This window comes from Hemicordylus capensis, chromosome 7 (assembly GCF_027244095.1).
Source record: "Hemicordylus capensis ecotype Gifberg chromosome 7, rHemCap1.1.pri, whole genome shotgun sequence".
Lineage (NCBI taxonomy): Eukaryota > Metazoa > Chordata > Lepidosauria > Squamata > Cordylidae > Hemicordylus > Hemicordylus capensis.
Genome location: NC_069663.1, coordinates 18,774,714 through 18,977,302, shown reverse-complemented (window position 1 = coordinate 18,977,302; position 202,589 = coordinate 18,774,714). Strand labels below are relative to the sequence as shown.

At 48.3% G+C, this 202,589-nt stretch overlaps 7 protein-coding genes across 27 annotated transcripts; 2 read left to right on the top strand and 5 right to left on the bottom strand.

The window, feature by feature from the left end:
* Positions 1 to 5,205: 5,205 nt before the first annotated feature.
* On the bottom strand, positions 5,206 to 36,343 carry PROSER3 (proline and serine rich 3). Of its 15 annotated transcripts, none has more exons than XM_053268412.1 (18): positions 35,765 to 36,223; positions 35,522 to 35,579; positions 34,864 to 34,987; positions 34,174 to 34,322; positions 32,607 to 32,738; positions 21,610 to 21,682; positions 18,384 to 18,517; positions 16,480 to 16,588; positions 15,589 to 15,887; positions 14,874 to 15,019; positions 13,876 to 13,937; positions 13,054 to 13,133; positions 12,620 to 12,747; positions 11,573 to 11,763; positions 9,881 to 10,372; positions 8,376 to 8,550; positions 6,562 to 6,643; positions 5,206 to 5,615 (listed from the first exon to the last, which is right to left on the bottom strand). In XM_053268412.1, exons 7-18 carry the CDS (start codon positions 18,404 to 18,406, stop codon positions 5,549 to 5,551), a joined length of 1,854 nt encoding a protein of 617 aa, XP_053124387.1. In that variant the 5' UTR covers positions 18,407 to 18,517; positions 21,610 to 21,682; positions 32,607 to 32,738; positions 34,174 to 34,322; positions 34,864 to 34,987; positions 35,522 to 35,579; positions 35,765 to 36,223; the 3' UTR covers positions 5,206 to 5,548. The 15 variants fall into 15 exon arrangements, with proteins under 15 accessions (XP_053124387.1, XP_053124390.1, XP_053124384.1 ...); XM_053268415.1 differs by having other exon boundaries at positions 34,174 to 34,287; XM_053268409.1 differs by lacking the exons at positions 32,607 to 32,738; positions 35,765 to 36,223 and adding an exon at positions 36,251 to 36,335.
* A 1,052-nt stretch (positions 36,344 to 37,395) lies between these two features.
* Positions 37,396 to 48,438, top strand: LIN37 (lin-37 DREAM MuvB core complex component). Of its 3 annotated transcripts, none has more exons than XM_053266694.1 (10): positions 37,396 to 37,550; positions 39,321 to 39,391; positions 40,696 to 40,771; positions 41,025 to 41,075; positions 41,762 to 41,791; positions 43,835 to 43,920; positions 44,905 to 45,071; positions 45,981 to 46,127; positions 47,854 to 47,927; positions 48,242 to 48,438. In XM_053266694.1, exons 2-10 carry the CDS (start codon positions 39,358 to 39,360, stop codon positions 48,321 to 48,323), a joined length of 747 nt encoding a protein of 248 aa, XP_053122669.1. In that variant the 5' UTR covers positions 37,396 to 37,550; positions 39,321 to 39,357; the 3' UTR covers positions 48,324 to 48,438. The 3 variants fall into 3 exon arrangements, with proteins under 3 accessions (XP_053122669.1, XP_053122670.1, XP_053122671.1); XM_053266695.1 differs by having other exon boundaries at positions 37,425 to 37,624; XM_053266696.1 differs by lacking the exon at positions 37,396 to 37,550 and adding an exon at positions 37,643 to 37,803.
* A 1,930-nt stretch (positions 48,439 to 50,368) lies between these two features.
* On the bottom strand, positions 50,369 to 55,034 carry HSPB6 (heat shock protein family B (small) member 6). 2 transcript variants are annotated; one of them, XM_053268755.1, is made up of 3 exons: positions 54,705 to 55,034; positions 52,055 to 52,177; positions 50,369 to 50,973 (listed from the first exon to the last, which is right to left on the bottom strand). In XM_053268755.1, the coding sequence occupies exons 1-3, from the start codon at positions 54,924 to 54,926 to the stop codon at positions 50,776 to 50,778; spliced, it is 543 nt and encodes a 180-aa protein (XP_053124730.1). In that variant the 5' UTR covers positions 54,927 to 55,034; the 3' UTR covers positions 50,369 to 50,775. The 2 variants fall into 2 exon arrangements, with proteins under 2 accessions (XP_053124730.1, XP_053124731.1); XM_053268756.1 differs by lacking the exon at positions 54,705 to 55,034 and adding an exon at positions 53,737 to 53,802.
* A 15,505-nt stretch (positions 55,035 to 70,539) lies between these two features.
* Positions 70,540 to 73,250, bottom strand: PSENEN (presenilin enhancer, gamma-secretase subunit). Its single transcript, XM_053266762.1, has 4 exons — positions 73,093 to 73,250; positions 72,779 to 72,910; positions 71,118 to 71,222; positions 70,540 to 70,902 (listed from the first exon to the last, which is right to left on the bottom strand). The coding sequence occupies exons 2-4, from the start codon at positions 72,837 to 72,839 to the stop codon at positions 70,763 to 70,765; spliced, it is 306 nt and encodes a 101-aa protein (XP_053122737.1). The 5' UTR covers positions 72,840 to 72,910; positions 73,093 to 73,250; the 3' UTR covers positions 70,540 to 70,762.
* Positions 73,251 to 75,820: 2,570 nt separating this feature from the next.
* On the bottom strand, positions 75,821 to 148,496 carry KMT2B (lysine methyltransferase 2B). Of its 3 annotated transcripts, XM_053266992.1 has the most exons (39): positions 148,052 to 148,132; positions 143,852 to 143,919; positions 143,623 to 143,699; positions 132,223 to 132,298; positions 128,073 to 130,270; positions 121,412 to 121,525; positions 120,862 to 121,024; positions 120,135 to 120,375; positions 115,096 to 115,151; positions 108,814 to 109,062; positions 106,972 to 107,066; positions 106,243 to 106,341; positions 105,066 to 105,179; positions 104,401 to 104,547; positions 103,511 to 103,606; positions 103,260 to 103,377; positions 102,110 to 102,223; positions 101,185 to 101,369; positions 99,354 to 99,446; positions 99,172 to 99,261; positions 97,988 to 98,061; positions 97,067 to 97,188; positions 95,433 to 95,536; positions 94,298 to 94,435; positions 91,730 to 91,888; positions 91,386 to 91,506; positions 90,412 to 90,490; positions 89,526 to 89,686; positions 88,975 to 89,190; positions 85,372 to 86,917; positions 83,897 to 83,992; positions 82,809 to 82,915; positions 81,296 to 81,433; positions 80,204 to 80,278; positions 79,864 to 80,041; positions 79,130 to 79,237; positions 78,056 to 78,139; positions 77,692 to 77,821; positions 75,821 to 76,719 (listed from the first exon to the last, which is right to left on the bottom strand). In XM_053266992.1, the coding sequence occupies exons 5-39, from the start codon at positions 130,164 to 130,166 to the stop codon at positions 76,444 to 76,446; spliced, it is 7,980 nt and encodes a 2,659-aa protein (XP_053122967.1). In that variant the 5' UTR covers positions 130,167 to 130,270; positions 132,223 to 132,298; positions 143,623 to 143,699; positions 143,852 to 143,919; positions 148,052 to 148,132; the 3' UTR covers positions 75,821 to 76,443. The 3 variants fall into 3 exon arrangements, with proteins under 3 accessions (XP_053122967.1, XP_053122966.1, XP_053122965.1); XM_053266991.1 differs by lacking the exon at positions 143,852 to 143,919 and having other exon boundaries at positions 148,052 to 148,183; XM_053266990.1 differs by lacking the exons at positions 143,623 to 143,699; positions 143,852 to 143,919 and having other exon boundaries at positions 148,052 to 148,496.
* A 138-nt stretch (positions 148,497 to 148,634) lies between these two features.
* LOC128332573 (synaptophysin-like protein 1) lies at positions 148,635 to 180,442 on the top strand. Of its 2 annotated transcripts, XM_053266994.1 has the most exons (7): positions 148,635 to 149,604; positions 152,763 to 152,934; positions 153,043 to 153,114; positions 166,425 to 166,540; positions 167,758 to 167,965; positions 169,986 to 170,171; positions 174,003 to 180,442. In XM_053266994.1, exons 1-7 carry the CDS (start codon positions 149,555 to 149,557, stop codon positions 174,132 to 174,134), a joined length of 936 nt encoding a protein of 311 aa, XP_053122969.1. In that variant the 5' UTR covers positions 148,635 to 149,554; the 3' UTR covers positions 174,135 to 180,442. The 2 variants fall into 2 exon arrangements, with proteins under 2 accessions (XP_053122969.1, XP_053122970.1); XM_053266995.1 differs by lacking the exon at positions 152,763 to 152,934 and having other exon boundaries at positions 148,643 to 149,604.
* A 1,988-nt stretch (positions 180,443 to 182,430) lies between these two features.
* LOC128332809 (trypsin-like) lies at positions 182,431 to 189,560 on the bottom strand. The gene is made up of 5 exons (XM_053267571.1): positions 189,521 to 189,560; positions 185,822 to 186,035; positions 184,074 to 184,333; positions 183,458 to 183,594; positions 182,431 to 182,583 (listed from the first exon to the last, which is right to left on the bottom strand). The coding sequence occupies exons 1-5, from the start codon at positions 189,558 to 189,560 to the stop codon at positions 182,431 to 182,433; spliced, it is 804 nt and encodes a 267-aa protein (XP_053123546.1).
* Positions 189,561 to 202,589: the final 13,029 nt, after the last annotated feature.

Below are 202,589 nucleotides of genomic sequence, written 5' to 3'. Positions count from 1 at the left end.
GAGAGGAAGAAGAGGAGGGGGGGGGAGGAAGGGAAGGGGGGGTGGTTGGGTGGTTTTTGTTTTTCTTTGGAGGGGGGTCCGGAAATCAGGCGCCCCCCTTGCTGTTTTCTCACACACACCCTCCCTTTGCGTGGTGCGATGGCACCGAAGAGGGTTAAAGGGGGGGGGCACAACACACACACACCCGGGAACAAAAGGGGCTCCCGGCGAGGCAGCTGGAAGGGGCAGCACAAAGGGCTTCTGTTAGCCCAGCCGACCGCTTCCCCCCACAACCCCAGCCCTCCAGAGCAACCTTGAGCTCGGCATAGAGCATGCGAGGGACGGACCCAACAGCCCCGCTGCTGCTGCTGCTTCGCCATCCCCACCCCGGCCATTTCTGAGCTAGACACCTTCTGTCCCCCTACAAATAATGGTGATGGGGGGGGGGCAAGTCTACCTCCTCCCCTTGGCTAGTGCATTATCTCCAACCCCTCCCGTGAAAGGCCTTGGGAATATAGGACGCCGCAGGAGACCGAGGCTTTCTCCCTCCCCGCTTTGCCAACCAGCCACCTCCCTTCCTCCTAGGCTGGCTTACGAAAGACCGGGTGGTGCTGTTTCCCTACACGGAAGTCACCTCTCTGGAGGGAAGGCCCGAGAGGTGCTTTTTGGCTTCCCACTGATCCCCGCGCTCTTAGTTTCCCTACAAGCCCAGGCTGAGGAGGAGAGATGCCTACAGACAGGGGCCACCAGGCAGGAAGCACCTGGGCTGAAGAACCTTCCCCACAGCTCCCAGAGGGACGCTCTGGGGTAGGGCCCACGGTCAAGGGGTTATTCAGGCTTTCTTCTTCAAGGAGGCTACTTTTGCCTTAGGAGCCCACTGTGGTCAATGCAAAGAGGCAACATGCAAGCCCAAAGGAGCACCCCATGGCAGGCGCTGCCCCTCGTCCCGTTCGTTATGCACAAACTGATGTGCCGTGCCTTTATGTAACTGGGTAGCAAGCAGAAAACAAACGTGCGCACACACAAAAGCCCAGACTTCTTCAAAAAGGCACTGATCCTACGTCATGAATTGAATGGATCAAAGGGTGTCACAGTGGGAGTTTGTTACATAACCGAATCTTTACAGGTAGCCCACCTGAGAGGAACACGCTAGACTGCTTCTGACACACCAATCCATGCAGGATGATGCCTCGAGGGCACCCTACTCTGCCCCTGTGCACAGCTCCAGGGCAAGAGAGAGAATCCAAACCCCTTGGCGCCGGTTTACACAGAGACAAGGGGCTTCCGTAGAAGTTAAGGAGTTTGTGAGTTAAGTTTCACCAGCTGCAAGGTTACATGTATGCATAGGAACACAAGAAGCTGCCATATACTGAGTCAGACCATTGGTCCATCCAGCTCACGATTGTCTACACAGGTTGGCAGCTTCTTCTTCAAGGTGTCTCTCAGTCCTATCTTCGAGATGCCAGGGAGGGCACTTGGAACCTTCTGCATGCAAGCAGGCAGGTGCTCTTTCCAGAGTGGCCCCAACATCTTACAGTGGTCACACATGTGCTCTCCCATTCAAATGCAAACCAGGGTGGGCCCTGCTTAGCAAAGAGGCCCATTTATGCTTGCTACCACAAGACCGGCTCTCCTCCACTAAATAATTACTTGCAAAAGGATGAGAAAGACAAGCAAAAGCACAGGGCCCCTTCCTGCATCATAATTCCTTCTGTTAGTTCACCACCACCACATGAAAGGATCCTTTTGCAGGGAAGCATTTGGGGGGAGGAGCCAGAGTTGCCCTGCCCAGCTGCTCCTCCCAAGCACCTGGTGCGGCCAAGGCAATTCCATTGCACCCTGCAGCAGTGTTCTCTCTAACACGGATTCCCAGATGTTGACTACAACTCCCAGAATCCCCAGCCGCAATGGCTTTTGCTTGGGGATTATGGGAGTTGCAGTCAACAACGTCCGGGAATCTCTGTTAGAGGGATCACTGCCCTGCAGGGGCCATGGCTAATGCCTGTGTGCTGTTCTTTGCTGCCAGGCATGTTCCTGCCGGGGCTTGAGTTTGGGTGTGTGTGTGGTTTTTTTTTAGGGGGAGGGGAGATTCTACAAAAACATCCTGCCCTCCTCCCCTGTAGGCTTGCAGACACGCACCCTACTTTTCAACTAGAACAAGGGTACATAGGAAGCTGCCATATACAGTCAGACCATTGGTCCATCTAGCTCAGCATTGTCTACACAGACTGGCAGTGGCTTCTCCAGGGTTGCAGGCAGGAGTCTCTCTCAGCACTATCTTGGAGATGCTGCCAGGGAGGGAACTTGGGACCTTCTGCATGCAAGCAGGCAGGTGCTCTTCCCAGAGCAACCCCACCCCTCCGAGGGGAATATCTTACAGTGCTCACACACGTCGTCTCCCATTCAAATGCAATCCAGGGCACATCCTTGTCAGCAAAGGGGACAATTCATGCGTGCTACTACAAGACCAGCTCATCAACCCTGGCACTCCAGCTGGATGATGGGAGTTGTAATTCAACAGCAGCTGAAATGCCAAGGTTACCTACCCCTGAACTAGAGAAAGTAGTTCACTTCCAGGGCCAGATTGCTGCGGTTATATTGCCAGGAGCAGACAGGCACAGAATGCCTACAAAATATTTCACCCACATCCATCACGGAAGCTTAGAATTCCAAGAGGATAACGTTTCTGTACAAAAGCCATCTCCGATGTTGTCACATCCACAACGAAGAGTCGAGTTTCAGGTGCTAATGGGCCCTAATGGAGTCTCATGCAGAGACGGTGTCTGTTTTTTTCGGAGGGACGTTTGACACGGTCAGTCATGTGTGCAGTATCTTCGCCATCAGACGTTCACAGGCAGTGATGGATAGCTGCCTCTGCTCTTGCCAGCGAAGGATAGGGGGGCGAGGTTTCAGAGTTCACTGTCAGGTTCCGCCCAGAGAGGATGAAGCATGGCAGAGCCCAGGAAGGTCATCAGCCCACTGGAGAGATGGAGAGATTCAATGGAGAGCAAGAGGACAAGACAATGGCCAAGAGGGAGAGGGAGAAACAGTGGGCAATGGTTCGACACAACAAAAGCACCTTGTTCTTTGCCAGACACAGCCAACTCTATGCCTGGCACTACCTAGGCACTCACAGCTGTGGCTATTCAGCCCCCTCAGCCCGCTCCCACAGAGTCCTGTACTGCCTACGATTCGAAGAGCTTCTCCAGATGGACATCCAGGCAGTCCCAGCTCCAACTCACTCATAGGCAAGGCCCGTGGCTGCTCTCTGCAGGACATGAGCAAACTTCAAGAGTCCAAGGGAAAGACAGTGCCGGGGATTCTGACTGGCTGCTCACAACCACCTATTGGCGCTTGGTTTTCGGATTGCTCTCGTATCCAGGGCTCCGAGCAGTTTATATCGGTCCATGTCCTACTGTACTAAGATGCACAACCTACTCTGCTTTTTCCTAGAACCCTGCAGCAGTCCATCAACTGAAGACAGCGTGGTGTAGTGGTTAGAGTGCAGGACTAGGACGATCCGAGTTCAAATCCCCTGTCAGCCACAAAACTCACTGGGTGACTCTGGGCCTGTCACTTATCTCTCAGTCTAACCTACCTCACAGGGTGGTTGTTGAGAGGATAAACATAAGCATGCACACCACTTGGGGAGGTAAAGGTAAAGTGTGCCGTCAAGTCGATTCCGATTCCTGGCGCCCGCAGAGCCCTGTGGTTTTCTTTTGGTAGAATGGAGGAGGGGTTTACCATTGCCTCCTCCCGCGCAGTATGAGATGATGCCTTTCAGCATCTTCCTATATCGCTGCTGTCCAATATAGTACCAGCAGGGATTCAAACCGGCAACCTTCTGCTTGGGAGGAGCAGGATATAAAATGTAAATAAATAAATAAAATAGTTACTTGCAGGGAGGGCAGGACACACACATGTGTGTGCACACGCACATGTTTCTCCTGAAGCTTAGAGGGGAAGAGTCTCACCATGTTGCATCAGGGGTGGTAATCCTGCAGCTCAAACAATGGAGTAGCTAGATCACTCACCGCATCATGCACTCAGAGACATTTGGCGAACCACTGTTGGGAACAGTATGCTGGGCTAAAGGGGTCTTTTGTTGGATCAGGCCAGACTCCTTATAAAACAAACTACAAAAGGAACCAACAGTAGGGACACAGGTGTTCTCTTGTTCCTCTTTGTACCCTTGAACCTCCATTTTCCTTTTTCCCCAGACAGAGAAGGAGCTCCGCCTATAGTTCTAGGTTGAGGAGAAACCATTGCCCAGAAATAAGAGCAAGTGCTTTGCATGTAGATGGCCCCAGGTTTCATTCTTGGCATCTCCCATAAAAGGATCAGATAGCAGGCTATGGAAAGGGCCTCTGCCCGAGAGAACCACTGCCACCTAGTAGACAATGCTGTGTTAGATGGACCAGTGGTTAGACTATTCAATATATTAAGGTGATTTTTGCTCACTGCTAACTTCAGCACTAGAGAACAAGAGCATCTCTCCTAGACGCTGCTGGGGGAGAGGGGCTGCAGGATCACACGCAAAGTGTTTCTAGGAGTGTTCGCTTATGCAACACAGCTGAGTGCTTCTAGCCCTAACCCCAACAGCAATATCCCATCTCTCTCCATCCAGCTCCCGTGCCTGAGCAGCGATAGAAAGACTATCCTGGGAAGTCCATAAACATCAGAATCTGCCTTATACCGAGTCAGACCACTGGTCCACCTAGCTCAGTATTGTCTACACAGACCGGCAGCGGCTTCTCCAAGGTTGCAGGGAGAAGTCTCTCTCAGCCCTATCTTGGAGAAGCTGCCAGGGAGGGAACTTGGAACCTTCTGCACACAAGCAGGCAGGTGCTCTTCCCAGCGTGGCCCCATCCCCTAAGGGGAATAGCTTACAGTGCTTGCAAGTAGTCTCCCATTCAAATGCAAACCAGGGCAGACCCTGCTTAGCAAAGGGGACAGTTCATGCTTGCTACCACAAAACCAGCTCTCCTCTCATGTCAAAGCTGCCTTCTACTCTGTCTGACCATTCATCCATCTAACACAGCATTGTCTACAGTAATGGGCAGTTAACTTAACCAATGAGCCACCATTCCCAGTTCACACACCCACAAAAACCCTATTACCACCAGCAACATCACAGTCTTTGCCTCTCTCCTTAAGCCTTTGGGTCCCATTGGACTGGAAGTGCTGGGTACATTACGCTGGCTTGTTGCAAACTATCACTGTTCATTTTTTATCCAAAAATACACTTTTATTTTAATCCCGGCACAAAAATATACGAAGAAACCATGGAAACAGGACACCGCGGATGCACTGGGGACATCCCTAGCTGTCAGTGCTTGGCCACTCTGCATACCCAATTGGCTCCCATGAATACACCAGCTTGTTAGGTGCAGGCAGCCCAACCCTACAAGAAGGGTGTCAGCATCAACAAGAATCTCTCCCCAAATACCACTGAATGCCAGTTGCACTAGGGGTGCCTGCAACAGTCCACTGCCATCACGCCCCAGAGCCAGCTGGAAAGGGACCTCAAGCACACTTCAGGTGCAGAGATGACCATGCAGGAGACTCATCATGGACAGGAAAAGTTCTGATCAGAATGGGAACGTTCTAGCTGAGTCACCCGGACATCCACAGCCCTGCAAGAACGAGAGCACAAATACATACCGCCTTTGAGGGCCAGAGGGCACCAGAGCAACAGAGAACAGGAAGCCAGAGTCATTCCGGCCACACACACACACTATCAGCAGATCCACTGGCCAGCAGTTGACTCTTCTTTGAAACAGTGAGGGAGCGCTGAGCAACACAGCCATTCCACATGTCAGAGAAGGAATCCATGGGCTGTGCATACACTGCACAGAAATGATTTTGCACATTAATGCACGGAGATTCTGCTGCCTGCAGAAACTAAGCACATCTGCATTGCCCGTGTAATTTATTCCGTTTCTCCTGGACATGGAGAGGGGCAAAAAGCTACAGAACATGCCAAGCACCCCCATCTTATTCAGCTGCACCTTAGAAAGCTGTGCCTGCTTTCAAGATTATCTTCACAGCCAAAAGGACTAGAAAATTGATTTTAGAAACACAACACAGATTATCAGGAAACGGAATTCTGCAGCCAGGGCTATATTTTTTCTGTGTGCATGCATATGCATGCTTGTATACAAATAATAGTTCTGCCATGCCCAGTGAAAGTGCAAAGTACTTTAAAGAAGGAAGGATGGGGCTAGGATGCATATACACACAATCTCAGTGTTCATGCCCAGATATCCAAGCTTCTTCACCGAATCATTTCTAAACTACGGCGAGCGGGGGCAGGGAGGAGAGAGAAGAAAAAACGGTCCACAGTATGGTGCTGCAGTGGACACCAAGGCCGATAGAGGAGAGATGTCCTCTACTAATCTGTTCCTGGATTCCAGAGTGAACTGATTCCCAGGGAAAGGCGGAAGGACCAGCACAGACAGACAGGTTGTTTCTTCTCGACCCACATTGTGCAAGACAACATTCCCCCATAGCAGACTGAAGGAGTGTGGATTTGCACTGACGCAAGCAAGAATTGCTTGTGAAGGCTGCACAGTTACTTACCATAACTGACTGCGCAGCAAATCTCTCTGGCCCCTCAGCACTTGCAACAAGGGATCGTCCTCGAACTCTGTGCCATCAGAGTCTGCAAAACACCACGAGAACAGAGCATTCAAGCGTCACCTCCTCCCCCTCCCTGTCTAGGGTGCTTCCCCGTCAACCCGTGCAGACATCTTCACATCAAGGCTACATCACAGCACTGCTCTGGGACTCCCTTCTGCTCACACTCCCAGACATCCTGCCCTCCTCTTGCTCCAGGGGAAGGGCCATCATTCAGGGGCTGAGCACCAGCTTGGCATGCCAAAGGTCCCAGGTTCAATCCTTGGCATCTCTAGGTAGGGCTGGGAAAGACCCCTGCCTCAAATCCCTGGAAAGTGGCGGCTAGTCTGTTCCTCTTCTGAACTAGATGGACCAAGGGTCTGACTTGGTGTAAGGCAACTTCGTATGCTCAGCCTTCTTTCTGATCTGCCCCTCTTCCCCACTCAAGCCCTCTTCTCCCTTTCGGCTCATGTCTGTACTGCACCTCTGAATGTGCTCCCACTTTGCCTGAAGCCCAATGAATAGGGCATGTCAACGTGGCTTTGGGCTGCTCCCAGGTGGTGCTGGCATGCTGCTTGACCCCAGTCTGCCATGCAGGTAGATATGGGGCAGGTACAATGTGCAGTGTAATGTGGGCACCTCAGATGCACGTGGGACCTGTGTGGGTTCTGCTTCGAGACCCCTCCAGGACCTCCTCTCGTCTATATTCCTTATGTCTTCTCCAGAAGGGACCCCATTTCCTTTTCAATCATTACTAACTCGTGTCCATTTACTGTAAAGCAGGAATTCCCAATCTTGTTAAACAAGTGTACCCCTTCGGCGACAAACCTTCAGCTCAGGTACCCCATAAAAGGGACGGGAGAAGTGTGTGTGTGTGTATACACACACATGCACAGACAAAATTTAAATATTACAGTTATGGGATAGGTTACTCCCATCATTGGCTAAAATCCATTTACTTATTCATTACTCATGAATAAACTTGCCCCACTAATTTCAGTATGACTGCTTATGAGCAGTGACTGGAGTAGTCAAGTAGTGTGGGAGGCAGGAGGGCTCTGAATACCCCCTGGGAGCCCTTCAGGTAAGGCAGGCCTGCTTAACTTTGGCCCCCCAGCTGTTTTTGAACTCAAGTAGAGGTAAAGGTGTGCAGTCGAGTCGGTGTTGACTTCTGGTGACCACAGAGCCCTGTGGTTGTTTTTGATAGAATACAGGAGGGGTTTACCGTTGCCTCCTCCCGTACAGTATGAGATGATGCCTTTCAGCATCTTCCTATATCGCTGCTGCTCGATACAGGTGATTCCCATAGGGAAACATACCAGCGGGGATTCAAACCAGTAACCTCTGGCTTGCTAGTCAAGCCATTTCCCCGCTGTGCCATTAGGTGGCACTCCCATGTTCCCCAGCCACAGTGGCCAATAGCCAGGGATTATGGGAATTGTAGGCCAACATCTGCAGGAGGGCCGAAGTTGAGCAGCCCTGCCCTAGGGACACTGGCACCTCCTGTTGGGACCCCCCACATTTTAAAGGATGCAAAATGAGAAGCAGCTCAGTGCTTGCCAAGTAGCCCGGCCACACAGAGCAGCCCCATGCCGGGGGGTGGGGGGACCTGGTATTCTAGAGCCTGGATCTAGACTCCGGACCCAGTTTCTAGAACACCAAGCCGGGCAAGATGTACAGGAGGGGGGTTGTGTGCATGGGAAGGCAAGTGCTTTCGGCCAATCTGGCTGCCATGTCTCAGGAGCTCTGTGAAATTAGGTGTCTGCCGGTGACCCCACCTTCAGCCTGCTCAAGGAGCTGAGCAGCCATGCTCAGGAGCTGGGGATGTGAGGGAGTGGCAACGGTCTCTGGCAGAACCTCCTCCTGGCCCCGATTCTTTGCACTCCTCCTCTTCTGTTTATCCCTATGGAGAGCTGGAGATTCAGGTGGGGAGAAAAGTCTTTCAGCAATCACCTTGAAAAGAGAGAGAGAGAGAGAGAGAGAGAGATTGATTATGTGCTTGTTAGGCTTTTAGGGTTCTCTACAGCACCCCCTGGTAAGCAAGTACAGAGGTAGAAGAGCCTGGAGCAGGAGGATAGGACCAAAGCTCAGCGGTAGAGTATCTGTTTTGCATGCAGAAGGTCCCAGGTTCAGTCCCTGGCAGCATCTCCAAGTAGGGCTAGGAAAGACTCCTGTCTGAAACTCTGAAGAGCCACTGCCAGTCTGTATAGACCAGGCCTGCTCAATTTAGACACCCCCCCCAGCTGGTTTTGGACTACAACTCCCATAATCCCAACACAGTGGCCAATAGCGAGGGATTATGGGAGTTGTAGGCCAACATCTGCAGGTGGGCCAAAGTTGAGCAGGCCTGGTGTTGACAATACTGAGCTAGATGGACCAGTGGTCTGAATCAAGATAAGGCAGCTTCCTTGTTCCTAGCCCGGATAGCCCCTTCCTGAAGCTCCCAAGACAGCCCGTGTTACTGCCTTGCGATACACGGCTGATCCACAATGAACTGCCTTTTTCGGGAGGTAAACGCTGCTCTCTAGATCCCACAACCCAGTGAGGAATTTTAAATTGTACTATTTGAATGCATTTTGCTTTATTCTAGTCAAGGGTGGTGCTTGTTTCTTTTTTACATCTACCTTTCCACAACAACTTGTCTGCAGAAGAACCCCTGAGAATCCGCCATGGAATCCCTGCCTGCTCCAGAGGAATCTGGGACATGTTCTAGGGCACACCTTCACCTTCAAAGGGCAATGGATGTATCTCAGAGTTGCCCTGCATGATCTCAAGAGCCTACCCAGGAATACACTTCCCTCCCCACTATGGCTACACATTGCAGGAGTAAGTAAGCTGTCTTTCAAAGACTCTTGTTTGAGATTACTGATTACCTTCTCATTGAGAAACTCAGCCAGAACACAGTCTGAATGACTACTGGAGCAAAACATAAACTTGTGGGAAGTCTGAACGATTTGGCACTATCTCTTCAATCACTTCCAGCAATAAGGGGAGGAAAAGGAATAGTGGAACCCGTGAAAATCACAGAGAAGGGAGAGAGCGCAGCAAATAAACACTGCATGTTGGTGAGCGGCCACCACGGAGTTAATAGCCCTATTTGGGGTTCATAGAGGCTCCACAGCCTAGCCCTTGATTCTGAGCCAATAGATTCTCAAGTTTGTCTCTATCAACCAAGAGAACTAGAAATATGCTCTTGAATTAAAACTGCAGTGGCTTCTGCATGAGAGGCCCTATTCTGTGTTGTGATGACAGACATGCAGATTCCAAGATCCGGGGTCCATACCTCGCCTAAGACATGCTGAACAGGATGTTGGTGGGGGCTGGCTGGTGGCTCTCCCACGGCTCGGGCTGGTTTTGCTCTGCTCCGCTCCACTTGGAATGGCCTCAGGGGTCCTCTGGGTTCAGAGTGCAGTTGCTCTACAGGCTGCACTGCCCTTTGCGCATGGGGCAAAGTGCTCTGGTCCAGAGGCCTGCTGGTCTCTGAAGGCCTTGGCGGAAGAAGAGAGTCGGGGTACACAGAAATAGGATCCCCTTGGGGGGCTGGTTCCTGCTCTCCAGTTGGTTCAGGACTTCTAACGGCCGGGTTGCTGGTACGGAACAGAGCCGTTTCAGTGGGATGCCCAGAGCTTGGGTCATTTCTCATAGGGCCTGTGCAGCAGCAGGGATGTTTATCAATGGTTTTCACATCCAGCTGGGCTTCAGATGTTGGCAGCGTTCTTCCAACATTGCTCCTCCACACGGTGAGTTCTGGCAACTTCAGAGCTGCTCCTTCCATCTGCAGGGAAACAAAACACCATCCTGAAGAACCCAAGATTGCATCTACTTGACTTCCCAGTAAGGTGCAAGGAGGAGATGCCTTATACAAGGCCGACCCATCACTTAATGGAGCAGCGGGGAAATGACTTAACTAGCAAGCCAGAGGTTGCCAGTTCGAATCCCCGCTGGTATGTTTCCCAGACTATGGGAAACACCTATATTGGGCAGCAGCGATATAGGAAGATGCTGAAAGGCATGACCTCATACTGTGTGGGCAGAGACAATGGTAACCCCCTCCTGTATCCTACCAAAAGACAACCACAGGGCTCTGTGGTCGCCAGGAGTGGACACTGACTTGGCGGGCACACTTTACCTTTACCCATCACTAGGTGCCCTTCCACACAGAACAGGAATGGATTGTCCTGTCCTGTCCATAGAGCATAAGACAAGAGGGAAAGGGAACTGGAATTTAGTATAGGTCCTCTCTATATTAAGCTGAAGGCATCCTGTGCCACAGAGGAATCACTACTGCTACTTGGGACACAGCCTTGAGCAACTGTACCAAGAGAAAGTGCATACAAAGGTACATCAATATGGCCACCACTGAGCTCTAGAAGTGCACTTACCATGTTCTTGTCAAACATACCTAATTCGCTCCAGGATTGAGCTCAGGGGTAAAATCTGCTAGTTTGCAATAGAAGCTGGCTGTGCACAGCACTGATTGGTTGGTGCTTGTGCCATCACAAATCCCCTTCCCTCATATTTTTGCATATGGAAGAGTCACTGGTAAACACATCTATCAGAGGCTTTACGAAGCTAGGAGAAAAAGCCAGGCCCACCCTATGGGAGAACATGCTATTGCATCTCCTTGTTTTTTGTTGCCAATTAAAGCAATATTCAGTACAACAAAAGGCCACCAAAAAATAAAAAGGATATAAATGGATAACATGTTCATTTTGCCCTCCTTCCAAGCAGCTCAGGTCAGCACATATGCCAACCCCCCCCCCCCCGCCCTTATCTTCCAACACTGCTGCAAGGAAAGTCAGGTTGAAACAGAAAGATGAAGACTATCCAGGATCACCCAAGCTTTGTGGCTTAGTAGAGATTTGAATCTGGGTCTCCTCCAACTACGTCCAACTACTTCATTGGATCTCTCTGTTAATGAGCACCTTCCTCCAAACATCTGACTCTGGGTCGCTTATTCATCTCAAGGTCCTACCATATTGGGAACACAGGTTGGCTGAGAACATTGATTCCTCCAAGTTACAGGGGGCAGCATAGCAGCAGCCTTGCTCGCTTCCTCCATCTTCCGCCGCAGGCGCCACTGGAATAAGATGTCATCCTCTTGTTTCAAAGAAGAGCAGGACTGGGACAGCTGAGTTATATGGTAAGGGAAAGTGCCCAGGCTACCTGGAAATAGAGAAAAGTGTGTGGATGCATGCAAGGGGTGGGTGTGCGTAAGTTGAAACTACCTGTTGAGGGAAAGTTAAACAGAACTCCATATTTTATTTATGTTTACATTAACAGAGAAGGAAAAGTTACATGAAACTCTGCGCTGGCCCAAAGAGAGCTGGTGTAGCGCAGAACCTATGAGACTGAGCTATGAACCAGGTGGTCCCTGGTTCGAATAATAATAATAATAATAATAATAATTTGATTTCTATACCGCCCTTCCAAAAATGGCTCCAGGTGGTTTGCACGGAGAAATAATAAACAAATAAGATGGAACCCTGTCCCCGAAGTGTTCACAATCTAAAAAGAAACACAAGATAGATACCAGCAACAGTCACTGGAGGTACTGTGCTGGGGGTGGATAGGGCCAGTTACTCTCCCCCTGCTAAATAAAGAGAATGACCACGGTAAAAGGTGCCTCTTTGCCCAGTTAGCAGGGGTAATGAATCTCAGCTCCGCCATGAGATAAGGCACAGCTAATGTCCAAGTTTGAGTTGTTTATGCATATATGAATTCTTCACACCTAGCTTTGCAACTTGAAGGGTTAGCATTTTGCCTGTTTCTTTTTAAATGACAGTGGGAGTTCTCAAAATTCTCCATACCAGATTCTGCACTTGACTGGCGCAATTGCAGAATGCACAGAATTCTGCATATAAGCACTGCTCCAAGGCACAGCCTTTGCTCCCAAACCTCTTCACCCAGCAACATACGCATTTTCCTTCATCCTCACAACCCCACATTTCATTCATGGCTCTGGGGCCACATCAGAGTTATTATTGCCCTGAAAGGAGAGGCCCTGGGCCCCAGGTCTTACCTTTGCTCTGGTGCCCCACAAGGTGCTGTGGGGCACGCCCAACCAGATCTGCATCAGCATTTGTGAGGGTGGAGGTGGAGCTAAGGCCTTCAGAGCTCACCTGCCTGGAGCTGCTCGTGGGGGACGCACTGTGTGCAAAAAGATACATTGGGAAAAGCAGAATATTTGGAAGGAGATGTGACCAGAGGATATAGGAACATAGGAAGCTGCCGTATACCGTCAGACCATTGGTCCATCTAGCTCTATATCGTCTACACAGACCGGCAGTGGCTTCTCTAAGGTTGCAGGCAGGAATCTCTCTCACATCAAGTCTCCCATTCAAATGCAATGAGGGTGGACCCTGCTTAGCTAGGGGGACAAGTCATGCTTGCTACCCCAAGACCGGCTCTCCTAAAACTGGGGCAGGCCAAGCAAAATACAAAGAAAGTCATTACCTTCTCTGCAAGAGCCTGGCTGCTCTCTCCTGCAAGTTCACAGTCTCGGGGTCCAAGGTAGAAGTGTCCTGGGATTCTCCCTGCAAGAGGGATTACAGAAGGGAGGGGTCAGGGAAGAGACTTTGCCATCTGCCTACTCTTGAGGGGGAAGTGTGTCAAGATTTTGGCAAGAGGGCAAGGTTAGGGCTTGGCATGGTCTAGGGGCCACGTTTGGGGTGCCTATGGATACATTCAGCACCAAGAGTCGATAAAGTCTCTGGCCAAAAATGGTGCAGCCATCAGCCTGTCCAAAATGACAGAGGTACATCAATTTCCTTGGGGCAAGAAAGGACAGACTAGGGACAGAAGGCTAGAGAAAAGCAGCAACCACCAATGAATTACTGTGCCTGAGGAAATCCAGAATTGTCTACAACTACAAATATTTACATGCCACTTTTCAACAAAAGTTTCCAAAGCGGTTTACATAGAGAAAAAAGCAAGCAAGCAAGCAAGCAAAAGATGGTCCCCTGTCCGCAAAGGGCTCACAATCTAAAAAGAAACATAAGGCAGATCCAGCAACAGCCACTGGAGGGATGCTGTGCCGGGGTTGGTTAGGGCCAGCTGCTCTACCCCTGCTAAGTATAAGAGAATCACCACTTTAAAAGAATCACGATTTTAAAATCCTGTGGCTCTGAAGATTCCAGGGAGTTGGAAAGAGAATACAAGGAGATCAACACAACCGCATTATGACCCCTCAGACAGAATTTGGGCTGGAACACAGAAACGCCCTGTGGAAATTGGAGCGGTATCCTCCCCAGCTCCTAGGGAACACTGCCTACTCACAGAGGGAGACCGGTCCAGCAGAGGACTGAAAGACGACGGCTGCGCTTCACCTTGGCCATTGTCTGAAAAGAGACACACACCCCATCAAGAAGTTAATGACTCAAGATCTCTGCCATCTTTGCAAAAGGAACACATGAAGATTTGCCCATCGGTTGGGTGGCTCCCTTAACTTTGACCCATGGAACGGCACAGTTTCATCGTGGTCACAGGTCTACTGAAGTGACTTCAAAGCTGGGGCCAAAAGGCCTGCAAGCAGGCTTCTAGGTTGTCAGCAGATGGGGCACTGGGGCCACATATATCACCAAGTCAGAACAGGGGCTGTTCTGTTCTGCCTTGCTCAGTTTCTGAGAGCAAATAATGGTTTACTTGAATTATCAAATATGCTGGAGATCAACCGGTTCCGTGCACAACCAGGAGGCCAGGGGCAGGGGGGGGGCGGGGGGGGGGCCTTCTTTAAGGCGTGGGGAGGGTGTCCTTACCTCCCCCGCCACACTTCCCCCTCCGGTGCTGCTTCAAAAACTGCTGGCGCGAGATGGTTGTATACCCTCTTGCTACCCTGGTCAGCGTAATACTGGAAGTGGCCCGCATGCATCACCCCGGTCAGCGTAATACACTTCTGGTATTATGCTGGCCGAGGAGGCAAGAGGATATACGGCCGTCCTGTGCCGGCAGTTTTTGAAGCAGTGCCGGAGGGAGAAGTGCGGAGGGGGAGATAAGGACGCCCTCCCCATGCCTTAAACGAGCCCCTGTTTTCGAACCGGTTCGAAAGTCTGTTTCCAAACCAGTTCGGCATTCTAGGAATAGAACGCTGAACCAGTTTGTGCACAGCACTACTGCAAACTTCTAGATACAAAAGCACTTCCTACCTATAGCTACTGTACCTATGAATACAGCAGCTCCGTTACAAGAGAAATCAGATCATTCCTAGGAACCACTCAGTAACCTACCTGGATTAGCACGCCCACCATGTCTGCACTCTTCCTGTGACCTCCACATACCTGAAGACGGCGATGCTTCCTTTTTTAATGTGTTGCCTTCAGGAGAAAGCGAATGACCAAACCACCAGAACTGAGCAGAATGGCCGTGGGGTGTCCAGCGCTCCCTACGGTTAGTAGGCTGCCCATAACGGAATCGCTCAATGTACCTGCCAAAGGAAAAGAGATGGCATATGATCTGCATCACCCTGTGTGTAGGGGTCATCCCAAGCCTAGAGACAAAAGACCACACAACTTCAGCCCTACATCTGTTCTTGGTGTACAGCAGGGATTCTCAATGTTGGGTCCCCAGATGTTATTGGACTTCAGCTCCCATAATCCCCAGCCCCCATGGCCTTTGGTTGGGGATTATGGGAGTTGAAGTCCAATAGCATTTGTGGACCCAAGGTTGAGAATCCCTGGCCTACAGTATCATCCCCATCCACAGTGGCCAATAGTCAGGGATGATGGGAGTTGTAGTCCAACAGCAGCTGGAGAGCTGAAGTTGTGCAGCCCTGCTAGAGACCAAGAACTCTGGGACAAATCAGTAAGTGAGAACAGAGTCCAAGAAACCAAGAGACAGGGAACTGACCAGGGCCACTGTCGGAGCCTTTGACATTCAAACCGAGGACTCCCACTTCCGTTCACCACATTGACTCTTGGACACTATCAGTCTAGACATCTGCCTCATTGCTCTGCTCCCTCTTGCCACCCCAGAGGGAACCCTAAAGAAACTCACTTGGCAATAACCGATTCGCTGTCCAGGACAGATTCCGGGGATCTTCGTGAGGCCAGCGTCTTGGTCCCTGATGCCTGTATGGAGGGAAGTGCCTTTGCCCCCTCAGGGGTCAAGGAGGAAGAACTGTGCTCAGTTGAGGGCCACGATTCATTGAAGGGGCTTGTGGAATCTGAGCTGGGAGTCTTCACCCTGTGGTTGCCAGAGTCGGGCAGGAAACTCAGACGTGAGGGGCTCAAGGTTTCTGCTTTCTTGGGAGATTTAGGGATCTTCCTTTGTTGTAAACGAGATGGGCTCAGAGCCTAGAAGAAGAAGAAAGAGAGAGGGAGGGAGATTGCTCAGGGTCCATAATGCAGCACCACATCCCAGGCCTGGTGCAGACTCTCCAGAAGCCTTTAAACAGAGCCGTAATTACAACTGCTTGTTCCTATAACTCCAATGGCCCCACCCAACAATTCTTTATTACATTTTTCTCCCACTCTTCATTCAAAGAGTCCAGCGCAGCACATATAGTTCCTCCTAACAATCACTCTGCTAGGTAGACTAGGGTGACCCAAAGAGGTAACGGTGCAAAGTCACCCAGCGAGTTTCATGGCTGAGCAGGGATTTGAACTCAGGCTTCCCAAGCCACTCAGCCATCAAGCTAACACACTCGGCATTCAGGATGAAGAAAAAAAGGAGTGGCATTCATGGTCACAATCAATATCTGGATACTCAGTGAATGGAGAGAATCAGGATGTTCCCTTCATCCGTTCTTGCAAGGATGGATCACCAGGGATCCAAACACTCCAAGGGGATCAACTTGATTGCTTCTGCCAGCACCTCTGCCACACCTGCCCTCCTTGGTGGCTCCGTAACACTGTTGGCCCACCTCATCTCCTTATCTCCTCTCACCGTGTGTTGCTGCTCCTGGATCAGCGGCTGGGCTTGGGAGGGATGGTAATGGCTCCGGGGACTAGAGGCGTTTAAGAAAGGGCTCCCCTGGGTGGAGAATATAGATAAACTGTGGGCAGAAAAGGATTCCTGGTTAGCAAGGCCCCCGACTAGCCATTCCTCGCCAGAAAGCAGCAAGAAGATGCCAACCCTTCTGGGTAGGACTGATTTTTCTTGCTTCTCTTCTAGACCACAAGAGCAGTATTCCCTCTAACAGGGATTCCCAGATGCTGTTGACTACAACTCCCCATAATCCCCAAGCAAAGGCTGGGGGATGCTGGGAGTTGTAGTCAATGACATCTGGGAATCCCTGTTACAAGGAACACTGTGCAAGAGCCCAACCGATTAGAAAGGCATTTGGGCTTCCCAAATGGCGCAGTGGTAAAACTGCCGCCCTGTAACCAGAAGGTTGCAAGTTCGATCCTGACCAGGGGCTCAAGGTTGACTCAGCCCTCCATCCTTCCGAGGTCGGTAAAATGAGTACCCAGAATGTTGGGGGCAATATGCTAAATCATTGTAAACCGCTTAGAGAGCTCCAGCTATAAAGCGGTATATAAATGTAAGTGCTATTGCTATTGCTAAGCATTTCCCCGCTGCGCCACTTAAGGTGACTGATCTTGTGGTAGCAAGCATGAATGGTCCCCTTAGCTAAGTAGGGTCCACCTTGGTTGCATTTGAATGGGAGACTACATTTGAGCACTGTAAGATATTGCCCTTAGGGGATTAAGCCACTCTGGGAAGAGCACCTGCATGCTTGCATGCAGAAGGTTCCAAGTTCCTTCTCTGGCACCTCCAAGATAGGGCTGGGAGAGACTGCAACCTTGGAGAAGCCAGTTTGTGTAGACAATACTGAGCTAGATGGATCCAAGTCTGTTCTTAACAGGCAAGCTTAAAACTGGAAGCAAAGGTGTTCCTTTTATGTTAAAAAAATAAATAAATAGCCACATGGGCTGAACTGGATCAAGATGGTGGAGATAAAGGGTTGACATTCCCCTCTGTACCATTTTCCTGCCAAAAAAAATCAGTCCCTCCCATAACGGCAACTCCAGCCATGCAGTTGTCTTATAGCAAATCGGACCATTGATCCTTCTAGGTCAGCGTCGCCTGTTTTGATTGGAGGCTCTCCCTTTTTTCAGAAAGGTCTTCCCCAGCCCTACCTGGAGATGCTGTCAGGGCGTGAACCTAGAACCTTCTGACCACTCCATCACCAAGCTATTCTGCCCCAGATTTGCTTTGAGGACAAATAGCCAAGGGGGAATTTTGATAAGAGAAAAAAAGTGCAGGATCATTTTCCACATAAAAGGAACCCTTCCTGTCGGCTACCGATTCTCAGCCTATTTGTTGATGGCAGACTCAATATAACATGCAATTTGGCCCTTACAGACAAGGGTGTACCACACCAAAGCTCCACACACTCCCTCCACTGGTTTCTACTGGTTTCTTGTGGGGTGGGGGGGGGACTGGTCTTGCAGTAGTGAGCATGAATTGTCCCCTTTGCTAAGCAGGGTTCACCCTGGATTGCATTTGAATGGGGGACTACAGGCAAGCACGGGCTGCTGGAAGATATTCCCCTTCGGGATGGGGCTGTAACTCAACAATAGAGCATCTAATCTCTAATGTTTGCATACAGAAGGTCCTAGATTCACTTTCTGGCACCTCCAGATAGAGCTGGGAAAGACTCCTGCCCGAAACCTTGGAGAGCTGCTGCCAGCTAGTGAAGACAGTACTGAGCTAGATGGAACAATGGTCTGACTCCGTATGTGGCAGCTTCCTCTGTTCTACCCAAGCACCTATCAGGTCCAGGCCCTTTCCTGCCCTACTCATGGGACATACTTTCCCAGTACTACCCTGGCAAAGATACACACCAGCTCTCATATTTGGATTCCATTGTTCACTACACCAGAGCATTCAGTCCTGCAGGGCAATAGTCTTGATTGTGCTGTGGATACAGACTTGAGCCGCTGGCTAGTGGAAGTCAAGCTTGTCCAAAATCTGTGCTCTGAACAAGAAGATGCTAGTAAATATTCTGACATCGGTTTGCTCATTTTGCACAATTCAGTTGGCTTCCCTCTCCCCTAATTTTTTCCTCTCTGCCGAGTTCTGGTAATGGTTTGTCAGAAAGAGGGCAAGAGGAAGAGGAAGGCATGAGGGAGGAAGGCACTAAATGAAAATAAAACAAGAAATGATCGACTAGGGGAGTTCCTCTCTTGACTCCCTTCTTCATTTCTTGGCTTTCTTCCCAAACCATCACTTGAGCCTAAAATGTTCATGTGAATAGTGGTGGTCAGGAGATTCCCTTAAAAAAATATAGATGCCAAATATCACACCCAGCACTGTAATCTAGACTAAAGATGTCCCTGAATGTAATTTATAAGGGATAATGAACTTGAGTCATGGGACCGAACTCTGATCAACAATCTGATTTTTAGAAACTAAAATAAACTCAAGTTCATTATTGATAATGCTTATAAATGCTAAAGCACTTTATCATCTCAGTGGCGCAGCGGGGAAATGCTTGACTAACAAGCAGAAGGTTGCCAGTTTGAATCCCCACTGGTACTATATCGGGCAGCAGCAATATAGGAAGGTGCTGAAAGGCATCATCTCATACTGCGCAGGAGGCGGCAGTGGTCAACCCCTCCTGTATTCTACCAAAGAAAATCACAGGGCTCTGTGGGCACCAGGAGTCAAAATCGACTTGACAGCACACTTTAGCTTTAAGCTTTACAACAGTCCTGAAAGGTAGGCTGACACAATTATTGATCATAATCTCAACCATTTTTGGAAGGTATATAAATCAAATAAATGAAATAATTAAAATAAATAATAAATATTGCAGGTGGGCCAAGGCTAAGAAATAGTGGCTTGCCTAAGGCTGTTTAGTTATTTCATGGCTGGATTCAAATTTGAACTGCGAACTTGCAGCTCATTTTTTTATTTGCATTTTTACCTCACCCTTCCTCCAAGGAGTTCAGGTTGGTATACATGATCGCCACACTCACCCTTCGTCCTCATAACAAACCAGTGAAATGGACTAGGCAGAGAGTGACTGGGCCAAAGTACCACACATGTCTGAGTGAGGATTTGAACCCAGCTCTAAGTCCAAAACACTAACTACTACATCATACTAGTTCTCAGTACTTGTTAACGCACTTCCCTGTGCAAGCTTATAGACATAATGTTAGCATGAACAGCACATAACTAAGGAAGGCTACATTAAGAAGACCCAGGAGTCTGAAAAGGAACCATGGTTCTGTATTAAATCAGGTTTAATACCAGATTACCAGGAAAGCTGGTTCTGCATTAAATCTAATACAAGCCACACAGTCTTTTTAGGGAATTGTAATTTTCCACTGTCACACTACACAATCATTGTGAATGCATTCTGGCAGGGCATACAGAGAAATGACAAGTCATTTTGTTTAACAAGAGGGCGATGCAGAGGGAGGCATTCATATCCCAGGGCATAGTCTAAAGGCACAATGAAGTCACCATGCTGAAGCCAAGCAGGTCTGAGTCTGAAGAAGAAACTGCTTCTGAATCCCATGTATCCTACCTTGAGTTCCATGATGGAAAAAAGGTGAAAAATAAATAAATGTAGAATAAAATATGTCCCGCTATGACCGTACCTAAAATTGGTCAGTGTACATAGTCAATCAGGCAGTTCAGGGTACCTGGACTTTCCCCAGAGCTGAGAATTTTGCCATGAGGAGTAAAGAGAAGTGACACACACCATAAGAACAGCCCAGCTGGATCAGGCCCAAGGCCTATCTAGTCCAGCATCCTGTTTCACACAGTGGCCCACCAGATGCCTCTGAGAAGTCCACAGGCAAGAGGTGAGGGCATGCCCTCTCTCCTGCTGTTGCTCCCCTGCAACTAGTATCCCCTGCAACTTGCCTCCAAGGCTGGAGGTGGCCTATAGCCACCAGACTAGTAGCCATTGATAGACCTGCCCTCCATGACTTTGTCTAAGCCCCTTTTAAAGCCATCCAAGCTAGTGGTCATCACCACAGAGGTTTATAAAACGAAGCGTAGTGAAGAGAAAGTGGATATAGAAGCGTATTTCTCCTCATGTAAATCTAGAATGTGCTGGTTATCCAATGAAATTGATTAGCAGGAGATTCTGGACAGCCAAAAGAAAGTACTTCTTCACACAACTCACAATTCGCTTGTGGGATTTGCTGCCACCACCAAATGTGGGGGTCACTAGCTCAGGTGGCTTTAAAGGGAGCTAGCCACATTCACAAAGGAGAAGTTTATCAATCGTGACCATGATGGCTATCTGCCACCTCCAAGTTCAGAGCCACTGAATACCAGTTGCTGGGAAGCTTGGGTGTCCCACTTGCAGGCTTCCACCCTGTTGGGAACAGGATGCTGGGCTAGATGGGCCTTCAGACTGATCCAGCAGGGCCCCTACCTACCAACGTGGTAAGAAAAACAGCAATGACATTCTCTCTCTCTTAAAAAAAATTTTTATTCAATTTTTCACAACATAAGATACACACATGCACAAACAAAAAGAAAAGGGGGGGGGGAGAGAAAGAAAAACACACACACAAAAAGATTGCAATGACATTCTCAAGCTGTGAAAAATATCCAGAGGACCCTCAGTTCTGGGAGTGGGACAGGACAACCCTCCATATGGACTGGGGTCATTCTACAACATGTTTATCGGAGGTGCAGTGTGGAATGTTTTCCAAAACAAAAAAAGGTTTCCATATTTTATTTTTCCCATGGAAAATGTTCCATTCCTAAAATTGCTAGTTGGCTGCTTGAAGAACTTTTGAGATACAGTGAGGTGTTTTGTTTTGTTTTTAACTGTATAAACAGGCCAAGTAACATGTCAAATCACATCACAATATGTTTAGGGTATCAGGAAAATGTGTATAGTAAGGGTTTTTTTGAGAAAAGATAATACAAATCCTATGCAAATGAGGGGGAGAATTTGCATGGGAATTTTTTCCAGAAAATTATCCAATTCAAAATTTCACAGAAGAGTCGCTTCTCTGCTACTGATTAAACCAGCCCAGGAAACTTTCCGCTTTTGAACATCCCCGTTAGGCACAGAGGCAATTCCAAAAAGTAACCAACCTGGCGGAATACAGGCTTGCAGAATGTTCCAGCGCAGCTGAACTGCAGCTTGAATCTTCTGAGGTTGCAATCCCTGTTGGGGGTTCAAAGTGAGAAATCTGCAGCAGCAGCCGCCTTAGCTCCTGTGTGCTGCTGGGGAGGAAATTTCCACAATGCTTGTTTTTCTAGCAAGCAGTTGCTGAGGCAACTGTTTTTGTTTTTCTCGTGAAAGCACCCCATTCACTGAGGCCACTGTACCATGGAGCAACAAACAGCATGAGTCCCCTTGCTCTGGAGAAATGTTATGTCTCCAAGTACCACCTGATCAAAGATGGCTGGAGCAATTCACCTTCTAGCAATTTGCTAGTGTGGTTTCCCCAGACTAGAACTCTGCAGCAGTGGGGATTCCAGAGCCAGCGTGGTGTAGTGGTTAGAGTGCTGGACTAGGACCGGGGAGGCCCAAGTTCAAATCCCCATTCAGCCATGATACCAGCTGGGTGACTCTGGGCCAGTCACTTCTCTCTCAGCCTAGCCTACTTCACAGGGTTGTTGTTGTGAGGAGAAACTTAAGTATGTAGTACACCACTCTGGGCTCCTTGCAGGAAGAGCAGGATATAAAATGTAAAAATAATAATAAATAATAAAAATAATAACTTTTGCCCAAGGCATAGCAAGCAACTGGCTGGATTGGTTTGGGCTGAACTGGCCTTCAGGACAACCTCCAGAAATTATGCAACGTGGGCAGAATCTCAAAAAACAGAATTCAGAAACCACTGCAGTACCTCCTAGAAGAGAACCCAACTTTCGAAGGACTCAAATCGACTAGCTAATCTACCAGAGCATCTTTGTACTTGCCCCACATAGTTTCCTGCATAGAAGGCCTGAGGCTTCTGGATGCAAAATGGAGTCACGCTGCAAGCTGTCAAACAGCATCCATTTAGGCCTATGAATCAGTCTCGACCGCATTGCTTGCTGTGCTGCTAGTCCAGATTCTAGCACTCCATCACGCAGCCATGAAATCTGAGTGGATTCAGTGGCCATTGCCAGAACAAAAATGGCTCCTTGCTACTGTTGCTTTTATTCCTCAGCACACACACATATGGGAGCCCCTCAATCCAAATTTGGCTGCTGCAGTCCCAATTTGGCTGGTATTTACTAAAGCAGGGGTGGGGAATCTTGGCCCTCCAGCTGTTTTTGAACTACAACTCCCACCATCCCCAGCTGGCTGGGGGTGATGGGAGTTGTAGTTCAACAACAGCTGGAGGGCCAAGGTTCTCCACCTCTGAACTAAAGAAAACTGAAGCTTGCCTGGGTCCAGTGTTCCCTCTAACAGCAGTTCCCAGATGTTGTTCACTACAACTCCAAGCAACCCTTGGTGCAATGGCCTTTAGCTGGGGATTATGGGAGTTGTCTGGGAACCCCTGTAAGAGGGAACACTGGTCAGTGATGCATTCAATGTCACATGTATTTAGGCCCTGCATAGATACGGAGCTCCCAGTTATGCAGCTTGCTGTGGCAGGCGCAGCAGGGAAGTAACTTGCCTAGGGACCAAGAGGTTGCCGGTTCGAATTCCCAGTGGTATGTTTCCCAGATTATGAGAAACGCATCTATAGGGGGTAGCAGCAATATAGGAAGATGCTGAAAAGCATCATCTCATACTGCGCGGGAGATGGCAATGGGAAACCCCTCCTGTATTCTACCAAAGACAACCACAGGGCTCTTTGGTCGCCAGGAGTCGACGCCGACTCGACAGCACAACTTTATTTTAAGCTTGACATGGCAGGCCTTGTCAGTGACTGTCTGTGGCCCTGGGGACAGGAGGAGCCTGTCTGCTCCCAAGCTCTCAACCTAAGAGACAGAACTGTGCCGATAGTGCTAGGCCTTGACAAACTCTCTTTGGATCCAGGAACCGACCCCAAAATTTAGGAGTCAAACAGTGGACACTTAACAAAATTACCAGACTTAGTGTCAGACATTATGGGGGCAGGATAAATGGGATTCACTTTATTCTCTTTGCAAGTAACAGACTTGGAATAGAAACAGGCTGCCTGGGACAAATGAATATTTCATTACTGTATTGACTTGAATCCAAGGCTAGGTTTTTTCCAGGTTCTTTGATGTAAGAAATCAGGGGGTCATCTTAATTTCAGAGTCCTGTCCCTTTCAGGTAAATACAGATATAGCAATGGCTCCCTAGCCCGTCAATCTGTCAAGCCTTGGTCTGTGTTACAGCACTGGCCTGTGGTTTAAAGCCACATCCTGCGGCACACAGCACTGGCAAGGAGATCAAAAGGCTCCCCAGGAGATACAGTTGCTTCTTCTGTGCTTGTTTAGCAGAGGAGGATAGAACAGCACAGAGCAGGTCCTCCCCCACCCCCCTTGTTTCCCACATGCTTCCTAGCAGCTAAGGCGCCTCTCCCCATTCTGAAGACAGCAGACCATCACAGTTACATCTCTGGGTGCCAGGAGTCCCTCCCAACAGAGGGGATTATTTCCCCTTCGCAGCTATTTCTGCAGAGAAGTACAGCCAGATACCTCAAACCTGCATTAACTTCCGAGAACAAAGAGAACAGCCACTGTTGTACACTGGGGGCAGTGATGGGAATGCTTCTTTCCCCAGTTGCCACTGAACAATGTGTGGAAAGGCGATAATGAGATTCCATAGCCACAGGGTCTCGCAACCTTCCCGGTACTGTTCAGTGTAACTGAAGAGTGACATTGCAAATGACCATTTTGGCTGGAAACAACGTTTTGACTCTCTCTTTCGGTGGAGAGGAATGGGAGGGAAAAACCCTCTTCTGTACTAGGAAACAGAACATTATTGTTAAGAACGCAAACAGTAGGTTTGGCATTTGATTGATTTTAAAAGAGGAAGAAAAATGGCAATGGACTGGTCAAATATTTAAAAGGCTATCTGAATAGTAAACTGAAAGTTACACTAATTACAAAGAATTATCATAAATTGAGGATTTAGGATGCACTCACACAATATCAGAACAGCAGGATGCTCCCAATGCAGATTTTGAATGGACTCAGCACACCTAACCACCAAGCAGAGATTCTGCTGCTCCCTCCTAGTCTAACAACAGACTGGGGGACAGCAGAAGTGGCACTGTCCAGAACAACAGATTCCCCTGGCATTATACAACATGCCCACACACACAAAATTTCCCCTTGACAATTTCCTCCACAGATCCAGGTTAGCACTAAATCATGCAGCCTGCAGCATCTGGATGACATGAGTGGGAAGAAGTGAATCGGGAGAATGCACAAGAACATAGTCAGCTCTGCTCCAGACAGTCACCAGATCCAACGCACACAATTTCTATTCACATATATTTTTGTGGCACAAAAATTTGGAGAGAGGAAAGATGCTCGTCTTCAACCCAGTACAATTTGAAGCACAATGAAAAGACCCCTATGTGGATTTCTATATGTTTCCAGTGCCAAAAAGGCTGATCAGATCATTATAAATGCCTCAGATGAGGCCACTGATCTGCTGCAAAACAACTAGGGCAAATAAGAGCTAGACTTGATGAAGCAAAGTCTTAAACAGAAGGAAAGATTTAAGTATCTTAATCCATGCTGTTCAAGAAATCTTCCCTGGCCCCCAAGGATAATCTGTCTCCTGCACTAGACCCATCAGGTACAAAGACCCTAAAGTTTGGACCACCCTAGCACCTGACAAAACAGAGAAGTGCATAATTCATAACTAAGCCTGGCAATGATTGTTTAACCAGACAGCTACTAGAGACCTGTCTAATACTTGGGATTCCTTGCTGATCATCATTATCTCTGCACTGGTGGGGAACATATTTATTTATTTAATTTATATACCACCCAGCTCCAAAGGCTCTAGGCGGTTCTCAAAAATAAACACAACTGTAGTGATCAGCCTCCCCTCCCTCTATAGCAGGGGTACACAACTCAAACGTCCCAATGGGCCAGAAACAACCATGACAACGTATGTGGGGGGTGAAGTCAATTTTCAGTGCACTGATTATTGTAGTAAAATTATAAAGATAAATATGAAAGCAATTACTGGTTAGTTATGGGTCCTTCCCTCCCCACAGAGGCCCACAATTTTAACCAAGGACAGTGGCCAGAAAACAAGCCCTATCCTTCCTCAGTCAGTGGGTGCTTGACTGTTCCAGCCCCACACAAATGCCAAACTTTGGGGCTCCTGCTGTTGCTGGCTACCTGGGCCATCAAAAATGTCCACACGGGCCAGATCTGGCCCACGGGCGTTATGTTGTGCAGGACTGTTCTAAAGAGTTAGCAGGGAGTGAACCCTTGTCTCGACTGACAGACTGGTGAACTCCAGGGCAGCCAATCAGTACACCAGGTGGGTGGGATCTAGAGAGCAGTTGCTGGGAATTCTGGGAACAAGAAGGGCAGTCTCGTTGGAGAAGTGCATGCAGAAAGGCTTAGTGAGGGGCATGGAGTTTGCTCCCTTATGGCAGGAGCCAGCATGGAGGTTTCTTTCATGAAATAACTCTGGAGATCCTTGAGAGGCAGGATTCCAGGAAGCTTGATTCTCATCAGGTGTTGGGTGAGTTTTCAAGGAAAAGGGAATTCAGCATAGGGATCAGTTTGTTAGGCAGATTTTGTGTTAGATACTTAATTTCTTTGTGTGTGCTTTGCATATTCCCAATACTGTTCTATTATTGTTTACCTGCAATGTAATTAAAATAAGATACACTAGCCTACGGTCAACCCAACTAGGGTGTTACAGAGTCTTTTGCAAACTTTTAAGCGTGTCTAATTGCAACCTGAAACCGAAGCCTAAGACAACCTATTTCTGTAACTTACTAAGTATTTTTCAGTATATTTAAAACCTAAAAGCTTCAGATGGAAGCAGTCTGTAGCAAATGGAATAAAACTGGGTGGGGGTTTTTTTTTTGTTGTTGTTGTTCTTTTTACAAGCCTCTCAGAGTTAGTTTTTTAACTCAAGGAAAAGGGAGGGCGGAAAGGGGATTTCTCTGGTGCAAAAGCGTCCTCAAGCGCTCAGCAGCTATAGGCCTTCACATGGAAGGTGTTTGTAGTTATCCAATAGCAAAATAAAGAGTTTTCCCTGGGATTCTACCCCAAGCCCAGGGAGGTTCAAGCTCTGTCAATAAGAGGGGTGGCGGCAGCAGCATTTTAATTCTATGGGAAATATAGAATCGTTTTATGAGAAGCCCAGCCAGGCAACTCGCCAGGGATGATTCAGCATTTTTTCCCCTCACGTGAGCTACTCTGAGACAAAGGCTTTAATTCACTACAACAACAAAAACAAAATAAGACAAACTGTTGAAACAATTTAAAAAATTCAAAGATTACTAAAAACCTGGCTTTAAAAATGAGTCTTAAGAGCTTTTTAAAAGGCTGGTAAGAAAGCTGAATGTTTATAGGCAGCTCATTCCAGAGTCCAGAAGTGACTACAAAGCAGGCCCGTTCCCGAGTCACAACCAGATGAGCTAGTGGCATCCAGAGATGGACCTCTCTCGATGACCTTAATGTGCAGTGGGGATCATGCAGAAGACGACGTGATGATCATGCTTCATTAGCTGAAGATGTAGGCTTTGCTTCTTTCTCTAGCACACTACCCATTCTGTACTAACAAACTCCTGACCCCAGAATACACATTATCCCAAGAGAAAGCAGGGACTACTGATTATTCTCAGTTGCACGACAGTGAAAGAAACACACCCAAAGATTCCAGCGCTGCCCAAAGAGTTACGGCTGCAGCAGTGATCCTATGCTTGGTTTCAAAGTGGCGCCTTTAGGTTGGCAGGTTGAAAGAATGCCCCTGTGGCTTGGCACATAAAGTAGACTGGCTTTGCATTTTAATATGGTGGCACAAAGAAGGGGAAATCTGCAACCCAGATGGGATTAAATAAATGGCTTGTGGTTTACTTTATGGCATTTGCTCAGGCTTGAATCATTCTTCTCTGAATGTAGATGTTCTTGTCCATTTTCTTGCTCGTCCTGCTTTTTGGCCTCTGAAATAGCAGTCGTCAGCATTAAGGAGATAAAAGAGAAGCATCTCAGCATTTTCAAGGTTCTCCCCCCCACCCCGCATGTGATCATCCCAGATGAAAGCTGGAGCATGTACCAGATGCTGTTGGTACATGTTAAACTCCGCTCAGGCCAATGGCCAAATTCCAAATTGCTGTTGGACAGGGATAAAGGCAAACAATTTCTTCCTCAAAGGGACCAGATTCTGTATTTTTGAGATTTGTTATGGAGAGTCTTCCACATTTTTCTGACCTCTTTATGCTATCATCGGAAACGTCTACCTGCTGTTTTGATGAAAAAGATCTTTAGTATTCCTGTTAACCAGAAAACGGAATTACTTTTTAATGACAAATATACACCTGTAATTTTTAAAGCTGCTCAGTTTGCAATAGTTACAGCAAAAAGAAAGAAATTAAAAGAAAGCTAATCTGTTAAATATTGCAATTATTGTTTTAAAATCATGCAGGTATGTTGTTATGGTGACCATTTATAGATTTAGGTCAGATTGGCTATGCATGCTTTGTTTTCTGAATTACATCGATTTCTGTGTTATATATGTATTAAAATGCTTTGGGTTTTTTAAATGTAAAAATTGATCGTTATGGCCTTCTGGCTAAACAATAAACTGGATTTATTCATTCACAAGGTTTGTGGGAGAAGAAGGAAAAGATTTCAGAACAATTACAATCAGAAACATCTTCGGTAATAAGAAAAACCCTCAATGTTTCTAGAAGCTGCAGATCAACAGACCGTTAATTCCGCAGATACAGATGCTAAGAGGCCTGGTAAATAAGGCAAATCCCACTGAGTTTTCTCCTGGTGCCTATATTTTATGCAAATTTCTGTAGAACAAAAAGGCTCTGACCCCTCTTTCCAGCTCACTGCTTTCGGGGTCATTCTCAAACAGCAAAGTTGCTAGATAGTGGCCCAGAATAACTGTCTGTCTACCTTTCCCTACTCTCCGCCTGCCTAGCTTTTCGTCTATACTATATATATCTTGCAGCTGGTAGAGAAAGAACGATGCAGATGGCACACAGCAGCACCCCCTCTGGAGGCAGAAAACTACTATGGTTCCGAGAGGTTTTTTGGTTTTGGTTTTAACATCACCAGAATCACTCTGGGCTGGTACCTGAAGATCAATTGCTTCTTTTAGCATAGAGATTACATTAGTCGTCGTCGTCATCAGTTCCCCAGCCTGTGGCCACTGGCTGAGGCACATTCAGCCAAAGGGGGAAAGATGTTGCTAGGACCCCAACCCATCTAAGTAGCCGGAACAGGGCTACTGAGCCCAACACCCATCCTGATCCCATTGCTCTGCAATCTGCCCCAGTCCAGAGATACCTTGTACCTCACACACTGGAAGTGTCAGCAAAATGCTTCAAGACCACACTATCAACCTATACCTGCAAGATGTCACTCAAAATCCCTTGGAGTATTACCATTAATAAGTGGGTTTATCTAGACACGGGATGCTCACAGACCTTGCAGTTCAGATTCCAAGAACTCCAGTGACTCCTTAAGTGCTTGGCTGGTTGGGCCAAGTATGAGCAGTCCCTTTACAGCAGGGGTTCTCAAACCTGGGTGCCCAGATGTTGTTGGACTACAACTCCCATCATCCTCAGCCACAACAACTGATGTGGCTGGGGATGACGAGTTACAGACCCTGGCTGCTCTACTGCATCAGAGCAGGAAAGCCATGGAAGCCAGAAGGGCTCAATTCTCCTCCCAACATGGGCTCCCTGAGCCATCAGAGCAAATCAGCCAATAGCATCAAGAGAGGCTACAAAAGCAGAGCAGACTAGAATGGAAGGAGAAAAAGAGAGCAGGACGCGCCCAAACAACTGAGAGAAATGCATGACTGTCAGGAAGGAGATAGCACCCATCCAACCAAGGCAGAACAGAGAAGGGGCTAAATGGAGGAAGTGCCAGGAAATGTCCTGCCCAGTCCTACAGGAATATGTCCCCTGCTTAGACCCATAACTACAAGGTGTAATAAGCTGTAGTAGCACCTCAAGAAATTCTCCACTGTTTAGCCATATAACCTCCTCCCCACCACCCCGATTCCACCTCAAAATCTGTTCATGCCACTTCCTTGCCCCAGGAGAGGCTGCAATCCAGGCTCTCACAACTTGGTTCACTCTATCCTCCTACTCCGGAATGGGCAGGGCCGCTCCCAGGAGATTTCTCTTGTGCCGGCTCCCAGGTCGCTCCCTGCCTCTGCAGGTGTAGCTGCAGCTGCCTCCCTTTGCTTACAGATGGTGCTGGAGTTGCCACTAGCTGCTGCTTATCAAAACACTTCAGAGTGACTGCTGGCCGGCCTGCAATGCCTGCCTGAGTAACTTGAGAATTCTTCCTCCTAATCCAAAACAGGTTTCCCCAGACTAGCAGCAGCCCATGGAACAGCAGCCAAAGCGGCTGCCATTTTGCAACTGATTCCGCCTCCCCAAGCTGCCATTTTGTGCTGGTGGCTTCCAAGGATCTGGCAGGGGGGGTGGGAAGAGGAGCTCCCAGGAGCCTTAAGCCTGCCCAGGCCCATCCTACCAACTCAGAATCCTAATTTTAAAAAGATTCCTACTACACCAATGCTGAAATAGCTCTCCTGCTCTCTCACTGTGAAGGGAGGATGCCACTAGCCCAGACTTGCAAGTCCAGCCAAGTTACTCCGCTGCTTGACTCACCAAACACAGGAAGCTGCCTTCCACCCGAGTCAGACCATTGCTCCATCTAGCTCGGTATTGTCTACACCAGTGGTTCCCAACCAGGGTTCCTCCAGATGTTGCTGAACTACAACTCCCATCATTCCCAGCGACAATTTATCGTAGCTGAGGGTGATGGGAGTGGTAGTTCAGCAACATCTGGAGGAGCCCTGGTTGGGAACCACTGGTCTACACTGACTGGTAGCAGCTCTCCAAGCAGGAGTCTCTCCCAGCCCTACCTGGAGATGCCAGGGTGTGCACCTGGGACCTTCTGCATACAAGCAGATGTTCTTCCACTGTGCTACAGTCCCACCCTCTAAGACAAGCCTGCTCAACTCCCCCCCCCGCTTTTTTTTTTACTACAGCTCCCATAATCCTCAGCTACAGTGGCCAATAGCCAGGGATTATGGGAGTTGTAGACCAACAGCTGCAGGACGGCCGAAGTTGAGCAGCCTTGTACTAAAGGGAATGTCTTACAGCAGACAGCACTCACGTGTAGTCACCCATCCAAATGCAAACCAGGGCAGATCTTGCTTAGCAAAGGGGATAAGTCATGCTCGTTACTACAAGATCAGCTCTCCTCCCCATGTCATTGTGCCATGACATGTCTGTCAGTTATTTGTGGCACACACTGATAGCCTGAGAAGAAACACCGCTGCCAATTTCAAAAGAAAAGAGCAATCCGCTTTTACGAAAACAATATGGTTCAACATGATCACTTAGCAGCAAGCAAGTATTTATGAGCTTCCTCTAGCCAGCTATTTATGTTCAGGAGGGCAGACATTTTTGCACCAAAGCTCAAATCCATCTGCATGACCTTTTCCAATGCCATATGCCTGAGAAGGCTCAGATTCACAACCGAATTTCCAAGTGCCAACTAACTCAGATACAACACTCACTGGAGAATCATGAGCCTTGAAGTCTGCACACTTAACTGGACTGTAAGTCCCACTGAAGTCAGTGCAATGGACTTCCGTTAAGCATGAATCTAATGTCAGGCTATATGAGTGCCAGAGGAGCCTTCAGTAGCCATTTCATCACAGGAGTGCTATTTTTGGACAGGCACCTTTAGTCAACTGAGAATTGCCTCCACATCATCCAAAGAACTTGCACTCTGGACCTAGTTGCTCAACTAAGATCAGAGAAGATCATGGAACACAACCACAGAGGACCACAAAGATGTGGAATGGAAGTTTTTCTGGAAATATTTTCCCACACATTTTTCTGTGAAAAATTTTCCATTTCCAACATTTCTACTTGCCTACTTGAAAAATGGTGATACAATGAGAGGAAATTTATTATTATTATTACATTATATCCCGCTCTTCCTCCAAGGAGCCCAGAGCAGTGAACTACATACTTGAGTTTCTCTTTCACAACAACCTTGTGATGTAGGTTAGGCTGAGAGAGAAGTGACTGGCCCAGAGTCACCCAGCTAATTTCGTGGCTGAATGGGGATTTGAACTCGGGTCTCCCCGGTCCTAGTCCAGCACTCTAACCACTACACCACGCTGGCTCCCACGATGGTGGTGTTTTTTTAAACTGAATAATAAGGTCAAATCACATGCCAAATCAGATCACAATCTATTTAGGGCATCAGGAAAATTTGTATAGTAGTTTATTTTATTTTTTGAGAAAAACATTGATGTTATGCAAATAAGGGGGAAATTTCCATGGGGAAATTTCCCAATTCAAATTTTTCCAAAAAGCTCACACCAGTATCTAATCTGCTCATGGACATCTTGATTATTATACATATATGCAAACTAATAAGCAACCCCCTCATTCAGGGTTCCTTTTCAACAAAACATTTGATGATCAGCCAAAATTCAGCCTAACTTAAAGCATGGAAGGCACAAAGCAGTCAGCCAAGATGCAGAGAGCATCTAGCCCACCTTGTTCTGTACTTTTAAAAAATATGAAGTGTTTCCGGGTTTGATTTGATTTAAATCAAATTGATTAAAATTGCTTCATGGAAGGACACGGTTTTAATTATTTAAATCACCATTCAAGGGCATGTCCTCCTCTGGTCCTAATGGAAATATATAACTATCCACACTAGTAGCTACTTATAGTTGTATGCTCCATGCATTTGTCTAATCTCTTTTTTAAAACTACCTAGATTAGTGGCCATCACCAAAGCATCAAATTCCATAGTATAACTACACATTGTATAAAGAAGTACTTTCTTTTGTCTGTCTGGAACCCACCAGCATTTAGCTTCAGTGGATGACCCTGGGTTCTAAGACGATGAGAGAGAGAAACTTCTCTTTATCCACACCATGCATAAATTTTATACACTTCCATCATATCCCCCCTTACCAGTCTTCTTTCTAAACTAAAAAGGCCCAGTTGTTGTAGCCTTTTCTCATAGACGAATTGCTCCATTCCCCTGCTCATTTTGGTTGACCTTTTCCAGCTCCACAGTATCCTTCTTAAGGTGTACCCATAAGTCTTTAAAAGAGAATTAATCTAGTTATATCAACGTTCATGGATCTCCAGGCACCCAAGCAGGCCAATAAGTGTGTATGTTCCAGTCTTGTCTGTGGAAACTTCTGGGTTATTTTTAAATGACTTCGCCCAGCAAATTAATGCACAGACACTTCAGCATCAACAAAAATCAGATAAAACCACAATGAACAGCGTTTTGTAGCAGAAAAAGTTCAGCTGTTCACACCGCTAGAACTCTACATAGGCAATAACCACAAGCGTAAAGGTTGCTGCCCATTGGCCGAGGAATAAACTAGCTAGCCGACAAGTGAGGCATACAGAAAAGGCTCCAAAGAAAAATTAACACACTCTACAAACTAGTTTCAGTTTAAAAGGATTTGGAGATCACAACCTGGAGGGTAAAACAGAATAAGGTAAAATTCTGTTTATATAGAGCATTACACTAGATAACACATTCAAGCATTTTGATTATCAAAGTACTGCTAGAACACATGTGTGCGTGCACACATGCACCCCACTTCATACATTACATTCTTAGGTATACTTTTTGTTTTAATGTGTGAACACCACAAACAAGCATTTGCAAATATATCATATATCAAGTTTACACACACTAGCAAACCCGGGTCTGCAAGCCAGGTAATGTGGGAAATCGCCGGTACACGTATGTTTTCAGTATCATTTTTTTAAAAAACACAAAAAACCCCAAGTCTAGCAATTAATAAAGCTCTGGCACAGTTTATTTTGACACATAGTGCAATCCATTCTGCTCTGCAAGCAGGAGATCTGGGATCATCTCCAACCCAAGCTAGAACCCAAAGCTGCCAGACACGCTACACCTGCACTTCTGTAAACAAATACTCCTTGTGCGTAGAAAGTCTGGCAACCATCGCTGAAAGAGCTGGCTTCCCTTACCGTAAAACATGAAGAGATTAGGAGCTGTCACCTTCCCCCGCTGTTGTGAAGCAAGCCTGATTTGTATGCTAGATATACTCTGGAGCTAGCATATGAAATTAGGCTTGTTTCACCAGTGTCACAAAGTGACCAGTTCTTTATACGGTGACCATGTATAGTCTGGGCATGAAGGTAGAAAGAAGAAGACCCAAAAATACTTCAAACAATTCAATGGGCCTTATTGATTATTGAAGAACAGCAGCATCAATCTAACTGAGCGGAGAACAGAACAATCAATCTGAACTACTAATAATATTTCAATCATGGCTAGCAACAACATCAACCCAATGTTACTAACTATCATATGTGTGTGTATTAAGTCTTCCTAGAGCCTAACATAATTCAGACATAGATGGAAGGGGTGGGGAGGTAAGGAAGGTGCAGGAGTGGTATGGTTGGGGAAATCAGGAATTAGTAGAGGGATGAGGGAGGGGAAGAAGGGGGAAGGAAAGAGGGATCCAAGACTGTAGAAGCAGCATATTACCAGGATCTGTGGCTTGAGGGAGGTGAGGCTTCAGATGCAGGAGAAACGCAGGTGCTGGAGAACAGGAGCCTGGGGTGCAAGCTTCAAGACTAATTCAGCAGGGGAGACTTCTCCCTTGTCAGGAAAAGATTGGGATGTGGCATTTCTGTCTGTCATACAATTGTTAAAGTCATAGGAGAAATCAGTTTGGTACAAACTTAGTCCAAGACAGAACTCCCTTGAGCAATGCAGGGTTTTGTTTTGCTTTTAAAGGAAGGAAGGAAAAAAAGACAGAACCACAACACAAACCAAGCAATACATCACTAGAAAAACAAAACGGTTCACAGAGCAGTTTGCTGCAAACAAGAAACTATAAACAGTTGGAAACAGATGATAAAAATGCCAGGAATGAACACAAACATATGAGCATATTGGAAATAAATTATTAAAGCTAAACAACATTCCAACTCTATTTATTGTTTTAATTTCTAGTCTGACCTGTCTCTAGAGCTCAAAGCAGATAAGACACACCACCAACACACACCACTAACATAATTAAATTAATCTGAAACATTAACAAAATTAAAGGTCTCTAAAATCGTAACCCTGGCCAGTACAGTGAAAGCCATCCTGAATACAGTTTTAGTGTTTGGGCAAGATCTGATAGGTAGGAACACGAAGTCCAGCCCTGAGACAGGACTGTCAACCTACCAGAAGAGGACACACCACCCTGCTCTTTCTGTCTTTAACAGCAGTTTCATCGGCAAAGATCACCAGGTGAAGTTTTTCACAGCATGGAGATAAACATTACCAGCTGCTAATGTCTACAGGAGTCCTGCCAAAAAGGGGGGAGGGAGAAGGGTCACCCTAATGCAGAAACCACACTGATGCAGAGATGGAGCTTAAAGAGCAGTAAAATTTCATTCCAATACAGGTAAAATTGAAATGTTAAACCCTGTTGGCGAGCCACATTTATTTAAAATAGAGCTAACCTTCTGGATTAATTAAGAGTATAAGGGCAAGGAGGACCAGTATGACATACTAAATGAAGATTGGGGAGGCCTGGGTTCAAATCACCACTCAGCTATAAAGCACACTTTTAGCCTACCCAATAACACACAGGGTCCTTATATGCCACCCTACATTCCTCAGAGGAAGAACAACAACAACAATTCATGAAGTCATATGGATTTTTCTCAGAGTAAATAACTGAATCCCTTTGAACACTTACAGCACACTCTTAAAGTAGTACTCAGACTAGGATGGGAGAAACACAGATCCAAATATCAAGCCTGCTGGATGGCTTTGGGTCAACAATCTCTCTCTCTCTCTCTCTCTCTCTCTCTCTCTCTCTCTCAGCCTAACCTACCTCTAAGGGTTGCTGTGTGGATAAAAGGAGGGGGGAGAATTCCTTATACTGCCGTCAGCTCCTCGGAGAAAGAAAAATGCAGTAATTAGTTACTGTTATTTATTAAAAGCCTACTCCAAAGTAAGCCTTTTGCATTTATTGGGGCTTACTTCCACCCAGGTAGAGGCTGAAAGCCAAGGCCTATAGTTTACCTGGGAGCAAGCCCCACTGAACACAGTGGAGGTTACCTCTGAGTAAGCATACCTATGATGGTGCTCCTCATCCCCTCTCTTGCCATGAGTCCCATTATACTTAATGGTCATCATAGGAACATAGGAAGCTGCCCTATACCGAGTCAGACCAATGGTCTATCTAGCTCAGCGTTGTCTTCACAGACTGGCAGTGGCTTCTCCAAGGTTGCAGGCAGGAATCTCTCTCAGCCCTATCTTGGAGATAGGGCTATCTTGGCAACGTACTGTATGCTTTGGTAGTTTGTTGGTTCGATTAAAAAAAAAACCTTGTCCTATCTTGGAGAAGCCAGGGAGAGAACTTGGAACGGGACCCTGCTTGGCAAAGGAGACAAATCATGCTTGCTCCCAGAGGACCAGCTCTCCTCGGGGCTCCAGTCACTCGAGGCTCCCTCAGACTTCGGCCCTACCTCCTCAGCGTAGGGAGATCTCCCCCACCGCGCGCTCAGCCACGGCCCACCCGTACCCCGCATCCTTCCCGCTCACCCCAAGCTAAACTTACCGCCTTAGCGGTCACTTAGCAACCAAACTAGGAAATCGCTGCGCGCAGAGGGTGTCGGGTAAACAGCTTTTCTTTCCCACCCAGCCCCATGACAGCCTCAGAACTACAATTCCCATGAGCGCCCTGCCCGCCGGAAAGGAACGCTCCTCTGACGCGCGCCATACGGGGATTACAAACTACAAGTACCGTCATGCTCGGTGCCAGACCGGCGCATGAATCCTTTATCGTTAAAGCGGGGAACGGGGGGAATCGCAAGAAACATGCATGTCCACCCGAGAGAAACGGTTTTTGAAGAGTAGCAACCAGACACGAGCCCTGTTCACACATTATGTTTAACATATCTACAGGGCATGGATAATTCAAGTTAATTCACTCATCGCGTTCAGGCCATGCGCAACAGTACGGCTTCCGATCTGTAACCCGCCTTTGAAGTGGCCTGTATCCGGGTCAACACATGTGCATGCATACACACAAAAGCCTGTACATGTACACCTACGCAGACATCTAGACCTGCATAGGGTTGCGCGCAGAGCCCAATGCGATGCAGATTTACCTGGAGTAAACCCCACTGTGTTCAATAGGACCTTACTCCCAAGTAATAGGACCTTACTCCCAAGGTGTTCAAGCTGCTGCAGTGCAATGAATCTTATGCACACTTATCTGGGAAGAAAGTCCCATTCAACACGACGGGATTTATTTCCAAATAAACATGCATCTGTATGGCTTTTGTTAAAGAAACAAGATTCCAACCAGGGCAAAAAATAAAAATTAAAATGTGGCAGCTGCAAGGTGTATACTGTATTATATACGACCTCACAGCATCCTGGGCGTCTGCAATTGCGTGTGTCTGTGTTTTCCTCCAAAACGTCCAGTCAATGGACTACAATCCAGTTAAGATACGGCACAAACACACACAGTCCTCAGAAAACTTCGCCTCCTGCGGGGAAACTGCAATCCTCTGACCCATCAAAATGGCTGCACAATTTCTATTCAAGCAGCCCGGGACAGCAGTGGCTAACCGGAGGCGCTGGGGCGGTTGGACTACAACTCCCATCACCCCCAGCCCCAATATACTGCAGCTGTGGGTGATGGGGGTTGTAGTCCAACAGCAGCGGGAGATCCTCGGGCCATTGGGTCGAAATTTCTCCTCCAAGGCAGGTGCCTACAATTCCCAGCATGCAGTGCAGCAGAGGCGGTTTTTCTGCATTCGTGCGAACGGGAATCGGAGAAAGGGCGATTGGTAGCGAGAGGGTTGCTTGTTGGTTTTCGCTGGAGGTCTCCCGGAGCGTGCGAGGATAGGGTGAGCAAGAGGGAAAAAAAGAATCCAAAGATACCCCCCCCCCGGGTTTTGTTTTGGTCCGGTCCTTTGGAAAGGTGAGCTCCGACTCTTGGAAGAGGACGCTGAACTGTAAGAGGAAATAGAGGGGTGGTCCTCCTTTTAGCTAGCAATTGACAAAAGAGACTTGTGGTTGTACCTGAAAGTCTCACAGGTGTATTGTGGCAGAAGCTCTTCTGCATTACAGCCCACATCAGCATGAAGTACAGTTAGATAGGTAGGTATATATACAGAGAGAGAAAATTGTCAATAGCGTGCCAAAAAGCTGTGGCATGCAACTTGTGACACTTCTGTGCAAGGCTTAAAAGTCTACAAGGCAACCACATTGGCTCAAAATACATTTGAGGTTTGCATAGCAATGTCGCAGGCTAGACTCTGTGAATAGCATGGCTTTTTGCTCCCACTGTTTGTCCTTCCCCCCCCCCCATTTCCTTTTACCTGTGTGTGTGTGTGTGTGATCTGTCAACTGAGGATAAGGTTTAATGGGTCTGATGAACTCTAGTCCATGGAAGCAAACGCACAATGCATCTGTTGATCTTTAAGATGCCACAAGATGCACACTCTCTCTCTCTCCCTCCCCCCACTTTTCTCTCTCTCTCTCTCTCTCACACACACACACACACACACACACACACACACCCCAGGTTCTAAAGACCAACTTTGGTGGATGGCATGTAGTGAAAGTGTAGGTTTTGAATTACAGAGCATGTGCTTGTGTTATGGTGAAATCAGCAAAGAGGCCTGATAAAGAATTCGGAAGTTTCTGGTGTTTGTTCTCTGTGTTTGGGGCCTCCATAATTTTTCTTTTTAAAGGATTCTTACCCACCTATAGATTTCTCCTCCAGCTTTCTAACCTGAAAGAAGCTTGTGCCACACTTTATCTGTTAGTCTTTAAGGACTATGGGGTGTGTGTGTGTGCACGCGCTCATGTGTGTTTTCCTACCTTACTGTAGTCTGGCCAACCTTCTGGAAAGTGTCTTGTGTGAATGGAAAACTTACATATTCAGTAATTTCTGCTATTTAGTAATAGTAATCTCTGCCATTTTTCAAGCGGGGGCCATTTTTAGCAAAGTTCAAAGTTTTTTACAGTCTATGACCACCACAACAAAGGAATAGAAAAGAACATATAACACAGTTTAAAATAAAAACATAATGCCACTTATATCACAATACCCTAGGGTATAATACTGAAACCACCAAAAACCTCCCAATCTTAAGGAGGGAGTTAATTACTAAAACTCAAAACCCCTTTTTGGCAAAAAGCCTTCAATGTGAAAGACCTTTCCCACTGCACTGATCTCCGCACAGTAATTTGCTTTTCTCTGTGTTGGAGGAGGCCCTTTTAAGAGAGACGGAGGAGCCCTATTTTAGGAGTTCTGAGGGGAAAGTGCTGGGAAGGGCTACACTTCCCAGCACTCTGTGCATGCCTCCAAGATGGCACAGGGGCTCAAGAGGGCTCTGTTTCCCTTAGAGGAGCCCCCTGACGCTGGGCACTGCATTATGGGAATGGTCGTCTCCACGTGGTGCTGGGGGACTATGCAGAGTACTCAGCTTTGGCGGAAGCGTTACACAGCCAATAAACGACTAGTCCAGGACCTTGCACTTAGGCTTGATGGGGATTGCCACTGGTCCCCGGGCTGTACAATGAAGAATACTGTTCTATAGCAGGATACATTAATTTATACAAAATATCATTTTACCTGTTCTGAGCCTTCTGTATCTCTTCTTACATAGGTGTCTTCTCTTGCAAGGAACCTGGCTCTAATAAACGATGCTCCACACAAAGGTGAAAACAGAGAAGCCAGGTAGGTTGCCATGTAAACTAGGTGGCATGAATGTCAAACGCAAGTAGTGATTGCAATAGCAACCTGCACAGACCTACCCCCGAGCAGGTAGCGAAGATGCTCTCCGCCAAAAATCCAGAAGCTCCATTCGGTGCAGAGCTGAATCCCGCTACAGCTCTGGTTCTCCTATATATCCCTAATGGAATACGAATAGGATGAACACTTATATACCGCTTTTCAACAAAAAAAAGTTGCCAAAGCGGTTTACAAAGATAACTAAAACGGCTCCCTGTCCCCAAAGGGCTCACAGTCTAAAAAAGAAACATAAGCAACAGCCACTGGAGGGATGCTATGCTGGGGATGGATAGGGCCAGTTGCTCTCCTCCTGCTCAATCAAGAGAATCACCACTTTTAACAGTTTTGCTCAGTTAGGAGGGGACCTGCTGACAGGAATTTTTTAAATTTTATCTTATTTTAATTAATTTATTTAATTTAACATTTCTGTACTGCCCCAAACTCGCATCTCTGTAATGGGTGTTACTAAAGACTAACAGGATTGTATCTAGGAGTTCTTCTGTATGGGTTGTTTCTGATGCCTCTGTATTTGCTTTTATTTCTTTATACCGTCACTTCCCAGTGTTACAGTGGCTTCCAAAATATGCTGGTTCTGACACATTCGTAGGAATCCTGAATGCTTTATAAAATGTCCAGTGTGAGCAATGTCAGGTTGCTGCTGACCCAGTTTTATAGATAGACCGAGAGAGAGAGAGAACTGTGTTTTCAAGATGTGTTTGAGTCACTCGTAATGTAGAGTGCTGCGAGATCTGAAGCTTTGTTTTGTTTCCGTTGTGCCTGCTGAAGAGTTCTGTGAGAGCTTGCACACAGTTCCCCTGATCTAAGCTGGGTATGTTTGAAGATAATGTTTTGCTATCTCTGTCTATTGTGCTCCTTTATAAAAGCAGAGATGGAAATTGTGATTGCCCCCGTGCGGGTTTCATATAGGTGTTGATTGTATACGGTGCTGTGGGGCAGGCTTAACATGCATGCTACTCCTGGCAAAATGTTTGACCTTTGCATAAATGCATTCTCCATATTGCACTCTCTGAAAATTATCTGTTGGTGTAGAGAGAGAGTGTGTGTTAGCAGTATAGGAAGCCTTTTGATTTGGGCTGCCAGACCCAGAAGAATAATCCAAGGGTCTTCAGTGCCAATGTGGGGAGGGTAGAAAAAAGCTTTGGAGAAAGATGCCTATGATGTTCTGTAAAGTGGGGTGGGCAGGATGCTTCTGCCAGAACAACCACTCTCTCCCCTCCGGCCCTGCACAGATCTGGAGACGGCCAATGCTCGAAACCGGCTTGATGCAGTGCTGCAGTGTCTGCTGGAGAAGAATGATGTGGACCGGTAAGCCTTGCCCAGGGAAGAGTGTGATCTTGGCTCTGTTTGGGTAGAAGGAATCTGGAGCTTGTCACGTCATTAGAGGCTGATCTAACCCCCAGTGGGAGGAAAGCTGGAAGCCTTGTGGGTTGCTTTGCCATTTCTGTAAGGAGGAACAGTGCCTGCTAGGGTGAGATGGCAGATTTATGGACATCCTCATTAACGTACCTGCTGCTGACATTCGGTGTTCCTCTTTTTCTGTCTTTGTATGTCTCCTCAGGGAGCAGATGGAAGAAGACTCTGGAAAGTCGTCGTCTGACGCGCTCAACAAGTAAGGCCTCCTTGTAGCCTTCTAGGCCAGGGGTTCCCAACTGTGGGTCTCTATATGTTGCTGGACTACAATTCCCATTGCCCCCTGCCATGAGGCCTCCATGGCAGGGGATGATGGGAGTTGTAGTCCAACATCATCTGGAGACCCACAGCTGGGAACCGCTGCTCTAGGGTTTGCTTGCCATTCTTCAATGCGGAGCTTCTGGTTGGGAGAGGACTGTTCCAAATCCCTACCAGAGATCCTAATTAAGGCTAAGAAACCAAGTTCCAAATAGAATAAACAGTCCACTAATCGGGTTTACCAGCAGGTGAAAATACTGGGGGTTTTCCTAGTCTCTCCACTTTGGAAATAAGAATCAATCTCGGTCTGGTCTGTCTGCAACAGCTCATGAACACATGAAGCTTCCTGCTGCTGAGTCAGCCTGTCTCATCAAGCCCCAAACTGTCAGCTCTGACTGGCAGCAGCTTTCCAAGAACTCAGGCAGAGGCCTCTCGTACCCTGTTGGCTGAAATATTTCTAAGCGGAAATGTCAGGAATTGAACCTGAGACCACCTCTGTGCAAAATGTGTGCTCTGCTGCTGAAGAGGACATGATGGAGATGGTCATACTCCCATTGTTTTATGTCCCGCATCTGGGATCCAGCACTGTAATGAGTAGTTCTTGACCTTTCTACTTTCTGTTTACAGGGACTGCTCTCCGACTGCCACAGGAAAGAGGTATGGTTCTTTATAATGTCTCATCCACCTATGGATGGCCATTGCATGGAGGACTGCAGCGTGAGCACTCTTCCGTGGGTTCATTGACTGCCCTTGATTTCCGCTGGATCCAGAGAAGGGACTTAGGCATGCATGTGGAGCTTATCTCCCAGATTTCACCATAAGACTCCCCACAGTTGAAGAGACAAGCTAAGACCAGGCTTAGCTTGCCTCTTCAGCTGACAAGGCTTGTCTCTTCAGCAATGAGAAGCATCTGGAGCAAAAGCTGCACGAGTGGATGCTTTTGTTTGCACAGTAGGGAGAGGAGTGATTCCAACTGTTTCTTTCTCCTTCTGCCACCCCAGATGTGTTCCTGAGACCCTGGCAGAAGGAGAAGGAAAGAGCTGGAAATCGCCCCTCTCCCCATGATGCAAACAAAAGCATTCCCCTCGCGCAGCTCTTGCTCTGGGTGCTTGAAGAGGGCCCCCCAGCCCTCAGGAGCATAAGCACGTGTATGTGTGTCTTGCATCACTTGGGTGTAGCTGCCTTTGTTATGAGTGACTCTAGACAGCTGTTCTCCCTGCCATTCTAGTACTAGATGGAAAGCAATGAGAGAACCTGTGAGTACAAGACTTGGATGCTATTGCCACTTAGTGCCACTTTGCGGGTTGCACTAGTCCATAAAAAGCTGCCCTCCACATTGTGATTGTGCAGAATTATTGGCCGTACCAATTCAAACGGCAGTGGGGCGGGGCAGGATGTGTGTGTTCCTGTTTTTGAACCCTCTCCTATATGGAAAGCTCCCTGTGTGTAGCAGACTAGCATATTGGGGAGAAGTTATCATGACCCTCTTTAAAACAGCAACAAAAACTTGTGGTTTGTTTGACATTTTCTGAAACAAATACAATTCATAAACATAGCAGGAGATAAGTATACAACACAGGATTACTATATTGTAAGGGCATCTTTCTAAACCGCATAATGACCATTTATAATATCACAAACAGTGATTACTGATCAGCAGGAACCAGGGAGAAAGTGTAAGAGAGAGGAACTCCAGAAGAGACTTGTGACTGTTGTGTTAATTTGTCCATTAATGCTAATTTCCAGAATCTAGCATGCCAGTGGTAAGCCTCTTGATGAACTAATTTTCCTGTGAGCTGGGAGCTTTGTTATGCAGAATGGCTCTTGAAACTGGAAGCCACCAGTAATGCTGCTTCATGCTGATCTCCATTATGTAGATTGCAGGGGCCAAGCTGCCCAATATGTAATATATAATATAATAATTAACATTTAAATTCCAGCCTCCCTCCAAGTAGCTTATAGTGGTATGCATGAATCAGGCTATCCCCCATAGGGGATAGGTAGGTTAGGTTGAGAGTCGGAGCCCAAGATCACCCAGTGAGCTTCTCAACCATAGTGAGGATTTGAACTCAGGTCCCTCTAGTCCAGGCCTGCTCAACTCCCCCCCCCCACCGCCGGCTGTGTTTGGACTACAACTCCCATGATCCCCAACCACAGTGGCCAGTAGTCAGGGCTTATGGGAGTTGTAGGCCAACATCTGTAGGAGGGCCGAAGTTGAGCAGCCCTGATGTAAAGGAACACAAGAAGTTGCCTTATTCTGAGTCAGACTATGGGTCCATCTAGCTCAGGATAGTCTTCACTGATTGACTCTCCAAGGTTTCAGGGGGGAGTCTTTCCCAGCCCTATCTGAAAATGCTGCCAAGGATTGAACCTGGGATCTTCTGCATGCAAAGCAGATGCTCTACCACTGAGTTATGGCCCCTTCCCCAAATAGATATCCTATTTGCCCCACCTGGCATTGTAGAAAAGCAACTCTGTTCTCCAGAGGTGGCTAAACAATTTACTTCCTGTGGAGATCTCTATGGCTTCTGCTATGTACTTCACCCCTCTGCCAGTCTGGTGAGTTTCCATTCTTGGCTGCTGGAGAGCCCTTAGACCCAACCTCTTGACCACAGCAGTCAGGAGATGCTTCTAAACCTCTTCGAAACATATGCCGTGAATTCTCCAGTCACATACTTTCTAATACTCTTCTGGTCCCAGGCCCTCTGCCCGGTTCTCTCATCATCGGCGTAAGAAGAGGAAGGAGACGGATGATGGGCTTGCCGAAAGCGGACAGCAGAAGCAGAGTGAGTTTTTTTTTTAAATGCCGGTTGCCTTGGTGGATCAGATCAAGTGGCTTTCTAATATGGTACTCTGTCTTTTAACCTTGGCTAGCAGGAAACTCTCAGGCGGACCGTGATACTGAGGTTCATCCTCTCTTGGCCATTCGTAGCCTCTGTTAATGTGAGATCTTCTGCCCCTGGACACGAATCACATTAGCCTTGCTTGCTTCCATCCTCCTTGCTTGCTTCCGTCAAAGGCTAATAGCCATTGATTTTGGAGTTATTCTCTATGAATTTGCCTCTCTTCTTTTAAAGGCACCTGTGTCTAGCACTGTCGACACATCTTGTGGTGTACAAACATAAATAATTCGTGAAGGATCTATTTTCTCTCTCACACACAAAACCCCAACCCAGGGTTTTGAGAGAGAATGGTTTTCTTATCAGCCTCTATTGTTCCTTCCTTATTCCCCGATCCCCTCCACCGGGTAATCTTTTCTGAAACAAAATGCTCCAGCCTTGAAAGCCTTTAGGGAAGGTGTGCTACTTCCTTGGTCGTCTTTAAGGCAGATTCGTACAAACATCAGCCAGAACACACAATCGGGACGGAGTTGTCCCAAGAGTGCATGTCCTCTGACGTTACAGGAGCACATCCTGCCATGCTATTTTAGAGCTCTCCAGGGTTTTGGAGAGCATTTAGAGGGGCGATTCAGGTGAACGCCCCCTCACACAAGGGATGCCTGACAGCCCATCAGGATGTCTTCTAGTGATGTCAGAGCGGGTGCACTTTCGGCGTGACCCAGTAAAGTTTGTGAGGCCTTATATTTTGAAGCCATCCTGGCTGTGTTCCAGTGTTGTTGTCTCTGAGCCAGCAGGCTCAACTGGGAAAAGGAATTGAGCCCTCGTATTGTTTCTCTTTTCCCTCCAGGAACTGGGTTGCTTGGAGGAGGAGATTTCTGGAAAGCCTTTTGGGCCTCCATCTTGATCAGCTTTCCTTCCTGTCTCCCTCAGACACCTATGTCATCAAGCTGTTTGACCGGAGTGTGGATCTAGCACAGTTCTCCGAGAGCACCCCGCTGTACCCCATCTGCCGGGCCTGGATGCGGAACAGTCCCATGGTGCGGGAGCAGGAACAACCGCCCAGCCCTGCCCTGCCCACCCTGCCAGAGGATGAGGAGGTACTAACCAGGAGGGGCCCCAGCTGGAAAGGATGCCATGGGGCTTTTTAGAAGGATAACCAAGGCTAAGCTCTGCTAATACTGAATTATTTTCATAGAACCTCTTGCCTGAGGGTTCAAAAACTCTTCATATGTTACCTTGATAATCCTTACAACAGTCTTGGAAGGTAGGCTGACAGAATTATCCCCATTGGTGGGGATAGCTGAGGTTGACAAGTGATCTGATTAGGCACATCCTGAGTGTTGTCGTCAGGTCTGGAATCGAACCAGGGATTTCAGGCACACAGCTCAAGCCTTTAATTGCTGTGCTTTCATATCTGCTATAACAGCTTGCCGTGCTGGCACAGTGCAGTGGTTAGACCTGGGCCAGAGAGATCCAGGATCAAATTCCCCTCAGGAAAATCACTGGGTATCTTGGGGCCAATTTCTCTTGACCTAACTTCTCTTCACAACCATCATCTTGTGAGGTGTGTGCCCATGAGGTCATTCACACAATCGAGACCTGTGTTCTACCCGGGTTTGGGAGCGCTGTGTGCTACTAATTTTGGGTTGTGTGGAACCACGGTAGGAGGAAAACCTGGGTAGAAGTGATTGTGTGGAAGCAAGGGAGGAGGAAAACCTGGGTAGCTTTTCCACCTACCTTGCTTCCATACAACACTTCGACTGAGGTTCTCCTCTTACCTTGCTTCTACACAACCAAAAATCAGGAACACACACACACACAGCTCCCAAATCTGGGTAGAACACAGTTCTCGATTGTGTGAATGACCTCCACGTCTACCACTCGGAGCACTTTAGAAGCAGGACAGGATATACAAGCGAGAATAAAGGAAACCTATAACTTCCAGAGTTTGTGACTGAGCTGAGATTGAAACTGAGTCTTATCTTCCCAAATGTGTTTGATTCTAGGGGGCCGAAGGACTGAATGGGAAAAGCCAAGATGTGTGCAAACTGCCCCCTCCAACGCCCTGCCACACAAACGCCTCGGGGGAAACGGTTAATCTCCGCATCCCATCTCCACTAGAGCCTGAGGAGGCGAAAGTCGTAGTGGACAAGGTCAGAACGTACTTCAGCTGTGGCAGGGAGGGGAGAGTGGGTGGTCTGTGGTGCCGGATCACAGTTGCCTCGAAGCCTCTCTTGGGTCAGAACTGGAAGGGTTTGTTTTTCACGGAAACTTGGCCTGTTGTTCTGGCAGTGCTTGCTCTGCCTCATGGCCCAGGGGACTGTAGTGCCCGAGGCAAGGTGCCAAATGTTGCCTTGCCCCCCACACCTGATGTGGGCCAGCCCCCTTTCAAAATGGACCCTTGCAAGCTCCAATAGAGATGTGGGGAGGATGCCAGCAGCCCCTGATACTCTTCTCTGGCTTCTTGAGAGCTTATGTGAGGAGACGCGCTCCTGGCAAAGCTTGCAAGGGTCGGATTGGTCCCAATTAGTTCTCTGGTGGTGGTGATGGCGGCAGTGGCAGCAGGGAACATTTTGCCACCCCAATAATCTGCTGCTCGAGGCGACAATCTCACTTCACCTCATGTAAAGACAACCTCTCACATGACAGTTATCTTCATGACATAAGAACAGCCCTGCTGGATCAGGCCCAAGGCCTATCTGGTCCATCATCCTGTTTCGCACACTGGCCCACCAGGTGCCTCTGAGAAGCCCAACCTTGGAACCTTTCCCCATGCTTTTTTGTGGCTTTAGGGGGGATTTTGCCCTTTGGAGGGCATTCCTGGGCACATTGGGGACCCACAGAGCATGCCACAGTAAGTTCTGGGCCATTTAGGGACCATTTTTGGCACTTTAAAATTTCCCCCTCCACTCTGGAACCTAACCCCGCTTTCTCCGTAGCCCTAATGCCTCGTTACTCACGGCAGTAGGTGAGTAATGGAGCCCCTGTGAGTAACTAGTTTCTCCTATACAGTGATAGTGCTGAATGTTCTTTGGGGGAGGAGGGGAGGCTGGGGGAGGGGGAGGAGAGATGTCCTGGGTGAAGAGGAGGGGGCTGGGATCATTGAGGAGGAGGAGGAGGAGGAGGGGATCAGCTCATCAGATAACTGTGGTGAATGAGAGGGAACGCCCATCCGAGCTGCCCACATCCAAGCGGAGCCTGTCCGTGCCCAGGCCTCCATGGCTGCCCATGCCCATCTGAGCTGCCCATGTCCGAGACGGAACACCTGTCCCCACCCTCATGAACGCCCCTCCACGGTGTTTAGATCTTTGAGGAGAGATCTTTGAGGGGAGGAGAGATCATAGTAGCTTCAGGAGGTGTGTACAAAGGGCAGGGACTTAATCAACGCGAGCTTATGACCCAGGAGGAGAGATGTCCTGGGTGATAGTGCTGAATGTTCTTTGGGGCAGATGGTTCTTGGGTAGGGATCTCTAGTGCCCTGACCTGCTGTTGCAGCTCTCCAAAAGAGGAACCTAGGAAGCTGCTGTATACCGAGTCCCTCTAGCTCAGTATTGTCTACACTGACTGTCAGCAGCTCTCCGTGGGTTTCAGGCAGGAGGTACTTGGGACCTTCTGCATGCAAGGAGATGCTCTACCACTGAGCCGCAGCCTCATCCCCTAAGGGGAATATCTCACTGCAGGCAGTGCTCCCATGAAGACTCATACCGCTACCGCAAGGTTGGCTCTGCATCCCTTCCCAACCGTGGGATTTATATGCTGGCTTAGCTGCTGATGAAGCAGTTTGGGTCGTTTTTTGGAGTCTGTCTGTTTCTCAGGTGTGGTTTTAGCCCTGCAGGGCTTTGGAGGCAGCCATGTGCTGATGCCTGCTCTTCCTCACAGGCTGCCGAGGCCGTGCCATCCATGTCCTCCCTTATCTACAAGAACATGGAGCGGTGGAAGAAGATCCGACAGAGGTAGGTGGCAGGAACAGGTGACACGGGCTGCAGGTGTGTGGCAGTGATGCCTATGCAGTATACAAGGCAGAAGGCTATTGGGGGACATGAAGGGCAGTGTAATGCCAAGGCAGGTGTGTAGGGAAGCCGCTGGTGGCCCCCACCCAGCTACGCCCCCTGTGTCTGATGTCAGACGGAGGAGGTGTGGCCGGGGCACAAACCGTGGCCTCTGAGCGCAGCGGCCCGGGTTCTTTGAACCCGTTTGCACAGTGGTGGCTCCGCCCCTGTGCCAAGGCGTGTGGCTGTGCTTGCCATGTGCCCTCTCCCATCCACAGGTGGAAAGAGGCCTCGCACAAGAACCAGCTGCGCTACGCTGAGAGCATGAAGATCCTGAAGGAGATGTATGAGCGGCAATGAGGGGCGCAAGTGGGGCACATCTCCTGGCGTCTCCTTCTAACCCCCTCACCTTGTGGGGGTCAGTACTGTTGCCTCTAGGGTTTTTTTTTGTATAATAAATGCAGTATTCAGAGGGTGTCTGTCTAGTCTAACAATGTCTGGAGCCCAAGAAGCCCTGAAGCTGAACCGGGAAAGCACACCATTGTAGTATATGAGCTCTCTTCCTATTTAGATTGTTAGTCAAAAGTGGATCCTGCCCTTGCTCTGTTTTATTTATTTATATTTATATTCACATACATATACGTGTCTGTCTGTGTCGCTCTCTCTATGTATGTATACACACACACACACACACACACACACACCACTTTAGGAACTTCTATTGAAGAGTGGTATATAAATATTTGTCATATTCGTATTCTGCCTAGAGGGATACTTGGACCCATCCTCAAAGCCCTGCCCTAGACTAGAATGTAAGTAAACAGAATCAAGGAACTAGCTCTTTATATAGAGAGTGTTAGTCAAATGTGTATCCTGCCCTTGCTCCAAGAAGTTCAGGGTGGCTTAGATGGGGTTCTCAATTTACTCTCTGCCGCAAGTTAGGCTGAGAGCCAGTGACCGTAACCCAGTGAGCTTTGTGACTGAGTAAATGTTTCAGGCTGGGATTCCCCTGTGGAATGGATCACATGGACCCTTTTGCTGAACAGGGTGGAGGATGGCCACCCAGTAAGCATATACGTCCGATTCAGGCCCCATTTGCACATTATGTTGATACGAAGTTGGATCACTGATCTATCTAGCTCCGTACCGTCTATTCTGGGAGCCACGCTCTGTGGTGGGGCTTCAGGCAAGCACTTTTCTCAGCCCTCCCTGGAGACCGAACCTGGGACCTTCTGCATGCAAAGCAGATACTCTGTACAGTATACACACATAGCGTTATGCTCTACTGAGTGCACACACAGCAGTACACTTCCGATCTGTACCCGTGTATGAGAGGGTCTGCACTTAGCTTCACTTTTAAAATGAACTCGGGTACAATGAGACAAAATTGATTCATGAGTGTGGAGCAACCTGAATGCCTGTAGAGCACAATGTCCGAATAAGGAGACATCAGAGGCCACTTTGGCTTGGTACCTTAGAAGCTACTCCCTTAATCACATTGTGCAGTAAGTAAGAAGTAGTCAGCGTCCAGTTTTCAATTGGGCAGAAGTCCATCGGTCTGACGTGCCTTCCATGCTGGAACTCATTACACTTAATACAGGAAAGTACTGAGTTTGTAGAATGCCCCTCTTTTAAGATGTGCATGCTGACACATCGTGTTTTCTGTCCAAGGCCTGTTTCCTTTTAATTCCTCCGTTCTGGTCACTGCCTTTACTGAAACCTTAGCAGCTTTTTCTTGTTACATGTTGGAGCTGGAGGCCATCCAGTTTAGGTTTTTGCCCTGCCCTTCCCTTCCTGCCACTACCTCGAACGTAGGATGCTGCCTTGTACAGACATATTTGGTCTAGCTAGGTCAGTATTGTGTACACTGACTGGCAGCGGCTGTCCAAGGTAGGAGGAGGCAGGAGGCTTTTGCCAGCCCAACTGGAATATTTCTATGTTGTTGTCATGGTGAGTGTTAAACTTGTGTAATTAAGATTTGCTACTTGCCTACACATGTGCAGATAAATACCTAGAATGACAGGTCTTGTGCATTTTAAGCACTTCCAGTTAAAGCTGTTCTGCCTCTAGTTTTAAAGCAATTTGGGATAGGGAACCAGATGTCAACAACTGAGAGGTGTGTGGAGTAGGGGTGGAGTTCTTTTGATTTCCCAGCTGGGGTGTGAGGAGGAGGGTCCATGGCAGAGCCAAGGAATGCATGTAGACAGTCCCCTGCTGTTACTCCCCTGCCTGATGTTCTTCTGCTCTACAAATTGGTCCAACACCGAAGCTAGGATCTGAGAGACAGAATGTCCCCAAACGCTCTCCATGTGATGATCAGTAATGTAGTCCATCGTTACCCCCACCTTCCTGGGTAAGGACTGTCCTCTTCTCTGCTAATCTACGAGATACAAGGTACACCCAAGGGCAGTTACATCAAATTTATTAGTATCCATACTGGGTTTTGCTACAGCCTTTTGGTTTGTAAAGCAAATACATGTAACCAAGGATCTGTATTTATCCGAAAGCGAGGAATTCAGCACAGTGGTACAAAGTGAACCTGTAACAGAGGAGCACTCCTAACCAGAATGAAAGGCCCCATTTCTGCTCCCGGAAGATCCTACTCAACTGCAGGGGAAGCACCCGGACAGAATACTGCCCTAGAGTCTCTGCCATCAAGACCCCCCAGCAGGAAGTGGGGGAGCAGGAAATGCCACTTCCTTTGAGGCTCTGAGGGAATAGCCCTTGTAGCTACAAGCGAGGGGAGGGCAGGTCCAAGATGCTGACTGCTGGCGACAACAGGAAGCAAAAGCCCGCCTAAGCGGCCACCCGGTTATTTCCCCGTGACAGCCGGCTTCTCCTGGCGGCTGATGGGAATGGTGCGCTCCGTTCCAGGGAGGGCCGGGGTAGTGGGTGCAGTGATGGAGAGCACACCATCTGGAGACAGGGCCGAGGTGATCGCTGCTGGATCGACCCCCTTGGGGATCATGTAGCGGCGATGGAACTCCCGAGAGATGTAGCCATGTTCGTCCTGGAGGAAGAGTGGAAGGAAAACAGGTGAGTAACTGGTCAGCCAGAGCCTATTGCTAAGCAGAGAGGATCCCCAAGTAAACAAGGCATGCAAGGAGGACGGATGGGTTTATTTAGGACCATGGATGCAGCAGGGGGCGGGAGAGACACATTCCAGACAGTTCTCGATCACTGTAATGCTATCTGGGGCAGGGGGTCACCCTTGACTGTTTGCAGAAGCTTCCATGACTCATCGCCATCTGACGGGTGGGTTGCGAGGAACATGTTGCAGTCAAACATCTTGTCTGTCCTGGCTCATTAGACTTTCAGCACATTTTTGACCTAAAAGGCAGTTAGACTTGGTGTGCTGAGGACTGCTTACTCCTTTGCTCTATAGCAGCAGTTCCCAACCGGTGATGCTCCAGGGGTTTCTGAACTACAACTCCCATCATCCTCCCAGCCTCAACCTATTATGGCTGGGGGTGATGGGAGTTGTAGTTCAGCAACATCTGGAGCATCACAGGCTGGGAACCCCTGCTCTAGAGCAGAGCTGTACAACTTCAGCCCCGCCGTCATCGACTCCCATCCTGCTGCTGTTGGACTACAACTTCCATCATCCCCAGCCACAGTGGCCAACAGTCAAGGATGATGGGAGTTGTAGTCTATCAACAGCTGGATGGCCAAGGTTGTGCAGCCCAGCTTTAGAGCAGGGGTTCTCAATCATGGGTCCCCAGAAAGACTACAGTTCCCACTATCCGCAGTCACAATGGCCAAGCCAAGCAACACTGGGAGGACCCAAGGCGGAGAACTCCTGCTCTAGAAGAAGAGCAGCATTGCAAAAATAATAATAATAATTTAAAAAAAATCTTGAGAACCAAAATTCAAGACTAAGTATCTCTCAGAAACCTTAAGTTGATTTTGGTGACTGGAGTTGGACCAGTGTAAGAGTGGTTATCCAATGCCCTTTTGCAATCCGATCCTTCCTTGCTTGCTACAAGTTCTCGAATTTCACTTAAATCTAACTGGACTTGCTGCTTTTGCTGATCGTACACACCAAGATCTCAGGAGAGATCAGACTACAGATCCTGCAGGAAGCTACATACCGGGCGTTCTTCGTGCTTGGCATGGACCTCAATGTGATCACCCACCACCTTCACGCTCAACTCATCGGGAGAAAAATGCTTCACATCCAGCAACACAGAGAACTTGTCTTTGTCCATCTTCACCTGGCAGGAAGTGGGGGTGGGGGGAGAAGAGAGAGTTTTATGGCACTTCTGCAGTCTGGCCCAACTTGCCCATGTATTCTTTCTTGTACTCCCGATGGATTGATTCAGACCCAGCTGCATGCTTGCAGTTCAGGCTAGGTGCAGAGGATACCATCCATGACCATGACTGTGTGGATCCCGCAACTGCACCACACAAGAACAAAATTTCAGTGTTCCTTGGCTCTTTCTAACTCGGGTTCTTAACATCCCCAGATGTCACAATGCAGACCCCATCACCCCCAGCCATAATGGAAAGTTTCAGCACCCCTAAGCCAGCTCCTTAAGGCTTCTGCAAAAGACCTTGAACTGTGTGGGTAATGCCTGGATGGGTGGAGCACCTACTCTGTACGCAGACGGCCCCGGATGAAATCCTGGCATCTCATAAGAATCCAAGAGCACTGGGCAAGGCATCTGCCCAAGTTTTTAGTGCATGGCTGCTGGTCTAAGTAGACATTGGGCTAGATGACCCCAACCGCCCAGAGACGAACGTTTGGGGCGATATACAAATTTGATAAATAAATAAAATAGATGGACTAGTGGCCTGAGCCGGTACGGGGGGGGGGGGGCATGGCTTTGTATTCCGAAGGTCCCAGATTCAGTCCCTGGCAGCATCGCCAGGTAGGACTGGGATTCAGGTCTTCATCTTCAGGTAGGGTCTGAAACCCTGCAGTGCAGCTGCCAGTCAGGGTAAGAGAGTACTGAACTACATGGACCAGTGGTCTAACTCAGTACAAAGCAGCTGTCCTACGTTTCAGTCTCGGAAACTAACTAGGATTGTACCTCCATTCTATCCTATGGATTCAAAGCAGCGGGCAGCATTTTCTGAAAAGTTAATATCCTTGTTCCCAGGGGGTTCACAATCCAAACATATGAGGCCGGATCTCAAGTGTGGGGTTTCTGCACTTTGCCCTTGTCCTCTACTGGCAGAATGAGGACTGCCTAAGCAAAAATTCCCAGATGCATGCATGTTTTGACTATTTGCATGATTTGCAATAGTCCAATATACAATTTTCTAGGGAGCAAGTCTCAACTGAAATAAGGGAGACTTGTGCAGCAGGGAAATGCCTAACAAGCACAAGGCTGCCAGTTCGAATCCCCACTGCTACTGTATCAGGCAGCAGCAATATAGGAAGATTCTGAAAGGCATCATCTCAGACTGTGTTGGAACAGGCAATGGTAAACCCCTCCTGTATTCTACCAAAGAAAACCACAGGGCTCTGTGGGTGCCAGGAGTTGGAATCGACTTGATGACACACTTTACCTTTACTTCTGAGTAAACATGCACAGGATTTGTTGCATATCACCCAATTCTGTTCCTATTTAATTTTGATTCTTAATTTTTAAAATAAGAAAAGCTTGCCAAATCTGGCAAGCATGTTCATTGCCCTGTGGTAAACATAACATCCCCACCCGCCTTACAGTAAGTTAGGAAGTTTAGAAAATCCAGTGCCATGGTGGTTGCCACCTTTCCACGCAGTTACAGGGGTTACCACAGCGCAGGCATTCGAGAGGCTACTCACACACAGCTCCTGGGGTTTCCATTGCCCCTTGGAAAACCAGTGAGAGCTCATGCTCTCCTTTCTTGCTGGAGGAAGGGTATGCCGCTTTCTCTACCTATCGCCACCATGACCAGTTCTGCTCTATATTTAGAGTCACTGTGCTTAAAAGACAGGAGCAAGAGCCCTGCCAAGGAGCATGATGAGGCACACTGGGAAAAGCAGTAAAAATGAAAGAGAAGATAAGGTGTCAAGCCCCAATTAGTCAATGGGAATCGGGTGGCAGTGGTGGGACCGGACCAGGCAACACGGGGCGCCACATCAGGAAGGGTTCTGGCAAGTGCATCAGCCAGTAAGCGAAACAGAGCCCCCACCCCAACTTATTTGCTTTCCTTAATGGTAGATCGGAAACAAGGCAGATGCACGAAAAGACCCTGCAAGGCAGTCCAGGCCTTCGGTAGTGACCCTGTGGGCTTGAGAGACAGAGCCGTGCCAGGCCCTTCCCCACAGGGCAAGGCAGCCAGCCCAGCTGGCATTGTCTCCCTGCAGGCCCAGCTGGGGCAGGCTGAAGAATGTTACCATAATAGGCAGCACAGCCTCCCACTGCCTGCACCGGCTGCCTGCTGGCACCCTCTCCGGCTGCCATCGCCCACCTTTTTCACCCACTGCCACTTTCCAGCTTTTTCCACCAGTCTGACACACACACAGACCGGTGACACAACCGCCCCCACCCCCAGGCCTTGCTGGCATTCAGGGCTAGACAAATGGAGCACCAACGCTCTTGATTAGCTCTCCCCAATAGTCTCAGACGGATGGAAGGGGGCATCCTACAGTTTCTCCGTCGCACTCTGCACACGCTCAGAGACAGTCGCGCATGCCGATTTAGACAGGCGCGCGCACACCCTAGAGTGAAGGCAAGCTCCCCGGCTGCACCGGGAAAGGCACACATTACCGCCCCGCCCCCGCGTCACCGATCGCGCAAAAGCCCCTACCTCGGAGAGCCCCGTGTCCGGCATGGGGGGCATGGCCGGCATGGGAGGCATCTGCGGCATCTGCAAGCTTGGCGCTCGCATGTAGCAAGGGCTGAGCGTGGCTGAAAACAAATCGCTCTCCAGCAGCCCCTCACCGAACCTCTGGTCGAAGAGCCGGGTCGGGAAAAGCGAAGGGAAGCCGAAGGGTCGGCGCATCCAGGGGTGGTGGATCGCGATGTCCATGGTGGTGGTGGTGCAGCAGCAGCAGCAGCAGCAGCAGCCGATGAGCAAAGCAGCCGATCTCTCCCGGAGGACCACAAGAGACGCAGGCGGCGCTTCTGTCCCGCAGCGGCCGCTTTATATTGGGCGCGGACCCGCCCCCCTCGAAGTCGCTAGAAGCGCTGGGAGGCTTCGGGGCGCCGCCACCAGCCAAAGGGGCGGGGCGCCCAAGAGTTGGGGGCGTGGCTCCAGCCTGCCCTGCTTCTCCGGCGGTGAAAACACACGTGAGCGCCACCAACCGGCTCCGGGCGGGGGGAGGCAGAGAGAAGCCGGGGGCTGCTTCGTGTGGGGTGTCAATCCGCGCCGAGGGTGGCTCCAAGCGCTGCCAGGATTCTATTCTAGAACGTGCCCAAATAGGACCCGGAGCAGCAGCTTCTTCCCGTGCGCTTTTTCCCTTTTTCTCCCCCCTCCCCAACCTGGCTTTGGGTTGTTTCCCAGCCCCCCAGGAGCTGGACCCGCTCTGAGCCCGTGCTGGCCCCACGTTCCCAAGGCAGACCCTAACGCGTGAGAAGTGAGACGTCTAGATCAGGCTATGGATTAGGAAAATCACAACATGATTTTGGTGTTGCTAGTGCGTTTTCATTAGATCTCCAGTATGCCCCCCACTTTTCAGATGTTCATTCATACGAGAAACCCAGAGGGGAATCTTTCGAAAAGTAAGTGTAGACAATACTGAGCGAGATGGACCTATGGTCTGACTCAGTATATGGCAGCTCCTATGTTCTTCTGTAAGGATGCTATTGCAAGGTTGAAGGGCCAGTTGCTCTGGCCCTGCTAAATATAAAGAGAACCACTACTTTGAAACGTGCCCCTTTGGCCAGTTAGCAGGAGTGCTAACTGGGGAAATCTCTTCTCTCTCAGGTTCACAATAGCAATGTGAGGATAATACTGGCAGGGTTACTCAGCTAATGTGCACGGACATTCAGCATACATAACTACTAAGTAGAATTACGATTCTCAGTGATGCATCCCAAACCTAACCCCACAATCTACTTAGCATCTGTAAATGGGAGGACTTGTTCCATTTGCTAAGCAGGGTCCGCCCTGGTTGCATATGAATGGGAGACTACATGTGTGAGCACTGGAAGGTATTCCTCTTAGGGCATGAGGCTGCTCGGGCAAGAGCATCTGAAGGTCCCAAGTTTCCTCCCTGGCAGCAGCTCCGAAATAGGGCTGAGAGATACTCCTGCCTGCAACCCTGGAGATGGTTGCAGGCAGGAGTATCTCTCAGCCCTACTCACAGACTGGCAGCAGCTCCGAAATAGGGCTGAGAGATACTCCTGCCTGCTGCCAGTCTGTGTAGACCAGGCCTGCTCAGCTTAGGTTCCCCAGCTGGTTTTGGACTACAATTCCCATAATCCCCAGCCACAGTGGCCAATCGCCAGGGATTATGGGAGTTGTAGGTCAACATCTGCAGGGGGGCCAAAGTTGAGCAGCCCTGGGCTAGATGCACCAGTGGTCTGACTCGGCAGCTTCTTATGTTCCTAAATGCTTGCTTGCCATTTCCCAGCTCCAGCCAGGACTCTGAGCTCACCGAACCAGTCACACTGGAGCAGAGCACTTGACAGAAGCATCCACACCTCCAGCGTGATCAGTTGCTTCAGCAGGCTCTCCCAGCCTATTTACAGGAGGAGGTAGCATCATGGAGCAGGAGAATCCGGAATGTCTCCTGGGAATCTGTTAGTCTCTTAAGAGGGTGGGGAGAGATCCAGAGGCATGGGTGGTCCAGCCCATAAACATAAGTGCCTGCTTGGCTCAGTGATGCAGTAAGAGCCTCTGCATGCTGAAGCGCCAGTTCACACATGTAAGTGCATAACTGGATTGTAGGACACTTTACTCACCGCTGAGTGTGTGAACTCACTCGGTTGTACAGCATTATATTTGAGGCAATGTGGGAGTCCTGTCTCAGATCAGTCAAAACACACACACACACACCCAGCCCAAAGATTCGTGACATTGCATGCTGAAGTGCTTTTTTTATAGTTCACATCAACTAATTTGTTTTTACTGAGGACTAGTGTAGTACAAGATATCAAGCAGGGGGCGGGGATCAAGTGCAGGGTCAGGTTTCAAATCCCATGTCAGACACAGCAGGCAGAGGTCCAACCAGTGGCATAGGGAGCTTGGCAGGGGCTGACACACGAGCACAAAAATGAGCACTCGCTCCCTTAACCTTCTTTAGAAGGGAGGCGATGTAGGTGGGTTTGCCGCCATGTCACCGGGGGAGACCAGGACCGATCCCAGCGGGTCTCACACACCTGCAAAAGTCTCCCTTAGCCCGGTTTTGCATGCACATGTGAATAGCCTGAGACTATTTTTCTGCTGAGAAGAGAAGACAGCTGATTGGGTAACCATCCATCTCAACTTTCAGGGGAATTTGGGGCTCTGTTGTTAAGAGCTGCCTGCATTCTGAAAAGGAGCAGAACATGCATCGTGAAGTGGACCACTGGAAGAAGCAGCAGCTCCTTACTGATCGTGTCTTGCTGCCTTGGACATCCCTGCCCTTTTCCCCTTTCTGCCCCATATAGGTCCTCAAACTAGGAAACCAGTGCAATGCCTATTTTTTAAACTTCTTTTAGATTCCTCCTTAAATCCCATTTGTTCAGGAAGCTTTTAGCAAAACGCCTCATTCCCCATTCCCTACTAAGCACAAGTACATGTGATTGAAGCACTTTTTAACTTTTGATTGTTTATTATTTGTTTTAAACTGTTTTTAGTATTTGTTGTGAACCGCCCTGAGACCTTGGGTTAGGGCGGTATAAAAACATGCGAAATAAATAAATAAAAATAAATAAATATTTTCCTCCTGCTTATTCCTGCAATTTGGTGGTCAATACACTTGCTGGTTTAAGACCAGAATTAAGCCTATTGATTTTGGCTCAAGCTCCACAAAGCTGGGGAATTGGAATTGAATGTTGTGCAGTGTCACAGACACTGCTCGCTTTCCACTTGCCCTCCACTGATTTTCTTGCTCTTAGACACCACAGATGTCAAAGAACGGGCATTCACTGGGAGAACATTCCAGAGCCTGGGGCCAACAACAGAGAAGGCCCTGTCCCGTGTGCACGGCAATTTAGCTTCTCTCAATGTCAGCACACAGAGCAAAGACACCCCTCCCCATGACCTTGTTGGGCAGGCAGAAACCCTTGGGAGCAGATGGTATTTCAGGGCCCAAACAGTTTTCTGTCTGCATGGGAGTTTGTGTGCATGTATGGTTGTTTCTGTCCATGTGAGAGTGTTCGTGTGTTCATTTCCAGATGTATTCCATACATCCCCAAAACTGTCACAGCTTCACCCCTGATGATGCTCTAATTACGCACCTGGCTTCCCTCACCTGAACATTTCAAGCTTGCCTCCCCTGCTTCCCTGAAAGTTCACTTTCCATAACTAATGGAATACGCATTGAACTTGCTCCGGTGTTGAAAGAATGACTCTGGCTGCCAATACATTTCCGGGCAAAATACAAGGTGCTGGTTATTACCTATAAATCCCTAAACAGTTTAGGCCCTGGGTATTTAAGAGAACGTTGTCTTCACCATGAGCCCCAATGCCAGTTAAGATGGTTTGCCTGCAGCTGCCACCAACTCATCTGGCGGCTACCCAGGAACCGGCCTTCTCCGTTGCTGCCCCTGGACTTTGGAATGTGCTCCCTGACTTTGGAAGAGCCTCCCCAGCTCTGGCAACTTTTAAAAAGGCACTGAAGACACATTTATTCACCCAGGCTTTTAATTAGATTTATAGTTTTAATATCTTTAATACTAAGTTTGGAATGTTTTTAATGTTTTTAATGATTTTAATTGCAAACCACCCAGAGATGCAAGTTTTGGGTGGTATAGAAATATTTTAAATAAATAATTTTATTTTGAGGTCATTATTTTTATTTATGTTTAGTATATATTTTCATTTTGTGGGCTCACTTCTTTTGATTGTAAGTTCTATCTTGCTTTTGCAACATGAAATGTTGCTTCTTTTTAAAAAAAAAGAATAGAGTGTTTGGACATTGTAAGCACCAATTACATGTGCTTTGCAGATTATAACTACCAATTAGTACATTTCTTATTGCTTAATTCTCCTGTCTTATTGTGGTGTAGTGAATTTCCACTCCTCCGTTCTGACGTGGCATGATCTTCATTGTAAAGCCGGGGGGCAGTGGCAGCCCCCATCAACCAGTGCTCCCTCTGACAGAGATTCCCAGATGTTGACTACAACTCCCATAATCCCTATTAGCGGGACCACTGCCATCAACCCAAAGTGTCCCGCCCCGCCACCGTCCCCGACTCATTGTTTATTGGGCCTGTGTGAAGCTTCGGCCAGAGTGCTCTGCACAGCCCCCCTGGCACCATGTGGAGATGACCATTCTCACTGTGCAGTGCTGCGCTTTGTCCAGTACCCCTTTTGTGTCCCTGAACCACCTTGGAAAGCAGGCACAGAGTGCTGGGAAGTGCGGCCCTTCCCCAGTGCTTTCCCCTTACCGCTCCTGGGAGAGGCCTTTGCTTTGTCTCTCTTACAGGGCCCTCCCAGCATTGAGAAAAGCCCAGTAGGGTGCAGAGGTCAGCACAGAGGGTCGTGGCTCTCACACTGAAGGGTTTTTGCCAAGGGAGTCCCCACTTGAAAAATAGTGAGGATCACTGGGGTAGAGAGTGTCAGACTTCAGCCAGAAAGACCATGGTTCAAATCCCCCCTCAGCCATAAACCACACTGGGTAACCTTGGGCCAGAAACTCTTAGGAACAGAGGAAGCTGCCATATACCGAGTCAGACCATTGGTCCATCTAGCTCAGTATTGTCTACACAGACTGGCAGCGGATTCTCCAAGGTTATAGGCAGGAATCTCTCTCAGCATCTTGGAGATGCTGCCAGGGAGGGAACTGTGGAACCTTCCGCATGAAAGCAGGCCGATGCTCTTCCCAGAGCGGCCCCCTGCTCGAAGGGAAATATCTTACAGCTGCTCACATGTAGTCTCCTGTTCAAATGCAAACCAGGGTGGACCCTGTTTAGCAAAGGAGACAATTCATGCTTACTACATCACCATTACAAGACCAGCTTCCTCTCCTCCCTTTCTTCACCTATCCTACCTTACAGGATTGTTGTGAAGCCCTCCCTGGCTTCTCCAAGATAGGGCTGAGAGAGATTCCAGCCTGCAACCTTGGAGAAGCCACTTCCAGTCTGTGAAGACAATACTGAGCTAGATGGACCAATGGTCTGACTCAGTATATGGCAGCTTCCTATGTTCCTATGTAAATACAAAGACGGAGAGCCACTCTGAGCTCCCTGGAGGGTAGGAGAAAAATATAATAAAATCAGTGCCATAGTCTGTAGCCCTGTTTGGTCCCACAACAAACCTGCTAGAGATTTGCAGAGTCCCATAAGAGCACAGTGAGAGAGAAAAGCTGCGATCTGAGGCCCTGGAGAGCCGCTGCCTGTCAGAGCAGACAATACTAAGCTAGTTAGCCCAATGCTCTGACCCAGGGGGTAGGGAGCTGGGCGGGGGCCAGGGGACAAGGACCAACTGGCGGCTCCCCTGCCCCCTGGGTGTTCCTTTGTGTATGCAAACCACGTGCATGCCCCAAGCCACACCCTCTGTGCCTGACATCAGAATCAAGGGGGCGGGGCCAGCGCTCCTTTTCCAGGGAAAGGAGCTCCCTTTCAGAGATTCCACCAACCACTGATGGGGGGCGGGAATCAAACTTTGCCCAGCCTCCTTCTTGGCACTGGCCCCGCCCCCTTGGTTTTTATGTCAGATGCAGGGGAGGGACCAATGCCAGGGTGGGGGAGAATATATCCCTCCCCAGCCAGTGTGAAACACTGGCTAGAGAAGAGAGGGGCGTGTCTCGCACTCCCTGGCCAAGGGCAAGGAGGAGCTGGGGGGGGCCCAGACCCTTGGGGCCTGGGGACAATTGCCCCCCCTTGTTGAATGGTTGCTACGCCCCTGGGTCCACCACCCTTATTAGGCAAGGATAATTGAAATAAGAATTGTAAAGCTCTTTAGTACGCTGGAAAGAACAACAGAAATAATTGAATGTATCTGCGATGGAGTGGGGAGTAGTCTGTCAAAAGTTTAGCGCTCTTAAATCAAAAGGACTTCCCTGGGATCTTAAGCATGTTTATTCAGAAATGGCTCACTACACACATTACATGCACGTGCATATAACTGAGCCACATTTTCTTTTTTTAAATGAAAAATTGCTTTGAGAGAGAGAAATGTAAAATGGAGAAACAGTAAGGGGAAAGACATGTCCTTTCTCACACATCTCTCTGCTACAATTGATCCCTCAAGAGATTGCGCGGTGTAGGGGAGAATGGCCTATCCTCCCACAACTTACAAAAGCATATATACAATGAAAAGGCGAGATGGGTAGCATGGCCTAGCACTGGCACAGACTTGATTTGATGGATACACCACCAGTCTTGCTTGAGAACTTGCTTCTTCAACAGCTTCATGAGGCTATCCTGAGTTTTGAATCTCCAAAAACATGGGGATTGGGAGAGTGGGATATTTCATGACACACACACACAATGTACACATTTGCAAGGCAGGACATTTTATGCGTTTAAAGTCTGCCCTTAAAACATACATCGATCCAGGCAACCTAATAATTTAGAAGAAACGTGATGGCTACTAAACAATGACCCTTCTTGCTAAGCGACTGCAAAGTTGGGCACCATTTCCACGAGTCAGACGTAATTGCAGGAATATGTTCTCAGTGGCTTTTTTAATAGGTCCAAGTGTGATGACTGCTTGTTCAGCTGCCTTTAAGGCTGGGAGGGGAAGTTACCAGCCACATGAGGCTGATCTGCTCCAGCCAGCTTCACAGGGATGCTCCAGTCCCATGGAGGAGTTCAGAAGAATTGCACAGCTCAGATGCAGGCTAATCATTTAGGACAAGGGTGTGAACCATTACCAAGCTTCTTCCTAATTACATCATTAGGTTGGGATAATGTTCTCATCACTCTTGCTTTATAGGTGTGTGTGTTGCTGTTTTAGTTAGAGGCAAAACGTCTTCTCCCTCCCCTGAAGGAAAAAGCAGGAACTTTCCTTTACCATCATCCCACATTCCCAACCCTGTATCCCTCTTTTTAACAGGGAGAAATCTCTACTTAATGGAAACCTATTCCATTTTACAAAATCTGCTGACACAAGGAATGGGTCTGGATGGCTTTGAAGTGGATTAGACAAACTGAGAAGGACAGGTATATTAAAAGAGCCATAACAGCTAAATGGAACCTGCTTGTTCAGGAGCAGTATACCTTTGTATAACAGTTGCTGGAGTGGGGCACAACTGAAGGGGAGGGTTACTGAGTTCCTCCTTTAGGATGTTGGATGAAATGTATCATTGGCCTGAGCTAGAAAGGCCCGTTTTATGTTGTGCATTTCTTTCAGTACCTAACCCTCACATCACACACACAAACCATTCCAGAGAAGACAAAAATGTGAGTCTTTCCACTCAAGTTCCATATGTGGGGAGAAAATATTGTATCAAGAATAGGAGCAGACTGAACATGTCAAGTCAGAGTTTTCAAACCTGGGTCTCTCCATGTTGCTGGATTACAACTCCCATCATCCCCAGCCACAAAGGCCTGGTTGTAACTGGGGATGATGAGAGCTGGAGTCCAGCAACAGCTGGGGGCCCCCAGTTTAAGAACCCCTGCATTAAGTGATACCTCCAGAGTCCTAATAATCTGCATCACTGAATACTGAGTCATGGGGCTCAGAGGAGAACCACCTCTAACACATGTGTCACTGTACATGTCAGAAAGGGTTAAGTGATGGAGGGATGTCAGCAGCTAAGATGAGATGGGATGACTCAGTGGTTCCACCCCAGGGATGAAGTTGCTGAAAAAAGTACTGCCTGCAGGTGGTAGGATCAAATGACAGAGGAATGAACAGTTCTCCTGCATGGAGCAGGGAACAGAATCTTTTGGAACAGAAAGAAATCAGTGAGGAGGAGATGGAATTGAGCAACTGCTCAGAGGCCGGACACTTGCAGCCCAATCAAATGGACTGCAGCCTCCAGGGGACATAATGAAGGTCATCTAACTGATTAAGTATCCCTGAATATGATAGTAGGGCAGTTCACATTTGATTAAGCTCCCTGCTTCCTACTTTGTTTTTATCCAACACACAATTGCAAAATGGGAGGGCAGCTGGCTCCAAAAACTGGGTAGGACTGGTCGTCTCCTACCCAGTTTCTGATCATTTGAATGGACCTAGTGTGTAATTTATACATTTGCAGTGGGTTTTAATGTTAATCTCCCAGGACGCTTGGCTATTGACCTAAGTCACTATCCTTCAGAGTAAAGGAACTACATAAGGAGAGACTCCAGCTTGAAATGGCTCAACTAGAATTCATCAGGTGATTGGATTGTATTGGGCTGAAAGGAGGACGGTGGTTTTCTGTCTCATTACACATGTTAAGCCAGGGTTCTCAAACGTGAACATCCAGATCAGTGTTCCCTCAAAGATGTGAGCATGTGTGTGCGCTCACAAGTTTTTTTTATGTCCACTCAATTAATTTCAGATTCTGCTCAGGTTTAATCAGGAAAGTCCCACTCTGAATGTGCACACACTGCCTTGATACTGCCGCCCAGAACAAAACTCATTCCGCACAGAGATGAAAAAAGTTAGAGAGGACACTGCTGTCCAGATGTTGTCAAACGACAGCTCCCATCACACCCAGACACAATGCTTGAAGGACAGTACTGCAGTCCAACAACAGCTGGAGACCTAAGCTTGGGAACCCCTGTGTTAAGTGATTTAGCGCAGCCAGGGAGAGTATCACCATCTCTACCAACTGCCATTGTAAATTATCACTGGACAAATCCTTAGCTTTACAAAAGAAGAGTTACAACAGGCGGTACCTCTTACATTCCATGGCTATTCAGCCATCATTCACTGGTCAAATCTATCAATTTAGGCTTAAACAGAGACAACACTTTCCTCTCCCGTTACATGTTACTAGGCATCACTAGATAGACTCATCACCACCTATTATTTTACTTTACACATTTCTAATCTTCACACATGTTCCTGAACTGCTCTGTTCCTTCAAGGAACCGAGCAGTTAGAAAGTTCTTTCCCCATGTCGTCTGCACAAAACCCTTGTGAGGTAGGACAGGCTGAGAGCAAACTTCACAGCCAAGTGGGACTTTGAACCCAAGCCTCCCTGCTCCAAGTCCAACACTCTTAACCACAACACCATATTGGCTCTGGCTGAATTTCTATGAATCTTATCTCTATACAGATCAGTCACTAAACTTCTTGCATTTCATATCCTGCAGGCCCCGCAGCTGATAATGTACCCATACACACAACTGAGAAAATCATGCATCTGATAAAGGGGGCACCAATTCACAAATGCAAATGCCAAGTGCGTTTGTCTTTAAGGTGCTACAATAATCTTTAGTAATACTTACAACAACCCAGTAAAGTGGGCCAGTATTATGTCCAAGACAGAGAACTGAGAGATGGTGGCTTGCTAAACTCCACCTGGTGAGTGCAGGGCTGAGCTCAGACTTGGACCAGAGACTGACAGCTCATGCTCTTAACAACTCTTGTGTTGCATCTATTTTAAGCACTCTTTTCACACACATTGGTGGTGGTGAACAGGTTGGATTTCCTCCTCCCACCTCTTCTTTAAAAAGACACATTCATAAGAGAAGCACTGATTTCTATCCATATTAGCAATTGTTCCCGGGGGGGCGGGGCGGGGGAAGGTTAATCCAGAATAAATGTGTATTATTGTGCATGTAGCCGTAGATACCAGACCCACCACACTGAAGAGGCTGCAGGAAAGACTGGAAAATCAAGATGGCAGGAAGAGCTCAGGTAACCCTGAGGGGGAGAGCAAAGAGCTCTCACAGTAACTACGTTTAAAAACAACAACAACAAAAACCCCTAGAGGTACTGCAATTTCAAGTCAGGCCAGACAAGATGTCTTTGCCCATCTTGGGCAACATCCCATTCTTTGCCTTTAACACCCAGCTTTTCCGATGAAGTCAGAGAGGGAGACGAGCAGTCTGTGTGGGCATGCATTCACCACATCTGAAAAAATGGCATATTTGTGCCTGCAGCAAGGGAGCAGAGCAGGAGAAGGGAGGAAATGGAGGTAGCAACATTTGACAAATCTATAAGCAGAGAAAGCAGGATTCGAAGTCTGTTGGCCAGGTTGCCACCATCTTTAGCAGCCCCCCCACCCCACCATGTAATTTAAGTAGATGCTATTCTTGTACTTCCATGCAGAGAAAAGCTTCATTCATTCATTTCTGTCTGCCATGTACCATAGTTACCTGAATTCAAGACCAGGTTTTTCAGTATTAGAAATGGAGGGGGGGGGGTGTCATCTTAAATTCAGTCTATAACCCATATTTTTTTTTAAGGGGGTCATCTTAAATTCAAAGTAAACTTCTATTAGGGTAAATACAGTAGTATTTTATAGACAGATGCTCTGTGCCATTCAATGAGTAGCAACCTTCGCTTCAGTAGCTCAGAGCTCAGCCAAAGAGCTCGGGTACCCCCATATGTTACTGTCACTAAGCTTAAGAATGTGTAACTGAAATAATCACATATTCTCCCCCAGTTTATCCCTTCTCCTGCTCTGCCATCTTTCATGTGTTCATTTCAATTGTAAGCACATCAGGGCAAGGAATTATCCTTTTAGTCTCTGTAAAGCAGCACAAACCACTGAGAGACCTAAAAGGCCAAGTTGAAGACAGATCATCCTGGAGAGAATCCATCTATTTGGTCGCTAAGAGTCGACACCGACTTGACGGCACTTAAAGCAGCATGCACATCACTATATAAAGAATGGCTAAGAAGTGCGCGTGTGCATGCACACGGACACACAATTTGCCCCAATACCTTGAACCGCTTTGTCCCACCTGCTCCAATTCACACACAAGCATCCAATTCATTGTACACATCATTGCTGCCATCACTCCCAGTCAGTGTTGTCCTCCAGAGCGTCTGCAGCAACAGCCTGCCTACCTCTCAAATAGTTAGTTAATAGTGACCCTTTAACTTACAGCAAACCAGACATTCCCTCTTACTGAGGCATGTGACAAGCTTGAATCACCCAAGTTCTCATATTAAAAAGTACTGACCAGTTTCTCTCTCTCTCTCTCTCTCTCTCTCACACACACACACACACACACACACACCAGCTTGTCGGTTTTAAAACCAAGATGACCATCTATCTTTTAGTTAAAAAGGAGGTGCTAGGCAAACAATTGGATGCATTATCTTATTATTGATTAGAGAGGTGGTGTGACATAGTGTTTTGTTTTGCTTGTTTGTTTCTTACATTTTATATCCCGCTCTTCCTCCAAGGAGCCCAGAGCAGTGTGCTACATACTTAGGTTTCTCTTCACGACAACCCTGTGAAGTAAGTAAGGCTGAGAGAGAAGTGACTGGCCCAGAGTCACCCAGCAAGTCTCATGGCTGAATGGGGATTTGAACTCGGGTCTCCCTGGTCCTAGTCCAGCACTCTAACCACGCCGGCTCTCAAAAAGGTGAGAATTGGCTTAGGGAAGCAAGCTAGACAGATTTTTAAAGTCATAGTGCAGGGCTATCGACTCCAATGGCCCATTATACTCCTTGTTCCTTTCTCTCCTCCCCACTGCAACTTTTGACCACCCCAACCTACATCCCATTACCTGTCCAAGGTGTAAAAATGCTCTTCCCGTAAAGTGGTCACCCTTTTCACTCCATCCTGCTCCAATGTGCAGTCCCACATAAAGAAAATAAGAGAAGCTTCTCTCATCACTTTATCTCCATGCCAGGACATCTTTATTTACCCTAATATTAGCAGCCCTTAGCCCAAGGTTGGCTCCTCCTGCTTATATTTCTGCAGGTGAGGCTAATGGTAAAAGGCACGGGAAGAGGAGCTCTTCAGTAACATTCTATTGCCCTACCAATGCTAAGCTAAGCAAGATTAAGTTAGCCAGAAATTTGACCAGTGCTTCCAAGAGGTACGTGTTTTTCAAGATTTTTATTAAAGACCACACAGAGAACGTTGACAGCAAATGTAGTGCTGTCTGGGCATGTTGTGCTTTGTTTTGTGTGAACCGAGCGTTCCCAGAAACACACAGGGTGTAGTTTACCACTTCAAAGTCTTAACAAATTGTTTGGCATGAACTTTCATGGGCCAGGGTTCACTTGGTTAGATTCACACAGTGGGGAGATTAAATATCTACAATCTCACACACCATGCAAGAGACACCTGTAAGTCACATTGCTATGCAGAGCACAAGTGTACCAAACCCAATCAAGATCTAAGAGAAGCTTTCCAGAACACTGTTTGAAGAGGAGAGGAGAGCTGGTCTTGTGGCAGCAAGCATGACTTGTCCCCCTAGCTAAGCAGGGTCCACCCTGGTTGCATATGAATGGGAGACTTGATGTGTGAGCACTGTGAGATATTCCCCTCAGGTGATGGAGCCGCTCTGGGAAGAGCAGAAGGTTCCAAGTTCCCTCCCTGGCAGCATCTCCAGGATAGGGCTAAGAGAGTTTCCTGCCTGCAACGTTGGAGAAGCCGCTGCCAGTCTGTGTAGACCAGACCTGCACAACATAAGGCGCAGAGGCCAGATCTGGCCTGCAGGAACTTTTTTGCTGGCCTCAAGGTAGGAGTATCCTACAGTAGGAACCATGAACAGCAGGATCCATGAAGAGCTCTAGACCTGGATGCCTAGGATTGGAGCTTAAAAGCAACTGTGATTGAGGAAGAGCAGAAGATGACTTGGTATTTATTTGGGGCTGGCATGCTCTCCAGGTGTCCCACTGACTGAGCAAGGACAGGCCTATTTTATGGGCACTCTCCTTGATTAAAATTGTGAGTCCCTTGACAAGGGGAAAGATCCATAAGTAACTAATTGTTGCTTCCATTTATGTTTTTAATAATTTTAATGTCATGATACACTGAAAATCGGCCCCTGCATGCCAACTCATGGTTGGTTCTGGCCCAATGGGGCATTTGAGTTGTGCGCCCCTGGTGTAGATAGTCCTGAGCTAGATGGACCAATGGTCTGACTCAATATATGGCAGCTTCCTATGTTCCTAAAACCACTGGTAAGGTCAAGAGTGCCTTCATAGAAGTACTGTGTGCAGTTTTGGTCACACTTTAAGAGATGAGTCTCCTTGGCCCTCTTCTAGCAACTGCATGCCTAGACTTTTGACCACCACCAAGAAAAGGTGCAGCCTGTAGAAACTTACCTGCCTCTCTTGGTACATCCTAGTCTCTTTTGTTTGGATCATAGGGCTGGCTTGCCAAGGGACATGATGCCATGCAGACATGTGCCAGGAAGATTTGTTTGAGGTGGCGGCAGAGCTATGTCCATAGTACAACTTGTGAAATTCTCTGCCACAAGATGCAGTGACAGACAACAACCTGGATGGCTTTAAGAGGGGTTTGGACAACTTCATGGAGGAAAGGTCTATCACCGGCTACTAGTCGGAGGGTTATAGGCCACCTCCAGCCTCAAAGGCAGGATGCCTCTGAGTACCAGTTGCAGGGGTATAACAGTAGGAGAGAGGGCATGCCCTCAACTCCTGCCTGTGGCTTCCAGCGACATCTGGCGGGCCACTGTACTAAACAGGATGCTGGACTAGATGGGCCTTTGAGCCTGATCCAGCAGGGCTGTTCTTATGTTCTTCTAGCATAGTCTCTTTTCCAGTGGCTGCTGCTGGTATCTTGTGCCTTTCTCTTTTATTTGTAGACTGTGATCCACTTTGGGACAGGGAACCTCCCTGCCTCCTTCAATTTCTTGAACCTCTTGTGAACTCTGTTGAAAGCATAATAATCTATATCTCCCTACCTACCGACCTACAAAAGCCTTAGGATGTATGTCGCACATCCCATGGTACACCTCACGAGAGTTGTCCAGAGGACAGAGAAGGCACGGAGTAGGGCTGAGCGGCGGATGGAGGGCCAGCTTCTGAGGAGGCAGCAGTGGTGCTGCGGCAACAAGGAAGAAGAAACATTGAGCAGCGGCATCTGTCACCCTGCTGAGTCTCCTCATGAGGACAGCAGGGGCAGAAGAATGCACCGAGGGCTCTCCTTGCAGGCTGGAAGAGATGCTCTGGCTTGGCCATTCTCTTCGCAACAAGACTTGGTAGGGTGATGCAATGGAGGCCAGAGGTAGGAGCTGACCTTGGCTGCTGCGATGCTGCTTTCCCTAGGAAGGGAAAGGCTGGGAGATTGGGGGGCACGTGAGTGGGGGGGGCATGGGCACAAGTTGTGCAGGGGGGACAGTGGAGGTTTCAGGCAGGGGGTGGATTAAGGCAGGGCAGCAAGCTGAACTGTACAGGGAGGGGTGAGAGGCAGTGAACCAGGGTGCAGATGTTTTCTACCGGGCCAGCTAGTAATAATAATTACACCAACAGGCTCCATAAATTTTGCCTGGCTTTGGTAATCAGCCATTATTTGTGGCCAGCACTGAATCCGACACAAAGTCCTCTGGCAGCATGGTGTAGTGGTTAGAGTGATGGACTAGGACCGGGGAGACCCGAGTTCAAATCCCCATTCAGCCATGAGACTTGCTGGGTGACTTTAGGCCAGTCACTTCTCTCTCAGCCTAACCTACTTCACAAGGTTGTTGTGAGGAGAAACTCAAGTATGTAGTACACCGCTCTGGGTTCCTTGGAGGAAGAGCGGGATATAAACTGTAATAAATAAAATGTATTAGGGATTGGGGTTAGCCTCTTTCTTCATGTTGGGATACAGAGACACTCAGACAGTGAGAATCTCTCTCGTTGCTTTGAGACAGTCTCCAAAATGTGACATGAAGGGAGAGACTGACCCTTTCCTTTTATAAGCATGCTTGTCTTCCAACCAGTAGGAACCAAGAGGCCTCTCTTACTTCTGTGACGGATGTGTGGAGGACTCACGAATGGGGAGAGGTCTCTCACTTTGTGCTCAGCAATCGAGAACAGAGAGCCATAGATGCAGGCCCAGTGAGACAAAGCATTAGGCCGGCTACAATAAAAGGAAAATAAAGCCTGTATTTAGTCTTCCTTATGCCAAGTGTTCAAGGGGACACTGACTGCAACATCAGTCTACCTTTCTGGGCACAGGATGTTGTCTTTTCACAAACTGCGGTTAGTGTAGCAACACAAAGGCTATAGTATTGCAAAGGATCAGATGTCTGTCATGATGGTACAAACAAAAGATGAGCTACCTCATATCGTGCACAACTAAATGCCACACCCAACCACTGGGCAGGCGGACACATGTCTACATTCCTACACGACGAGGTTCTTTTTGCAGGAAACTGAGCTACAGTCTGTACCCACTGCTGCCTGCTCCAGGACAACATAAGTCTTTGAAAAAGTTATTGCAGCCAGAGTTGTTGATCCTCCCATGTGTTATGACAGTTTGCCTCTGGTCTTGGAGCAACTGCTGAATCGTGTTGCTTGGTGCAAACACTGTAGAACGTGGCACCACTACCAAGAATGCAGGGTCAGAATGAACCAACGATCACAATTCACATTAGCCACGGGCTTGACTTTAGCAAGAAAGATCTTCCCTCACCTCCCAAAACACTCACACATGCTTTATCTCAATACTACCACACTGCAGACAAGTAGAAAAAGGTAATCCCAGGTTTATTGGCCACCTTTGGAGCATGCCGTAAGCAGGGCATGCTGAGTGGAGGATTCTGGTGAGGCAGTTCTACCACAGTTCACCATGGCACAATCCCACCTTGATTCCATAAAAGGGGAGAGCTGGAAAGAGCCAGCAGCCGCTCAGAAAGTCCACTAAGAAAAAAGTAAAAGTGCCAGGCCAGTGACATCATGGAAGGAGTGATTAGTCAGGGGATGCCCAGAGGGATGGTGAAAGACAGGTAGTCACCCATCTCGCCCCACGCTGCTCGGTGTGTCTGGAAGATGCTGATCCACGTGGTGAGCACAATCACCCAAAAAAGAAGGCCCACAGCCGAACGCTGGACATCTGGGATGAGAAACAGGTGGAAAGAATAATCAGGATGTGTTGAGTCCTCCTTTCCTTCCCAGCAGTATCTTGGGAAGGAATCCAAGATCACAGTTTCCTTCACCTTGGAAACTGTGTGTCCCAGCTTCCTTATTGAAGCTCCACCCTCAAACCAGCAAGCTGGGCCCTCAAGCAAGCATTTTAGCACTTATAGGACTCCCTTGCCCCAAACTTACAGCGCTTGATCTGCAGTTGCTCAGTGTATGCTGGCACCATAAAAGCTTCTCGGAAAAACCAGAAAACGTTCACCAGCCACAGGAAAGGGAGCAGAGCAAAGCCACCTGGAGAGATGACAAAAAAATTATTCAATGGTTACTGCTCCAGAAGCATTTCCTTCTAGAGGGGATGTGTCCCACTTTTTCTATTATTTTAAACAAGCTAGAATAATGGAAAAGGTGTGTGGAATCCAAGATGGACTTATCCTGAATTGTTTCTATGGCAAAACATATTAAATATATAAGCAAGAAAACCAAAGTATTAATATTTATAGTGAGAACATCGCAAATGCCACAGCAGGAATTCACAAGTTCTATGCACCTGGGAGCATAACACTGCAAACAAAGTTCTGAGAATGGATTCCCACTCCCTTTGACGTTAATCTGATAATATTTTATGCTTTCTTAAAATCCTCCTGGTTTTTGATTGCAGTGAATATACTGTGATTTTTTTTCCTGATTTTGTCATGATATTTTTGATTGAAGAGTAGTATACACATGTACAACATGAACTATGTATTTTTATGCCCCACACCCCCAATTGTGTCACCACAACATGCTTAACTTTGTGTTACTACTATGCAAATGAACTACAATGGCTTTTTAAAAAATCAAACTTAACTTTCAACACAAAGTAGGTCCTAAAAGCAGTCTAAATCAACATAAATGTTTGCAAAATCCTCAGCAGGCACCATAGTGCATATAAGTTAGAGCAGGGGTTCTCAACCTGTGGTTCTCCAGATGTTACTGAATTACAACTCTCATCATCCTCAGCCACAGATTACTGGGGATGATGGAGGCCCATCATCCTGTTCAGCAACATCTGAAGCACCACAGGTTGGGAACCCCAGGTTACAGTCTATCCTGGTTGCATATGAATGGGAGACTAGACGTGTGAGCACTGTAAGATATTCCCCTTAGGGGATGGAGCCGCTCTGGGAAGAGCAGAAGGTTTCAAGTTCCCTCCTTGGCTTCTCCAAGATAGGGCTGAGAGAGATTCCTGCCTACAACCTTGGAGAAGCCACTGCCAGTCTTGGGTAGACAATACTGAGCTAGACTGTCTAGAAGCAGCGTGGTGTAGTGGTTAGAGTGCTGGACTAGGACCGGGGATAAATAAATAAATAATAGAAAAGACCAATGGTCTGACTCAATATGTGGTAGCTTCCTACATTCCTAGGATCAGGGAGACCCCGTTCAAACCATGAAGCATACTGAGCTTTAGGCCAGTCCCTCTCCTACGGCCAAGCCTACCTCATTGGGCTGTTGTGAGAATAAAAGCAAAGGAGCACACATGCTACCCTGAACTCTGGGGCAGAAGACCAGCAAAGAAATTTAACAATTCCCTGTTCCAATCACGGAACGGGAGCGACGAGACCCATCTGAACGGCACGACCAAGAGGGAGCCCCTGGAACAGGTGTGCACAACTTCAGCCCCGCTGCAGATGATGTCCTACAACTTCCACCATTCCCAGCTATTGACCACAGAGGCTGGGGATGATGGGAGTTGTAGTCCAAAAAAACAGCTGGAGGGCCGAAGTTGTGCAGCCCTGCCCTGGAAGCTGCCAGGCTCCATCGACGTCGTTGCTGTTAAGGGCAGGCCTTGCCCACCCACAGTCACTCACCCAAGTAGTACTTCCTGCAGAGGTTGAGCTTTTCCTCGTTAGAAACTCGCTCCAGGTTCATGGTGCTGGCGCCTGCCTCACACCCCCAGCCTGGGGCAGGAGAAAGAGAGAAGCCTCGGACCCACCAGAGAACTAGTGAAAACAAGGAAGAGGGGCGAGAATGCTGAAAGTGGCAAGACTCGGGAACTAGGCCCGCCACACCCTCCTGCTTAGAAAGCGACCCTTCTCCCCATACAAGCAGCCACTTCCCTCCACCGCCCCACAAACAGGAAGGAACCGCTACTACAGGTTCCCCCTCACCCACAAGGACTCACCCCCCCGGAACACTTGTTTCCTAAAGAGGCCACCCGAACGCAAAGAATTCTGGGGCTTGTAGTCAATCGCTTTCCCGAGGGTTGCTGGGAAGCGAGGGGCCGCCCGAGCCAGCGCCCTTTCGCAGTGCGCGCCGGGAATTCTTGTCAGAGTGCGGAAGCCAATCATTCGGGATCGGGCTGTTTTAGGGGAGATGCATGCTGGGTGCTGTAGTTTTATAAGCGGCGGAGGCTGATCCCGCCTTATGCGAGATTGGGAAAGGTCTGCGGTCAGCACAAGTTTTAGGACAGTCAAAGCGCGACTCGTGCTGAGAAGTGAATGCTGTAAGCAGTTGTGCACTGGAGGTAGAGGGGTGGGGTATAAATAGTTTAAATATCAAATTTACGCCCCGCCCCTCCAGTGGGCTACTGCAGGGGGCGGCTGACAACATGAATAAAACAGCACACCCCTTTCATGTGGTGTTAATTGGTGGACGAGGACATCAACTCTGCTGGCTTCTCCAAGATAGGGCTGAGAGAGATTCCATCCTGCCTGCAGCTGCCTGTCTGGGTAGACAATACTGAGCCAGATGGACCTATGGTCTGACTCAGTATATGGCCGTTTCCTATGTAACTGGTTTTAAAACAAACAAGTTTTAAATACCACAAATACCACAAGGTAGCTGCAAAAAAGGATGCCCTGCACTTTACTATAGCCCAAGCCAGCAGAGCAGGAGTCCAACAGGTCCTGGCTGGCTCCCAACAGCCCCAAAGGCTCTTCCTTTCAGCCTTGTAAACCATACTGAGTGCCAGGAGTGCTCCTGAGCACGTTTAAAATGCATTCCTCACCAGGGAATAGCCACAATCATCCCACCCCCCTCTGGGATTAGAGAATAAGGCCGCGGGAGACTTTGAAGCAAGCTTGTGTAAACTACCCCAACTTTCTGCTAATTCAGCAAAGAGGCATCTTTACTTTACTTTTAAAGTTGTGCTGTCAGTCAGTGTTGACTCCTGGCGACCAGAGCCCTGTAGTTGTCTTTGGTAGAATACAGGAGGGGGTTGATCATTGCCTCTTCCCACACAGTATGAGATGATGCCTTTCAGCACCTTCCTATATTGCTACTGCACGATATAGGCATTTCACATCGTCTGGAAAACATTACAGCGGGGATTCGAACCAGCAACCTCTGGCTTGCTAGTCAAGTCATTTCCCGCTGTGCCATTAGTGATCCTCTTATATTTTGCAAGTTGGGGATCAACTGTCCCTATTCAATCCCAGCACAATGACCTTCCAGGCAGTGTCCCTTACTGGTGTGTTTTTTAGATTGTCAGCCCTTTGGGACAGGAAACATTTTTAGCCTACTGTCCTTAAAGTAAGCTTATGAGATCACCCGAAACTGTGTGTGGCATGGTTGATGGTGTCATCCACCCTAATTCAAGGTGGCAGACACACGAACATTTGAGGCACAACCGCCTAACCGTTTGTACAAAATCTGCTACAGTTGTGAGTGACATAAAGACACCTCAACAACATAGTTTGTGATGTCATAGAACCCAATTAAAGATAGCTTGTGGGCTAACTTGTGAGGATGGTAATTATCAATTAAGACGATAGTGAAAGGAAAGTAGGCAGATTAGTTCTTACCAGAACTTGTTCTATACTGTGAACACTTTTGTTGGAAAGCAATATATAAAATACTCAGCATGGTTTGTTATAGGGATGGTCTTCCTAAGCTTGTTAACCCACTGAAAGCAATCCTGAATATTTTGATGGCTTCATATTGTGAACATATTGACAAAAGATCTCCAAACAATTTCAAAAACCACCAAGACTGGGTCTTCACACACTGCAGATTCTTAAGGCAGCTGAACAGACTGCAAGCTAGCCATGAGAGCACGCTCCCTGGCCACCCCCCTGGTTCTCCCCACATTTAGTGCTAATCTGAAGAGGCATATAGTGACCACACAGAGAGTTTCTCCCTGCATTCTAGAATCCCAGCTGACCAAATTCCCCACTCAGCTTTTGTAATGAAACATAGGATAGAAATACATTACATAAAATAAAGTTACCAGAGTTCACAGATATGCATTGTTGGCATTTCCTTCCCAACGCCCCTCCTACAAACCAGGAAGACTGCCTAGATTTATTTTTTGTTCCCATCCCCACTGAGACTTGCCAGAATCAAGGAGTACATCTCACATGGGACAAGATACTGAACATGTTTAATGGACTGTGTTGTCCATTCTTCTTCTGCAGCAGACGTGGAAGCATCATACACACACATCAGGATTTCCCATCTCCCAGCAGATGGGAAGGCTAACATGTTGGCTAAGGATCTTCATGGGCTCCACCCTTAACACATGAAGACCAAATTCACAGTCTACTGTCTTCCATGAGCTCCTTTCCACCTGGATGGGCAACAAAAGAGTCACTCCGCCACCATCACATGAAGACTGTGGGCACAGAGGTGGTCTCAAGGGGTAAGCCGTGAGCTCTTCTGGAGGGCCCTGACCCCTTGGGAAGGTGAGGTCAGCATTCTTGGGTAGCTGCCAACATCAGCCATGGCCAATATAGATTTTTTTTGGATGTTTAAGCTCAGGAAGAGCAAGCAAGTCTGTGTATCTGAAAATCAAACACCTGATGGGCACTGTGCCCTTTTCCAGAAGCTGGTTTCTCTTCCTACCAGCATCTTCACAAAATATTCTCTCACCTCCAGTCTGGAGTTACTGCAATGGAAGCCACGTGACAGTCTCATGTCAAAATCGCATTTTATTTAAAATTATACCAACAAGAATCCAACCCTTTACCGTCTCAGCTGACTGAGCATCTTAAATAAAAAAGTGCATAGAAAATAAACAGGTTTAGAAATTTGTACAAATATTTACATCCTCCTGGGTTTGATGAGGTTTTTTTTTTTTTCCTTTAAAGAGAGATCCTAAGCAGGGGGGAATTCACAAAATTCAAAAATACAAAAATTAAAGAAAATGCTCTCACCCCACAAGGGGGCAACCAAAAAAAAAAAAAATCAAGATTATGAAGCAGATGGGCACAAACAAGGGGTCTGGGGATCACCCTTCCCACACTTGCCCCATGTTTCTGCTTGTCATAAGTTCAAGCCATGGACTCAGACAACAAGGCCACTGCCACGAGCTTCCTCTCTTCCCACACAAAATGGGCATCACTGATGCTCCTTGGAGATGAGTCTCCTGCACACCTCAAAGAACTAAAAGGGATGAGTCACGCTGCAGCAGCAGCCCACCTGGAAAGGTATGATGATGAGGTCAAGTCCCCCGCGCCCCTTGCCATGCCGCGATATCAGGGAAGGGGAGCTGGGTTAGGGTACAGGTCTGAGAAACTGGGCCCAGCACGAGTCCTCAGTTGAGGAAGCGCCGGCAGCGTTTGGCTCCACAGTTGCAAGGCAGCTTGCTGCCGGCGTCCTCGATGGGGAACTTGTAGTCGTAGGTGAGTTCCTCGCCTCGAAAGATGCGCCTCAGGGCAAAAATGACAATGTGTTTCTGGCCCTCCACATGGATGACGCGCGAGTAGCAGTTGGGCTCGCAGGAGTGGTTGATGAAGCGGGCGGCGTTGCCGTGCATGGTGGCGTCCACCACGTCAAAGTCATCGATGCGGAACATGTAGCAGCCAATGCCCTGCAAGGGTTCAGGGCAGAGTTAAAAACGATGGTGGTCCTCCAGTTCCTTCCCAACCTCACCTTTGCTTAAGTCTCCACTGGTCCCCCGTTCTACTTCCCACAACAAGTTTCCTCCTTCCTTGCAGGAAGGAAACAGGGCCACCACCAAAAAGAAGAGTGGAAGAAGAGGCAAGCCTCAAGCTAGTGCTTGGGGGAAAGTAGTCATTTATTATTTGGCTGAAATACTTTGGGACAGTCTTATTTATTTATTATATATTTAAAATATTTATACCCCGCCCCTCCAGTGCAATACTGCTCAGGGCGGCTTACAAAAATAACATAGACACAGATACAAGTAATAAAATTAATTATTATTATTATTTTTTAAAGTCAGATTAAGAACTATTAGGTTCAAATTAAAAGTTAAAATTATAAAAAGCTAAAGAAGCTAAAGAACCTACCAGATATAACAAAATAATATTAAAAAGCCTCCTTAAAAAGGTGTGTTTTAAGATGTTTTTTAAAAACACAGAGGGAGGGAGCATAGTGAAGCTCTTCAGGGAGGGCATTCCAAAGCTGAGGGGCCACAAATGAAAAGGCCCTGTCTCTAGTCCCCGCCAACTGGATCTCTGTTAGTGGTGGGGTCATGAGACGATGATCAGAGGGCCCTGGTAGATTCATATGGGTGAATGCGGTCCGACATGTACCCCGGCCCCAAGCCATGTAGGGCTTTAAAGGTCAATACCAGCACCTTGAATCTAGCCCAGAAGCAGACTGGTAGCCAATGAAGCTGAAACAGGATGGGTGTAATACTCGTGAAGCGACTCGCACCCACAAGCATCCTTGCAACAGCATTCTGAATGTTTTCTCATCATACATTACTAAAGCGTGTGCATGCCCACCAATCTTCCCATAAGGCACTACGACTCTCAAGCACCAGTTTGAGGCTTGCCTCTTCCTCCACTCTCCCTCTTTCCTGGCCCATCCGTACCTTGCTGTCATAGTATTTCTCACGCTTGTCTGTAAGCACAGAACGGATGACTATGCCAGAGTACTCAATCACCATCTCGCCTGCGTCGATGTTGCGCTTACAGAACAAGCCACGGCCGTGGATGGCTGACCTGGGGTGGAGAGAAGGTCACACATCAACACTAGAAGAGGAAGGACTAACTAAGGAGGAAAGCATTAAAACGAGGCTGGCCCACCAATGAGCAACAGCGAGGACTCTTCAGTTCTTGGAGACTAGTCATGAATAGAGGAGCCATGTACTTTCTATGTGTAGCCCTATGCCCAGGGCTTCTTCAGGGAGCCCTAGGTATAGCTTGAGGCCTCATACAAGAGGTCTGGGCCATTACCTGTACACGCCCACAGCTTCCTTGGAGGTTTTCTTTAGGTGCCGAAAACGCATGGCCATGGGCAGCTCCAGGCTTGTGGCTCGCCTAAAAGAGAATAAGCTAGAGAATCATATCACACTGGTGACACTCTGCGAAAGACCAACATCCTTTAACAGAAATATGTGGAACTTCTAGTATGAGGAATTCCCTGCCACATAAGTTCAGACTAGCCGCCCAGAGAACAATTTGTTATGGAGCAGCTGACAAAGTTTATTATTTTTCATTATAATCTCTCTCTCTCTCTCTCTCTCTCTCTCTCTCTAAGACGTACCTGTCGCTAATCCTATGTGTGGCAGCTCTCGCGAGAGTTCACAAGCGAGCTGCCGGGGAGAGGAAAGCGGTGGAGGACAGAGAAAATGGAGGTCGTAGTGGGGAGGGGGGAACACAACGGGGGGGGGGGGCGGCAGCGGCAGGGAGAGAAAACTGCAGTGGTGAAAGAGAAAGCAGCAGCGTCCGGGGGGGGCTGAGAACAGGGGGACAGCCAAGAGGGAGGGGGGAAGGACAAGGGAGAACTAGGAGGCGTAGATGCTCTGCACCCGGGCCAGCTAGTTATAATCGTCATCATCATCATCATCTCCTTGCCAATATTTTGCTGGCAGTGACGTGGCACAGCAATGTTGACTGGAGGTGCCTGGCTGTTGAGGCTCTGGCCTTCCTAAAGCCCATTAGCTGACGAGGAGGACATGCCACTTTTTGAAGCTTCCCTTGGTGCCCACAACACCGCTTGCTTGACCATGCCTTGCCCCACACAATCCGTTCATATCCCATCAACTGCAAATTACCACAAGGAGCACCAATGGTGGGGTTTCTGCAACCTGCATAGGATGGGGTTCCCGGTCAGAACGGATGGCATGAAGATTCTCCAAACAGGGCTGCACACCTTCAGCCCTCCAGTTGCTGGACTGCAACTCTCAGTATCCCTAGCCACAGTGGCCAATAGTCAAGTATCACGGGAGTTGTAGTCCAACGTCTGCAGGAAGGCTAAAGCTGTGCCACCCTGCCTCCGAACAACAAGAGCCAAGAATGTCCTCTTACCTGGTAGATTTGAGCTGCACCTCATCCTCCTCTTCATCATAGGGACCTCCCTCGGGAAGCACGCGATGTTGGGATGCCAGAAAGTTGAACATGTCAAAAGTGCATTTCCTGGAAGAAAGGGAGCACTGGACATTTGAGCATGCTGCTGGACACTCTGTCCCTCCCATGGTGCATCTTTCAGACGGGTGTGTAACTCACATGGGCTCCTGCTTCCCCATCTACTTGATAAAGAACCCCCTTTTCACTCCAGCGCTAACCAGGTCAGGGTAACCTAGAACCAAGGTCACTTGATGGGTTTCAGATCTCTAACCCAGGGACAACCCAGCCCTCAGTGTGTTCTGGGACTAGCGGCTTGCTAGACAGGTGTTCTGTGATGCACCCAGAAGACCCAGGCCTTTCTGGTAGCCAGACTGTGCTGCTGGAATCATCCCTTGAGCTTCGATACCATGAAGCCAATAGACTTGACCGTGACCCCCATTCTTGGTTCAAAGAATGGGGCTGAAGCGAAAGCTCTGTGGGAGAGCACTGCAGAACGTCCCCTCCCTGCCATCTCTACATAGGGCTGGCAAAGACTCCTGCCTGAAACCTTGGAGGGTCGCTGCCAGTCAGTGCTGACAGTATTAAGCTAGATGGACCCATGGCCTGACTCAGTACAAAGCAGCTTCTTATGCTGGCCGTTACTACGAAATGGCCGCTACCCAACCCGCAAGACAGAAAGCAACGCCACTCTCCACCTGACGTAAACTTCGGCCCGAGCGCAGCCGTGAGGGTTGAGGGGCAGTTCCTCCTCTTCGCCTTCATGCTGGTGGTACCGGAACTTGTACTTGTGGCAGGCCTTGGCGCCATATAGCTGCTCCACCAGGAAGATGATGGCATCGTGGTGCATCCCCAGCATCCGCACTCCATTCATGCCTGCCGGGAGAGCAGCGGGGTCAGGACTCAAGGGGATCTCGGCCCACCCAGAAGCCCAAGCCCGAGCGTGCCGGAAGCAGGGATCTCCGGCAGCACCTGGCCTCAGAGGCGATTCCTGGGAACTTCCCAAGGCCTCCTGACCAGCACAGGACTCTTTGTTACCTGCAAAGGACAAGTGCTTGAGCCGGGCGTTGGTGCGGGCCTCCTGCACCTTCTCAATCACTGCTTTCCAGGCACCTGAACAGGAGAGAAGGCACAGGCAGCAGACTATCAAACTTGACTATTTGCTATTCAACTAGTTTGCTATTAAGTCTCCGCTGAGCAAAGAGACACCTTTTAGACGTGGGGATTCTCTTTATTGAGCAGGGGGAGAGCAATTGGCCTTACCTGGCCCCAGCACAGCATCCCTCCAGTGACTGTTGCTGGTGTCTCTCTGATGTTTCTTTTTTAGATTGTGAGCCCTTTACATATTTATTTTGCCACGTAAACCATTTAAAGAACTTTTGTTGAAAAGTGGTATATAGATATTCGTAGTAGTATTAACACACAAACATTGAAGGTAGCCACGTTGGTCCGTGTGTGTGTGTGTGTGTGTGTGTGTGTGTGTGTGTGTGTGTGTGTGTGTTGAGAGAGAGAGAGGGAGAGAGGGAGAGGGAGAGGGGGAGAGAGAATGGATCCAAAAAGTAGGGCAATATTACTTTAGGACCAACTAAAACATCACAAAGTAATTGCGGACTGCTTTGGAGGGGGACCGCGGCTACTTTGCACGCAGAAGAGATTACAGGCCCAGTCCTGTCAAGCAGTGTTGTCCTGGAGGAGTGGGATATACACATTTTAAACCAATAATACAACCATCTCCAGAATTTCCAGGCAGAGCTGGAAAAGCCTCTTGCCTCAGTCCCAAAGAGTCACTATCAGACAGCATGAACAGCACTGACCTAAATGAACTAAGAATCTGATTCAGCGTAAGGCAGCTTCTTATGTTCAAGGTATTTTAGTTGGTCCTAATAAATGTATGGCCCCACACTGCATTTTTTATCTAACTACAAGTAGGTCAGACATCTGGTCCTAGGCACAATCATCACTGCAAGTGAGTATCTGGCCAAGGAAGAGCTTTGGAGACCCACAGTGTTCCCCGAGCAATGTACCCAGAAAACACCCACCAATCATTGGTGGGGAATATGCCGGATTCTTTCAGGCTGCACAACAGCAGCCCAGCTGGGGGCTCCTGGACCCAGCCTGTCTGCCACTCACCATCAATGCTGTCAGCCTGCACGTTGAAGCCATCCTCGCTGGTGATCTCGAAGCACAGATGGGGCTGCGTTTTGCGGGGCATCTCGTTCTCTTTGTCTTCCTGGTTCAGGCTGTCCTCATCCGAGCTGGAGAGATCCCCTGGGGGCACAAAGAGCAGGAGGCCCACGCCTCTGAACAATGATGCTGTGGAGGTCATGTGACCACACTGTCTGGGAGAAGGGGGTCAACAGGGAGCGAGAGCGGATTCTCACTCTGCGCGGAAGGCAAAGCAACTGTGCCACGGAGAGCGCGCTCAGGCTCTGCTCACTTGGGACAAAGCCGTTTCTAGGGAAGGGCTCAGGAGGACAATTATATTCTGGCAGGAAGGGAAAGAAAAAGCCTAGGGTGTGGAAGAGAGGAGTGCTACGCGCAGAACCACTCATTCCTCCTGCGAGAGAGAGAGAGAATCCCAAAGATCAAATCTCTTAAGACCAAATCCTTAGCAGGCTCTTCCAAAACGTCCTGAGATGCCAGAGTCACTTTCAGCTGTTGAGGCCGCTAGCCATAATTTAAAAATCCAAAAATTTCAAACGTGTGTCTTCATGAAACAGTACAAGACTGTCCTCACAGATTTTGACCTTGAATCTGGGCCTATAGATACAAAAGCCTATGATGATGGCCAAGCGGCTAAGCTAGGGCCCAATCAGCCAGTCAGTTACCTCTTTTAGCTGTCACATGAAGATAATCATGAGGAATTCTCACACAAACTATTCCTTAGTCAACTACATGTAAAACTGTAAGGACACTACAATGTAACAAATCTATACCTTTCAACGTGCACTTGATCCAGCACAGTCACTATCCGTAGTGTGTTTATATAATTAATTGGTCTGAGAGGACACGTGCATCACGTGCCATCAGAATCAATATATTTTTTATTAATATGAAAATTTTAAACTCTTTAATATGACAAAATCTGTATTGGTTAACCAAAAAAATCATGCTTTCTACCAAATCACATGTCTTATTTGCTTAAACATACAGTCACATTTTGGTCCGATTGGGATGCAAAACAATCCGATAGGGATAAAAACAAGAGCTGAAACTTACCAAATGCCAGAGAATCAATACATCTGAGGCCCCCTTTCTGCTTGAGGCCCAAACCACATGGCTGCATCCTCTGATTGTCCCTAGTGCAGGACATCTTCTCAGGTGCTTCTCACTTATAATTTTTAAATATGTACTGAGTACAGGCACAGGTGGTGGGCATACCTGGAAAGGACTTGGGGGGCATAAGCTCACCTCTTTCCATTTTGTTTTATTACAAGAGAGGCATGTGGCTGATATGACACATTCCAAACCGCCTTGGGATTGTTTTAATGAAAGGCGGTATATAAATTTAACAATAAAATAAATACATAAATAAATATAAAGGCATCCCCTTCACACTTCATAGAACAGGTATGGACACCCAAGAACAAGAAGGTTAGTGCTGTTCCCCAACTCTAGTCCGAGGGGACAGAGATCCCATTACCTGCATATCTGTGCCATACTGGTTCCAGCAGAGGCTCTTGGTTCTGCTCTGGGGTGCCAGGCCGGGAGTGCAATGCTGCCAAGGAAGGGGGATGTTCCATCGGGGACCTGCAACAGTACACACAGGGAAGGCTGAGCACTGCTGGAAGGGGATTCTAGCAGGGGTGTTGCTAGGTACTTAAAAGATCTGGGCCCCGGGCCCAAAGTTTCCCTTTTCATAATTAAACTCAATAATACCTCCCCACCGGCAGGTATAATTGCATATGCTTTTAAAAGTCTTTATTTATTATTATTATTTCTTGTTTACACAGACAGGTGTTATTGACTAGTTTGTTTTATCCAGACATCAAGTCCTTCCCAAGGACCTGGGATGGCTGAATTTTATTATCAATATTGTTATTATTATAGATATCGTCGCAGAATATAGGCTGCTCCAAGTAAAGTTGCTTTTTGTAATTGGCTGATGGTGATTTCTGTGGCCCCAATGGTGGTTTTTTAAAATTATTATTATTATTATTATTCAACATCTACTACCACCACCACCACCACTGAAGGCCACACTACTCGGGACAGCATGAATATTACAACAATATCTTTAATTTTTCTTTAGTTATCCTAGACCCTTGGAAAGGGCCCGATAATTAAAGTACCAAATCCAGTCAATAACATCTGGCAGACTGTGTGTAAAAGACAAGCAGGAAAAAGCAGGACCCATGAAGGTGGAAGCAGCAAATACTTAGGTGAGGCTAGCAGCTCCCTCCTTTCTGGAAGAGATCTTGGAGGAGGGAGGTGGTTGATGAGATTGGGGGCTCTGAGCAATTCACTGGGGGTCATTGCTGCATGAGCAGCTTGCATGCAGAAGGGCCCAAGTCCCCTCCCTGGCAGCATCTCCAAGAAAGGGCTGAGAGAGACTCCTCCTGCCTGCAGTCTTAGAGAAGCCGCTGCCAGTCTGTGAAGACAAGACTGAGCGAGATGGACTGATGGTCTGGACTTGGCATAAGACAGCTTCCTATGGTCCTAAGGCCCCCACCCCCCACCCAATGACACTCCTGGAGCCTAGGCCTCTGCAACCCCCAAACTCATACTCACAGCTCGTTCTCGCCAACAGTGCCTGCCTCATCTTTGAGTGCATCCAGATCCAGGACTCCCTTTGCTGTAGGAGTCTTTATCCGCACCCTCCCGATGCTGCAGGGCAAAAGGGGCCATTTAGGACACACACATCCCATAAAGGCAGTTTTGTGAGGAGGATGCCAGGATGGAAGCTAATAGCCCAGCATAGCTGTTCTTACCTAACTGCCCCGATATCCTGATCTCTTACTGCCCCCGATACCTTACTGCAGAGTTGCAAGCAACTACGGTTGGAGACAGACATGACGATGCAGAGAGTTGAAAACAGTTACAGATATTTGTTGCTCATAGTGTGTATAGGCATCTCATTTTCGCCTCGAATAAACAGGTGCTGCTGGTCTTTGCATTGTTTCAAAAACCTGCACCACCTTTTAATGACAGGTGAAGATGGAAGGCAAGAAGTATATGTGCACACCACAGGAAATGACCTACTCTCAAGCCACGTTCAGCTCTTAGAAAGGATTCCTATCTCTAATCAGAGACAGGAAAAAGACCCAGAAGACAGGGCTCTCCATACACCAAAAGCAGATAGAAACGGCCAGTGCATTTAGGTGCTCCTCTAAAGAACCTATCACAGAATCAGTTTTTCACCATTTCCCACTCACGCAAGAGAACTCGGGGTTCCTCAGGCAAATCAAGCAGCCTGTTGCAAATCACTCCTACCCCCAATCCTAGCAATCATCCAACTGTGGATGTCAGGGGCAGGCAGAAGGTAGATCTGGATCTATTGGGTAGATCTCAGAGTGATTTGCAACAGATCAGCCCGGGTTTCTGACTTCCAATTGTTTTAATAGCAGCAGTAAGAAGTCCCCTCCCCCTAAAATTAAGCTGCTGAAAAGAAGGGAGTGGGGTGGGGGGAGTGGAAGAAACTAGGTATGAAATTGTGTGTGAAAAGACTGAGTTCATTTCTGGTACTGAAAGCAAGTTCCTGGGGAAATTTCATAAGCTTGCAGGCACCTAGTTCTTTATCCTAAGTGCATGAGAGTTTATCCTGGAGTTCTGGCAAAAAGCAAGTAGATGATGGTGATGATTTTTTAATTAATAGATCTCCACAAGCCTCAAGTCTATCCACAACTAGAGTGTGTGAAGAACTGCTGGAGGTATTAAATTGCAAGTTTAAAGCTTGAAGACACGGTTAGAAAGATACAATCTTTCCAGAACCGTCCGTGACAAAGCCAGTGCGGGACCTGTGGGCAACCCTGCGTGGGATGTTCTTAGACGCCACTTTGAGCACTTTTGTTGAAAAGCGGTATATACGTTTTTAATTCATTGTAGTTAAAAATCTCTATACCACCTCTCATGAAGCTCACCCCAGAGCAGTTTTACAAAGCTGACACACAACGGAACCTCGTTGAAACATCCAAATCAATTCAATAGCCGCAGTAGTAAGAGGAGGAGTAGAAAGAGAAGGCTCAAACCCGGATGCCTGTACCTACCCAGAGCCTACCAGGCTGCCGGAGAGGCAGTTGTTAACCAAGTGATCTGGAGTCCCCGGGGGCAACAGAGGCGACGGTTCCTCCTCGTTGACCCCATCCAGCTTGGCCTTCTTGGGAGGCACGTTCCCCACAAAGGTGGAGACCCTCTTGATACGGATGGCCTGTCGCGGGCCAGGCAAGGACACCAAGCCCGGGAGGCTCAGCATCCCCGAATTCACCGCCACGGGCTGCAGGAGACATGTCTGCGGGAGCCCCAAGGAGGGCGTCACCAGAGCCGGGGGGCCCAGGGCCAACTGCCCGCCGGCAGCCTGGGGCGCAGCGCCCACGACGTTCATCATGGGCACCATGCTGAGCACTGGCCCTCGGATGGTCCAGGTGGGCAAAGGGCTGGAAGCCAGTCCCAGAGGGGCCCGCAAGATCACCGTGCCGAGGTTGGGGGCGGGCGGGGGCTGTGCCAGGAGCGGGTTGGGTTTGGCGTTGCAGCTGGAGGCCTGCTCCCCATCCTGAGCGTTCAACCCGCCTTCCTTACCCTGCACTTTCACACAGACCTGCCCCAGCTTGTTCACAAGGATGATGCGGGAGCCTGGAACCTGCCCCTCGGCCCCCAACACCTTCACCTCAGGGTTGCCTGGCACCGGGGCACAGCTGAGGGTTAGGGTTGGGGCTGGCTCTGGAAGGGGGCTGGGGTGGGCTGGCTCGGTGCCATTAAGACTGGCAGAGAGAGGGGGCAGGGGCAGAGGGAGCGGGGGAGATGTCCGGCTGAGGCAGGAGGGAAACGGGGCCTTGCTCTCGGGGGCATCCATGTTCTTCAGCACAAAGTCCACGATGTCCGAAGGCAAGTCCTCAGGAGCGGGGACGGGAGCGGGGCCAGCCAGCTCTCGCTCTCCCCTCGGCTCGGCCTGCTTGCCCTTGGTGGACGGGTGACCCCCGGCGGAGTCAGCCTCGCTGTCCGTGCCGTCATCTATGCCGTCCAGCTGGTGGATGTGGGGCAGGGGGAGGTCCAACGAGTAGGAGGGCAGGGGCGGCTCCCGGGTCACCACCGTGCGGGGGAAGCGGAAGTAGCGGCCGGCCTCTCCTTCCTCTTCGCTCTCGGCGTCGCCCAGGCCATCCAACTGAGGCAGCCCCAGGCTGGGCGAGGGGCACGTCCGGGGCCCCCCCAGCTCCTCCTCCTGGAAGGGCTCGTCGAGAAGACTGTCGTCAAACTCCAAGTCGGAGACGTTGAGCTCAAAAGCCAGCTCTGGCGGCACGGCTGGGGGCGAGGGAGGGGGTGAGGTAGGTGGGGGCCGCTGCCCGTCCGGCCCGGCTGAGGTAGACGTGTGCCTGAAGCCACTCCCAGCTGGGGGGTCGTCCGGGAGAGGCGGCATTGCCCTGAGTGTGGTGCGGGGGGGACTCGTCCTGTTAGCAGTGACTTGGGGCGGGAGGGAGGAGCGGCGTGTGCGGGGGGCGCTGCTAGGCGATAGGGGGCTGAGGCGTTGGGCACGGCGTGGAGGGGGGAAGTCTGGGTCACCCACAGTCAAAATGTGATGGGACATGGAGGACGTGCTTCCTGCAAAAGAAAACAGGGAAGACATAGGAACATAGGAAGCTGCCATATATGGAGTCAGACCATTGGTCTAACTAGCTCAGGGTTGTCTTCACAGACTGGCAGCGGCTGCTCCAAGGTTGCAGGCAGGAGTCTTTCTCAGCCCTCTCTTGGAGATGCTGCCAGGGAGGGAACTTGTAACCTTCTGCTCTTCCCAGAGTGGCTCCATCCCCTGAGGGGAATATCTTACAGTGCTCACACATCAAGTCTCCCTTTCATATGCAACCAGGGCGGACCCTGCTTAGCTAAGGGGACAAGTCATGCTTGCTATATCACAAGACCATGGCAAAGGTGCTGAGGGGGAGGGGGGGAGAGGGAGACATGCTGCCCTAGCTTCCCAGGAAGGCCCTTTTCTCCCTCCCTGCTGATACACCAGCTCCTGTTCCATAACCAGGGTCTGCCACAGATGCTCATGTCTCCCATCCCATGAAAGCTTCCTCCCCAGAACTGTCAGGGAGTACTCTCAGCCACTGGCTTGAGAAGAGGGGATGGGGCTGCCGTCCAGTGAGGGAGCATCTGCTTTGTATGCAGGAGGCTGCAGGTTCAATCCCCGGCATCACCAGTGAGGGCTGAGAAGAGATCCTGCCTGAAGCTCTGACTCCTGAAGAGTCACTGCCAGTCAGAGTAGACAGTATTGAGCCCGGTAGGACCAATGGTCTGACTCAGCTGGCAGCAGCTGCTTACATTTCTAAAAGCCCAGCTGGGCAGGGAAGGCCACTGAAGGCCCATCTAGTCCACCGCCCTGTTTCCCACTGTGGTCAACCAGTTGCCCACAAGGGAAACCCACAAGTAGGACATGAAGACGAGAGGCCTTTCTTGGGACTGTCCCCCAACAACCGGTATTGAGGAGCACGGCTAGGCAAGAGGAGTCCAAGGTGCTGAGCACAGTATTGGGGGTGGGTGGGGATTAAATAGCAATAGCAATAGCAATAGCACTTACATTTATATACCGCTTTATAGCCGGAGCTCTCTAAGCGGTTTACAATGATTTAGCATATTGCCCCCAACATTCTGGGTACTCATTTTACCGACCTCGGAAGGATGGAAGGCTGAGTCAACCTTGAGCCAATGGTCAGGATCGAACTTGTAACCTTCTGGTTACAGGGCAGCAGTTTTACCACTGTGCCACCAGGGGCTTGTGAAGAAAGAAAGAAAAATGTTTTATGTACAGCCTGACTCCAAAGGCTCTAGATGGCTCACAAAAACAACCACCACAAAAACAAAGTCTGTTCAAACAATTCAAAATATTCAGAGATTACCAAAAGCCTGGCTTTTTAAAAAAAGGAGGGGGGTCTTAAGGGCTCTTTTAAAGGCTGTTAAAGATGCTAAACCACAAATGTCTATAGCAGGACTGCTCAACTTTGGCCCTCCAGCTGTTTTTGGACTACAACTCCCATAATCCCCAGCCACAAAGGCCAATAGCAAGGGATTATGGGAGTTGTAGGCCAACATCTGCAGAAGGGCCAAAGCTGAGTGGACCTGGTCTATAGGGAGCCAGTTCCATAGTCCAGGAGAGACTACAGAGAAGGCCTGTTACCAAGTCACCGCCTCTGGGATGCCTCTGAACCCAGCCAGCTTTACTTGGCTACCACCATGGCTAACAGCTGCAGTTCAAGCTCTCCTGCATGCCTGTTTTCAGCCATCTAAGCCAGTGGCCATCCCAGTTGCCTGTGGCAGCAAACACTGTGCGGGAAAGTACTTTATTTTGCCTGTCCTGAATCTACTGTTAAAACCTGTTCCACTGAGTGATCTTGAACTCTAGTAAGATTGGGATGGGGGGCGGGGGAGCTCTCGGTCCACTTTCTCCGCACTGTGCTCCATTTTTAAAATTTCCACACATGCCTCCACACTCCCAGGTATCCTCTGCCACTTGCTCACTTCTGGGCAGCAGGGGATCCCTTCCGTTCTCCAATCAACAACTAGCTTGGTCAGAGGGCACTGGAGGGTCCCAATCCCAGTTCCTCCTCTCACCCTGGCCCGTATCCCCTTACTACAGATGCTGCTCTCTTGCAGGAACTCACCAGGAGAGGGCAGCGGGCGGGATGAGACCCCACTTATGGGTCGCCGAGTGGGGGAGTAGTTGGGCACTTTGATGCGGGCTCCAGAGAGAGATTTGGGCTTGGAGGTGGCGGGCTCTGGGGGCGGCAGAGGCCCCGGATTCTGTGCAGGAGAGTGGCGCTCCGGCGGTGGCACGGAAGGGGGCACTTCCAGGAGCTGCTTATCCCCGAGGCTAGAATCTGAAAACACAGTCCAGACACATCATCAGAGACAGAAGACACAATGGGAAAGGACAGCAACCACCACCATCACCAGTGGGCTTGAAAGACACGCAGACAGGCAGGCAGGCACACAACGTGATAGAGATCTTGGCACCACTGGTGCCTCTAACAGGGATCCCCAGATGATGTTCGCTACCACTCCCATAATCCCCAAGCAAAAGCCACGGCAGCTGGGGATTCTGGGAGTTGTAGTCAACAACATCTGTGAGTCCCTGCTTGGCACTCAATCGCTCTCCCTTCAGGTTCCCCACATGGGATCAGTCTAGCTAAAAGAAAGCGGGGACTGGTCTTACCTGCCGGAGCAGCAGGGCTGTGCACAATGGTGTGGTTCTCTTCCTGCACCCCCAACGCGTCTGGCTCCTCCTGGCTCAGCTTCGGCCGATACTCCAGGACGCGACACTTATACCAGCACCGCTTGCGGGCATCCACCGTGCTCCAATATGTTCGGGAACATCTGGAGCAAGGAAGATAGACAGAGCCGGCCTATTAGAGTGGCCTCTTGACAACGCCAGGCAACCAATGGCTCTGTCACCAATGCTCGCAAACACACTGAGTTTTAGTGCGCAATGTCTGTGGCATTGTGGCTGGGGATTATGGGAGTTGGAGTCCAACAGTTTCCAAAGAAACTCAGATGGTATTTGCTGGAGGAAGCAGTGCCCCAGGACAACTCCAGAGACTTTGAGGATTTCTGTCCTTTTCAAATAAGGACTTCTCCCAAAGTTTATCAGTGTTAAATGGGAGGCATTTCTGTGACTCCTGCTAGTCACAGTTGTGAAATCAACAGGGTTTTTAGTGGGGAAGGAGAAAGAGGATGGATACTTCCTGGCTCTCTAAATGCCCAGATTGTAATGGAGATTTAGGAATCTGTCTGGCAGTTGATGAAGCCAAGGCCCAGCCTTCTGCATGGACAGCTGGGAAGTGTGCATTCACTGCTCAGAAGACTTCCGGTTAGTCACTTGTACCCCCATGGGCAGGCACATGAATGGCGCATTTCCGCTCCTCTGCTCTGTGACTAACGCTTCTTAGCGATCACCTCCAAATGCAGTTACAAACCCCATGTGGCAAACGTTTAATGAGTTATCACACCGCGTTTAATCCTCTGAACCCGGTCCAAACTACCTGAATTCGCACAGATGGCTCTAGCAGGAGGGTCGGGCCATCTTGGGTGCGGATACTCACTGGTAGCCTACGGGAAAGAGGCGGCCCTCACACTCCGACAAATCCGTCAGCATCCCCAGGCTGTCGATCTTCATCGAGCCTGAAAGCAGAAATGGAGTGAGCAAAGAGGCATCTGACAGATGGGGGATACCACGGAGGACGGCAGCATGGGAGACCAGCCCCTCCCCTGCTCACTGGGGTCACCCGTGATTTATAGCTCTCACTCAATGGCTTGAGTATAGTACTGCCCCGGCTTCTCCCACAGACATGAATGGCTGGCATTCACTCAATTGAGAAAAAGACCACATGCCAGGGGTGGGCTGGATCTTCTTCCCCCTCCTTACACACAACACAGAACGCGGAAAGAAATACAATATACACCCGCTCCTAGGAACATAGGAAGCTGCCATATACCAAGTCAGACCATTGGTCCATCTGGCTCAGTATTGTCTACACAGACTGGCAGCAGCTTCTCCAAGGTTGCAGGCAGGAGCCTCTCTCAGCCCTATCTTGAAGATGCTAGGGAGGGAACTTGGAACCCTCTACATGCAAGCAGGCAGATGCTCTCCCCAGAGTGGCTCCAGCCCTTAAGGGCAATATCTCATAGTTCTCACATATGTAGTCTCCCATTCAAAGACAACCAGATCAGACCCCGCTTAGCAAAGGGGACAAGTCATGCTTGCTATCAGATGACCAGGTCTTCTCTCCTCCTCCCAGACAGGTCCCCAGTCATGTAGGCTCCACATACACAGAGGTCCCCTGCCCCCTTATGATCACAAATGTTTCAGGTCACCAAGCAGAGGAGGGGAGAGCTGCACCTCCCTCCCCACTTGCAGGTCATCCCCCTCTCTGCTGAACCAGCCAGTCCTCTTGTTCCTACAACCAGGCCAATCTCAGCAGCACCACCACTACCACTTGCTAGGAGGAGAGAAGCCCACCTATTCTAGGTCCCAGTGTTCTGACCACAAACTGCTAGCTTTCTCCCATCTGCTTACCTATCATCATGTTGATCGTGTCTGGCTCTAGGCCCACCATGAATTTCCTCTTAAAACTGATACCCTCAAAGTCAACATAGACCCGGCGCAGGACGTCAAACCCGTCTTCGGCAACAATCTCCTAGAAGGTCAGAAAAGGTGGCTCAGGATGCTTGTTAATCTTGACTATGACCATCCTGGCCCGGCACGTAAAACATCAGTAGACAAATGGTTGCGAAACCCTGTGTACACATCCAAGTTCCCCAGGGGCATCTGTATGTCACCACACCACACCACCCACCATGACCCACTCATTCCAGGCCACCCACCTCCCTACAATACAGCCTGCCCCACTCTTCTCTTACCGTCCCATCCAGGAGGTCAACGTGCTTCTGGCAGAAGACTTTCTTGTCATCCTGGAAGGTGCAGTGGCAGAGGCGGGCGCACATGAAGTGGTAGTTGCTGAGACACGCAGAGAGGCAGCAGCCGACAGTGGCTCCCGTGCGCTGGCAGTGCTCACAGCGCTGGAGAAGGGAGGGCAAAGCAACAAGCGCATGGCAAGACGTCAAGAGGCAAAAGGGTGAAACAGAAACCCACAGCTGTCCCAGAAGCATGTATGGACGGGCTTTGCCTCAACAAGGCATGCGTGTGTGTGTGTGTACACGCGCATGTGCACACCACACACACCCCCATATCTATTTAAGATCAAGACAATTCATGCCACCACAGAAAGAGGCCAATGCAAAGGATTTAAATTTAAAAGTTGGGATTAACTAGATCAGGGATTCTCAGCGTTGGGTCCCTAGATGTTATTGGACTTCAACTCCCACAATCCCCAGCCCCAGTGGCCTTTGGTTGGGGGTTATGGGAGTTGAAGTCCAACAACATCTGGGGACCCAACATTGAAAATCCCTGAACCAGACTGTTCCTAAAGAAAAGTGCATACTAACTAGGGACGTGGTGCCCTTTAATGGTCAGGGAGGGTGCCATTACCTGACCTGCTGCTTTTCCCCCGCCGGCACTCTCCCCAAAACCACTGGCATGGGGCTGCAGCGTACCTCCCGAAGCTGGCCACTTCCTGTATGAGGCTGCCCGGAGGTACGCTGCAACCCCACACCAGCAGTTTTGGGGAGAGCGCTAGCAGGGGGAAAGCAGCGGGGCAGGTAAGGGCACCCTCCCTGCCCCTTAAAGCCCCACCCCCACTCCAAACCAGTTCAAATGCCGGACTTTCAAACCAGTTTGGCGTGCCACAAAAGGAGCGCCAAACCGGTTCGTGCACATCTCTAATACTAACAACTAGTTTGATTTCTTAAAAGCATTCCTAAATAGCTCCTCTCCTTGCCCCACAGCCAAATGTTCACATGTGTGCATACATCAGGAGATAGGAAGTGAAACAGATATGTAAGATAATAACCACCATAAAGGAACAAACAAGCTATATACAATAGAATATACAAAATCCCAAAATGGTAAATATACAAACATCAATGTATATACATAGCTTGTTTGTTCCTTTATGACCCATTGGGCATTTATTAAGATTGTAAAAATCGACAATGGTGGTTATTATCTTACATATCTATTTCACTTCCTATCTCCTGATGTGTGCACACATGTGAACATTTGGTTGATTTATGTCATTCAAGCTATGTATATACATTGATGTTTGCATATTTAGCATTTTGGGATTTTGTATATTCTATTGTTTATTTTTACTGTTTTACTGCTTATAGTGTTGTGATTATTTCACTATGTTGTTTTTGATTTATGTATTAATATGTTTTCAGTTCATCCTTTTTTGGCTTCTTCAGGGGAAGCAATTTTCTTTATGATGGTTTATCTCGGCATTCTCTTCAGAGAGTCCTATAAAGAGGTTTAATAAGATATATATCGTCCATTGTATTCTTCAGACTTTTATGTATTGGTCTGACACGGGGGATTTCTTCGTTTTAGGTTTCATTTTAAACCAGTTCAGTTTTTCTTTTAAAGTAATTATAGCTGAAACTATTTTTTAAAAAAACCTAGTTTAAAATTTAAAAATCCAAATGGGAGAAAATGACTTTCTTATCTGCGCTGCACATGCTTTTAAGCTGCCCTTGCAAACTGCTCTGCCCCTTCTTCTTTTCCAGTTGTTCACCCCACATGCTAATGTAAGCAGCCAGGGGAAGCAACTATAGGCCAGCACTGATCTCAAAGGATTGTTCTTATCACAGTTAACACTCAGAAGGGGTTTCTGTTGTCATCACAGAGGAAGTTTTAAAAAAAAAAAAATTCCAAGCAGAGGCTCTGGATATGAAACCAGTCCAGGGAGCACATGATCCAGTTGACTTTCAAAGCTGCATGGCTGCGCCACAACTACTCAGGGCTGTGCGCATGTTGTGCACCAGGGCAGAATTTCGCATGCGGAGAACCTCTGCAGCCTCACTTCAAGCAAAGGTTTCAAGTGCTCAAGGCTGAAGACGAGTGATCTGTGGGCAGCACCCGGTGAAGCCCCAGAGGAGGTCAGAAGGAGTTTCCCAAGAGTCAGTGGGATGGGTTCACACAGTGCTCTACAATCTCTTTTAAAAATGGAGTACAGGGTTTCCACATTCCGGCTTCTATGCTACTTTTGCAGGCAAGGGATTTCCAAACGGTCTCACAGATAAGTTCTGGGCCACTAAGAGGTAGTGTTCCCTCTAAGGCATGCGTACATGGCCTGCACTCACAAAGTGTTTTTTTTACGTCCACTCTGTTAATTTTGGATCCTGCTCAGGCTGAATCAGGAAGGCCCCATTCTGAATGTAGGTGCACACACACTGCCTTGATACTCCCACCCAGAGCAAAACTCATTCCACACAGAGATGAAAAAAACCAGAGAGAACACTGCCAAGAAGGCCTAACCCTTTCCGCCTTCTGATGGTCCTCGCAGAGCAGACGGAAGAAGCCCTACTTACCATTTGCCGGCCCCGGGCCACAGCAGCATGCACATTCTTCAGGGAGCCGTCATTCTCCTCAAAGACCTCCGCGGACCAGATGGCACAGTTGACATGCGTCCACTCATTTTGGCCGATGTACAGCAGCCTCCCTGCATCCTGGAGGGTTGGTAGGTATCTCGGATTAGAGGGGTCATGGTGGAGGGCAAGTGACAACTGCAGCACTACCCACAAGAAAGGGATCTGCATGGGATGCACACAGACACAGTAGTCTCCCCACGATAAAGCAGAATCCACGGACTAATTTCCTGGCCCCATTCTGTCTCCTCAACTAACTTTCCTGCATCCAAATCCATAGGAACATCGGAAGCTGCCATATACCGAGTCAGACCATTGGTCCATCGCACTCAGTACTATCTCCACAGACTGGCAGCAGCTTCTCCAAGATTTCAGGCAGGAGTCTCTCTCAGCCCTATCTTGGAGTTGCTGCCAGGGAGGGAATCTGGGATGTTGGCATCATCACCTAAGAGGAATGCTGCTGCTCTCCCCCTCAAAGAAAGAAAGAAAGAAAGAAAGAAAGAAAGAAAGAAAGAAAGAAAGAAAGAAAGAAAGAATCCCTACTTTTAAAAGGTGCCTCTTTGTCCAGTTAGCTAGTAATATATGCACACTAGGTCATAGGATGCTGTCACATGCCAAGTCAGACCACTGGCCTATCTAGCTCAGTACTGTCTACACAGAATGGCAGTGGCTTCTCCAAGGTTGCAGGCAGGAGTCTCTCTTAGCTTGGAGATGACAGGGAGGGAACTTGGAGCCTTCTGTATGCAAGCAGGCAGGTGTTCTTCCTAGAGCAGCCCTATCCCTTCAGGGGAATATCTTACACGACTTGCACGTAGTCTCCCATTCAAATGCAAACCAGGGTGGACTGTGTTTAGCAAAGGGGACCATTCATACTTGCGACCACAAGGCCAGCTCTCCTCCCATGAAGCAGGAGATTTGATACCCAGCCTCCTCCAATGTCCCCCTCTTCCTAGTCCTGATGCCCCCAAAGCAAAGCACCACCAAACCCAGCCTCCAAAAGCAGTGGCTGGACATAAAAAACCAGTGGTGGGGACGGCCCTCTAACCCTCCCACCAGGAGGTGATGCAACCTTCCTTACCTTGGAGGGGGCGTCGCCGTACTGGAGGCACAGGGCACACTGCCTCTTGTCCTCTGGCTCAGCCAATGGCTGCTGCAGCACAGCAGGCTCCACCTCTTTCCCAGCTAGAGGGGGAGAGAGAGAGAGAGAGAGAAAAAGGAGCGAGTTGGCCTTGAGATCTGGATACAGGCGAGTAAGAAACCTCTTTCACACCCACTTCGGATGATCTTCTGCAAAGGTGTCCAAGATCATGCAGAACCAGAGAACATAAGAACAGTCCTGCAGGATCAGGCCCAAAGCCTATCAGGTCCAGCATCCTGTTTCACACAGTGGCCCACCGGATGCTTCTGAAAAGCCCACAGACAAGAGGTGAGGGCACGCCTTCTCTCCTGCTGGTGCTCCCCTGCAACTGGTATTCAGAGGCATTGTGCCTCTGAGGCTGGAGGTGACCCTCAGCCACCAGACTAGTAGCCACTGATAGACCTGTCCTCTCCATGGATTTGTCCAAGCCCCTTTTAAAGCCATCCAAGCTAGTGGCCATCACCACATCCCGTGGCAGAGAATTCCACAGATTAATTATGCACAGTGTGAAAAAGTACCCAACCTTCCCGAAGCAAGGAGCAGGCACAGAACGTCCCTCAGCAGGACTCCAGCAGCCAAAGCCCTCTTGGACAAGACTAGAAGCTACCACAGGAGTGAGCAGACGTAAAGGTTCCTGGGAGCTACTATCACAAAGTAGCAGTTGGGCGAGGTGAAGCCGCACAACAGCAACTTGTATAAAAGTCTGCATGCGAGAGGATGTGTAGTTTTGACACCCAACTCCCTGAATGCTAAGAGAATAGAGCAGGAGAACTCCCAATAGCCATCGCTCTGGACAAGAGCAGGCGGTACCGCAGGCATTTGCAGGCTTAAAGCTTCTGGGAGCTACATATGGGGTGGGTGGGTGCGGGGGCAGTCTTAAGAGCTACCCCTATAAAACAGCAGCTTGGGGAGGTGGAGCCACTGGCAGCCTGCACAAAAACTTACAAGCAACAGATCTCATGATTGTGACATTAAAGGCCTTGAATTCCAAGGGAATTTTGCTGTAGGACAGGAGACGAGCAAGAAAGCTACCTTCTAGCGAGTCAGACCTTTGGTCCATCTAGCTCCGTATTGTCTACACCAGGGATTCTCAACGTTGGGTCCCCAACTCACATAATCCCCAGCCCCAGTGGCCTTTGGTTGGGGATTATGGGAGTTGAAGTCCAAAAACATCTGGGGACCCAACGTTGAGAATCCCTGGTCTACACAGGCTGGCAGAGGCTTCTCCAAGGCTGCAGGCAGGAGTCTCTCTCAACCCTATCTTGGGAGACAGCAGGGAGGGAATTTTGGAACCTTCTGCATGCAAGCAGGCAGATGCTCTTCCCAGAGCGGCCCCATCCCCTGAGGAGAATATCTTACAGTGCTCACACATGTCTCCCATTCAAATGCAAACCAGGATGGACCCTGCTGAGCAAAGGGGACAATTCATGCTACCTGTGAGTGAGGAAGAACCAAGTCTAAACTCCTAGAAAGCTACTTCAGATAAGCCCAGGAGTCACCAGATAAGCCCAGACGGAGGGGGAGGGTGTAGACAAGCTCCGTCTGCCTGGAGGCCCCCTTTGAGAGTGCCTTACCCATCTTCTCAGAGCTGGAAGTCAGATGACTGTTGGCAGCTGGGCTGCGCTCCTCCGGTTGCCTCCACTGAGCGTAGATGTGGTCGGAGGAGGGAGGTAAGACAGCATTGGGAAGCATGCCGCTGTAGGGAGGAAGAGGAGAAGTCATCTGTGGCTGGAGGGGGCACCCCGGGAGATCATGTTTCACTAAGGCCGGCCCTAATTTTAAGACCAGAAACACAGATCCTCAGTCTGGAAAAAAGCAGCTTTCCAATTGGACCTTTGAGGGGGGGGCAGGCTCTTTTTGTTACTGGGGACTGAAATGATGGAAGCCACAAAGTAATACTGCCATCTCCACCAGCTGCTGCTTCTCCGGCAGGGTCTGGCCCTCCTTCCCCTCCCAAAGGCCAACTGCCCTGGAAGCAGAACCAACGCTCATCAAGGGCTCAGGAATTTGATGAAAGGCACTCAGTGTTGCTGGCTGTAGAGTAGGGTAAAAATGCTACAGAGAGAGACACAAAGACAACTGGTTCTACAGGGGCTTATAGCCAAGGGGATCTGAGGAGTATGGGGCCCAGTGAACAGGGAGTTTGACTAGGAGAAAGAGACAGGGACCTCGCCCAAGCCCACCACCTAGGAGAAGAGTGATAGGGACCAGGCCCAAGCCCACCCACAGCCATGGACTGACTTCATGGTCTAGGCTCCCGAGACTTCGTTTTTGGAAGAAAACTGCCGATACAGTCTTTCCCCAGCCACAAAGCAAAGAAACACAACTCTCCCACCCCTGCAGAGATTCTTAGAGCCTCGCAGGAAGGACCATGTCCTGAGTTACAGGCCAGATCTGCACAATTCACGGTGCCACAGAAGCCTCGGCGCTCCTGAATGGCACCAACCCAATGGGCTTTGCCTTGGGACACCCCTTCCTGGCCCCCGAGCACTTACTTGGGGAGGGTGCTGCTGCGCGTCCAGTGCTTTGCATCCTGAGCATCAAACCAGCTGAAGAACTTGCCCATCAGCTGAAGAGACAAGGAATGAGTGTTCACAAGAGCCCTATTCACACATTATGCTCACCACTCGAACCATCTGTGTACCGTGTACACAGGTACAGTTATTCACGTGAGATGTTGAGCACAGGCACAGCAGGATGCTTCCTATCTGTAACCTGCATTTCAGGAGCCTTGTACCCAGAAGACATTTTTAAAATGAACACAGGGACAGTCATCCACGCACAGAAAACGTACGTGAGGACAGACATCTGTATGAGGTACAACACAGTGTCTGAATAGGGTTACGGCAGGGATGCACAACTACAACCCCCATCATCCTCAGCCACAGTGGCCAATAGTCAGGGAAGAAGGCCCCCGCTAACTGAGCAAAGAGGCGCCTTCTAAAGTGGCGATTCTCTTGTATTTAGCAGGGGGAGAGCAACTGGCCCTATCCAGCCCTAGCACAGCATCCCTCCAGAGGTGGTTGCTGGTGTCTGCCTTGTGTTTCTTTTTGGGCTGTGAGCCCTTTGAGGACAGGGAGCCATCTTAATTATTTACTTTATCTTTCTATGCAAACCGCTTTGAGAACCGCGGCTGAAAAGGGGTATAAAAATAACAGTGGTTGAGTTGCAGTGATGGGGGCCTCTGAGCCAGGGAAGTCTCTGCGCCCCCCCCCCCTACATTTCCCACTCAAGCTAGTTTGGGTGCAGCGTTTTTTTAATCTATCTATCTATCTATTTACATACATTTGTATCCCGCTTTTCCTCCGAAGAGCTCAGAGTAGTGTACATGGTTATTTTTATCCTCACAACAACCCTGTGAGGTAGGTTAGGCTGAGAGATACTGGTCTGGCCCAAAGTCACCCAGTGAGTCTCATGGTTGAATGGGGATTTGAACTCAGGTCTAGCTGGTCCTATTCCAACACTCTAACTACTAGGCTATGCTGGCTCACAGTGCTCCCTGTCGACAGGGATTCCCAGGGGTTGTTGACTACAATTCCCAGAATCCTCAGCCAAAGGCCACTGCAGCTGGGGGTTCTGGGAGCTGTAACCCATATCTGGAAATGCCTGCTTGGGCTCCAGGCCAACCCAGGGCCATGCTCGTGCCCACCCCAAGCCCTGCCCCGATTGCACAGAGTACCTCAATGTAGAGTGCCTTGGCGGTCAGGCTCGCCTGGCCCTCCTCCAGGTGCCCCAACAGGACTCCCACCAAGTCCTCATGGAAGCTGTGCTGCAAAGAGAGGCGGCAGCTCAGCAGGGTCACGGGCCCGCCTCCCCCTGTCCCCAGCTCCAACCCGGAGCGCCCCTGCTCCCGACTCTCACCACGGAGGAGTAGTGGCCCTGTTCGAAGAGCTTGCCGACAGTCCGCAGGTCACAGGGACGCAGGTGGACCTTGACGCCATCATCCGGGCAGCACTGGAGAGGGCGAAGGACAGAGGCGATGGGGAACTCCAACACGTCTGCTCCAGGGACGCTCTTAATTTTAACATGTAGGAGGCCGCCTTCCACTGAGTCAGACCCTTGGCCCATCGAGTTCAGTACTGTTTCCGCTGACTGGCAGGGACTCTCTCCAAGCTTTGGGGAGTCTCTCGAAGCCCCAGCTGGAGATCAGTGTCCCCTCCAACAGGGATTCCCAGATGCTGTTGACTACAACTCCCAGGATCCCCAGTGGCAATGGCTTTTGCCTGGGGATTCTGGGAGTTGTAGTCAACAACATCTGGGGAGCCCTGTTAGAGGGAACACTGCTGGAGATGTGGCCAGGGAGTGAACCCGGGACCTTCTGCATGCAAAGCAGATGCTGGCCAAGTTGAGGGCCAAACTGAGGGTCCGGGCTGTAGCTCATTGGTAGAGCATCTGCTTTGCATACAGAAGGTCCCGGGTTCAATCCTTGGCATCCTTAGGTGGGGCTAGGAAATACCCCTGCTAGGAACCTTGGAGAGCTGCTGCCAGTCAGCATGGACAACTCTAAGCTAGATGGACCAATGGTCTGATTCAGTATAAGGCAGCTTCCTATGTTCCTAACTGTTTACTAATTTGTTTATTTGTATTTTTAAACATTTTAAAACATTTTGTTACTAAGCCCAAACACACACACACACACACACACACACACACACACACACACACACACAAACACACACAGACACAGACACAAACACACACACACACACACACAAACACACACAGACACAAACACTTGTTTCAGCACATCTTCAGCCCTTCTGCAGATGTTGGACTACAACTCCCTTCACTCTCAGCTACTGGCCACGGATTGTGGGAGTTGTAGTCCAAAAGCAGCTGGAGGGCCAAAGTTGTGCAACATCAGAAGAACCTGCGATCCCACCCAGCCAAATACGTCTCACCAGCCGTGCATGGCAGCTCACGGGGTGGGCCCTGCGCCCAGTATAATTCAAGTTTTTGCTGCCCGCCTGGGACCGCAAAAGCAGATGTGGGAAGGGATTGTTGAACATTTGCTAAGCCACAATACTTGGCTGGTGAAATGTTTTCTGTTTAGGAGGCCACAAGTTGTGTGATTCTTTGTTAAAGTGGAGGATGCAAGTGAGGAGGCAGCGGTGGCGGCCTTCATGGGCAAGACCTAAGAAAGCAGCTATTGTAACCACAGTTCAGCGGGAGAGCACATGCCTGGCACGCGGAAGGTCCCAGGTTATTGTTATTTACGATCGTCAGAAGGATCTCTATCCTGCATTTCCAACAAAAAGAGGCCTCGCAGGGCAGCTTACAAGAAGAGATAACAAACAGTATCTCTCTAACACAGCCAGTGCAGAATAAAAGCCAAAAACCAGCAGCAGCATACGTCCAAAGAGTGGGGGGGAAGTCAGCAGGAGATACAAATTTCAGAGCAACAAAATACCAGGGGGTCCCCAGATGCGGTGGGACTACAACTCCCATCATCCCCAGCCACAATGGACAATGGCTGGGGATGATGGGAGTTGTAGTCCCACTGCATCTGGAGACAAGGCTGAGCGGGTGACAAAAAAAACCCCGTGCACACACTTGTGCACGCCTTAGAGGGAATACTGCTCCCAAGTCCCCACACACAGCAACATCCTGCAGGTCTAACCACTGCACCACGCTGGCTCAGAGGGGCAGAGCGCGCACGGGCCACTGCTCCCGCACGCCCCGGAGACCATACCTGTGCACACTGCAGCAAGGAGGCAGCACACTTGGCACCCTGCAGCCCCTGGAGCACCTGCCGGAGACCCTTGCGCAGCTCCGAGCCGAGGACGTCGCGCCACTTGGCTTTGTCGCTGCCACAGCAAGGCCGGCAAGCGTAGACGACACTTTCGGGCAAGTTGGACAGGATCTCGTAGCCCTCGTCTAGGAGAGAAGAAGGAGTCCGTCAGAGGGGCCGGGTCCTAGCCCAGAAAGCAGGAGGCGCCTCTCGGGATACAGTGGAGCACACCCGGGCCAACAACCTGGGCTTACGGCACAGCACAAGGCCTGGCAGAGTGAGAGGAGAAGACAGCGGAGAAGCAGCCACGGCCTCTGCTTCCCAACCGGTCTGCTCCTTCTCCTAGCCCGGCCACGACCTCCCCCCCAGCACCGTTATTTAGCCCATATGGGATTTATTGTATTATTATTTTAACTATACTGCCCAAAACGCAAGTCTCTGGGCAGTTTACAACAAAACAATAACAAACAACAAATACAAAGGTTAAAACATCACAACAATTTAAAATTTAAAACTACTTTTTAAAAAAATCAAACAATTAAAACAGTATCAAACTGCCCTGAGCCATTTTTGGGAAAGGCGGTATAGAAATTGAAATCAATCATCATCATCATCATCATCATCATCATCATCATCTATTTAAAAGCCTGGGTGAGCAAATTTGTCCTGACTGCCTTTTTAACAGTTGTCAGAGATGGGGAGGCTCTTCTTTCAGCAGGAAGTGTGTTCCAAAGCCTCGGGGCAGCAATGGAAATGGCCCGTCCCTGAGTAGCCGCCAGACGAGCTGGTGGCAACTACAGACCATGTCAGCAAACAGGCAGATTTGGCATTGGGGAGAGGAACTGTGGTGCAGCAGCTAGACCCTGACGCTAGACCCAGGACATACCTGAGAGGCCCTCACACTTGGCGTGAACCCAGTGATCACACTTTGCGCACTGCATCATCTTGCTCTCGTAGTCATTGTCTTCATAGCAGTGCAAGCAGATTGGGCAGTAGTTACCTGGAGAGGGCGAGAACCACCCAACAGAACTTTGTCTTTGGAGGTCAGATTAGACTTGATGGCCCTCATCTCCTCCAAGAGCGCCACAAATTCATTTCCCATTCCAAAAAGAGGGCCACATGGTATGCACAGATGGGTAGTCTGGGAGAAACGTCTTGTTTCCGGAATACAACTCCCATCAACCCCCAGCCGTCAGCCATTGTGAATGGTGATGATGGGAGTTGTAGTCTAAAAACAGCCAGTTACCCGAGGCTGCATATGAGAGAGTATTAACATGTGAATCCCACCCTTTTTTTGACAACACCTCCCATCATAGCGATCCACAATGGCCGAAGGCTGGGAATGAGGGGAGTTGTAGTCTAAAACCAGCTAGTTACCCAAGACTGCATGTGAAAGAGTATAAAGATGTGAATCCACCTGGTCAACGTTAGCTGCTCTCAATAATATGCATGCACTTAACCAGGGCTGCTCAACTTTGGCCCTCCTGCAGATGCTGGCCTACAACTCCCATAATCCCCGGCTATGGGCCACTGTGGCTGGGGATTATGGGAGTTGTAGTTCAAACACAGCTGGAGGGCCTAAGTTGAGCAGGCCTGATTCTTCGACACTCCTCTCTCCCATGCCCTCCGTGGCAAGTCCACACAACCAAAACTCATCAAAGAAGAAGAGTCTTGTAGGATCAGGCTCAAGGTCCATCTCATCCAGCACCCAGTTCCACACAATGGCTCACCAGATGCCTTGGGAAGCCACACAACCAGGAGATGAAGGCCAGCCCCCTCTCCTGCTGCACCTTCCCTGCAGCTGGTAATCCAGACGCCATGGAAGCAGCCAGTGTTCCCTGTAAGAGGGAATCCCAGATACTGTTGAATACCACTCCCAGAATTCCTAGCTGCAGTGGGCTTTGGCTGAGAATGCCGGGAGTTGTAGTCAAGATCATTGGGGATTTTCTGTTAGAGGGCACACTGGAGGCAGCCTACAGCCATCAGAAGCGGCCTCCACCTAAAGACCTGTCCTGTTTCGACCCCCCTCCACTCACCTTTATTGTACAGCACTGAGCAGGCAGAGCACAAGCTGTAGTCACTAGACCACTCTGTGTCCCAGTTCTTCCCTGGAGCCGCCCCACAACTCTTGCAGCGGATGCAGGCCGAACAGATCTGGAGAGGACAAAGGCGACAGCTTAGCAGCCAGGAGGGAGGGAGGGGACGGTGGCACCTGCAGGGGCAAAAAGGGTGCAGCGAGAGTCGCCCTGGACTGCCGACGGTTCGCCACCTGCAGAGAGACACTTACCCAGCCCTTCCTCTTACGGAAGGGTTTCGTGGGATAGTTGGGCCCGAGACAAGCCAGGTGGTAGCAGTTCCGGCAGCGCTCACACTCCAGCAGGTGCTGCAGCAGATTGAGGAATAGAAGAGGCAAGCCGTTAGCACCTGTGCTTGGGGAGGGGGACCCCAAGGCACCTCCAGGGTGCCAAAGGAAAACCAGTGGGAAACACAGAGAGGTTGGGCGGGGGAGAAGACGACAAAGCAGATATGCACGGATGCAGCCAGAGTGCTGAACAGGGACCAGTTATTTAGCAAAGAGGCATTCCTGGCCTCCGTTTCGCTGCACCACTTACGGCCTATTCGTTCTCCTTTATCCAGGCATTTCTCCCCACCTACCACCTCTGTTCCAGCAGATTCAAAAGCTGGGAGCCATCAAGGCAGGGACCACATAACAGGCATGAGATTCTGTATGTAGCCTGGCACCAAGTCCAGCAGTAATAACCAGGGCTGTGGATTCTCTTCCTTCTTGATGCAGAAAAATTCTGCACCTGACATATTACGCAACCTGTATACATTATGCAAATTACATGCATTTGCACATATCTGCTTAGGACCCATAGCCAATTCTTCTTCGGCGAGAGAGAAAAAGACCCGGAAGGCGGCCGGGCCCTCATCCCAAATCCCAGCCAGCCTTCAGATTTCGTCAGGTGTTGCCATCAAGAAGAATAAAGCACCCCAAGATACTTGGTATGCAGAATTCGCCACCTTCCGGCCACATTTCTGGGCTTGGGTGGTGCAGTCTGTGGAACCACGAAACCTACGTGGCCATATGAGTTGCAGGGCAATCGTTCCAGCCACCCCCTGCAAAGACGCAAAGACACACACACACACACACCCGCCCCACTGATGCCTCCTTGCCTTGGAAGCCTTGTTTTTGCGGCCGCAGACGTGGCAGAATTTGCAGCGGCGGCAACACCAGCTCTCCTCCTGCTCGGGCAGAGGCTGTTCGTCCTCCTCCAGGCAGAAGACATGGAAGGGGTCGCAGCACACCTGGCAGAACACAAACTGCCAAGCACATGGCAGAGCGGGGTGTCAGACCGCCTCCGTACACAGAAGCCTGAAAGCCAGATCGCTTTTGAACCACTATTAAAAGCCCCACCCCATTTCAAGTTTTATTGGTCAGCTTCTCTCTGCTCAGTTAGCAGGGGAGGCTAGCTATCACCCGCTCCCCACCACCAATCATGACCCCCCCCCTCCACTTAGGTGCAGGAATCCAGGCACCCTCCCGTTATGGGATGGAGGCTGTAGCTCATGGGCAGAGCGTCTGCTCTGCACGCAGACGGACCTAGGCTTAATCCCTGGTAGCATCTCCAGATAAGGCTGGGAGAGACTCTTGCCTGAATCCCTGGAGAACTGCTGCCTGTCAGAGCAGACGATACTGAGTGAGAGGGACAAGTAGTCAGACTCAGCAGAAGGCAGCCGATGTTCCTATTCCCTAGATGCGCCATCCCCCTCTCCCCACCCCCACCTCCCCAAGGAGATGCAGGACTCCAGGCACCCCTCCCCACATCCCCTGGGCCCACCTGATGGAAGCCCTTGCTGGCACAGAGCAGGCACACCAGCTGTGTGGAGACGGGCACCGAGGTGAGGATGCTGAGGCCGCCCATCAGCCAGACATTCTCCAGGTCACAGTCCTCCTAGGAGACACCCAAGCAGGAAAAGGTGGCAGTGAAAGGGAGGCCTCGGAGTCCCAGGCACTGAATCAGCCAGCTGAAAAGGTCCAGAGGCCACTGAGCTCCCGGGAGGGGCTGTCAAACTCAGTGGCAGGACACACATGTCGATTGGGGCTGCACAACTTAGATTAGAGGGTACACTGCTCTGGACTCTCCTCCTCCAAGCTCTCCCGTGCTCAAAAGCACTTCCCCACCCACACATCTCTGACATAATGGTGTCATGCAAATCCCAATTACAACCAGCACATAAACATCAGCAAAGCCATTTCAGCCTATTTATTATTATTATTTTATTATTTTTACATTTATATCCCGCTCTTCCTCCAAGGAGCCCAGAGCAGTATACTACATACTTGAGTTTCTCTTTCGCAACAACCCTGTGAAGTAGGTTAGGCTGAGAGAGAAGGGACTGGCCCAGAGTCACCCAGCTAGTCTCATGGCTGAATGGGGATTTGAACTCGGGGGGAGGTAAGAGACGAAAGCGCAGTTTAATTCAGCTGTTGACTACAACTCCCATAATCCTCAGCCACAGGGGACAAAGGACAGGGATGATGGGAGTTGTAGTCCAGCATCTGTAGGAGGGCTGAAATTGCACAGCCCTGGTTTAAATCTCTTCTGTTTAATTTGCAGATGACTGTTCATTCTATCAAACTTGCCACAGTAGTGGAAACCAAATATGGGGGAAAGTATTGGACAAAGAGGGCTTTGGGGTTTCCCCTCCACCAGAGAGAATGAACTTTTGCCAAACTGCTTATTTAGGACAATGAGGTCATTCACACGATCAAAACTGTTGTTCTACCCAGGTTTGGGAGCTGTGCGTGCTCCCAATTTCCAGTTTATGGAAGCAAGGTACAAGAAAAACCTTGAACCCAATCACTTCTCGACCCAGGTTTTCCTCCTCCCTTGCACTCACACAATCAAAAATTGGGAGCACACACAGTTCCCACACTCAGGTAGAACACAGTTTTTGATTGTGTGAATGACCTCAATGTCTTATTCCAGCCTCGGGTGTTTCTCTCCCCCTCACCTTGAAATCAACTCTGAGCCGGTGGATACCATCTGTGGATTTCTGTTTCCCGTTCCAGCCATTGGAGATAGACGGGAGAGCACCAGAAGAGGGAATGTCCTAGAGAACCAAAGGACATGGCAGGTCAAACAACTGTCTGAAATGTGGACTCTCTCTTTAAAAAGCGACAAAGCCTGAATCCATTTGGAACTGGATTAAGAAACAGGATTTTGAAAGGAGAGCATTCCCGTGATTGGACCGTGGCCAAGAAGATTTCTGCCTCGTTTAGACATATTTAGATACTACTTTCCTGATGCTCAAAACTATTTACAAACATAACATTTTTTAAAAAAAACCAGTAACTAAAAGGCACAACAGTCAAAAGCCATCCAGCTTTGGGATTGGATTGGATTTTTGAAATGGATTCTTCCCAGCCCTCCAAAAGGCCAGAAGGGAAGAGCTACGTCTGGATCCTGCCTAGATGTGGGTGCCAAAGCAAACAGCATTCAAAGGCGGTTCTGACCCACCCAAATGCAGAGCTCAGCTGAAGAGCACAAGGCATAGCAAACCCTTAACACTAGGGCTTTGGGGTCCAGTCCTTTTTCATCCCAGGCAGAGACTGCCCACCCACACACATTCCAAAGCCTCCAGGTGGACAACAAGTAGCCCATCACAATATCATCACACCATCTGAAGTTCTCCTCGGAGAGGAAGCTGCTCTCTTCTACTCAGCCCTTGCACAAGACTCACCTTCTCCGGCCTCTTTCTGGCCTTGAGCTGCACCACAGGCTGGAGAGGGGTTCTGCGGGGCCGACTCTGCTCTTCGGAGTCCATGGGAAGCAGATCTGGAAATGGGAGATGGGAATTACAGGTCTAACAAGCACTTACTTTCTCATTCAGTCCCCAAAGGAGACAAGGATCTATTCTGTTTCTCAACAGCACAGGGAGTTGACGCATGCCTTGTTTGATTGCAAAAAAGGGGAGCTAATTTAATGGCAAGGGAGGGGAGGGAGATGGAAGTCCTACCGGGCACCCTCCAGAGTCAGAAGGGACTTTGGAGGCATAAGAACATAAGAACAGCCCTGCTGGATCAGGCCCAAGGCCTATCTAGTCCAGCATCCTGCTTCACACAGTGGCCCACCAGATGCCTCTGGAGAGCCCACAGGCAAGAGCTGAGGGCATGCCCGCTCTCCTACTGTTACTCCCCTGCAACTGGTATTGAGAGGCATCTTGCCTCTGAGGCTGGGGGCGGTCCAGCCTTCGAGTCCAACCCCCTGCTCAGTGCAGGACACTGCTAAGCATCCTTGACAGACAGTTGCCCAGTCTTTGAAACCTCTTGCAAAGCGGATCCCATCGTGGCATGAGGCAGACAGTTCCACTGTCAACAGCTCTTACAGTTAGGAAACTGTGCCTATTGTCTAGCCTAAATGCATTTCCATGTAATTGTTGGTCCTTTCCTTGTTAGCTCCCTGCTAACGGAGCAAAGAGGCACCTTTTAAAAGTGGTGATTCTCTTTATTGATCAGGGGAAGAGCAACTGGCCCTATCCAGACCCAGCACAGCATCCCTCCAGTGGCTGTTGCTGGTGCCTATCTTTTATGTTTCTTTTTTTAGACTGTGAGCCCTTTGGGGACAGGGAGCCTTCTTATCTATTTATTCATTCACTTTCTAAGTAGACTGCTTTGGGAACTTTTGTTGAAAAGCGGTGTATAAATATTTATATTCGCATTCTCATTTCAGAGGAGAGCTGGTCTTGCGGCAGCAAGCATGACTTGTCCCCTTAGCTAAGCAGGGTCTGCCCTGGTTGCATATGAATGGGAGACTACAAGAGTGAGCACTGTAAGATATTCCCCTCAGGGGATGGAGCTGCTCTGGGAAGAGCAGAAGGTTCCAGGTTCCCTCCCTGGCAGCATCTCCAAGAGAGGGCTGAGAGAGATTCCTGCCTGCAACCTTGGAGAAGCTGCTGCCAGTCTGTGAAGACAATACTGAGCTTGATAGACCAATGGTCTGACTCAGTATATGGCAGCTTCCTATGTTCCATCCCCTTGGTTCTAGTCTTGCCTTCAGGAGCAACAGAGAACAAGGCTGTTCCTCCTCCTATGCATCAACCCTACTTCTATTTGGAGACAGCTATCATACTCCCCTTTATTTAACATATTTATATACCACCCAAAACCTGTATCCTTGGGCAGTCTTTTCTTCTCTAGACTTCACCCAGCTCCTTCAACCGTTCATCATAGGAGGTGGTTTGTAGACCCACCATCATCACTGCTGCCCTCTTCTGAACCCTCCAACTACGGCAGGCATTGGGAACATTTGCTCCTTACTGGATAAGACCATTTGACAGTCCAGGGCCAACTTGGTTTCCGGTCTGTAGAATAAAGGCCACTTTGCACATGCACACACAACATCCCTGCAGAAAGGCCAGCTCTGTATAACAATCCATGTAAAACCTGAACACAGGCGGCCACGGCCCACGGCAATGACCACCCACCTGTGCATGTGCCGGAAGGACACAGCAGTGTCATCCCTGAGATCGCCAGGCGCAGCTACCTACAGAAAGGACACCTGCACCCCAAAATTCATGTCTCACCCGAATCCCGGGAGGATTTCCGGCGATGTGTGGCTGACCCAGACGCCGGCTCAGCGTCCTCCGAGTCCGAAGATTCGAAGATGTCATAGGAGGGTCTCTGTTTGACACAGCGCCGGGCCGATTTGCGTTGCAGCAAGGAGTCTTGTTCTGCCGTCTCGGTGGCCCCCAGCATCACCTCCCAGGGGGCTGGGAACTCCTCCTGGGAATCCTCCGAATCCCAGGGAACAATGGTCTTCACCACAGTGCGGCCTGCAGACAAAGGCATGTGTCAGCAAACTCTCAGCCGGCCTCCACGGGGTGTGGTGGGTGGATCAGGATCTCTCGGCTTCTGCCATTCAGCCTCCCCACCAACACATGCACACTAGCAAGGCTCATTTGCACCTCTAGGTGGGGGGAGGAAAAGACAGAAGACTGGAGTCTCTGAGGCAGCACAGGCCAATGCAGCCGGGCTTTACTCATTATCTTTACTGATTATCTACCTGAAGTTCAAAACTGCTGGTGGGCCTGGGGCAAAACCTCCTTCTTCGGTATCACTGACTTACCTTAGAGGCATCTCCTCTTCCTGGCCCTTGAAAGAACTGCTCTGACCCCAGCAGGCTCCAGGAATCTGACTCAGAAGGATCAGCCGATCCTGACATAATGGCCCTGCTGGGGCCCACCCAGCCTCTCTCAATAGGCTGGCAAATTGCTGCTTTGCCCAGGGAGAATGTGTCAGCCTCTGTTAACTATCTCATTTCCAATACAAAGAGATCCAGGGCCAGGTGGAGGGGACAGGGGATGCGAGGCTCAATTGCAGTAGCCATGGCCGCCATGGCTATTTTGCAGAGCTGGCCTAGCCCCTTGTAGGCCTTCACCCCAATCCAGCCGGTCAGCATGTAAGATTCCAAAGCCGTAGCCACCAGTGCATGTTTATTGGGAAGTTAAGTTCCTCTGGGAGCAAGAAGGCTTGTGCTCAGGTAAATGTGCACCCGACAGCCTGCGTTACAGCACAATTCAAAGGAATTGAGTCAGTCCCTTAAGTAGCTTTCCCGCTTGCGTGGACCAGAGCCCACTTTGTCCCTTTTAAGATGCCACCAGATTTCTTGGGGCCTTTGCTACAGAAGCGACCGCTCCAGTGGCTTCCCCTTGATCATTTCCCCTGCCTCCACCGTTGGAGCTGTGCCCCAGACTGAAAACACAGGCTACAAGAATCCCTTCTTTTTTGGTGGGGGGGGAGTGTGGGGGGGAGAGACAGTCTCACATAATAATGCAACACAGCAAGGTGGGGAGGCCAGGTCCAGGGGAAAGGGGGTCCAGGGCAGAGCTAGATGTCCATGTCCTGGCACACTGGGCCTGCTCTAATTCCTGGCTGTCCCCCGAAACTACCCTCACCCCCACCCCACTGCTGAGCACAGAGAATTTGAAACCCAGTGCCACTGTAGCCACTAGAGCAGATCAAAAAAGCCAACTTCCTCTCTCTCCCCACCCCTCCGGCCCCCAGCCTCTCTTCCCAGATAGCTGCTCACATCATCAGGATTTCTCCAGTCTGCAGGCCGCGATGCCATCCTCTCTCTCACACTCGCTGTGCTGTGCTCAGCCCCGTTCGGGGCACAATCACCGCCCCCCCCTCCAGCCCCAGCTCAGCCCCACCTCTTCCTGAAGAGCCATTCCCTCCCCTTCCCCCAGGGCCTCATCCCAAGCCAGGTAGAGACCCCCTCCCCTCTCCCCTCCCCAGACACAGAGCTACCTGCAGTATTCCACAACTCCACCCACCTCTGCCCTTGAATGGAGGCTCTCCCTCCATCCAGCAGGGGCCAGCTGCTTTTCCAGGCCCCTTCATAACATTCACCACCTCATTGCCCCAGCCCCACTGCTAAGGGGGCGGGGGGGGAGGCAATGAGGCCAGCAAGGCCCCAAGTTGCTATTGCTCCCCCAGTGACCACCTCTTGCAGCAAGAGAGGCCAGCTTTAAAAGATTTCTCAGCAGACCATTAGAACAGCTCTGCTGGTCCATCAAGGGCTACTTCCTGTCTCCTCATAGTGACCAAGCAGAAACCTCTAGGAAGCTCACAGGCAGGGCACGGCGGCCACAGCCCTCCTGCACTTATGTTCCAATATTCAGGTCTACTGCCTCTGAACATGGAGGCTCTACACAGCCATCATGACCAACAGCCAGGCTGAATTTTATTTATTTATTTACTTACTTACTTATTTTTACAGTTATAGAAGGGATCGGTGCGTAAATGGAAAAGTTCACCTCTTAGCCGAGTGTGGTTACTTTCCCTCGCATGCGCGCGCGCACGCACACTTTTATCCTGCAGAGCTTACTTTGGACTCTGGATCAGTATTCCCAGTTCAAATTCCACCTCTGCCATGAACTCACTTAGATGGCCTTAGGCAAGCCACTTCTTTCCAGCCTCAACCCTACCCCCACTGGAATATGGGGATAATCATACTAACCTACCTTACAGGGTTGATGTACGAATGACAAGGTGATATAAAGCACATGGGACAGGTATTTGCTGGTTTAATTTTCGCTTTCAGAGGTTTAATGTTTCCCTGTGGCTGGATCCTATAGAATCTGCCTTTGAAGAGGGGAGGAAGAGTCCTCTCTACACTTCAGCTTTGTGCATGGTTACACATGATGGAAGAAGATCTGCGTCATTCTGCGATCCGTTTGCAGTGGGTGCCCCTCACCAGCTTCGAAGGCGAGAGATCATACCACAGTGAGCTTTGCTTACGCCAGGGGTCATACCAGATCAGCTTCACTAGTGGCAGATCAATAGCTAGGAGGATCTGCTTGGTTTTAAAGCCCTCATTCAACAACAACAAAAAAGGGTCAGGAATGTGGTTATCAACCTTTCTCTTTGTCTTGCAGATGGGCACAGAGCAGTGCAAGGCCCTGGCAGAGGAAGATCCAAGCCAAAAGGGCAGGGTGAACATCAAAATGTGTGTCCTCCTCTTGCTATCATGTCTCCTGCGGGGGGGGGGGGGAGTAGTTCAGCCTTGAACTCAGTTTACTAGCCACATCTGGCAGCTGTTCCGAGCATCCCAAGGACTGAGTATCATGGGGACAGTGAGGCTCCATAGGAAGCTGCCATATACTGTCAGACCATTGGCCCATCTAGCTCAGTATTGTCTACATCAGAGATTCTCAACGTTGGGTCCCCAGATGTTATTGGACTTCAACTCCCATAATTCCCAGGCCCAGTGGCCTTTGGTTGAGGATTATGGGAGTTGAAGTCCAGTAACATCTGGGGAGCCAATGTTGAGAACCCCTGGTCTACACAGACTGGCAGTGGCCTCTCCGAGCTTACAGGCAGGAGTCTCTCTCAGCCCTATCTTAGAGATGCTGCCAGGGAGGGAACTTGGGACCTTCTGCATAGAAGCATGAAGATGCTCTTCCCAGAGCAGCCCCATCCCCTAAGGGGAATATCTTACAGTGCTCACACATGTAGTCTCCCATTCACATGCAAACCAGGGTGGACCCTGCTTAGCAAAGGGGACCATTCATGCTTACGACCTCAAGTTTACTAGCCACATCCTGCAGCAGTTCTGATCAACCTGAGGATGGAGTTTCATGGGGACACTGAGGCTCCAAAATACAAGGCTATGCTCTGATGGCATATAAGTCAGTCAACTTGCTGAAGTTAAGCAGGACTGGGTCTGGTCAATGCCTGGATGGGAGATTTCCTGGGAAACTCATGTATGCCTTGAGTTCCAGCTTGAGAGTGAAGGGCACATTTTCCTCAACATTAAGTGAGAGTGTTGGGGTAAAGGTAAAGTGTAAATAATGAAGTGTGCCGTTAAGTCAATTTCGACTCCTGGCACCCACAGAGCCCTGTGGTTTTCTTTGGTAGAATACAGGAGGGGTTTACCATAAAGAGTAATCCAGGGGGAAAGCAGGCACAAATCTCTCTCAAAAAGAATCACGTCTGCAGACACTACTCGGGTCGTGAGCACAGAGGGTACCACAGGGGTCTTAGGAGATGGAGCCGCTCTGGGAAGAGCATCTAGGTTCCAAGTTCACTCCCTGACAACATCTCCAAGGATTTGGCTCAGAGAGATTCCTGCAACCTTGGAGAAGCCGCTGCCAGTCTGTGTAGACAATACTGAGCTAGATGGACCAGTGGTCTGACTCAGTATATGGCAGCTTCCTATGTTCTTATGTTAAGAAGCTGCCTTATATCGAGTCCGGCCACGGGTTCATCTAGCTCAGTAGTGCCTACACTGACCAGCAGAGGCTTCTCCAAGGTTGGAGGCAGGGATCTTTTGGCAACTCTGTACAGGTCAGGGATTGAACCTGGGACCTTCTGTGTGCAAAGCAGATGCTCTGGCACCGAGCTACACCCCTGTCCCCAGTCAATCCACAATCAGCAGTAGATTAAGACCGGTCACTAGCTGGCATTTACTCAGAAGTTAAGGACTCAAATGCAAAATTGCAGGAAAAAGAGCTTTATAAAGTTATGTAATGTAGGAAACATGTAAAGTTACAATCGTGTAACAATTCTAGAAGTTGAACAAGCTAGCATTAAAAAAACACACATGGATCCAAGGACTTTGCATTTCTTTCTCTAGACAAGGAATATTACCTGCCCTCAACCCTTAGGATCAGGCGTGCTACAAATGTAAACAAGCAACATGAAAAGCAAGGTCTGTAAAAAGAATGTGGCCATGGGCAGAGTGATTTCAGGACCCAGGCAAGGGCAACCCAGCTGGTTCCTTCTGGCTGGATGCTGCCTCCTCCACGGCCTCACCATGGGCACACCTTGAGCTGCGAGAGGAGGAGCCCACACACACAAAAAGAGGGGCAAGAAAAACCGCCCTGATGCAGACCAGAGGAAAAGAGGGGCAGACCCCATTGTGCTGAAAGGATTTTTATTATGCAACGCTCCAATAAAATCGTACATGCCTGATGCGTTTCGAGCCAACAGGCTCTTCCTCAGAGGCAAACTAAAAGTGAAAATAAAACAATCATGATTTTACAAATATGTTCTTCCAAATATAATAAAGTCTCAAATATGTTCAGAATTCAAAGGAGGGGCTGTACTGTGGCCCCGGAAACTCATGCATACAAGGGTGCAGACGGAGGAAAAGCTTGAGGAGTCACTCACCACTTAAATGGGGGGGGGTGAGCAGAGGGAGAAAGGAGAGACACTTTGAGGGGGGTCTGAAGGTATGGAGTGGTAGGTTTGCTTGGCAGCAGGGTTCCCTCTAACAGGGATTCCCAGATGTTGACTACAACTCCCAGAATTCCTAGCCAAAGGCCACTGTAGCTGAGGATGCTGGGAGTTGTAGTGAACATCATACAGAAACCCCTGTTAGAGGGAACACTACTTGGCAGGGGAGAGTTGAGTGAAATGAGGGGAGGAACTCCTCAAATGTTCGGGCGGAGGGGGGGAAGGGGGAGGAAATCTGCACCCCTGCAGGCATGCTGCTCTCACAATCCTCAGGCACGTCTACTGGAGTAGACCATTCAAGATCTTTTGGAAACCTGCTCCGGGGTGCAGGCTGGAATGTTGGCTCTGCTCCAGGCAGTGCAGGAGATGCTCCAGAGAGAGGTCAAAATGCCTGCCACAGGAGGGCAGGGTCCAGTGGCCTCAAACTTGGAGCCACCTCAGCAGAGTATCTGGACTGCAATTAATCCACAACAATATAGAGTGTGTCTGCTAACACAAGTATTGCACACAGAGTCTGGGCCGGGGGGAGATCTCTTCTTTCCCTTGACACAAACCCCACATTTCTTGCTCTCATAAAAATGGGGGTGGGGGGAGAGAATCAGAGTGCATTGGCAATTCCCTGAGCAGGTTAAAAAAGGGAAAATAAACGAAACAAGAACATCTTTCCCCCTCCGCCCCAACAGAGCATCCAGGGCTTAGGAAGTAAGATTTCCTTCCGTACTGCAACCACCCGCTTTCCCATGGGTACACTCCATTCTCCACCCCCAGTTTTCCATGAGCCTCAGCCCTTCCTCCCAGTCCTCAAGAGGTTTAGATGCTGTACTCCAGCTTCTGCACAAAATGCATAACATTGCAACCTACATGAACTGGCGCCATTTGCAAAATACGTTCCACCAAATACAATGTGAACAATGCATCCCAATGTAAAGTAGAAATCAAGTGCTTGCAATTAAAACTGGGGAGTCTAGTTCAACGGTTGGAAGAGTTCCAATGCCATGTAGAAAATATAATGGACACACCCATGTACGCAAACATGCACACACAGACAGGCTGCACAGTCACACAGGCAACCTTCAGTCACACATGACATCAGTTCACCAGTCCACAGATACTCAAGTTGTTACCTTTTTTAGACAGCCGCTCCACCCGCCGCGCTTCAATCTTGTCGCACTTCCGATACCTGTTAGCCAGACACACATCATCAGAGCAGGGAAATTGTCCCAATACAGACTCTTCACACCTCTGAGTCAGGAAGCAGCAGAAGCTCTGACCCATGGCCAGCCACCAAGCCTATATGACTAGGTTGGAGCCTGATCATATAAGCCGAGACCTGTAAGCCCAGAGGCCACAACACTGACCAACAGGACACTGAAGCGTAGCAGAGGGGAAAAGGGCCAACCCTTAGAGCAAGGAAAAATCCCCAAGATGCAAGGCAACAGAGCAAGGGCCATAACTTGATCAGAACTCGGAGATACATGCTTTCTCCTACAGCCAGTGTGGTGCAGTAGCTAAAGAGTAGGATTTAAATTCGGGAGACCTAGGTTCGAATCCTTGCTCAGCCACAAAACCTCCTGGATGAGTTTGGGCCAGTCACTGTCTTTCCTTCAGGCTGGATATTGAGCCACACACAGTTAGGAGTACAGAGAACAGAACAGGCAGAGCATGATGTTGAAGCCCCAACGTCTGCAGTCTATAGTCGTCTTAAAATGGACTGCAGGTGGTGTTAGGAAGGCTTTGATATGCCTTTGCTAGGTACGTAAGTGATTTAAGGTTGCACCGAGGACTGCTGGGACCAAATCAAGAATGGCTTCGAGATCACATCTAGCATGTTCCTCTTTCCCATGGTTTTGCTCAGTATCCAGCCTGAAGAATCAGTCCGGAAGCTCAAAAGCCTGCTCACTACTTTTAGCTGGTCCTGACGGAGATATTGCCACACGGCTCTGTAGCTTTGGGATTTTTCTCTCCTTTCAAAAGCATTGCTGAGAGCATAAAAATAGGGAGGCACATCACACCTGCTGTCTTGAGCTTCTTGAAGGAATTGTGCTGTAGAATATATGTATTGGACGGGACCTTGGTGGATTTCTGGTCCAGTGCAGGAAACCGATGACCAGCTATTCTCACTCCTGCTCAACATTGAACATAAGAGGGGGCTTGCTGGATCAGGCCCAAGGCCCATCTAGTCCAGCATCCTGTTTCCCACAGTGGTCAACCAGATGCCTCTGGGAAACCCCAACCATCGGATGGAGGCATGCCCCCTCTCCTGCTGTTGATCCCCTGCAACTGGTATTCAGAGGCGGAACTTGGAGTTCGCCTACAGCCAGACTAGTAGCCATGAATAGGCCTATCCTCCTTCAGCAAACGCTCACTTCTGAACAACTTGGCATCTGTTTACTATTCCAGTGAAGACTAAAGCTAGGAGAGGAACATGGCTTCAGTGATTACGAAGCACCTCTTCAGGCTTTCCTCCAGGGACACTATTCCTTGTGTTTCTGTCCACTACTGTCTAGCCTTCTCAAATTACCTGCTCCTTTGTTCTGGGCTGTTCATGCATTTAGCAGCCCGCAGCTGCTCAGAACTAACTGCAAACCAGAACTGTTGAGCTCCCCATGCCAGGAAAGGCCTGGACCAGCACAGGGATGAAGATCCTTCTTGTGAAATGAACCACATGCATTTCCCTTCCACATCAGCACTTACACTCAGTCGAGACTGAAAGAGCTAAACCAGAACACTGCTTGTCCTAGAAAAGGGCTGCACAACGTTGTCCCTCCTGCAGATGTTGGACTACAACTCCCATCATCCCTGACTTGCCACTGTGGCTGGGGATGCTAGGAGTTGTAGTCCAACAACAGACAGAGGGTTCGAGTTATGCAGCCCTGTCCTAGGAGGACACTAGAAAACTGCTGGGCAGACCTGGGTGGGAAGTCCATGAGTTCAGAAGTTAGCCGGCTGGCTGGCATGAAATGGCATTAAGGAGAACTGAAAAGCAATCGTCTTAAGTGGTAGTTAGTTTGGGTCTATAGGCCACCAGTGCCTACAGCCAAATGGTGAAATATGCCCAGTAATAACTTGGCGGGTTAGGGAAACAGGTCAGCATAAACTTGCTCAGTTTCTACATTGCTTATTATGGCCTTGGATGGCCCTGGAAGCTTGCATCCAGTATTTTAACTAGTAGGGGATTCCAAGAGTTTTGAAAGAAGGAATATTGCTCCGTTTCTCCTTTTGCTCCATCTATCTAGGCCAAGAAGGCTACTAAGACTTCTGATCTGAAATAAGGCTTGGGGGTATTTTTGTGTGGCTCAAAACCAGAAGCCTTTCTTCACAGTCAAAAGCTATGGCAGACACATATATGCAACAATATATACAAAAAGTTAATATGCAGGTGGCTGACTATACAGATTAGCTGTAGGGATGTGCGTACAGCTTTTTATTGTTCAAATGTAATGCAATAATTGGTTCATTTTCACTAACGTTTCAGGAAGAGGGCTTTGTTTGTTTTGTTGCCTGCATGTGGGATGAACAAGAACGCTGAACGGGGAACTTTCCTCACATTCTAAGTGTTAAGGAATCCCTTCCCTCGTTAGCCTCCGGAACACAGAGACAGTTCCTTGTTCAGCATGGAGGACGAGAAAGTTGTTAGTGACCAGCTGACATCTCACCCTTCCTGCCCCGCCATCACAAGGCTTTCCCCCCTTCAGGCATTCCTCTTTGCCCTCTTGCTGTTTCTTTACTGTATTCCATTCACCCAGTTGTCTAAGATACAATATTCCTTCTTATTCGGCCCTTACTTACTCCAAATGGAGAATCTAGGGTAGGGCTGTACAACTTCAGCCCTCTTGCAGATGCTGGCCTACAACTCACATAATCCCTGGCTATTGGCCACTGTGGGTGGGGATTATGGGAATTGTAGTCCAAAAACAGCTAGGTGGGCGAAAATGAACAGGCCTGATCTAGGGGTTCCCTCTACTCTAGTTCGAGTGCTGGGCTGCCAAATGTAGCCCCACTCATACAGATGGTGGGAGCAATCTTGCTCATCTGACAATGTAACCAAAATTCTCCATGAGGAAAAGCTAGTGCTGCTGAGACCTATATACATCAAATTAAGTGCATTTCAGAAAGATATGCTTGTTTTACATAATGTATTCTGCTTCCGTTAGTCATGGGGGGTGGGGGAGAAGCTACAAGAGGCACTGATGAGAACCATGTAGTATAGTCTCTGAGCACCTCGCTAGAAGCAAGGAGACACGGGTTCAAATTCCACTCAGCCATGAAACTCACCAAGGTGGATAAAAATCAATTTTTAAAAAAAAGTTTAAAAGTCTATTTTAAAAAATCGTAGATCAATTTTAAAGGTAAAAAGTGTGCCATCGAGTCAGTGTTGACTCCTGGTGACCACAAAGCCCTATAGTTGCCTTTGGTAGAATACAGGAGGAGTTTACCATTGCCATCTTCTGCACAGTATGAGATGATGCCTTTCAGCATCTTCCTATATTGTCGTTGCCCAATATAGATGTTTCCCATAGTCTGGGAAACATACCAGCGGGGATTTGAACTGGCAACCTCTGACTTGCTAGTCATTTCCCTGCTGTGCCATTAGGTGGCTACAGATCAATTTTGAAACACCCTAAATTTCAAATTCTTGTTTAAAAAACATGGTTAAAACTAAATCTCATCATAGACATTATACTAATACCTATAGTCTCCTAAGAATAACTTTCTATTATACACGTTGAGTTGCCTACCAATTAAACATAGGCATTCATTTCAGTTTCATCTCCATACAAACATCTCATCTGCCCAGCAATTACTAGCTCTTGCTCTTGGAAATTTCTGGACTTTCAGTGTCCATTTCAAAGCAGACTAGAGTCATGTGTGCAAAGAAACAGCCCGAAGAGTAGGGCAGGTATTTTGTAGCGAGGCTGGGTGAACGCAAAGGAGTAAAGACAGAGACGACGTAGAAAAGGAGGCGGCAGAGAAAAATAGTGGCAAGAAAGAGAGAAGGCATTATTCAGTACACAGCCTCCTATAGTGCCCCACTCTTCGCCTCAGAAAATTGTCATAGTTTCTGGACGTAAGAGACACTCTATCTGGGAATACTTTAAAGAATTGCCTTCCCTGAGTAAAAAGGAAGATATATTAAGTGTAACCACAGCAACAAGGAAATGGAGGGCAGTCTGACACAGGCAACAAGTAAAGGTATCGGTAACATAAAAAGCCAGAACGATTTCCTAAATTAGTAAAAAAAATATCCATCAAGTTACTGAAAAAAAATCACAGCAAGTCTACCCTCCTAGATGATGCAAATGCTCTAACGAGCTGAGAATCAACATCTTAGTGATCAGATTTGCACCACTGTTAAGTATTATCATTGGGTAACATGATTTAAATCCGCGATTTAAACTGAAGTTCTCTCAAGGTGATTTAAATATGATTTAGATCAATCCACCCTGACCTTGGGCCAATCATTCTAGCTCCGCCTAACTGCCCCCGCCAAAAAAACCCCAGGGTTTTTGTGAACATAAAACCAGACGTGGGGACCCATATTCACAGTCCTCGAGCTTCTTAGGAGGAAGGACAGGATAAAACCCAACCTTCTGATCACTGGCAATTCTAATAAGATGTGTGTGTGCGCGCACACACAGATACTTCTGACTTTCACTAGACAATTGCCCTGATTCTAGTGGTGCTCTTAAAAGGAGAGTACACATGATTAGTTGTGCTGCGCAGTGAGAATGAGAACGTACATCTGAATGTGCACCCCACTGAAGGCAAGGCAGTGCAGAAAGGCAGCACCGACACTCGGCTACACACTCCAATGTGCAGATTTATGGTTATGGCTCCTGATCCAAGAAGTGTCTAGAGGCTGCTCGGCTGCCTGGATCTTTCCTAGCCAGATCTGGGCAAATGCCTACATGCTTTTGAGCCTTCCTTACCAGCCTTGAGCACTAGAAACTTAAAACAAACACCAAGGAATTCTGGACGCCAGATTCAGCACCCCAAACCAACTTAGATGCTTGTGCTGTGACACCACTGAACCCACACCACTCTCCTGTCGGCTAGGAAGAGAGCCCTGAAGTCCTGGCTTCTAGTTCCCCGGCAGCACTGAAGGAAGAGGTTTATTATGATGTCAGAGTCAGAACTGGGAACACCTCGGACACACACTCACACGCAGCACTGCTTCTTGGTGTTTGGCCCCCCAAACTTTGGCTTGTCGAGGCAGTTGATGCACTCCCCACAGTCCTGAAGCTTCAAGCAACCCTTGCATTTCCCACAGCGAGTCATCCGGTTCTTCTTGACATGGTGGTGGGAGACGTGGCGGCGCACAGGGGGAGGCACGGCTTTGACCGCGGCGTCCGCCTTCACCTGCTTCTGGTGGCCGCTCTCGCTTTCCGAGGCAGAGGAGGTCTCTGCGGAAAAGGGAAATGGTCAGACCGATGACAGGGCTGCCGCCGTGAATGTGCTTGCATCTTTGCATCTCCCCCAAACGTCTCTGCACACGTGAGCAAAGATGCATTCAGCGAAGATGGAATGGATCAGACCACAAGAACCACTCGTTCATTTGCGAATCTAACTTTGACAGACAGAACGCTCTTGGTGTTTAGTAAACTTTTAATCAAAAGTAGCCTGGCTACCTCTTTGCGAAGAGGTTGTTCCCAAGTCACTGGATGGGCGGCTGTGATGTCAGGAAATGCTCCGGCTGCTATTAGACACAAGGCCAAGGATTGAACCTGGGACCTTCCGCACACAAAACATATCCTCGACTATTGAGCTATGGCCCCTCCCAATGATCGACAAGGCCTCCCACCCACTCATTAATATCAGCATTAGCCAAGGCCATGGGGTATAGGAGGAAGCAGAGCTTTCGGTTAGCCTCCTCTCCTCTCCAACCTCACCTTCTATGGTGGGCGACGCGGCAATCTCCTCCCTCTCCCGTAGCGGCAGGGCGCTGAGGCGGGGCACATCCTCTGGCACCATGGCCCGAGACTGGCCCAAGGCCACCGAGGCATGCCGGCACACGTGCTTGATGCGGGGGCCCTGGACTGGAGACTCCTGGCCCTGTGAGGGGAAAGCAAGAGGACCTGCGGTTATCAAGCAACAGGCAGCAGAGGCTTGACACGCCTCACTTCCCAGGAGACCCCTACCACTCACAGCCGGGTGGCACAACTTTGGCCCCCCAGCTGCTTTTGAACTACAGCCTCCTATTATCCCCAGCCACAGTGGCCAATAGTCAGGGATGATGGGTGTTGTAGTCCAACATCTGAAGTTGTGCAGCCCTGACCTAAAGGAAGGCAGAGAAAGACAATTCCCCCCCCCCCTGCCCAAAAGCCTCTCACAGCACAGGCTGAGCAGGCCAAGATCCACATGCCTCTTTACTTGCCTCTCTAGATGGCCCATTGCTCCAGAAGCCAAGGTTGGCTACCCACTACACATACTGCCAGTTACCTGTTTTCTGGCCTCCTTCCTGTCTTCTCCTGCTGCTTTGGGTTCAGAAGTTGCCTCCTGCTCGCTCTGGGCCTTTGGAATGTCAAAAGCGTCAGCCTTGATGGTATGACACCCCTAAAGGGAAAAGACACAAGGGTGATGGATTTGGGATTTCCACCCAGCACCTCCCCACTGTAACAGAATGCTAAGCAACTGGGTGTTTGGGGATATGGGGTGGGGGTGGAACAGCTTGCAGCTGTTATCCCAGAGACTTGTTAATAGACATACAATACAACAGGCCCATTTCCAAAGACGGGGTGCTAACATATGGGGACACGCAGGGGCCCATACACGGACGGAGCCACACCTGTCTTGCAAGGTTGAGAATGCAACCTCCAAACAATTCACTTGCTGCTGCGAGGAATCCAGAGAATCCAAACTCTCTTTCCCGCCCGACAAAAAGAACATCACAATCTCAACTCCCATGTATGGGAAAGAAAACATTTACTTTGCATATTTGAAAATACAAAACATCCCAGTCTCCATCATTATCTGGAACCAAGATAGCTTCTTCTACGAAGATGGACCTTTTTAAAGGCAACCCAGGAAAAAGGAAAACAATCAAAGCAGGTTGACAGAATACAGAACGTCTTAAAGGTAAAGTTGTGCGGTCAAGTTAGTGTCGACTCCTGGTGTCCACAGAGCCCTGTGATTGTCTTTGGTAGAATACAGGAGGGGTTTACCATTGCCATCTCCCATGCAGTATGAGATGATGCCTTCAACATCTTCCTATATTGCTGCTGCCCAATATAGGTGTTTCCCATAGTCTGGGAAACATACCAGCAATTTCGGTAGGGATTCGAACTGGCAACTTCTGGCTTGCTAGTCAAGTAATTTCTCCACTGTGCCATTAGGTGCAGCAAATTCCAAGGGCAGTATGATAATTAATTTATCAAGCTATTCATTACCAAGGACAGACACTAAGGTTCTTGAAAAGGGACTTCCTTTGTCCCTATCCCTAGTCAGGATGCTTTTAAAACAATGATAGAATTGCAACAGATGTTTCAAAAATCACCTTGGCTACTTTAAAAAAAAAAAAAGTCATTTTTAAGGGAAATGTTGACAGTAACACTTTGGACAAAACAATGTTTAAACCCAAATCAGCTTTTCACCCTCTGACTAACAATCCTTATGCAAAGAAGGTTTTTCAAGAGATGGTCAAAAAGGAAATTCTTAATTTAGAGCAGCACAATATGAATGCCTGGCACAATTTAACAAAAACAGAACGCCAAGCATTAGATAACGTGAAAACACATTTTTTTAAAAAAGGTAGATAAAGAGTGGTGGTGGGTGATTTTCAAAGTTGACAATTAGATGATAACTCTTTCCATTACAATGTCGGCCCTACAGATGCTACAAATGAAGTACTGTGAAGAAATTAGATTTGTTCAGGGAAGGATCCGGTGAAGGATGGATTTCTAAATCAACATCTGATTTTTTGTTGAATCACAACAAAGGATGCCCTTATTTTATAGCCTACTTGATTAGCAAGCCAGAGGTTGCCGGTTTGAATCCTTGCTGGGGATTCCCAGACTATGGGAAACACCTATATAGGGCAGCAACGATATAGGAAGATGCTGAAAGGTATCATCTCAGACTGCACGGGAGGAGGCAATGGTCAACTCCTCCTGTATTCTACCAAAGAAAGCTACAGGGCTCTATGGTCACCAGGAGTTGACACCAACCTGACTGCACACTTTACCTTTACCCAAAATACACAAAAATGTATTTCCAATCCTGGGTAGACCTATACACATCTCTGAATGTGGCTCCATTCTGGAACTCATTTCTATATTTTTAGAATCATTTTTAAGACCATTTGTATGTAAGGTTCCAACCTACTTGAAAGACAACATGGACTTCCTGAATCATATTCAGAATTTCAGGCCCTTTCGGCCCATTTTTTGCTAGTGACCATTGACGCAGTTTCATTATACACAAACATTCCTCCAGAGAAAGCATTGTTAAATATAAAGAAAACCTTAAAAGACCACCACAAGAACCAACTTCCTTTCTTGGAACATTAGCCGACCTGGCTCTTGCGGGGGAGGGGGTAATTCGATTTATGCATATGCAGATACTATTGGCAGATATCTGGGGTAACCATGGGATGTAGATTTGCCCCAGAATTGGCAAATCTTTTCATGGATAACTTTGAACAACCATGTATTCTTAATAACAATATGTTTGTGAAGTATATTACAGTCTATAAGTGTTATCTAGATTATTTAAAAAAAATATATGGTCAGGTTCAATGATAGAACTAATGAGCTTCCAATGGTTTTTCAATACAATTCATAGGACCATAAAATTTCAAATGTCACGGAGAATAAAATCATTTTCTAGATGTTGAAATAAAATACATGAAAGGAACCTTATTCACGGATGTTCATAGGAAATACTCAGAAGCTAATTCTTTATTGAAATATGAGAGCTATCATCCCGTGTCTTTGAAGGAAAATCTTCCATATTTGCAAATATTAAGGTTATGTAGAAATTGTAGTACACTGTCAACCTTTCATAAGCAGGCTAAAATATTACAACTCCAACTCCAACAAAGGGATAACCAAATTGGGTGATCAAGCAAGGCAAGGCAAAACACATGGAAAGGGCTACCCTGTTAACCCCTAAGATACCAAGGAATATTCCAGAAAGAATGATTATTCCCATCACTTATGACACATACTCTCAGAGGATTGCACAAATTATTCACAAAAAATATTGGCACCTACTACACAATGTACCCAAGTATGATAAGTGACCCATGTTCGTACACAGGTTGAGTCCAAATATCCAAGATGGATTGGATATTGGTGGTTTTGGTACCCAGTGGTATGAAGAACACTGAGGAGATAATGACTAGTATCTTGGATGGACAGACACCTGTGGGTCAAGTACCTTGTGGCAAACTCAAAGTATCTGTGAACCCTTCAGACTCTAGGGAGTATCAGCTTATAAACGTATTTGCGTGCAACACCAAAGGAGTAATCTGTCATCAACGCCCATGCTCTTTGTTGTATGTGGGTATGACTAGACCAGTCAAAATCAGAATTACAGAACACAAGAGTTGCATTTGTTTAAAAAAACAAAACTATAGGCACCTTTAGTAAGACATTTTTAAGATAACCATATGGCAGAAGATTTAAGATTCTAGTGCACTGAAAAAATTAAGGTTCATAATAAGACCCAGAATATAGATCTATTGCAGAGAGAATTATTCTGGATCTATACTCTTAGAACATGGACACCTCTTTAGCCAGAGCATCTGACTTCTGGCCACTGTAAGATCTTTTCAATTGTATTTAAGGATGATCTTTAAAAGAACAATACTAATTTTTTTTTCCAGGATTAGTGTATGTGGCACTTTAAGGATTTGTTTCACTGAGATCTCATTTAGTTAATTAACAACATATGATGTAATTGTATCATATGCTGGGTAGGACATTTCCAGCTATAGATAAAGCCAGAATAAAGAAAAGTGCTTGAATATAGTTTTCCACTACTACTAAACAGGTAACATCTTTTTAAAAACTACACATAGTGATAGGTAGTTCAACATTTTTTGGAAAGTGGATATAGAATATGAAGGGCTAAATATGTGACATGGAAAATCACATCCAAACAGAGAAAGTCAGAACCAAGATAATTATTGAAATGCAATGGGAAACCTTAATATAATAGGCAATAGCAAAAAATAAAATAAAATAAAATAAAATTCCTACAAGGATATATGGATAAGGGTTAAAAACTGGAATGATTAACACCATAAGGAATACATTCAATCCCAATTTGAGTTATTGGGAATAGTAACAGCGTTACAACAGAGTATGATGAATTTAAGTTTGGCTAACACAGTATAGTAAGATCCAGATACCTTGACTATAAGCTTTCCCCTATGTGGATATTTAGGCACACCTATATGCCTAGGGAAATACATGTGAATTACTTTACACATAGGTATATATATTTGAAATAAAGTTAAAGTGTGCCGTCGAGTCGGTGTCGACTCCTGGCGACAGAATAGAGGAGGGGCTTACCATTGCCTCCTCCCATGCAGTGTGAGATGATACTTTTCAGCATCTTCCTATATCACTGCTGCCCGATATAGGTGTTTCCCATAGTCTGGGAAACATACTAGTGGGGATTTGAACTGGCAACCTCTTGCTTGCTAGTCAAGTCATTTCCCCACTGCACCATTAGGTGGCTATATCTGAAACACCAAGTCTATAAATACTTGCTGCTGAAGGAGCACCGGGAACATTTTAGCAGGTTTATTGTTTGGATTTCTGTGACCTCTTTATCTTCCCAATATGGCTGCAAATTCATGGTCACTGAAGGAAACAGATCTCAGAAGGGAGGAGCCAAAGTGTGGGCAGCTTGCACTGAACTCTTGAAGACAAGAGGTGAGCTGGCCGTTTCTTTCAGCAGTCAGGGAATGTTACATTTACTCTCAAGCGTACCATTTAATCCCTCACCAGGGCCTCCAGCCTCTCTCTCCTGTTCCTCTCAACGCATTTATAGCTCCAAGTGTTTCAGGAATCTCAGCTTTCCTTCTCCAGTTTACATCAACATTCAAAGTCCAAGGGGGGGTGGGGGGGTGGAACTCATGTAAACCAGAAGTCTACAAAGCAAGCATAAACCAATGGTATTTTGCCTTTTCTGCAATCCTGAAGTGCTCTCAGGTTGCAGAATGGAGAATCTGGCTTACCTGTGAATTCTCTTCCCACCTGTTAACTGGATTCAGGACTGGGTTTTCCAGTCCCTCTAGAATCGGCTTTATGTGAACAAAGGTGTCCAAAGTATACTGCAATGCAGAATACTGCACCCCAAAACAATCGGGAGTCACATTAAAATTTCTAGATCTCAGGATTGCAAAGACTGCATTTGAAGGTGTGTAGATGATATCTGGCGAGATCTCAGAACTGAGGCTACATATTAGGTGTGGACACGTGGTTGTTGGGTGTGGGTGGGGGAGTGGATTTTGCAGCAGTCAAGGAACTGAGCTTCAGTGCCCTGTGTAGCTTGCAGCCCGTCTCCTTACCAAACAGAAGTGAAGTTATGCAAAGCAAGCAGACACCAGTCAAATGTGCTTAAGCTGCATGATCTAGACAGGTCACCGATCTTCTCCGGGGACGAAACTTGATTTTAGTGCAAAGTGCACACAGCTCTGGACATGACCATGAGTCAGCATGGCAGAGCAGCTAGAGTGCTGGACAGTAACTGGGGAGATCTGGGTCCAAATTCCCATCTCTTCCTAGCCTACTTCACAGGTTTGTTGTAAATATAAAGGTCGCAGGGAGCATGATTGTTACCCTGAGCTCTTCAAAGGAAGAGCAGGGTAAAAATGTAACTCAAACATGCAAACATAAAATACAGCTTTTGAAATGCTGTGCATGTGTTTCTGCATTTTATTTACAGAGGTCTTTCCTACCTCGTTTCCACACTTCAGTGTGGGCTACACTGTATCTAACCTAGACCTATATGAAGTGGTAAATCTGTGTCTGGGATGTACCCCAACTGCAGGTGGGGGCTCACATCACTGAATTTACAGAAGGTTTCCTGCATAAGAGAAGTCTTCAATCATACAAGGACCCACTTGTGATCTGAAGTAGTCCAACTGAGGCAGGGATTTACTGCCTAAGTGAGAATTAGGCCTCAGTTAAAGCATCTCCAGAAGATGTACATGATCTGGATCAACAAATATCAGTCATATTCAGACAAGCATGCCGACCACCTGATCTTTGGATTAGGGACTGGGTAGCATTTTGAGTACCACAGGTTACATAGGAAGCTGCTTTACACCAAGTCAGACCATTGGTCCATCTTGTTCAGTGCAGTCTCTTCAGGATTTTAGATGGGCATTTCATATCTGTACCAGTAGATGCTAGGAACTGAATTTGAGACTGGGGTGTGCATGGACCCGTCTGCAGTAGAACCAGTCCATGGCGAACCAGGTGGTTCGACCATGAACCGCTCCGAACCGGAGATGGTCTGTACCAGATCACAGACCGAACCAGCTCATGGAGCAGCATTTGGTCCGAATTCAGACCACACGCAGTCCGTGCACACCCCTACTTGAGACTTTCTGCATGCAAAGCACATGCTCTTCCACTGGGTTATGGTTCTACCCAAATGCTGCTGTATGCAATATGGTGATCTGCCATGAAAGTGACTGCATGGTTATTCAGATGCCCCTCAAGTACCTCAGCTTCACTGCCTATGCTGACCTATTTTAATAGAATGGATGACCTGTGTGGACTCTTACAATGGGTCAGCTTTTGTTTACCACAGCTCTTTCTGACAAGAACATAGGAAGCTGCCTTATACTTAGTCAGACCTTTGGTCCATATAGATCAGTATTGTCTACACTGACTGGCAGCGACCCTCCCAGCCCTATCTGGAGCTGCTAGGGATAGAACCCAGGACCTTTGGCACACAACACTCTGCCACTGATCTCCTAATAGACAGCATAAGACAGTCCCACCGTGGGCCATTTGGTGCAAACAATGGATGCAGCAAGCTCATCAAAGGCCGCCCGTGTTTTCTTCTGCATTCTGTTGCTTTCCAACGTCTTACGACACCCAAGGCTGCTACCCTACCCACCCCGCAGGGCTCCTCTTACCGGAATAAATTTGAACTGCTTTTGCTGGTCAATCTTGATGAGCTGGACCTTGGCACGAGTAAGTAGGCTGTAGACTTTATCCATGCTTGATAACTGGGTCAGGGTGGGCTTCAGAATCTCTGGAGGGGGTTTCAGCTCTTCCGAGCAGGGGCTAGCTGGCTCCGCCTCGCTGACCGAGCTGTCAGCTGCCGCCTCCTCCTCCATGCAGACTGCTGGGGGCAGAACCCTTCGGATGGCCACCTTGTGTACCACACCAGGAGAGTTGACATCCTCCATGGTGATCAGCTCTTTGCCCTGGGCCCCGGGTGGTCGAGGCGCCTCTGTAAAGAGAGGCAGGGCAAGGTGATTTGTCCTCCCCAAAAGCCTCTTGCCACTGCGGGTCACCACTGGCTCATAAGGGAGGGCGGACGCCTCCTGCTGTGGTGTTGGGGGGTCCCTCCTGACCTCAGGGCAAGCAGAGGCCGGCTCAGACTCCTCCGGGGACACAGTCAGCGATTCGTAGATCTTAAGGTGTGCCTCGCTGGGTGTGAACTGCGGGGCCCGCAACAGCGGGGTTCGCTTGGTTGGGAGCAGAGAGGTCGGAGCTGGACTACTGGGCAAAGAAGGTGGCTCTTCGCAAGGAAGATGGAAGAGGGCCTTGCCCATATCCTTGGGGGTTGAAGTGGGGCTCAGTGAGGTCCAGCGGAAGGTAGGCTCTCGGAGGATAGAGCGGCGCTTTTCAGGCAGGGCAGGAGCAGAGGAACTTGTGTGGGGCACACTAGGGGAAGGTGGGGGCGATGGGGCTCTAGAGGTACCTTTATCAGGAGAGGCAGGGGTTGGGAGGGTCTGCTGCAGGTAGGTTGCCTGCAGTGACAGGGGCGTCTCTTGCTTGTCCGGGCAAGGCCCTTCGGAGGCAGGACTTTCAGCAGACTTGGGCGTCTTCTGTGGAATCTCGTCCATAAAGCGGCGGGGGGTCCGAATGAGGCGCGACGAACGGGCGCTCACCACTGGCATGATAAACTGACGGATGTTCTTCAGGAAGGTGGCCTTGTGAGCTGGAGTCTCCTCGGAGCCGAGGCCACCAGGATGCGGCGCAGCTGCCCCCACCTCCTCCCTGCCTTTGGCTGGTAACTGTCGAGTGGCCACCCGCCGGGTAGAGCCGAGGGGTAGTCGCCGACGCCCCCGCCTCGAACATCGTGCCCGTGTGGAATGGGTCCGGCTAGGCGGCCTTCCCTCTGAAAGAACCGATGTCTCATCACTCTGGGGGCACACCTGCGGCTGCTCCTGTTTCCAGGACATCCTGTTGGGTGAAGCAGAGATACTCCCTGCCGAGGCTGGAACCGCCGGTTCGGGCTCAGATGCCTCCAGTTTCAAGGAAAGAGTCTCTGGCTGTTGCTCAGCTTCCTGAGCAACCATCTCTGGTTGCAGCTCTGCCTTTGGGACAAAAAGTTCTGGTTGTGGTTCTGGGCCTGGGGCAAGAACCTCTGGCTCCGACTCCAGAGCAGAAGCCTCTTCTTTCTGTTCTGGATCCAGAGGCGACGTATCCGATTCCACTAAAGGGGTGTCCGATTCAGAGACAGATCGGGAGGGAAGCGGGGAGCCTTTCTTCCTCGGCACAACGCTCCATTTCCTCTTGCGGCCCCTCCTGTTGCCAGGGCCCTTTAGCCGGACATGGGTCACCACCAACTGGCCGGACTTGTGCCGCTTGGCCTTGGAAAAGAACTTCAGGATGAGTGAGGGTTTCTTTGGAGGCTCTGGAGGTGGCGGGGATGGACTGACAACTGGGCATGGTGAGGGCAACTGAGTGCTGCTCTCGGGTTCTGGGTTGGGACACGGAACCTGGATGCTTTCATGAGAAGGCCCAGGAGTTGCTGTGCGTTTGTTTTTGAAGGAGCCCCGTGGCCGACCTCGGGGCCTGCGTATCACAACCGAGTTGAGGTTCTTCTTCCTTTGTGAAGGAAGGGCAGGAGAGAGTGTGGCGTCATCAGCTTCTGCGGCTGGTTTAGTCTGCTCGGGAAGCATCCTGCCCGCTTTGGGGCCAGAAGCCGGCAGCCTCCTCACCCTTGCTGGAGAGCCCTTGGCACTCTGAAGCAGCTCTGCCAAGGCCTTCACCATCCGTTCCCGCTGGGACTCCGCAGCCTTCTGCTTGGCCAGCCTCTTGGAATGGGCATCTTCAGCAAGGGTCCTCTTCCTCCTGCCACGTGCTGGTACCGCCACTCCTGGAGAAAGATGGAAACCGTTAACAATGGAAGTGTCTCCACCACAGGGCCAGGAAGATTGGCTAGCCAACTGCAAGAGCTCCCAAACTAAGCCCGTGTTAAGCTACAAGGGCCGCTTAAGGCACCAGCATGCTTGCAACACGATTGAAAAATGTCCCTCTATGCAAGTGAAGACTGCACAGCACACATTCGCTTGCAGAGAGCTTTGTCAGTGAAGCCTTGAAGTCAGGCACTTGAGCAGCTCACCTATGATGAGCAGCAAATGCCTCTAGATGACCATGTGCTGTCACATGCAAACTCTTAATACCAGAGCAGAACGCATGACAGAAGTGTTTTTCACTTCTGTCCCTACAGAAGTGTTTTTCATGCAAGGCCCGGGAGCCAGAATCAACTCCCATCAACCCTAAGTGCATAAATCCCTGACTAATTGCATATTAGGCCTGCGCAAAGCTTCGGCTGAAGTGAAATACTCTGCACAGCTTCCCTAGCACCGTCCAGATGCAACAATACCCACCATGCAGTGCGGCACTTTTCCCAGCACTCGTGGGGCTCCTTTACGGGAACAGAGCCCTCTCAAGCCCCATCTTGGAGGGTGTGCATGGAGCACTGGGAAGTGTAGTCTTCCCCCGGGCTTTCCCCATAGAACTCTACAGGGAAAGTGCTGGGAAGAACTACACTCCCCAGCAGTCCATGCATGCCTTTTGGAGCTTGACAAGGCTCCATTTCTCTTAAACTCCTGTCCCCCACTTGCCCAGCGCTGGGGAAAACACAGCACTTGCAGAGGTCAGCCCAGTGGGAAATAGCTCTTGCACTGGAAGATTTTTGCCAAAGTGGCCCCTGCTTGAAAAATAGTGAATTTCACTGGCCTACAGTGTCCTGCTAGGCAGAAAAGCATGGTGGCATATTCGAGACAGCCTAACCATAATTGGCAACCTTTGTTTACTGAACTCTTGCATTACCTTCAGTATCCCAAAAGGCACCTATGTTGAGGCTGGAATATGCAAATTATTTACCATTTAATTAGCTAGTTAGCAGGCATTCCAAGTTTAATCCATTCAAAGTTCTTGGACAATTTGGACAGTCCTTATGACAACCAATGGGTGAGAAAGCAGAATGAGCCGGGAACAGAGGCAAAAGTGAAACTCAACTATCTGGTAAAATGCCATGTAATCTCTACCAAGTGAGCTAAGCCAAATGACGTGGCAAAAGGGATTTTTAAAAGCTGGGAGTCCTACTGAATGCAAAACTCTTAGATTCAAAAAGAAAAACACCAGCACAGCCCAATTGCTACTTATTTGTGGGTGACTCTGTGACAAGTAATTATTAAGTACCATCCAGGGTGCGGCTGTTGCCTTGAGCTCCCTCCTGTTATAAAACAACTGCTTTAAACAATAACTGGATTCAGTATACAACAATCCCTTTCACTCTTGCCCTTTAAAGTGACTACACCCGGGAGACACAGCTTCGGCCCTCCAACTGTTATTGGACTACATCTCCCATCATCCCCAGCCACAACGGCCAATAGTCAGGGATGATGGGAGTTATAGTCCAACAAACCGCTGGAGGGTCAAAGTTGCACAGCTCAGGATTACACAGTGCTGTGTTGTTGTTTTTAAAAACCAACCTAAAATACATTATAAATGCCTTGGATTATAAATGCCTTGGAGACTCAAACACAGAGCTCAGCACCTTTCAGAAATGCTATTTGGGCCACCTTCTGAAGGCCAGTCGAAAGCAGCAGCAGCAGCAGAGAGATTTTCTAATTTTAATGCAACTGACTCCCCCCACGTCTTGTACCAGCAGAATTGCTTAATGGGATTCTTACACACAGTTTTTCAGTGTTGCCAATACTGCAATGAATGGAAGGAGCTCATGGATGATTCAGGCCACTACCAGATCTGTTGGACAGGATTCAAGAGACAATGAAGCAGCGCCGGGGATGAGACACTTACCTCTTTTAGACCGTAGGGCAGCACGCAGAGAGCTCTGAGAGGCGTCATCTTCTGAACGGAAGCCCAGGAACTCTTCCTGCCAGGTAAGAGATAAGAGGAAATCAGGGTCACCAAGGGAAGGCACTGATCTCTCAGACAGCACCCTGAACCCAGAGTGGATCACAGCCTCCAGAGGTGGTGATGGCCACTGGCTTGGATGGCTTCAAAGGGGGGTTATACATTTTTGTGGATGAGGACAATACTCTTAAGCAGCTACTGGCCACAAAAGACAAACACAACCTCCCAGTTCAGAGGCAGTGGGCCTCTGAATACCAGCTCTTGGGGCACAACAGCGGGATGGGGCTATCACCTTCCTGGTCTGCTTCCCAGAGACCCCCTGGCTAGCAAACTGGTAGAAATGGGATACTGGAACAGATGGGTCCTGGGCTGATCCAGCAGGGCTGCTCTTATGTTATCATTGCAGGGAGGAAAGTTGCAGGCCATGGAGGAATCTGCAGAAATTACGGGACACAAGAATGATTTAGCCAGCATTATCTAGACAGGCCCTGGGTCATCACAGCCCATGTGGCAGAGTGGGAGACGTGATGTGACGATAGTCACAGAGTAGCAAGACTGCACACAGACACAGACACAGACACAGACAGTTATAGTATGTGCTTAAGGGAGACACCATTGGTCAGGTGTGGCTGGGGGGGCGGAAGCTGGAGCTCCATGCTCTGGGGTAACAAAATGCAAGAGGGGTGAATATCACAGAAGCTGCTTGTCTTTCTCCTGCAGACTCCACAACAACAGCACATAACCTCGCCATCTCTAAGCCCAGCCCCTCGCAAGTGGGTGCACTGCTGTTGGGAGGATTCCACAAAGACCAGACAGCCTCCAAACACTTCTTCCAGTATAATGATTCCCAACCTTTTTTATCCTGAGGCACACCTTAATTTTAAAGAAGGGGGGGAAGGGGGCGCTGCCCTACAAGACAGACAAACTTTTTTTTATTGTGACAGCAAAGTCACCATGCAATTTCTATTTATTTATTTTCACTTTCCCCCTCCATCATATACTGAGGCTTGCATCCATCTTATTAATTTATTATTGTTTTCTCTATGGAAACCCCTTTGGGAACTTTTGTCAAAAAGCGGTATATAAATATTCATCATCATCATCATCATCATCATCATCATCATCATCTATTTATTGTTTGTTTGTGGTCCTCCCTTGCATCCCTCCTGGTGTGTAAGGAAGTGTATCAGCTCCAAAAGCAGGAAGTTTAAACCCCCTACTTTGGGAGCTGACTCACTCCCTTATGCACCAAAAGCAGGGCTGCTCAACTTTGTCCCTCCTGCAGATGTTGGCCAACAATTCCCATAATCCCTGGCTATAGGCCACGGTGGCTGGGGCTTATGGGAGCTGTAGTCTAAAACCAGCTGGGGGTTTCTAAGTTGAGCAGGTCTGACCAAGAGGGATGCATCCTTACCAGTGCATTATGGGGCAGAACTCCCTGCTTCTGCAGCTGACTCAGAGCAAATCGGCCCACTGGCCAGGGTCCCATGGCACACTAGTGGGCCACAGGACACCTGCTGAGATGTGCTGCTCAACCAACATCTTGGACACTCTTCCCCTGTTGCTGCCTGCAGAACTTCTGCCCGTGACCTTCTCGGGCCCTTCGCCGATGACCTTCCACAGCAACTTCAAGCACTTTATGGCTGTGCACTGGAGTTTATCACCGGAAGGTCCCATCTAAAATCAACTTTGTTATCAGCTGCTCGGGCTCCAAAAGGCATTCCCAGGTGTCAGGCTAACAGTGCCTCACAGGGCCCTTCAAGCGCTTGGTCTGGCATGAACCACAGAACCCATTTCCATTTGGAAGCCACACCTGACCCTGTGGTTTCTCTCATACAACATAAATAAAATAGTGGGAAACCACTCGGGGGGGCCCTGGACACAACATAACGCTGTTCTGGGAGTCTCAAAGCACAAAATGAAGATAGAGCTTGTATTCAAGCACCAGAAAGTGGTTGAGAATCCCCCCCCCCAGCCACAGCCTATGTATAGTATTAGATCTGAATGGGGTCTCAAATGGTGGCCCCCAGGCTAGTCTTCGACCCAACAAGGGAGGAAGAAGCAGACAGAAGCATGCAAGGAATTCTCTCCCAGGAGGCCTTTTTATTTCCCCTTCTCGCTTTGACCTAGAGCAGAAGGATGAAGCCGTCACCTTGTTGATGCACCTGTGACTGGAACCTTAAGTCACAAGTCTTTTCCCTTCACCAAATGCTCATGAACACCTATATTGATTTAAACATGCTCCAACTCTTTTTCTGGCAGGAGCAGCGAGGATGTACCAAGTGAGCAAGAAAACACTCGTCACTCCTGAACGGTGTATGACAACATTACTCAAGTGCGGCTTCTCGGCCTGTTTCCATGGTGCCTCTTGGCCATCCTAGAAAGAACATACATCTCAAAAGGAGGAGCTGTAAGGAAGCTGCATCTACTGCAGCAAGGTAAGCAAGGATATAAGAGCAAAAAAAGATGCAGGATCTGTAATCAGATCTCGCAACATTTTCATTTTTACTTGAAAGCACCTGAGAAGGGGAGGGTGTTGATCAGAACCACAGCACTATGGCATGTGTGTTCAAATAAATAAATATTGGCAATTTTATTTAGAATAATGTTGATTTTAAAAAAAACACCCCGCCTTTCAGTGCCACAAATATAGCAAGCCCATTAAAATAACAGAACAGCAATAAAAAGAATAAAACAGCCAAACAGGGAACGTATAGTTAACCCAAGCCTTGACAAATGTTCTTTGGCTCTAGAAGCCAGCCCAAAAATTTAGGAACCAGACACTTGACAAAGTTACCAGACTTAATGATGGATATTGTAGAGGGGGAAGGGTAAATTGATTTTTTATCCCCTTTACAAGCAGAATACTTAGAAAGTAAACTGGGCTGCCTGGGACAAATAAATATTTTATTAAGTAACTCTACCTCTTAATATCCTAGTCTAGGCACCACACTTAGATTTCTAGGCACCATGGCTCCCTGGTCACTGGGATTTGTTAAGGGTTGCGGTAATCACCCATTAAACACTTAACAGCATAACAGATTTAACTGCTACCTAAAGATGTGCAGAGTAGGTGTCAAATGAGCAGCTCTACAGGAAGAATGCTACAGCGATGGCACCACCACCAAAAAGGCCCTCTATCCAGTCACCAGCCACCTAATCCCTGGAGATGGGGCAGCCCCCAATCACAGTCACCACCAAACATCAAGAGAGGTGGGAAGAACTAAAGGTTTTCCCCAGCACCAAATCTGGAGCCGTCGTCGTCCACCACTGCTTTCTAGAAAACGAAATCTTTGGGCAACATGGCTCTGCCTTCTCTAGTTTGGCCCTCAGTTCTTACATACAGGAAAAGTAATCTAAATATGTGCATATGGTTCTTGGGGGAGGGAAAAGGGGGGGGGAGATAAATTCATGGTACAGGAGCAAGGTGCTTATTCAAAAGCCCCACAGAGAGACTCAATGCTGTTCGGGTTCCTTTGAATGCAGCGCCACTTGCCAAAGAACCTCAATGTCACATTGCTGAGCCGATATCCACTTTAATTTTGGTACTGAGACATAATAGATACCAAATTCCTGCCCCACTCTGCCGAATGGGCTGAAATGATCAGTTTCCACTGTGTCAAAGGGGACCCAGTTCTTCAGTTGTCACTTCTGCAACTACCGCAGGGAAATCCAGCCATTTAGATGTCCAGGCACCAGGCACTATTGGCATGCCATAAATGACTGGAAGTGTGAGTTGGCCAAGTTCATTTCCCTGCAGGTCTGTCATCAGGCAGGAGTTACCTGCCTGAGCCAGCGTGGTGCAGTAGTTAGAGTGATGGACTAGCACTGGGGAGACCCGAGTTCAAATCCCCATTCAGCCATAAGACTTGCTGGGTGATTCTGGGCCAGTCACTTCTCTCTCAGTCTAACCTACTTCACAGGGTTGTTGTGAAAGAGAAACTTAAGTATGTAGTATGCCGCTCTGGGCTCCTTGGAGGAGGAGTGGGATATAAATGTAATAATAATAATAATAATACTTCTGCTGGCTGGGGATAGAAAGCTCTTGGGCTTGAAGATTTGGGCACACAAAATACATCCTGGTTTTATCCTCCAATATGAAGAACACTCTCAAAACAATCTTCACATATACACTGATGGGATCTAAGCTGTCAGTGACTAACCATTTATTTTTATTATTTTATTTTATTTTTACATTTATTTTACATTTATTCCTCTGAGGAGCTTAGAATATATGGTTATGTTCATCCTAACAACCCTGTGAGGTAGGCTAGGCTGAGAGATACATCACTGGCCCAGAGTCACCCAGCGAGTTTCATGGTTGAGTGGGGATTCGAACTCTGGACCTCCCAGTCCTAGAGCTCGGTGAAAGAGTGCACAGCAGCTGTGAAAAGGGCCAATTCTATGCGTGTGATCATTAGGAATGGGATTTTAAATAAAAATGCTAGTATTATAATTCCCTCATACAGATCTATGGTGCAGCCACATTTGGAGCAGTGCATATAGTTCTGGTCACCATATCTTAAGAAGAATATTGTAGAACTAGAAAAGGCCTAGAAGAGGGCAACAAAGATGATCAGGGGCCTGGAGCACCTTCCTTATGAGGCAAGGCTACAGCATCTGGGGCTCTTTAGTCTGGAAAAGAAGCAACTACAGGGAGACATGATAGAGTTGTATACGCACAGAGTAGAGAGTGGAAAGAGATTTTTTTTTTCTCCCTCTCTCACACCAGAACCAGGGGCCATCCCATGAAATTGAAGGTCAGGAAATTTAGGACTGACAGAAGGAAGTACTATGCACAGTGCATTAATTAAGCACAGTGCATAATTAATCTATGGAATTCTCTATCATGGGATGTGGAGATGGCCACTAACTTGGATGACTTTAAAAGGGGCTTAGACAGATTCATGGAGGACAGGTCTAACAATGGCTACTAGTCTGGTGGCTCTAGGCCACCTCCAGCCTCAGAGGCAAGATGCCTCTGAATACCAGTTGCAGGGGAGCAACAGCAGGAGAGAGGGCATGCCCTCACCTCTTGCCTGTGGGCTTCTCAGAGGCATCTGGTGGGCCATTGTGTGAGACAGGATGCTGGACTAGATAGGTCTTGGGCCTGATCCAGCAGGGCTGTTCTTATGTGTAGTAAGATGAAAATCGATCAGGCCTCCATAGGCAGAGAGACTCAGAAATAGGCTTATGTTTATGGCTGTCAGGTAGGTGGCTGCTCAAGAGAGTTTTTGAATTAAAACTCAACCCCTTTAAATTCCAATGCAGTCATTTTTGAGCAAGCATGGGGAAGTGAAATTCTACCAGTAGCTGATAGTCACTGCAAACTCTGCATATTTTCTGCATCACTGAAATACGATTTCGTCTAGGCTCTGCTGTTCAGGCCCGATTTGGAACAGGGAGTGATCAACCTTAGCAACATCCACCTACTTAGCAACGTTTCTTGTTTCCCTTTACACACACCTTGAGTGCCCAGTCCAGAACAGCTGTATCGGAGTGCAGAAGGGATAGAGTTCATTCAGCATTTTGTCATCTTTGAAAGATTATCTCTGATATTCTATCAAAGAAAAAGCACTTTAAAAGACAGGAATAGCTGCAGTTGCAACTAATTTGCCATTCTCTTCAAATAGAAAGTCAACTGGAGATGGAACACTGGGTTTTAGTCTGAAACTCTCAGTGTCGATCTGACAGACTACTGGACTTAGTCCTGAAAGCAAACCTGTGGTCAGCTATGGACTCCGTAGCCATTTTGTGCTGGCTTCTCCGTCTCAGTTCCTATTTGACAGATAAGGAATAATAGTGGCCTATCTCACAAAATTATTCTGAGGATAAGATTGCAAAGCACTTAAATCATGACATGATTGCAAAGCACTTAAATCATGACGCATTAAATCAATACGCTTTCACATGGGTTCTTAACTGTAGGCCAGGGATTCTCAACCTTGGGTACCCAGATGTTGTTGGATTTCAACTCCCATAATCCCCAACCAAAGGCCATTGGGGCTGAGGATTATGGGAGCTGAAGTCCAGTAACATCTGGAGACCCAAGGTTGAGAATCCCTGCTCTATCACACACCTTAGTCATGGCTGCTCATCTTCAACGCTCCTGCAGATGTTGGCCTACAACTCCCATAAGCCCTGGCTATTGGCCACTGTGGCTGGGCATTATGAGAGTTGTCATCCAAAAACAGCGGTTGGGGGGGGGGGAGTTGAGCAGGCCTGCTTTTAATGCAAGTTCACACACTTCTATCTCACTCTTCCCACTACCCGTCCAGGGCAGAATACATGATTATTCCTCTCCCTTTTATCCTCTATCTTTTTATCCTGCAAGGTGGGTTAGGTGGAGAAATAGTGTGACTTGCCCAAGGTCACCACATGAGCTTCATAAAAGACTAGGACTGGGAAGATCCAGTACCCCAGTCAGACAAATCCTGTGCACCAGGGAGCCAGGGTATCTAGAAATGTAATCATAACACCTAAACTAGGATATTCGGAGGTAATGTAAGAAAATATGTATTTGTCCCAGGCAGCTCTATTTCTGTACTAAGTAGGATACTGGTAGAAGGGGGAAAGAGAAGCACATCCCACCACCACCACTATGCATCGCTAATTCTGGGAATTTCGTCAAGTGTCCACTGTCTGGCTCCTAGATGCAAAGAAAATTGGTCAAGGCCTGCTCTAACTATAGACACAATCTCTCACTGAAAGCAGGGCAAGTGGCAAGGTCCTCCCTGCTTCTCTGCCTAAGGACTGGGGAAAGGACTAGGACACTCTATCCTCCCCTCTGTATCACCCCTCCATTAAGCTAGATGAGCCTTAAGCTCGTATCCATCTACAGCCATCCTTTGCCAATCGTGGTTTTCCCAATCATGGTTTTGAGTATCCACGACTGGGAAATTGTGACTGGTCTCACCAACCATGACCCAAGTATCCGCGTTTTGGTGAGCTATGGGGAGGGGGTGTTTTCACAATTGGAGGGGGGGATTCAGAGGTTCAATCTGCTCGCTCCTCTTGCTCACCCTGCTATTTGCAATTTAAAATGACTTTTAGCAATTTTGGGGTGAGTGGGTTCAAAAGTACCTTTTAGCAAATTCTTGGAGTTCAAAAAAAAAAAAGTCCAGAGGTTCAATCTGCTCATTCTTCTGGCTGACTCTTGACAATTCTAGGTGAATTGGAGGTATTTCTTCTTTAATTTTTAGCTGCTTTTGTGTTCCTGGTTCCCATAACCCCATTCCCCATTGTTTTCAATTGCTCGCCAACCACGAATTTGCCAATCGCAGGGTTTTCCTGGAATGGAACCCTCACAATCGGCAAGGGATGACTGCATGGGGATGACCCATGCCCAACTGTGTCACACCCTAGTGCGACCAAGAGCCAGGTTAGGGACATGCAGATGAAGAGGCGGGGCTATGAAAATAGGAGCAGGCTGGATTCTGCAATGGCTGGAGCCACCAGGGGCAGGGAACCCCTTTCTATACTGGTGTCACCCCCAAATCACATCCCCTCGCACTTTCTTCTGTATAAACGAATGGTTCACATGAATCTCTGTGCCAGAAAAGGTGAACCTCTGCAGTGGCAGACACTGGTACAATGAAGGCATCTCCACAGGTGGAGTTCTCTGTCCATATACAAACCACCCATTGCGACAACAATCACTCTTCTAGCAGATGTGTGTAAAAATATAAGCAAGCAGGGCTGCAACCTTTCATCAATTATTCAGATTCATAGATTATGAGTATTTTTATCCTCTAAAAGGGGGGTCTCCTATTGTTGGGCAGCAGATTATCATTTTAATACAAATGCTTACAAAAACTGCAGGTGGTGAGCACAACATAAGAAGCATCCCCTCCTACAGGAAAGAAGGGGGGATGCCTCTTAAAGATGATGCCTGCTACGACACAACGCACACCAGGACTCGACAATTCCTGTGAGCCATCTTACCATGGCTCCTGGAAATTTAAGTGCAGTGACTGGGCCAGGTGATGGAGAGAGACAACCAGGAGGAGGGGGGAGTAAGTAAGTAAGCAAGCAAGCAAGGGGCAGCTGTTTCCTCCAACTCCTGGTTGTGTTGATCCATTGCTTGGCTCAGTCTGGCAAAGGCTCTAGCTTGGATGGCTTTAAAAGGGGCTTAGAAAAATTCATGGAGGACAGGTCTATCAATGGGTACTAGTCTGGTGGCAAGAGGCTACCTGCAGCCTGATAGGCAAAATGCCTCTAGGGGAGCAACAGCAGGAGGTGGGCCACTGTGGGAAACAAGATGCTGGACTAGATAGGCCTTGGGCCTGATTCAGCAGGGCTGTTCTTATGACCAGGAGGAGAAGTGAGCAAACAAAGAGGAGAGTCCACCTCCCCACTCCACCACGCAATGGAGCAGACGGTTGTCCGGCTCCTAGAGCCAAATAAAATTTGTTGAGGTCTAGTCTGTCAGTCTTTATTACGGTCTTTGACCAAAAACATAACATCTAAAACTATATAAAATATTAATAACATAGCGGTACATTGGATCGAACCATTAGCGAGCAGAGTGCGGCCAACTCATATTGCAGAACAACAGAATTTTGCCACTGTGTGTGAGATAGATGAATTCACATCTATTAGCAGATATTTGGTGTAGAATTCATCCAATCAACCTGGCAGATTATGTAAAAGAGGGTCAATTAACCTTCGCCTAAGGTCTACATAAAAGATACACTGCAGGAGCACATGTGCAACTGATTCAATCTCATCAGAGTTGCAGGGGAAATATCTCTGTTCAACTGGGATTCTATTGTATCTGCCAGCCAAGAATTCTGAAGGGAGGGCATTCATACAGGCCCTCGAAAAAGCCCATGGTCTGACATATATACCATCTAACACCCAAAGGAAGCCTGTCTGCTTCTTACCCCCAACCACTGAATTCTTTTTCTGACACACCAGTGTATGAAGGTTTGATTAATCACTTCAGCGCTAGCCAATTGCGTAAGTGACCAAAATCCCTTTAATCAGGTGATTGTCAATGGGCTATATACTTGATGCAAGTGGTGTTCATGAGGGAAAGGCAACGCTGGACTTCTCATGGGTCCTGGGAAACATGGTGTGATGTTTGCTGCTACCATAGAATGCACAGGGATGCTGCATGTCTGAATGCGTGGGCACACTGAATTATCCTTACACGCAGCAGAACCGGCCCAGGAGGAAAAAGGAAGTGCTCTTTCCCTCTGCAATAGCTATAAAAGGGGGAATGATGTAAAGATGTTTCCAAACAAACTATTGCCTATGCACCCCCCAGCTGGTACATACCACACGTCTGCTAACTGAGGTCTGAATCAGTTCTCAATCAGGGTAAGGTGACAATTCGGCTGCCACCACCGGTTTTTAAATTTGCGACCTTTTAATCTGTTTTAAACTAGTACATATTAAGCCAACAACGGATCTGTAGCATACCCTTACCCACCTACGACCTAGCCTCAATAACCTACCCATTTACCCAGTGTAAGAGGAGGGACTGTGGGGAAAATAAGGAGAATTGGGGGTGGGGGAGGAGGGAATTCAAGTGACAAAAGCAGGGTCTTGCCCAAGTGTACCAGCTGATACAATTTGGGGAATGGTTTCCAGGTGTCCCCAATTCTTTAGCATCTTTTAGGTCAGCACAGTAAGGCAAAGAAACAGCAGTGGACAGGTGGGGGGAGAGTTTCCTGCTAATTCCCAGGTGTCTGACACCATGCTTATCTGAGCTAACTCCTACCTGGCGGCAAAGAGGCAGAGAGAGAGAGAGAGAGAGAGAGAGAGCGCCTCATGCTGACTTTGACCTCACTTGTAGGACCATTTTCGGCATTGACCAGAACACAGCTGGGAGCCTCCAAGCATGTTACCTTCTGGCCCCAGGCTCCACACTTTGAAGCACTACAACAGCTACTGCCAGTCGAATACCAGCGGTTGTGATGGAAGATCCCACTCAACTCCTGTTCCCAAGGTGCCCGAATGGAACAGATTTGGGAATATCCACTTGCCTGGTTGCCTGTTGATAAGCATTTCCCCCAGGCAGGAAAACATCTGTAAACTGCAACAGAAATGTTTCTTCTCCCCGCTTTTTTAAGGCCCCAAATGGTCAACGCAGGTATGTACAGACAGGTCAGCTGGCAAACCTTTCTGTGAGTGATCATCCTTGCTCTCAACTTTTGATGCAAGATTTTGCAAGGCTGCTGATAAAGTCAAGGTCAACTCCATGTACATTACTGTGTATAATTTATTCTGCTTTCAACACAGAGATTTTCAAAAATGGTGGCAGAGAGCAAAGGTGTGGAGGCAGAGAGAGGCTGGGCGACCAGAGGGGTAGCAACAGGGAGCTGGCACAGAGCGCCAACCACCCGAGTACTGAAAGCCTTGCTCAATTTGGTTTGAGCCTTCTGAAGGCTCAACTAACACATTTCTCTGCTGCCAGAAGTGCTGCAAAACAAGGATGCTGTTACCCTTGGGATGCCCAGTCAGTATTCCCTCTAAGTTGTGCGCACGAGAGCATGCTCACAAGGTTTTTTTAATGTGCGCTCAGTTAATTTAGGTGCCACTCACATTGAATCAGGAAGGCCCCACTCTGAATGTATGTGCACACACACTGCCTTGATACTGCTGCCCAGAATAAAACTCATTCTGCACACAGAGGGGAAATGTTAGAGGAAACACTGTGCCCAGTGCCCCACCATAGAATGCCCTTGTACAGCCCTCCTGTGGATACATGAAATAACCTAGATAGTAAGGCAGTTCACACAGTTGTAATTAGGGTAGGACAAATGTGCACGCTCCCATTTTGCAATTGCGAGGGAAGCTGCAAGGTCAGAGGGGGAGGAGCTGGGTCAGACAGGGATTCCTCCCACCTCAATAAGGCACTGGGTAGGACAGCACCATTTCCATGGCACACAATCACAAAACAGGCACATGTTCAGCTCCCAAATAGGGTAGCACCACTTGTCCTACCCTAATTATAATTGTGTGAATGGGCCTTTTGCCATGCAATTGTTGTTGCATGCACTAGAGAAGGAAATATGCTCACGCTTTACCAGTAGTATTCAAAGAGCATTGTGTGCAGAAGCATTTGGGCTTCATTTCCATTGGTGTTACGCCACTGGTGGCATTAATTTCTTTAACTGCTGTGAGGTCATGATGGAAGCAGACCATTATTGTGGAATGTAGATCATTACTACTCTCTAAGCGCTTCCATGACCACTGGGGGGGGACCCCAAAGGGGGGGGAGAAATGTGTGTGCACGCGCACACATGTACCCCACCAGGGCTATTCCATTACCATTAATATTGGGCTGTTTATGAGGAGAGGGGGTCATCTTAACACTCAAACTGTAGGGATTACCTATACTTGTAGAAGAAACCGGTGATTTTATGCCCCGCTGTAGACACGATGAAGGGATCTGCTCTTCTCTGCACTGCCTGTAAATTAGAGGGTGTTTTAAAAGCAACCTCAGCTGTTATTCCCAATTTGTCCCTTCTTAGCTATCAGGAAGCATCAAAGTCCCTGTATCCCAAACACTGTGGCCAGTTCCTATTGCCTCAGCCCAGCAGCTTCCAAACTTCCTCTTCACCTGCATTTGTCTGCCCAGGAACATCCACATGTTGCAGAGGATTCTGGGCTGCATTCACAGTTGCCCTCCTGGAACCAAAAAGCACACCTTAGGACATGAGTTCCCAACCTTGCCCCGCCCCCCAATGCTGAAGACCACTGGGGCTGGTAAGAAATGTGGGGACCCATCTGGGAACCCAAGGTCGACAACTCCTGCCTTAGAACAGGCTACCCTGTGAACCGGAACTGGGCCCTACAGTGCCCTTAACAGCCCTTTGTGGCTACCCATTTCACAAGGTAATCTATAGAGGTGGTTGAGCTGTCTTTTAGGCAAACTGGCATGCTATTATTGATCTTCCTGTTGAGGAACCCCTCATTAAGTTTCCACGGGGTGCAGCTGGAAATCAGAGTTCCCAGGATTTGCGCATTTCTCCACACTGACTCGGAAGCTACCACCAAGAGATGAAGGTTGATTTTCAGTGTAACCACAATAAGTTTAGTTACCTGATTTTCACTCAGCCCTAGTCCAGGAAAGGGGCTGGGCTTCAATGGAGCACATGCCTTGTGTGCAGAAGGTCCCAGGTTCACTCCCTGGCAACTCCAAGTAGGGCTGGAAAGGACTCCTGCCTGAAACCCTGGAGAGTTGCTTCCAGTCAGTGCAGACCAGGCCTGCCCAACTTAGACCCCACCCCAAGCTGTTTTTAGACTACAGCTCCCATAATCCCCAGCCACAATGGCCAATAGCCAGGGATTATGGGAAATGTAGGCCAACATCTGCAGGAGGACCAAAGTTGAGCAGCCCTGGTGTAGACCATACTGAGTTAGGTGGACAGGTGGTCAGACTCATAAGGAACCTCTGCATGATGCTTCTGCTACCCAAGGTGATGAACACACCCTCTTGCTCTGTACTCTGGTTACCCTCCCAGGTTGTACTCCAGCCTCCCAGCTTACCTCTCTAAACAGAATGTGCCCTGTGTACGCTTTCAATAGGTTTCAAGCACCATCACAGATCGAGCACTTGCTGTTGACCACAAGTTGCCCACATTTCACAGGCCTCTCCCCTACAGAAACCCCAAGCCTTCCTAGCAAGTTGAGCATCCCACCCTGGGAAACAATGCTCAGACCAACGTTGTCTTCCATTTGCGATCTCTCCCCTTAGCTTCACATTAGAGGACTAGGTGCATGGCATGGGGAACTAAACTCTACCATTTAGCAACAGTTATACTGGGCCAGCTCCCCCAAACAGACAACCCATAAAGGACTTCCTTCCTATAAAACAGGCCTGCTCAACTTTACGCCCCCCTCCCCCACTGTTTCTGGACTACAACCAGTGTTCCCTCTAACAGGGATTCCCAGATGTTATTGACTATAACTCCCATAATCCCCAGCCACAGCAGCTAATAGCCAAGGATTATAGGAGTTGTAGGCCAACATCTGCAAGAAAACCAAAGTTGATCAGGCTGCTATAAGACTTTCAAGACAAAAGCAGACCTTTCAGAGATGAATGAATGAATGAATGTTTATTGATTAGTTATCTGACCATTCTAACACACACCGAGGCGATAAGCCTGTGTTGGGCTTCACCATTTCCAACTGCAAGTGGGGGCTTGCTTGACTGAACTCATACGAAAAACTCATACTGAAATCATATGAACAAGAGTTCCACAAATAAAGACATGTCATGAAGGTGACAAGGGACAAGGCCTAGGACCCTTCTCCCAGATAATCTAGATTTCTGTGAGAAAGGAGATTCAAGTCACGTGATCCTTGACTAACAAGTACAGGCTGAAGTGAGACACAAGGTTTACCTCCTGGGTAAGATTCCGCCTGACACCATGCAGCTTCTACAACGCAATCTTCCTGTTTCCTTATGCTGCTCTCAATGACCATACATAGACAGCAAACCACCACTGCCAGAGGCCCATCAATATATTTGTGCAGTGTCCAAAATAGGACAAGCCCATCAGTTCTTCCAGGATAAGCAACACCATAAGGGAATATAGATATGTATTAAGCAGCACCTCATTACAGTCCTTTTCCAGAAAGTACAACAACAGGTCGCCACTGGTAACATCATCCACGCCCCATGGCTAAAAATGCTGCAGAGGAGTTTTTTTGTTTTTTAAGGCAATGATGAATTTTGGAGCCAAGCTTCTACAGCTACTGACAGAGGTGACAAACCCACAACCTGAAATCCAGAATAGAAGCAGGAATCCCTTAACAGAAAACTCAGATGTAAGACATAATAAACCCTATTTGCAGGGGGCGGGGCGGGAATACACAAAACCCAACCAGCAGTTCAGCTACAGGAAGGTCAGGAGACAGTCAAGAACTCAGTTTCACTCTCAACCTCTGCTCAATGCTCATCATGTCCCATACTGCAGTACACAGAGATTTCAGAAGCTGAACTTTTAACTCTCAATTGCAGGTAGCAAAGATGTGCACACTATAGTGAGAGACACAACTGCAGTCCAGTCGTAACAAGTTCCTTCTCCTGAAGTTTCCAGTTTCTGTATTCCAATTTTCTCTCCTATTGAATTTCTTTTGAGAGTGGAGAGCTGTCTGAACACTCATTGTCACAATCTATGGAAACTCAAGTCAATCCATTCTTCCAATACAAGCCTTCCATATTCATGTCCAGATCCCCCTCCCCCAATGGCTAGCCTACTTCAAGGGAAATGGACCACAGCTCAATGACAGAGCATATGCCTTACACATAGAAGGTCCCAGGTTCAATCCTTGGCCCCTCTAGGAAGGGCCGTAAATCAGAAACACTCAAGAGCCACTGCCAATTAGCGTGGGCAATACTGAACGAGATGCACCAATAGTCCAACTTGGTATAAGGCAACTTCCTGCGTTCTTATGTTCAATGCAGCTTCAACTCATCCAGGAGTTCCCACTGGCCCAGAGTTGCCAGAAGGAGCCATCACATGATTTTTGCAGGAAGCTTTACAAGGGATCTCTCAGGTTAGCCTAGTTTCTCCAAACTGCTTAATATTTATATAGGCAGGGTTAGAACATACGAGACTCAAGGATAAAGGAGGAGACATCACGGCAGGTGACTAAGACCTGTCAGAAGATCAGCTTTCCAAGCCAAGGTAGGAACAAAAGCACCATATGTTTGATCACACCACGCCCCCACCTAGCCAGGGACCAACTGATCCTCCCTTGCCTCCCCAGCAACGACTGCCTTACAATTTTTTTTTTAAAAGCACCTACAAGAAGAGGGAACAGCTGGCTCCAAACGCCACAGCCACACATAGGCAATCTTTCCTCAGCCTCCCCCAAGGAGGGCAGCATCAGTTCACCATGACTACCCCACTGCATCTGAACCAGCCATGAGCACAATTCAAAATACCAAAGGCGCGCACCCGCAGGCAGGAACACTCACATGCACCCACACAACTCCAAGAAGCAGATCTGACAGCAAAGGGGCGGGGGGGAGTCTGTCGACCCCCTCGCAGCCCCAACCCTATGCACATTCCCCAGGAAACTAGCCCACCGTGTGTGATGGGGCCGACTCTGTGCACAGCCTTTCCCAGGCAAGACAGGACCCTTAAAACGTCCAGATCACAGGCTGGGCTCTCGGGGTCACCGTGTGCCACAAAACGGCTAGATGAATCTCTCCCCGCCTCCCCACGCCCCAGCTCGCAGGATCCAGGGATGCCCACTGGGTCATCACAAGCCCTAAAGGTGCAGCTATAGTGGAACAAGAGGAGAGGGAGGGAGGAGTCAGTCAAGCATCTCAGGGCCCCTAAGAGAGTGGGGCCCGCCGGATAGATGACAGCTTGCTCTTCGCTCCCCTCACCTCCCTGAAGAAAACGGTGGGGTTTTTTTTGGGGGGGGGGCTTGTTCCAGGGGTCCAGCGTCACCTTTCACCCCAGGCCCGGCTCCCAGCTTGCTACGCCCCTGACAAGCCCCCCCCCCCTCAGGCGCCGCCACTAGAAGCCAAGCCCCCGCGGCTTCCTGCGGCGACCAGGCCATCCCGGCGGCTCAATGCCGGGACCGAGCGTGGGATTCCAGGCCTGCCCGACTCCCGGCAGCTCAGACTGGAGCTTCCCCAGTCTGCGCCCGCCGCCGCCTCGCCGGCAGCTCAGCGCCAGGCACGGAGGACCCCCGCGGCCAGGGCCGGCCCTCGCCGCTTCCCCGCCGCGGGCAGCGCCCCAGACGTCCTCCCCACCCCGGCCCTGTGGAGGGAGCCCCGCCGCGGGCATCATCTCACCGGCTCCTCTTCTTCGCCCTCGCTGCTGTCACCCAGCAGGCCCTGCAGGCGGCGCAGGCCCCGGCCCAGGCCCAGGAGGCTCCCCAGGGTGGTGTCCCCCGCCGCGCTCCGCTCTCCGTCCCCAGCGGCGGCCCAGAGCAAGAGCTGCGGCGCCAGCAGGGAGACCCGCGCGCGACTCCCGGCCCCCGCGCCCCGCGCGCGGCAGCCGCCGGGCCGTCCCGGGAAGCGGCCGCGCGGCACCGGGGCCCAGGAGGAGCCGCTGCCGCCGCCTCCCGCAGCAGCCGCTGCCGCCGCCATCTTTAAACACTGAGAGGAGTCCAGGGGGGCCGGGCCGCCACAATAACAATCCCCACCAGAGCCTAGGCCCGAGCGCGGGGCAGCTTGGGAAACCGAGTCCCTCGGCAGGCAGCTGAGCATTGGAGGGAAGGGGGGAGGGCCCGGCCGGGGGACTCCCGCTCCCGTCGAGCCGCGCCGGCCGGAAGTGTCTTGCTGCCGTCGCTGTGCACCATGGGAGGAAGAGTCCTCAGTGGAGCATGGCTGCCGTGGTAGAAGGTGAAGGGGGTGATAGGAAGAAACTACGCCTCCCAGGAGGCACCGCGGCAGCCCCTAAGCGAAGCCGCCCTCAGGCATGGTGGGCGACTGAGGCGTTTGTAATGGTCGTTCCCATAGGAGTCAGAGGAGGTCCCGGGATCTGCTAGGATGTCTGAGGAACGAGAGTCAAATTTAGGCAGGGCTTTGCCAGAGAAGTCGGTCTCTGCAACAGGGGCCGTCGCTCACTGCGAGAGGGCCCTGAAAGAGCGAATGGGAAGTGAAGCCCTTGCCCGCTTAGGAAAAGGGAGGTGCGGCAGCAGAACTACAATTCCCAGCATGCCATGCAAGTCTCATTGAAATGCACTCTGGGTCGTGTAGTTCAGGACTTTAAAAATTTTTATGACTATGCTAGCTCATAAGGCGCGCAGAGTACTCCCGGATACAAAGTTCGATAAAGAGAGAAGCACCGCTTTCCCTACAAGCAGCATTTAGAAAGATTGTTCTGCAAAGCACTGTGGAGAACGTGCAGTGCTGCCAAGGGGGAGGTCAACCCCAATGCTTCCAGGTGGGAGAGATACCGGGGGGCAGGGGCGCGACTCAAAATTCCCCCCGTCCTTCACCTCATTGGGACAGGGAAGCGACGGAGGTCTACAAGTCCCACCCGTCTGCGCGCTTAAAAGTTGCCAGAGTTTGGAAGAATGAATGAATATCTCACACCAGCGCCCGCCCGCCCAGACAGACACAAACGTTCCAGCCAAATGGCCCGAGCTTGGTGTTCTTCTGTAAGGTTGGCAAAAGGGAAAAGAGCTTCCAAATAAGTCTAGCTTGATCACGTGGCGATGATTTAGAACGGGGCGATAGAAAAACTGGCAACATGCATCTTTACTGTCTGCAAGAAGCAGAAAAACCAGGAAGCAGAATACTTATACAATACAAGTAATATTCAGAAAAGGACGAGAGAACCCAAGATGAATGCAAATCGGAGGAAATAGTTTCAATGTATTCATGCCCCAACTTCCCAGGTAATGTCTGCACTAGAGGAAATACGTTCAAAGCGTATTTTCTCCAGTATAGTTCAGAAATAACTGTGTGATGTCGCCTAAGCGTCTCAACCTCACCTGCCCGCCCCTATTTTACTAAACTCCACCCCGCCTGCCGCCAAGTCTAACTCATATCTCCCCCCGCAAACCCAAGCGTCTTTTCCTCCCCAAAATAATCTAAGTGATTGGTTGTTCCTCACTTTCCCTCTGTCTTTCCCTTCTTCGTACTATTTTGATCCGTTTAATGTTCAGCCGAAGTATTGGCAAGTAAGTTTCATCTTCAGAGGACCAGCAAACTCCCCAACCGGTCACCCTCGCATGGATGTGCACCTCTGGCACAACGCCGATCACTGAAAACACGTCTAATTTATCACTTTTAAATCCTAACCCGAACGTACTCCTACTCAGCGGTAAAGTCAAGTCGAGTCGGGCTTAATTAAAAGAAGCTAATCTAAAAAGCGAATTTGAATAATTCGCTTAAAATAAGCGAATCTATATTTTAATAGGCTATTAAAATAATCTAAAATAAGTTTGTGGCGGGAAGACTGGTGTTATATAGTGTAATATAGAGCTCTACAAAATTATACTAATTATACCTTATTATTGAATTTAGAACGGAGATGAAGTCTGCAAGCCCGGAAGATATTGTTCATCCCCTTATAAAAACTACAGTTCCCAGAGTTCCGTGATATGACCGTGCAACTGATCTGTGTCCGCTGTAACTTGGGTCCTACTTTTAATTGCCTTCCCCCCCTATCCTATGAAGATGTAAATAAAAGTGTATTTTTAAAAAATCATTGTTGAGGTAGAAGGGAACCAAAGAAAACAAGGCAGGCAGGTTAAGTGGTTAAAGGCAGCTTTCTATGTTCCTAAGGGGGCAAAGTGCATTTATGGGTGGGTGAGTTCAGTGTCCCACATATTAGATTTCTGAAACATGTGACAGATTTGGATGGATCCCTCTCCCCAAATGGCTCACATTCTAAAAAGAAAGGTAAGACAGATACCAGCCACAGCTGCTGGAGGGTTGCAGTGCTAGGGATGGATGTAGCCATTTGCTCTTCCCCACTCAATAAAGAGAACCAGCATTTTAAAGGGTGCCTCTTTGCTCAGTTAGCAAACAAAAATAGAGGGCAGGTGATGTGGTAGCCACTTGGGTGGGATACTAGCCGCCGATGCCCCCCTGCAACTGCCCTTCAGTGGCACGAGGACCTTGCTAGCAGGGGGTCCCAGTGCCCCTCCCAAGGAATGTGGAAGGGGTGGTTTTTGAAAAGGGCTAAAATGACTTGCCCTTTGAGGGGAGGAGCAAACTTTCTCTCACATGTTAGTTTTCTGAAAGAAACACAAGTATGAGCCCAAGACAAAATATTGCCTTACATCTCTGGTGTGTGCATGTGTTACTTGAGCCTGTGGCTGAGCATGGCGAAAAAACAAAAGCCATATACTGGAAGGAAGCTGCCATATACTGAGTCAGGCCATTGGTCTAACTAGCTCAGTATTGTCTTCACAGACTGGCAGCAGCTTTTCCAAGGTTCCAAGCAGGAGTCTCTCTTAGCCCTAACTTGGAGAAGTCAGGGAGGGAGCATGGAACTTCAATGCTCTTCCCAGAACGGCTCTATCCCCTGAGAGGAATATCTTACAGTGCTCACACTTCTCGTCTCCCATTCATATGTAACCAGGGCAGATCCCGCTTAGCTAAGGGGACAAGTCATGCTTGCTACCACAAGACCAGCTCTTGTGGAACCTGGGCCTTCATTCCCTGGCTCCACCACTGATCCAGCGGTAAAGTTTCAAGAGTCAAGAAGGAAGGCTCTTCAGTTTTGTGTAACTGCTACAAGGGGGGTTAAGTCTTATTGTGATTATCTGAACCTCCAGGATGTTCCCATAGAGCTGGAAATTTCCTCAAAACCATACCCACCAGCCCCTGGGAGGGTAATACTCCAGAGTAACTGTGTCAAACTCCTTTCTTGAGGGAGTGTCCTCAAGCTTGACAGTTTGCAGCTCTTTTTGCTGAAATGCTCCTCCTCCCTCCTAGCCAGAGTTCTGTTAGCTCTGCCCACCTGTTAACTGCCTGAGCTCACAAACATTCTGTCCCTTTGACTAACATGGGGAGGAGGGAGGCATAGGTTTTTTTCTCCAGATTTTTGCAAAACCAATCTATCTGTGGGTCACCCCAAGTCTGCCGGTATCTCCCACTTGCTCGCAAGTGCTCCAGTTCTCAATTCATACAGCTAACAACATTTCCAGCCCTTTCAGAAATGGATGGTGCGTTTGGAATGCACTCCCTGTTGAAATAAGAGCCTCCCCGTCTCTGGCAATTTTTAAAAAGGCACTGAAGACACATTTATTCACCCAGGCTTTTAACTAGATGTATGGTTTTAAAATTTTAATGTTGGTTTAAAAGGATTTTAATGTTACTGATGTTAATGTTTAAATGATTTTAACTGATTTAGTTTTGATTTTAATTAATTGATTTTAATTGTTTTAATTTTGCTGTAATTTTGCACCCTGAGCCATTTTTGGAAGGGTGGTATATAAATCAAATCAACTCTCTCTCTCTATGGTGTGTGTGTGTGTGTGGTCGGTCTCTCTCGCTCACTCTATACACACACACACCCCACATATATGGTGCGTTTGACACTCATGGTCCCATTCTGACCATTAAGGGACGTGCGCCCATGAGGACCTGCTCATATTTATATTTAGAAAGATCTCATTTTCCCTCCATTTAAAAACAAAAACAAACCTTCCTGAAAATAAAGGGGCGGGGGACTAGTGCACCAGGAGTTAGGCTTGAGTTAGAACCTCTCACCCTGTGCTAGAGGTTTTGATTTTGATTTTTTGGTGTGTGTTCCGTTGTTGCCGGAACTGTATGTTTGCAGGCACCATCATGGCTTGCTTCTCCCACCTGAAACCCGGAACGGCACAGTCTCCACCCCTCCACCTCCATCTGCCCCAGGCAATCTTGAGCACTACCAGATTACAAAGGGCAAGTAGTAACATCCAACAGCCACGTGCTTCTCTTCTTCCCCAGACAATTTGTTGCTGCTGCAATAAAACATTAGACTTGGGCAGGGCGCGGGGGGGCTGGAATGCAGGAAAGCACTAGCAGCTGCTTAAAGTAATCTAAATCCTTATTTTAGCAGCCCCCGCCGCCGGGTAAGGGCATCTCCCAGAGAAGGGTGGGCGTCGATCGCCGCACCACGCGGAGAGGTGGGTGGCGCCACTGGCGCTGGCCACGACGGAGCTCAGCTCTCTCGGGGCGGGGTGTGCGAGGAGAGGCAGGCAGAGCGCAGCATGGAGCGACTGAGTCAGGTAGGAGGCTGGCGGCCCCACGGGTCGTGACCGCCCTTCTCTTCCCGCCCGCTCCTCCCTCCGGGTGCAAGAGCCGCCTCCTCCCCTTCGCTCTTTTTCTCTCTGCAGAAAATGTCCGGGCTGCATTTCGACTTGGGACCTGCCAAGGAGCCGCTGGGCTTCATCAAGATCCTGCAATGGGTGAGTGGCGCCTGGGGGCTGCCTGGGGAGGGCGCCGCGCCTCCAAGCGAGGCGAGGCTCGGGGCGCCGCTGGAGCCGGGCCGGAGTGGCCCCTGGTGGTGGGATCGGGGCCCCCTGGTGCGCTGCGTCCGGGCCGATCGCCGTCCTCCCTCGGTGAGGTCCACCCAATCTCCCCGCGGAGAGGGGCCAGGCGCTTGCATCAAGCCCCTGACACTCGGGGGCTGTTTTTTCCTGTCCTCGGTCCGGTAGCTCGGTCGGGAAAAATACAGGCGTGGCCTCCGGCCTGCCCTTTGAGGCTTGTTTAGATGTGCAGTGCCCCTTCCCCCGCCCGCCCCATAGTTCTATTCTAGGCGGTGTCTCCCCCTTGCATACATATTTCTTGCAGGGTGGAGATGTTTGTTGGCTTTGCTTCCAAAGAAATCGTGCAAAGAACAATTTGTTATGGGGTGCTAACAAACAAAGTATTATTATTATTATTATTATTATTATTATTATTATTATTATTATTATTATTAGTCCAGATGCATTAATACACGTCACCTTCTGGTTGTGGTCCATTAATGAGAATTGCCACTTTGTACCCTCTGTGTGTGTGCGCACACACATACACACAGGTAGGCCTGCCTACAGATTTTTTTAAAAAACTTCAGTGAGTTTACTCAGCGTAGACTTCCTGGAATAGGGGACTGTCTCAGCGGAGCATGTGGCAGAGATCAGCAGAGCATGCTGTACACAAGGCAAATTTTGATCTTAAGTCAGCTTTTATAATTGCTGTGCAGACTGGCTGAGGATTATTCTTGCTCGAAAGGAAACAGTACAGGAAAATGGAACCGAGTGACTGGCCTGGCCGGGTTGAAGCCCTTCTAAGGGACGTGTGGTTGGTTGATATTTTGTGTGAATACTTACTTACTTGCTGAAGACATTTGGAGGATAGTTCTGATGTGTTGCAGGTAAAGTTGTGTGGTTGAGTTAGTGTCGATTCCTGGTGACCACAGAGCCCTGTGGTTGTCTTTGGTAAAATACAGGAGGGGTTTACCATTGCCATCTCCCACGCAGTATGAGATGATGCCTTTCAGCATCTTCCTACATCGCTGCTGCCCAATATAGGTGTTTCCCATAGTCTGGGAAACATACCAGCGGAGATTCAAACTGGCAACCTCTTGTTCCCTAGGCAAATTACTTCGCCGCTGCACCATTGCATGTACTAGTTCCCAAACTGTCACACTAGGAAGCTGCCTTATACTGAGTCAGACCCTTGGTCCATCTAGTTCAGTATGGTCTGCACAGTCTGGTAGTGGCTTTCCAAGGTTTTTGGCAGGAGTTTTTCCAATCAGCCCTACTTGGAGACACAGCAGGGGCTTCTGGCCTTGGGATCCTAGATGTTGTTGGATTATATGGCCTTTGACCATTGTGTCTGAGGATGATGGGAGTTGTAGTCCAACAACACCTGGGGACCCACGGTTCTGGATTCCTGCACTGAAATATTCTTGCACAGCTGCTCTTATTTTGTGATGGTGGAAGGTTGACTTGCTGGAATTAGGCCCTTCCCAGTTCTCTTATTCTAGGAATTCGATACATTCAGAGAGAACCACACAATATATAGTGCTTTGGGATTGCGGCTCTGTGTTTTTAACATGAGGGAGCAACTATGCAGCTCCCATACCTGCATTCTGATTAGTACATTCCTGCAAAAAAAAAATATTATATTTTTCATTTATTTTACATTCTATATCCCGCTCTTCCTCTAAGGAGCCCAGAGAGGTGTACTGCATACTTAAGTTTCTCCTCACAACAACCCTGTGAAGTAGGTTAGGCTGAGAGAGAAGTGACTGGCCCAGAGTCACCCAGCTAGTCTCATGGCTGAATGGGGATTTGAACTCGGGTCTCCCCGGTCCTAGTCCAGCACTCTAACCACTACACCATACAATTCCATGTTTGAATGCTTCTCCGTGTTTTAAAAGAATCCCTGTGCATAGAAAACTAGCTTGTTGAGGAGAAGAAGGTTTAAGTTACAACCTTTCTGCTTGCTATCATAGTTTTCTGTGGATTAGGAGGGTGTCTTTTGTTTTTAAGAGGAAGGAGCATTCAATCATTCTTTCCCCCACTGACACAGTCCTGCAGGACTACACGTACTCTTTTGAATATGTATTTATAACATTTCTGAGCCACCTTAACAGCTTGTAAGCACACTAGGCACCAAATATAAAAGCGTTTATGTATACATGTACACCCTCCCCCCCAAATTTAAAACCATTTCTAAAAGCCCAAGCTAGAAGCTAGCAAAAAAGAAAAGGGGGTGGGGGAGAAGGCCTCAATCCTCAGCTGTAAAGACTGTTGGCAGCAAGATCAGGGTACACACAAGGTCTCTCCTGTGACTTGCATAGAGGCTCTTTGCCACCTCACTTTTTTGTTTTTAAACATCCCACACCAATATTTCTCAAGTGGCAAGTGGGTTTGGGGTGCCTGGAATGCTATCAGGTGATTTGGATGTGTTTGCAAATAGTTTTGCGTGTCTTATTATTGTTAATAGGGCTTCTGATGTTCAAGTCTCAGAATTTCCCAGAATTGTATGTTGGCAGTGACAACTAGAGGAGAGGAGTTTTGAGCCCTTGGCTACTGTAAGCTCCTTTCCTTGAGGTTGCAGACAGAGCATTTTCACTTAAATTGGTTTCTGCTTAAATTGGACCATGGTGCAAACACAAATTTTATTTATTGTTCATTTTATAAGCCACCTTCCATAAAGCTCATCCCAAGGCGGTTTACAAAAGTCAATTCAATAGAATTCCACAAAATCACACTAAAACCTTAAAATCAACTAAGACCATTAAAAACATAGAATACCTTGCTTAGAAAGTTATTTCAGTTTCCTTTCCACGTGAGGTTCATTTTTGTACGCAGAACCGAACCTCCGGTGGAAAGGAAACTGAAAGAACTTTCCAGCCAAAATAGTTCCATTTAAAACAGAAGGTCTTATGTAAACATAAAGTGTGTAAAGACCTAACTGAAATAAACGATGCAAGGTTTCAAGTACTGAGGCAGGCTGGCACAAGGGAGGATGGTTTCCCCCCACTTCTGCATGGAGAATGGAAGTTCTCAAGGTTTTTTTTTGGTAGTAGGCTTCATTTCATGAAGCCTGAGGAAACACTGTATTGGTTATTGGTGACGAGAACAGCTCTTTCAGTGTACTACACTTCAGTTTGGTTCTCTTTGATTTTAATGTTCCTCTTCTGAGTTCCCACCCAGCAAAGTGTTTGAGCAGGGTGCAGGAATGAAGAATGTGTAACCTGTTGCAGTTGTGTACTAAGCAGCCCAGGAGAAAGCTTCCAGTATGGGAGCTTTCTCCTGGCTGACAATCTGTACATTTTTTTTTCTGGTAGTCCATCTGCTTCCTGGGCTACCTGCTGGGATTTCCTGTCCACTGCCAGTTGCCAAGGAGGCCTTCTGGTCCAAAGATCTCATGACCAGCCTGCAGCAAGAGATATTGGATATCTAGTGCTGAATGCAATGGGGGAAATGGCATTTTCAAGATAAACACATTGACTTTAAAAAGAATTATCTAAACAGAAAAGGAGAAAAACAATCAACTCAACATTTAATTCTGTCTACCATGTATTGAATGCTGCCCCGCCCCGAAATCCTCACTATTCCTGTTCACAGCATATTTTTATTTGTTGTTCGCTATCTTTGTTAGCCACCCCACAACGAATTGTTCTCTGGGTGGCTTACAACACAACATTAAAACATGAGATTAAAAACATACAACACATTAAATCTTAACAGACCAAAAAAGTAGGAGAAAGAAAATACAATACAAAAGAATTTAAAAATATATTTCTTTTAAAATCAGATCCAAATTTTAAAGGATTTAAAACAGGGATTTTCAGATGTTGACTACAACTCCCAGCATCCCCAGCTGCAATGGGCTTTGGCCATTGGCCATCTGGGAATTCCTGTTACCGGGAACATGGGTTCACAGTTTCAGATGACATGCAAAAGCCAAATTGCTAGTTCAGGGTGTTGGGTGGAGATGATATTGGCCATATCATCTGAACCCATCAGTGCCTGAATATTTTATTCCGCCCTACTTAGAGTTCTGAACTTGACATCTGTAACCAAGATTTGAAGTTGGTTACAGATGTCAGGTTCGGAATCACAAGTAGAGCGGAAGATGTCGACATTACTGGAGGATGGGCTTGCCACCGAGCTCCAAGAACAGACGGTGCAGCTTTGTGCATGAGTTTCCCGCTCAGACATGATTGTAACCACAAGATTGCTCAAGGTTTGGTGAGAATCAACTTTGAATTATTTAATTACAGGAGAACCTCATTACTTGCGGGGGGCAAGGTCTGTTCCTTGCCTACTGCCTTGAGTAATGAGGCATTATGTATGTATAGTACGTAGTACACCGCTCTGGGCCCTTGGAGGAAGAATGGGATATAAATGTTAAATAAATAAATAAAATTAGCGCTATGGGGAAAGTAGGGGGGATTTAAAGTGGCAAAACAGCCCCCAAATGACCCAAAACTCACTGTGGTGTGCTCTGCAGGCACCCAATGTGCCCAGAAATGCCCTCCAAAGAGTGAAATGCCCCTGAAAATTGCAAAAAATTGTGGGGGAAAGTCCGTGTTTTTTATTTATTTAATGAGCCACAAAATGGCTCCTCCTGCCTCTTCCTGGGCTCTGTGAAACAAAATGGCAGGTGGAGGTGACCCCGCCCCCCTCAGCAGTCACTTTCAGCCCTCTAGGAACTGCAGACACATGGGATTCAACCCCTTCATATCCATTGATAAAGAAAGAGGGTATCAATGAGACACCCTGCGGATATGCAGAACTGTGAATAGCAGTTCCGTGAATAACGAGGTTCTCCTGTATGTGGTCTGTTTCCTTGGGTCCAATTGGTCCTTGAGCAGCCCAGACTTGAACAAGAACCTAGGCTTCTGAACCCCTTGATTTCCCTTAACCCAGGGCTGAAGAAATTTTGTCCCAGTTTCATCAGCCAGACAAAATATTTTACTCCCCAAGCTATGTTCATTGTTCATCAGTACCTTTTTCACTCGTCGGGCATCATTTTTCACTCGTCACAGACTAGTAGGCTAGTAGATTTCTGTAGCCCTGCCTTAACTTATAGGAAGGATTTTTCAAATATGAGAATCTCTTACAGGCTGAATCCTCCCAGACCATATAGGGCAGGGGTGGGTGACCTGCGGCTCTCCAACTGTTGGACTTCAAGAAATCTCTTCTTGCCCAGCTATGGTTTTGCCGCTGGAGAGCCTCATGTTGCCGCCCCCTGGTATAGGGCTTTAAAAGTCTATACCAGGTGTCCCCAAACTGCGGCCCTCCAGATGTTGCTGAACTACAACTCCCAGCATCCCTAGACACAATTTTTTTTTTGTGGCTGGGTATGCTGGAAGTTGTAGTTCAGCACCATCGGGAGGGCTGCAGTTTGGGGATGCCTGGTCTATACTAAAGGGTCAGATTAACCTCTTTGCCGCCATGGGAGAGGGGTGTGTGTGTGTGTGTGTGTTTGCTTGCTCACGCCCCCTTTGCAAGGACGGGACGGATGTTACTGAAGGGGAGGGGCTGCCTCTGGGAAAAATCATGGGTGGCACTTGAAATGGTAAAGGTGGGGTACACTTCCCTCCACGCCCCCCTCCACCCTCCCTGCAGTTAGCCACTGACAGTGTAACATCCCTCTGCAACAGCGGCAGATTTCATAAACAAAAAGGGGGATTTCCTCTCACATCCCCCGTCCTCACAGCTATCGCAGCCCGCAGAGGCACCCCGCAAAATTTGAGGCGTGGCAACTCCTCAAATTTTGCTGCCATAGGCAGATGCCTCCTCTGCCTATGCCTTAATCTGCCTCTGACTCAAGGCAAATCTTTGGTTCCAGACTTGGAGGCTCATATAAATTGTATTGGTGCCCACGTTTTTCCTGAAGCTAGAATCCCCAGGCTACACTTGTTTTTCTCCTCCATCTCTATCCACGTGTTGCACGTGACCCTTTTCAGCAGGAGAAAAAGCCTAGTGGACACCCTTGTCCTTCTGGCTTTGCCTTCCTCTGACAGCCACATGGTACCCTTTGAATTATATGTTTCAGGAAACTTCCTCAACTTTTTTCATGGGCAATAAAGATATGCACTTAATGACTTTTTCTTGGAGCTAAGCATCAGGAAGGAAAAATTCGTGTATGGGACAGCTGAGATGGGAAGATAGAAACCTGATTTCTCTGCATTAAGTTGTGGTTGTGTTGTAGACTGGGGACAATGCCGAATATTTATATACCACTTCTAAAAAAAAAAGTTCCCAAAGCGGTTTAAAGGTAAAGTGTGCTGTCAAGTCACTTTTGACTCCTGGCGCCCACAGAGCCCTGTGGTTTTCTTTTGGTAGAATACAGGAGGGGTTAACCATTGCCTCCTCCCGCGCAGCATGAGATGATGCCTTTCAGCATCTTCCTATATCGCTGCTGCCCGATATAGTAATAGCAGGGATTCGAACCGGCAACCTTCTGCTTGTTAGTCGAACATTTTTCCGCTGTGCCATTAGGTGGCTTACATAGATATAAATAAATAAAATGGCTCCCTGTTCCCAAAGGTCTCGCAATCTACAAAAAGAAACGTAAGAGACACCTGCAACAGCCACTGGAGGGATGCTGTGCTGGGGATGGACAGGGCCAGTTGCTCTCCCCCTGCTCAGTAAAGAGAATCACCAATTCAGAATCACCAATTCTCAGTAAAGAGAATCAAGCAAAAAGGGTGCTGCTTTGATCATTTTTGCAGGGAGGTAAACCAAGAGGCCCTGTTGTGTGTCTGATTCCCAGATGAATCCAGGAGGAGATTTGAGCACCTTCCATTAGATTACCCATTTCACCCAAATCACTACGTGTAAATAACTGCTGGTATAATTCCAAGATCCGCTCTACAGATGCAACGTGTATTCTTGCTGCTTCTCACGGAAGTGCCACACCCTAGAGAAAGACCAGGACTAACCTGCCCTCATTTTGTTGCTTTCACAGTTTGCTGGAAAGCCTCCATTTTTGGATTTCAGAACAGTAGGTGGCGTGAGCACCTGTAAACCCACAAAGAAATGGCTCTGCTGAGGAATTATAAGACTTTCTTTTTGTTCCTCTGCAAAGTGGCTTTTTTGCTCGGCATGTCCGGGAGATCTGTTTCCAGGGAGCACCAGGCTTCTCAGGCATGGGAAATAATTTGATGCAGACATCTGAGAACTTTATTGTGTTTTCAAGCACTGCACAGATTAGAATTTTTTTTTTTACTGGTGTTTGAAAACCTGATTCTGTCCAGTCCACTGCACAAGCAATACTCAGTGGAAGGAATTCGAGTTCCTGTCTTATCTCGGGTGTCCCACACCTACAAATTCAAATTCTTTAGTCTCTGATGGAGACTCTCATTTCTTGAGGTTTGAGATGCACGAGTTGGCTGTTTCATTAGAAGTAGAAGGAGTTCAGGAGAGAAGAATGGGAACCTGGAGATACATAGATAAGAACCGTTTCCTGCTGGGAAGGATACAAGTGATGGGTGAGATACTGGGCGAGAACCTTGCTGAAGTCTTGTTGTGCCCTAGATGGTTAAACACCCAGCTTCTTCAGGGCTTACCTTCTTTTTTCCGTTTAATGGAAGTGAACATTCTCAGCATTCCATGTGGAATTTCAAGCATGCCACATTGAGAGGGGGAAATAGTCCTGTTTATGCCTGTCCTCTCGGTGCAGGAATTGGAGCAATTTTGAATTCTGCCTTAAGGTATCAGATTCCAGAGTTACACCAGCAATGGAATACCACTGGTGTTTATAAATCCAGTGTGGCATTTGTCTATATCAGGGCTGCTCAACTTTGGCCCTCCTGCAGATGTTGGCCTACAACTCCCATAATCCTTGGTTGTTGGCCACTGTGGCTGGGGATTATGGGAGTTGTGGTCCAAAAATAGCGGGGGGGGGGGGTGAAGTTGAGCAGGCCTGGCCTGCATCATAGGAACATAGGCAGCTACAATATACTGAGTCAAACCAATGGTCCATCTAACCAGAGGAGCTCTTACCCTGGGACTTTGGGACCGAAGTCCAGGGCCTCCACACCCTCTGGGTGCCCCAAAATCGTCTTTAGTCTTTCCTGGGTGGTATGGTTTGTGCCCTCAAGAACCTGTGTGTTAAAAATGATGCTTAACTTGCAGTAGGGGTGGGTGGGTCTCCAAAGGCCTTTAGGTCCAGGCTCCAAAATTACCTTGGTGCACCTCTGCATCTAGCTTAATATTGTCTACACTGTGTAAACAACACTATGCAATACTGTGACAGAGATGTAGGTTTTGGGTGGTATAAAAATATGTTTAAATAAATAAATACACAGACTGGCAGCAACTTCTTCAAGGTTGCAGGCAGGAGTCTCCCTCAGCCCTATCTTGGAGATACTGCCAGGGAGGGAACCTGGAACCTAGATGCTCTTTCCCAGAGTGGCCCCATCCCCTGAGGGGAATTTCTTGCAGTGCTCACATGTAGTCTCCCATTCAAGTGCAACCAGTGTGGACCCTGCTTAGCAAGTTTGAATCCCTGCTGTTATGTTTCCCAGACTATGGGAAACACCTATATCGCGCAGCAGTGATGTGGGAAGATGCTGAAAGGCATCATCTCATACTACATGGGAGATGGCAATGGTCAACCCCTCCTGTATTCTACCAAAGACAACCACAGGGCTCTGTGGGCACCAGGAGTTGACACCGACTCAACGGCACACTTTACTTTACCACAAGACCAGCTCTCCTGGTTGTGCTTACAACAGTTATAATTAAAGGGGCATGGTGGTGCCTTCTGCTCTATGCAGCAATATTTGAGGGACTTTGGGAGGTGGTGGGGAGCACAGCATGTCTTTGCACTCCTCTTCCACCCCCAAAATATGAGAAAAGAGTGAGGGGCTGAGATGGGCTCGCCTTCCGTCCTTGGCCTTCAAGGAGCTCTGGCAACACACAGGTACAAATGATTTCTTGCTTACCATTTTTGCACCCCCTTGCAAACCGTTTTGCAGGCGTGTGTAAAAGCTTTAGTGTGTGCTTGCTGCAAGCATGCACTCCCCAGCGTTGTGTCCTGTATGCGCAGGCACCAGGGAGCAGTGTTCCCTTCTAATTTTTTTCAGCTCTGTGCAGAAGGAGCGTTGTTCTGGGCGGCAGTATCAAGGCAGTGTGTGCACACCTGCATTCAGAGTGAATGAATCATTTATTGAATTTGTATGCCACCCAAAACCTCCATCTCTGGCATATTGTGGCAATGAGTTTTCACAGGTATTTACCCTTCTTCATCAGATAAATGGGCAGAAAAGTAGTGAGGATGGGGATATGTATTGCATGCAGAGATGTGAGCTAGAACATTTTCCAGAAAATGTTTCCCTACTTTATTTTTCAGTGGGAAAGTTTCTATTTGCAAATCTCTTCTTGGCTACTTGAAGAGCTTGAGATGCGGTGAGGGGAAACTAATAAGGTGGAAGTGTTTTTTTTTTAACTGCATAAATAGGTTAAAAACACCTGCCAAATCAGATCACAATCTATTTATGGCATCAAGAAAACTTTTATAGTGTTGCTGTTTTAAGGAAAAAATTAATATACATTTTGGGCAAATGAGGAAACTTGTACGGGAAAAACGGAGGCACAGTTCAGTTCAGTTTATTATTTACGGTCACTGACCAAACCATAACACAAATATACAACACATACACAATTTAACTTTCCTTCATAACAGTCGGGGAAGTGCGTACTCTAAATGTAACAAAATATAACAATATAACAAAACTTTGCTACTGTATTAGAGACAGAGGAGACTCTATCTGAAAGTAGACACTTCACTAAATGATCATCAGATTGGCCTGGCAATCTGGACCGTATAGGAGAAATTAAATGATGTCTGAACTCCCGATAAAATTTACGATATAATAAAATATGAGCTACTGCTTTAACTTCACCAGAATCACAATGACACAGTCGAGCCTCCAAGGGAAGATGTTGAAATCTCCCAGTCAATAAGGCAGATGGAAGAGCATTGAATCTGGCTCTTGAAAGAGCCCATCGAAACTTGCTAAAAGTTGTATTGTACAGATATGAAGCAGGAGAAAGACCAACCCTGGTCCTTAAAACTTTATAAAACTTGGGCAAACAAGCCCAATCATTTTGAATCTCAATGTCTTCTAATCTCTGGCGGACTACTTTTTCTTAGCACTCAAGTTCAGTTCCAATAACAGCTCAGGGGATAATCCCATAGAAAAAGGTTTATTGATCACTGTTAGGCACCAGGCCGGCTGTGGATCCACCAAGAGAAACATGGGAATTAGCCCTACCAGTCGCAGATGTATTTTTAGCCAATAATAAATAATTTGAAGCTGGCCCTTAGTAGTCCCGCCTCCATGCGTATAACCACATTGGCAGGACATCTCGGTGTTCCAAAAAAGAGCTCTCAAAAAACGTGTCTGTATACTCTCTAAAGCAGCAAAATTATTGTAAGGGCCTAACTGAATGCCATACAAAATCTCTTCATATTTATAAAATGACAAATATATACTTGCATTCTACTAGCATATATACATTCCTGGATACAACTGCATATCTATCCCTCTCCGTTTGAGGATGTTTGGTAACTTGCGTAACCCAACTGTAGTTATGCATCATCTTGCTCTTCACAAAATGCTGGCCACGGTTACAAGTTAGATGCACTGGATTTTGAGGATTTTTTGAAGTGTGGTTTAAAATTACATCTCTTTTGCCTCATCAGAACGTGTTGGACTATGCACGATGCACCAAATATCAGCTTTTTGTTTTGTCCTTTGCAAGATTCCAGGACAAATTCACGTAGCTTGTATTTTATTTCCCAGCAACTTTGGCAAGATTTCCTTCTGGGGGTCACAATTCCTGGCTACTTAATATGAGGTGCCGGACCTGAAGCTTTGAGGTAGAAGGAGGTACAGTTGTCAAAAAGTGTGGAAGCCCCTGCACTGTTTGAACACCCAACATAGGCTATACTACAATCATAGGAAGCTGCGTCAGACCATTGGTCCATCTAGCTCAGTATCGTCTTCATTCTCCAAGGTTGTAGGCAGGAGTCTCTCTCAGCCCTATCTTGGAGATGCCAGAGAAGGAACCTTCTACATGCAGGTGTGTAGATGCTCCCTGCAGTGGCCCCATCTACTAAGGGAAAAATTTCTCAGTGTTGTCATGTAGTCTCCCATGCACATGCAGGCCGTGCTTGGCAAAAGGGACAATTTGTGCTTGCTACCACAAGGCCAGCTGTCCTCCTTCTGTATGTGGACAGCTTCAGTGCAGAGTGTTCCTAGTAATGTCTTTGCATTGAGTAATACTTGTGTAAGCCTGGGTTGAGGAGGAAGCTCAGAGAGGCACAAGGAAATTACCAAAGTCACGGGGGCAGGGATGTGATTCCTGTTCTCGCCTCGTACATTCCACAATCGAGAGCTGATCTTGTGGTAGCAAGCATGACTTGTCCCCTTAGCTAAGCAGGGTCCACCCTGGTTACATAGGAATGGGAGACTTAATGTGTGACCACCATAAGATATTCCCCTCAGAGGATGGAGAAGAGCATCTAGGTTCCACATTCCATCCCTGGCAGCATCTCCAAGATAGGGCTGAGAGATTCCTGCCTGCAACCTTGGAGAAGCCGCTGCCAGTCTGTGAAGACAATACTGAGCTAGATAGACCAATGGTCTGACTCAGTATATGGAAGTTTCCTATGTCCCCCGTTCTCCAGGCTCAGCCTTTGGAGCAGATGATTTTAAAGGCACCGAAGAAATCTAACATTTTGGGGGTCAGAGTTCTCCTAAAAAGAGAAAGCGGCGCAGGGAGACCAGAGCCAGAACTGAAAGCCCTAGGCTCAGTGAGAGGCTCCTGATTCAAGCGGTCAAAAACGAAAGTGCACCATCTTAAACCGCTGCCTCATGAGGGGGATGACCAGCGCCCTTTGCACAATGTCCAGGCGTCCTTGGCCTCACCTGGTACGGGCTCAGCGGTTGAGGGGGAACCGGGTGGCCCACGCATTCCCTCCCCGCTGCCCAGGGGTTCCCCATCGCCTGGCGTTCCATCTGATGCCTCCATTGCCTCTCCGATAAACATTTGCTGGTCAATGACTGAATAAACTTATATCTATCTATCTCCGATAAACATGAGTACCCTTCCCCCTGCTCCCCGAGGGCCACTAATTGGCTCAGAGAATTCTTCCAGAGGGAATTTATGCCGAATTGCCCAGGTATTGAGCCACCTGCGGCTCTGGATGTGTTGACTCCTGTGCCTCCAGCTAGGCTTTCGCCTGTGGGCCCTGCAGTGTGCTCGGCGATGCATTGTGGGATATCTGGAGGCCAAGACGTGTCTTCCCAGCTCTCCGGAGATGGATCATGTCAGCATGCAGAAAAGGGGAGGTTGCAGTTCTGCAGGGTTGGGCTTCTTGCAGCAAGCTGGCCTGCCAAGCCTTCTGACTGAGGGGGCGAGGCAGTTCTGCATTTATCTGCTTTAACAATTTGTGCTCCACAATTCTTCATAAACAAGCACAGGGCAGCTAACAGGAATAAGACATTAACACACATACATTCTTGCCAAAATGCCCCAGATCATAAAACTATTGTAAAAGCATCAGCATTTAAAAAAAAAATCTAACAATTGTTTAAACACACAGACACACACACCAAGCAGTTAAAAGGCTCTGTGGGGAAAAGAGCTTTTCAGTTGCCATTTAGAAATAGCTAAGGAAGAAGCTAGTCTTATCTCCCCGAAGAGGGAATTCTTGAGGTTTGGTGTCACCACTAAAAAGGCCTTGGTACCCTCCAACCAGATTTTGGCTAAAGGTGAGCCAAAGAGCAAGGCCTCTAAAGCTGACCCAAGGGCTCAGGCAACTTTATACAGAAATGGTCGGTCTGAGCGACTACCAGGGAGACCTGGGTTTGAATCCCCATTCATCCACGAAGCTCACTGGATGAATTTAGGCCAGTCACTTACCTCTCAGCTTACCTCACCAGGCTGTTGTGAGGCTAAAGAAATAACCCTGAGCTCCTTGGAAGAATAATAAATAAATAAAAAGGCCATCGAATGCAAACCTGCTGTGTACTTTTTAGATTGTCAGCCCTTTGGGGACAGGGATCCATTTAATTAATTAATTAATTAATTAATTAGATTGTCTATGTAAACTGTTCTGGAAACTTTTGTTGAAAAGCAGTATATAAATATTTATTGTTGTTGCTACCTCCTTATATGTACCTGGAAAAAATGCACTGATACATCCATCTCTCCCTCCCTCTCTCTCTCTTTGTGGTCTTGGTACTTTGTAGATTTTCTCCATCTTTGCGTTTGCCACCTGTGGAGGTTACAGTGGATACACTTCAATTAATGTCAACTGCAAGGTCTTAAACCAGACTCTTCAGGCTAATTTTTCTTATCCATTCAGGTAAGAGCATTTATCCCTCTGGGGAGCAGGGCGGCCTTGGCAGAAAGAGAGGTCTTGAAGTACTCCCACAGTCCAAGCGTTTCCCCTTGGAAGCCGGGGCGTGGGGAGTCTCTTCCCCAGCGTTTCAGATCATAGATGAGGTCTATTGTTCCCTCTAACAGGGCTTCCCAGATGTTGTTGACTACAACTCCCAGAATCCCCAGTTGCAATGGCTTTTGCTTGGGGATTATGGGAGTTTTAGTCAACAGCATCTGGGGATCCCTGTTAGAGGGAACACTGATGAGGTCTCGAGTCCTGATGTCCCCATGACTCCGAGGGGACGGCCAGAGGAGGGGTAACAAGCTCTCATTGCTTTGGGTCTTGCAGGGGGAAGGGGGTCTCAACTGAAGCATGGTTCTCTTCCTCCTCTGAGAAGGGTTCAGCTCATGACAGACTGAGATGAGCTGACCCCCTCCCATTTCACGGCCCCATTTTCCAGTGCTGAAATGGGGGACATTTTGGCAGTTTCTAGAATGGTCTTCCAAGCAGTGGTGGTAGTGCTCTGGTGGGTGCCATCCCCCCCCCCCCAAAAAAAAGGTCTTCTGGGAGCAGTGCCATGAAATGCTATTGTGCTGTGCCTTGGGGGCTTCTGGAAGAGAACTTGTGGTTGCCACCCAGCCACCCAGAGGAGCAGTGCTGCCAATGCTGGTGGGAGAAGACAACTAGGGGTGGGGCGGGGGTGAGGAGCTTTCAGCGCCCCTCTGTTGAAGCCTAAAATGGCGCCTTTGCCTAGAGCAGACAACTGCTTTCCCAGTAACCATAAGAATAACAAAGAGCACAATCTCTGTCCCTGAAGTGTCCCACATGTGGCTCTTTTGCTTGAAGAAAAGAAGGTAGGCGGGCATAGGAGGGGTCTGTAATCAAATGGAAGAACCCGTTGTGGAATCCACTCCCCTCCCTCCCTCCCATTCAGCTCGAGGCACAAGACGAAAGGCCTCTTGCGTTGCAATAATTTTTGTAGGATTTAAAATTAGCGGGACACTTAGCATCTCAGCCACCTTTTGGCATTGCATTTCCCAGTGAGGTACCACCTGTTTACGCTCAGTGCTCCATCCTCTGTGACATGCAGACTCGGCTGAATGTCTCCTGTTGGTTTGGTGGTTCTTCTATTTGTGGGAGATCTCTTAGATTCTGGAAAGGGACCTCTCAAAATTTGCTTCCTCTCATCCTGTCTGAAGGTTGAACAAGGCTTCATTTGGCGTACCCGAAGAGAAATGCAACATCAGCTCCTGGAAGGAGCCTTACCACCTGGTGGGAGACTTCTCCTCCTCCGCTGAGTTCTTCGTCACCTTTGCTGTGTTTGTGTTCCTCTACTGCATAGCCGCCTTGGTGGTGTACCTGGGTTACTTGCACTTGTACCGGGGTGCTGGCAAACTCCCCATGATTGTAAGTTGGCAGCTTCCCATATCATTTTACAGCACTTAGCAAAGACGGGGTGGGGGGAATGTTGCCTATCAGCTAGGAATTGAGAAGTGAATACTCTTCTGAGTGTATTCTGTGCTCACTGAGACAGAGAAGTGCATGGGCTTGTATATCCATCCATCCACTTTATTACGGCCAACGGCCAAATAAAATAAAACAACTACAGAATAATACAATCAGGTTACAGAGTAAAAGCAGATAATAATACAATAAAACAAAAAGAAAGCAAATACTAATACAGTAAACCTTCACCAAATTTCTGCTACTCAAACCCTGCATCACTCCTTTCTACCCTTCTCTGCCGTAGTTTGCCTGCTATAAAGCAGAACTTTGCAACTCTTAAGGAAATAGAATCGTTCAATAGAATGTTTTCCCTTTCAAAAATGTTTAAATTAGCTACAAAAATGATTCAGAGTCTTACCTTTTTAATGGAAAATCTCTGAGGGAGATAGCAAGCTTCCAGGTAACACAGAACTCTTCTTCAGGCAGAAAAGTTTATCTGCAGCTGGAGTACTGTCAGCAATCTCGACTTAATTAATGTTAATTATTGATATTTTACTACTACTACTACCGTACTACAGGTATTTATATACCGCATTTCAACCAAAGTTCCAAAAGTGGTTTACATAGAGAGAGAAATAAAGATGGCTCCCTGACCTCAAAGGGCTTACAGTCTAAAAAGCAACATCAGGCAGATACCAGCAACAGCCACTGGAGGGATGCTGTGCTGGGGATGGATAGGGCCAGTTGCTCTCTCCCTGCTCGAAAGAAAATCCCCACTTTAAAAAGGTGCCTCTTGGCTCAGTTAGTGCACTTTTAATGTGCAAAATGTTTTAAAACTCCTCTTCTCCACTTCCTCTCTAGCAGCCCTCTAGATTAACCTCCTATTCATTTTACAGATGGGGGGGCCTGGAACTGAGAAATAATGCCTTGTCTAAGGCCATGCCGTCAATTCAGGGCACAGCAGGAATGAGAATAGAGCTTTCCTCATATTTAATCCATTAGATCAGGGGTGCTCAAACTTGGGTCCCCAAGAGCTTTTTCAGATGATGACTTTACTGCACCTTTACTTTGGGAGGGTGCTCATGCGTTCACATATTAGCCAAAGCCATGGAGCACAGATCTATCAATGGCTACTAGTCTGGTGGCTATAGAAGATGCCTCTCAATACCAGTTGCAGGGGAGCAACAGCAGGAGAGAAGGCAGGCCCTCTCAGAGGTATACAGTGGGAAACAGGATGCTGGACTAGATGGGCCTTGAGCCTGATCCAGCAGGGCTGTTCTTATGATGTTCGATTTACCCCAAAGTCCATGTGATATTTCAGAGAGCTCTTCACACACAATTCAGGTTTCCCCCTCTGTATTGGAACCTAGCCCGATTTATGTCCAGGGTGTTAAAAAATCCTCTCTTTGCTTCGAAGTATCCTTATGCCCTGGACTTGTAGTAAAGCCTCTTGGTAAACCTGCAGTTTAACTACTGTGCCATTGTTCTTTCTTCTTCTTGCCACTGGGATCACAGGAGTTCTGGTGAGTATGACATCCCTCCTGCTTACTGAGTTCTCTCCTTGGGGGTTGGAACTAGTTGTTTTGGGATCGTTATGCCGTAACCTCTGAATACACAGATAAAGAATATTTTGCTTGACCATCTGGGGCCATTTACAGCTCTTTACCTTAATAATAATAATAATAATAATAATAAATAATAATAATAATTTGATTTCTATACCGCCCTTCCAAAAATGGCTCAGGGCGGTTTACATAGCGAAATAACATAGAATGTTACAGAAAGCAACTGGCTTAAACAGAGGCAGAGGTTTGGGGCGACATACACATTCGATAATTAAAAACTGGCGTCTGGAGCATTTGGGCCAATACTGCCAGTGCTGTTAAGCCTCTAAGACCAGTCTAGTTTTGTGTGTGCACCCTTCCCCATTCCCCCAGATTAGATTCCACTAAAAGTCTGTGTGCTTCCTTCCTTGCTGCAGGATTTCATCGTCACGGTGATTGTCTCTTTCTTGTGGCTGGTGAGCACATCCGCTTGGGCCAAGGCCCTGACGGACATCAAAACATCCACCGGCCCCATGGTAGCGGAAATTGAGCCTTGCAAAGGGACGCCACCAATATGTACTTTCCGTGAAGTCAGCAGCATGGGATCCTTGAATGTCTCTGTGGTATGTATGTGTTTGCTAGGTGCTAGGGGGCAATCGGCTAGCGTGGGGTTTCTTCACCTTGGGCCCCCAGATTTTGTTGGACTACAACTCCCATCGTCCCCAGACATGGCCTTTGTGGCTGAGGATGATGGGAGTTGGAGTCCAACAGCATCTGGGGGCCCAAGGTTAAGAAACCCTGAGCTAGCGGGGACTTGAATTGCCCTCCCCATTGTGAGTTTCCCAAGAGCACCCAGCTGTCCACTGCTGGAGAATGAATGCTGGTGGAAATGATCCCGCACTGCAGTTCTTATCACTGCATATGTATGTCCTTGAGAGCATAGCTTGCAGAGGTGTGTCTGGGGCTAGCACATTCTTTGAACTTGCTTGAAACTTGGATCCTTACCCGGCTCTTTGGAGGAGGAGTGGGGAGAACTGGCTTATTTCTCATGCCCTTTACTTTAGGTATATGTGTCTGCTGGAGCGTTGAGGCCTATGTGGGTTTTCGTTTTTAGAGCTGCAGGAGATTCTTGTGTAAATGGTGTTTACACGGTGCTGGAGCCCTGTTAATTTGTTTGTTGTATTTATCAGACATATTTGTATACCACCCAAAACATACGTCTGGGCGGTTTACAATCAAACAGTACAAAGAAAACAAAACAAAAAGGTTAAAGCCATTACAAAAATTCAAAATTTAAATCAATGTTTAAAAACTATCAGAACAGTATCTAATTAAAAGCCATGGTGAACAGATGCGTTTTAACTGGCTTTTAAAAAGTTTTCAGAGATGGGGAGGCTCTTATTTCAACAGGGAGCGCATTCCAAAGCCTCGGGGCAGCAACGGAGAAGGCCCATCCCCAAGTAGCCACCAGACAAGCCGGTGGCATTATTAGACATTATGTGGTACCTGCATTTATTGATTGATTTGATTTATTTATTTGATTGATATATCACTTTTCCAAAAATGGCTCAGGGCGATTTGCATTAAAATAAAAAAAAATCAAAAACCAATTAACAGTTAAAACATTTAAAAAACCCTGGAGGACCAGGCCAAACAGATAGGTTTTAAGGGCTCTCCTGAAAGCCAATAATGAATTCAGATTACGGATTTCTGCTGGGAGTGCATTCCACAGCCCAGGAGCAGCTACAGAGAAGGCCCGCCTCTGAGTCGCCACCAGATGTCCCGGTGGTAACTGAAGGCGGACCTCCTCAGATGACCTTAACGTGCGGTGGAAATCATGCAGAAGAAGGCGCTTTCTAAGATAACTCAGACCTAAGCCATTCAGGGCTTTAAAGTTAACATCCAGTATTTTGCCCAGAAACATATCGGCAGCCAGTGCAGCTGTTTCAAAAGAGGCATAATATGGTCTCTCCAGGTTGCCCCAGAAACAACCGGGCTGCCGTATTTTGAACTAACTGAAGTTTCCAAACTACATACATTGCAATAGTCAAGCCTGGAGGTTATCAGCTGATGTACCACTGTTCTGAGGTCATCCTGTTCAAGGAATGGACCCAGCTGTTGAATCAGACAAAGCTGATAGAAAGCACTCTTGGCCATGGCCTCCACCTGAGATACCAGGGTGAGGCCTGGGTCCATGAGTACTCCCAAACTGCGCACTTGCTCCTTCCGGAGAAGAGTAACCCCATCCAGCACAGGAAGATCTAACTCATGCCTCAAATTCTGAGCCCCTACAATGAGCACCTCTGTCTTGCTTGGATTCAGTTTCAATTTGTTATTCCTCCTCCAGCCCATTACTGCCTGTAGGCAGGCATTTATAGAATGAGTGCAATTTCCTGATGATGAAGATGAAAAGGAGAAGTAGATTTGGGTGTCATCAGCATGCTGATAACACCCAGCACCAAATCTCCCGATGACCTCACCCAACAGTTTCATGTAGATATTAAAAAGCACTGGTGACAGAATGGAGCCCTGAGGGACTCCATGTAACAGGACCTGTTTTGAGGAGCAACTGTCAATGAGCTCTACCATCTGGAATCTGCCTGAGAGATAGGAGCTGAACCACTGCAAAGCAGTGTAAATTTAGACACTGAGCCCTCTCTCACAATCGGAGAAAGTGTTGCAGGGTGTAATTTACCCGTGATGGGTTTTTACACCTGCAGCAGCGACTGGAGGGATGCTGTGCTGGGGATGGATAGGGCCAATTGCTCTCCCCCTGCCAAATAAAGAGAATCACCACTCTGAAAAGGTGCTTCTTGCTCAATTAGCAGGGGACATGTATGAATAGGGCTTTGGTGTCAAACTGCATGTGATGCATCCCTCCAATGGCTGTTGCTGGTGTCTCTCTTGGGTTTCTTTTTTAGATTGATCAGTTTTGGTCAGGGAGACATTTTATTTATTTATAAATAATACATACCTATGTAAGCTGCTCTGGGAACTTTTGTTGAAAAGTGGTATATAAATATTTGTCATACTTGTCATTTCACATGACTGTTTTCCCTGTGGGTTTTTCCTTTTCAAGTAAAGGTAAAGTGTGCCATCAAGTTGATTTTGACTCCTGGAGCCCACAGAGCCCTGTAGAGCTGCAGGAAACTGCAGTCTGGACCGGAGGTTTGCAGGGGTGGGTGGAAGGACATGCTTATCTTTCTCCGTGTGGGCCACTTTTCTTACCCAGAGTACCAATATCTCTTCCTCTGCATGGTGAAAAGCAGTGTGGAGGAAGTGATTTGTGGCCTTGCTGGAAAATAGAGGGGTGTCTTTCCCTTACACACACTTCCACTCCAGACTGCAGTTCCTTTGGATAAAATAAAATCAAATCCTGTTGGGATATAGGATAAACATTTGCAACTGAATGTCATGTGCAGTTTGACCTTGAGTTGCTGCCAGCTAATTATTTAATTGGGAATGTTGTGGCCGGAGTGGATAAGAGAGGAGATTTTCTCTGCTTTCATAACACTGCCACCTAGGCTCACCAAAACCTATTCACACTTGAATGTTTAGTTCACATACAAGCCGTGTACACAGTTGTTGATCTGTATCCACATACAGTTCTTTGCATGCAGCATTCAGCAGGAATCGTGGTGTATACTCTACGTTTTTGACAGTTCCAGGGTTGACTTTCAGAATTAACGCATATACAGGCATGAGGATGGGACCGTGGCTCAGTGGTTTACATGAGAAGGTCCTAGGTTCACTCCTTGGCATCTCCCAGTAGGGCTGGGAAAGACACCTTGAAGAGCTGCTACCCGTTAGTGTAGACAGTTCTGAGCTAGATTGACCAATGGTTCAACTTGGTATAAGGCAGCCTCGTATGTTCCATTCACACAAAGGCGCATACAAATCCTTATATGTAATACAGTGCAGCATGTGAACTGCTCTCCAGGCTGACATAAGGGAATACTTCTCTATGCAGCACATGATTGCCGTGAAATTCATTGCTGTAAAATTTAGATGGCTTTAAAAGGCTTGTCTAGTCCAGGAGTCCTCAACCTTGAGTCCCCAGTTGTTGTCGGACTTCAACTCCCATCCTCCCCAGCCACATGGGCCAAAGCCAAGCCCCGCCTCCTTCACCCACACAACCCTCGCCCACCTCTGGGCTGCTCTAGGACTTTTAGCTGCGGATTTTAGCTCCCACTTTTAGCTCCCACAGCTGGGAGCTGCTTCTTCGTCGCCAGTCTACAGTTTAGCATCCTGGCTGCCCAGGTAAGCAGTTGGGAGATGATGAAGAAGGCTGGTGCGCTGAAGGAGGTGGGGTCGGCCCCGTCCCTGATGCTGATGTGGGTGTCGGGGGCGGGGCCAGCAGCATCTTGGTGTCACCTGTACTCAAGCCTGCACTGATGAAACCAGACATCTACTCAAGTCCTAAAACGCCATCTGTTTCTTTCGCTTTCTATTAGGTGATTGGTTTTCTCAACCTGATTCTGTGGGGAGGAAATGCTTGGTTTGTCTACAAGGAAACAAGCCTGCACCGCCCTCCAGATGCTGCTCCGTCCGATCCAAGCAATCCTCCAATGCCCTCGGGAATGTAAGGACTGTGGGCAGTCATGTGGTTTGGAGCGCAGCCTCTCACCGGCAGCACGGTCACTGCAGCAGTCTTTGTTTCCTTTTCTTCCCCCTCCCAGTTATGCAGTATGATGTGTGGAGAAAGACAGAGCTCCCCTTTTTTTGCTCTAAAGCCCCTGTTCGAGAGGGAGGAATGGAGAGATACACTCTGCCCTGTACGTCCGTGAGGGTGGTTCTACTGTATCAAAGTGTCTTCTGTGCATTCAAATAAAGACACAAGCTTCTTGATTAAAGGCTCTGTAGACCTCCAAGGGCCAGCTTTCCGACTGGTGCAGACCAACACAAATTATGCCCTTCGAACGGAGCCCTGCTGCTTTGTGTGAGGTGCAGCCCAGTCTTGTGCATACTTACTCCAAAGTAAGTCCTGTTTTGCTCAGGTGGGAGTTCACTCTCAAGTAAATATGCATAGAATTGCAGCCTTCGCGTCATCCAGACAAATGCTTTTGTCTGGCTTGCAGACGGCAGTTGTGCACGGTTCTTAGATTACACTACTATCCTGCCGAGGGAACAGTCTACATGTCTGCTTGATACACTCTGTGTATATGAAATCCCATTCAACCAAACAGTGAGGTCATCCACACAATCAAAAACAGTGTTCTACCCGGGTTTGGGAGCCGAGTGTGCTCCCGATTTTTTGGTTGTGTGGAAGCAAGGTAGGAGGAAAACCTGGGGATAAATGATTGTGTGGAAGCAAGGTAGAAGGAAAAGCTACCCAGGTTTTCCTCCTCCCTTGCTTCCACACAGCTGAAAATCGGGAGCACGCACAGCTCCCAAACCTGGGTAGAACACTGTTTTTTATTGTGTGGATGACCCCAGTAGACCTTTAACCCTAGGAATAGTAGGGAGGCTAAAAGCCATGCTCTGTACATAGTCTAGAGATGTCTAAGAGCTGGTTATAGCCAGGAGCTTTGGGAATAGACAAAAAAAAGCACCATCATTCTGGGATTCTAGGCCTTAAAGGAAGATTAAGTCCTAGTCCTTGTGGGTGACACAGCATAGGACTTCCTTTTAGTGTAATTATCAACTTTTCTTCTTAGCCCTGAGTCCAGAATCTTCTTTCCTTGGCACATTTTTTAAATTCATTGCTTTCTCTGTTTGTGCTTTTATGAAAATCCTGCACAAACTGGTTGGGCATAGAATTTTCAAATTCTGCAAAAAGAAAAGAAAAATGCCAAAGAAATCCTGCTTTATGCAAAACTGTACAATGATGTGCAAGATTGAAAATCCATGTAGAGTTTGCAAACTCTGCACAGACAAGGCCAAAATGCAGACTTTGGCTTTTGTGGTTAAGGTATGTAGGCTGTATGTTTAGCACACTGTTCTGGAGTTCCTGATTGCAACCATGCAGCTATAAAACTGCAATCTTATAGTCAAGAAGTTCGTCGTCTGTGATTTCTCCACATGTAGAATTCTGCTCTGTTTGGCTTCCTGAGAATCTCAATTTTTATGATTTAAAAAGGCAAGCTTCTAGCTTTCAGGTTTGCAAAGGTAAAACAAAACCATGACAGCAGCAGTATCTGAAAGGTTCAAGCCTCCAGGACTCTGAGGCCAAATCTGTATTTCACATGGCTGGCTGTCCTTTCTTTAAAATAAAAACTACTGCTTCTGTAATGCTCCCTTGTCCCTCTTACTCCCTTTAGAGTTTGTCACCTTTTACCAAACCACTCTTTTGCCAAAGTATTCTTAATAGATTGTGGAACTCGACAGTGGGTTCAAATTAGGCATTCAAAACAGAGCAAATGTATGGAAAAGTGCATTGACATATTTTGTAGTGGTTTTCATAATTTACTGTGCATGTAGCCATAATGGAACCTGTCATTATTTTTGCAGTTCTCTTCTGGGATCTCCATTCATGCATAGGAATGTGTTTTGTTTTTACGTCTTTTTTTTTTTTTTACTTATCGGTGTATTTGGAAAGCTTTGTTCTTCCCCTCTGCAATCTCACTTCAGGACATCAGTTCAGTCAGCTCTGTGCTGTTAAGATGTCTTTGAGCATCTGCTTAAGCCTTAACTTGTTAACTTTTTATTACAGGCAATATTTTTTAAAAGTATAGGAATTAACATCTGATATTAGCTTTTTGTTACCCTATCTTCAAATTGCTATGAAGACAGGGTAACAAAATGCCAATATCTGATGATAGTGTCACTATCATCCTTCATTTTACTGTGGAAAATGGAGACCCTGAACTTAGTGGTGTGAAAGTAAGTGCCATTAAGCGAGATCTTGCTTCCGTAGTGTGTTCAGGGGCTGTAGCTCAGTGGCAGAGCACCTGAGTTGTGAGCAGAAGGTTCCGGTTGAATCCCCAGAATTGCAGGCTGTGCTGGGGAGAACCTCTGAAACCCCTGAGAGCTTGTGCAAGAGCTAGATGGACCAATTGGCTGACTTGGTAGAAGGAAACTTCATACAATCTGTGAGAATGGAAACCTCATCATAGACACTAGCCAATTCCCCCCTGTCTGTAAAAAAAAAAGGGGGGGGGTCTTCCTGCATTGTTCCCTATGTTCCAGATGTTGACTACAACTCACATAATCCCCAAGCAAAAACTGTTACAGGTGGGGATTCTGGGACTTGTAGTCAACAACATCTGGGACTCGCTGTCAGAGGGACTTTTGTTATTGCTGATCATCTGTGCAGGAGAGAAAGGGCATCAGGCCACCCCCTCTCTGGTAATAGTTTGAAAGCTGACCATGGAATCATCTGTTTGATAGTGCAGAAATGCTGCAGATACATTAAGGTCATGCACACAATCATGGCAGCGGCAGGGAGGATGGACAGCAGGGTTGGACCTCCCCCCACCTCCAAGACAATCTGCAGGCTTTTCTTCAGCACGCCGTCACATGCCCACATGATCCATGCTGCAGTGCAGATTGCTGGAGGCCGAGAAAACGAGTCCAGGCCTCCAGGTATCCCACAATGAACCGCGCAATGAGTGTGGTGCGTTGAGGAAATCCCCCATGAATCAGGCACTCTAGGCGCCTGTCTCTGTGTGCGCTTGGATTGCGTGCAGCCTGGGTGTACACACATGACCCCGACCCTGGGGTTGAGGGCATGCTCGTGCCCTCTAACCCCAGCTAAGGGCTGGGATTAAAAATCAGGCTTGAGGCAGTGCCAGGATCATCTTCAATCCCAGCTCTGCACACAATCGGCCCAGACCAGGTTGGGCTGCTCGTGTGCACAGCCTCAATGTCTGGCTGGATGGGTTTCCTCTATTTTCACACCTCTTACGCACCTCGGAAGCTGCCTTATACCGAGTCAGACCATTGGTCCATCTAGCTCAGTATTGTCTGCACAGACTGGCAGCAGCTTCTCCAAGGTTACAGGCAGGAGTCTCAGCCCTATCTGGAGATGCCCTTTATGTTCACAAAAAGGAACTTACATCTTGACTTGCACTAGATCTGGGCGGCACAGTGTTGGCCCTGCTGCAGATGTTGGCCTACAACGTCCATCATTCGTGACTAGCAGCCACTGTGGCTGGAGGGGATGGGCGTTGTAGCCCCCAAACAGATGGAAGGCTGAGGTTGTGCAGCCCTGCACTAGATCATAGTCATTGTGTTCAAGATTGGGAGCTGGATGTGGCGGCGTGTCACATCACATTTCAATGATTCCAATGAAAAATATATAGATGACCAGTGTCCCCCCCCCGCCCTTCCATAAAGCCACCTAGGGAACTGCCTTATCCTGAGTCAGACCGTTGGTCCATCTGGCTCAGCATTGTCTACACAGGCTGGCAGCGGCTTCTCCAAGGTTGCAGGCAGGAGTCTCTCTCAGCCCCATCTTGGGGAAGCCAGGGAGGGAAATTGGAACCTTAGATGCTCTTCCTAGAGCGGCCCCATCCCCTAAGGGGAACATCTTACAATGTTCATGCATGTGGTCTCCCATTCAAATGCAAACAGGGTGGACCCTGCTTAGCTAAGGGGACAAGTCATGCATGCTACTACAAGACCAGCTCTCCTCCCTCAAGCACCATCAGTCCCAGAAATGAAAAGCTAAGGCACGCGCTGCTCTGTCCTTAGCTGCTGTGTGCTCTGCTAAACAAACACGCAGAATCAAGCTCTTCACGATCTATGTTTGCGTAGGCATTTTGCATTCTCTCTGTTTCCAGAACAACTTGACCTAACCAATCCCCAGCAACCTTAAGCATCTTGTGCTACAGTGAAGTCCTAATCAGTGTTCCCTCTAACAGGGGTTCTCAGATGTTGTTGACTACACTTCCCACGATACCCAGCCAAAGTCCATTGCAGCTAGGGATGCTGGGAGTTGTGGTGAACAACAACAGGAAATCTCTGTTAGAGGGAACACTGGTCCCAATGCTCTTCCTTACAGCCACAGCCTACACTCAGGGTGCCCAGGAACCTGCACAGTGCTCTAAGGTGCAGAGCGGGGAAGGTGGGATCTCAAAGGCAGAATCCTTCGTATCTGAGCCTTCATTAGAAAACAAACAGTTTCTTGCCCTTGCTGTTAACAATGCATTCTTATACCAAGGCTGCTCAACTTCAGCCCTCGTGCAGCTATTGGCCTACAACTCCCATAATCCCTGGATATTGGCCACTGTGACTGGAGATTGTGGGAGTTGTAGTCCAAAAAGTGAGAGGGGGGCAAAGTTGAGCAGGCCTGCCTTGTGCAGTGGTTTGGTGCTTGCTCCAGGTGCATATGCTAAGTGCATAACCGGTTGGGTGTTTTTTTAAAGCCCTATTACTTTGTCATGGAGAAATGTAGTTCCTGTCTCTTGTCTGAATAATAGTTCTCTCGGAGCTGAATGACAGCTACTTTGGGAGCTTTGTTCCATATAGCCTCTCCAGCATTGCTTTGGAATGAATGTGCATGTGTATCCTCCATTGCTTTGGAAAGAATGTGCATGTGTAACCATCCTGAGCCATTTTTGGAAAGGTGGTATATAAATCAAATAAATATATCAGACCCATTTGCTGCTATGAGAGAGGACAGTCGCTGGAACAGCTGGAAGCAAAGAGCTCCTTTGGAGAGGGAACCTAATCCAGTAGCTTTTATAGAAGTTGGGCAGCATCACATGACCTTCTCTAGTCTATAGGAGGTCTAGCTGGTGATCCTGTTGTTCCCTTCCTTGGCCCTAAGGTGGCGCTCAGGCTGAATATACCCGATGATGCTCAGGACAAGTTGCATGCGTCAAACCAGTTGGGGAAACCCATTGCCTGGACCACAAATCGCCAGCCCCGGTGTTTCTCACTCCCTTCTTGGCCTGAAACCTGGCAATGCGTAACCAGGGCGCCTTGCTCACTTGGACAGTTTGGCACTTGCACATTTGGTCTATGGTGGACAAACCCACAAGGGCTGTATGGGCTGAGAAAAGTACACAAAGTGGCCGCTCAGGTAGCTCCTCAGTCTGAACTGAGCTCCTTTTGAAGAGCTGTTAAAACACCAGATGCACTTAACATCAGGTTAACTATGCAAATGTGCCGATGCTCTTTTCCAGCATTACTGAGAGAGACCATGAAGGGGGAAATGCTAAAATGAAACGGAGCAACCTTTCCCTCACATCCTGCTCCACTGCCTTGAAGACACGTTGACCTCACACTATTGCTTTTTGACACTAGATCTCTCTTAAATCACCTCAAGTGCAGATAGCACCAAAAAATGCACGTTCTCTCTCTCTCCTAAAGAACATAGGAAACTGCCATATACTGAGTCAGACCATTGGTCTATCTCGCTCAGTATTGTCTTCACAGACTGGCAGCGGCTTCTCCAAGGTTGCAGGCAGGAATCTCTCTCAGCCCTACCTTGGAGAAGCCAGGGAGGGAACTTGAAACCTTCTGCTCTTCCCAGAGCGGCTCCATCCCCTGAGGGGAATATCTTACAGTGCTCATACTTCTAGTCTCCCATTCATATGCAACCAGGGCAGACCCTGCTTAGCTAAGGGGACAAATCATGCTTGCTACCACAAGACCAGCTCTCCTCTCTTTGCCCCCAAAGTAGCTGTCATTCAAGAAAGTTAGCTGTGCCTCATTTAACCCGCTGACAGGGATTTTTGTACCTTATGCAACTACAGAGTTCAGTTTCGGAGCAATTTTGCTCATGCAGAATTACGGTTGACAGATCTTTTGCTTTGGGCTAACCTTCATGCTTTTTCTGGGATGGGAGACGATGCAGGCCAAATGCATTTATTACCAAAAACAAAACAACAAAAAAAGCATGCACATACACAGCTATGTATTTTGCCTGTCTCTGATAAGAATTGTTTGAGAAACCATGTGTGTGTTCTTTACACAATAAATGTAATAAACCAATTTGCTCAGTGGACAGATGTGCTCTTGAACGACAATTCCTGACCAAGTGTGGACACCCTTGAGCTGTGTGCATTCTGTAGTTCAGGGCATTCGTGATGTCCTCATAAATTTGAAGGGTGATGTGGCAAATGGCTGGTTCTCATGGCTGTGGGGTAATTAATATTATTATTATTATTATTTTAAATAAGGGCATTAGCTGCTGAAGGTAAAAATGAGGCAGGCTTTGGAGGGGCCTCTGTCTGCAGTCTTTAATTTTTCAAATTAAAACACATGACAGGATTCCAGCCTGCTTCCTGGTTTGTTTTTTGAGGAAATTGTTTTTTGAGAAAATTGCTGGAGCTGTATCAGTGAGGCCTTGTGAAATCTTGGAGTGTAGTGGGTGGGTGTTGAGCAGGATTGGGGTGAGTGTCAGCCAGGATTTTGCGTCCTGTGTAGCTCTGTGATTGGCAGAGCAGAACAGTTGATGGAAGATAAGGCAGCGGCTTCTCCAAGGCTGCAGGCAGGAATCTCTCTCAGCCCTATATTGGAAATGCCGCCAGGGAGGGAACTTGGAACCTTCTGGTCTTCCCAGAGCTGCTCCATCCCTTGAGGGAAAGATCTTACAGTGCTCACACATCAAGTCTCCCATTCATATGCAACCAGGATGGACCCTGCTTAGCTAAGGAGACAAGTTATGCCTGCTACCACAAGACCAGCTCTCCTCTTATTCCTGTGAGATAGATTGGATGAAGTGATCACTGGCTCATGCAACTGGATGCACAATAGACCTATTAATCATTCAGGGAATACAGGACTCTGTTCTTTTTTTTCTGCAACAGAATAATACGGCAAGTGCGATTTGTTTGCCGAAGGCGTTTCTGCTAAAGGAAACCATGGAAGGAAGGAAAGCACTTCTCTGGCTGATCTTTCCTGTTGCCTGGTGGGCCCAAGCCTTGTTGTGGGGCTGGAGGGGGATGGGCAAAGCTGGAAGAACGGAGGAGGCAGAAGCAGCTGGAACAGCATTTCTGAGTTTCAAAACATTCATTCATTCATGCATCAGCCTGGTCCAGGATAGATGGGTACTGGTGTAAGGGAAACAGTTCTTTAGCAATGGAATATGAGATGTTGGTCTTCATTTTTGCATAGCACTGGTGAAAAGCCTAGGCCAGTGGTGGTCTAGCTTCAGGTTTGCAGGATTTGCTTTATTTTATATTAGAACTCCCAAGTCCACCAAGCAGAGCCAGGTGCAAAACTAATGACCTTAATTACCTTACCTCTGTAAGTATTTAATGAAGTCATCCACACAATCAAAAACTCTGTTCTACCCGGGTTTGGGAGCTGTGTGTGCTCCCAATTTTTGGTTGTGCAGATGCAAGGTAGGAGGAAAACTTGGGTAGAAGTGATCATGTGGAAGCAGGGTAGGAGAAAAACCTGGATAGAAGTGATTGTGTGGAAGCAAGGTAGGAGGAAAAGCTATCTAGTTTTTCCTCCTACCTTGCTTCCACACAATCACTTCTACCCGGCTTTCCAGTTTTTGATTGTGTGAATGACCTCACTGTGTTCTACCCGGGGGTTGGGAGCTGTGTGCTCCCAATTTTCAGTTGTGTGGAAGCAAGGTAGGAGGAAAAGCTACCCAGCTTCCACACAATTGCTTCTACCCAGGTTTTCCTCCTACCTTGCTTCCACACAACCAAAAATTGGGAGCACACACAACTCCCAAGCCCGGGTAGAACAGAGTTTTGATTGTGTGGATGATCTCAATGTGTAGCACAGTCTTTGCTCCCCAATGATGTTCTTTGCTACCCCTTTTCTCCCCTGAACTAGTTCTAGAGTCACCCACCTGGCTAGGGAGCCTCGGGGTTCTACATCTAAACAACAACAAAAAAGACCTTGCAAGTCTGGAGTCTGCCCACCCCTGCTTACTAGGGTTTATGGGAAGGGCAAAAGAGATTCTCACACATTTGTAATTATTTATTCCTCCTGGAATGTCAACACGAGCGAGGTGAGGTCTGTCGCTGGCATCTAGTTCCTCCACATGGTTTGCTGGATCCAGTCTACGTAGTTGCACACTTTCGTGTAGACCCCAGGCCGGTTGGCCTGGGCACATCTCTCCATGCCCCAGGACACAATCCCTGTCAGCTGCTGATCACAGACAAGAGGCCCTCCAGAATCGCCCTGCAAAAGACGGCCCTGTTGCTGACACGGCATTATCGGCACCTGGCCTCTTGGAGGCAGCGTTCTGGCCCCCAGACAACTGTCTCCCCTTGCCCAGCTATAGTTACTCCCCTGCCACCCCTTCTAAGTGACTGGCTTTTAGAGATTTGAGGACGGCTATCCTATCTCCTCTTTGTCTAAGGTGAAACATACCCAACTCCTCCAGCTGTTCCCTGCCAGGATTTGGTTTCCAGACCCCTCACCAACTTTGTTGCCTTTCACTGAACCCATTCTAATTAATACTACGTACTGCCTTATCTCTCCCAGGGTTCAGGCACACTTAAAATGTGTGCCAAAATCACTATGGACATTCATTCCTTGAGATGGTACTGATGATTTGAGTACTGATTTGAGGGCCTGGCTAACAACAAAGAGGCACCTTTTTAAAATGGTGATTCTCTTTATTGAGCAGTGAGGAGAGCAACTGGCCCTATCCAGCCCCAGCACAGCATCCCTCCCGTGGCTGTTGCTGGTGTCTGTCTTGTGTTTCTTTTTAGAGTGTGAGCTCTTTGGGGACAGGGAGCCATCTTTCTTTATTTTTTCATTCTCTGTGTAAACTGCTTTGGGAACTTTTGTTGAAAAGTGGTATATAAATATTCATCTTCTGGCTCATGGACTTCCCTGGCATAGCTGATTCTGCTCCGGCTAGTTATGGGGAGGGACAAAGCTTTAAAGGCCAAAACCACTGAGGTTTTGGCCCCTGGAAAGATCGATACTAGAGCTCTTCTGATTTCACAGAGGTGCATTGCTACTCACACACTTCCGTCATGGCCAGAGGCGAAGGGTGGGGGGAGAAAAGCTATGCAAAAATGGGAGGTGGGGAAATATGCCCTACCTGACAGGCGTCCACTCCACCTTCCGGTAAACCAGCACACACCATGTTGTTTGTGATGAGTCCAGGATAAGAGGCTGCACATCTCTCTGGGGCAATAACCCTGACGTTTCCACACTGTAGGACTGGTGGGAAAGTTGCTGAAAAAGATGAACCCCTCCGCCTTAATAACTACTCCATGACTGAATGCTCATCAGAACAGCCCTGCTGGATCAAGCCCAAGGCCCATCTAGTCCAGCATCTTGTTCCACACAGTGGCCCACCAGATGCTCCTGGGAAGCCCACAGGCAAGAGCTGAGGGCATGCACTCTTTCTTGCTGTTACTCCCCTGCAACTGGTAATTAGAGGCATCTTGCCTCTGAGGCTGGAGGTGGCCTATAGCCCTCAGACTAGTAGCCATTGATAGACCCGTCCTCCATGAATTTATCTAAACCCCTCTTAACGCCATCCAGGTTGGTGTCTCTCACCACATCTTGTGGCAGAGAATTCCAGAGGTTAATTATGCATTGTGTGTAAAAGTACTTCGTTGATCGCTTGGCAGTCTTTGACATACCTATAACGCAGTGACTTCTGAAGCACGCTAAAGTGAGTGAGGGAAACGGTTCTCTTGCATTCCTACCTTGGGGAGTGGTGACGGTGCCCCATCCAGATACAAGGCATACTGTCCCAGGGGACGTACACTCTGATCTTGCAGGCAGTTTCAGAGGCCGTATGTTCCAGCTGACCGAGACGGGCCTGTCCAGCCTCAGCAACATGATGTCGTTGTTTTGGGTGCGGGCGTCGTACTGAGGGTGGCGGAAGTACCTGGCCACGTTCCGGGCCTGCTGCCCTCCCTCCCAGGTAGCCAGGTTGTGTTCTCCCAGGCGCACGACGATGTTGCTTAGCAGCAAGAGAGAAGGAAAACAGGCTGATATGGGGAGCAGCCCTGGACACATTGGCTGACTTGCAGGTCCGGCCCGGGCTTTAGGCAGACCTAGGTTGTTGCCTAGGGCACCCGTTCTTGAGGGGTGGTGTGCATAAACAGAGCCAGAATGTAGAATGGCCAACTATTCTGTGTCTTCTCCTTGGATTGCACCCTGAAGTACTACACAGTGGCATAAGAATGTAATACTGCTCCCCAAAAGGCCTGCACATTCTGTGCCCCCAAATATACCATCTTCATTGCTTATTGCACCTCATTCCCCAATAAACAGCTCATCTCAGAAGCTGCACTCCCTCTCTTGAAGATGAATTGCCTGGTGGTTAGAGAGTTGGAAGTAGGACCGGGGAGACCTGAGTTCAAATTCCCATTCAGCCATGAAACTCAGTGGGTGACTCTGGATCAGTCACATCTCTCTCCGCCTCACTAGTCCTCACAGGGTTTTTATGAGGATAAACTTAACCATTTACACCACTCTGGGCTCCTTGGAGGAAGAGCGGGATATAAATTAGATAGAAAGAAAAAGAGAGAGAGAGAGAGAGAGAGAGAAAGGAAGGTAGAGAGGGAGAGAGAGAGAGAGAGAGAGAGAGAGAGAGAGAAAGAGAGAGAGAGAGAGAGAGGCACAGACTGGATTTCCCAATTAACAGAGGCATCATTTCATCTCTGAAGTATTAGAATTTAGCCTCCATAGTAGATTGGGAACTCTCTGCCACTGTATCCTCAAACCAGCATGGGCTAGTCATTCTCTGATCATCCATCTGGGCTGCTCATCTGGTCTGACAAATGACCAGCCTGTGCAGCTCAAGTTAAAGCCACAGCTCCACACGTCCTGGCGGGGGGAGCGCCAAAGCCAAACTCCACCCAGGGCGTTAAAAGTCCTGGGGCAGGCCCTCTGGACATGAGGGAAAATACTCAAATTTTCCAGGAAAATTACTCAGTGAGTATCCTGGACACACTGCACTGGCTGACATGAGGACAATAACTCAAATGCCTAACTTGTCCTTTTAACAATTAGATTTACAGCTGTTTCGTAGTCACAAACTACAGGCTTATTCCCAGTTAAGCTTTTAAATGGTCCTGAGCAAAAAGTGCAGAAAAGAGAGAGCGAAGAGATCCCTTCAGGACAGGCACAGGAACAAAAGACGGGCGTGTGTTTGAGAATCGTGTAAAACAACCCATCCAGTTTGTAGCGTCGTCGTCCACAACGTTTCTAATAAATGTTTCAGAAACTAGGATGCCGTTTGGAGACGCACAGGATTCTTGTCAAACAACTGCAATAGCTGGGCAGGTCAGATCTGTCCACAAGCTGGCACTGTCTGCCTTTCTCATAACCCCATGCAAGGCTTCTGCCTGAGACCTTTGCCAGAGAGCTGCTGTCAAAGTCTATGGACCAAATGGTCTGACTGGGTAAAAGGCTTCCTCAGTGTGGGGGCATCCTTGGGACTCACCCGCCATAGCAGTGAGCAGCAGTTACCACCCAGGATGGATGAATCAAAGTTCCCCCGCAAATGTACCGGCCAGTCAGGTAAGCTTGCCATGGCTGAGAGTGGGGGAGGCAGGGATACCCTCCGATGATCCTTCCTTCGTCATCTTGGGTGCACACTGCAAGACATATCAGCCAATACATTACGGAGATGTATGTATGAGATGGGAAATGCTTGACTAACAAGCAGAAGGCTGCCGGTTCGAATCCCGGCTGGTATGTTTCCCCATAGCCTGGGAAACATACCAGCCGGGATTCGAACTGGCAGCAGATTGGGCAGCAGCAATATAGGAAGATGCTGAAAGGCACCATCTCGTACTGCGTGGAAGAGTAAAGCCCTCCTGTATTCTACCAAAGGAAACCACAGGCCTCTGTGGGCACCAGGAGTTGAAATCGACTTGATGGCACACTTTACTTTTACTTATGTATGGGTTGGAGAGCCTTCAGCATGGGTGGAAACTGCCACCCCATGCCCTCTGGCACTCTTATAACTCCTCTTCCTTAAGCTCCGTCCTCCCTCCTTTTTACCCATCCTCTGAAATATCTGCATGTCTTCAGCAGCTGCTGGAGATCTCCTGGAGCAATTGCTCCCCTGATGCTCTTACTGTGTGTGTGTGTGGGGGGGACTATAGGAAGAGAGGCAGAGAAAAATGTGGGCCACTCCGTAGTCCTTATACTGATTTCTGTCTCTCTTGGGAGAGGGAGAGAAACATCTTTTTAAAATTCTCTAATTCTTATACTGATTTCTGTCTCTTGGGAGAGGAAGAGAAACTTCTTTTTTAATTATAAAAATAATTGTGTGTGTGTATATATATGTATATGTAAATGTGTATGTGTATGTTTGTGTGTACACACACACATATACACACACATACGTATCTCTGTGTGTGTGTGTGTATAAAACAAATAGGTATTGCTATACAACTCAAAGATCCAAAAATAGAACACTCTCTTTGTTATTCGAAATACAAACTGTATAAACATCAGAAATTCTATCAAACACACATGAAACATCCCTAGATGAAACAAAACTGAAGCTTTGTTTTGCCATCTCTGAATTTCTGCTTCAGAAGAGAGGCTTCTTGTTTGTTCCCCACTGCCACTTCTTGCCACAGTTGCATCATTTGAAAGCAAAAAGATGCAGATGCTCACTTGAACTGTACATAGACATACTGTTGTGGCTGTCAAGCGAGGAGACAACAGGGCTGTTCTCACGATCAGCTCAAGAGCTGTGCACATGCCTGGTAAATGTAAAGGTAAAGTTATGCCATTGAGTCGGTGTCAACTCCTGGCGACCACAGAGCCCTGTGGTTGTCTTTGGTAGAATACAGGAGGGGTTGACAATTACCATTACCATCTCCCATGCACTATGAGATGATGCCTTTCAGCATCTTCCTATATTGCTGCTGCCTGATATAGGTGTTTCCCATAGTCTGGGGAACATACCAGTGGGGATTCGAACCAGCAACCTCTTGCTCCCTAGGCAAGCTACTTCCTGCTGCGCCATTAGGTGGCTTGGACATGGCTGATTAACCATTGTGAAAATTCTACAAGCAAACTAAGAGGAGGGGGAAAGTTTGCAAGCTAGGTATGGAGGTGGGCAGCAGCAGAGAGCCCAGAACTCTGGTGTTTTGGGTTAATCCATTCCTGGATCCAGGCCAGCTTTTGAATGGGTCTTGTATTCCAGTCCTGGGGTAGGGGCAGGGCTAACAAACAGCCAGCAGCAAGAGCACAGAAAAGCAGTCTGCACTTGCCTCTCTGTACCTAATATCTATTTCAGGGGTGTAGCCACCGTTGGGCAACCGGGTTCAAAGAACCCGGGCTGCCGCCCCTCAGGGGCCGCACCTCATGGCCCGAACACGCCCCCCACATTTGACGTCAGACACAGCAGGGACATAGGGACATAGGAAACATAGGAAACTGCCATATACTGAGTCAGACCATTGGTCTATCTAGCTCAGTATTGTCTTCACAAACTGGCAGTGGCTTCTCCAAGGTTGCAGGCAGGAATCTCTCTCAGCCCTATCTTGGAAAAGCCAGGGAGGGAACTTGAAACCTTCTGCTCTTCCCAGAGCAGCTTCATCCCCTGAGGGGAAGATCTTACAATGCTCACACTTCTAGTCTCCCATTCATATGCAACCAGGGCAGACCCTGCTTAGCTATGGGGACAAGTCATGCTTGCTACCACAAGACCAGCTCTCCTCCCTAAACTGGCTGGTTTAGCGCTCAAACAGGGCTGCGTGGCCCTGTTCGGGAGTTAAATGGCCAGTGCTGCATTCACAGCACTGGCCTTGATCTAGCTCCCGAACGGAAGCTAGATCTCCTGCCAGGGATCGCCTCTCCTGGCCACACTGCAAACGCAGTGCTGGCCTGGATTTAACTCCCGGACGGGGCCATGTGGCCCCGTTTGGGAGCCAGATCACACACACACCGTGATCACACCAGATCACACACACACACACACATCAGATGTAGTGGGCAGGGCAAGGCGAATTCTTACAATGGCCAATCAGGTTCCCACAACGGGATCCCAAAAAAAGGGGCGGAGGCTTCTCTCATCCTAGTGCTGATCCGTAAGAAGAGCCCTGTTGTGTTCTGCATATGTGCACATGCTCATATATATGTACATAAGGTCACACCACTTGCCAGCCTTAGCCTTTTAGTGAGGTTTTTTGTTTAGCCAGTAGTTGAAGATGCGTTCTCAGTGGGCATCATTGATGCCAAGAAGGCATTCATTTAAATGGAAAATAATAATAATAATAATATAATATAAATTAACAACTTTATTTGTTAGCCACTTCATGACTAATTGTTCAAATTGTACAGCATAGCATTAAAACATGAGATAAAAACACATAACACATTAAATAACAGACCAAAAAAGGGCGGGGGAAGGAGAGAAAATACAAAGTACAATACAAAACAATTTAAAAGACATTTTAAAAACAATCAGTTAAACTCAGATCAACGTTTAAAATTTATTAAAATTAAAATTTTAAAAGGCCTGGGTGAACCAAAAGGTCTTCACTTGGCATCTAAAAGGACAAAGGGATGAAGCCAGGTGAACCTCAGTGGGGAGGATGTTCCATAAATGGGGTGCAACCACCAAAAGGGTCTTCTCCCCAGTAGCCATGCACCTCCCCTTGTTTGGCAGGGGCATTCAGAGACATCTGATGGTCATTAACTACCAAATGCACACTCTACTTGGGCAAGTGGCTAGAAAGGAAACAGTTGGAATTTGAAGGCAGTCAGTGAAGGAGATGACAGTCTGGACTTGGAAGCTGGTCAGCCTGGCTGGAGAAGAGGGTTCCAGGTACATCTTGTTTGCTTTGTGGGGAACTGATATGACTTTAAAGGTGAGTACTGTTTGTTAGGGAACTAATTTGCTCCCCTCTGCTTAGTATATTTGTACGTATATAGATATTAGGGGAATGCCATGAGCCTCCAGTACTCTCTCCTCACAAGGGAACTGGCCCTCAAATGGCTGACCCTTGGAACTCCCTTCCACTTGGGAAAAGTGTGTGTGTGTGTGTGTGTGTGTGTGTAACACTGCAACTTCTTGATTAAAACTTTTGGAAATGAAAAGAGCAAAAAGGTGCTCACTTAAAAGTGACATGAATATATGATGCCATCATGCACCCGTTTCTTTTGCCAACACACTTACCAAAAGACACCAGGAGTAAAGCGATGATCAACCTCTCCATGCCCATTAGGCAGAGCATAGTGTGGCCAGAGACCTCTCTAGGAACTTTCCTGCAGAGGGGAGGAGATTAGATATTTGTTATCAAAAGGGATCTGGACTCACAGAGATTTTGACTACAGCAGGGCTGTCCAGCTGTTGTTGGACTACAGCTCCCATCATTTCCAGCCACAGTGGTCAGTAATCAGAGATGACGGGAGATGTAGTCCAAGTCCACCATCTGCAGAAGGGCTGAAGTTGTGCAGCCCTGGTATTTGATGCCTAAGGTTCCAGGGCTAGCTCAAGAGATGTTGCTAAGGAATGGCATTGTTTAATCTAGGGCTGTGGGACTGCAACTCCCATCATCCCCAGCCATATTGTGGAGCCACCCCCAGCCATGTGAGTGTGTGTCCCCAGCCACCCCCAGCCATGTGAGTGTGCATAGTCATAGAGCCGGTTCTCACGATCCATGAGACCCGGTTTAGTGAGCTGAGCGGGGAGTGCAGGCTAAGCCCACTCTCCCCACCCACAATCGGGACGGAGCCCTGGGCAGCCGGATTGGCCACCCACATGATTGCCGGCTCCATGACGGATCCGGCGGGGGCTGGAGAGCTCAGCGGCCACATGGCCCCTGGAAGCCCCAGTATGCCTTGCGCGAGTGCGCAGAGCATACTGGGGAGACCCCCGGAGCTGGGAGGCGGCTTTTCGTCTCCCTTCTGGGGGTCTACTTGTGAGTAGCCATGGTGCGGAGCTGCACCACGGCTACTCACAATTAGATAGCCCGGGTTTGCGGAGCACTCACTCTGCAAACCCGGGCTATGGGGAGGGCTACAGAAGCGGGTGACCCGCTCTAGAACCACCGGGCTCGCAGCTGAGCCCGGTGGTTCTCATGATCTGCAAAAATTGGGCTGGCTCTCCTAGCCCAATTCTTGCAGGTTGTGAGAATAACCCCATTGTTTATGCCTAGTCATAGTTTATGACTATGGGTGCAGCACAAGGGTGAGATGGCTTAGAGCCAAGACCAGGTAAAGTTGCCACCTTGAAAACCAACAATTCATCCCAGTCCTAGTGACAGCTAGAAATCTGTCAGTTCATTCCTGAGAAGCAATTGGGACAGTGAAAAGGCTCCTAACGTTGCACCTCTCCCATCTGCCTTGGTGTCATGGCCCAGACCTCTGAGTCAGAAGAGTCAGAGGAGGAGCGGGAGGACTTGGTTGGGAGAGCAGGCTCAGAAGCACTGCAGGAGGACTTGGCTGTGAGAACAGACTCTGAAGCTTGGAACGGCAGCAGACAGGGGAATCTGAACAGCTGGCAGAGATGAGGGCTGAGGAGACTGATCAGGAGGAAGCTGGAATTTCACCTGTGTTAAGAAGACGTCTCAAAAGAAAGGCTCAGTGGGAGACACTCAGGCACAAGATATCACAGGAGAGGAAATAGAAGTGTTGAGTCAGGAAAGCCTGGTTGGCTGCCGGTTATCTTGAGCCCTATATCAAGCAAAAGCAAATACTGTTCCTGAGATGGTACTGTCAGCAACGTTGCCTTCCGCAGACAGTGTTCCTCGTGCTTATAATTGTTCAACCTTTCTTGTTTCAGCCTGTCCTTGTTCTGTTCCTTCCTTGGTCCTTTATTTCAGTTATTGCTCAGATATTGTAGAAAGGGGTACCTAATTTAGTTTCAAGGGGACTTTATTTTGCTTCTACTACTTTATCTTTGAGAGGCATCCTCTGCTTTCGTCCGTGCAGCTAAGCTGCTACTTTCTTATCTACAGAATTTCTATCTTGACTCACAGAAGTGAAGCTGGAGAGATCGTAAATCCTGTCGGGTCAGTCATGCCAACAAATCTACGACACTTGCTGAGAAGTGACAGACACAAACATTTTAATGCAAAGTTCATTTCAGTGACAATTGTGGGTGGTGGCATCATCATCATCATCATCATCATCATCATCATCTTCATATCACTTTTCAACAAAAATTCTCAAAGTGCTTTACAAAGCAAAAGGCATGAGAACAAAGTTCCATGTCTTTAAAGTGATCACAATTTAGAGCCCCTCTATGTGGCAGAAAAATAATGGAATTTGAAGAGTTGGTGCACAAGTTGGAAATAAGAGATTTCCAACACAAGTTAGCCACAGGTTAGCATCTTTTCCGGTGGGATCCTATGGGCTGTTCGTATGGCCGACAGGGATTTTGTGCAATTTCCACAGTGCCACCTGCTGGCCAGCTTGTGCTTGCTTGGCTAACTCATCCCTTTTCCTTTGTACTTTCCTGGCAAATGGGGGAAAATGTGGTTTATTCTTTCACTGAGAGATTACGGGGAGAGAAACTCCACCGAGACTTTTTAAAAGCTGTCAGAGATGGGGATGCTCTTATTTCACTAGGGAGCGCATTCCAAAGCCTCAGGGCAGCAGCAGAGAAGGCCCGTCCCTGAGTAGACACCAGACAAGCCGGTGGCAACTGCAGATGGACCTCTCCTGATGATCTCAATGGGTGGTGGGGTTCATGATGAAAAATACGTTCTCTTAAATACCCAGGGCCCAAGCTGTTTAGGGCCTTATAGGTTATAACCAACCTTGTATTTTACCCAGAAACATATTGGCAGCCAGTGTAGCTCCTTCAATATAGGAGTAAAATGGTCTCTCTGAGATGACCCAGAGACCAACCTGGCTGCCGCATTCTGGACCAATTGTAGTTTCTGGACCACATACAAGGGCAAGCCCACATAGAGTGCATTGCAATAATCCAGTCTGGAGGTTACCAGCAGATGTATCACTGTTTTGAGGTCGTTCATCTCAAGAAACAGACGCAGCTGGTGTATCAGCCGAAGCTGACAGAAGGCACTTCTGGCCACTGCCTCAACCTGGGTCACCAGGATGAGGCTTGAATCCAGAAGCACCCCTAGACCTTGTACCTGTTCCTTCTGGCGAAGTGTGACCCCCATTCAGAACAGGCAGATCAAAATTGTCTCTTGAGTTCCAACCCTGCACAATGAGTACCTCTGTCTTATCTGCATTCAGTCTCAGTTTGTTATTCCTCATCCAGCCCATCACCAACTCCAGGCAGGCATTTAGGGAGGTTATGCCCTCTCCTGATGACGCTGACATGGAGAAATAGATTTGGGTGTCATCAGCATACTGATAGCACCCTGCACCAAATCTCCTGATGATCTCTCCCAGCGGTTTCATGTAGGTGTTTAACAACATTGGAGACAATATGGAGCCCTGAGGCACACCATACATACAAAAGTTCAGATTTTGAAGAAGAGCAGTCTCTAAGGGACACCATTTGGAACCTGCCCGAGAGGTAGGAGCGGAACCACTGTAAAGCAGTGCCTCCCACTCCCAACCCTCTCAGACACTCCAGAAGGATACTATAGTTGATAGTATTGAAAACTGCTGGGAGGTCCAAAAGGACCAACAGAGTCACACTTCCTCTGTCAGTTCCCAAATGGAGATCATCCATCAGGCTAACCAAGGCAGTCTCCATCCCATAGCCAGCCTGAAAGCCAGTTTGAAATGGGTCAAGATAATAAATTTTCTCCAAGACTCTCTGGAGCTGGAAAGCCACCACCCTCTCAATTACCTTGCCCAACCACAGAAGGTTGGAAACAGGCCTATAGTTGCTCAACTCTGAGGGATCCAAGGTAGGCTTCTTCTGAAGCGGTCTAATAATTGCCTCCTTAAGACAAGGAGGCACCCTACCTTCCCTCAGAGACACATTTATAATCTCTACCAGGCCTTCTACAACAACCCCCCTGCTATGTTGGGCAAGAGTCAAGAGAACAGGTGGTAGGCCGCATAGTTCCAATCAGCTTGTCCACATCCTCAGGAGTCACACACTGGAACTGATCCAACATAATCACACAAGAGGAGTTGCTGGACACCTCCACATCAGACACTGAAGTAATTGTGGAGATGGAGTCTAAGTCAGCCCAAATACGAGAGATTTTCCCCACAAAGAATTCGTTAAACACATCACAGCATGTAATCGATGGTTCCAGATTCTGATTCAAGGGAGGAGGGGTACATACTAGTCCTCTCACAACTCTGCCGGACGTGAACTTGCCGATGCAATATGGGTAGAAAAGAATCGCTTCTTTGCCACATGTATTGCCCGAGCATAGTCCTTCAAATGAGATCTATGTTGCAATCTGTCGGATTCAAGCCAAGTCTTTCTCCACTTGCGCTCCAGTCATCTTACCTTACTGCTTCGGCCCCCATAGTTCTTCTGTATACCAAGGGGCCAGTTTTGAAGTGGGTTGGAGAGGACACTTAGGAGCAATCATGTCTACTGCCCCGATGAGTTTGCTGTTCCAATTCTCCACCAGGGCATCAACAGGATCACTGGCACAGCCAATACTAAATCCCTCCAAGGCTTCTTGAAATCCTATTGGATCCAATAACCTTCTCGGGCAGACCATCCTAATAGGTCCTTCACCCCTGAGAAGGTGGGAAGTGATTGTGATTCCAACCTTAACCAGATGGTAGTCCATCCATGAAAATGGGGAAATCACAGGATTCCCCACCCATGGAAGACCACCCCGATCAGAGTGAAAGCAAATCAAGTGTGTGACCAGCAATGTGCATCGGTCCCGAGACCACTTGAGATAGGCCCATAGTTATGGCCCCAGACAAATTGGTCCCAAAATGAACACTGAAGTCCCCCAGCACCACAAGCCTGGGGGACTCCAACACCAAGCCCAAGACCAAGTCTGTCAGCTCAGTTAGGGACTCTGTTGAGCAGTGGGGCAGTCGGTACATCAACAGAAGTCCAAGTCTATCCCTGGTCCCCAGACTTAAGTACACACATTAAATATGGTCTGACACTTTAACAGGGATCCTGGTTAGGGAAAGGTTATTCTTATAGACCACAGCCACTCCACCTCCCCGTCCACGGTCCCTCACCCACTCCTCAACTGAGTACCCTGGAGGGAGAAGCTGGGACCACACTGGGCCCCCATCCTCCCCCAGCCAGGTCTCTGTAATACATACCAGGTCGGCGCCTTCATCCAGAATCAAATCGTGGATGGTTTCTGATTTGTTCTAGACCGACCTGGCATTACAAAGGAGCAAGGTGAGGTCCCAAGATTGGTTGGCACTGCTCCCCAAGGTCAAAGAGCTGTCAGGACAGCCGGAAGGGGAAACAGCTATTAACTTTCCAAGTCCCCTTCCCCTGTAATGGCCCACTGACCTGCCCACGTTACTTCTTCTGTTCCCCACCACCACCACCAGAATTGCCACCCCATGATCAGTAGATATGCTCCCCATCGCCAGATAAGCCCAGACACATTTATAAACAGAATTAAAACAAAATCACCCAGGACTAATTAAAACAGTAACTCAAGGAATAGCAAAACCAGGGTTCAATCTGAGCGTTGGAGCACAAAAAGTGAGATTAGTCTCTCTGAGCATGTGTAGAGTCCCACTCCTACCTGAGTAACCACAACCAGTTCCCCAGCCAGATGTTTGGGATTAGGGTGGAGTTCTCCCATCACACAGGGGAGGCCCAACATATTTTGGCCCCTGAGGTGAGGTGCCAAATGCTGCCTTGCCCCTTGCGCCTGGTGGGGACCAGCCCCCTTTCAAAATGAACCCTTGGAAGCCTGGAAGGTGGTGCATGAGGCAGGGAGGAGGGAAGGTTGCCCGTAGCCTCCTCTTCTATCCTCACGTTTTTTTGCAAAGAATGTGAGGAGAGCAAGCAGTCTTCTCTTGTGTTCCCAAACTCCTTGTAAAGCCTGCAAGGGTCAGAGATCAGTCCTGAAGGGCTGCTTCAATAGTAGTGGAGGTAGAGATGTGCAAGCCAGGAATTAAACAGGGGAAAGGAAACCCAGCCCCAGCCCCTTTTCCCCTTTGGTGGGGGGAAGACACCAATTTTTTGCCCATCCTCCCTTTTCAAAAACCAGCCCCCACTTTTCCTGGTTAAAAACCCCCACACAGTTTCACAGAAAAAAACATTCCAGAAATAGCCTGTTTTCCCTGTCCCCCCCGCCCCGTGCGTTCACATCTCCAGTCTGGCCGCCCTAATAATTTGCCATCTGAGGTGACTATCTCACCTTGCCTCATGAAAGGGCTGCCCATGAAGTCTAGACAGATTTGCACTCCAGTACCTAACATGTTACAATTCACGTCCCCTACCCCACCCCTCTTGCTCTTACCAGCCAAAAGACACAGTCACATAGAAGTAATCTTCTCTTGGGTTTCTTGACGTGCAAGCTCTGGTCCCAGCTGAGTCAGGGCCGGTCTTTCCCCATGCCACATGCTTTTAACCTGCTCTGGGCCTAGCAGGGTCTGCCCTAAGCTGGCATATGGCATTTACTAGCTGGTGGGGGGGACGCCTCCTGATCTGTCATTATCACTTGCGCCATCTTGAAGGTCCACACCCTCCGTCCTCGTTTGGTGCACCATAATGAGTGGATGGATGTCTCCAATGGCCAAGGAATGGGTTGGTCCAGATAACATGCTGGAGCGCTCTCTGGTGTCCTTGCGCACGTCTTATAATTGGCTCTGGTTTCATGGTGCATCACCACAGAGAATGGCTTTGCTTGTTTTAATTTACGACGGAAATGGCTGGTTGTTATATAAAGGGGTTCTCTGGAACGGCAACATTCTTGAGGCGTCAATGGGCACATTGTGACTCTTTGAACACAGTAGTTAACCACGGAGTCTGGAAGTTTAATAAGAATACAGATTGTTGGAGTGGACTATATGAAGAGGACTATAAATACTTTTGAAACAATGAAGTCAGCTGGGAGGTATGGAACATAAATAGTTCATGCTGTTTGCAATGGGAAGAAATAAGAGAGAGAGAGAGAGAGAAATCTAGGTTGAACATTAGGAGAACCAGTGGCAGCTCCTAGGTGCCAGCACCATTTGGTTTAAGGTGGCCCTCAGAGAACTGCCCTCCACATGAAGGCTGTGGGCACAGAGGTGGTCTCAGAGATATGCTGTTAATTTGGGGGTCATAAGCTATAGTGAGCAAAAAACAAGCAGGGAGAGGGAGAGGGAGAGAGAGAGAGAATGCAATTGTCTTGAAGGCATTTGGCTGAAATCTGATTTACTTGGAAGAAAGGTTACAAAAAGAAGCCTTTGATCCCAGAAGGCTAGACATTAGGATGAATGTTGTGAGTGGCTGGACAGATATCTTTCAGGGAGGCTTGTTGAGAGCACACACAGCTCCCAAACCCAGGTAGAACACAGTGCGGCTAGCCCGCTTCCGGTCAATCATGGGAACCACCGGGCTTGCGGGCAAGTCTGGTGCTTCCAAGGTGGCTAGCCCACCTAGAAAAACACCCTCCCCATAAATGAGGTTAATGGAGCGAGCGCTCCATTAACCTCATTGCTTTGCTCATGTGTCACCGTGGCGCGTGGCGACACATGAGTAGACCCCCCAACCAGGAGGCTTCAGCCAGCCTCCTGGACTCAGGGGTCTCTCCAGGATGCCCTGCACACTCACGCAGGGCATCCTAGGACCTCTGGGAGCTGTGTGGCCCCCAATCCCCGCAGCCCCCACCAGCTCTGTGACGGAGCCAGCAGTCATGTAGGTGGCCGATCCGGCTGCCCCAGGGCTGCCCTTTGATCATCTGCAGGGAGAGTGGGCTAAGCCCGCTCTCCCCACAAGCCCAACAGAAGCTCTTCTCACAATCAGTTTTTGATTGTGTGAATGACCTCAATGTGTGGTGTTACATGAAACAGGGTTGCTGGTTTTGTCTGAAGCAGCTGTTCCTGGAGATGTGACTTTCCAATATTCTTCCCAACATATATCTCAACACTGCGTGGTAAAGATCTCCAGGAGGACTGCTTCCGGCAATCACCATGAGAGCGATGCTGATTCGCGGAGTCTCCAGCCCATTCCCAGAAGGCTGGCAACCATAATGACCACCTGGGGGTGGGGAGACCCTATAGAAGCCAGCCATGAAAGTGCTGTGTGAGGAGAGGCCTCTATGTGTTGCCTTAAAAGTGGAGGAAGCGGTAAAGATCAGGAAACATCCATGACCCTTCCCCTCCCGCTGATAAAGATAAGCCACAAGTGGGGGATTAGCATGCTTCTAAGGAGGGGATTTGTGCTTTAACAGAATGACTTGTATGCAGACAATATATTCCATGCCGGGGTGCCATAAGGCCCCCAATAAATGCCTCAGAGCCCCAAACCTCGTCAGCCACCTCCCTCCAGGCCGCATGACCTCTTCCAGAAAGGAAGTTCAGCAGCGGAGGCCCAGGTGCTGTATGATAATATTTCTTTTATTTATTTTCCAAATTTTTATTCCGCCCCAAACTTCCATCTCTGGATGGTTTACAACAATCTCTGGGCAATTCCAACCATTATGCAACCTCCCTACACACCACAAGAATAAAAAATGTATGTGATTATTCTTGGGATGGGGTGGGGTTGTATGATTGAGTTTAATTATCAAAATGGGGGCTGCGACCCCACACCCCCAATCTTTTAAGTACCTAGCAACGCCCTTGATGCCATGAAAGGGAAACTGCTGCAGTCCAAAATGGACCAAAAGGCTGTTATTTATGTCTTATAAATACAATAAGTAATTTAGTAAATCTCTAGGCCACTAGAGGGTGCTAGCTGTACATGGTTCAAGATGTTGCAGGCACCTATGAAATCACTTCCACCAATGATTAATTCTCCCATTCTGGTCAACTGGATAGCACCAGGCACCTACTTGGTGGTCCACATGGGTGTGTACCTTCTTGATGCAGCAGCCTTTTGCACTTGTTGCCCTGGATCTGAAAAATCAGTACAGATGCCTCAATATATAACAATTTATTTAGCACAAAGGAGTGTGAAGCCATCTGATGTCTTCAAGCTGGGTTGGAACATAAATGTCTCCAAACTGAAACTCGAAAGAGAATTTCTGGATCTTGGCAAGGAGAAACAGAAATCTGGGGAAACTTCAAGCCCATGACGTTGCGGGCAGGTGACAATCTCTCTCAACTGCACAAGCACTCCTCACAGTTAGCAAGAGCCACTGGGCCAAACAGACAGACCCAGTGGTCTCTCCGGCTGCAGCCGGCGGGTGGGGGGGGTGGGGGGACTGCTCAGACCACACACCCCTGGTAGCTACCCCTTGGTTGTGCAGAGGTTGAAATTTTTTTAAAAGCGGAGGTTCGGCATGGAGGGGCCCCCCAAAGTATGTTTCGGGGACTCATGGGGGGGCCCTCGTGGTGGGGGCGGTCCAGGTGCCAAAATTACCTAGGTGTGCAACTGATGGTAGCATTGCATCTTTTTACCTAGCCAGCTGAACTGAAAAGAATATCCTAATCTCTATCTACATCTGGATCAGAAGGTCTACCCCCAATCCCGTGGCCGTCATTTACAACACAAAACACAAAACACAAAACACAAAACACAAAACACAAAACACAAAACACAAAACACAAAACAAATAATATGCAGGGCCAAACTGCATTTATCACGACCTGTTTTTGGCCCTAAATATTATCTTTTGTTCCCTTGAACCTATAATCAATTAATATTCCATCTGTGCTCTAATTATCAGTTCACATTCTGTGTTTTCTCACTTTCTTACACTTATTCTGTGTTTCTTATCCTGTGATATTATTTCTTTATGAAATAATATACATTCTTATTTCGTTTGGGTCTGTTTCTCCAGTAAGTTGGTTGCCACTGTAGAGCTGGGATTCTCCTTTTGAATCTACTATATTGTGGTTCTTCTCATGTTGGTCAGTGATGGGTGCTATGTGGCATCATGTGTAGCAATTTCACACAGTGGCTGACACCCTGTCTAATGAAGCACCAGGAGAAGCAATGCAAGAAGCACCAGTGCTTCTGAAAAGTTCAACTAACTACAGTCAAGTTAAGGAGGAGATCTGGTCTTATGGCAGCAAGCATGGATTGTCCCCTTTGCTAAGCAGGGTCTGCCCTGGTTGCATTTGAATGGGAGACTACATGTGAGCACTGCAAGAGATTCCCCTTAGAGGATGGGGCTGCTCTGGGAAGAGCACCTGCCTGTTTGCATGCAGAAGGCTCCAAGTTCCCTCCTGGCATCTCCAGATAGGGCTGAGAGAGACTCCTGCCTGCAGCCTTGGAGAAGCTGCTGCCAGTCTGGGTAGACAATACTGAGCTAGATGGACCAGTGGTCTGGTTCAGTAGAAGGCAGCTTCCTATGTTCGTAATGAAGTTCAACTTAAGTGAAGCAACACTGCTGCTCAGTGGTGGGCGCCAAATTTCAACAACCTCCCCTTTCCCCCAGAAGCACTCTCTGTGCCTCCTTAAAAGTATCCCTGAGGGTCATGCAGCCCTCAGGGACATTTCCAGTGACACAGAAGGTTTCTGGGGGTAGAAGAGGTCATTGAAATCCTCCCCACACAAACACACACTAATTTCAGTGAAGTGTTCATCTGGAACTCCTGGATGATTATCACCCAGTCTTGACATATAGTGTTGCCAGATTCTGCATGGTGGCTTGAGGAATTTGATGTGAGATCATTTTGAATTCTATTAATTTTTGAGAATGTTGATCAATTATACTAAACTAGTGTTTAGACACAGTAGCAATTGTAATAAATAGCAATTAATTCCATATTTGAGAAGTGTAAAAGTACTGTGTTTTACTGTACTTAGTGCATTATGCTTTGCTAGTCTGACTGTAAATAAAAGTTGATTGTCTGGAACTCTTCATCAGCACTGGTGCCACACTGGTGCTTCTCCCACTGAACCCATTCTTCGTTCGCCAAGATGTCAGCCACTGATTAAGCTCATATAAGTCCCACAAAAAGTAAATGTGGCATAATTACCCTGACTCAAACGGAGAAATTAAAGGTCTAACAACCTGTTCTGTGACCGTTCCAGATCTAAAGGGGCAATAAAAAGAGGCACAGAGGGCGGAATCTGCAGTCAGTGGGGCCCCATGGTTGGCACAGATGGGCAATTAACATCTTCATGATTGTGGGTGAAACTGGCATTCAGTTTTCAGAATGACTCTCTGGCTGCAGGCAAAGTTTCTGGCTGGCTGCAGGCAAAGTTGCAGGAATATATTTGCTGGTTTCAATTGAAAAGTCACACAAGCATAGCTGGCATCTTGACTGAGAGCGGATGCATGTCATCCTTTGGGTATCCAGGAAATGGGTTTGTGCTTCGGGCAAATGGGTGGACATTAGGAACAGGAATGGAGAAGCACACCTTGATGAATACTCCCTTCTCCTTCAGGGCAGGAGCTCTTGCAGAGATTTGCTTGGGGTTCCCTCCAAAGAAAGGGGAATTTCCTCCAAAGAGAGGGGAGACAGAAGGTGGACAGCAGCCCTGTTTGGAGCAATTACTATCTTTGACAATGGCCCCTTCATGAATGCTTCATGAGTGTGACTGACGCTTTATCTTTCATTAACAGGGGTAATCGGACTTCTCAAATGGGCAATATTTTCCAGAATCTACAGCTTATGTGAGACTGAGCTAATGTCATGCAGCGAACAGAGCGTCGAGGTCATTTCCAAAGACTTCAGTTGTTTTTTAGCACTATTTATGTTGATGTGGAAAAGAAAGGGGTCAGGGAGGACCTGTGACATCTAGGACCAAGAAATGACTCCAAGGTCTGGCCACTGCCTGGGAGGGCTGTGCACATTTGCAAATGTCAGGATCAGGTCCAACCCAGTCTCATCTGATCCCATCACAAATGTCAGTTCAGAGTGCTTTGGACCCTTCAGAATGTCGGGGCTGGGTTTCCCCCAGCAAAAATCCCTGGTACAAAAGTAACGTAGCACCCGAGAATCGCAGAGGAAGTGATGTAACAGAGAATCTTAGAGGGGAAACACAGAAACCACCTGCTTTATTTTCAGGGCCAGATTAAGCTAGTGCGGGGCCTGTCGCATATGTTATAAAGGGGCCCTAAATTTTTTAAAAATGCACATAAATATTAAAACATAAATTATTTACTTGCATAGTAAAGTAATTCGCTGAGTCGTGAACGAACAAACGAACGAATGAATGAATGAAACAAATAAAAACAAACATTCTTATTCAAATTGATCCCCAGAGTAAATCTTGCTCTGATATTAATAGCAGATGGTTTTTCCTTGGATTGGCTTTAAAAAACCCCTACTCTTTTAATGTGCAAACAGTGGATAAGGCTATTAGCACCTTTCAGGGTAAAGGGGCGGGTTGGTGGGACATGGGCATCACCATCTCATCCAGCATCATAAGGAAAGTGAGCGTGACAAGAAATTTCCAAGAAATGGACAGGCTATTTCCTTCAGGCTGCTGCAAGCCCCGACTTTCCCCTGTTTGGAGCACTGCCTGGGCAGCAAAGCGAACATTCCCTTCAAAAGGAATGAGTAAAACTGTGAGGGCTGGGTGACTGGTGAGCACTAAGACCCTCTTTTCCCGCCTAGGGTGGATTGTAGAAGCAGAGAGGAGGAGAGATCTCCAGACGTGAGAGGAGGTTATAGGAACAGGAGAAAAGCTTGCAAGCATTTAGTGCGGGACCCTCGAAAATGCGGGGCCCGTAGCAAATGCTACTTTTGCTAGTAGGTTAATCCAGCTTTTTTTGTTTTGTTTTTTTAAAGGAAGTTTTAGAAATGGGCTAAAAGCTTTTGGAAAAGGAGATAAATGCATGGGTGGGTGGGTGGGCAGATAGAGGGCAGAAGATGGTGTGTGTTTTTGCCAGCTATGATTGCAAAGAGAGAGAGAGAGAGAGCAGACTCCTGCTACTATCTGGAGCTTTGGAAAGCTCCACTTTCCCCGGAAGGAGGTTAGAAGTCAATACAGGACTTCTCTAGTTCGGATCGGAACTTTTCCAACCTTCTCCCGACCTGACATTGCACGGCCCTGCTGCCTAGATCAGTGCTTGTAGTCTGGAGATTACAGTGAAGAAGGCTGAAAGCATAATCTGGTCTTTGAATCTGACACCCTTATTTCTGCAAAAACTTATGCACACATTATGACAGGATATGCCCGTGCATAATCCACAGGGCCTCTTACTGCCTATGAGGTGGCTACCTGACTAGGTGATAATTCTAGATATGGGTTACATAACCCAGGATGCCTTGTGGTGGGGATGTCATTGGAAGAGAGGGAGGGAGGGAGAGAG

Bases quoted from the DNA above. Each gene is read 5' to 3' on its own strand.
- LOC128332809 (XM_053267571.1), bottom strand. From the start codon at position 189,560: ATGGAGAGGTTGATCATCGCTTTACTCCTGGTGTCTTTTG. The intron at 184,334-185,821 runs GTGAGTCCCAAG...CTTGCTGCTAAG, and splicing joins GCTGCTCACTGCTATGGCGG to CAACATCGTCGTGCGCCTGG. The intron at 183,595-184,073 runs GTAGGAATGCAA...CATCTTTTTCAG, and splicing joins CACCGTCACCACTCCCCAAG to CAACTTTCCCACCAGTCCTA.
- LIN37 (XM_053266694.1), top strand. From the start codon at position 39,358: ATGCTCCACACAAAGGTGAAAACAGAGAAGCCAG. The intron at 41,792-43,834 runs GTATGGTTCTTT...TTCTGGTCCCAG, and splicing joins CCGACTGCCACAGGAAAGAG to GCCCTCTGCCCGGTTCTCTC. The intron at 47,928-48,241 runs GTAGGTGGCAGG...TCCCATCCACAG, and splicing joins TGGAAGAAGATCCGACAGAG to GTGGAAAGAGGCCTCGCACA.
- PSENEN (XM_053266762.1), bottom strand. From the start codon at position 72,839: ATGAACCTGGAGCGAGTTTCTAACGAGGAAAAGCTCAACCTCTGCAGG. The intron at 71,223-72,778 runs GTGAGTGACTGT...TCATCTCTCCAG, and splicing joins CTGCAGGAAGTACTACTTGG to GTGGCTTTGCTCTGCTCCCT. The intron at 70,903-71,117 runs GTAAGTTTGGGG...TTCTCATCCCAG, and splicing joins GCAACTGCAGATCAAGCGCT to ATGTCCAGCGTTCGGCTGTG.
- LOC128332573 (XM_053266994.1), top strand. From the start codon at position 149,555: ATGCAAATCGGAGGAAATAGTTTCAATGTATTCATGCCCCAACTTCCC. The intron at 149,605-152,762 runs GTAATGTCTGCA...TCCTTATTTTAG, and splicing joins TTCATGCCCCAACTTCCCAG to CAGCCCCCGCCGCCGGGTAA. The intron at 170,172-174,002 runs GTATGTATGTGT...GCTTTCTATTAG, and splicing joins GATCCTTGAATGTCTCTGTG to GTGATTGGTTTTCTCAACCT.
- HSPB6 (XM_053268755.1), bottom strand. From the start codon at position 54,926: ATGGACATCGCGATCCACCACCCCTGGATGCGCCGACCCTTCGGCTTC. The intron at 52,178-54,704 runs GTAGGGGCTTTT...ACTTCCTGCCAG, and splicing joins CGGACACGGGGCTCTCCGAG to GTGAAGATGGACAAAGACAA. The intron at 50,974-52,054 runs GTATGTAGCTTC...CTCTTCCTCCAG, and splicing joins CCAAGCACGAAGAACGCCCG to GACGAACATGGCTACATCTC.
- PROSER3 (XM_053268409.1), bottom strand. From the start codon at position 18,406: ATGGAATCCAAATATGAGAGCTG. The intron at 13,938-14,873 runs GTATGTGGAGGT...GTCTCTTTTCAG, and splicing joins GGAAGCATCGCCGTCTTCAG to ACAATGGCCAAGGTGAAGCG. The intron at 12,748-13,053 runs GTAATGACTTTC...TTTTGCACACAG, and splicing joins GCCAGGCTCTTGCAGAGAAG to TGCGTCCCCCACGAGCAGCT.
- KMT2B (XM_053266990.1), bottom strand. From the start codon at position 148,468: ATGCTCAGCTGCCTGCCGAGGGACTCGGTTTCCCAAGCTGCCCCGCGC. The intron at 98,062-99,171 runs GTACTCTGTGCA...TTGTCTCTTCAG, and splicing joins CCAAGGCACTCTACATTGAG to CTGATGGGCAAGTTCTTCAG. The intron at 81,434-82,808 runs GTAATGGGATCT...TTGTGCCCCCAG, and splicing joins AGTATGGCACAGATATGCAG to GGGATCTCTCCAGCTCGGAT.